Here is a 243793-nt window from a genome sequence, read left to right as displayed (position 1 = left end):
GTTAGCCAGCAGGGAGGTGTGGCTTTCAAAAGAATATGTCCTTAGTTTGCTATATGAAAATGTAGTGTCCAGATTAAGGAAGATAATGTCAATGTACTATGGGCTAGTCAGAACATACCTGCAGTATCATGTCCCACCTAGGTACATTTTATGGTTGATGTTAACAAAATCCAGCAGAGGGTGACCAGGATGATAAGAGATATGGACACCTGGTCATGAGAGGACTGGTTGAGGAAAATGGAGATGTTTAGCTTGAGCAGAGAAGATTTAGGATGGATTGGAGGGAAATTTTCATATATTTCAAGAGTTGTTATGTGGACCTTGGACTAGTTTGGGGTCTCCACAAAAAGTAGAACCAGGGACCAGTGTGTGGAGGTTACAGGAAGACAGATTTCAGTTTAATAAAAGAAAGGACTTCTTAATAATTAGAATTGTCCAGAAATGAAAAAAGCTGTTGGTAGTGATCATTAATAAGCTTCCAGTTACAGGAAACTACAGCTAGATGCCCAAGAAAATAGCTGGTTGGCAAAGCACTTTACATATATATTAACTCTTTTAATTCCCACACCCACTCCATGAAGGTAAGTGCTATTATTACCCTTACTTTATAGATAAGGAAAGTGAGGATATCAGAGAGGAAGGATAAGTGACTAGCCTAACATGAATATTAAGAATCTGGGGGAAAGTGTAGGAGACACTAAGTTCTATATTAACACTGCTTCTATCTTTGAGGAAGGGTTCCTTTCGATTCCTAAAATTCTATGACTCTAACAGAGGGAAGCTCACTAATCCAATGGAATAAATAGGTCATTCAGCATTTGACAACAGATAAATGTTGTAATGATGGTTGCAGATAAAAAATATATAACCAAAAAAGCCCATAAGAAGACAATAAGTCCAGGTCTACAGAGCATAAATTTGAGTGGAGCTATTGATGTTTGACTAAGTCTGTCTGGATAATTTTCAGGTATAGGGAAACTGCTAAGACTCCTTTCACTGTTAGCCACTTTAAAGCTTTAAGTGTTGATAAGGATATCTCCAGACTCAACAATGTCCAGGGTGGTGGAGGGTAGGGAACACTTTTGGAATCAAGGCCCCTACTGAGGCTTTGAGCAATGGAAAACTTTGGTCTGGAAGAGAAGATCCAAAGACCAGAACTAGAGAAACAAATCCCAAATTTCTCTAGCAAAAAATCTTAGAAACTACCCTCTCACTCCTAGAAAAGGTCACTTACCTTTATTTTTTATATAGAATATACCACTTTGCCACAGAGGATACAATCTCTGGGACTTCCTGACAGTGGAATCCCAGGGCTGCTACCCACAGGCATTGCACATTTCCTCAGACACTACTCAAACATCCAACCTACTCAATTCTCTGCTGAAGAGGATTTATCTATATGATGGCACATGGCAATGTGCCTCCTCCCCCTTTACCACCAACCAACAGCAGGGTTGGAGATTAAGAGAAACAGCAGGGCTGAGACCCAACTCAAATCCAAGCCGATCCCTCTGCCTGGGCCTTAGGATGCCCTCTTCCTCCAATTCAATCAGCAAGACTATTTGCCATGTGCAGAAATTAAATAATCAATTCACTTGCCCTGGAAGTGTCTCCCAATCCCATATTCATAGATGGCCAGACTCCATAATCACTCAATTCTACATGCTCCCCTACCCCATCACAACACAGGTCACTGCTTTCATACCAAAGACACATACACAAATATAGAGACACTCAAACCAACTCCTTATAACACTACCCAAAGTTCCAACGATGCTCTAACTAGCTCTCTTTTATTAATATTACACTGAGGGGTCTTCTCTAATCCCTTTCTTCCTCTCCAAGAACCAAGAGCCACTTTAAAAATCAGTCTCCAGTGTCAGAATTTCCCTGTCCCCCTCTCATTGGAGATGGCAGCTCTCGGCCATTTCATTTGAGATTCTACCATCCCCACTCTATGTTCCTGGGAGATTGATGACAGCTCCGAGTTGCTGGGGGAGAGAAACTCCTCTGGCACTCTCCAGTCCCCCGCCTGGGTGATGGAGGGAGAGAAGGGAGAAGCACTGCCCGTGGTCCTTTTGGGGGCGAGCCTGCCACCTGTGCCCAAGTACCGCTCCTTTCCCCTACTTCGCGGTCCCACGGGCTCCCACGGCACCAGGCGTTTCTGCCCTGGCCTAGCTTCGTGAAAGACGCTCTCCCTAGGCATTTCCCCCCTACCGGCCCACCATCCTCCCTCAGTCTTGATCGCTTTTTTGCCCTGGAGAGGCTCGCGGGGCCGAACTCGGGACCAGGAGACCAACGCAGGAGAGAGGACCGGTTTCTCCCGGATCCGAGCATCAGATGGAGCCCGGGGGAGGGCGACCAGTGAGTGCACACTCTTGCAGGCCGGCGTCCTGTTGCACCAGAGCTGGGAGCTGGGGGCCGGCGGCTGGCTTTGGAGAGAGGTAGTAGCGGCACGGATGGGGGCGTCAGCTGTGCCGAAACGAGATGGCCGGGGTGGGCGAGGAGAGCGAGCCCCAGACCCACCGTCGCCTGCACAGTGACTACAAGCCGCCTCCTCCCCCATTTCCCCCCGCCCTCCGCCTGCCTCCCGGAGCTTCTGCCCAGACACACACTGACACCCCTTCGAGGAGAAGCGAATGGTCCCTTCCAGTCGGGTGGCCATGTTGCTCTAATAAAGCGGGCGGGGCAGCGGCGTGGGGGAGTAGAAGCGTCTGAATGTGAGCGGGAGCTGGATCCAGAGCTGGAGCCGCTGAGTGCAGAGAGCCCGGACCCGGGGCACCAAGCGTCGCGAGCAGAGACTGGGAGCCAGTGTTCGAGGGCATCCACAGCCCAAAGCGCTGCCGCGGCGATGGCTGTGGCGGTGGGGAGACCCAACGTGAGTGCCGCGCCCCTGCTCGCGCCCCCCCGGCCCCATCCCCCATCCTTCCTGCCCGGAGCCCCCTGGTTTTAGAGGATCTGAGGGAGGAGGACCAGGAGAAGAGAAAGGGGAGGACGGAGAGGGCTTCAGGGCTGAGAGCATTGGAGCATAGGAGAGAGAGAGAAATGAATTTAGGCTGGTGGCAAGTGTGGAGGTGCGTGGAAGGGATCCTAATGGCTTAACTATCATGCTGTGCAACAGTGTCTTGGTTCCAAAGCTCCTCTTTCACGTGTGTGTGAGACTGAGTGTATGCAAAATGTGGGGGCAGGTGAGGTTTTTTTTTTTTTTTTGCAGCAGTCTCCGCGCCCTCCTTCCCCCCTTGTGACAGTATGAATAAAGCCTAGATGTGTTTCCCCTTTCCTCCTACCTTGACCCCCCCAAATCTCTCTCTCTCTCTCTCTCTCTCTCTCTCTCTCTCTCTCTCTCTCTCTCTCTCTCTCTCTCTCTCTCTCTCTCTCTCTCTCTCTCTCTCTCTCTCTCTCTCTCTCTCTCCCTCCCTCGCTCCCTCTCTCTCCCTCGCTCCCTCTCTCTCCCTCCCTCCCTCTCCCTCTCTCCCTCCCTGTCGGGCATGTTACATGGGGGAAAGGCTTTCCTATCGAGGTAGGAAGAAAAAGAGGTGTGTTTATTTCAATTCATTTCTAACCGAGAAGAACCCGGACGTGGCTTTCGCCTGTGGGCTGAAATGGATCCCGCCGATCAGACCCGCTGCTGTGGCTGGGCCGGCCCCGGAAAGCCCCAGCTCCCGGCCTCTCCCGCCCCCGCTCCCCTCCCCTCCCAAAAGTTTGAAAACGATCCCTTTACTGCCTGTGTGCTGGCTGCTCAATGCGGGGCTGATTACATTTGGGGGCGATAGGGGGTGGGTGTGGGACGGAGGAGGAAGAGGAAGGGAGGAGAATCTGAGACGGAGGGAGGCAGGCCTCTTGGTGGGTTGTGCTCACCAGTGAGCCCGATGCCCTGGGAGCCCGCCGGTGGCCTGGAGGCTCCATCCAGTGCCCGCCCCAGGAGGGGTCGGTGGGTTTTCCCAGCCTGGCCACGGAGGCTTACGTTTCTCAGCTCCTGGGCCGGAAAGAATTCCTTTTGGCAGGCATCCCCCGTGCAAATGACTCATTAGTGCCCAGGGACAATACTGGGCTATTTTTAAGGGTGAGGTTCATTTATTCCCTAGGAACCTAGCTCTTCTTGGTCACTGTTGAGACGGCATTTTCTTTTTAGGAGAGGAAAAAGGAAAGGGAAGGAGTTGTTCTTGTTTTTTTCATTCAATTCTACAGACATCTATAAGTGGTCTGTGTAAGGAAGGCACTGTGTTAGGCGCCCTGTCTTTGATCAAATTCAGCTGCCGTGGAGCTGGCACAGATGTTGAGGAAAAGATGGGGCCAACTTGGCCTAGTATCCTTCTATCCATGCCACCTCCTCTCTCCTTTTATTTCTAACTATAGGGTTAGATTCACTGTCATACTGGCTCCAGGAGGCCCAATCTCTGAATGGTGGGCAAGTAAAGGAGGAAGAGGATGGGTCTTCCTCACCAATCTAAACACAACACTGTCCTCCCAGAAGGAAACACCAAAAGAGGACTGCCCAGCTGGTTGTGATTGGGGGGCGGGGGGGGGGGGGGGGGGGGGGGGGGGGAGGAGTCGGCAGCCATAGTGCTTTCAGAACAGGTCCATACTGTCAAAATTGTTCAGTCACCAGCTAAGTGCAACTCTGGATGTATATGTTGGACCAAATCCTTCACTTCAAATTGACAGCCAACTTCATTTACCCTGCTATAAAATGGGGGATAGTAATAGCACTCTACACAATTCAGGGTTGCTTTGAAGAACAAATGAGATAATATTTGCAAAGCAGAAAGTACTATATAAATGTTAGCTATTTATCCTCAGGATCATTATTCATCCTTAGTAATTCAACTTCATCATGATGTTGATTTTGTTAGGAGTTTTAATGTAATACCAATCTTTCTCCTGCCTTCCTTTAATTCCTACCTTTTGCCTTCCTCTTCTCCCCACTCTTATTTCCTGGACACAAAATTCACTGACTGAACTAGACCTGCTTCATATGAAAAAGAGAGAAATGAATAGTTTTGCTTCTTGATGAGTCTTGTTGTTATTACAATTATTTTTACCCCACCTTCCTAGGAAACTAGGGCTGAGGGACTGAGAAGACTTTTCTAGAATTTTATAACTATCTATTTCCTGAGAACTGTGTGCAAAACTCAAGTTGTAGGGATGTGGCAAATTACAGTATGAACATCCTGTCTGTCATCCAGATGTGACTTTCACAGTTTTTTCTTTTTTATAGTGGTCTTGTTTTTCTTCTGTATATCACTGAGTAGTGGAATATTTAAAGGTATTGTATTATAGGGTGGGGTTGAAACTAGCAACAAACTGGAGTCATCTCTGTGAAGTAAAATTAAATTACTCCTACCTAATGAGATTTAAGAATATAATACTTGACAACACTGGAAGAGCCTTGTTAAATGACTTCTTCAATGTAGTAGTGTAGCACACTAGGTTCACCTTTGGAGTGATCCTAGGTTGCTGTTTATAGTGTGAAATGTATTCTCATGGTGTGTGATACCTCAGAATGCTGGTCCCCCCAATTCTAGGGAACACTGAGTATCCTGAATCGTAAGCATTATCAGTCTCTGTTCTTACTTAACCCTGTTGAGGACTGCATAATGGAATGGAGGAAATTCTTGGGCAGACAAATGAGTTTTCACTAAAGTTTACCTACTTCTACATGTGATAAGTTTTCATAATATTGCTTTCTAAATTTTGTTCTTGGATAAGTTGGATCAAAAGGAAAAAAATTCAGGAAAATACGATTAAACTTCCATCACCACCAAAAGCCCAAATAAAGAAAAATTCTAATTGATTTATCAAAAAATGTTCAGACATAAGACATTTATCCTTTCATGTGATATCCTACATAAATAAAACATTTTAAGTAGAGCTCAAAAATTGTTATAAGTGATTATATATAGCTATAGTAACTCCAGACTTTCTAATATTAAATTGCAATTTATTCCTACATCTTTTATTGCTGAGAAACAAATACTTCCTTTCACTGGGAAGACCATAGATTCTGACCCTTTTCTCCAGGCCAGATTTTGTTTTTTCCATATGGCAGTGTCTAGACAAAAAAGAAGAAAGAAAAGAAAGGGGAAGGGGTGGGGGAGGATTGTGGCATAGTTGGTTGAATGGTTGAAATAATTGGTTTGTTGATTTTTACCATCTGTGTGCTCCAGTTTTGATTCATTGAATTCCTACTGTGTATAATACCCAGTGTTTGGTAGTATAGAGGATACAAAGAATATGGGTGCCAGCTCTTATAAAGCTTAGCTAATCTAGTGATTGCCAATTGTTTGATTATTTATTCCAAATTACCAAGTTGTGATAAAGCTACAACTGAATTGGTTGCAGCTGCAATGGGTGATGAAAAGAAATCTTGATTTGAAGGCAAAGACCCTGGCTTCAAATCCTAGCTTTTACCCCTTAAATCCCCGACCCTTTCCTGAGTAAAATGGATGCTTCTTCCTTTCAGAAATCTTTCCTTCCTTTTGACCTCAAACTTGTTTTTACATACTTTGCATTGCTAAATCCTGTTGGTACATCTGTCATCTTTCATCAATGATGCAGCTATCTCATCCCCAATCCCAACTAGATTATAAACTACAGGAGATATGATGACTTAGAAGCTAGCATACTTTTAACATTTCTCTCTCTCTCTCTCTCTCTCTCTCTCTCTCTCTCTCTCTCTCTTGGCAGGACTATTAGGTTGAGATTAGGAAAACACAGTAGATGAACATAATTGCATAGATTTTAGCAAGTCATATGACAGATCTCATGATTTCTTAGTGGATAAAGTGAAATTACAATAGATCTAGCTGAGTGACTAGGGGTCCAAAGAATATTGTTGTTTAGTTGGTCAGCCATGTCCTTTTGTGACCCATGGACCATAGCATGCTAGCCACTTCTGACCTCCACTATCTGGAAGTCTTTTCAAGTTCATATTCATTATTTTCAGGACACTATCTATCCATCTCATTCCATGCAGTCCACCTTTCCTTTTGCCTTCAACTGTTAGTCTGAGAAAAATGGAGTGCTCCCAAGGATCTTTGCTTGGTCTTATTCTACTCAATTATTATATCATTTTATGTCTTTAATGAAAGTATAGATGTCCCGTTTGTCAAATATACAGGTGACATAAAAACTGAGAGAGATATCTAGCAAATTAGACAATGGAATCTGAATCCAAAAAGATCTAATAAGGTAGCACTTAATATCCAAGTAATAGGTTAATTTTTTAAAGTCAACTTTGCAAATATAGGATATAGAAGGTTAAAAGCATCAGAGGAGTAATGACTGCTGACAAAAACAAAGAAAAAGGGCTAGCTAGGTGACTTGGTGGATTGAAAGCCAGGCCTAGAGATATGGAGGTCTGGGTTCAAATTTGACCTCAGACTGAGGCTTAGTGAACCTGGTTAATTAACATCCCAGTTACCTAGCCCTTAGTGCTCTTCTGTCTTGGAAATAATACTTAGTTTTGATTCTAAGATGGAAGTTAAGAGTTTTTAAAAAAGACAATTTAAAATTTAAAATAAGACCTTGGAATTTGGGTCTATAGGCTTATGCTTTTATTGCTTGGCTCTTTCCCAGTACATAGTGCAGTGACTTGCATGTGGTCTCCTAAAAAACATTTGCTCAATTGACATGAATTTAATTGATTAGCAGGGTTACCCTGGGATTCTAGATCAAGAATCAAGGAGGGACTTGAAGGTCATTCTAGGTCAGTGATTGTAAACCTTTTAGAACCTTTTGGAGACCACGTGCCTTGCCCACCCTCCCCCTTCCCTTACCACCAGGTTGGTGGGGAGTATTTTGAGCATTTTGCTCAGGGGAGGGAGAAAGTGCAAAGGGGCAGGGAGGCAAAGTAGCAAGGGGGGAGAGGAGCAACTCCACTAGAGTGTCTCTGCCTTTCTAGTAACTAACTACCAGAGAAGGTGTGTGTGCCCATAGAGAGAGGTCTCTGAGTGTCATCCTTGGCATGCATGCCATAGCTTCGCCATCATAGTTCTAGGTTAATGCCTTCATTTTCTAGTGGAAGAAACTGAGGCCTAGGGAGTTTAAGTGATTAGCAGAGGTAGGATTTGAATGCAGGTCCTCCAGAGCCAGTGTACCTTTAGGGCTGAGGACTTTAGAGGTAGTTGGTAAGTGCAATGGGTATACAATGGGTAGAGCACTGAGCCTGAAGTTAGGAAGATCTAACCTCAAACACTTACTAGCTTTGTTAAATCACTTAACCTCTGTTTCAGTTTTCTCAACTATAAAATATCAGTGGATAGCAACTAGGGCTCAAAGTTCTTGTGAGGATTATGTGAGATAATTTTTGTAAAAGCACTTAGCACAGTGCCTGGCACTATATATTCCCTTTCCACTTATTAGTTGGGGTGCAGGGGTGGATGAATGTGTTTGTATTAAATTATTTCAAGCATGGTTAATTCCTTGTGACCCCATTTGGGCTTTTCTTGGCAAAGACACTGGAGTAGTTTGCCATTTCCTTCTCCAGATAATTTTATAGCTAAGGAAACTGAGGCAAATGTGGTTAAGTAACTTGCCCAGGGTCACACAACCAGTAAGTATCTGAGGCCAGATTTGAACAGTCTACCTGATTCCAGGCCCTGAGTCATCTAGCTGCCCAGTTCTTGCATTTCTAGTTAATTGCTTGTTGCCTTTTTCATTGGGCCTGATTAGCTGTTATATTATTCATTTTCTCGATAATTTCAGCTTAGAAAAAAATAAGGTCTCTGACCTTAAGCTGTTCTAAACACCCAATTTCTAGCTTATCCAAAAGCACTGTGAGATTTTTATTTTTTTGTTTTTGATTCAAAATTCACAAAAAACTCCCTGCTAAACAATACCCCACCCCCCCATATCCCATTAAGACCTATCCGACATTCTATCAGTCCTGATTGGGATAAAGTCCTGAAACAATCAGAGCTGAGATGAAATGTGAAAAAGAAAAGGTATCTTTCCAAGTAGATAATCAGGAGAGAGGTCAAGGGTTATGTAATCCAATCTATAGCACCAGAAACCTGATCTGGATAGGAAGGCAAGTTCTTCCAACCAGAACTAACATTTGACTTTGAGCTTTTCTATTATCTGTGTTAATGAAAGAAACTTGGCATTTAACACTAAAATCCAAGGGCAAGAGAGCATTTTATGCAGGCATGAATAGTTGATTGTTATGTTAGAAGTACATTAAGTTTATTAAACTAGAAAAAAATTGGGGGCTATTGCATTGCCTTGATTTTAGTGTGTTCTGGTATCTTTCCTATGAGATTAATTTCCATTATCTTGTATATATTTTGTACATTCACAATTAATGTCCATGTTGGCTCCCTCATTAGAATGTAGGCTTCCTGAGGGCAAGGACTTTTTTTTTCCTCTTTGCATTCCCAGTATTTAGCACTTAAGAAATGTTTGTTGATTGTTGACTGATTCAGGAGAAAGAGAAGGCTATTTCTCAAATGATTAAATGTTTGAGATTTCCCTAAACTTTGTGATTTTGTGTTTTGAATACATTAAAAGTCTTAAAAAAAAAACAACAACCTTTTACCTTCCATTTTAGAATCAATCCTGTGTTGGTTCCAGGGCAGAGGAGTGATAAGAACTAGGCAATGGGGGTTGTGACTTTCCCAGTATCATACTGCTAGGAAGTATATGAGGTCAGATTTGAATCCAGGACCTCCCATCTCTAGACATGTAAATTGGGATTTTGACTAAATAAGAGTTGGTAGCTGATTATTATCCCTTAAGTTAGGAAAACTATTAGCAGCTTTTAACAATTTTGTTTAATTGGAATATTAGTAAAAGATGGGAACTGTGGAAGGGAAAGAAGTAAGGAGACTGCCTAGCCTACCATAAATGCTGATCCGGTGAAATGAAGCTCACTCCCTGACAGAGTTCCAGTCTCCACATGGGAATCCTAGTCACTCACCAGCAAGCTGGGCAGGATCCAGGCAAGGTCCCAATGCAGAAAAACCCTCACGAGCTGAGCCCACTGAGGCAGCAATGAACTCAACAAGAAAGGTCTGACTCCAAGAAGCTCCAAAGCCAAAAGTTGAAGTCCTGAAACCAAAAACTCCAGTTGAAAGACCTAAAGCTCCAAGTTGAAGTCAACAGTCTTCCAAAGAAAAAGATTCTAAGGAGCAGAATCTCCAAAGGAGAAGCCTCAAAGAGAAGTCCCTTGGACAAGAAGTTCAGGACTTTTTATAGTCCTTTTTCCATATCACTTCCTGGTCCTTCCCCACTTTACGGAAACCAATTGCAGTCTTTCAATTTGCCTAGCACTGCCCAGGGTGGGAACAGTGGCCTCTGGAGTTGTCACTCACTCTAGCAAGTGACTTGTGAACTCTGATGCTTAGTGACTGGTAAGATACTAAGTAGAGATATTTAAGTTTCCTGCTTGACTAACTTAAAAGTCACTAATTGATAAACAAAGAGAGTTTGATTCACTCTTCATGCCAGACTCTATCCACTGAACCACCTACCTGCCCCCCAAATAGTCTTTAGATGTCTAAAATAGTTTTCTCATAGAGTCATCAGACATAATACACAAATAACACTAATTGTCATTAGGATGGTGGCTTTATGTTCTATGTAATTACATCTACTGTTGTTTTTTTTTTCACTTTTTCAAATAGTGTCTTTTATTTTCCACTTGCATACTGCTTTCACATATTTCCACAGACATCAAGCAATTCTAAAAGGAATTCGTATATGGTCCTTAGCTTGTGAGATTCCTTTAACTCTGTGTATTCATCTTTCAATTGGTGATTTCCTCCTAGAAATTCCATTTTGAGGAAGGGCCCAGGCCAGCCTTATTTCTTCCTGCCTAGCTACTGCCTTCTGCCTTTCTGCCTTCCTACCTTCCTACCTTCCTGTCTTCCTGCCTGCCTTCCTTCCTCCCTCACTCTCTTCCACCCTGCCTCTCTCCATTCCTCCCTTTTTTCTGGGCTTTACTCCTGGGCAGCTCTTCCTTTCAGCTCCATTTTATATATTGTTTCCTCCCATTAGAATGTAAGCTCTTTGAGGGCCCAAACGAACTTTCTGGATTGTATTCTCAGTTTATCACAGTGCCTACTATAGTAGCTAGGTGGCATAGTGGATAGAAGGTGAGCCTAGAGTCAGGAAGACTCCTTTTCCTGAGTTCTAATCTAGACTTAAGACATTTACTAGTTGTGTGACCCTGAGCAACTCAACTGGTTTCATTCACCTGTTTCCTCATCTAAAATGAACTGGAGAAGAAAATGGCAAATCATTCCTATATCTTTGCCAAGAAAACCCCAAATGGAGTCATGAAGAATCAGACCCAACTGAAAATGAGCAATAAGGGCACATAGTAAGTACTTAGCAAATGCTTTTTGACTTGCCCACAAAAATAGCCACTATCTTTTAAAACCCACCATTTTGTCATATCTGAGCTGAGACTCATCAGCATTCCTTACATTTGTATCTGCCAAGAAGAAATAGCCTATGTAGGATCTAGGAAAAAAAAAAACATTTTACTGTATATGAAACATTTTATTTAATGGTGACAACTTTTTCCCTTTATTTTTTCTGACTTTTTTAAGTCAGGTAATGACTATAGCAATTTCTTCAACTTGCATTTGAACTGGCAGGTTGGGTCTCTAGAAGGCAGCTGACTATTACTAGTTCTATTAAGGAAACCCCAAAGAGTATCTCCTAAGAATCCTTTGGCATTCTCCCTATTATTGACAAGTGAATTGAACTCTCAGCTTTCACAAAAGAAATTTACCGAGAAGCTATAGCAAGAATAATTGGTACAAGACATTCCCACCAAACTAGGGTATATGCTGCCTTTACATGTACAAGATCTTTGGGAGATGTGCACTCAAACTTAAATTACAAAAGTTGTAAGGCATATATATAAAGAATGGCTGTGATAAAGGGGTTGCTCTTGACCAAGAACTTTTTTCCCTTTGTGGAATCTTCTCAAAGTTCTCCTTAATTCACATAGCTCTTTGTTGGGCTCCAACCTTCTTGAGGCCATAGCTTGTATTTGTCTCTCAGAAAGGGCCACAATCACTGAAGCTGCCACTGTCCTGAGATACCAATTTTTCCAGATCTGTCTACAGGTACTTCCTCTCTAATTGGTTGCTAGAAAGACCTCCAGTGGGATCTTTGGATCTGTCAACCTCTTAAAGTTACTTAGCACTTCCCCTTTTTTTAATTATTCTTTCACCAAACCTAGAGAAAGAGAATGAGAGATGGACCGGTTGTTACTTTTTGGTATTCCCACTTAGTACTAACTCACTGCTTCCTGAGTCATTCATTCTTCCAGTTGTTCAGTCAGTTAGGAGACTTTCATCATCACAAAGTACCAGCCCCTGAATTGATCTTGACTAGAAACTGGGTTCCCAAAATTTCCACATGGTTGCTTGGATTGAAACCAGAAAGAGGATATCTACAAATACTTTTAGGATTGAGGCCTCTTTAGGCAGTCCCCTTTCCCATTATATCAGTGTTTGGAGGAATAGCTAATAGAATTGATAAGAAGATACCTTAAGCAGGATGGATAGGACTCTTGACTACAATAGAAAACTTTTTCTGGATTTTACTATTAGACAAAAATTTCCCATGGACAGAATTCAACCCAGGAAAGATACATGTGGGAAAAGAAAAAGGAGGCAGATCCAAAAATAAAACTTCCCTCATTTTAGTTTTAAAGGAACTTAATAATGTACTTATTCACAGTTGGAAGTTTAAGACCTGAGAAGAAAATTCTGTCTGTTAGTGATGAGAGCTCAAGTCTGAGTAGGAGGGAGGGTGGTGTGTTACTCTTAACTTGTTTCTTAGAATCAATACTTTGTATTGGTTGCGAGGCAGTGAAATGGCGAGGGCTAGGCAATTGGGCTTAAGTGACTTGCCTAGGGTTGCACAGATAGGAAGTGTCTGAGATCACATTTGAACCCGGACCTCCCATCTCTAGGCCTGACTTTTAATCTACTGAACCACCTTGCTGCCCTTTCTTTCAGTGCTTTATTTTTAACCTAGAATTCCCAGGTCTCTGACTAGCCAACCTCTATAAATCACCACTATACACACACTATACACACACACATCATATATATGATGCAGCTTCTCTGCATCAACCAACCTAGCTAAACTAGGCATCCACATGAGATATGAGGCACCCTCCTCTCTGTTTAGAGTCATCCTTATTATAAAATTTCTTTCTTATCAAGGACCTACTTGATAAAGTTCTTTCTTGAATTAAAAGAGAAAGTCAATTGAACAGAAATTCATTTGACATCTCCTTACATTTGAAAATTTAGGCTCATTTTTAGTAGAACTTCAATGGAATTTTACTAACAAGTCCTACCTCACAAAGACCTTCTTTGCTGACTATATTCAAGGCACCATAGATATAAAGATGGTAGACATTGAAAGGTGAATCTAAAAAGGGAGTCTACTTCCGCTTCTGGTTACTTAGGGAGGAAAGTTTTTTTGTCCTAGGAATGAGGCCATGGGAAAGCATTTGGAAAGAAACTCTTTGGGAAATGGCTCCTTGCATGTCTCTGTGGACGTGGCAGTGTATTAGGGCTCTCCAGCTGCTGGAAAGAATTATTTCCCTTGGGAAGCCTCCAGGCCTGATCTTTCCCAGCATGTGTTATTTGCCTAAGCTAGATAGTTCCCCCCACCCCACCCCACCCCCATTTTACTGTTCTGTGTTCCCAGGATGGACTTAAAATGAACTCTGTCCCATATCAAAACTAGGCTACTCTTTCTACCCCAGGAAGAAACTGAGGAGTCTGCACTGTCAAGAGGTTATCTTTGAATGTTTGCTTATGTTTTTTCTCTCTAACCTTACCCCACATCTTGTCTACCAAGTAAAAAAACTGATACTTGATCCAGATCAATTCTCATTTCCTCCATGAAATCCTCTGCTGGCAAGCCCAGAGTAAGATCTCTTTCCATAGAACTTACAGCTATAACTTTTGAGTCTACTTATTTAACAATGTTAAATTTATCAGTTGACCTGTTCAGATCCATTTTGGGTACCTTAAACAAAGTATAAAGATGGCATCTTTTTTTGCATTTAAAATTCTGGTCTCCCTTTGGAGTGGAACTTTTATTAAAAAGTACCTGCAAGTGACCCTCATTATATTCCTTGTGAGTAGTGCCCTAAAGTGAATGGCACCTACTAGTCTTTTTAAAAAATTAATTAATTTGTTTGTTACATTAAAATATCTGATTAACTCCTTTCCCCCATCAGAGAAGGCATCATTTGACAAAAAGATATATGTATATGTTAAATTATGTCTTATTTTTATTTATCAGTTCTTTCTCTGGTATGCAAGTCATCCTTCAAACAATATTTCTGTTGCTTTTTATAATGTTCTTTTAGTTATGCTCATTATACTCTTTATAATTTCATGTAAATCTTCCCATGTTTTTCCAAAATTAATCTGTTTGTCCTTTCTTACAATAGTAGTATTCCATCATAATTATATACCACATCTTGTTTAGCCATTCCCAGTTGAGAGGCATCCCTTCAAATTCCAGCTCTCTGCCACTACAAAAAGAGCTGCTATAAATATTTTATAGCATATGGGTTCTTTTGCTTTTTCCCTGGTCACTTTAGGAAATAAGTCTAATTGCTTGATTTTAATGTTGAGTAGAATTTTGGGTGGATGTCTTATGTCCCCACTAAGATATAAACCTCTTAAGAAAGGGACCACGTTATACTGTGTGTGAATCTTGAGTAGATTATTTATGTAGTAAGTAGATGAATGACTTCATTGGTGGAATTATACTTTGCTCATTGCCCCCTGTTCCCTTTTTTATGGGCACTTTACTCACTAGTGGTACATTTGTCATAAATCGGAAATTACTTTGATGTTAATTTCCAAAGGCCCCATTTGTACTGAGTCATTTTGCATCCTCTTCTACCCCAATCATGTAAATGGGGTAGGGAAGTGGTGATATTTTTAGTCTAGTTTCCAAATATAATTTTCTGACATTCAGACTCATGATACCCATTTAATTTATTATTATTCTGAACTTGATGTACAAAGAACAAAAAGTGTTTTAAAAACTACAGTTCTCATTACAAAAACTTAGTTTTTGGTCACTTTTAAAAAGTATATATTAAATTAAGTACATTAGTGTGAAAACCTATTCTGCTTATTTGTTTCCCACTAAACCTCCTTTTATCTTAATCATTTTCAAAAATGCTTCATTGATTCTCTCTAATTTCATATCACTATTGTAGCAGTTAAAAGCACATGCCTAGGAGGGCCGAAAGGCCCATTCAGTTTCACTTACATCATGAGAGACGTGTCTGCTTGGAAGTGGAAGTAGGAAGAGAGCTCAGTAGGCTTTACAGCCAGTTAAATAGAAATTTTGATCTCGCCCAAGTGAGGATCTCAGTGAGATTAGAAGGCATCTTGGGAACTAGAGCAAGGACTTCTGGGGATTGAAGTTCAGGGTTCAAATCTCCATTTTTACACTATCACTCTCCACAAATCTTCCCTCCCCCTAAAAGGTACCCCTCCCTTATAAAAGACAATAAAGTCTTGTAAAATAAATCCATTTTTTTTTTGGCTATAATGGAAAATGAAGGTCTCATTTTGTACCTCTAGACCCTCACCTTTCTTTTAAGAGGTAGGTAGAATGCTTCCTACTTGATTACTCTTTAGGCAAGTAATTTTCTTCCTTTTTTTTTTTTTACAATATAGTCATTATCTGTGTTATTCTCTTGACTGTTCCTTTTACTTTGCATCAGTTCATGCAAGTCTTCCCAGGTTTCTTTGAATCTGTCTCGTTTATCATTGCTTATAGTACAATAACATATTTCAATACATTAAAACATTTTGTTAAGCCATCCTTCCATTAATGGATAACCCTCCTCCCTTTAAATTCCTGTCTTTTGGTATAACAAAAAAGGCTATTAATATTTTGGTACATCTTGGTCCTTTCTGTCTTTTCTCTCTTTGGTGTACATGCTCAATAGAGGTATTACTAGGACAACTAGTATGTGTGCATTAGTGACTTTTGGGGTATAATTCCAAATCAATTTCCAAAATGGCCAGGTCCATCCTTAGTTCTAACAATAGTGTTACTGTGCTTGTTCTTTCATATTCATTCCAACATCTATAATTTTCCTTTTTTTTTGTTAATCTGCCCATTTAATGAGTAGGAGAGAAAGTTCAGAGTCCTTTTAATTTGTGTTTCTCGGGGTTGAGTCAAGCTGGCAGAGTAGCAGCAATGAAAACCTGAAGCTACTTTGAATATTCTTCCAAACTGATCTTTAAAAGGTGTCTCAAAAAGGCAGGAGTCAAGGCAGGATGAGTGAGGGAACTCTCTCACTGAACACAACATGAAAGGTGAGCAGAAAGTGGATTTCCATGATACAAGGGGGAACTAGAAGCAAAACTATACAAGGAACAGCACAGTCCAACTGCCCCTGCCCCCACCTGGGGCCAGACACAGGACCAGGACCTAGGCAACTTCAGGATCCTGGGATGCAGGCTACAGCAACAAAAGAGCACCACAGACACACTCCTGGAAGTCCCAGGCCCTGGCAATGAGATTCAGAGCTCCATAGCACTGAGCACTCTTAGCAGAAACAAAGAGAGCCCCAGGGCAAAACCCTGCAAGTCAGAAGCTAAGACAGAAATGATCAACAACTTGCAGATTTCCCAATCCATGGGCAGGAAACGAGCAAATGGCAGCAAACGAACAAACAACAACAAAAAACCCACAACTCTTCACCTTCAAAAATTTCTATGGGGAAAAAGAGCAAAAATTTGAAGCAACAGGAGATGGTGAGAAACAAGCAAACACATGCAAAATCTCTCCCCCCAAAATGGAAATTGGTCACAAGCTTTGGAAGAACTCATAAAGGAATTAAAAAATCAAATAAGACAAATGAAGAAAAATGGGGAGGGGAAATGGGAAAAAGAAATGAAAGTAATGCAAAAGGAAAATAACAGCTTAAAAAGCAAAATTGGTCAAATGAAAAAAGAGGCACAAATCCAATGAAGATCATGGAAGAAAAAAATTAGAATTGGGCAAGTATAAGCTAATGATTTCATGAGACATCAAGAAATAATAAAACGAAATTTTAAAAAATGAAAACATAGGAGAAAATATGAAATATCTTATTGAAAAAAAAAACTGACCTGGAAAATAGATCCAGGAGAAACAATTTGAGAATTATTGGACTACCTGAAAGTCATGACCAAAAAAAAAAAAAGCCTAGACAAAGTGCCCTGATATTCTTGAACAAAGGACAAAATAGGCATTGAAAGAACTCACAGATCACCTTCTTCAATAAATCCCCAAATGACAACTCCCAGAAATGTTATAGCCAAGTTCAAGAGCTTTCAGACCAAGGAGAAAATACTGTGAGCAGCCAAAAAGAAACAATTCAGATATCAAGGAGCCCCAGTCAGGATTACACCAGATCCGGCAGCTTCCACATTGAAGGACCACAAGACTTAGAATATGATATTCCAGAAGTTTATAACCAAGAATCACCTATCTTATCAAAACTGACTATATATTTTCAAAGGAAAATCTGGGTATATAATAAAATAGATTTTCAAGCATTCCTGAAGAAAAGGCTAGACTTAGATACAAAATTTGAGTCCAAGTATATTTCTCTTCATTTTTCATATTGTTGATAATTTTCTTTTTTCCTGTGACCGGAAGACTCATTGTTCATATCTTTTGAGAACTGATTCATTGAAAAATTGCTCCTTTATATTTATATCAGTTCCCTAAATATTTTGTATATCAGGCTTTTACCAGAAAAATTTGCTACAAACCAACTGACAGTTGCTTTTCTAATTTTAGCTATATTGTTTTTGTTTGTGCAAAAACTTTTCAAGTTTATGTAATCAAAATGGTGTTATCTTCTCTTCATGTACACAGTTGGAGATTATTGTGGTACATAGTGCAAAATCTTGTTCTTAACTTCATTTCTGCCAGCTTGTTTTCTAGTTTGGTCTCCCAGCAGTTTTTGCAAAATTTCATCTAAATTATTCATAGTGCTTCATCTAAAAGTTATATCTTTGTGTTTATAGAACACTCAGCTATTTGATCATCTTCTGCCTCTGAATCTTGCATTTTTATCTCTTAGCTTGTCTCCTTCTATAAAAAGTGTTTTATAGTTTTATTCATATAGTTCCTACTACTGTCAGTGTAGATTGATTCTCAATTGTTTTAAACATTCTGTAGTTATTTTGAATGGATTATCTCTCTCTTCCTGTGGGATCTTATTGATAATCTGTAAAAAAAAAAGTCTGGGTCCAGTTTATCTCTGCTACTTTGCCGAAGTTATTGTTTTAGTTAAATTTTTATTTTATTTTATTCTCCAAGATTCTCTAAGTAGACCATCTGATGTGCAAATATTGATCATTTGTTTTTTGCTTACATTTGCTTACATTTGGTCTTTTAATTTATTTTTCTTGACTTACTGCTCTAGCTAGCATTTCTAGTTTTATATAAAATAATAGTGATGATAAAGGAAATCTTTTCTTTTACCATTGATCTTATTGGAAAAGCCTTTTGAGTTTCCCTGTTACAAATAATGCTGGCTCTTGATTTTATAATGGGTAATAATTACATATTAAAAAAAGTTTAAAAAATTTTTTTTCAACATAATCAGTGTTGAACTTTGTCAAAAGCCTTTTTTCATCTGTTGATATAATCCTAAAATTTAATTTTGCTATTAAGATTGCTTATTATATTTATATTTTTTCTAATATCAAACTGATCTGTCATCTCCATTTTAAAAAAATCTAGTTTATTATTTATATTATTCTATATTCCTATATTTTCTTTCAATCACTGTGCATTCTAGGATGTAGATGTTTTGTTTCTGAACTTGGTCATTAATCTCTGGTATATTGGATATTTCTACTTAAAATATATAAGGTGGCATATATAATGGCCAAACAAGTTGTGGCATGTGTTGTGATGGAATACTACTGCATCATAACCAAAGGTTAATTTTGGAAAGATTTATTTGAAATTATGAAGAGTGAAAGAAACTGAAGCAAGAGAACATTGCGTAAAGCAATAGAAATGTAGTTTGAAGAATGACTTCTGTATGTCTATCTCCAGAGAAAATCGATCAACAGAAATAAACCAGGCATAGTTTTATATATACAAATATCTTTTTATCAGATGATGCCTTCTCTAATTGAGGGAAGGGAGGAAGTTAACTGGATATATAAATGTAACAAACAAATAAATACATTTTTTAAAGGTCAGAGAAAAGGGGGTGCTAATAAATAGGCAACCTTTTGTCATAGTCATGAATACCTTTAATATTTATATTTCTATAGACTTACTTTAGGTTTGAATTTATGGTAATCATAGTTTGTGCAATAAAAAGGTAACAATCTTTTTCTACATGGTTTTGGAATTATTTGGAAGTTAAACTTTGAATCATCTTAAATCTCCACTCATTCTCATAATAAAATATTTCATATTTGAACAAGTGGACGTAGTAATAGCCTAAGGAAAATGTTTTTATATACTTAAAATGACATTGGGGACATAAACTGGCCCCTTTTTCATAATCACAGAATTTCAAAATTTGAGAATTGCAAATGGTCATTCAGTCCAACTCATAAGCAAAATGAATCTTTAAACACACTCAAAAGGGATACTGGAAAATTTCCAAGGACAGAGAGCCTGCACCCTCATGGAAACATATATTTCTTTTTGGCAGTGCCAATTGTTAGAGAATTTTTTTCTGAATGTTAATCCTAAATCAGCCTCCACAAATTGTACACATTAACTCCAGCTTCCTCTATTTCTCTGGCCAGATAGATCAAGTTGTGTGTCCCTTAGCCACATGATAATCCTTCCGATATTTGGAGATATCTTTCTTGTTCTCATACCCCTTCTTCTCTAGTCTTTCTCATACCCTGTTCATTTAACCCTAATGGATCATAGAATAGGGCTTTCACTATCTTCAAGGGCCTTTCTCTGGACGATTTCCAGTTACTCTTTCTTAAACTATAGTCCTCAAAACCATATGAGGTCTGAGGAGGGAGAGTATGTATGGATTTAATAATCAACTTCCTGGAAGCCATGTTCTTTTTAATGAAGCCCGCACGATTCGTTGAGCCTCAAGTCCATTAAAATCCCCAGATACTTTAAAAAACAACTGCTGTCTAGTCATTCCTCTTTTGTTCTATTCTTGTGAAGTTGATTTTTATATACCCAACTGCAGACTTTTATGGTTAAGTTTACTATAGTGGTTCTTAGTAGATTGAGTCCAATACTCTTAACCTACAATTATCCTTTTGGATGCTATTATTCCACTGGGTTATCTGTTTCCCCCCTTCATCATCTATAAATGTGATGAGCATACCATCTACTAGGTTTATCCCAGTCATTGTTAAAAATGTTAAACAGCCCAGAGCCAAGTTCTGATCTCAAAGATACTCCATTAGAGTCATCCTACCATGTTGACTGAACCATTGACAATTACTATCAGTCCAGCTTATGTGAGTCAACCAATTCTTCATCCATCTGCTGTTTTTGTATTATCTAATTTTTATCTCTCCATCTTCTCCATAAGAATAGCATGAAGGGGGCAACTAAGTTGCTCAGTGGCTAGAGAGCCAGATCTAGAGATGAGAGGTCTTGGATTCAAAATTGGCCTCAGGAATTTCCTAAACTGTGTGACCGTGGGCAAGTCACTTATCTTCCAATGGCTGTCTTACTGCTCTTCTGCCTTGGAACTAATACACAGTATTTATTCTAAGATGGAAAGTAAGAAGGTTTTTTGTTGTTGTTGTTTTTGTTTGTTTTTTAAAGAATAACATAAGATACTTTATCAGAAACTTTACTAAAATCTAGGGTAACTGTCCTCAGTAGTCCCTCATCTCCTTGTTTACTGGTTTAATAATGTTGTCAAAAAAAGAATTTAAGCTAATCTGTTATGACTTCTTTGATAGCAATTAGGAATCTTTGTAATACCATTTCCCATTCTAGATATTTACTAACCATCTCTTTAGTGATCCTTTCTAGAATTCTTCTGAGAACCAAAGTCAAGCTCACTGACTTCAGTTACAAAAAATCAAGACATCTGCCCTTCTCTAACCTTGTGGTATCTTTCTTGGTTTCTATTTTTCCCAACATCTTTTACAGTGGTTCAACAGGCATAACTGCCATTTCTTTCAGGCTCTGAGGATATAATAATTCATTAAGAGCAACTAGATTCTCTATTGCTGTCTCCTTACTTATCTCAAGTATCAGCTCCCTTTTAGTCTTTTTCAGTTATATCATTTCCAGTGTATTCTTTGCAGAGAAAGCAGAAGCTAAATAGGAAATAAACAGCTTTACTTTCTCTTTGTTGGCAGTTCTCATCATCTCAAATAAAATAAATCCTGAATAAAACTTTTATTACATTTTCCCTCCTCCTTGGAATCTTTTCCCTTTGTGTCTTTGGTAATTCATTCTTGAGCATTGCCTTTCCCTCCTTTGGGTTTACTTCCTCAGAAGCATTTTGCTCCATAGGATCCTACCCATTTTCCCTCAAGACTTTGAAATCTGCTTTCCCCAGATCTTGAGTACATGCCCATCACAAACTCAAGGACCTATCATTTCTGCTCTGCATGTTGATGAGAATCAGAATTTTCTCTGAATCTGACTGTTGAGGGTGACCTTTAACACTTGGAGACTTTGTCCTTTATAACTTCACTTTGAGGATCATGATTATTAAAATTCCCTGCCAAATCCTTAATTTTTTCATCTTAAATTTGATCTTCAAGGGCACCTCTCCTGCCTTCTTATATGACACTGGTTTGGTTATAATGGCATTATAAGATAGCAGGTGCATTATGAGGAAATTAGTGATTATAACTTCTTTGGAATGATTTTTGTTCTTTTTTAGAGAAAATATTCAATTTTACAGCTTTAACTTAGCTTATTAGAATAAGCTCACAGAGAAATAAAGATAAATAAAATATAATCCTTTCCCTTAAAGACTTTATCAGAGTATCACATATACAAATAAATAATTCCTACAAAGTAGCTGAACAAGGTAAGAAGAGAGAAAAAATATTGTCAAAACTCAGATTTGGGAAGGAAAGATCAAATATCACAGATCTATCTGAGAGAAAAATCAGTTTCATATAGGAAATGTAAAAGTTAAAATTAAATCTCAATAATAATGTTATATTTTAAGAGATTTATTAATGATCATTAGAAATCAAGGAATAAAGAAGATAAAGACCCTGGTTAGCCATTTTTTTGTGAACCCCACTCACCACCATCAATGCTGTTTCTACATCAGAGCGAGTGACCCTCCAAAGCCCATGCCCTTTATCCTCTGTCTACAGGAAGTACCTAATGACAGGAAGTCAGTGGACTCTTGGGATATGTAGATCTTTTTTAGGGTAACAGATTTTCAATCATACAGAAATAAAACATAAACTGGATCTTGAAGGATTGTTAAGTTTTCCACAGGCAGAGGGGAAGGTCAAGGATAGGATACTGGCCATCTGGGCAAGTGAAAGGAAGAAGGAAGAGGAGGAAGGAGACAGCAGGAAAAGAGCAGGGAAAGGGGAGAATGGAGCCTCCAATACTCCCTTGGAGTTACACCATTTGATAGGCTTGTCTAGGACTTTTCTTGGGTAGAAAAATAGGACACTAAATTATATAAGTAAGGTTGTATCATTCTGGAAATCTTTATCTTGGTAGCTGTAATCTATTCTTGATCTTTTTAGTAGCTAAAATTTTTGGGAAACAAACTCGATTCTTCACTCATATAGAGGTTTGGTACCAATCCAAGCTGCTTCTTATTCTTTGCTGTCATCCTTTTTCTGAGTTTTTATGTCTTTTTTTAGGAGAATAGTGATGTTAGACCCAGAAGACATCTCTCCAGGATATTTTTCCATGGTCACATGAATCATGATCCACCACCACCACCACCCCAATCCCTGAGCTGACAAGCAATTTCACTATTTCATGTATAAACATGTATCATTGTTCAAAACCTATTTCCATGTTATTAATATTTACAATGGAATGATCTTTTAACATAAAAACCCTAATCATGTTCATATTCAACTACATGATCAATCACATGTTTTTTTCTGTGTTTCTACTCCCACGGTTCTTTCTTAGAATATGGATAGCATTCTTTCTCATCAGTCCCTCAGAATTGTCCTGTGTCATTGCATTGCTGCTAGTAGAGAAGTCCATTACATTCGATTGTGCCACAGTGTATCAGTCTCTGTGTAAAATGTTCTCCTGGTTCTGCGCCTTTTGCTCTGTATCAATTCCTGGAGGTCGTTCCAGTTCACATGGAAATCCTTCAGTTTATTATTCCTTTCAGCCCAATAATATTTCCATCACCATCAGATACCACAATTTGTTCAGCCCTTCCCCATTTTCCAGTTTTTTGCCACCACAAAATGCAGCTATAAATATTTTCATACAAGTCTTTTATCTCTTTAGGGTACAAACTCAGCAATGGTATGGCTGGGTTAAAGGATAGGCATTCTTTTAAAGCCCTTTGCACATAGTTCCAAATTGTCCTCCAAAATAGATGGACCAATTCACAACTCCACCAGCAGTGTATAAGTGTCCCAATTTTGCCACATCCCCTCCAACATTTATCACTTTCCTTTGCTGCCATATTGGCTAGTCTGCTAGGTGTAAGGTGGCAGAGGACATCTCTTTAGCCATTTTGGGGAAACATTTTCCCTTTAAAAATTTTTCTTTTTTAAACTCTAACCTTCTGTCCTAGAATTGATAATAAGTATCAGTTGCAAGGCTGAAGAAGGTTGCAAGGCATTGAGATTGAGTGACTTGCCCAGGGTTACACAGCTAGAAAATGTCTTGAGGCCAGATTTTAACCCGGTACCCCCAGATTTGAACTCCAGGATCTCTGGACCTGGTACTCTATCTACTGAACCACTTAGCTGCTCCTTCAAAAACATTTTTTACCACTCCTGACTTTTCATTTTTAAATTCAGTTGTGTCAAAAGGAAGTGACAAGAATGCAAAATAGAAAGTTTTTTTCTTGCCTTCTCAATGAAGGGAGTAGGGAGGGAGGAGGGGAGAGAATTTGGAACCCAAATTAAAAAAAAATAATGTTGAAATTTCTTTTACATGTAATTTGTAGAAAAATAATTTTTTTAAAAGAAAGTTGTTTCCTATCCTGAAAGAAAGGGAGTGGAAGAAAGTCATTAATAAATTAGAAGCAGAAAAGTGCAGTTTCTTCATCCTTTACTCTGCCACTGGAGCCATTTTAGTTATTCTTGGTCCTCAAATATGTTTTTTGGACAGGTTATTGCTGACTTACACATTGGATTCATTTGTCCCAGGGATGTCCTCATGGAGATTTTGAACTGCTGCACTTTTTTTTCTTCTACAAGGGTCATATTTCAGGAGGCAAAAAGTTGGTGCATGGGATAAGATTTCTAAAAATGTGATCACTGGTGGTATCCCCATCTAAGGGAGGGAATAATGGCTCTTCAAGAAGTGAGCTAAAGGGGGCAGCTGGGTTGCTCAGTGGATTGAGAGCCAGCCCTAGAGATGGGAGGTCCTAGGTTCAAATCTGGCCTCAGACACTTTCCAGCTGTGTGACCCTGGGCAAGTCACTTAACCCCCATTGCCTAGCCCTTACCACTCTTCTGCCTTGGAGCCAATACTCAGTATTGACTCCAAGATGGAAGGTAAGGGTTTTTAAAAAATAAAAAAATTTAAAAAAAATTAAAAAGAAGTGAGCTAAAGCTCCAAGATGGAAGAGGGATTGTATCTGGCATATTTTGGGTATTGAACTTTGTGCATAATTTAAAGTTAGTAAATATTAATAGCTATATAGTTTAGCCTCTATTGAATGTCAGTAATACTATAGATATTGAAGAGACACAGTCACATGATTTTAGAGGTAGAAGGGACCTTGGAAAAGATTTATTCCAATTCTGTCATTTTACAGATTATGAACTAAAAGATCCAGAGAAATGTCTCGGGGTCACATGGTTAATTAGACAAAGAACCTGGACTGAAGGTCTTTCCTTTATTGCCCCCTACAGGGATCCACCACTAGGATATTGTAACTGTTACTGCTGTTAACATTTGCAGCTCCATGAATTCCCTAAAGTATCTTATTTGGGGGCTATGGAAGTAGGAAAAGTTGAGGAAAGGAGGGAGTGTTTATTTGATAAAAGAGTATAGAAGATCTCCTTATGGACCTCCTCCAGAATTCCAGTTGTTTCTTGAAACCGGCTCATTGGACTCCTTGGCTCCAAGGTTTTTGAGTTAGTGTGGAACACTGAAGAACATACTATTCCTGGAGACTACCAGGAAGCTTTATATCCCCAGAAAGAGAGAAAGATTCATGAAGTTGGATAGAATTGCTTTAGAAAGTTCAAGTACCATACAGTCTGAGATTGAATAGTTTTCTTTTATATGTAACTAAAAATATTTTTTCAATTACCTTTAAACAAAAAAAAATTTAATATTGTTGTGTATATAGATTATATACATCCAATGGTGCAAAACATTTCCTATGTGTACTTTTAATGATCTTACATTAACACTACTTTCTCCCTAAATTTGAATATTTCTCTCCTTTGTAAATAATGGATTTAAAAATCAATGAACTTGGGTTTGAATCCTGAGCTACTTAGCAACCCTTTTGTATCTCATATGTATTTGTATCCTCAGTGCTTAGCACAGTACCAGCCACACAATAGGTGTGTTTGACTAACCTAATTAAAGATGGCCCTATAACTTCCATGGCCCTTGAGCCTCCTTGGCTTCTTCAGTGCAGAGATCTGCCATGCCTAGTTTCTAATAATCCTCTGCTCCTGCAGCTGCTGCTGCATTTTCTTCCTGCCACCTGTTAGCTTTTTCCTTTTTAGCTCCTGCTGCCATATACTCCAGAGTACAAGAGTATTTTTTCTAGAGATTATGTATCAGGGAAAAAAAGAATATAGAGATTCAGGAAAACTATACACCAAGTTCAGGGAATTCAAAGTATATATACAAGAAAACTGTATGGTACTTAAACTTTCTAAGCAATTCTGTTACACTTGGCCCATATATCTGTGTAAGTGAGGCTGTCTACCTCCCTTGGAGTCTCCAAAAGAGAATGACATCTTTTGTCCTAGAACACTTTGGACTAGTATAGGGGTGAAGGGAGTGGGCATCTGAATGATAGAAGCAAGGACACATAGATCAGCATACAGGACCCCCAAACTCCTTTTATTTCTCTAACCCAGTTTCCCAATTATACTGAGTTTCCAGTCAGGCCTGTTTCTGTGTCTCTACTAAGGATATCAAAGATCCTTTCTGAAGAACCTACCTTTTGCAGTTCTGCTTGCCTGCTGGCCTGGACATCAACTTGGTTACTAAGATCACTGAAGTTGGGACCACAATGGCTGAGGTGGATGTCTCAGGCACAGATATTGGGATGATGCTTCACGGATTGATCATAGACTAAACCAGGGACCTCTCCTCCAAACAGTAACTTTGCCATCCTTGGCTTCATGCTATCCAAAGCCATGAAGCTCTTCTCTTTGATGGTAGCCTCATCCTCTCCCTATGTGAGGCTTCTGGAAAGGCTTTTTGTCTCTGTCCCTTGACACCTTGCTTTTTAAAATGTTCTTTGTTCATGGAGACCCATATGGCACCTTCTAGATTAGAGGTTCTTAATCATTTCTGTGTAGTGAACCCCTTGGAAGGAAGCCTATGGACTCCTCAAAATGATATATTTTTTAATTAAGAATAATTTTCCATGGTTACATGATTCATGTTCTTCCCTCCCCCCTCACTGGGCTGACGAGCAATTCCATTGGGTTATACATGTATCATTGTTCAAAACCTATTTCCATAATAATTTTTGCAATAGAGTGATAATTTAAAGTCAGAATCCCCAATCATATACCCATCAAACCTCATGATTGATCATATGTTTTTCTTCCGTGTTTCTACTCCCATAGTTCTTTCTCAGGATGTGGATAGCGTTCTTTCTCCTAAGTCCCTCAGAATTGTCCTGGGTCCTAGCATTGCTGCTAGAAGAGAAGTCCATTACATTTGATTGTGCCATAGTGTATCAGTTTCTGTGTATAATGTTCTCCTGATTCTGCCCTTTTGCTCTGCATCAATTCCTGGAGTTCATTCTAGTTCATTATTCCTTTCAGCACAATAGTATTCCATCACCAGCAGATACCACAATTTGTTTAACCATTCCCCAATCAATGGACACCCTCTCATTTTCCAAGTTTCAAAATCATATTTTTAAATGCATGAAATAAAATACAAATGCTTATAAAGGAAGCCAACTGTATTAAAATAGTTATCAAAATATTTTAAAATCCAGCAGAAGAGTAGTAAGGGCTAGGTGGTAGGGGTTAAGTGACTTGCCCAGGGAAAGCTAGTCTGTATATGAGGTCACATTTGAACTCAGGAAGTCCTGTATCCAGGTCTGACTCTCTATTTACCTACCCCAAAATATATGTTTTTAAATTCACAGAGACCTTCTTACCCAAAATCTGTCCACAAACTATATGGAGTTACATGGAATCCAAGCTGATTTCTAGTCTTATGGATATTTTTGATAAAGTAGTGCTATTGATAGAAAATTTAAATTTAATTTAGTATAACTCTGGTACATTATAGGACATGTTAATGCTAATCAATTGATAAAGATTAATTAAGCTCCTACTATGTGCCAGTACTGGGCTGGGCTCAGGATATATAAGTACAAAGAAACAATCTACCCATAAAGAGTTTACATTCCATAGAAGAGATAAGTGTAAAATTAGAAAACCTTTCCTGAGTACCTTCAACACTTAGAAACAATATATTCATGAGCACAACAGTGTTTTAGCATTTGGAATGCTGACAGTCTTCTAGGTCAGCTGTTCTGTGCCTGAAAAAGACCAGCAGCTGAAATAAAAAAAGTTCTATCCTGAAAAATGGAATCCTAGAGTTATAAAAGTGCTCATTTATGTTAATATATATGAGGGGGGAATTTCCTTTGGGGCCTAATCTCATTTATTATGTGTTACTTTCTTTTGTAAACATAGATTAATAGGGATGTGTTTGATTATATATTATTTAGGAAAACTCATTTTAATGAGAGAGAATGGCTATAAAAGGGCTCATGGAAACAGTCTTCTTTATATATGAACCCAGACCAGCATCTCAAAGCTTACTGCTATCTCTTCTTTTGCTATCTTTGCTGGAGTTGGATGGTAGATGCCTGTATATATAATCCAAGATTTTCAGAATTTAAGCAAATTACCCTCCCTTCACAAAAAGACTAAGTTTGTATATTGCACTAAAGTTTGCAAAGTTTGTTACTTATCTCAGTTAAGTCACATCTAGTTCCCATCTCACTGATCAATACAACATTAGAATTTAGGAGTCTTATAGGAGTTAATATTCCCTCACATCACTGGGTTGTCCCTTCCCATGACTTGGAGTGAGAAAATGGAAGATGTCAGTGGGCAAATATGGATTGAAGTAAGCAACAGAAGTCTCCTGGGATTCTGTTTCATTTTGTGCCCTCAACTAGCCTTCTAGAGATATAGAGGATCAGCCATATAAGCTCCCATGGAAGACATATGAAATACCTACCTTCTTTGGGGGATATTTTCAAAAGTACTTAATTGTGTCCACTTTGTAGGCCTTTGATATTTGATCATATCAAAATTTAGCAGGTCTTTTTATAATCTCTGATCCTTGGTTGAAAGATTAGAGCATATGGAAAGAAAGCTTCACATAAATGAAATATCAGCACAATCTCTATTTGAATGAGTGTTTGCAAGTGATATTACAGTTAAGAAGAGCATTACAAACAAACCAAAGCTGTTCCCTCTAGAAGAGACTATCATTTACCTAGGTTTTCTTTCATATGTGATCAATGGTTGGGGAAAGAGCATTAATTTTTTTTAAAATGTGCTTTAGAGAAATATTTAAAGACATGGAAAATGGTTCCTTTGGGTCCAGTCTTCTAGGATGATTTGGGAGGACAGTGAGAAGAATCACACAAGTGGTAAGTTGTGATCTGTACTAGTGGAGAGTAATTAATGTTAATGATGTCACTAATAATTTGTTGGTTGGTATTGTAACTTTTTCTTCTAGATCAAAGGTTCATAAAATCATAGACTATTATAGCTGGAAGAGGCCCAAGAAGACCAAGTCATTCGTCCTCCATTATAGATGAGGAAATAGGGCCAGAGAGATGAGGTGGTGTTTGATATTTCTTGTTTAAAGAGACTAACTTGGGGGAGAATTTCTTAGTATCTTGAACTAGGAAAGAGGTTCATGATTTGATTTGTTAAAGCCTACAAAAAATAGGATAGACTGCTTTCAGGTACTCTAGTATTCAGATCGGACCCTATGAAGTTTGAACTTATCTACTCAGTTTTCCTTTATTTGAATAAAGAAAGCATTAATGTAGAAATTTTGTAGGCACTTCAGAATATTTTTATTTTCTATTAATACTTTAATATTCCATAAATAAAGACAATTTGAGTGAAAAATATACACGGGGGACAGGAAATGTTGCTTCATTGTCAGGAATACAGTGCAAAAGTTGGCAGTTCTGTTCCTTTTCCTTCAGGGCATCTATACTAACCTTCCTTGATGATTATTGAAGCTTCATGTAATTTTCTTGGCCGAGAATCTAGCTGCCAAAACTGTACATTGGTTTGAAAGGAATTTATTGACCTCCACATAAATTGTAAGGAGAGGTAAAGGAATGCCTATTGGGGTTAGGGTTTTTAATAGCTTGACAATCATCTGAAGGCAGTTATTATGAGACTAACTTATGAAGCAGTACAAAATACATTGATTAGTCCCAGGAATGTTGGCCTGGACAAACTCAGAAAAGTTATTGGAGTATAACTTTTCAAAGATGGTGACATTATTTATAATTTCGGAAGAATAGAAATAAATATAGTGCAGGGTACTCTTTTAAAATTTTCAGTAAATTGTGCTGAAGAAAGTGGCAGTGATTTTAAACTTTAGCTAAAAGAAGGAATATGATTTCTGTGGTGTGGAAATGAAATTTATTGATTTAAAGAATGAAAGTCCCAAAGGTGCTTCTTTATGGTTTAATTTGCTGGTTTATCTAGGCAACTCACCAAATTCATCAGGGAGACCCCAGGAGATAAAGGATATGGAGTGATTTATTTCTACCACTTTGGATCCTTATGTCTGCCTCTTTCATACCCCTCACCATCAGTTCTGATGCACACCTGTTAGATTCATAGTTCTCTTATCCTTCCTTGAACTGCTAGGCCTTCTTATTGCTTTATTAGTGTTGGAAGCAGAAAGTTCCAAGTTCATATCCTGCCTCACACACTTACTAGATATGTGATCCTGGTAATTGACCTCTCTCAGCCTTAGTTTCCTCATCTATAAAATGAGAGTAATTATAGCATTTACATTACAGGATTGTTGTAAGGATCAAAGGAGATTATATATGTAAGGAGCTTTGTAAACTTTCTTAAAGGGTCACATAAGTATTCCCATTTATTATTATTGCTCCATCCTCACTTTCAGTCATCTACACATGCAGTTTTGGACATTCTGCTTCTTGACATCCAACCCTGTTTTCCCCTTGTCAGCTTCCTCTATCTCTCTTCACTTCATTTGGCCCTTATCTTACTCACCCATATTCAAAAGCCTTTTAACTTCCTGACCCCTGTGCCTGCCCCTAAACAGGAAAAGGTTCTTGGAGATCCTAATCCTCAAGTCATAGAGCTAGAAGGAAATTTAGAGAGTATCTACTCCAACTCCATCATTTTACAGATGAGGAATCTGAAGCCCAGGGATATCACATGATTTGTCTACAATTATTCAGGTAGTAAGCATCAGAACCCTAGACTTCCATTTCATTCTTTTAGATTATAGAAGTAATGTTCATTTAGTATCTTGACAACACTTTCTTTTTTGAAAAATTTTTTTAATTAGTCAATTTAGAACATTTTTTCTTGGTTACGAGAATATTCTTTTCCTCCCCCCACCCTTTCTTGTAGCTGATGCACAATTCCACTGGGTATTACATGTGTTCTTGATCAGAACCTATTTCCATGTTGTTGACTAGGATGTTCATTTAGAGTCTACATCCCCAATCATATCCCCTCGACCCATGTAATTAAGCAGTTGTTTTTCTTCTGTGTTTCTACTCCCACAATTTTCCCTCTAAATGTGGATAGTGTTCTTTCTCATAAGTCCCTCAGAAATGTTCAGGATCACTGCATTGCCACTAATGGAGAAGTCCATTACATTCGATTGTACAGATTGTTTCTCCTGGTTCTGCTCCTTTCACTCTGCATCACTTCCTGTAGGTTCTTCAGTTTCCATGGAATTCCTCCAGTTTATTTTATTCCTTTGAGCACAATAGTATTCCATCACCAACATATACCACAATTTGTCCAGCCATTCCCCAATTGAAAGGCATCCCCTCATTTTCCAATTTTTTGCCACCTCTTAAGAGCAGAGCTATGAATATTTTTGGGTTGACAACACTTTCTAACTTGGTTATGAGTGGGGTATGTATGTTGGTGGGGCACCACTATCTGTTTTGATCACCTGATGCCATTTTGACCTGAGGTTCCAAGAGCCCAGGCTCTTTCACAGTACCATACCTATTAAGGAAATTTGATATATACCTTGAAGTTGTCTTTTTTTTCTGGAACTACTTGTGACTTATATCTGATATATTTTTTTAAACACTTACTTTCTGTCTTAGAATCAATACAACAAGGCAGAAGAGCAGTAAGGGCTAGGTAATGGGGCTTAAGTAACTTGCCCAGGGTCACATAGCTAGAAAGGGCATGAGACCAGATCTGAACCTTGGACCTCCCATCTTTAAGCCTTACTCTCAATCCACCAAGCCACAGCTGTGCCTCTCCCCCACCCCCATATTAAAAAAAAACATTTTTTTTAACTTTTACCTTCTGTCTTGGAATCAATACTGTGTATTGGTTCCAAGGCAGAAGAGTGGCAAGGGCTAGGCAATGGGGGTTAAGTGACTTGCCCAGGGTCACACAGCTGGGAAGGGTCTGAGGCCAGATTTGAACCTAGGCCCTCCTGTCTCTAGGCCTGGCTCTCAATCCACTGAGCTCCCCAGCTTTTTTTTTTTTTTTAAGATTTCTGGTCACTTTAAATCTATTTCATTCTTAGTCTTAGCTTTTGTGGTAGTAAGTAATTTGAAATTGTTGAAAGAATCTCCCAGTTGTTCAAATATAATTCAGCTTCATCTTTCCTTCTCTCTGCCAATTCTGTGCTGAGCTCCTTGTCTGTTTGTTCTTTCATTCCAAGGCTCTTTTCAGCCACATACCACATTCTGGGGAGTAGTTTTTTGTAGATCATCCAGTGTACCTTTACACTTTACTAAAGAAATTTTATAAGGCTGTCTGTGAATAGAAGGATTTGAAGAACTTCACCATTACTAGGAGATACTCCTTTTGTTGCACTAAGATACTCCTTTTGTTGCACTTTTGGAGAGGAAATGTCCCATGTCTTTGTATCCCCAGTAAATGGCACACCATGATACCCTGGTACCTTTGTAAATGCTTGTCATTGATGCCATGATATTGGAAAACACTTCAGTAAAAATTATGACAAGTCAACAAAATATTTATTAAATACTTACTATACTTACTGCCAGACATTGTGCTAATCAAAAAGAAAGGAAGTCCCTGTCCTCAAGCAGCTTTCATTCTAATGAAGGAAAACAATACAAAGAAGGAAGAGAGAGATGGTACCCACTGTAAGCATGGCATGAAAGAAGTAACAAAATTTGGCACAAAATGTCTTGGAATCATGAGTTAATTTAATTTAGTTCCTTCATTTGCCTGCCCCTTTTCTTGTTCTTTAGCACCCCAGTGCCCTTTTCTTTTTTCTGGCTTTTCAAATCCTTTTTTCAAGAAAGAATCCTTTGAGTCATCATTTATGCCTTAGTTTGGATTAATGTTGCCTTTCCTGAGGGCATTCTTCAGAGGAAGTGTGGCACAAAGGCAATTTGTTTTTATGGAATCAGGACCTATTTTTGAGTCCCAGGACTTCTTTCACAACCCTTTTGCCCTTGGAGAAGTTGCCTAAACTTCATGGTCTTTAATTTCATTATTAAAGAAAGGAACCAGAAATAAGACCCCTCCCAGTTCTGAATGAATGATTCTAAGATTGGATGTATAATTTTGGAGTAAGGCTTTTGTCTCATTTGATATTTGTTGGGGGGGAAAGGGAGTTGGGAAGGAGAGAAAGCTCTTTCATGGGCCTATGACATAGCACCTTTTAAGTTATCTACCATGGTTACTTTGGTTTCTCTCTATGTTGGTTTTAGGCCTTCCTCTGAGCTATAGGGTAATTAGAGAGCAGTTCAAACCAGTACCTTTGAGCTGGGGCTCAAAGATCAAGGCCTACAAGAGTGAGGGAGGGAGATGCTATCTGAATCAGTAATCTTGTCCTTGGAATTAAGTTGCTCTTTTGTTTGGTAGGGGTGTTTTTGTTTATTCTGGTGGTTTAGATTGTAATCCCCACTTTAAAAGTCAATTTGGGAGGCAATGAGGTGACATAGTGTATTGAAAGCCAAGTTTTGGGTTCAAATTCGGCTGAACATACTTCCTAGCTGTGTGACCCTGGGCAAGTCACTTAACCCCTTATTGCCTACCCCTTACTGCTCTGATTGATTCTAAGACAGAAGGTAGTGGTTTTCTTCAAAAGTGAATTTCGATGGTCATAATTCTAATGGGAAGATCGCACTTATTTCTATTTTCTCAGCAATCTTGAGAGAGTTTTCTTTTGGAATAAAATATGGAGGTTTTCCTTAGCACAGTGGCTGGTATATAGAGAAATAAAAACTTATTGATTAATGGATTGACTTTGTGAGATTTGAAATGATTGAGGTTGATTGTGAGATTTAAAATTGTGAGGATGATTGTGAGATTTAAAATGATTAACTGTAGTGAGTTAAAATGGTGGAAGATATAAATTGTGATAGATATAAGAGAGAGTGAGTAATTTTGACCGCAGAAATATGTTTCACTACAGTGTCTTGGTTTTTAAATCAAATATAAGGTGGTTACCAGGGAAAGATTCCCAATTATTCAAATACCCAAGTCAATTGGGTTTTATAGAGATTTTAATTAACAATACAATGAGTAATCAAAGAAAGAGAGAGAGAGTAAGAAAGGAATAAGTATGAAGGGCCTCAAGCCAATATGGCCTAGACCTGAGCCTTAAGAGAGGAATCAGTCAGTTTTTTAACACTCACCACAAGGTCTGACTAAACAAGGATTTTAGTGACACCAGGCCAGCGTCCTTCCTCAAAGAGTCTTCCAGCCAGAGATTGTTTCAAAGGGCCTCTCTCAAGAGCCTCCAGAGCTCCTACCCCAGAGGGACAGAGCCCCTCAGAGGAGCTCCTCAAGGAGCTCTCCTTCAGAATGAGAGTCAGAAATCGAGATCCTCAGAATGAGTCTTCTCAAAATGAGCTCCCTCAGAATCAGCTCCAGCTCTTCTCTGAGCTCTTATTTTTAAGGGCAAAATCTCCTATGTCACCTCCCCTAAGTCCTTACATCTACCAATCACTGTAGATGTTTCTAAAGGACTGCCCATTTTGAATTCACAGCTGAGTAGTTTTAATCTCTTTAGTAAGTCAGAAAAAAATGCTGCTGTGTCGACAAATTTCATTAAGAAAAAACCTCTGAAAAAGTTATCACCCTTTTAGGTTTAAGTAGTTTACAAGTTGCCCCACCTTTATAGGTACTTAGTATCCCATTGTATCAATTCTAAAATAGTCATGACTCAAAGAACTTCCTGTCCTTTCCATAAGCATGGGTCAAAGTACTTTTCATTGTTCTCAAGGAGCTCTCTGTCCTAAAGCAGTCCTAAGTAGGGTGGAGTAGGGATATCCCCAAGGCAAGGAGCCCCCACACTCAAGTAGAGTTCTCACCATCTGCTAGGGATTTTTTTTTAAGTAGAAGATTCCCCAATGGGGGAAACCCCTAACATTCATAAGTCTGAGAAATTTTGAGGTTTACAACTTGAACCTTCCAGAAGGAATTTTGCCTGGCAAATCTTTTCCTCTTTATTTCTAAAACAGAACAGTTCTGCATGGAGTCTCTCTAATGTTTGTTTTTTACACTTTTCCTTTCTCTTCCTTCTTCCTGCATGTGATTTTTGTGTCATATATTGGCCATTGCTGACCATCCATGTTCAGAGAAGAACTTCTTTATGCCATTTTATTTTGTCCTTGACACCATAATAATGGCCAACATTTATATAGTACGTTGCATATATTATCTCCTTTGAACCATAGGCATGGGAAGTAAATGATGTGCAAATTGTTTTTGTTTTTCAGTAAAGTTCAATTCTTTGGACCCCATTTGGGGTTTTCTTGACAAAGACAATGGAGTGGTTTGCCATTTTCTTCTCCAGCTCATTTTAATGAGGAAATAGAAGCAAACAGGGTTAAATGACTTGCCCAAGGTCACCCATCTAGTAAGTGTCTGAGACCAGATTTGAACTCATGTAGATGAGCCAGGTCCTCTATCCACTGTGCAATGTACAAATTATATCCATTTTATAGATGAGGAAACTGAGAAATTAAATACTTTAGGGGCAGTCAGGTTACTCAGTGGATAGAGTCAGGCCTGGGTTCAAATTTGGCTTCAGATAATTCCTAGGTGTTGACTCTGGTCAAATCATTTAACCCCAATAACCACCTTATCTACTATTCTGCCTAGGAAGCAATACTTAGTATTGATTCTAAGATGGAAGGTAAGAGTTTAAAAAAAAAAAAAGAAATTAAATGACTTGTCATAAAACTTGACACAGTTTAGGATCTCCTGACTAATGCCAGGACCTTTCCCTACTGGGTTTAATCTGCTTCTGCTGAAGTGTATTTTGTGAGGAGCTGGTGCAGCCAGGTGCCTATATTAGCTTTGTCAAGAAGGTGATGGAAAAAGAAACCCAGAAAAAAGCATATTTTGACCTTCAATCTGCTCTGAATGAAAAAGCTGATGTTATAAGAGATTCTTTTTTTTTTCTTTCCTTTTAGTTCAAGTTTGAGGAACCAGTAGCTACAGTAGGAAACATTTCTAGAGCTCCTTTTTGCCCCAGAGTACAAGAGAGAAATGCTTCTACAGATTCCTTCAGTCAGGCAAATCAAGTTTTCCCAGATGCAAATAAAAAGATAAATAATGGTACTTAGTGGCTAACACTAATAATAAAGCTGGTGCCTCTTGTAGATGAAGATTTGAGCTGAGACTTGAAGGAAAGCTGGTGCTTCAGAAGGTTGGGGGAACTTGGTGAAAACCTATCCGAGACTGGGAGTAAAATTGGAAGGGAAACTTCCTGGGTGCCGAACACTCTCACTCTGCATTTTACTTTTTATGTCATATAGCTGTTGTAATAATAAATAATTAGCATTCTCTGCACACTGAACGATTTGCAAGGTGCTCTACATATGGTCTCATTGGATCTTCATTATCAGTTTTATGGTGTAGGTGTGGTTATTATCCCCATTTTAAAGATAAGGAAATTGAGGCAGAGCTTGATTCGCCAGAGGTCATACAACTAGTAAGTGTCTGAGACAAAATTAGACTGACTCCAGGTCCAGTGTTATCTACTATGCCACTTGGCCAAGTTAACAAGCATTTTTTTTTTACCCTTTCCTTCTGTTTTAGAATTAGTACTAAGTATTAGTTAAGGCCTAAGCAATGGAGGTTAGGTGACTTGTCCAAGGTCACACAGCTAGGAAATATTTGGGGCAAAATTTGAACCGAGGACCTCCCATTGTTAGCCCTGGATCGATTAACAAATATTTATTAAGCAATTATTTTGTGTCAGGCACTGTCCTTAGCATTAAAGGTACCAAAAAAAAAAAAAAGATAAGCACAGTATCTTTCCTTTAGGAGTTTGCATTCTACTGGTGAAAGCATTGTATAAACAATTAGGTATATATGAGATATATACTAAGTAGACAAAAGTCCAAGAGGAAGATCCCTTAGAGATGCAGATTTGAGCTAAGTCTTGAAGGAAAACTAAAAAGAGGAGGTGAGGGGGTAGAGTATTCTGGATTCTGGAAGACTGACAGCGCAAAGACGAAATAGTGAAATGCAAGCTGGCCAACATTTCTGGAAGGAAGAATTCATGGAAGAAGTAAAGTGTTAGAAGACTGGAGAGGTAGGAAAGAGCCAGGTTAAGATCCTCAAATGTCCAGCTCCTTAAGAAATTTAAATTTTATTCTGGAGGTAATAGAGAGCCATTGGAGATTACAGAGGAAGGGGTAACATGGTCAGACCTATGCTTTAGAAAAATCAGCATAGCAGCTGTGGGAGTAGAGGGAGACTTGAGACTTGAAGAACAGTTAGAAGGCTAGTATAATAGTCCTAATGAGAGGGGATTAGAGCTTGAACTAGGTTGGTAGTCATGGGAGTGGAAAAAAAGTGGAAGTGTACAAGAGATGTTCGGAGGATAGAAATGGCTAGATTTGGCAACAGATTGGTTTTCTGTGGTGAATGAGAGTGAGAAGTCAGTTATGATATTGAGGTTGATAGCCTCTGGTGTCCTCATGGCAGACATCCAGTTCAGGATATCTAAAAGGCAGGTGAAAAGGGGAACCAGAGCTCAGGAAACAGAATAGAGATTTAAGATCTATAACCTGGAGATGATCATTGAACCAGTGAGAACTGATGAGATCCCTAAGTGAAACAACATGGATGGTATTTTGTATACACAGCTCTCATTCAGTGTTGGGACAAAATGAGGCACTTGTGAGTCACTGATCATTTAACAAAGGAGATTTACTTTATTCTAACACAGAGAGAATATGCACTTAGTGGCTCTTAGCTTCTCTAGACCTTGTCTCCATCTGGAAATGTTTGATAAGTCATCAGGATATGGCAGTTTGCCTGGTCTAGGTACCCACAAAGTCTGAAAGGCCTAAATGTCTCATGCCTGGGACTTTTTATGCCTCTCTGCTAAGGAAACTTGGGCCAAGGGAAGTTGTGCCAGGAAAACTCTTATCCTATCATACAAGGAGAATCTAAGCTTAAGAGACACTAAGGGTCAATGGGCATGAAATGAATGAAGATTCAACAAGAGATGAAAAAGAAGCAAACGTTAATTAGAGGTAGGAAAAGAACAAGGAGAGAGTAATGTCATGAAAACCAATAATCAATAGAAAGTTTAAGAAGGATGAGGACTGAGAAAAAGTCTTTAGAGTTGGCAAATAAGAGATCACTAATAACTCTGGGGCCATACTTGTTCTTTGTAATTTTGTAACATGCACTTTATATAGTACAATACTTAGTCATTATATAGTTTGTTTTCTTGACTGACCATTTTACGTTGCATCAATTCATGTAGATCCTTTCCTATGCTTCTTGGTATTCACTGTATATTCATTATTATTTCTCAATCCATTATGTTTATGTACTGTAATTTCTTTAGCCATCCCCCCATCAATGGATATCTACTTTACTTCCAGTTTTTTGCTACCACAAAAAAAGGTGCCAAAAATATTTTGGTGGACATAGGGACTTTTTTTTTTATCAATGAAAGAGGATCATTATAATAATTATAGTGTTGAAGTTTTTCTTTCTACTTTATATTTCCTCCTACCCTTTATTATTTTGCCATTCCAAATGTATCATATTCTTTATTTCATGTAATGCAGTAATATTCTATTACATTCATGTTGCAATTTTTGTTTAGTCATTAATATAGACTGATGGATTGGATAATTGCCATTTTAGCAAATTTTACATTATGTATATCTACTGTGCACAAAGGCTAGGGAGAGATACAATACAGACACTACTCTTAAGAATCTGAAAATCTTAAATGGGATAAGAAGAAGGAAAAACTCAGGGTCACATTAATCCTGAGAGGTTTGGTTCTCCATAGTAGTTTGTAAACTTTTGGATTTGTGTCCACTTTATTCACATTTACTACATCGGTGCTCAAGTACAGACACACACACAGATACATATGCTTGTGTGTCTGTGTTGTGGTGATTTGAACTTCATTAGGAAGTCAGCAGATCTCTAGCATGGGGAAGGCTGAAACTGGAAGCTACACATTTTACTTTATCAACTTGAGATAAAATCTCTCCGTACACAACTGTAGAGGAAGTTGCCTCTAGATTGCGGTTTGTGATATTTTTTTCGTACTCTTAAATAAAAGAGTATTCTGTTCTTTTAAGGAAGTGAATTGCTTAAAAAAAATTCTCATCAGACATGTAATATGGAAAAATAAAAGAAAAATTTTGTGTATATAAAGATTTGTCAGCAGAACTTAAAAATAAAAAGATAGACTGGACCTTTTGCTGCCTTTTTGTATGACACTCTCCCAAATCTGTCATCTCTATAAATATAAGAAATGGAGTATATTAGTCAGATGTAGAAGAAAAATGCCAGTCATATACTTTCTGTTCCATCCCTGTGCCCCTCCTATGCCTATCCTTTTTGGCAGTCTCCAATTGGGGGAAAAAAAGTAGAAACTTTTACTTTTTGAATTTGTGATGTGGTGCTTCTAGTTAGGGAAGTTACTATTTCCCCAGGATTGTATTTGACTGGCTAAACATTCTTTGCCAATGATGGTGCAACTTCTTAGTCGAAGGTAAAAGCTAGTTTCCATTCTAAATTTACTCAATCAGCCAACAAATATTAAAGACTTCTGTGTACCAGTCACTGTTCTAGGCAAAGGGATACAAATGTTATAGCATCTATCATTACTGGATGTTGGGAGGATCAAATGAGATAACATGTTAAAGAGTTCCAAAGGCATTAAAGCATTATTTTTATTATAAATTCTCTCACTGTTATCATCATAATAAATGAAACTATCCCTACTTGGTAAGAGTTTAAATTCTACTAGGGAGGTAACAGACATACAGGTACAAAGAACATAATGTGTATGTACATACAGAGGCAGTCTAGAATAAATACAAAGTAATTAAATTCAAGTTTATTTCAGGGAGGACACTAACAGTTAAGGAAATCAAGAAATACTTTGTGTAAAAGGTGGTGATTGAGCATTCTTCTCTAAAGAGTTCAGATTCTGTGAAGTAGAGATGAGGAGGCAGTGCCTTCCTGGGATGAGGCTGGTGATGGTGTTTGGGGTTTGAAGTCATTTTGCCTGGGTTGCAGAGGTCTAGTGGGGCAGGGTTGTGAATTCCAGAGACAAAACAAAGGCACTGCAATCTATTGAAAAGGGGCATGATATAGTCAGATCTACTCTTGAGGAAAAGACTCCTTGGTTTGAGCTGAAGTGAAGAGACACTTAAGACATGGAAACCATTATATTACAGGTTAAAAGTCATGAGTGAATGAGCTAAGGTTGTTGACTGAAAAGAGAGGCGTGGATGCCAGAGGTGTTGTTAAGTGATGAAGAGTGAGGGAGAAGTCAAATCTTTCCTCTAAGTTTCAGATAAACATTAATAAGTTTGAAGGAAAAGGTTTCCCATGATTAGTCCCAGTCGAGAATTTTTTTAAAATAGCATTTGCCTTCTTATAAATAAATCATTGTTAAGTTCAATAAAATTTTATTGATGGCATATGCTTTCATGAACAGATTAAGTCTAGACAGACCTTCAAATACTGATAACCAAGCTCTCCAATCCATCCAGATCTCCCCTTTCCTTAGGATAGTTTAACCCATGGCTGTCTTAATTCATTGATATTGGTTGTGATTCACTAAAACTCTCTGGACTCTTTTTAACAAATAAATACTTAGAAAAATTTGGAATTTAGGGAGTTTGGGTTTTCCCCTTCAGAAATGACTGAAGCATCAGGCTTTCTGTACTTCTGAAATGACTTTATATCTTAAGGAACTCTGAAGAAAATGACTTAACATTATAGAGGCTTTCAAAACAGTGAATTGCTAAATTTTCTCCAGCCATTCCCATAATTGCCAGTATGATAATGGTGAAGCATTAAGTAATGGAGGGAGAGCTACATTTGTCTAAAGGAAAAAAACAAATCCTGGGGCCAAAATTTTCACTTTCATTTTTATTTATAATTTTCTTCTCAGGGGGCAGCTGGGTAGCTCAGTGGATTGAGAGCCAGGCCTAGAGATGGAAGGTCCTAGGTTCAAAACTGGCCTCAGACACTTCCCAGCTGTGTGACTCTGGGCAAGTGACTTAACCCCCATTGCCTAGCCCTTACGGCTCTTCTGCCTTAGAGTCAATACACAGTATTGATTCCAAGACAGAAGGTAAGGGTTTTCAAAAAAAAATTTAAAAAAATTTTTCTTCTCAGGGCTTCTTTTTCAAGCAACTTTGGTTTCCTTGCCTGTTCTAACCTGGGTTGACATAGTTCAAGGTAATCTATTTCTGCTAACCAAAAAATCTGGCAGTGTCTTTTGATAAGAGAACCCCAGGGAAATTTGTAGGAATTTCTCCCTGGAATAATTTACTATATTCAGGGCATACCCCATGTGCTGATTTCTTCTAGTAATTGAAATTATTATATACATTGTGCCTCCTAAAGCTGTTTTCAATAGAAAGCTGTGGGCCAGAAGCCTTTATTTTCTGTGACTTATGACTTTCTAGGTAGTAGATCTTTAGATAGAGAAAGACTTTCATTATATAACCTTGGGATATGTACTTTTAAAATATGTATTTACATCTTGGAAGTGGGAGTGATGGACTCCTAGGAATAATTAGCATTTAAGTAGGCTGTTTGGTTTACTATTGGAGATCTAACCTGGAGAGCTAAAGATCTAGAGACTGGAGGGGTGGAAGCTCTTTTCAGGTTGAAAGCAATCCTTGCTGTTTCTGTGGCTCTCAACTCTTCTCTAGTGCCAAATTTCTTGGTCATTAGAGGCAGCAAAATGAATAGAGAGTTAATCCTTGAACCAACAAGAATTGGATTCAAGTGATTTTAACTGACATGAAATAAATCATTCATCAGTCATCATTTCTCTATGATTACAGTGTCCAACTTATTTTACTAAATAGATCCTTTTCCCATCAGATTATTTTTAAATTACCCAACAAAACAAAGTATTTTAAACAAAATAATGACGAGTCAATCAGAATTCTATCAGCAGATAGATTAAAAAAAAAAAGAACCCAGCTCCTGGGGATGTATGGAGTTGTATTTTATTATTATTCCTTTATTTCTCAGACTTTATAAGTCAATAAGCACTTACTAAATACCTCTTATATTTTAGATTCTAGGGTTCCAGAGACAAAAAAATAAATAAACTATCCTTTCCTCCACTTTTTATTAGGGGAGAAAATTTGTGTATATGTGAATTTAGGCAAAGCAAATACAGAGTAGTTTGGCATGTTGGGACACTAGCAGTTGGAGTGCTAAAGCTAAGTAGGCTTCCTGGTGGTTCTTGAACTGAGGAAGAATTGTGTTCTAGGCATTATTTTATCATAAAAGTGGAATTTGAATAAAACAGTTTTTGAGGAAAGTGGGAGAACATCTAATAATAACACACAAAACCACACCAAGTTTTCTTGTTCTGTGAGTCTGTTTCTTATCCTTCAGGATTTGTACAGATGGTCTGGTTTTATTTTCTGAGTGCTCAAGTATGACAGACTAAGGCATCATGATGGTCACTTGGCATTCCACGCTCCTGAGTCCAGGCTGCCTTGACTGGAACCATTCATTTTTCCTCTGACTGAATAGGATATCATTGAATAGCCTCCAAGTCACAAATGCTTTTGTGTAAGGAGATTCTATTTTTCTCTTCCTTTTCCCTAGTGCACCCTTCTAATCAGTTCATTGTTCCATATATGATTATTGGCACATTCTTAAAGTTGGTGCTAAAATCAGATTCTAATAATGGAACTAAATTTAGCTAAGGAGACCTCATAAATTTAGCTCTATAACCATGATCATATTTTTAAAAATTAGTTATGTGCTTCTAAAATTAATTTGCATTTTATTAATCAACCATAACAGCTATGTAATTTGATAAATAAGTCATTCGTATTTGTAAAAAAATCATATGTTCGTTATGCAGAATATGTGTTTGTCACCCACATATGTTGTTGGAAATAAAGATGAAAGTGGAAAAAAATTAGTTATGTATGCATGTCTTTAAATTCAGTAGTTCTTATGTATTTCAAGTTTTAGAGAAAAAAGTCAGATTTTTTTTCAAATAAAACGATCAACAATAATCACAATCTGAGGACCCTCTCAGTGAAGGCTGTATTAATGACTGGAACCATTTTATGTTCTGAAAGTTGGTATTTTGAATGATTTATATAAATTGGCATATTTCTGCCTTTTAAAAAATATAATTCTTGATGTGTTCAATTGACCAGGGAATGATATATATAATAACAATAACATTTATATAGATCTTTAAGGTTGGCAAAGCAATTTATATAGATATAATATATAATATAAATATAATATAAATACTCAACACATATTTATGAAGAAAAAAGAGTCTGAATCCTGAGGTAAATGCTTGTTAGCTGTGTGACTCTAGGCAAGTTACTTTATTTATTTATTTTTTGGTTTTGAACATTATCATTTTCTTTTTTTAAAGAAAGAGGCCTTTCTATTTCTATGCTTTCTGGTGGGTCCCCCCCCCTTTTTAGTTTTATTTATTTATTTTTTATTTTATAATATTTTATTTGATTATTTCCAAGCATTATTCATTAAAGACAAAGATCATTTTCTTTTCCTCCCCATCCCCCCATAGCCAACGCATGATTCCACTGGTTATCACATGTGTTCTTGATTCGAACCCATTGCCATGTTGTTAATATTTGCATTAGAGTGTTCGTTTAGAGTCTCTTCTCTGTCATCTCCCCTCAACCGCTGTAGTCAGGCAGTTGCTTTTCCTCGGTGTTTCTACTCCCACAGTTTGTCCTCTGCTTATGAATAGTGTTTTTTCTCCTAGATCCCTGCAGAATGTTCAGGGACATTACACCGCCACTAATGGAGAAGTCCATTACGTTCGATTATACCACAGTGTATTAGTCTCTGTGTACAATGTTCTCCTGGTTCTGCTCCTCTCGCTCTGCATCACTTCCTGGAGGTCTTTCCAGTCTCCATGGAATTCCTCCACTTTATTATTCCTTTGAGCACAATAGTATTCCATCACCAACATATACCACAGTTTGTTCAGCCATTCCCCAATTGATGGGCATCCCCTCGTTTTCCAATTTTTGGCCACCACAAAGAGCGTAGCTATGAATATTCTTGTAAAAGTCTTTTTCTTCATTATCTCTTTGGGGTACAGACCCAGCAGTGCTATGGCTGGATCAAAGGGTAGATATTCTTTTGTCGCCCTTTGGGCATAGTTCCAAATTGCCCTCCAGAATGGTTGGATCAGTTCACAACTCCACCAGCAATGAATTAATGTCTCTACTTTGCCACATCCCCTCCAGCATTCATTACTTTCCTTTGCCAATCTGCTAGGTGTGAGGTGATACCTCAGAGTTGTTTTGATTTGCATCTCTTTGATTATAAGAGATTTAGAACACTTCTTCATGTGTTTATTAATAGTTTTGATTTCTTTACCTGAAAACTGCCTATCCATGTCCCTTGCCCATTTATCAATTGGAGAATGGCTTGGTTGTTTGTACATTTGATTTAGCTCTTTATAAATTTGAGTAATTAAACCTTTGTCAGAGGTTTCTATGAAGATTTTTTCCCAATTTGTTGTTTCCCTTCTGATTTTAGTTACATTGGTTTTGTTTGTACAAAAGCTTTTTAATTTGATGTAGTCAAAATTATTTATTTTACATTTTGTGATTCTTTCTATGTCTTGCTTAGTTTTAAAGTCTTTCCCCTCCCAAAGGTCTGACATGTATACTATTCTATGTTCACATAATTTACTTATAGTTTCCTTCTTTATGTTCAAATAATTCACCCATTCTGAGTTTATCTTGGTGTAGGGTGTGAGGTGTTAATCAATTCCTAATCTCTCCCACACTGTCTTCCAATTTTCCCAGCAGTTTTTATCAAATAGTGGATTTTTGTCCCAAAGCTGGGATTTTTGGGTTTATCGTATACTGTCTTGCTGAGGTCGCTTGCCCCCAGTCTATTCCACTGATCCTCCTTTCTGTCTCTTAGCCAGTACCAAATTGTTTTGATGACTGCTGCTTTGTAATATAGTTTGAGGTCTGGGACTGCTAGGCCCCCCTCATTAGTGTTTTTTTTCATTATTTCCCTGGATATCCTTGATCTTTTGTTATTCCAAATGAACTTTGTTATGCTTTTTTCCAAATCAGTAAAGAAATTTTTTGGGAGTTCCATGGGTATGGCACTAAATAGATAAATAAGTTTGGGCAGGATAGTCATTTTTATTATGTTGGCTCGTCCTACCCATGAGCAGTTAATGTTTTTCCAATTGCTCAAGTCTAGTTTTAGTTGTGTGGCGAGTGTTTTGTAGTTGTGTTCATATAGTTCCTGTGTTTGTCTTGGGAGGTAGATTCCTAGGTATTTTATTTTGTCTAAGGTGATTTTGAATGGGATTTCTCTTTCTAGTTTTTGCTGCTGAGCTGTGTTGGAGATATATAGAAAAGCTGATGACTTATGTGGGTTTATTTTGTATCCTGCAACTTTGCTAAAGTTGTTGATTATTTCAACTAGCTTTTTGGTTGAATCTCTAGGATTCTTTAAGTAGACCATCATGTCATCTGCAAAAAGTGATAACTTGGTCTCCTCCTTGCCTATTCCGATGCCTTCAATTTCCTTTTCTTCTCTAATTGCTACTGCTAGTGTTTCTAGTACGATGTCAAATAATAGAGGTGATAATGGGCATCCTTGTTTCACTCCTGATCTTATTGGGAATGCATCTAGTTTATCCCCATTGCAGATGATATTAGCTGATGGTTTTAGATATATACTGTTTATTATTTTTAGGAACGGCCCTTCTATTCCTATGCTTTCTATTGTTTTTAATAGGAATGGGTGTTGTATTTTATCAAAGGCTTTTTCTGAGTCTATTGAGATAATCATGTGGTTCTTGTTGGTTTGCTTGTTGATGTGGTCAATTATGTGGATGGTTTTCCTAATATTTTGAACGAGCCCTGCATCCCTGGTATAAATCCTACTTGATCATGGTGGATGACCCTTCTGATCACTTGCTTGAGTCTTTTTGCTAGTATCCTATTTAAGATTTTTGCATCTATATTCATTAGGGAGATTGGTCTATAGTTTTCTTTCTCTGTTTTTGACCTGCCTGGTTTTGGAATCAGTACCATGTTTGTGTCATAAAAGGAGTTTGGTAGAACTCCCTCTTTGCTTATTATGTCAAATAGTTTGTATAGTATTGGGATTAACTGTTCTCTGAATGTTTGATAGAATTCACTGGTGAATCCATCAGGCCCTGGGGATTTTTTCTTAGGAAGTTTTTTGATGGCTTGTTGGATTTCATTTTCTGATATGGAATTATTTAAGAATTCTATTTCTTCTGTTAGTCTAGGCAGTTTGTATTTTTGTATATATTCATCCATGTCACCTAAATTGGTGTATTTATTGCCATATAATTGGGCAAAGTAATTTTTAATGATTGCCTTAATTTCCTCTTCATCGGAGGTGATGTCCTCCTTTTCATCTTTGATGCTGTTAATTTGCTTTTCTTCCTTCCTTTTTTTAATTAGATTGACCAGTACTTTGTCTATTTTGTTTGTTTTTTCAAAGTACCAGCTTCTTGTCTTATTTATTAAATCAATAGTTCTATCACTTTTGATTTTTTTAATTTCTCCCTTAATTTTTAGGATTTTTAGTTTGGTTTTCTGCTGGGGGTTTTTAATTTGATCGCTTTCGAGTTTTTTTTTTTTTTATTTGCTCTTTGTTTTTTGATATCGAACTTTCCACAGAGCTCTGGTCTTTTCTTTGCAAAAACTTGGAAATCTTCTATTTTGTTGAATGCCCATACTTTCCCTTGGAAGTATATAGTCAGTTTTGATGGATAGCTGATTCTTGGTTGAAGGCCCAGCTCTCTTGCCTTTCTGAAAATCATGTTCCATGCCTTACGGTCATTCAGAGTGGAACTTGCAAGGTCTTGTGTGACCCTGATTGGCATTCCTTCATATCTAAATTGTCTTTTTCTGGCTTCTTGTAAGATTTTTTTCTTTTGCTTGAAAGCTTTGGAATTTGGCAATTACATTCCTGGGAGTTGTCTTTTGGGGATTTAGTGTAGTGGGTGTTCTGTGAACTCTTTCAATGCCTGGATTGCCCTCTTGTTTTAGGATCTCTGGGCAATTTTCTTTGATTATATCTTGTATTACGATGTCAAGTTTGCTGTTTATTTCTGGATTTTCTGGTAGTCCAATTATTCTTAAATTGTCTCTTCTCCCTCTATTTTCCAAGTCTGTCACCTTGTCAGTGAGATATTTTATGTTCTCTTCTAATTTCTTGGTCTTTTGACTTTGCTTTATTAGTTCTTGCTCGTTGTCTTCGAGTTGCCTAATTCTGGCCTCTAAAGTCTGGTTTTACTTTTCACTTTGGTCAAACTGGTTTTTTAGATGTGTGAATTTCTTTTGCATTATTTCCCACTTTTCCTCCCAGAAGGCTTCCATCTTTTTGATCCTTTCCGATTCAAATTCTTCATGAGTTTGTGGAGAATTTCCATTTCCTTTAGAAGGTTTCGGAGCATTTGTTTGTATTTCCTCTTCTATCTCCTCTGTATTTTGTATTTTTGCTCCATAAAATGTGTCCAAAGTCGCCCCCTTCTTCTTGTTTTTCTTGGAATTTTGGGGATTTTGTGCTTCTGTGGAGTTTGCCATCTCTATCTGAGTGGGGAGGACTAGCTTTTCTTATCTCTGTCTGGTGTTCAGAGGTTTTAGCCCCAGGCCGATTGTCCGTTCTATGTAGTTGTTGTTCTGTCTTCCCGGGGAAGCCTGGAATTGCTGGTGTTTCTGTGTTACTGCCCTCCTCAGTTCCCTCCCGATGCTTCTCCATTGCCTTACTTCCACGCTCTGAGCCTGGCTTGGCCCTTCCCGAGGGGTGTTTGTTTCTGTGCCTTGGCCGGCCAGAAGAGCCAGCACTCTGGGGGGGAGGGGCCGCAGCTTCCAGGAGCTCTGAGGGCTCCTGATAGGTTTAGCTTTCCCTGGGTTGAACTGAGTATGCCCTGAGGCAGGGACCTTCTGTGAGACTGGGATGGAAGGATCCAGCCACAAGCTCCCCCCCACCCCCATCTCTCTCTGTTTCCCTGCTGTCTGTGTTGGGTGCCCCCTCGTCTGAGTCAGGTTGTTTTCAGGAAGTGGTCTTCAGAATAGCCTGCCCTGAGGCTCTGAGGTTCCCTCTGCTGCCTTGGACTCGGAGCTCTGGGTTGGGTGGGATGGGTCCTGGGACCTTCCTTCTGCCTACCCCTTAGGTCTGAGTGATCTCGGGTTCTGGCTTTTGGGGGGGGCCGTACCTTTTGATCCAGGTCTAAGAGGAGGATTCCCGGGGTCTATGATGTTGTTCGTTTTGAATTTCGGTGCCCTAGGAGCATATAGTTTGAGTTCAGTAGGGAAGGGTTTCCAGAGATCTGAATTTTAGCTTTCTCTAAGCCACCATCTTGACCAGAAGTCCTTTTTAGTTTTAATAACAAATTTCCACATAAGTTTTTCAGAGTTGTATGATCCATATTGTTCCCATTCCCAGAGCTGATAAGCATTTAAATCTGGGTTATATAGGTATTATCATGTAAAACATATTTCCATATTATTTATTTTTTGTAAACAAATAATCTTCTAGAACTAAAACATATACCCAAGTAAACAGGTGATAAATGGTATCTTCAGGGGGCTGGTTTACCACTTAGTGAGTATTTGCTTTAACAAAAGGTTTCTTCACCTCAAATTTGACAAGCCAATGAAGCCTATAGACTTCTCAGAATAATTAAAAAGCAAACTAAAAAAAAAACCCATGTTTCTGTCAGAATTCATACTAAGTATCAGTTCCAAGGCAGAAGAGTTATGCAATTGGGGTTATATGACTTGGCCCATGGTCATACAACTAGGAAGTGTCTGAGTCCAAATTTGAACTCAGGACCTCCCATCTGTAGACTCATCTTTGAATCTACTCAACCACCTAGCTGCCTCAAAAAATAATTTAAAAAAATAATTGTTTTAAAAGAAATTCATGATAGAAGAAAATTCTAAATTTCAGTTAGAGGTTTGTGTAAATAATGATAATTTTTTTCTCACCCAAGTTCTTCAATACACATTGTTAAATTTGCCCCTGAACCTTCCTGGTGTCAAGAACCCTTGTTTTGGCAACCATTGGTTTGCATCAGAAAAGAAAAATAGGACTGACATTCAAAGAAATTTTTTTTTTGTGAAAAGTTTTACTGAGTTTATGAATAGTTTTAAAAATTAAACTTATGTTCACTTTTACTCCTAAGGAAGGAAGTAACTGCCTATAGATAGACTGTACTGGAGGATGTGATGAAAGGGTGACCTTCTTTATAACTAGTATCTCACAATAAGGAAGCCTTAGCTGTACAAACTTTTTTAGAACTGGAGGTGCAACTTCTAGTTGTGTTTTTAGTAACAGGCCTGCATATAGGCTTACCACTGAGCAAAGTAATTTGCTTTTTCTGGGATTTTATCAACAGCCATTCTCATTTATGGTGGCCAGTGGTGGTAATGTGTGTTGTCCTACCCACACACATTTATTTTGTTGTTGTTCAGTCATTTTCAGACACCCAGCTCTCCTTGACCCCATTTGGGGTTTTCTTGGCAAAGATAATGATGTAGTTGCTCATTTTACAGATAAGGGAACTGAGGCAAACAGGGTTTGAACTCTGGAAGATGAGTTGTCTTGACTCCAGACCTGGAGCTCTATCCACTCCACCACTTTGCTGTCCTAATAGCACAGAACAGGAATACAAAACTCAGTTGACTTCACTGTTGGGAGTGGGTCTCATGAAATGTAAAGGCTTAGTTATAAATTAATATTTTCATTTAAGATTTCTATTGAAAAACAGTAGAGGCCAAAACATCATTTGATTATTTCCTTTTAAAATGTTTTAAAATTGTGGAGACACAAATTTAATCTTTTTTTTTTTCACATTGGCATCTGGCAAAGAAAAAATTGCTTTCCCACTCCCTGAAAACTTCCTATGGTTTATGACCTCATGAGGACTCCTGGAAGTGACTTTTGACTTTTTCATTCAAAAACGGTCCCTTTTCACTCTGAATGGGTTGGAGCAGTCAGAGAAGATATGATTGAAGGGGAATGATTTGATTTAGGTGTAGGGGCAGTCCCTGAAAGCTGAACATAAAAAGGCGTCTGGTTTATTTCAGTATCATTAAGGCCTGACTAAAACAGAAAGAATATTAAAGCAAAGAAGGTGAACAAGGTAGTGTTACAGAGGGTTTTGAAAGACCATCAGTCTTGATGGCCAAAAAGTCTTTTAAAATTTAAATTTTAAATTAAAATTAAAATTTAAAATTTAAACACTGTGGCAACACAGATTTGTTCCTTTCTTCATAATGGCAGTAGGGAGAGATTGGAGCTTTATGAGTGAGATAGTGACATAAAGCAATTGCTACTTAGAAATAAGAATTTGACAATCTCAGGATGGATGAGTGAGTTTTAAATGCATGAAAAAAAGCACATTTATGAGAAAAAAAGCAAGGTGCCATTCCTAGAGCTGCTCAGAAATGCCTTTTGCTCTAGCTCAGGACATGTTATAAACCATTTCAGCAAGGGGTGGCTTTCAACTCTGATGCAAATCAAAGAATTATTCAGAGAGATGAAATGCAATGAGTAAGGGCAGCTAGGTGACTCAGTGGATTGAGAGCCAGGGCTAAAGGTCCTGGGTCTAAGTGTGACCTTAGATACTTCCTAGCAGTGCAGCCTTTAACCCCCATTGGTTGGCCCTCCTGCCTTGGAATTGGTACTTAGTATAGATCCTAAGACAGTTTAAAATAAAAAAAAGATCCAATGGAGCCTCCACAATTCAAAATTATTTAAAATTTTTGGAATTTAAAATTCAAATGGAATTTAAAATTTTGAATGATTTCTATATATTTTTAAAAGACAGAAATATCTAATAATCCTCTTTGATTGCAAGTAGGTTAATGGGACAATAATTTTGAGCTAACTGCAAAAATAACTCATAGTTTACATTTTTATTCTGACTCATCTTACATTAAGTGAGGCAACATGATTTTGAAGTCAGGATAATCTGGCTTAGTCCTATCTCTAATACATATTTGCTATGTGATCTTGGACAAATCATTTAACATCTCTAACTCTGGAAATTTCAGAATAGTAGACCAGTTGTTGGCCTAAATTGGTAGTCTGCATTTGTAGAGGAACATAAATTGGTATTAAAGGAATTCCTCACCAGAGAACTTGAGGAACTAATGAAAAGTATAAAAGTCTAGACTAAAAAAATTAATAGAATCATCGAATTTTTAAGAGTTGGAAGAGAACTTTGGTGACCATCAAGTGAAATGTACAGTAGAACAAGTCCCCCCTACAGCATAACTGATGTGGTCATCCAACTGTTGTCTGGAGATTTCCAGTGTTGGGGAAACTTACTACTTCCTGAGGCAGCCTATATTATTTTAGACACCCCCAATTTTTAGAAAGTTTTCCCTACTTAAACCTACATATTTTTTCCTTGTAAGTTTTATCCACTGATCTTGGTTCAGCCCAGTGGAATCAAACAGAACAAATATAATCTCTTTCTCACAAGTCAGGCCTTCAACTATTTGAAAAATGCTTTCATGTTCCCTAAGTCTACTCTCCTTCAACAGTACCCACTTCTTCCAACTGAGCTTTTTGTGGAGAGTAGATTCAGGGATTCTTAACCACCTGGTAGCCATCTTCAGGAAAGGCAAATTCTAATCTAATCCAATGAAACTAAGTGGCTTAAAAGAAAATCAACTTCACTAATAGGAGGAAGGAATGCGTGATTATATTAAGTAATTTTACCAGAAAAAAGAAACAGCTTGGCTTCATATCCAACTAGATCCTTTGACTGGAACCTTTCCACTGCCAACTTTGACCAAATAAAAATTATGTTGGGCTCAATTTCTTTGTCTTTTATGAAATATGAAAAATTGAACTAGTCTAGAATTCTCCCCAAAATCAAAGTCATTCTCCCTGGAATATAATTGGTTAACTCTATTTGTCTTTGAAAATCAGAACATTTACCTGCTCCAATCCTACAATACTCCTCCAGTTTTCCAGAAACTTTCAAATAGAACTGACAATGGGTTAGCAATCTCATCTTCCAGTTTGTTTTTTTCAAACTCTGAGCATGTAGTTCATCTGGTCCAGGTGACTTCAATTTTTCAGGGGCAACTAGGTGCTCTTTTATTATTGACTTCCCTTATTAAATGTTCTCAGCTTGTCATTCATTCTCTTTGTCAGAGAACACAAAATCAGAATTGAGGAACTTTGCTTTCTTTCTGCTGTCAGTTATAATTTTCCTATCAACCCTCAGCAGCCATCCTTTCTTTTCCTGGACCTCTCTTTTCCCCTACATAGCTTTAAAAAGTGCTTTCTGTTTTCTTTAGCCTCTTTCATCAGCCTCACATAATTCAGAGCTGTAGCACCCTGCACCATTTTTTTTAAACCCTTACCTTCCATCTTAGAATCAATGCTATGTATAAGTTCCAAGGCAGAAGAGTGGTAAGGGCTAGGCAGTGGGGGTTAAGTTATTTGACCCTGGGCAGATCTGAGGCTAGATTTGAACACAGGCCATCTCCAGGCCTGTCTCTCTATCTACTGAGATACTGCTTATTTTAAATAAGACAGTAGATATGCTTATGTTCATCCTCTGTTACCTTGAATTGCTTTTATCCTTTGTAAAAATATTTTAAAATTTTAAATTCTTTAGAGTTTCCTGTCTCTTATATAAGTCTAAGATAACTCCCATTTTTCCTCCTTGTTGGAATAATTTTCCTTTATACTTTAGAATTTTGTTCTTTAAGAATTTTGCATGCTTTCTGGATGATTTTTTCCTCTGTGTCCTTCTTCTAAACCTTTTGAAATCTGCTTCCTTCATTTTGCATTAGAACACATTATTCTCCATGCTTCTCTGCATTTTTAATATTTATTTCCTCCTAGTAAGAAATATTACATCATATTCACGTACAACAATTTAGTCATTCCCCAATCCTTGAGCATCTGCTTTGTTTTCACTTTTTTCCTAATGCAAAATGTGCTGCCATTAATATTTTAGTGTGAATGGGGCCTTTTTGTCATTGACCTCCCTTGGAATATGCCTAGCAGGGGAATCTAAAGGTCATTGAATACAGACATCTGAGTCACTTTGTAAGCAAAACTCCAAATTATTTTGCAGAATAGTTGGACCAGTTCATAGCTCTACCATTGTAGTGCTTGTCTTTTTCATAAACTCCCCAACTGTTGACTATTCTCATAATGTTCTGTCATCTTTGTCAAGTTGCTAGTTGTAAAGCCAAACCTCAGAGATGTTTTGATTTGAGCTTTTATTATAATATAGCAAGCATTTATATGATGGCTTTGAGGTTTTATGAAACACTTTATATTATCTGGAACAGTATCTCTTGATCTCTTGAGAGCAATTCTTTTGAGAGCTTCATATCCTTTGACCAGATTTTGTTTTTGTCTATGTGTTAATTGACTATATATCTCGAATGTAAGATTTGATAGTGTTTTTCTTATCCTAGTTGTCTTAATTATATTTGTTCAAAAAATTTCAATTTCATATAATCAAAATAACTCTTTATCTTTTATGATTTCCTCTGACCTTTTTTGATTAAGAAATCAACCCTCTAGAATAGCTAAACAAATTCTGCTGCTGACAGATCCCCCCCCCACACACACACACACGTTGGTTAGTTTTTCTGAAATGTTGATGTTTTTCTCTTTCTTAACTTTGTTATTGGAGATGGATCCCAGAGATGTGAAGGGAAGTCACACTGGGAAATAGTGTAGGTTATATAAAGCAAAAGGTTAGCAACAAAAATTTATTTTAAAAAATTAACTTTTATAGCCATGATTATAAAAGTTGATTCTCTTCTAATTTTTCAAAATAACATGACCTTTAATATTCAGGTTACATATCTATTCTGGGAGCTGTTGGTTTTTTCCTAATTTTTGCCTTATTGCTTTCTAGTTTTCCTAGCAATTAAATAGAGAGTTCTTCCCTAATTAATTTTTGGTTTTAGATTTATTAAGCATGGGCTTCTTGAGCACAATTGTTTTTGATTCTTCCTTAGATAGTTGTTCCACAGATCTACTTTCCTTCTTTTTAACTCATTCCAGGTCCAAGGATTTCTGCTCTATAGCATAATTTGAGATCTAGAAATGTTTTTCTATAATTCTTTTCCTCCTATCGTTTTTTTCTCTTCCCCACACAACCCCACCAACCCATGGGGGGATAAAGATACCCAACAATATATAAAAGTGCCATCTCTCTACTTATTTTTCTACTCTCCCTCTTAACCTCCCTCAGCCTCTCCCACTCATTCTGCCTTCCCAGTATGCTTTTTGAGCTTCATAATTGGAAGATTATAAAAAAGGTTAACACCTTTAGATGGCACTTTTTTTTTTTCACAATGAGCTCCATAAGAGAGACAGCACATATTTTCATTTTACAGAGAGAACAGTCTCAAAGAAAGAAAGGGATTTATCAGTTTCATCAGTGTGGGGATTCCCATAAGTGCTTCTTCTTGGCAACCTTTCTGTGTTTTAGGAGACAGCTTAATAAGTGGTCATGAAGGGTGTTTCTTTTTATAAATGCAACCTTATTTTCACAATCTGAAAATTATAGAGAGTTTACTTATTTACTATGAACTAGTATGAGACTGCTTGTCAGGAGTCTGGAAGTATCAGTCTGATTTCATATCACAATTCAAGAGATTTGCTTGGGATTGTTACCATATCTTTCTCAGGGAAGGGAAAGTCAGAAGGGCAAAGTGACAACTAAAATGGAGAGTCATAGATTAGGGAAATGGAATGAAGTGACTTGCCCAGGGTCACATAGTCAGGAAGTATCCGAAGCTAGATTTAAACTCGAGTACTCCTGATTCCAGGCCTGGTGCTCTGTCTATTATACCACCTATCTGTCACCTGGCAATGAGTTTTTCCAGAATTCAGGAGGTTTGACCTCACAGGATAAAGTTACTAACATCTTGTTCATATTTGAAATTTGGCAGAAGACTTTGTTTTGTCCTTGAGCACCCAGGGCCACTGCCAAACTAGGCTGAGGCATTTGGATTGAAAGTGTGAACTAACATCCCTGAAGCAGTGTTCCATCCACTTCTCCCTCACCTGAGAATTTGAACGGGATGGGGGACATTGTGGTGAAATACAGCATCCTAGAGCTTGTCTGTTTGCTCACATATATTTGGTTCTGGTCATTGCTGTATGTGCAGGCCTAATTAATATCAAATCTAGGGAATTAGTGCTCTGGGGGAACAGCTGCCAAAGAAACACATTGCCATGTTGGGGAAAAAAAACCCAACATTCTTCATAACTACCAACCTGATACAGTTCTTTACTATATACAGAACTATATACTGAAAAGATATACAGTCTGACCTCTCTGCCTTGGGCGGAGGGAGGGTAAGGGAGGTAAGCCTTGGATTTTTCTCAAATGTAAATCTCAAAACAGACCTTTAAATAGTATGATTACTTGTTGCCTCAAATTCTTATTAGATGTTGAACCATTAGATATTGGAACAGTTCAAGAGTACTTACTTGAATGGGTATCTGAAGAGCTTTTGCTGATTTTTGTATTTCTCCCTTTGTTTCATTTGAAGAGTTTCTTAGTTTTCTTATTTCTATTGAACAATTGACTTTTAGGGAAGTTTTCAGTCAGATTTATACACACAAACATACATGTTTGACTTTAATTTGTTTCTTACCTTGTAACTTAAAATTCTTTTGGTATCATAATTACCAAAGAAAATTAAAAGCATATGAAATTCTCATTCCAAGCATCCCATTGACTCTTTAATGGGGAAGCTAGGAATTTAAAGGAAATATTTTTGTGGAAAAGCAAAACCATTGGCCTAAATGCTTTAGAATTTCTCAATCACATTCATAGCAATGCCAAAGGCAGATATGTCATTAACATCTTTTTGTAAGGGCTGATACACTATTCTAGAGTAGGACTTAGAAAATATTACAGTAATAATGCAGTGACTACAAACAAGACTTGACAAACTATGACAAAGTGGGCTTGTGGGGCATGGGGAAAGGACTGGGAATATTCCTTTGTCTGTCCTGTATGTAAAAAGGTTTTGCCTTGTGTTGCCAGTAAAGGCTAGAATTACCACTTATCTAAAAACATCTATCAACAAGGTGACATTTGAGAGGAAAGTGAAATGGAAGAGTCATGATCTGGTGTCTTCTAAATGTACAAGTATGGCTGAAAAATGTTCTTGCCAATCTACTTTAACTAGGCAGATACCTTCCCCACTGTATGGTCAATCCTCCATAAAGTAGAAAGATGCTGGTTGGATGGGTGTGTTTATTGTTTTCTGTTCTCCAGGTGAGGGGTTGTATATGGGTATCATATCTATAAGTGAAAAGAGCAAAGGCTTTATTAGAAAGATAAAGAAGGGAATACTAGGTGACTCAGTGAATAGAAGACCAGGCCTGGAGAAAGGAGGTCATGGATTCAAATCTGGTATTAGACACTTCCTAGGTGCATGACCCTGGGTAAGTCACTTAACCCCAGTTGCCTAGCCTTTACTGCTCTTCTGCCTTGAAACCAATAATTAACCTGGAAGGTAAGAGTATGAGAAAAAGAAAAGAAAGTCAGAGATTGTGTCCTATTGCAACATATATGTATGTGCCCACACAGAAGATGTCAGTACATATATATTGGCACATCAGCACAGGTATGCATCTATAGGTATATAGCAACATATGCATGTGTGTGTACATAGATATGCTCTGACCTAAATTCATTTCAGTTTAACATGTGTGTGGTTGCCCAGGCTGGTAAAAACTAGGGATCTAAGTAATAGATGAGATTTATTTTCTTCTCTTGACCTGAAGAGGTCACAAATGCCTAAAAATAGAAAGCAGTACATTCTGATTATTGAAACAAACACAGTAACATGTATTTCTAATTCCCTCCTTGCCTACTCTCAGCACCCAGTCTAGTTTGTACACATTGTTCCAATTAGTACAAACATACATTTATTTATGTTCTGCTTAGGTTGGGGGTGGGGGCTCCTGGCTGACCTAATAATGCCCTATTGTAGAATCTGGGCTGGTGATTGTTGTTTTTTTTAAACCCCTGCAAATCAGCTTTCAGTTACCTCTGACTTGCCAGTTGATGAATTTTCTTGTTCCTTTGTTCTTCTGTATTAAGGAGGGAGCTAGTCAACCTTGTCTGCAGAGCACTTAGGATGAAACATGCTACTCACTTTCTGCCAGAGAGGTGCACAAGGAGACAGACTTTTGTGGATGTGGCCACACTGTAGATTTGTTTTATTTGACTCTACTTATATATTGAAGGGATTTTTTGTTTTGCTTTTCTGTTAGTTGGAAAGGGGATGAGAGGTAGTGATGGTGATAGATACCAAAAAAAATTAGTAAAGAAAAAAGAGGAAGGTCATTGAAACATTGAAAAAACAGAAAGGAGATTCCAGAGGTCTCATGATGAAATGTGTTCCCCACCTCCTAATAGATAAATAATAGACTCACTTCTTTTTTAACATGACCAGTTTGGAGAATTTGTTTTATTTGATGATACATGTTTGTAAAATGTTAGGTTTGGTTTTTTTAACATCCTTTCTCATTGAGAGGCAGGAGGAAGTGGGAGAAAGAATGCAGATTGTTGATTGAAGAAAATAAGAGGATAACAGAAGAAAGTTCAAAAGGAAACTCAATGAGAACAGTTTTAAAAGGAAGAGGTGGTATTTTTATTTATATATATGTATATATATATATACACAATACATATTTATGTGTGTGTGTATATCTATCTATCTCTCTATCTATCTCTCTATCTATCTCTCTATCTATCTATCTATCGCCTCAAATACAATATTTTCTTGGATCCACTTTGTATTTGGAAACATCTAGGGTGGTTGTTGTGGTTGATAGAGGTCGGGCTGTAAAGTTCAGAATTTTAAAAAGCAACCAAAATCAAAGAAGGATGACCAGACAGAAATCTCATTGGTTTTCACTGTAAGATTTTAAAGTTGGGAAAGGACCTTAAGGATCTTGTAGTCCAACCCTAAGAGAGAATGAATGAATTTCCCAAACACACACTGAGTGAATGACAGAGCCAGGATTTGATCCTGATTCAGATGCCAATTTTTTTGCTCTTTCCTCCACAATATCCTGCCCCAGTTAGTGGATGGGTAGCTAAATCAAAGTGGTAATATTACACTGGTGTTCTTGTCATTTTATTCCTCATTCTGTCTCTTTTCCTTAGCGATCTAGCTATATTTTAGTCAGAATGAAGTGTTAAATGTGCAATATTTTGCTATGTTTACCTTATACAAACACACAACAGTATATGGGCATAATGTTCTGCTTCAAATGTCATTAGGCAGTCATTATTTCATCCATGACCTACAGTAAAAGTTAATGGCAATTAAATGAAGGTTTGAGAACTTTGGTCAGTATTATCTGGTAATATTTGAAGACATGTTCTACATTTTGTTTCCAAAGGAGGTTTAAAAGTAGTTTGTCACTTGATGCAATTCAGAAAAATGTGAAATTTATATCTGAAACAACCTTAAATTTTCAGGTGCATGAAACATATGATCCCTATTCATAGATGTTCTCAGTCTGCCTACTTTAGAAATAAAAACTCTTGATGAGTGTGGGGGAGGGTTGAGGCTGGATTGGAAGAGGAGAAGGACTTGTTACTTTCATTAAAAAAAAACACTTTTTTTTTTTTAATGCTTGGGCTCTGGGTTTGCCTTTGTCTTACATTTACAGAGATTTATCAAGTATCTTTTAGAACATAAAAGTGCCACTGTGTTCTCTCTCAGAAAAGGGTGGAAGGAAATGGGGATCAATAGTAGCAAGGCAACAAAAGCAGTCTTTTCCAGGGATTTAAAAAAAATGGTGGTTTAGGAAGAAACTATCTTGGCCATATCTGAGGTTAATGAACTTTGTGAATGAGGTAGTATTTTTAAAAAAACCAAAAAAACAACACCTTACTTTCTGCCTTAGAAAGCAGAAGAGTGGTAAAGACTGGGCAGTTGGGGTTAAATGACTTGCCCAGGGTCACACAGCTGGGAAGTATCTGAGGCCATATTTGAACCCAGGTCCTCCCAACTCTAGCCTAGTATTCTATCCATTCTGCTACCTAGCTGCCCCTATGAATGGGACTGTACTGATTTGACAATATTTTTCAAAATGGAAACACTAGAAAGATAAGTGAATAATAATAATAGTAGCATTTATGTAGTACTTTAAGATTTGCAAAGCCCTTTACAAATATTTTCTCATTTTATCCTCACAATAACCCTGGAAGGTAAGAGCTATTATTATCTTGATTTTACAGATGAATAATAAAAGGAATTAGGGGGCCAGCTGGGTAGCTCTGTGGATTGAGAGCCAGGCCTAGAGATGGGAGGTCCTGGGTCCAAATATGACCTCAGACACTTCCTAACTATATGCCCCTGGGCAAGTCACTTACTCCCTCTCCCCCCACCCCCAATTGCCTAGCCCTTACCACTCTTCTGCCTTAGAACCAATACATATCATTGATTCTAAGATGGAAGGTAAGGGTTTTTAAAAAATAAAATAATAATAATAGGAAGTCAAAAAAAAAAACCCTCTACTTTTTGTGCTTTAAAATTTCTTTACCGGGCGCAGCTATGTGGCTCAGTGGATTGAGAGCCAGGTCTAGAGATGGGAGGTCATGAGTTCAAATATGGCCTCAGACACTTCCAAGCTGTGTGACCCTGGGCAAGTCACTTACTCCCTCTCCCCCCACCCCCAATTGCCTAGCCCTTACCAGTCTTCTGCCTTAGAACCAATACATATCATTGATTCTAGGATGGAAGGTAAGGGTTTTTAAAAAATAAAATAATAATAATAGGAAGTAAAAAAAAACCCTCTACTTTTTGTGCTTTAAAATTTCTTTACCGGGCGCAGCTATGTGGCTCAGTGGATTGAGAGCCAGGTCTAGAGATGGGAGGTCATGGGTTCAAATATGGCCTCAGACACTTCCAAGCTGTGTGACCCTGGGCAAGTCACTTACTCCCTCTCCCCCCTCCCCCAATTGCCTAGCCCTTACCACTCTTCCACCTTGGAACCTATACATAATATTGATTCTAAGATGGAAGGTAAGGGCTTAAAAAAATTCTTTACCTTCTACTTAGCACTTGTTTTGAGATACAACTTGCATGAAAGATATTTTTGCACTTAGATGTTAGGTAAGGAAGAGACAAAATTGCCCCAAAAGGATATAACAATGTGACAGCTGGTATGCTTTATCCTCTCAAAGAGAGGAGGTGAGTTTCAAAATACGCCTGCTCAGATGATTAGTATTTGGTATCTCCCCCAAGAAACCAGGAGAATTTTGCCTCTTGTTCTCTCTTCCTAATATGTCTGGTGCCAGAGAGGGTTTTCTTTATGGCAGGCAGCTTTGGAGGCTATACAGCATCTGTTTCTGATTGGACTGCCTGTTAAAATTCTTCCTGCTTCTTGAAAATGCATACTGTGGCCTCCCTCTTTCCTTTCCTTTTAACTACAGTGGAGTCTGTAAGATGCTTGGGAATGCACATATGGTCCTTATCATCCCCCCCCACTACAGGCTTTTTGCTGGTTAGCAGTTTGTGACATCAGACTGTAATCAGTATTAGTCACTTTGACTCATGGAGGCTGTGGTTTCTGGAAATCTAAGGGAGAAAATGCCTTTTTTATGTCAATTCTTGGCACCCAGCTAAGCCCACATTCTCAGGGTTTGCTTGGACTTTTAGCAAAGGAAAAAAAAAGGCAAATGTTTGTTCCTACTCTTTATAAGTAATGAATTGTCTTTTTTTTTTTTTTACTGGGCTTTTGCTGAAAATAGTCGCTTTTGCATGGTTCTTTTTGTTCTTCCTTTGGATCCATGGCAAACATTTGTAGTAGCAACTTTGGTTTTATTGAACTGGAGATTGAAGTTTGGGCTGTTGCTTTTCCTTTTTTAAAAACCTTACCTTCCCCAGGATCACATAACCAGGAAGTGTCTGAGGTCATATTTGAACCCAGGACCTCCTGTTTCTAGCATTAGCTCTCATTCACTGAGCCACCTTGATGACCTCTTCAGTGCTGCTTCTTATCTACCCATTTTCTTATTGCATTTTCAGAGGGGTTTAATTCCTGATGGCCCCACCACCCAAATAAAGCTATATTAACAAATATCAATCAATCTAGAATTTTTGGTCTGTGATTCATAGCAATAAGAGTATTTTGGTGTTCATTTTCTGGAAACTGCCTTTATAATTCTTTTGAGCATCCATCTACTGTGAAAAACTCTCATACCAAAAATGCACAGACATACAATGCATATCAGGTTATTTACCATGTCTGGAAATATGTGTTTTATTTTTTTCCTTTTGTCTACCACCTTTCTGGATAAAACAAGAAAAAAGCATCTTCTAACATGATGCTTTGATTATTAAGGCACTGATCAGAGTTCTGAAGTCTTTCATTCCATATTGTTCTCCTTTGTCATGTGGTCATTCATGGAAATTATTTTTCTGCTTCTGTGTTTACCTTATTTTTTTCAAGGCAGAAGAGTGGTAAAGGCTAAGCAATGTGGGTTAAGTGACTTGCCCAGCGTCATAGAGCTAGGAAGTATCTGAGGCCAAATTTGAACCCAGGGTCTGGCTTTCAATCCACTGAGCCACCTAGTTGTCCCCCTGGTTCTGTTTATTTTGCTCTTCATCAGTTCAAATAAATCTTTTCTGTTGTCTCTAATTTTCACTTTGTCATTTTTTATAGTGTAATAATATCCCCCTACATTCATATGCAGTGCTTACCATGTAACAAGTGCTTTTTTTTTTTAACTCTTACGTTCTGTCTTATAATTCATATTACATATCAGTTCTAAAGCAGATGAGTGGGTTTAAGTGACTTGCTCAGGGACACAGCTAGGAAGTGTCCAATATAAGATTTGAACCCAGAACCTCCCATCTCTAGGCTTGGCTCTCTATCCACTGAACTATCTATCCATCTGCTCTTAGTAAGTGCTTCACCAGTGCTTTTCTATTCCATTCCATATACAACAATTTGTTTATTGATTTCCTAAGTGGAGTACCAGGGCTTTTTTAGGGCTCCAAATTTCAGGAGCTAAGAATAACTGGGGAAAAACTTATGCCAGGAAGTCAGTGTTGGCCCAGGAGCTACAATTAAGAAACAATGTTTATTTCTCCCACATCAGAGTTGCTCCTAGGTTCTGGAATAGAACTAACCCAGGCCAGGCACTTAGTAATTTATATTTGATATACTGGAATGAAATGGATCATTCAACAATTAGCAGGGGACCATGAATTGATTCAGTCAATTGAAGTCCCTTACCCATGGTGTTCTACCAACCATGGAGATTTTTTAAACTTAAAAAACAAACAAACCAACCAAGAAGTGATGTGAGTAGCCTAAGTTTCTCATCTCCCGTCCCAAACAAGTCTCAAGCATGGTTTCAATACTTTTGAAGGAAAAACTAACCTAGCTTGCATGGGATTAAGAAATTGTTTCCTCCCTACCCCAGGATCCAGAGAATGAGTAATAGAAGCAATGCTCTTCCCTCACCTTGGAAAAATTCACAGACCTGACATGATGAGTTGAAGGCTGGGTTTGAGTGAACCAGCCCAGAAAAAAAAGAGAGAGACATTAGATGCCATTTCATTTGACTATGCTCTTTAGTACCCACAGTTGTGTTTTCAAATATGTATTAAAAAGTTTTTTTGTATTTATCATTGCTTTCATATTGTTAATAAATTATAATTAATAAATTGTTTTCTTAAAATATACATAAATAATTTAAAAATAAATGAAGGGTAATAGCAAGTTAAGTATAGCCTTGGGAATATAGCAGCTATAATGTTAAAAGTGTAGTCACTAAGAAGGCCTAGGATCTGAGGGGTTGTAGTCACCCCTTAGGGATCCACAGCATGAGTAGAGTAGCAGTTTGGGAAGGGAGAGGAAATATATTTTTTTTAATTTTAACATTATTTTATTTGGTCATTTTCAAACATTATTCCTTGGAAACAAAGATCATTTTCTTTTCCTCCCCCCCCTCCCACTACCCCTCCCATAGCCTACACGTGATTCCACTGGGTATCACATTTGTTCTTGATTCGAACCCATTTCTGTGTTGTTGGTATTTGCATTAGGGTGTTCATTTAGAGTTTCTCTTCAATCATGTCCCCTCAACCCCTGTAGTCAAACAGTTGCTTTTCTTTGGTGTTTTTACTCCCACAATTTGTCCTTTGCTTGTGGATAGTGTTTTTTCTCCTAGATCCCTGCAGAATGTTCAGGGACATTGTATTGACACTAATGGAGAAGTCCATTACATTTGATTGTACCACAGTGTTTCAGTCTCTGTGTACAATGTTTTCCTGGTTCTGCTCCTTTTGCTCTGCATCACTTCCTGGAGGTTGTTCCAGTGGGAGAGGAAATATTTAAGGAAACCAAGTATGGAGAACATATTAACCCCCTCCCCACTCGATAAATATTAAGAAGACTAAGCAGGATTCTTCACCAAATCCCTTTTCCCTTTACCAAAAGCCTGACTACTTTCTGTGAGGAAACTGGATTAAAAAGGTCATGGTGCAAAAAAAGAAGAAGGGAATCCAAGTTGTGAAGAAATGTAAATGAAAAACATTGGAATTTTTATTTGTTCTTAGAGCACAAATTTGTGACCTGGGGTCTGTGAATAGAATGGTATGCATATCTATCTATCTATCTATAGATATGTGTATATATGTATATGCTAATATAGGTAATGAACGTGTGAGTGTGTATATATATATATATATATATATATATACACACATGTGTGTGCCTGTAATTTTCAGTGTGATTATTTTCCTTTGTAATCCAATGGTTTTTCCCTCAATTAAAATTTTTATTCTGAGGAATCATTCATAAGTTTCACCAAACTGCCAAAGGAGTTTCTGACACCCAAAAAGATAAGAACCACTGTAGAGGTAATAGGGAGTCCCTAGAATTTTATTGGACTTGTCCTTTAGGAATATCACTTTGGTGACTATTTAGAAGATTTGGTGGAACAGGGAAGAACTTGGAGAGAGATGAAATCAGAGGCAGATAAAATCTTTAGAAATGTTTGAGAGATCATGCATTAAGAAGTTTATGCAGATGTGCATAGGAAATGGGATAATAACACCCTGAACCTCTCCCCCCCCCCAACCCCCCCACAGTCTTTCCATTACTGATATTTTCTCTATCTTCTATTCAACATGTTCAAAAGGATGATGGATGGCATGAAAAATAGAAGTAGAAAAATTAGAAACAGATTTTGGGGAGGAAGGAGGTAGAAGTGATTAGTCCAATATTATGTACATTTAATTTTTGGCAATTGGACATTGAGATATAATAATAGAAGTGGAAATAGGTATTGGTATTGGAGCAGGAAATATAGTGATTTGAGACATCTGTATTAGAGATGGTTTTGGATAATTGAGATAGATCCTTGAAGAGGGGGAAATGTAAAGAGAACAGAAGGGATTAAGCTTTGGAGGACACCTACATTTAAGGAATAGGAGGAGGAAGAGAAATTAATGAAAGAAGCAGAAAAGAGAGAAAAGATATTAAGTGGAGAGATTATGCTTGTACATATGGCAGAGAGGGGAGCAATTGTTCTAATTAAATAAAACTATTTAAAAGTTACGATTTTAATGTTTTAGAGTATTTCTTAATCATTTTCCTCCAAAGGGAAAATTTCCTGCCCTGAAAAAAAAAATGCTGATCTCTGAGGTCACAAATCATATGTTTCAACTATACCCTGAAATTTGTGACCTTCTTAAAGGATTAATAGCAGAAAAAATACTCTAAATTCCCACTCATTTAGGGAAATTGATGAAAGAGATATTTAATCATGCGTACACTTTGGTTCTGTCCTTTCCTTTCTAGAATGAAGTCATATTGTCAATTTTGCTTTTTGGTGGTTTCATTTACTTGAGGTCAGCCTCAAATTTCAGGGGAAAGAGAGAGGTAGGAAAAAGGCTACTGCCCTGTGAGGGAGAAGGGGGCTAGCTGGTATACCGTTTAAGGATAAGTGAGAAAGACAGACATTCAGACTGGCAGCTGAGTGATAGATGTGAGGCAATGATCTCTTCTCTGGAAGTCTGCCAGTGTTAGTGGTCTGCCCACATCAGTGGTTTATCCCTATGGCAGTTCTTCTGCTTTCATTTGGAGATTTATTTTTTTTAATAGGGAGATGGGAAGCCATGGAGCCCTGAGCTAAGGGGTAGGAGTAGGGAAAGAACAGCACTAAGTTTACAAAAGTGTTAAAAGTTAAAGCAAGTACTCTCTTGTATAGGGTTCAGTTCTATTTGTAGTTTCACACATTCACTGGCAGTTTTGGAACATATCTCTGTTGTGATTTTCCATGTTTTACTTGAAAGTTACAGAATATTATTATTATTGTTGTTATTAAACCCTTATCTTCCATCTTAGAATCAGTACTGTGTATTGGTTCTAAGGCAGAAGAGTGGCAAGGACTAGGCCATGCAGGTTAAGTGACTTGCCCAGGGTCACACAGCTAGGAAGTGTCTGAGGCCAGATTTTAACCCAGGACCTTTTGTCTCTGGGCCTGGCTCTCAATCCACTGAGCCACCCAGCTGCTCCCTAGAATATTATTTTGACAATTTCTTGTTAACCCATTTTCATAAAAACGTCAGAAATATCAAATGAATTGACAGTGCAGGGCCATCATCAGATTGTTAAGATGACAAAAAAAAAAAGGAAGAAATACAATGACAATTATTGAAGGGGTAGTGAGAAAACAGGAATTCCCTATACTATTGGTTGACCCGCAAAATGGTCTAATTATTCTGGAAAGTAATTTAGAAATATTCCTCAAAAGTCATTAAAGTACATACTCTAAAAGAAAAAAACTCTGTATTCTGTACTAACCAAAATGTTGCAGAGAAAGCTGTTAAATATGCAAGAATTCCTACTCAGATAGTCACATTTATTGAGTATCATCTACATATCAGACAGTAGATGAAATACTAGAGAGGCAAAGAAAGGGAGAAGTCTGTTCTCAAGGAGCTCACAGTATAATGGAACATACAACATGCTGTATAACTGTACAAACAATAAAAGTAGAAATAATGAGCAGAGAGAAAGTACTAGAATTAAGATGATCAGGAAATGCTTCCTATAGAAGATGGAATTTTAGCTAATTCTTGAACATCTCTGCATATTCTCTTGTTGCCTATGACTAGAAAACTCTTAATTTTGCCCACTGGCTTCTTTTAAGTCTCAACTAAAATCCTATTTTTTATAGGAAGTCATTCCCAACTCTTTTTAATAATTCTAGTTCCTTTATTCTATTATTTCCCATTTATCCTGTATGTAGCTAACTTTTTACATATTTGTTTGTTCCAATGAAAGTCCATTCTCTCTCTCCCCCATTATAATTAGTCTTGCAGGCTAAGTTGTAGAGGGTTTTTTTTGTTGTTGTTTTTTGTCTTTTGTAGGTATCCTAAGAGCTTCTCTTGTAGTAGGTGTAATACTGATTTTGTCTCCTTGTTATCTCAATTTTTTTTCTCCTGAAGGCTTCCAAGCCTTTTTCTTTGACTCAAAAATTCTGAGTTTTGGCAATTTGGGTGTGCTTTTAACTTAGAATTTCATTCAGGTTATAACTGATGGGTTTTTGCACATTTTCATTTTACATTCTGGTTCTAATAGATCTGGGAAGTTTTAGTTTGTGATTTTGTGAAATATAATCTGTATTTTATTTTGCCATGGTTTTCAGGGAGCCAACTGATTCTAAATTAATTAATAATTTCTCATTAATTATGTGACCTGTTTTCAAGGGCAGTAGTTACCTAAAAGTACCTTACATTTTTCTGTTTTCCAAAAAAATCTTTTTATTTTGTTCTAATATTTTTTTGTTTCTTGAAGTCATTGATTTCTGTTCATTGCTGCATTCTAATTTTGAGGGAGTTTATTACTTCTGACTTGTGTTCTAAGCTATTTTCCTTCCAATTCTGCCTTCTAGAGCTCTTGTTTCACTTATAATTTCATTTTTTAAATGTCTTGTTTCAGTTCTAAAATATCTTTGTAGTTCATCCAACCAAATAATTTACAGTCTCCTGTTTAAAGACCTTATGTTGTTACCCTCTTCTAGGTGTGCTGCTTAGGACTTGGGTTTCCCTTGACTCATACTCTTGTGTTTTTTTTTAAACCCTTACCATCTGTGTTGGAGTTAATCCTGTGTATTGGCTCCAAGGTAGAAGAGTGGTAAGGGCTAGGCAATGGGGGTCAAGTGACTTGCCCAGAGTCACACAGCTGGGAAGTGTCTGAGGCCAGATTTGAACCTAGGACCTCCCCTCTCTAGGCCTGGCTCTCACACTCTTTAAATTATTTGTGATCTTCTGTTTTTACCAAGTTTAACATAGGTTTTGTTTGTTTGTTTTTAGGCAAACAGTGTTAATAGTGACTTGTCCAGAGAGTCACACAGCTAGTAAGTAACCATCTGAGGCTGGATTCAAACTCAGACATTACTGACTGCAGCCCCTGAATGCTATAGCTGCCTCCTAGTATTTGTTTTTTATTGGATCATAGAGACATAGACTTAGAGAAAACTCAAATTGTCAATATCAGAAAGCAAAAAAGAACTCTCAAGATATGAAAAGATAAGGGAAATTGTTAGAAACTATTTTGCTGAATTCTCTGCCAAGAAAATTGACAAGCTGAATTGAAACTTCTCATTTTACATATGAGTTAATGGAGGTCCAAAGAGACTGTTACTTGTCCAGGGTTATACAAGTAGTGACAAAGGTCACATTTGAACCAGGTCCTCTGATTGCAGAACTAGTGTTGAATCCACTGTAACAACACATTGCTTCTGAATTACATTGATAGCTTCAATGGTAGGTCCTAATATATTCCAGATTTTAAAATTATTATTGAATTTTCTCCTACCAGGTTACAGCAGATTTTGAGACTTTTGTATACAATATCCTGTACACATTTTTAAAAATAGAAATACTGAATATACTGTGAATGCATGTATCCTTGAGCCAACTTTATAATTATTTTCTACCATCATTTTTTCCTAAAATTGTCTTTCTGAAAGACAGGCTTATTGAAGATGTCAAGAAATTCTCAATAATAAAATTAATCCTTGTGTTTCAGTAATGTTTTCCCCAAAGGAGCTGAAAACACCATACTGAGGTTACTCAAGAAAAAGCACCTAAGTTTGAATCCTAGCTGTCTCTTACTAGCTCCGTGACCTTAGAAAAGTTGCTTAATCTCTCTAGACCACAGATTGAATGAGATGCTCTCTGAATTCCTTTCCAACCTTAGATCTATGATCTTATAAATTTGCTCGAGAGATTAAATGTGCAGGTGATAGGTGAAAAATGGGAGCAATGAAAAATTAACCCTGAGTCATGAGGTTGAAGCTAAGAATAAAATAGTTAAACCATTTCTGTCCTTAAACTTTTTAATTTGAAAAAAAATAATTAATTAACTAATTTAGAATATTTTCCATGGTTACATGATTCATGTTCTTTCCCTCTCCTCCTCCCACTGCCCTCCCATAGCCAACAAGCAGTTCCACTGGATTTTACATGTGTATTTGATCAAGTCCTATTTCCATATTATTAATATTTGCACTAGAGTGATTGGGATTTTTTTTGCATGAAAATCTTGAATTTCTATTAAGTACAGTTTGTTATATACATACACATCTGAACATATATACACATACATAAATATATATGTAATTTTCACACTATTACCATCACTGCTCTATTTATCTGAATTTCTGTTCTATCTGAACATTATTTCCCTCCCTCCCCTTCCCCAACCCTCACAATTTCATTGGGTATTACATATGTCCTTGATCAGAACACATTTCCATGTTGATGTTTACACTAGGATGTTTATTTAGAGTATACATCCCCAGCCATATCCTCCTCGACCAATGTGATGAAGTGATCAAGCAGTTGTTTTTCTTCTGTGTTTCTACTCCCACAGTTTTTCCTCTGAATGTGAATAGTGTTTTTTTTCTTGCAGATCGCTCCAAGTTGTTCAGGATCACTGCATTGCCACTAATGAAGAAGTTCATTACATTCGATTGTACCACAGTGTATCACTCTCTGTGTACATTGTTCTCCTGGTTCTGCTCTTTTCACTCTGCATCAATTCCTGGAGGTCATTCCAGTTCCCATGGAATTCCTCCACTTTATTATTCCTTTGAGCACAATAGTATTCCACTACCAACATATACCACAATTTGTCCAGCCATTCCCAATTGAAGGGCATCCCCTCATTTTCCAATTTTTTGCCACCACAAAGAGCGCAGCTATGAATATTTTTGTACAGGTCTTTTTCCTTATCTCTCTGGGGTACAAGCCCAGTAATGCTATGGCTGGATCAAAGAGCAGCCTTTTAGTGCCCTTTGGGAATAGTTCCAAATTGCACCTCAGAATGGTTGGATTAATTCACAACTCCACCAGCAGTGCATTAATATCCTGACTTTGCCACATCCCCTCCAGCATTCATTACTTTCCTTTGCTGTCATGTTAGCCAATCTGCTGGGTGTGAGGTGATACCTCAGAGTTGTTTTGATTTGCATCTCTCTGATTATAAGATTTAGAACACTTTTTCATGTGCTTATTAATAGTTTTGATTTTTTTAACTGAAAATTGCCTATTCATGACCCTTGCTTGCCCATTTATCAATTGGAGAATGACTTGATTTTTTGTACAATTGATTTAGCTCTTTGTAAATTTAAGTAATTAGACCTTTGTCAGAAGTTTTTGTTATGAAGATTGTTTCCCAGTTTGTTATTTCCCTTCTGATTTTGGTTACATTGGCTTTGTACAAAACCTTTTTAATTTGATGTAATTAAAATTATTGATTTTACATTTTGTGACTCTTTCTAAGTCTTGCTTGGTTTTAAAATCTTTCCCTTCCCAAAGGTCTGACATGTATACTATTCTGTGTTCACATAATTTACTTATAGTTTCCTTCTTTATGTTCAAATCATTCACCTATTCTGAGTTTATCTTGGTATAGGGTGTGAGGTGTTGATCCAAGCCTATTCTCTCCCACACTGTCTTCCAATTTTCCCAACAGTTTTTGTCTAATAGTGGATTTTTGTCCCAAAATCTGGGATCTTTGGGTTTATCATAGACTATTTTGCTGAGGTCACTTACCCCAAGTCTATTCCACGGATCCTCCTTTCTGTCTCTTAGCCAGTACCAAATTGTTTTGATGACCACTGCTTTATAATATAGTTTTAGATCTGGTACTGCAAGGCCACCTTCCAAGGCCAAAGGCTTTTTTGTGTCTATTGAGATAATCATGTGATTTTTGTTGGTTTGCTTGTTGATATGGTCAATTATGTGGATGGTTTTCCTAATGTTGAACCATCCTTACATTCCTGGTATAAATCCCACCTGATCATAGTGAATAACCCTCCTGATCACTTGCTGGAGTCTTTTTTGCTAGTATCCTATTTAAGATTTTTGCATCTATGTTCATTAAGGAGATTGGTCTGTAGTTTTCTTTCTCCAATTTTGACCTGCCTGGCTTTGGAATCAGTACCATATTTGTGTCATAAAAGGAATTTGGTAGAACTCCCTCTTTGCTTATTATATCAAAGAGTTTGTATAGTATTGGGATTAGCTGTTCTTTGAATGTTTGATAGAATTCACTTGTGAATCCATCAGGCCCTGGGGATTTTTTCTTAGGGAGTTCTTCGATGGCATGTTCAATTTCTTTTTCTGATATGTGATTATTTTAGAATTCTATTTCTTCTTCTGTTAATCTAGGCAATTTATATTTTTGTAAATATTCATCCATATCACCTAGATTGGCATATGTATTGCCATATAATTGGGCAAAATAGTTTTTAATGATTGCCTTAATTTCCTCTTTGTTGGAGGTGAGGTCTCCCTTTTCGTCTATGATGCTGTTAATTTGGTTTTCTTTTTTTTTTAAATTAGATTGACCAGTACTTTGTCTAATTTGTGTGTTTTTTTTCAAAATACCAGCTTCTAGTCTTATTTATTAGTTCAATAGTTCTATCACATTCGATTTTTATTAATTTCTCCCTTAATTTTTAGGATCTCTAGTTTGGTTTTCTTCTGGGGGTTTTTAATTTGTTTGCTTTCAAGTTTTTTGATTTGCATGTCCAATTCATTGACTTCTGCCCTCCCTAATTTGTTAATATATGAAGTCAAGGATATAAATTTTCTCCTAAGTACTGCTTTGGCTGCATCCCATAGCTTTTGAAAGGATGTCTCATCATTGTCATTTTCTTCAATGAAATTATTGTTTCTATGATTTGTTCTCTAAATAACTCATTTTGGAGAATCATTATTTAATTTCCAATTAATTTTTGATTTGGTTCTCCATGTACCCTTACTGATCATTATTTTTGTTGCCTTATGATCTGCAAAGGTTGCATTTATTATTTCTGCTTTTGGATGCTATGTTTTTATGACCTAGTATATGATCAGTCTTTGTGAATGTATCATGTTCTGCTGAAAAGAAGGTGATTTCCTTTTTGTCTCTATTTTTTCCATATATCTATTAACTCTAAGATTTCATTCACCTCTTTTACCTCTTTCTTATTTCTTTTTTTTATTCGATTTATCTAAATTTGATAGTGGTAGGTTCAGGTCTCTCACTAGTATAGTTTTATTATTTATTTCCTCCTTCAATTCTCCTAGTTTCTCCATTAGAAATTTGGGTACTATACCATTTAGTGCATACATGTTGATTAGTGATATTTCCTCATTGCCTATATTGCCTTTTATCAGGATGTATTTACCTTCCCTATCCCTTTTAATCAGTTCTATTTTTATTTGTCTTTGTCAGATATCATGATTGCAACTTCTGCCTTCTTTCTATCAGTTGAGGCCCAATAGGTCTTGCTCCAACCTTTAATTCTGGCCTTTTGAGTATCTGCCTGCTTCAGGTGTGTTTCTTGTAGACAATGTATGGTAGGATTTTGGATTCTAATCCACTCTCCTGTTCATCTACATTATATGGGTGAGTTCATCCCATTCACGTTCAAAGTTATGATTGTCATTTGTGAATTCCCTAGCATTTTGATATCCTCTCCTAGTTCTGTCCTTTCTTCTTTTGCTATATCCTTTTAAACCAGTGGTTTACTTTTAATCAATCTCCCTAATCCCCTTCCTTGATGTGCTTCCCTTTTTGGTCCCTCCCTTTTTGTTCCCTTCTTGTTTTTTTTTTTTAGGGACTGTTAAGTTCCTTCCCCCCTCTCCTTCCCTCCCTTTTTGTACTCCCTCCCCCCTACCCTCCCTAGTTTCCCCTTCTCCCTTACCCTGTAGGATAAGATAGAATTCAGGATCCCAATGGATCTACATGCTCTTTCCTCTCAGAGTTGATTTCACTTATAAGAGTATTCTTCCCCTCCCCTTCCCATGTGTATCTTTGCGTGAAAGAGATTATTCTATTTATTTTATTTCTTCCAGTATCTCTTGGTACCATCATCGATTCCTCCCACAGTTTTTCTTTTTCTTTTTTTGCATATCATCTTAAAGCCCTTAATGCCCCAATCTTTTCCTATGAGTGATTCTTCTAATTAATATAATAATTGATACAATTTTTGAGAGTTGAAAATATATTAATATATGTATGTATATATATGTATATATATAATTTGATCTAATTGTAGCCCTTAATGAAGAGAGTTTGAATATAAAAAAAGAGTTTTTCTCCTTTTCCCTCTCTTTCATATTTACCTTTTCATGTTTCTCTTGATCTTTGTGTTTGGATATCAAACTTTCCACTTGGTTCTGGTCTTTTCTTTACAAATACTTGGAAATATTCTATTTTGTTGAATGCCCATATTTTCCCTTAGAAATATATAGTCAGTTTTGATGGATAGGTGATCCTTGGTTGAAGACCTAGTTTTCTAGCCTTTCTGAAAATCATGTTCCAGGCCTCGCGGTCCTTTAGTGTTGATGCTGCCAGGTCTTGTGTGATCCTGATTCGTGCTCCTTGGTATCTGAATTGTCTCTTTTTTGGCTTCTTGTAGAATTTTCTCCTTAGCTTGAAAACTCTGGAATTTGGCAATTACATTCCTGGGAGTTGTCTTTAGGGGATTTATTGAAGAGGGTGTTCTATAAACTCTTTCAATGTCTATTTTGCCCCGTAGTTCAAGAACATCAGGGCAGTTTTCTTAGATGATTTCTTGTATTATGATGCCAAGATTTCTGTTTATTTTTCGGTTTTCAGGTAGACCAATGATTCTCAAATTGTCTCTACATGATCTGTTTTCTTGTTCTGTCATCTTGTCAGTGAGATATTTTATGTTTTCTTCTATTTTGTCAGTCTTTTGACTTTACTTCATTAATTCTTGCTGTTTTGCAAGATCATTGTCTTCCAGTTGCCGAATTCTAGTCTTTAAAGACTGGTTTCCTCTTCAGTTTGGTCTATCCTGCTTTTCGTGGCTTCCAGCTATTTCTACAATTGGGAGTTCTTGTCCCTCATTATTGTTTTCTCTTTGAATTATTTCCCATTTTTCTTGCCAGAAAGCTTCCATCTTTTTGATAAGCTCCAATTTGAATTTTTCCCGAGCTTGTGGAAAATTTCCATTTTTTTGGGAAAGTTTTGATTTTGTTTGAATTTCTTCCTCTTTTTCCTTTGTAGTCTGGGTTTTCCCTCTGTAAAAAAAATTCCAGGTTCAATGCCTTCTTCCTATTTTTCTTGGAGTGTGTTTGTTGGTCCTGGGCACAATTAGCCATCCCTATGGTGGTTTTTCCTTCCCTTTTTAGTCAGAAATCTGACTCTGTTTATGGAGTTAAGGAGCAAGGTTTTTTCCTGAGGCAAGCTCTCTAATCTCTGCAGCCTCCACTGTTTGCGAGAGCTCCCCCGGTCTGCGCTCCCCAGCCGCGCAGGGGTTTCCAGTGTAACTACTCTCAGGGGTAGGTCTCCAGCAGTCCTATTCAGCTTCCAAGGGCCTAGAGGTGCCAATTGCTCACTCTAGAGGTGCCCCTTGCTCCCTCAGTGATTCTGGCACAAGCTGGTTCTGACTCTGGGTCCAAAGTGGGGAGGGTAGATCAGTTCACATTTGGGTGGGAGCTTTTTCACATTCTTATAGTGTGGAAATGCTCAAACCCCATGTACCTTCAATGCTGCGCCCTACTGTTGAGTCCCTCCATTCTTCTGAAAATGGTTTTTATGTTCTTTTGAGGTAGTCTATTTCATTGGGTACTGGGGAGAGGAAGTGTCCCGCATCTAGACTGCTGCCATGTTTACCTGGATATCTGGTTTTCCTAATATATAACCATCCTTGCATTCCTGGTGTGAATCCTATTTGGTCAGAGTGAATAACCCTCGTGATCACTTGCTGGAGCCTTTTGCTAGTATCCTATTTTAAGATTTTTACATCTATATTCATTAATGAGATTGGTCTATAGTTTTCTTTCTCTGTTTTTGAACTGCCTGGCTTTGAAATCAGTTTCATATTTGTGTCGTAAAAGGAATTTGGTAGAATTCCTTCTTTGCTTATTCTGTTAGAGTGATTGTTTAGAGTCTACATCCTCCTTCAACTTTTCTATTAGCTTACAAAGTCTCTTAATTCATATTCTTGGAGCATTTCCATAAATAGATTCTTCTTTTTTAAGTTCCTCCCCTCCTTCAAGATGTTACCACTTTTACTCTCATACACCCCTCTTAGTGAAATGATCTTTCCTCACTCAAAATTTTCATCAGTATCTGAGTCCCTTCTTTTGTAATTTTGGGGGCAAATTTCAGTTTTAATGATATATTTTGTTTTTATATTGCACAGGCTACTCATCCTTCTTTAGAGTTCTCGTGTAACAAAGTAAGACCAAAACACTGACAGATTATTCCCCCTTTGTCTCTTATAACAAAGTAAAACTAATATGTCGTAATTACTCACCTTTGTCTTATAAAAATGTAAAGTAGTTAAGTAAAACTAATGATACTGTGACCTTATGTGAAAGTATATGCAACATTTTACCTTTGTAGTACTCCTATACATCTTTTTTTTGGTGAAGGGAGAGAATAGCAGAAGATTCTAGGTAGAGAAGGAAAAGCAAGGTAATTTTCTGTATTTCCATTTAGAAGAGGATTTTGCCCTTTATATATATTTAGATATACCATGCTTTGATGAAATAATAAAGAAGAAAGGGTTGTTGGAAGTATATTTATTCATATTAGCACAAATCATTTAGCTATACAATACATTTATATAATACTTATATATTATTATTTATTTTTATATACTTATAGTTAATTGTGTTAATATAGTAAATTGTGTGCATGTCTTTTATTGGTCAATAAGCTCCTTGAGAGTTTGTCTCATTTTGTCTGTCTCTTTCCAATGTGTTTCATTTACTAGGAGTTTAATAAATTATCAAATGAATAATCTTTTCAAGTCTCATACTGTTTGGACCTAATTAACCAACATTAAAATGATAGGATTAGTATTTCTTGAATATAAAAGTGTTTTCCTCCTAATGGAATTTAAACTCCCTTTAGGGCAATGTCTAGGTTTTATGTCTGTTTTTATCTTTGTATTATCTTCCATGCACAAGGAAGTACCTTGTACCTAGGCAATGTTTAGTAAATTTTTACTGAGTTACTTACATTGAGTTGTTTTTTTTAATTGTCTGAACTTGAATTTATTGAGTTAAATTGAGTGGGACACTCCAACTCCCATCTTTTCTTTTTTTCATCTAAGCACGGTCCTGAATAGAGGGCAAAATCCTCTCCAAAAAGGAAGGAACAGAAATTTACCTTATTTTCTATATCTACCTAATTTTCCCTGATACCAAATGGTAGAGTCAGATTACCTATCCTGGAATCTCAGTGAAATGCTATTTTTGCATTTTTATTCCTTAGACCTTCATCACTTCCTGCCTGGATTATTCATTGTTGTCTCATCATTGTCATTCTCTTTAATGAAATTATTGATTATTTTTATAATTTGTTCTTTAACCTCTTTTTTAGAAATAGGTTATTTAGTTTCCAATTAATTTTCAATTTGTCTTTCCATCTATCTTATTGATTATAATTTTTATTGCATTGTCAGCTGAGAAGTATGCATTTATTATTTCTACTTTTCTGTATTTGGTTGTGAAGTTTTTATGCCTTAGCACATAGTCAGTTTTTTATGTAGGTGCCATGTATTGCTGAAAAGAAGGGATATTCCTTTTTAGCTCCATTCAATTTCCTCCAGACATCTATTCAATCTAACTTTTCTAAAATTTCATTTACTTCCTTTATTTCTTTAAGGTTAATTTTTAAAATTAGATTTATTTAATTTTGAGAGGGGAAAGTTGAGGTCCCCCACTAGTACAGTTTTACTCCCTAATTCCTCCTATAGCTCATTTAATTTCTCTTTCAAAAACTTGTAGGCTATATCATTTTGTGTATATATGTTTAGTATTAATTGATAGTATTTACTTCATTGTTTATGGTATCTTTTATCAAGATGTAATTTCCTTCCTTATGAGTTTTAATTGGATCTATTTTTGCTTTAGCTTTGTCTGAGATCATGATTGATACTCCTGCTTTTTTTTTTCTTCAGCTGAAGCACAATAAATTCTTTTCCAGACCCTTACCTTTACTTTGTGTTTATCTCCCTGCCTGAAATGTGTTTATTTTAAACAGCATTATCTTAAGAGTCTGATTTTTAATCTTCTCTGCTATCTGCTTCCATTTTATGAGTGAGTTCATCCCATTCACATTTTCAGTTATGATTTCCAACTGTGTATTCCCCTTCATCTTATTTTCCCCTTTTGATTCTACTTTTTCTCTCCTTTCACTCTGTCCCTCCTCACAAGTGTTTTTCTTTTAACCAACACCATCCCCCACTTCTGCCTCCTTTATATTATTCTCCCCTTGTCTTTTTCCCTTCCTGCTTTTCCTTAGGGTAAGATAGGATTTTGTACCCAAATGTGTATGGTTGTTATTCCCTCTCTGAGCCAATTATAATGAGTAATGTTTAAGCATTGCCTGTTACCACCCTCACCCTATCCTTCACTGTTATATATTTTGTTGTAACTCTTTAAGTGAGATAATACACCCCGTTTTATTTCTCTCTTCCCTTTTCTCTCAGTGCAATCCTCTTTTTTACCCCTTTATTTTCTTTACATATCATATTATCATAATCAACTTATTCCTGTACCCTCTGTCTATGTATACTCCTTCAAACTGCTCTAATATTGTTAAAAAATTTAGGAGTTATAAATATCATTCTTTCCATGTATAAATATTAAAATCTGACCTTACTGAATCCCTTAAATTTTCTCTTTGTTGTTCATCTTTTTATGCTTCTCTTGAGTCTTGTATTTAGACCATATTTTCTCCTGGGTAGGTGATTCTTGGTTGTAAAACTAGTTCCTTTGTCTTCCAGAATATTATATTTCAATCCTTGTGCGTTGTTTTTTTTTTTTAATGTAGAAATTGCTAAGTCCTGTGTAATCCTGACTATGGCTCTGGGATATCTGAATTGTTTCTTTCTGGCTACTTGTAGTGTTTTCTCCTTGGCCTGGAAGCTCTTGAATTTGACTATAATATTCCTGGGAGTTGTCATTAGGCAATTTATTTCATTTGGTGATTGGTGAATTATTTCCATTTCTATTCTACTCTCTTGTTCAAGAATATCAGGGAAGTTTTCTTGGATAATTTCTTATAATATGATATCTAAGTTTTCTTTTTTTATCATGGCTTCCAGATAGTCAAAAATTTTGAAATTGCCTCTCCTCGTTCTATTTTCCAGGCCGGTTGTTTTTTAAACAAGACATTTCATATTGTTTTTCATTCTTTTGATTTTGTTATTTTGTTACTTAATGTTTCACAAAGTCCTTAGCTTCTACTTACCCAATTCTAATTTTTAAGGAATTCTTTTCTTGGTGAGCTTTTGACCCTCCTTTTCCATTTGGCCAAGTCTACTCTTTATGGAGCTTTTTGTTCAATTGGATTTTTCTGCAAGTTTCAGTTCTTCCAAGGTAGTATGATCTGTGGACTGGGAGCTCTGAAAGCCACCTCCTACTGCTGATTCAGTGTCCCTCATGGCCTGTCAGTGGCTAGCAGGGATTAGAGCCCTGTAAGCTATCTTATGCTGGGGCTCAGGATTTCACCTCAGGCTTAGGCAGAGATTCCAAGCCTTACTGGCCAGTCACACCACAGACTACTTTGCTCTAGGGTTTGGGACTTTGATGCAGGCTGGCTCTTGGGTTTGAAATGGTCTTGAATTAGGTTTGGAACCAGGTTTAGAAACTGGAGCAATAGAGGTGGGGTGGGGGGTGGGGCTTGCTGTTGGCTCCTGCCAGTATACCTTGGGGTAGCTATTGGCTGCCAGGAACCCTTGCTTTTAGGTTTTACTCCCCCACTAACTTCAGTGAACCAGACCCTCTCTGCCAACCTTTCAAGTTGTTTTCTACAGGAAAATTGTTTCACTCCAGTATTCATTTTGAAGCATTATTTTAAGGTTGGTTGGAAAAGATTCTAAGAGAGGTTTGACCTTTCCATGACTACACCATCTTGACCCCACTGAACTGCCTGGATTTTTTTATTGCAATAATTTCCTAATTGATCTTTGTGCTTCCAGTCTCTCCTTTCTAAACAATTTCCACAAGCTTCCAAAATAATCTTCCTGAGACAAAAATCTGACCTTGTCATCACCCTCCTGAAAAACTTTATGTAGCTTCCTTTTGCAGCCAGGATAAAATACAGACTCATTGGCCAGAATATCAGAAATTCAAGGCTCTCCATGATGTGGCTTTCTTGCCTTATTCATTCTTTGTTCCAGTGTGGGCAGAACATTTGCCCAGTACCCTGAGAGCACATAAGATCATAGGATTGCAGAGTTGAAATGGGCCCCAGTAACCATGCAATCTAACTCATATCCAAAATCGATCCCAGGAATGATCATCTGGCCTCTTTCTGAAGACCTTGAGCACAAACACACACACACACACACACACACACACACACACACACACACACACACACACACATGCACATGCACGCACACAAACCCCTTTATGTCCCAAGGAAATTCATCCCACATGGATAGTTTTGGATGGCTAGGAAATGTTTCCTTTTCACTTCTAGTCCTATCTTCTGTTGAGAAATAGAACAGGATAAATTCCTTCCCTACATGACAGCCACACTTTGTATCCACAAAGACAAATATCATGTCATCCCTGAATTTTCTTTTCTCCATATTGTTACTGCTGTTCAGTTTCAGACACCTGATGACCCCACTTAGAATTTTCTTGGAAAAGATTCTGCAAAGGTTTGCCATTTCCTTCTCCAGCTCATTTTAGAGATGAGGACACAGAGGCAAGCAGGGTTAAGTAACTTGCCCAAAGTCACACAGCTAATAAGTGTCAAAGGCCAGATTTGAACTCAGGAAGATGAGTTTTCCTGACTCCAGGTCTGGCAGTCTATCCACTCTGCCACCTAACTGCCCACTTCTCCAAATTAGATGCCCCCCTCCAGTTCTTTAGCTATTCTTAAAATGTGATTTAGTAGGGAGAAATAATATGTCATATGACACATATTAGGTAGAGTAAAGTTTAAAACAAAGTTCTGAAGTTTGAGAGAGAAAGTTATGCTTGGAGAACAGACATGACATTTAGTTCAATTTTATAAGACATGGGAATTTTAAAAGCAAGACTTTAAAAGCAAGTTCTGGTCATTATGGCTCTTTAGGAGAAACAGTTTGGGTGATATGGAAGAAAGCTGACACTGCTGAAGGATGGAGCCTTGAACACTAGGGGCAGAGGCAGAGAACTATTAATATTAAAAAGTTAAACTAAAAATGCATCTTTAAAATGATTTCATCCATTTTTTACACATTTTTTAACAAATGTGTAAACTAAGCTCAAGAGTAATCAAATAACTTGGTTAAAGTAACACAGCGAATTTGTGAGAAAGCTGGGTCTCTCTCTCTGACCAAAGCCTTCTGCCTTCCAAATCCTGTGTTTTGTCTATTAATTTTGTGTCTTTAGTGACATCAGCTGAGATTATGACAGGATCACCCCATCTCCATCTCACTTATATTTCTCCAAGGGAATATTGGGAGTTGTATGGCCTCACTGTTACTTTCTCTCTTATACCTTTCAATGATAGCATTCTTTCATGAATCTGTGCTGTCTTTGCTAGAGCCTATACACATAGATATGTAAAATAACAGACTATTTCTCTGCATAAGTCTATATATAAAGACATAAAGAAAATGGTCAAATAATGGGCTATTTGTTAACAAATAAGAGCTCATGCATTTAGAAAAAGTGGATTAAGAGCAGAGTAAGATTGGAGGGAGAAAGAGAAGGCAGAGAAAGAAATGCTGGAATAGGAACCGTCTGGATTCAGAATAGGTAATCATTACATGGGTCAAGGGGGATATGATTGTGGAGATAGACTAAATGAACATCCTAGTGCAAACATCAACAGCATGGAAAGAGGTTCTGATCAAGGATACATGTAATACCCAGTGGAATTGCGCATCGGGTGGGGGGAGGGAAGGGAGGGAAAGAATATGATTCTTGTACCCAAGGGGAAATGTTTTAAATTGACTAATTTAAATAAAATTTTCCAAAAAAAAAATGAAAAGATACCTAGAAAAAATAAATAAAAGTCTTGAAACAGAATCATTGAACTCAAAGAGCATGAGCAAGACTGTCAAGCTTGCAGGCCTGTAATTATCTATGTATTTACAGTTTTCCTGTCCTCATCACCTTATAACAGTCTAGTTTCTGTTGTACTCAAGAAGACTTGCCAGGAGAATGTGCTGTGTCCATGATGGCTCTTCAAGAGAAATAATTTGAGTGATGAGGGAGAAAGGTAGCACAATCTAAGGATGGAGCTTGCCACTTCAGGGGCAGAGGCAGCATATTTGGAAGCTGACAGCTGACTTTGCACAGAAGCATGAAGGAGGAGGAAGTACCACCCTTCTTCATTCTTATAGTAGAGACACCCTTATACCAGCCTTTTCCCGCCAGGCTTGTGACCCTAGACTTTTCTTTTTAAATTTTATATATATCTCTCAAAAGGCTAGTAGCTATTACTTTGTCAAAATTTCAAGTCCAAGCCATTCTGTAGCCCTTCATTTTGTCTGTGGTTTTTCAATGGATTTAAAAATACTTAGTGTGGGCGGGTTCTCTTATTTTGGAAACAGCATGGATATGAAATACTGAGCATCAGGTTCCAAGATGGGAATTTGTGCAACATTATAATGATTAACTCTTCTTGTCTTTCCCTCCCTTTCTTCCTGTCTTCCAGAATAGGGCAATTTGGACTATCTAAAAATATAACAATTTAGGTTCTAGGTTAACAAATCCCCTTTCTTTTTGGAAATGGCAAAGGGGATTGGTGAAAGTAGGAGAGTGAAAGGACATATTGATGGTATATCTTCCCTGACTTTTTGGATTTTCTCTGGGAATACATTTTCAAGTCCATTATGTGGCAAAAATGATGATTCACATCATTTCTTAATCAGGACTGATGTAAACCAGCTACTATACAACTCTGGTGGGAAGAGTTCTAAATATAGGGCTGAACCTGGCTCAAGCCCTCTGCTTGAAGCCTGAATAGTCTAAAATTACCTGCTATGTGGACACTTGAGATACCTAAGGAGGCAGAGGTAGGGAGCATTGGAAATAGGTGGAGAGGACATCAGCCCTTGGGGTCTTTGCCAGCTCTGGGGTGAAGAACAATAATAGTACTTTCACAGGGTGTGCCCATGAGGCTGGGTACAATGCCAAGTTAGTCCAGTGATAATTGCCCTACTTTTACATCTCATATTAACTTTTGGCAGGCTTCAATGTTGTCTGTCCCATTGACCCTGAGCCTGCCAAGATGAAGGGTACCAGAAGGATTATAGCTGTCCATGTGTTTTTAAATGATATGGTCCTTTTCATATTTTTCATAGAATGATAGAATTTCGAGATCATCACTCATAATAAGGGCCTAATGCAATCCCTTTTGGTAGAAATGCATGTAACAGTTTTACTTATCTGTAGTCCACGGACAAACAAATAAATAAAATCAGCCTTCTTTATAGGAGAAATAACAACAGTACCAACCTCCTTAAGGTTGTGAGAACAAACTGAAATTATTAAGCAATTTTCAAACTTTAAAGAAATTCTAGTTATTATTAATTTTTATAATAATAATTATTATTCTGCCAACATACCTCAAGGCGAGTGTATCAGTGTTGTGGTTTTTTCCTTACTTGTTTGAGAACAGAGCTGTGGCAAATCTCCATTGTGAGTTAATGGCCATGATCAGGGCTGTGTGGAGTATATGTACATCAACCAAGTCTTCTATGCTATGCAGTTACCTGTCCATGCTGTTTCAATGACTGTTTGGCATTGACACAGTTAGGAGGGCTGGAGTGTACTTCTGACAAGGGGCCAATTTCTCTCAGAAAAACATATCAGTGTTTTTTGGACTTGAGGATATGAATTTGGTCCAATGATAAGAATGACCATCCCATGTTCAGTCAAGACAGTGCAGGTTTGGATCCCATTTAGGGAGGGATATTTCTGCTGATATCAATCATTATAATATAGGTCCAAGATCCCAGAAATTCAGAGAACATCATTTTGGTGATGATTCCAGGTTGTCTGGGCCTTGTATTTGGAACACTACTACATTGTACTTTCCTAGTTCATAAGGTAGTTCACAGGGGGTCAGGGTGGAGTGGGCTATTAGCTCATTGTCTATAACAGTGATGGTGAACCTTTTGGAAATGGAGTGCTGGTCCCACCTCCACCCCACCCCCAGACCAAGTTCTGTGTCCAAACACCCAGGCATGCCCTGTCCACACCCTCCCACCCCCAGAACCCATACAGGGGAGGGAAAAAAACACTCCCACTGAGCTGCTAGACAGAGAGGTAGGTGAAGTGAGGAAATATCCTCAGTGAGTATAGAGAGGGGGAGGGAAGTGATCTGAGCACCCTGCTTCCCTCCAGCTCTGCTGCCTGTGAGCTGTCCACCTTGCCCCCTTTGCTGTCCCACTGGGCTGCTGAGCAGAGGAGCAAGTGCTATGAAAAAATGTCCTCAGGTGTGGTAGAAAGGGGGAGGGGAGCAGCTCCAGCCAATCCCTCTGCCTTTCTAGTAAGGAACTCTGTGGGGGCAGCCAGGTGCCCACAGAGAACACTTTTCATGCCATCTTTGGCACCCAGGCCATAGGTTCACCATCAGTGGTCTATAACACATTGCACTTTTTTTTTCACTCCATGAACTGAAAAGAGAAACATGTAGAAGGAATTACCTGTTTTTCTTTATGAATTTATTATATGTTTCCTTTTTGGTATTTCAGAATGAAGACCTTCGAAACTTGTCTCTTTCTGGTCATGTTGGATTTGATAGTCTTCCTGACCAATTAGTCAACAAGTCTACATCCCAAGGGTTCTGCTTTAATATCCTCTGTGTTGGTAAGTGAGATCATCAAGTTGAGCAATGAACAAGACCAATTGAATCTTCAATAAATTCCTTCTCTAGTGTTCCATCAGCTTCTCAAGGGCTATAGGGGAGGGATAAAGCTCTGTCTGGCTAGTCCTTACAAGATAAAAAACCCTCTAGGGTTTTCCATGTAGACAAACCTATGGCACATGTGCCAGTGTGTGCCAAAGGGGGCTGCTCCCTTCTCCCTTTCCACACATGCCTGAAGTCATTTCTCCCACGACCTGCCCCCCTGCCCAGCAATGGGGATGTGTTGGCTACCCTAATGACCAGTAGAGAGCTTCATTGTACAATAGCATTGCTGGTTTACTTTCCTCACAAGTCGTAATGACTTTGACTTTGTGGCTTTAAAGTGTTCAAGCAGACCCTATTTTAGGATGATTTTCATCTTTTGGCCTTGGATTTATTTATCATAAAGTCACTTCTCCACTCCAGCTTCCCAATTTATTGACAGGGCCAGTGATATGCACAGCATAGGAATCTAGGAGCATTGGGTATATAAAGACATATATAAAAAAGAGACAGCTACTCCCCTCAGGGAGCTTACTTTTTTAATGGGGAGACACTACATAAAGGGAACTTGAAAGGAGGGGGGTGGTTTGGGAATGGCGGTCAAGTTCAGAAAGAAAGAAAGACGACAGAAAGGGAATGAAGCCAATCAGACCTGAAAATGGAGACACACACCTGCTCCACCTCCCAAGTAGGAACTGAACAGGGGGCAGCATAGTGGAGGGATGTTCCAGGGTAAGAGGGCAGCTAACTCATGGTAGTGACATCAGTAGAGTCAGAAACAAAGTCTAGAATTTTTATATTGAATCATTTTTAAAGTTCAAGTTTTAAATTGGATGTTGACTGGTAGAATTTAAGAGGGAGTTAGGTTATAAAGTGAATAACAATTGGGTTTAAGCATTAGAAATAGCTTTAGAGGTATAAGGTCATTCTTTTATAAAAAAATTTCTGTATAACAAAAGACTTAAGTTTAAGATAAAATGCCTTGAAACCTAGTACAGATAGGCCTATTGGATAGAGAAGTAGCAGAACAAATAATCCTGACATATTACTCATGACATAAACTATCCTAGTTTCAGAATATCAAAAGCTATTGTCCATCATTGTAAGGAGAGAAGATTTCTCTTGATTTGTAGGTGATTTCTTGTGTTAATATAAATATTTAAATCAGGTAATAGAGCAGGCCAGGCCTGCCTCAGGCCTATCTGAGACACTGAAGGTTCATCTAACATGATGAAAGGAGATTTATTTAGTCATGGCACAAAAAATGATATTTAACAAAAATACAGCATTGATTTAACTGGGCACAGCTGGCCTCTAAATTTGCTTTAGTGGAGCACTGGTCTCAAGAAAGACTCCTTAGGCTCTGATTCCTTGTGCATTAACTTTTGTCCTACTGCCACAATGACCTGCATGATTCAATTAAAGTATTGAAAAAAAATTTTTTTTCTGAATTTAAACACCAAAAAAAGTGCATTCCCATGCTGCTCCAACAGAATACAAAAAGAGGATTTTTATATTAAACTATGAGTCTCTATTTTATACTGTTTGATTTTTTAAGTACGTAGTGAATTATTCATGTTACTTTCAAAAGCACCCTGCTTGTCTGTGCTGCTTTCTGAATAATGTCTCTTGCTAATGCCTTACCAAAGGAGTTTTTGAACATAGAAATATCTTCTTATATCAGATTTTCCAAAATTGTTTAGATATTTCAGCCATAAATCATTTCAGTTGTCTATGTGGAGTTAGGAGATGTAAAGATATGGGGTATTAAAAACAGTTAAAGAGAGGGTTTCATTTAGTTGAAGTCTAGTTAAACAGAAAACCACACAGGTTTGTGTAGAGAAATTACAGACTTTCCAAGCAGCTAGTTTCATGAGTTTAGATACCAAAATACTACCTGTGTTGAGCAGAATTGTAGGTACATTATTTGAACAATAGATAATTAACAATATGGTTTAATTTTTTTTGCCTTTCTTTTTAAATTAAATATATTTGTGTTACATTAAAACATCCAGTTAATTCCCTAACTCTTCTCCCTCCATTAGAGAAGACATTATTCAACAAAATATATGTATATATAAAACCATGACTTTACCAGTTCTTTCTCTGTAAGTGAACATGCACAAGTCATTCTTATTTCTGTTGCTGTATATAATGTTCTCTTAGTTTTAAAGCTCATTTCATTCTTTATAATGTTTTTTTTCCGTGTTTTTCCAAAATTAACCTGCTTGTCATTTCTTATGTCACAGTAGTATCCCATCACAGTGATATTCCACAACTTATCTAGCTTTTCCCTAATTGAAGGACATCCCTTTAACTTCCAGTTCTTTGCCACCAAGAAAGAGCCACTGTGAATATTTTAGAACATGTAGGTTCTTTTCCTTTTCCCCAATCACCTTAGGAAATAAATCTTAGTGGTATTGCTGGGTCAAAAGGTAGAAACGTTTTTCTAACTGAGCTTAAATTCAGATTGCTCTCCAAAACCATTTACAATTCAACCAACAGTATATTATTAGTGACCCCATTTTTCCACATCCCTTCCAACATTTGTTATTTTGTCCTTTTGTCATTGTGCCCAGTCTGATAGGTGTGCGATGATTTTTCAGAGTTGTTTTTATTTGCATTTCTCTAATCAGTGATTTTCATTTTTTCTTGTAGTTACATATAGCTTTGATTTCTGTATCCAAAACATATGTGTTGAATGTTGATCAATTAGGGAATGGCTCATGTTCTTATTAATTGGCAAAGTTCTCTATATATTTTAGATATGAGACTTCTAACTAAGAAACTGTCTATAAAATTTTCCCCCAGCTTACTGCTTTCCTTCCATTCTTGACTATATTTGTATTATTATTGTACAAAAGCTTTTCAATTTCATGTATTCAAAATTATTCATTTTACATCTCACAATGTTTTCTATATTTATTCATAAATTCTTCTCCTATCCATCAATCTGATGTTTCCTGTTTTTCTAAATTTGTTATCTCCCTTTATGCCCAGGTCACATATCCATTTTGATCTTATCTTGGTAAATGGTATAAGTTATTGAACTTTATCTTGTTTTTGCCAGACTGCTTTCCAGTTTTCACATGAATTTTACCAGAAAGTGAATTCTTATCCCCAAAACTTGAATCTTTACTTTTGTTAAACACAAGGTTAATTTAATCTTTTACAATTGTTTGTTGTATGTCTGTTCGGTTCCACTGACATACTTTTCTATTTCTTAGCCAGTACCAGATAGTTTTCTTAGACCTGTGTTAAAAAGGCCTTTAGAAAAGAACTGGATTGGGGACTCTTCTTTCCAGTCTTATTTTTTTTTAGCTCAGTTTCTCTTATTGACAGGAAAAGAGAAATGTGGTTCCCATTGTTCCATTATTTTCCTGTACTTCTATTTACTGACATCCCAGTATTTAATCCACAAAGTTTGAATTGGTTAAATAAGAAACACTTGACAAACTAGTAATGATTTAGAGATTCTTTATATATATTGTTACTGTAAAGCAGAAAGAAAAGGAAAGAAATAGATATTTATGTTGCTTACTATGTACCAGACCTTAAGCTAGGTACTTTTACAAATATTACCTTATTTGATCCTTAAAACAATTCTCTGGGATAGTAGATGCTATTATAATCTCCATTTTAAAACAGTTGAGTAAATTGGGAATTTCTAGTCAAAACAATACACTATCCCCTGTATTCCCACCTGTACACACACACACACACACACACACACACACACACACACATAAATGTCTATATACACAATATATAGTGCATCCATATCGCCATACACATATGTGCTATATAACTATAACTAGAAAGTATTAAGGATTACTTTCTAAATTCTTTGAATTTTTGTCTATTTGAAATAGAACTTACACCACAGAAGACTTCTTGACTAGATATAAAACTTTTTGTTTATCTTTTGTTCTTTGAGGTCTAAAAATGTACAAGACTTATTTGGGAGGGAGGGAGAAAATTGAGAAAATGTCTGAAAAGTTAGGGTTATTTTTCTAAAAACTGCTGTTCTATAATGTTTTTGTGTGTCTGTGTGTGATGAATCCCAATTGTGATAGTATATCTAATTTAATGGTACAGATGATGGAGTTGGAGTGCAAATAGCTTAGAAATTTAGAGGAAAATAAACCTAAGTGGTTCTTCCCACCCACTAATTTACTTATGTATTGCAATCAATGCCCAGATTGTTAATTGTTTTCTATTTACACTTTAGTGCAAATTGCTATGCTTCTGTGCTCTCTACATTCTAAAAAAAAAATATGTAAAAATGTGATCATCTTTTTTCTTTTAAAAATTTTATTAAAAAATATATTTTCCTATGTTTCCATGATTCATTTTCTTTCACTCCTCTCTTCCCAGAGCCAACAAACAATTCCACTGGGTTGTACAATTATCACTTGATATCTATTCCATGTCATTCAAAATGCAATCATCTTTGACTCAAATATTTTCCACATAGGTCTTTGCCTTAAAAAATACCTTTAGGAATGAAAGGATTAATTCAGTTCTTAGTCTTGTTAGACAAAGATAAAAGGCCTTTCTGTTGATGAAGTCAGTTGTATTAGATTTGTTGACACAATGGAATTGCCATCATTGGCAGTTTGCCTGTCTCCAACTATGTATTTGGGGCAAAATGGATGGGAGGGGAGGGAAAGATGGTAACACTAGAGGGTTATGTCAGCAGTGGATGCTGTGGTTGTCTTTGAAAAAAAAAGTACAATTTAAGAGAAAATGAGATGATCATGTGACACCGAGATGAGAGCAACCAATGCATCGTCCATATGCACTATGGCTATCCTAGTGATTTTAGTAGAACCGAAAGCCCCCAGAATACTGTTTCTCCTCTGGAGAGCATATGAGAATACATGGGGAAAAAATCACATAGATATGGCTAGGTTGTGTTCATTTAATCTGAGGAAAATATCCAGATACATTGGGGTGCCTGTCTAGGATTGAGTACTTTACTAGATTCTCCTTCTGAGTTGATGTGCTCTAATAAAACTTTATTGGCAAATGATGTCAGCCATCTAATTAGAAATAGATCTATGAACTTCCATTTCACTTTAGGTTATTTAAATTGGGAAATAGTGGTATGGTCATTCCAATTACTTGGAAGATTTTTTCATTGAATGAAATTCTTTCTTTTTTTAATTAATAATTTTTTTAAATTGAAAGTAGTAGGGGGGAAAGATGGAAATATAGGAGAGAAATACATAGGTTATTTTTCTTGGGGCTCCATTTAGCTTGCTATTCTGTGACTACCATTAGCTAGCTCACAGGGAAGTTCAGCCAGTAACAAATAACAGAAGAGTGAAATCTACTCTTGCCTCAGTTTATCAAATTTTTTTTTTCCTCCTGATAACTCTCATATATCAGGTCTGGGGAGCCAACTATGGCTTTTCTATTTTGCCTGGGTCACTCTGGGGGGGAAGTCCAGGGGGCAATGCAGGGAACATCTGATCTGTCCCCTGTCTCATGACATCTTTTTTTTTCTTTAGAATATTTTCCCATAGTTCCATGGTTACATATCCCTCCCAGTGCTGACAAGCAATTCTATTGGGTTATATATGTATCATTGTTCAAAACCTATTTCTATGTTATACATGTTTTCCATAGAGTGATCTTTTGACATCAAAGCCCTAATCACATCCCTATTAAACTATGTAATCAATCATGTTTTTCTTCTGTGTTTCTGTTCCCACAGTTCTTTCTCTGGATGGTGAAATTCTTTCTTAAATCTGATACCATTTGGCCATAAATTTTGTCATCTCCTTAAAATAATTATACCATTATTCATCCCCACTGGGATTTCCTGAAGAGCTACATTGGCATGTGCTTGCCTCAAAAGAATAACCTGTTTAAGCAGTTTTCAGGGGATTTTTGTTTCCTACTTGGTCTGCCCACTTTGATCTTGTAGAAGATTAAGAGCCTCCAGAAATTTGTGGTCTATTTTTTGAAGACTTCTTCATGGGGACATCTGAGTAGCTCAGTGGATTGAGAGCCAGGCCTAGAGGTGGGTGGTCCTAGGTTCAAATCTGGCCTCAGACACTTCCTAGCTGTGTGACCCTGGGCAAGTCACTTGACCCCCATTGCTAGCCCATACCACTCTTCTGCCTTGGAACCAATTCACACTTTTGATTCCAAGACAGAAGGTAAGGTTAAAAAAAAAAAGACTTCTTCATGATGTTATTATGTTGTCTTGAATCCAAAGCCATTTAGTTGTTTGGGTTGGAATAAGACACTATAAGACCATTTTTCTATGTTTTGCATATAGAAAGCAGAGGACTAGGGAACACATCTGTGATTTCCTTGGTATAGGGAAGTTGCACATGAGGGAATTCCCTCCTTTAATCCAAGTTGGCATCTTTTTTGCAATTTATAGTCTTGAAAATATGTCCAGAGCATTGAGAAAATGAGTTAAAATAGCCAGTAATTCTCTCCACAATGTAGTATCACCTTAGTTTGTGTTCAGTTGCTCAATTAATAAGTGAAGGTTGTAGATTCAAGCTCCTCCCACACAGTCCAGATGATTCAACAATGAAGTTGAACAAGGCAAGGCACTTGGGAAATAGACATCAGTTCTTTTGCATTGCTATAGATAGTACCCTAAGTACCAGAACACTGGGCCTGGAGTCTTGAAGACCTGAGTTCAAATCTAGCCTTTGGTACTGTAACAGTTTAAAAGAGTGGTTGGCTTAAATTGTGACCACAGAAATATGGTTTCAAATAAAAAATATAGTGGTTGCCAGGGAAAAATTCCCAAATATGAAATATACCCCACTCAGCTGGGTTTTTATGGAGATTTTAATTAATACAAATGAAGGAATTAAAGAAAGGGAGAGAAACAAGAGTAAGAGGGAAAGGGCTAGTAGTAGTAAGAGGGAAAGGGAAAGGGAAAAGGGCTAGACCAGCTTAGGCCAGCCTTAAGGCTTAAATCGTAAGAGAGAGATCAGTCAGTCTTTTATCCACTCACCACAAGATTTGTCCAAGCAAGACTCTAGTGTTCAGAGACCCACCAGTTCAGCTTCGGCAAGCTGAACTAAGTTCAGCCATGGAGCCCTCTCTTCTTTGGCAAGCTCTCTTCTCTTCAGAGAGAGTTCTCCGAAAGAGCCCCTGCTCTCAGCTTCTGACTTCCTTTTAAAGAGAATTTTCTCCTATGTCACCTCCCCTAAGTTCTCACATCTACCAATCACAGTAGAGGTTTTCCAAAGGACAGACCATTTTTAATTCACACCTGAGTAGACTAAACTTTTGAGTAATTCACACCTGAGTAGACTAAAACTGCACACCTCTTTTGTTAAGCTTGTCCCTTGCTAGTTTGCAAGTTGCCTGACCTTCATAGGTACTTAGCACCTTTCTAAAAATAGACTTAGCTTAAGGCTTTTGCTTCACTATAAGTATGAGTTAAGTACTTTTTCATTGTTCAGTAAAGAGTTTACAACTTTATCTTCCCCTAAAGTATGCTTAAGTATGGGTGGAGTAGAGTTCTCACATTCCTAAGTCCCTTCATTGTTTAAAATGGGGAATGGTCTTAACCAAATCTTATGAAGTAGGGTCTGAGAACTTTTGAGATTCACAGTACTTAACTATGTGACTCTGGACAAGTTATTTAACCTATCTACCTTGGTTTCTTCATGTATATAATTGGCATATCTCTTAGAGATGTTGTGAGGAAGATAATATCTGTAAGGCTCTTCACAAACTCTAAAGTGCTACATAAATGCTAGCTATTTATTGTTATTATTACGCCTACTCCTGCTATTACCATTATAGGAAGCTTGTATTGTGGGGTTTTCCTTAATGGACTTCCCTGACCAGCAGGGTCCCACAAGGGAAGGGGCTCACCTTTCGATGGGACTGAGGAGAGATAGGAACCGAGAACCAGGGTGGAGAATGAAAGACACGGACAAGTCAGTGGTTGGATAGGGCAGGCAACCCCTATGATACTCCCTTTGATAGGAAAGTATCAGTACAAAGGAACACGAGGTGGATGAGGAGATTAAGATAGGGAATGCAGGCCAAGATGGGTTATAGCCTCAGGGAAGGAGAAGGTTAAGAGGAGAGATAGTCATTAAGGAGCCCAGTGGAGCTCCATGAAAGGGGAGAGAAAGCCAAGAGGAAGTTCATGGGTTTGCCTCTGAATTTAATCCTGTCCTGCTTGGGTGGCACTCCCAAGCTCCGTAGTAACCACATCACAAAGTATAGACAATTCAGATTGGGTGGCAAGGTAGAGGGAACACCTTTGGGCGTGTAGATTGCAAACCGCACTTTCCCGGGGGGAATTGAGTCTGAGCATGTTAATGAGTTTGTCTTAGCCAAGGGCCGCATGGCCAGTTCAAGGTTACATTCACAAGCCTCATTGGTATAACCTTATGCTTGGAGACACAGAAATCATACAGTCATTTATATTTCATAGATGTGAATATGCTTGGGATGCTACATGTATAAATACATATTCCTGGCTGGAGACTGGACAAAGGAGTGAGGGAAAAAAATCAACTCAAAGTATATACTCTATTGATAGTAAACTACTAGAGTCCAACAGAATGTAAGCTTTACAGTTAGGGTCGATTTTCCATTTGTCATCCTTCTTTGTATCTTTGTGTGATATGAGTAGGCAAACTACATCCTACTGGGCAAAGCAAGTTGCAGTCAGCCCTCAAGTGAAGAACAATATTTAAAGCATATATGTATTTTTAACATTATTTTCTCTTTAAATTGAGTACCAAATTCTCTTCCCACCCTTCCCCCACCCGAGAAGACAAAGCAAAATGACATCAATTATTCATGTGCAGTCATGCAAGACATATTTTTATATTAGCCATATTGTCCCCCCAAGAAAAGGGTAAAAAAATAAAAAGAAAGTGAGAAAATTATTCTTTAGTTTGCACTTCAGAGTTCCTATGAAGGTGGATGGCATTTTTTTTATCATGAGATCTTTGGAATTGTCTTGGATCATTGTCTTGACCAGAGCAGTCCTGTCTTTCATAGTTGATTGCCATTATTGTGCACAATGGTCTTTCTTGCAATACTTTTTACTTCACTTTGTACCCGTTCATAGAGATCTAGCCATATTTTCTTTTTTCCAAAACCATCTCCTCATCATTTCTTACAGTGCAATGTAATTCCATTACATTCATATACCACAACTTTTTCAGCCATTCCCTAATTCATGGACATCTCCTTAATTTCTAATTCTTTGCCACCACAAAAAGAGCTGTTATGAATATTTTTATAGATAGAGGCTCTGTGGTATAGACCTAGTCTATTTTGCTGGGCCAAAGGCATAATTCCACACTGTTCTCCAGAATGGTTGGACCACTTCATAACTCTACCATCAATTTATTAGTGTACCTACCTATTTTCCCTTGTCCTCTCTAGCATTTGTCATTTCAGATAGAGGTGAGGTACAATAGTGAGCAATAGTGACCTAGAACTTTTTTCATATACTTATAGTTTTGTTTTCTTTTTTTTTTTTAAACCCTTATCTTCTGTCTTGGAGTCAATATGTGTATTAGTTCCAAGGCAGAAGAGTGGTAAAGGCTAGGCAATGGGGGTCAAGTGACTTGCCCAGGGTCACACAGCTGGGAAGTGTCTGAGGCCAGCTGTGAACCTAGGACCTCCCATCTCTAGGCCTGACTCTCAATCCACTGAGCTACCCAACTGCCCACAGTTTTTTTTTTTCTTTTGAAAAATGCTGCTTTGACCATTTATCAGTATCTTATTTTCATAAATTTGACTGAGTTCCCTGTATATTTGAGAAATAAAGCTTTTGTCTCTGGATACTTGCTGTAAAATTTTTTTGTTTTTACTTTATTGTATATGGTACTTTTTAGAAAAATGTAGTTTCCCTAACTATCACTTTTTATTATTGTTTTATCTGAAATCATGAGTGCTCCCCTTGCCATTTTTAATTCAGCTAAAGCATAACATATTCTCAACTCTTTCATTTCATAATTTTCTATATGTCTTTCCATTTCAAGTGTGTTTCTCAACATATTGATTGGATTCTGATTTCTAATCCGTTCTTCTATTTATTTCCAATTTATGGGTGAGCTCATCCCATTCACATTTAGAGTTATGGAATATATATAACTGTATTTTATGTATACTGTATATATACTAATTTTCTTCTGTTAATTCTTCTCTGTCTCATTTTTTGCTTCTGATCACTGACTTTTAAACCACCCTGTCTCTGTATCTATCATTTTTTCCCTCATTTCCCTATTGGGTAAAATAGATTTCTATAACCACCTGAGAGTGTGTGTGTATGTGTATTTCCCCCTTTGTATCATTTCTAATGAGAGTGAAATTTAATCATTTTCTGCCACCTTCCAAACTCCCCACCATTTTCCACTCAACTATAAAAGCTCTTCCTTGCTCTCCTCTTTTATTTGAGAAAATTTTTTCCATTCTGCCTCTTCCTTTTCCTTTTCCCAGTATATTCCTCTTTCTCACTCCATTTAAAAAAAAATCATCCTAACATAATTAACCCACATTCATGCACTCCTTCTAAATTCCTAATAATGATAAAGTTCTTAGAGATTCTATGTATCATCTGCCCATGTAGGAATATAAACAGTTTAATTTCATTGAGTTATTTATGATTTCTTTTTTTTAACACTTTTCTTGAATCTTCTGTTTGAATGTCAAATTTTCTATTCAGTTATATTCTTTTTATCAATAATGCCTGAAAAGTCATCTGTTTAATTAAACATCCATTTTTCCCCCTAAAAATCATACTCAGTTTTGCTGACTAAGTTATTCTGGGTTGTGATGCTAATGTCTTTGCCTTCCAGAATATCATATTCCAAGCTCCTTTAATCTGAAAACCCCTAAATATTGTGTGATCCTGATTATGAGCCATGGTATTTGAATTCTTTCTTTCTGGCTGTTTGCAATATTTTCTCCTTGTCCTTAGAGATCTGGAATTTAGCTATAATATTCCTGGGAGTTTTCATTTTGGGATCTCTTTCAGGAGTTGATAGGTATAGTATTTCAATTTCTATTTTACCCTCTGGCTATTGGGGCAGTTTTCCTTGATAATTTATTGAAAGATGATTTCTAGGGGCAGCAAGATTGCTCAGTGGTTAGAGAGGTAGACCTAGAAATAGGACGACCTAGGCCCAAAAGAAAGAAGAATAATGTATGTCTAGGCTCTTTTTTTGATTATGGCTTTCTTTTTGGGGGGGGGGAAAGTATTCTAAGTATTCTAAGACAGAAGGTCTAAGACAGAAGGTTAAAAAGAAAAAAAGAACTATTGATATTGATTCTAAGGCAGAAGAAAAATAAGAGCTAAGCAGTGGGGATTAAGTGGCTTGCCCAAGGTCACACAGCTAGGAAGTTTCTGAGGCCAGATTTGAATATTTGCCTCGAGATCTGGCTCTCTATCCACTGCCTCCTAGACCAACAATTCTTAAATTGTCTCTCCTAGATCTATTTTCCAGGTCAGTTGTTTTTCTGATGAATTATTTCCAATTTTCTTTTCTTCTTCTATCTTCTTCTTTTCTTCGCTTTTATTTTATTGTTCCTTGATGTCTTGTGCAGTCATTAGCTTTTACTTGCTCAGTTCTTAGTTTTAGATTTGAACTCAGGTCCCTGTGACTTGAGGTTCAACACTTTATCCACTATATGACCTGCCCTTTCTTATCTCTTTCAGAAAGTCTTGTTGGGCTTGGGTCCAATTAACATTTTTCTTTGAGATTTACTTATAACTGTTTTCAAGTTATCTTCTTCTGTCTATATTTTAATATTTCCTACCACCATAGTAGCTTTTTATGATGAAGTTATTTCTGTGTTTGCTCATTTTTCCAGCCTTTTTCTTGACTTTGAACTTTATGTGAAAGTTGGGCTCTGTTCACCTGCAGTTGGGGTAGCACTATTCCAAGCTTAAGATTTTTAATATGCTACTATTTTTAGAGCTAGTTTTGGGATCTGCAAGTTTCTGATGCTTTGAAAATGTTGTGATCCAGGAAAAGGGTTGGTTACTGTTCTCTTGGTCTTCACTCTTGTCTTTATCCAAGAAGGCCTTCCACCCCCTCATCTCTGTAGCCATAAACACTAGCTCTCCTCTTGACCCTAGAACTATAATCAGGGCCCTTGCTATTCTGCATCCACTTTGTTAGTGCTCCTTTTTTTTCCTGGCACTGTGGCCCAGAACTGTGTCCTTACCCAAGGCAAGAGTTGCCAGTTGCCAGCTGTAACCAGTATCAACACAAGGTTCCTTGAATCTCTTTCTGACCAATTGTTCTGCTCCTTACCATCTCTGGGCTGAGAGCCCCTGAAGCTTATACTGCTGCTGTCATCATAGCCACCTCAAAGGCCCACTACTGATACAACTATGTGGGTCACCATGTCATAGGCCCCTTCTGTGACCTTCTTTGTTGTCTTAGATTGAAAAAATGTCTCATTCTTACCTTGGCTAGGGGGAGCAGATTGGCTCTGTAGCTCAAATTTTATTTGAGGAGTTATTTTAGTTATTCAGAGGGGAATTTGGGGATAATATATCTGTACCACTGCCTGCACTCTCATCTTGGCTCTCCCTACAATAGTTACATTTTTACATAAAATTTTATTGTATTTTAAAATGTGAAGACCATTCTCAGATCATTAGACTATACCAATGGTATAGGGGGCAGTGATGGCAAAACTTTTAGAAATGGGAGTTCCAGGCCCTACCTCCACTGTACCCTTCTCAGACAGAGAGTGCCCACCTCAGTCCAAGTACCATGCCCTTTCTCCACAACATGCTGGACATACCCCATCCCCCCCCTTACCTCACAGGGGAAGGAAAAAGCACATTGAACTGCTGGACAGAGGGAATAGGTGAAGTGAGGAATGTCCTCAGCTAGTGTAGAGAGGGGGAGGGGAGTGACCCCAGCACTCTGCTCCCCTCCAGCTCTGCCAACTATGAGCCACCCACCTTACCTCTGTGAGCTCTCATTGGACTGCTGGGCAGAGTAGTAGGTGATATGAAAAAAATGTTGTCTGGCACAGTGGAGAGAGAGAAGGGAGTCCTGTCTTTCTAATAACAAACTTTGGGGGGATGGGGAGGGAGGATGACTGAGCACCCACAGAGAGTGTTCCACATGCATGCCTTCTTTGGTTTGTCATCACTGGCACAAGGGGACCTCTGGTGTAGGAAAGCATTTTCTTTAGTAGGTACTTTAAAGTAATTTTATTTTAAAAATATTTTTCCATGGCTACATGATTCATGTTCTCTCTTTCCCTTCCAGAGATGATAAGCAATTCCACTGGGTTTATACATGTATAATCATGAGAAACATTTCCATATTATTCATTTTTGTAAAAGAGTAGTCTTTTAAAATAAAAACTCCAGGGGGCAGCTGGGTAGGGGGCAGATGGGTAGCTCAGTGGATTGAGAGCCAGGCCTAGAGACGGGAGGTCCTAGGTTCAAATCTGGCCTCAGACACTTCCTAGCTGTGTGACCCTGGGCAAGTCACTTAACGCCCATTCCCTAGCTCTTACCACTCCTCTGCCTTGAAACTAATCAATAGTATTGATTCCAAGACGGAAGGTAAGGGTTTAGAAAAAACCACACACTTGCTTTTTAAGTTGATTTTATCTTCACTTTTATAGGATTGTACACATTTTGTAGTTTCAAAAATGTTATTCTACTTTGCAGCATGATAGTGTCAGAAAATGTTTATTTCAATATAATAACATGATCTACTTTTTTTTTTGGTCCATATACTTTTCAAAAAGTGACAGAAAGAGAAATATTGCATGGCAGCACATATAGGAGGGAGAGGAAGAAAGGTGCTGAGATTGAAGTCTGAGGAAATGCAGTTTAGTGTGACTGACATTTAAACGGTCTGAGCTTGAGTTTCCTCATCTGTAAAATGAATGATTTATCCCTAATCCTCCAAGCCCCAACTTCCAGCTCCAAATACTGGGATGCTCTTATCCTAAATATGGTAGAGTTGTGAAATATGCTTATTATCTATAGATAATCTTGTAAGTACTTAGGGTTCTTCCAGGCCTAAAGCATCATCCTTTCTGTTTAAGACCCTGGAGTCGACTAGTCATCCACCTGAAAATAATATGAATGTCGAAGGAAGAACCTTGGAGATTTGGATAAAGGCAAAGCTAATCAGATATCTGAAGGACCTGATTCTATTTTGTTTATATGTGCAGGTGAGACGGGCATTGGTAAATCAACATTAATGGATACTTTATTCAACACCAAGTTTGAAAGTGACCCAGCTACTCACAATGAGCCAGGAGTTCGGTTAAAAGCCAGGAGTTATGAGCTTCAGGAGAGCAACGTACGTCTGAAACTGACCATCGTTGATACTGTAGGATTTGGAGACCAGATAAACAAAGATGACAGGTAAATTTATGGATCTTTTGGGATTGATATAGGGGTTCTGGAGGGCTATGGATAGGACGGTCTCAGGTCCTAGAGTCTCTGGCTCTGGTACTTGAGTCCCTGGAGTAGTTTATAAGACAATGTGGTTATCCTGTGAGATTATCTTCCCCTGAGAATAGTGCCAGGCTATATATATTCTGAGATTCCTCACCTCATCTGTTGTGGGAGCACTTAAGCAGAATGACAGACTTGGCTTTAATCTACCCAACACTTACAATTCATAAAGGCACCTGGAAGAAATCTCAGTGTAAAAGACAAGGCATTGGACTGGAAGCCAGAATTCCTGAATTCTACCACCCAGTAGCAAGTGCCCACTGATTTGTTCAATTCACTGAATCTTTTCTTAGCTCTAAAACTGGGTTTTGAACTACATTATCTCTTAGCTTTCTCACAAGCTTTCATGATTTGGTAGGAGAAGTCCATGGAAGAGAGGATCATAGAAGAGTTGTACTGAGCCAACTGTCTTTCAAATGCTAGTATTGTTGGCATACAACTCTGATACTCTCACTGTGAAGGTAAAGCTCTGTAATAAACCTCTTAAAGGAATTGTCTACTGCTCTGGAATCTGACACTTGTTAGATGTTCTAACTTACCTTCTAACTAACTGCTTCTTGATCTCTTCCCCTTATTCTTTTAGTGGAGATTGCCATATTATGGGACTATGATGTATCTAAAGAATAAATGAATGAGCCTGAACTCAGGACCCATGTGAGTTAGATTAGGATTGTCTTTTCAATATTTATAAAACAAAAGGTTCTGGAGCAAATTATTTCACGAATTGAATGTCTTGAGAATTCCCTCTAACTTATTATAATGCTTAGCACACTGTAAGTCCTTAATAAATGTTTTTTGTCTGACTCCCTGTAGAATCACCATTGCTTCTTTTTTGTCTCTTGGATGAATATAAACTCCACTGTTTGGATTTCAGCCAAATTGGTGATGCATCTGGAGAGCAGATGTTACCAGGATCCTACCTGAAGCCTCTCCCTTGTAGTACAGAGCTTAGCACTTCAGGGTCACCTGCTCACAGGGAAGTGACAGCTATAGCAAGATTTTCTCTGATATCATTGTTAACACACTGGATGCTAAAGTAAATTATTAAAAATGTATGTTGAGCAAGGCATGATTAGCCTACTTTCTGAAAAATAAACTTATTTTAAGGACAGGAGCTATTATTTATATGTAAATGGAAGTTGTTAATCTTACCTACCTACTCCCTAAAGCAGGTTCTTGGAGGATTTTTTTTTTAGAATCATATTCTTTTTTTTCTTTTAAGGTTTGAAATAAATTTTTATGTTGACATTATGAAACATTTTGTCATGGATATGAATCACGTTTTTTCATAATCTCACTAACATTTTAGGATTAAAATTCATTGTTAGTCTTTTTTTTTTTAGTTTTTAAACATTATGTTATTTGGTCATTTTCATACATTATTAATTGGAAACAGAGATCATTTTCTTTTCCTCCTCCCCCCCTTCCTGCTACCCCTCCCCTAGCCGACGCATGATTCCACTGGGTATCAGGTGTGTCCTTGCTCCAAACCCATTTCCTTGTTGTTGATATTTGCATTAGGGTGCTCATTTAGCATCTCTCCTTAATCATATCCCCTCAACCCCTATAGTCAAGCAGTCGCCTTTCCTCGGTGTTTTTATTCCCACCATTTATCCTCTGCTTAAGGATAGTTTTTTTTCTCATAGATCCCTGAAGATTGTTCAGGGACATTGCATTGACACTTATGGTGAAGTCCATTATGTTCGATTGTACCACAGTGTTTCAGTCTCTGTGTACAATGTTTTCCTGGTTCTACTCCTTTCGCTCTGCATCACTTCCTGGAGGTTGTTCCAGTCTCCATGGGATTCCTCCACTTTATTATTCCTTTTAGCACAATAGTATTCCATCACCAACATATACCACAATTTGTTCAGCCATTTCCCAATTGAAGGGCATCCCCTCATTTTCCATTTTTTTGCCACCACAAAGAGCACAGCTATGAATATTCTTGTACAAGTCTTTTTCCTTATTATCTCCTTGGGGTACAAACCCAGCAGTGCTATGGCTGGATCAAAGGAAGCCCTTTGGGCATAGTTCCGAATTACCCTCCAGAATGGTTGGATCAATTCACAACTCCACCAGCAATAAATTAGTGTCCCCACTTTGCCACATCCCCTCCAGCATTTGTTACTTTCCTTTGCTGTCATGTTGGCCAGTCTGCTAGGTGTGAGGTGATACCTCAGAGTTGTTTTGATTTGCATCTCTCTGATTATAAGAGATTTAGAACACTTTCATGTACTTATAAATAGTTTTTAATTTCTTTAACTGAAAACTGCCGATTCATGTCCCTTGCCCATTTTTCAATTGGAGAATGGTTTGGTTTTTTGTACAACTGGTTTAGTTCTTTATAAATTTGAGTAATTAGACCTTTGCCAGAGGTTTTTTTTTTTATGAAGAATGTTTCCCAATTTGTTGCTTCCCTTCTAATTTTAGTTACATTGGTTTTGTTTGTATAAAAACTTTTTAATTTGACGTAGTCAAAATTATTGATTTTACATTTGTGATTTTTTTTTCTATCTCTTGCTTGGTTTTAAAGTCTTTCCCCTCCCAAAGGTCTGACATGTATACTATTCTGTGTTTACCCAATTTACTTATGGTTTCCTTCTGTATATTCAGGTCATTCACCCATTTTGAGTTTATCTTGGTGTAGGGTGTGAGATATTGATCCAAACCTAACCTCTCCCACACTGTCTTCCAATTTTCCTAGCAGTTCTTATCAAATAGTGGATTTTTGTCCCCAAAGCTGGGGTCTTTGGGTTTGTCATAGATTGTCTTGCTGAGGTCATTTACCCCAAGTCTATTCCACTGATCTTCCTTTCTGTCTCGTACCAAATTCTTTTGATGACCACTGCTTTGTAATATAGTTTGAGATCTGGGACTGCAAGGCCACCTTCTTTTTTGTGTTTTTTTTTCATTATTTCCCTGGATATCCTTAATCCTTTGTTCTTCCAAATGAACTTTGTTATGGTTTTCTCTAATTCAGTAAAAAAGTTTTTTTGAAGTTCAATGGGTATGGCACTAAATAGATACATGTAGGATGGCCACTTTTATTATGTTAGCTCGTCCCACCCATGAGCAATCAATGTTTTTCCAATTATTTAGATCTAGTTTTAATTGTGTGGAGAGTGTTTTGTAGTTGTGTTCATTGTCTCGGGTAAATTTAAATGGAATTTCTCTTCATAATTCTTGCTGCTGAACAAGGTTGGAGATATATAGAAATGCTGATGATTTATGCGGTTTTATTTTGTATCCTGCAACTTTGCTAAAGTTGTTGATTATTTCGACTAGCTTTTTGGTTTATTTTCTAGAATTCTTCAAGTAAACCATCATATCATCCACAAAGAGTGATAGCTTGGTCTCCTCATTGCCAATTTTAATACCTTTAATTTCTTTTTCTTCTCTAATTGCTACTGCTAGTGTTTCTAGTACATTGTTAAATAATAGAGGTGATAATTGGCATCCTTGATTTACTCCTGATTTTATTGGGAAGACTTTTAGTTTATCCCTATTGCAGATGATGTTTTCTGATGGTTTTAGATATATACTGTTTATTATTTTTAGGAAAGGCCCTTCTATTCCTATACTTTCTAGTGTGTTCAATTGGAATGGTTGTTGTATTTTATCAAAGGCTTTTTCTGCATCTATTGAGATAATCATGTGATTTTTGTCAGTTTGCTTGTTAATATGGTCAATTATGTGGATGGTTTTCCTAATATTGAACCATCCTTGCATTCCTGGTATAAATCTTACCTGATCATAGTGGATAACCCTTGTGATGACTTGCTAGAGTCTTTTTTCTATTATTCTACTTAAGATTTTTGCGGGGGCAGCTGGGTAACTCAGTGGATTGAGAGCTAGCCCTAGAGACGGGAGGTCCTAGGTTCAAATCCAGCCTCAGACACTTCCCAGCTGTGTGACCCTGGGCAAGTCACTTGACCCCCATTGCCTAGCCCTTACCACTCTTCTGCCTTGGAGCCAATACACAGTATTGACTCCAAGACGGAAGGTAAGGGTTTAAAAAAAAAAAAAGATTTTTGCATCTATATTCACTAGGGAGATTGGCCTTTAGTTTTCTTTCTCTGTTTTTAACCTGCCTGGCTTTGGGATCTATCATAAAAAGAAAACCCCTTTTTGGCTTATTCTGTCAAATAGTTTGTATAATATTGGGATTAGTTGTTCTTTGAATGTTTGATAGAATTCATTTTTGAATCCATCTGGACCTGAGGATTTTTTCTTAGGGAGTTCTTTGATGGTTTGTTCAATTTCTTTTTCTGATATGGGGTTGTTTAGGTAATTTATTTCTTCTTTTAGTCTAGGCAATTTATATTTTTGTAAGTATTCATCCATATCACCTAGATTGCCATATTTGTTGCCATATAATTGGGCATAGTAGTTTTTAATGATTGCCTTAATTTCCTCTTCATTAGAGGTGAGGTCTCCCTTTTCATCTTGGATTCTGTCAATTTGGTTTTTTTCTTTCCTTTTTTAATTAGACTGACTAGTACTTTGTCTATTTTATTTGTTTTTTCAAAGTACCAGCTTCTAGTCTTATTTATTAAATGAATAGTTCTTTGACTTTCAATTTTATTGATTTCTCCTTTGATTTTTAGGATCTCTAATTTAGTCTTCATCTGAAGATTTTTAATTTGTTCACTTTATAGTTTTTTAATTTCCATGCCCAATTCATTGACCTCTGTCCTTCTTTATTTATATATGAACTCAAGGATATAAATTTCCCCCTAAATACTTCTTTGGCTGCATCCCATCGGTTTTGAAAGGATGTCTCACCATTGTCATTTTCTTCAATGAAGTTATTAATTGTTTCTATGATTTGTTCTTTAAGTAGCTGGTTTTGGAGAATTGTATTATTTACTTTCCAGTTAATTTTTGATTTATCTCTCCATGTACCCTTACTAATTATTATTTTCATTGCATTGTGATCTGAGAAGGTTGCATTTATTATTTTTGCCCTTTTACACTTGTTTGTAATCTTTTTGTGCCCTCATACATGGTCAATTTTTGTGAATGTAGCATGTGCTACTGAAAGAAGGTGTCCCTTTTTGTCCCTCTTTATTTTTCTCCACATGTTTACTAACTCTAATTTTTCTAAGATTTCATTCACTTCTCTCACCTCTTACTTATTTATTTTTTGGTTTGATTTATCTAGTTCGGATAGAGGAAGGTTCAGATCTCCCACTAGTATAGTTTTTCTATCTATTTCATCCTTGAGCCTCTCTTGTTTCTCCTTTAGAAATTTGGATGCTATGCCATTTGGTGCATACATGTTGAGTACAGATATTTCCTCATTGTCTATACTGCCTTTTATCAGGATGTAATTACCTTCCCTATCTCTTTTAACTGGATTTATTTTTCCTTTGGCTTTGTCAGATATCATGATTGCGACTCCTGCCTTCTTTTTATCAGTTAATGCCCAATAGATTTGGCTCCACCCTCTTATTTTAACCCTATGCGTATCTGCCTTCCTCATGTGTGTTTCTTGTAGACAGCATATGGTAGGGTTTTGGATTCTAATCCACTCTGCTATTCACTTGCGTTTTATGGGTGTTCTTTCTATTCACATTCAGAGTTATGATTACTAGCTGTGTATTACCCAGCATTTTGATTTCTACTCCTGTTCCTGCCTTTTCTTCTTTCACTATTTCCTTCTACACCAATGTTTGTTTTTAATCAGTCCCCCTAGTTCCCACCCTTATTTTACTTCCCTTTCTACCCCCTCCCTTCTTATTCCCTCCCTTATTTTCCCATGTAGTCTTTTTAAAATTTCCCCCCCACCCTCTCCCTCCCTTGTACTGCTTCCCTCCTCACCAGTCCGTTTTTACCCTTCTACTCCCCTATAGGGCGCTAATCTATTCTCTTCCCCAATGGATTGGATTGTTCTTCCCTCTTTGTGTCAGTTTCAAAGTAGGTAAGAGTTGAGTATTTCCTATCACCAACCTCTTTACCCTTCCAGGGTATTGATGTTCTCCCCCCTCCCACCATGAGCTTCTTTGTGACATATAAATTTACCCCCATTTGTTTCTTACCCTATTTCTTTTAGTATTAACCTCTTTTTTTTTTTAGCTCTGGTTGTGTATATGTGTATATATATATATATATGTACATATATATATACACATATACACACACACGTATATGTATTTATGCATGCATATATCTATATACCTATTTATGTCTTGTCCTTTCATCCTATAGAGTTTGTCACTGTTCCCTCTAAGTGTAATTCTTCTAGCTGCCCAGGTGAAAATAAGAGTTTTTAAGAGTTACCAATGACCTCTTTTCTTTTAGGGATACATATCATTTTAACTTATTGAGTCTCTTAAAAATTTTTTTTGTTGTTGTTTTGTTTTTCTTTTTTCCCTCTTTTTAAATTACCTTTTGATGATTCTCTTGAGTTCTGTGCTTGGACATCAAATTTTCTGTTCAGGTCTAGTCTTTTCTTTATGAATTCTTAGAATTCTTCTTTTGTGCTGAATGACCATACTTTCCCCAGTAAGAATATAGTGAGTTTTGATGGGTATTTGATTCTTGGTTTTAGACCTAGTTCCCTTGCTTTCCAGAATATCATATTCCATGCCTTTCAGTCCTTCAGTGTGGATGCAGCCAGATCCTGCGTTATCCTCACTGTGGTTCTGTGTTATCTGAATGACTTCTTCTTGGCAGCTTGTAATATCTTTTCTTTGGTCTGATATTTCTTGAATTTGGCTATAATATTCCTGGGTGTTGTCAGTTGGGGATTAAGTACAGGAGGTGATCTGTGGATTCTTTCAATCTCCACTTTTCCCAATTGTTCTAGGATATTGGGGCAGTTTTCCTTAATAATTTCCTGTAGTGTTATGTCCAAGCTTTTTCTTTTGTCATGGTCTTCTGGTAGACCAATGATTCTTAAATTGTCTCTTCTCAAACAATTTTCTAAATCCTCTATTTTGTGAATGAGATGCTTCATATTTTCCTCAATTTTTTCATTCTTTTGGTTTTGTTTTATATTGTCCTGCTGCCTTGTGAGGTCACTTAATTCCAGTTGTTGTATTCTGGTTCTTAAAGACTGGATTTCATCCCTGCCTTTTTGGTCATCCTTTTCCTTCTGGTCTCATTTTCTTTGAAGGCCGTCTTTCATCCTCTTTACCTCGTCTTTCATCTCCTTTGCCTCATCTTTCATCTCCTTTCCCTCATTTTCCAGGTGGTTGATTTTGGCTTTCAAGACACTATTTTCTTGTTTTATTTCAAGTGCCTCTGTTTCCAGATGACTTATCTTAATTTTTAAGTTCTTTTCCCAATTGTATTCAGCCTCTCTTAATTGTGTTTTGAATTCTTCCAAAGCCTGTATCCAATTCTCTGGGTTTTCTGATTTATCGTTTGCTGATATTTCCCCCTATGTTCTGTTTTCTGAGTAGAAGCTGTCTAATGTAGTTTCTTTCTTCTTTTTCTGTTGTTTTCTCAAATTCACCCCCTCTTTACTCCCTGTATTTGTCTGTGCTCTTTCTCTTCTTATTTTTTTGGTTTTGGGGGCTTCTGTCAGTCTCCCCTCTTGGAATTTTACAGGAGATCTCTTGGTGTAGTCTCTGGTGGGGGGTTGTTAGGGTTTTAGCTTCCCTGTCCTCTGGAGGTTTTTGATTGGATTAAAGTCCAGCAGTCAAGGAGGATGGGTGGGGAGCCTGGGCTTCCCTGAATTCTGGAGACTTTTGATGGGATTAAGTTCTGCTTAGTTGGGCTGGGTATGCTCTGTGTCCAAAACTTCTTGGAAGGCTGGATCAAATGTGGACCATTTCCACAGCTCTGGCCAGGCTGCCAGCTCTATGCTCACTCTCTCGCTCCTTCCCCGCCATCTGTGTTAGATGCTCTGAACTTGCCAAGGCCCTGTTTGCAAGGTATGTCCTTCAGACCAGCACCTTTGTCTGCCCAGATGTTCCCACTTTGGCTGGAGTCTCAGCACTCTGGGTGGGAGGGGGATGGGTCCTGGGACCTTCCTTCTGTCTTCCCCTTAAACCCGAGTGTTCTCGGATTCAGGCTTTTTGGGGGGCGTACCTTTTGAATTAAGTCCAGCAGGACGGTTCCCTGGTTCTGTCTCGTTGTTAAGTTTCATTTTCAGTCCCCTGGGAGCATTCAGTTTGTGATCAATTAGGAAGGGTATTCAGAGGTCTGAACTTCTGCTCCTTCTAGGACGCCATCTTGACTCTTCCCCCTAGAATCACATTCTTTTTTTTGTTGTTGTTGTTGTGAAAGAAGACATTTATTTAAATTAGAGAAAAAATCATTGAGGAAGTAGCATAAAGAATTATATGCTTTCATCTATATTCAGAATTCATCAGTCCCCTCTATAGTAGTGGATAGCCTATTTTATCTCGAGTTCCTTGGAATCATTCTGGATCCTTGCATTCCTGATAATAGTTGTCATTCACAGTTGATCATTGAACATTATTACTGTTGCTGTATACAATGTTCCCTTGGTTCTGCATCACTTCCTATGTGTCTTTCTTTCTTTTTTTTTTTAAGTTTTATTTGGTCATTTCCAAACACTATTCATTGGAAACAAAGGTCATTTTCTTTTCTTCCCTCCCCCCTCCCACCACCTCTCCCATAGCCCATGCACGATTCCATTGGGTATCACATGTGTTCTTGATTCAAACCCATTTCCATGTTGGTGGTATTTGCATTAGAGTGTTCATTTAGAGTCTCTCCTCAGTCTTATCCCCTCCACCCCTGTATTCAAGCAGTTGCTTTTCATCGGTATTTTTACTCCCACAGTTTATCCTCTGCTTGTGGGTAGTGTTTTTTAGATCCCTGCAGATTGTTCAGGGACATTGCATTGCCACTAATGGAGAAGTCCATTACCCTCGATTGTACCACAATGTATCAGTCTCCATGTACAATGTTTTCCTGGTTCTGCTCCTTTCGCTCTGCATCACTTCCTGGAGGTTGTTCCAGTCTCTATGGAATTCCTCCACTTTATTATTCCTTTTAGCACAATAGTAATCCATCACCAACATATACCACAATTTGTTCAGCCATTCCCCAATTGAAGGGCTTCCCCTCATTTTCCAATTTTTGGCCACCACAAAGAGCACAGCTATGAATATTCTTGTACAAGTCTTTTTCCTTATTATCTCTTTGGGGTACAAGCCCAGCAGTGCTATGGCTGGATCAAAGGGCAGACAGTATTTTATCGCCCTTTGGGCATAGTTCCAAATTGCCCTCCAGAATGGTTGGATCAATTCACAACTCCACCAGCAATGAATTAGTGTCCCTATTTTGCCACATCCCCTCCAGCATTCATTACTTTCCATAGCTTTTATGTTAGCCAATCTGCTAGGTGTGAGGTGATACCTCAGAGTTGTTTTGATTTGCATCTCTCTGATTATAAGAGATGTAGAACACTTTTTCATGTGCTTATTAATAGTTTTGATTTCTTTGGCTGAGAACTGCCTGTTCATGTCCCTTTCCCATTTATGAATTGGAGATTGGCTTGATTTTTTGTACAATTGATTTAGCTCTTTGTAAATTTGAGTAATTAAACTTTTGTCAGAGGTTTTTATGAAGATTGTTTCCCAATTTGTTGCTACCCTTCTGATTTTAGTTACATTGGTCCTAGAATCACATTCTTATCAGTTATCTCATTATAGAAAATGTAATGATCAAATATTGTGCCAAATTTAAAAAACAAACATAACTTTTCAGCTCAGATCACTCTTTTTAGAAGCTTTGCATGCCCCATCAAGTCACTGTATTACTTTGCTTTAGCAAAATGAGGTTAAGCACCAAAACAAAACTCAACTGTTTTTTTATTATAGGAAATGAAGAATTTTGTCTAAAATTCATTAGCTTAACAACTTTGGGTGTAAAAGTCTCTTTAAAATAAGTTACCCACTTGTTCTGTTTAACTTTGGACAATTAGTTTCACCCCCTATCCTTTATTTTCTCATATGTAATCCTGGAGTCATAAACTATTAGAAATTATCTTGCCTGATCCTTTTATTTTATAGATGAGGAAATAGAATTCCAGGGGGTTCAGACACTATTTTTTTTAAAGCATTACCTTCTCTCTTAAAGATAATACTAAGTATCAGCTCCAAAACAGAAGAGCTGTAAAGGGCTAGTCAACTGGGGTTATGTGACTTGTTTAGGGTCACAGAGCTAAGAAGCATGTGAGAACAAATTTGAACCCAGGTTTCCAACTCCAGTTCTGACGCTCTATCTATTGTGCAATCTAGCTGCCCTGGATTTTCTACCCAGCATCACACAACTAGCAGACTTTATGGCCAAGAATAGAACCTTTGGGTTCCCATCCTTTTGTTGCATATTTACTTCAAATTGGGTGATCTCTAAGGTCTTTTCTAGCATTAAAATTGTTCTTTTTATTTATTTATTTATTGGTTTATTTATTTGTTTTTCCATTTGAATAAGTTTATTTAGTCAATTTAGAACATTATTCCTTGTTTACAATAATCACATTTCCCTCCCTCCCCTCCACCAACAGCCCGCAGCCAACGCCCACTTTCATTGGGCGACTTGTGACCTTGATCAGAACCTATTTCCATGTTGTTGATGTTTGCACTACCATGTTCATTTAGATTCTAAATCCCCAACCATATCCCTACGACCCATGTGTTCAAGCAGTTGTTTTCCTTCAGTGTTTTTACTCCCACAGTGTTTCCTCTGAATGTGGATAGTTGTTTTTCTCGTAGATCTCTCCGAGTTGTTCAGAATCACTGTATTGCCACTAATGGAGAAGTCCATTACATTCAATTTTACCACAGTATATCAGTCTCTGTGTACAATATTCTCCTGGTTCTGCTCCTCTCACTCTGCATCACTTTCTGGAGATCATTCCAGTTCTCATGGAATTCCTCCACTTTATTACTCCTTTGAGCACAATAGTATTCCATCACCAACATATACCACAATTTGATCAGCCATTCCCCAATTGAAGGGCATTCCCTGATTTTCCAATTTTTTTGCCACCACAAAGAGCACAGCTATGAATATTCTTGTACCTGACTTTTTCCTTATTATCTCTTAGGGTACAAACCCAGCAGTGCTATGGCTGGATCAAAGGGCAGATAGTTTTTTAGCGCCCTTTGGGCACAGTTCCAAATTGCCCTCCAGAATGGTTGTATCAATTCACAAATCCACCAGCAATGTATTAATGTCCTGATTTTGCCACATCCCCTCCAGCATTCATTACTTTTCTTTGCTGTCATGGTAGCCAATCTGCTAGGTGTGAGGTGATACCTCAGAGTTGTTTTGATTTGCATTTCTCTGATTTTAAGAGATTTAGAACACTTGTTCATGTGCTTATTAATAGTTTTTAATTTCTTTAACTGAAAACTGCCTATTCATGTCCCTTTCCCATTTATGAATTGGAGATTGGCTTGATTTTTTGTACAATTCTTTTAGCCCTTTATAAATTTGAGTAATTAGATCTTTGTCAGAGGTTTTTGTTATGAAGATTGTTTCCCAATTTGTTGCTTCCCTTCTAAATTTGGATGCATTAGTTTTGTTGGTACAAAACTTTTAAATTTAATGTAGTCAAAATCATTGATTTTACATTTTGTGATTTTTTTTTCTATCTCTTGCTTGGTTTCAAAGTCTTTCCTTTCTCAAAGATCTGACAAGTATAGTATTCTGGTGGAGGGTATGAGATATTGATCCAAACCTAATATCTCCCATACTGTCTTCCAATTTTCCCAGCAGTTTTTATCAAAAAGTGGGTTTTGGTCCCCAAAACTGGGATCTTTAGGCTTGTCATAGACTGTCTTGCTGAGATCATTTATGCCAAGTCTATTCCACTGATCCTCCCTTCTGTCTCTTAGCCAATACTAAATTGTTTTGATAAACACTGCTTTATCGTATATTTTGTGATCTGGAACTGCAAGTCCTCTAGCATTAAAATTGTATGTGTCTATGATTGTAATGGTCTAGACTCTGAAGCCACTCCTTTTATCCAGAAACAGTCATTGAGCATATCTTTTTTTATGAAGTGTCTTATATGAGTGAAAGGTAAGTGCCAGGATTTTCTTCATTTTCAGAAGTCCATCTACAAATCTGGCTTTTGGTTGTTGCTTAAAAGTCTTCTGAATCACTTTCCCCCTGCCCCTCCCAAATGTACCAGCCTCACAGTTAGAATAATAAGGAATTGTTCAGCTGAGTACCAGTTCTTTTTTATCTGCAGAGCCAAAGGCATATCAGTATGTTTTTTCAGTATGTTCTATATAATTTTGTGTTAATAACTGTTATTTTATTTGGGGTCAAAACTGACTAAATGTATGTATTTTTATTAAAGTGAGGTTGAGCTCTGCTGTTAATAATAAGCATTTAATACTAATTCCATGGAAAGAATACTCACATGTAATTGTTTGTAGGCCACAAATGATGTTATGCCTTTTAAATTCTAGTATATTCAGTGGTGGACCCAGAAGGCTGGAGAATATATCCTTCTTCCTTCTCTACTCAGGGGTCCCTCTGCTCTGGAACCACACACATGATCCTTTTTGAGATCAGTTCTCTTTCCTTTTTAGAAATCCTTACCTTCTCTCTTTGAATCGATACTTAATATCTGATAGAAGGGCTGTAAAGGCTGGACTTTACCAGGGTCACACAGCTAGGAAGCCTCTGAGGCCAGATTTGAGCCTAGTGCTCTTTCCACTGTGCTACCTCATTGCCTGAGTTCAATTCTAAGGGAAAGTGGATTTTTAGGTCAGACTTCTTTTCAGTCATCCTTTACTTCTTTAACCCCCATACCAGCACCTTTGGGTGCTTAAAGCTTAAATATCAGCTCGTGTCTTGGGTCTCATATAAAGATGAGGAATAGAAAGATATTCATTGTAGAATGTCAATCAAGGGTGGGACAGATATTTATTCTTTTAATGTATACCAAAGATACATTAAATACCTTGGCTTTCCTTTTCACTCTTCTTGATGGTAGTCTCAAGATTGGCATTTGGAAGCAGCCCCAACCTGAGGCTGAGGTTCACCTAGATAGGACATATGCTTTAATTGCCACACATTTGTCAATTTGCCACTTTTACTGCAACAAAGGGGTGGTCTATCCCCTCTTACCCCCTCCACTCTTGGGGAAGGGCATATGACCTGTTAAGAATCCAAGGAAGAAGAAAGCCCCAAAGTATAGTAAATCTTTTTTTAAGAGACTACATAGTGAGTATACCTTTAAGGACCAGCTTATCTCAGTGAACTATGGTTTAAGTTATTACTTTTAAATTTCTTGACAGATTGCATAATCTTCTTGTATGTGTATCACATACCTTTTTTCTCATTGTTCACTACCAACCCAAATTCTTGGGACATTGTAACAAATAATTTTTTAGAGATACCCTTTATCAAACTCTGTGTCAGTAGCAGTTATTTATGCCCTATTGAGTTGAGTATGGAGAGTTCATTCCTACTTATGTTGGAGCTTAGGAGGTCATATTTAGGATTCAGGAAGCTAATATATAAAGATGTTCTCGAATTATGAGTAGCATGTGAGAGTTGTAGGGAAATGCACTAATTAGGTTTTTGTTTTAATACAATTTTTTCAGTAAACAAAAATGTCTTAATAAGAATAATAACTAGAATTTATATAAATATTTAAGGTTTTCAAAGTGCTTTGCAAATATCTTGATCCTCATAACAAATTTGGGAAGCAGGTGCTGTTATCATTCCCATTTTATAGAGAAGGAAATTGAGTTTCAGAGAAGATATGTGACTTGTCCAGATTCATACAGCTATTCTGTCTGAGGAATGATTTGAAGTCAGCTCTCTCCTCTCTCTGACTCCAAGGATATTTTATACATTGTGTCACATAGCATCTCCCCATTGAGGGAAGAAAAAAACCTAAACTCCAGTGATGTGTATTGTACAGTCTTTCAAAGTTGTTTATCTTAACAATGTTGTGATTTTATGAATTCTTCTCTTGGTCCTGTTCACCTCACATCAGTTCATATAAATATTTCCAAGAAATAATGAAACAATCTCTTTCACCATTTTTTTTAACAGCACAGTAGTATTCTGTTAATTCACATATAATCTTTTAAGACATTTTCCATTGCAGACACTCCCTCATTTTCCAGTTCTTTGTCAACACAAAGGACATCTGTAAATGCTGGTGAAGCTTTTAATTGTTCCAAGACCCTGCTCAGTTTTTGATAGACGTGACCAAGGAGTGGTAGATTTACTTTTTTTTTTTTAAGAGGAAGTTAAAGGCAGAGAAGATGGCAAGAACCTGGTGCAATACACAGTAGCTAGATAACCGCTGGGTAATCAAAAGTGGAATACTTTGTCAACAATGTTACAAAGTGCTTTATCTTATCAGTTTTGAATTTCAGTTTTCCTAAGAGGAGGCAGGGGAGGCAGGGGAGAGGTCACACAGAAGTTTCTTACTTATTCCAGCGCTGGGACATATGTGAAAAATGTAGATTCAGGATAAAGAAGGCAAGCTTACACTTTAAAATGGAGAAAATAGGGACTTCCGTGTAAACATGGTGGCAGTCTAGATGTAGGACTCTTCCTCTCCTCACCACCTACCAATATAGACTACCTCAAAAGGCCAAAAACAGCAAATTCATATGAATGAAGGGACTCTACAGTAGGGCGCAACATTCAAGATACATGGGATTATTGCATGTCCACACCTTATAGTGAAAAATCTTCCACCAAAACACGATCTGATATACCCTCCCCCACCCCACCTAAGGAGCGAGAGTCAGAGCTAGCTCATGCTAGAATCAGTGAGTGAGCTAGGGGCATGTCTAGAGCAAGTGAGGGGCATCTCTAGGTCCTTAGGTGACTGAGGCCACCAAAGACTTACCCCTGAGAGCAGCTAGACCTGAAACCCCAGCAGGCGGAAGAGTGCAGATCGTGGGCATCTGTAGGGAGATAGCACAGAGAAGGGTAGCAAATAGTAGAAGCTGCAGAGACTCAAGAGGTGACCTCAGGCAAAAACCAGGCTCCTTAGCTCCATACATAGAAAGCCTGCCCTCCTCACTCAGATTTCTGAGTTGGAAAGGGAAGGAAAAACCACCATAGTAATGGCAAACAGTGCCCACGGACAATTTACCAACACCACGAAGAACAAGAAGAAGGGTTTGACCCTGGATAATTTTTACAGAGGAAAAATCCAGACTACAGAGGAAATAGCATAAGTCTAGAGGTCCTGAGGCTCAGGGTCTGTCTGCCCAAGTATGATGTCACAGTCAGATAAATGAGATGAGAGGCACCGTGCATTCAATCCACATACACAGGCATCACACACAGTGCTCTGCCATGGTATCAATGTATGTTGATTATATTGGTTTTTGGTACACACACACATAATCAATTCTCTATATGTGTGACATTTTACAGTTTGATTGGATATTATCAAATTATCTAAACAACACTTTTGTGATATTACTACAACAAATAATTCTGTGATCATTCACTAGGTTTCTACAACACTCTGTGATAGATATGATTAATATGAATAAAACCATTTGTAGGTTAGTACCCCTTGACCTGCTGAGAGGATCATTGTACTTTTAGTCAGCCTTCACTATCCATCATAATTGCTTGGGAGATGAACAACAAAACATATTCATATCTAGATATGAGGACTTTAGGCAGACCAATTTTGGGGTTTTCCTCAATTTACATGTTCTGTTTTTCTTGTGTTACTTTGAGATGCCTAGTGACTCAGCTTGCCTTGACAATAACAGTTTAAATGACAAGAACTCCCAACTGGAGAAATAGCTGGAAGCCATGAAAAGCAGGATAGACCAAACTGAAAAGGAAAACCAGTCCTTAAAGACCAGAATTAGGCAATTTGAAAGCCAATGATCTTGCAAAGCAGCAATAATTAATAAAGCAAAGTCAAAAGACTGACAAAATAGAAGAAAACAAAATATCTCACTGACAAGATGACAGATCAGGAAAACATCATAAAGAGACAATTTGAGAATCATTGATCTACCTGAAAACCCAAAAATAAACAGAAATCTTGACACCACACTACAAAATTATCGAAGAAAACTGCCCTGATGTTCTTGAACAAGGGGGAAAAATAGACATTGAAAGAGTTCATACTAAATCCTCAAAAGAAAACTCGAAAGAATATAATTTCCAAATTCAACAACTTTTAAGCTAAGGAAAATTTTTTACAAGAAGCCAAAAAGAGACAATTCAGATATCAAGGACCACCAATCAGGATTACACAAGATCTGGTAGTTTCTACACTAAAGGACCACAAGGCTTGGAATATGATATTGAGAAATTATATGACAAATTGAGAAAGGCAAGAGAATTGGTTCTTCAACCAATGATCACCTACCTATAAAAACTGACTAAATAATTCCAGGAGGAAAGTATGGACATTCAAAATAGAAAATTTGCAAGTATTTGTAAAGAAAAGTCCAGAACTAAGTGGAAAGTTTAATATCCAAACACAAAAATCAAGAGAAACATGAAAAGGTAAATAATAGAGGTAAAGGGGGGAAATGATTTATTTTTATTTAAACTTTCTTCTTTAAGGGCTTCAATAAGATCAAATTGTTTATATTACTATAGGGGGGAAATGTTATTTGTAATGCTCAAAAATTATATTCACTATTATAGTAATTAGAAGACTCATTCACAGGAAGAGATTGGGGGTAATAAGTGGTATAAAAAGGGAGGGGGGAATAGAATATGGCACCAAGAGAAACTTGAAGAAATAAGATAAATAGGATAAGAATACTATTATAAGAAGGAGAGGAAGAGAGTGCTAATAGGTAATGCTTAAACCTTACTCTTAGTGAAATCAGTTCTGAGATGGAAGAGCATCTAGATCCATTGGGATCTTGAATTCTATCTTATCCTACAGGGAAAGTGAGAAGGGTAAACTAAGAGGGGTTGGGGGTGGGGAGTACAGAAAGCGAGGGGGGAGGGAACTTAACAGACCCTAACAAAATAAGAAGGGAACAAAAAGGGAGAGGGCAGAAATGGAAGCATATTAGGGTTGGGGATTGGGGGACTGATTAATAACAAACCACTAATTTAAAATGATATAGCAAAAGAAGAAAGCACAGAACTAGGAGAGGATATCAAAATGTTGGGGAATACACAAGTGGCGATCATAACTTAGAACGTGAATGGGATAAACTCACCCATAAAATGAAAAGAAATAGTGGAGTGGATTAGAAACCAAAATCGTACCATATGTTGTCTACAAGAAACACACCTGAGGAAGGTAGATACTCACAAGGTTAGAAATTGAGAGAAAGAAGGCAGGAGTTGCAATCATGATATTTGACAAAGCCAAAGTAAAAATAGACCTGATTAAAAGGGATGGGGAAGGTAAATACATCCTGATAAAAGGCAGTATAGACAATGAGGAAATATCACTAGTCAACATGTATGTACCAAATGGTATAGCACCCAAATTTCTAATGGAGAAACTAATCAAATTGAAGGATGAAATAGATAGTAAAACTATACTACTGGGAGACCTGAACTTATCACTATCAAATCTAGATAAATCAAATTAAAAAAGAAAGAGGTAAGAGATGTGAATGAAATCTTGGAAAAATTAGAGTTAATAGATATATGAAGAAAAATAAATAAGGACAAAAAGGAATACACCTTCTTTTCAGCAGCACATGGTACATTCACAAAGACTGACCATGTCATGGTCATAAAAACATGGCAAACAAATGAAGAAAAGCAGACATAATAAATGCAACCTTTTTAGATCATAATGCAATATAAATAATAATTAGTAATGGTACATGGAGAGCCAAATAAAAAATTATTTTGAAATTAAATAATATGATTCTACAACATTGGTTAGTTAAACAACAAATAATAGAAACAATAATTTCATTGAAGAAAATGATAGTGATGAGACATCCTTTCAAAATCTATGGGATGCAGCCGAAGTAGTACTCAGGGGGGAAATTATGTCCTTGAGTTCATATATTAACAAATTAGGGAGGGCAGAGGTCAATGAATTGGACATACAAATCAAAAAACTTGAAAGCAAACAAATTAAAAATTTCCAGATGAAAACTAAATTAGAGATCCTAAAAATTAAGGGAAAAACAAATAAAATCAAAAGTGAAAGAACTACTGAATTAATAAGTAAGCCTAGAAGCTGGTTTAAAAAAAAAAAACAGACAAAGTACTGGTCAATCTAATTTAAAAAGGAAAGAAGAAAACCAAATTGATAGTATCCAAGATGAAAAGGGAGACCTCACTTCTAATGAAGAGGAAATTAAGGCAATCATTAAAAACTATTTTGCCCAATTATATGGTAACAAATGTGGCATTCTAGGTGATATGAATAATAGTTACAAAAATATAAATTGCCTAGATTAAGAGAAGAAGAAATAGAATTCTTAAATAATCACATATTAGAAAAAGAAATTGAACAAACCATCAAAGAACTCCCTAAGAAAAAATCCCCAGGGCCTGATGGATTCACAAATGATTTCTATCAAACATTCAAAGAACAACTAATCTGAATACTATACAAACTATTTCATATAATAAGCAAAGAAAGAGTTCTACCAAATTCCTTTCATGACATAAATATGGTACTGATTCCAAAGCCAGGCAGGTCAAAAAACAGAGAAAGAAAACTATAAACCAATCTCCTTAATGAACATAGATGCAAAAATATTAAATAGAATACTAACAAAAAGACTCCATCAAGTGATCACGAGGATTATTCATTATGATCAGGTGGGATTTATACAGGAATGAAAGGATTGTTCAATATTAGGAAAACCATCCACATAATTGACCATATCAACAAGCAAACCAACACATATCACATGATTATTTCAATAGATGCAGAAAAATCCTTTGACAAAATACAACACTCATTCCTATTGAAGATACCAGAAAGTGTAGGAATACAAGATCCTTTCCTAAAAATAATAAATAGTATATATTTAAAACCACCAGCAAACATCATCTGCAATGGGGATGAAATAGATGCATTCCCAATAAGATCAGGAGTGAAACAAGGATGCCTATTATCACCTCTATTATTTAACATTGTACTAGAAACACTAGCAGTAGTAATTAGAGAAGAAAAAGAAATTGAAGGTATTAAAATTGGCAATGAGGAGACCAAGCTGTCACTATGTGGATGATATGATGGTCTACTTAATGAATCCTAGAGAATCAACTAAAAAGCAAGTCAAAATAATTAACAACTTTAGCAAAGTTGCAGTATACAAAATAAATCCACATAAGTCATCAGCATTTCTATATATCTCCAACATATCTTAGCAGTAAGAATTAGAGAAATTCCCTTTAAAATCACCTTACACAATACAAAAGACTTAGGAATATATCTGCTAAGACAAACACAGGAACTATATGAACACAGCTACAAAACACTTTCCACACAATTAAAACTAGGTCTAAACAATTGGAAAAACATTAACTGCTCATGAGTAGGACAAGATAACATAATAAAAATGACCATCCTATCCAAACTAATTTACTTATTTAGTGCCATACCCATCAAACTACCAAAAAAACTTTTTTACTGAATTAGAAAAAAAACAAACAAAGTTCATTTGGATGAACAAAAGATCAAGGATATCCAGGGAAATCTTGAAAAAAAAAAGTGAAGGAAGGGGCCCTAGCAGTACCAGATCTCAAACTATATTACAAAGTAGTGGTCATCATCAAAACAATATGGTGCTGACTAAGAGACAGAAAGGATCAGTGACCTCAGCAAGACAGACTATGATAAACCCAAAGATCCCACCTTTTGGGACAAAAATCCACTATTTGATAAAAACTGCTCAGAAAATTGAAAGACATTATGCTACAGATTGGAGTTGGATCAACGCCAAGGTAAACTCAGAATGGGTGAATCACTTGAATATAAAGAAGGAAACTATAAGTAAATTAGGTGAACACAGAATAGTATACATGTCATATCTTTGGGAAAGGAAAGATTTTAAGACCAAGCAAGAGTTAGGAAAAAATCACAAAATGTAAAATAAATAATTTTAATTACATTAAATTAAAAAGTTTTTGTACAAACAAAACTAATGCAACCAAAATTAGAAGGGAAACAACAAATTGGGGGGAAATCTGACAACGGTCTACTTACTAAAATTTATAGAGCTAAATCAGTTGTACACAAATCAAGCCATTCTCCAATCGATAAATGGGCAAAGGACATGAATAGGCAATTTTCAGTTAAAGAAATCAAACGTATTAATAAGCACATAAACAAGTGTTCTAAATCTCTTATAATCAGAGAGATGCAAATCAAAATAACTCTGATATATCACCTCACACCTAGCAGATTGGCTAACATGACAGCAAAGGAAAGTAAAGAATGCTGGAGGGATGTGGCAAAGTGGGGACATTAATGCACTGCTGTTGGAGTTGTGAATTGATCCAACCATTCTGGAGGCCAATTTGTAACTATGCCTAAAGGGGGCTAAAAGATTGTCTGCCCTTTCATCCAGCCATAGCAATGCTGGGTTTATACTCCAGAGAGATAATAAGGAAAAAGACTTGTACAGGAATATTCATAGCTGTGCTCTTTGTGGTGGCAAAAAATTGGAAAATGAGGGGATGCCCTTCAATTGGGGAATGGCTGAACAAATTGTGGTATACGTTGGTGATGTAATATTATTGTGCTCAAAGGAACAAGGAACTGGGACCGGTATGACCTCCTGGAATTGATTCAGAGTGACAGGAGCAGAACCAGGAGAACATTATACACAGAGGCTGACACTCTATGGTACAACTGAGTGTAAATGGACTTCTCCTTTAGTGGCAATGCAGTGATCCAGAACAACTCAGAGGGATTTACAAGAAAGAACACTATCCACATTCAGAGGAAAAACTGTGGGAGCAGGAACACCGAAGAAAAACTGCTTGAGTCCATGGGTCTAGGGGATATGGCTGGGGATGTAGACTCTAAATGAACATCCTAGTGCAACATCAACAACATGGAAATAGGTTCTGATCAAGAACACATGCAATACCCAGTGGAATTGTGCATCGGCTACAGGAAGGGTGGCAGGAGGGAAGGGAAGGAAAGAATATGATTCTTGTAAACAAGGAATAATGTTCTAAATTGACAAAAAAAAATTTAATTAATGAATTAAATGTGTGTGTATTAAAAAAAAAAAAAGAACCAGGAGAACATTGTACACAGAGACTGATACACTGTGGTACAATCAAATGCAATGGACCTCTCCATTAATGGCAATGTAGTGATCCTGAACAACTCAGAGGGATTCATGAGAAATAACACTATCCACATTCAGAGGAAAACTGTGGGAGCAGAAACACAGAAGAAAAACAACTGCTTCATTACATGGTTCGAGGGGATATGATTGGGGATGTAGACTCTAAATGATCATCCTAGTGCAAACATCAACAACATGGAAAGTTGTTTTGATTAAGGTCACATGTAAAACCTAGTGGAATTGCGCATCGGCTATGGGAAGGAGTGGGGGAAAGTGTGGGAATGAATATGATTCTTGTAACCAAGGAATAATATTCTAAATTGACTAAATAAAATTTTCAAAAAAATCACAGTACCCAAATCAAGGTCTTGCACTTCAGTGGCTGGGACCTTGATATTGGTTAATGTTGAAACAGGCATTAGAAAGATGAGGCAAATTAAGTTGAACATCACAGAACAACTTGACCCAAGTAAACTAGTAATCCCTGTGGGTTCAATAGTATGTTTCCTTATTCATTTATGTTCCCAATTACCCTAATTTCAAATTTTCCATTTTCTAAGCACGAAAGTTCCTAGCCTAACTCTTGTGCATAGACTATCATGCATCAGCTTCTAGTTACTAATTATTGAAGTAGAAATTATATTCTCACTTTAAGCCTTGTTAATGATATTTGAGTTGGCCAAGGTCTGGTTTGGAACATGTGCTCTTTATGCTTTGTTTTCTTGGTTGATAATTTATTAAAATCTGCAATGTTAATAAGGGGAAAAAATGGAGAAAATTAATGGGGATGAAGTGGGGGTAGCTTTAGATGGTATGATTTAGTTGAGATTCTCCATCCACACTGTATTTTTATAATAACAAAGAGCTTTGTATGGGCCACATTTAAAAATAAAGTGTGATTCTTTCTTTGGTAGAAATGGCCAGCAGAGGGCAAAACTTCTATAAATTGCTTTCTTTGTGACTGGGAATGTAGAGAGCCAGGAATTGACCTGGAATTCTAGTAAGGGCTAGAGAAATAATGAAAGACTCTAGGGGACTGGACTGATCCCTACAGTTGTGTGGTTTTTTAATGAAAGAAAAATTTCATAACTTCCTTGAAATTTCTTCCTCATGAAATAATGTATTTGAAAGCAGTTGTCCCAAATCACCTTTTTTGTTGTTGTTGTTATAGATTCTGAGAATTCATGATCATAGTACTATATATTTTCCCTCTAGTTTTGGGGCTGGCAGGGTATGAGAATTATGCTCTTTGCATGGAAGATTTTGCAGTATATATATATATATATACACACATATAAATATATATATATATACACACATATAATAGATTTGCTTTGGTTGGCACCAAGGGGCAGAAGTAGGAGCAATGAGTAGACATTCCAAAGAAGCAGATTTAAATTTAATGTAAATAAGAACTTCTTGGTAATTAAAAGTAACCATATATGTAATGGACTTCCTTCAGGAGAAATAAAGTGAAACAGTGCATAGTCAGGGAGACCTGTCTGCCTCAATTTCTTATCTGTAAAGTAGAAATAACCTATTCCCCAGGGTTGTTGTGAAACTAAAATAATATTTGAAAAGTGCTTTGCAAACTTTAAAGTACTATATAAATGCTATATGATAATATCAGTGGGTTCTACCTCATTGGAAGTCTTTTTAAAACTTTTATTGATATTCTTTTATGTTTTAATTCACTCTTCCTTCCAGTTGACTGTCACCAGTGGAACCCTCTTTTTTTATTTATTTTTTAATCCTTATCTTCTAGAAGAGTGATATGGACTAGGTAATGGGGGTCAAGTGACTTACCCAGGGTCACACAGCATCAATGTGTCTAAGTCCATATTGGAGCACAAGACCTCCCATTTCCCAATCTGGCTTTTGGAGATCGGAGGTCTTGGGTTCCAATCTGGTCTCAGACATTTCCTAGCTGTGTGACCCTGGGCAATTCACTTAACCCCCACTGCCAAGCCCTTACTTAAGAGATCTTCTGTCTTGGATCTCATACTTGGTATCAATTCTAAGACAGAAAGTAAGGATTTAAAAAAATATTTAGGGAAACTAACTCAAATCTTCTTACTTGGCTCACAAATGCAAATTGCCACTGCTGCATTTGTTATGACATTTTTATGAGTAGTTACCCCTGAATGAGTTTATATATTTCCCTGTGACCTTAGAAGTACAGACTAGCTCAGACCCTGGAGGGAATCTGGGTCATTCAATATTTGCAGTATTATTCCTGGTAGTAGCATTGTCATCATAATTGTGGTTGTAGTCAGCTTTTTATAGTTCATATTATATGGTACTGATACTCCCAAACAGATTGTAACAATATCCAAAAATGCAACATAGGATTTAGAATGTGATGCTCTGGGGGGAAGAGAAGGCACAAATATTTCTTTTTCTTGGACTTATATTCAAACCCATTTTTATTTTTGGAAGCTATGTCAGATAATAGTGGTGGAGAAGCAGTGGGAAAGCATAGTACATGCCAAGGGAGAGCAGTCTCCTTGAAGCATCAGTGTGGCTTGGTGGGATTAGATCAGTTCTCATTATCTGCCCTGATTATTCAGGATTGGGAGAGCTGTCAGATTGTGGAAGAAAGGGTACACGTACTATAAAATAGATATCCTTTGGCTTTTAGGTTTGGGGATGTATTTGAGAGAAAAACAATTGTAACAGGGTTGCTAGGTAAGAGAAATTCTTCTTAGGTGAATAAAATAAAGATAAATTTAAAAATAAAAAAAATAAGCTAGTTTGAAGTAAAAACGGAATCTTAAAGTTCGATAGAAATGTGAGCTGTTATTTTTTGTTGTTCTTCTTCTTATAGCTATAAACCAATAGTAGAATATATTGATGCTCAATTTGAAGCCTACCTGCAAGAGGAATTGAAGATCAAGCGTTCTTTGTTTAACTACCATGACACCAGGATTCATGCTTGCCTTTATTTCATTGCCCCCACTGGACACTCTCTGAAGTCCCTTGACCTTGTTACCATGAAGAAACTGGACAGTAAGGTAGGAACCTAGCACTTCTTTGTAGCTCAACTCTGTCCATTCCATCTGGGCCTTCAAGGTAATTTGTTTTTTGGTATCTGAGAAGAATCCTTCAAAACTCCTTCAAGATTTTGTTATACAATCTGGATTTTTGGATTAAATTTTAATACCAGGCACTCTAACGGTATTGTTTTTTACCGCTATAGAGCCATCTGATTTTGTCTTTGATAAAGACAAAGACATAAGAAATACACATAGAAATTTGGGCAACTAGAAAAATTAAAATCAGGTATTTGAAATGTCAGATTTAGTTGTTTTTTTTTTCCCCAGCTTTAAAGAGGGTGTGTGTGTGTTCATGTGTGTGTGTGTGGCTTTACATTAATTCAAAGTTTAGGCAAAACTAGATTTTTTTTTAATGGTTTTTTATCTAATACTATATCTACTCATTTGGAAGGGAAGGCTGCATATTAGGGTGATATTGGGACTTCTTCACATTGTAGAAAGCCACCTTTTTGTGCCTTATGTAAGTCAGTGGTTTTCATGGATTACTGTGGTTTGTGGCTGAAGAAATTAACCATGTGCTATAAGTTTCATGATGACAGAACCATGATCAGGTTCACACTTTAACTTAAAGTCTTTTCCTTTTGGTAGGACCTGCTAGAATTTGTGATCTGTTGGGGTAGCCTTAAAAATTCCAGGGCCATTTCTTGGCCAAGATGGAAAGAGTACTGGATTTGGAATTAGAGGGCTGGGTTCAAATCCTGGTTTTGCTACACAATTATCTCAAGTTGTTCATCTTGAAGGGCTTTGGGTTAGAGTGCCAAACCTAAAGACAGGAGGACCTGGGTTTATATCTGATCTCAGATACTTCCTGACTATGTGACGTTGGGCAAGTCACTTCACCCCAATTGCTGCTCTTCTGTCTTAGAATCAATTGATACTAAGACATAAAGTAAGCCCTGAAATAAAAAGAAGAAAAGATAGAAAATGGGGGGGGGGTTTGGACTAGTTGGTCTCTAAAGGGCCTTTCAGATCCAGATCCAGTGACTTTAGTGGAGGCATTCAGGACATTGACAATACTCTGGAGATCAACATGCTTAGAAGACTTCTTATCTGTAAGCTGACCCCCCCAAAAAGGCCCTAAAATCAGAATAGGGCTCCTTGAATTTTCCCAGTGAATTGAGTCAAAGGATCTTCTGTTGGCTTGAAATCTGAGATATCAACTTGGCTTCAGTAGTTCTTAACTCTTGGGAGAGAGTTTGACTCACTTTTAGTAAAATTTGAAACTAAAGTTTAATTCTATTGCCATGAAGGCTTAGGCTGGCAGAACCTAAGCTTTGTATTTCTTATTGCTTCATACTATGTGCTTGAAATCAGAGCAGAAAGCTCTGTAGAGTTAGGATAGAGAGCTTATTACTCAAAGCATAACCTACTTAAGTCTCATCTATACAACACAGGGACAACTGTACATCATCAGCACAACTCTGCCTATTTCCCCACAGAAGTATTTTGGAACCAGAAGAATGAAATTGATTACCAAACTTGGGAAACAATCAGACAAACTAGGGTTTGTCTTTTTTGGGGGCTTGGCTTCACTCCCCATTCCACAAGCTTCCTATCCCCTCAAAATAATAACATTGACAACAAAAATAATTCTATATTGCAGAGTTGAGAAAAGAAGCATCCTGACTTTCAAGAATTTGTAGGTTTGTGTGGTATGTGGAAAGAACCCTGCATTTCAATTCATAAGACCATGGTTCAGATCCCAGGCCCACTCACTGTTTGATCTTGGGGCTGCCACTGAAGCTCTTGGGACCATAATTTCCTTATGTATAATGCACTAATCCTTTTTCCTTCAGCCTTCAGCCTTGAGGAAAAAGAGAGGGCTTTGATCTGGATTATTTAGATTAACTATCTAATCTAATAAAATTCACAGATCATTTACTCAACTCTCCTCCCCTTGGTTAGTGACACCAAAGTGATCCTCTTAGAATATTCTTGCTCAGCATTCTGACTAGAAAGTTCTTGCTGCAGAACTGGGGCTGCCTTTTTTTCCTTCTTCCTATGCCATGTCCAAGAAGAAGGGTGAATGATTAGCTTATGAAAAATTAAAGATGGTTTTATTATTGTTATTATTAGCATATTAACATAATATAATTAATAACATGCTATATATTATGACATTTAATACAATATAATGTTGTTACAATGTAATATAACAGTATATTATTTATATTATATTACTATAAAAATTAACATGTAATAGAACAAGCACATTATGTATAAATATTTACTAGCTTGTCTGCCTCTGGTGCAATTGATCAGTAGCTTGCTTGAGAATTGAACTTCTTAAGGGATCATAGATTTTGAGCTGGAAAGGTCCTTAGAGGACATCCTCTGTCTTATCTTTATAGATGAGGAAACTGAAATCACAAAAGATTAAGCAACTTACCCAAGAATATATGCAAATTTGGGATTCAAATTCATATCTGCTCACTTCCAATTCAGATCCATTGTGCTACACTGCCTCCCCAAGGAGAAAAAGAGAATCAAATGAATAAAACCAGCCACCTTTTAAAAAATCTTACTGGTCCTCAATATGTTCTTGTCCTCTGATTGACTTTCCACTACAACTGTAACAAAGATGAATTGCTAAATGTCATTAACAGATCCCAGTTTGGGTTTTATCCCCTCTACCAGAAGGTGAAAGAAAATGCATCCTTAATCTTGGAGAATGAATATTACAAATCTATAGGTTTGTTGTCAATAGCCAGTGGGATGAAAACACCAACTCAGTGTTTCAGGAATTTAGGAAGTATATAGGAATAATATAAACAAAGGTCTTTCTTCTAGCATCTCTTTGTCACATGTCAAATTCTGAATGAAATTTTGTGAAACTCAAAAGGATTTTCTCTGCTTTGTTTTGGACAGCTGTAAAGATTAAAATTTAGGGAAACTGAGGCAGGTAGAAATTAGTTTCTCTCTGAAAGGAGTATTATATTTTTTTAGAGGTTTATTTAAGATTAAGAACCTAAGAATATACAAGTAAGAAAAGCACATGTCTAGGCCAGAGAGAGGCCTAGACACAACCTCACCTACATTATGAAAAGAGCCACGTCTGCTTGCAAGCGGGAACAGGAAGGCCGCAAAAGCCTTTCCAATCAGGTTAAATACCCCTTCTCCATCTCGGCCCAGGTGAGAATTCAGTGATGTTAAAAGCATTCTGGGGATTGAAGTCCTGGATTCAAGTCCATTTTTACACAGTATAGTGTGACTTTCTTTTTAATTCATTGATTTCTTTCGTTTTTATATCATCTCGATATCCAAATATATTTTCATCTTCTCCCCTCCCCAGATTTTTTTTAAACAAAGAATTAAAGATTTTTTTTAAACAAAGAATTAAAAAAAATTAAAGTGGAAAGACAGCTAACCAAAATATTGATTGGAGGGAGAGAGGGAGGGAAGGGGGGGAAGGAAGAGAGAGAGAGAGAGAGAGAGAGAGAGAGAGAGAGTTGGGGGATCAATTTGATTATTTTGATTGCATTCTTCGGTTTCTGAGGCATCTTATAATTTTTTCCATTTACGTCATTTGAGTCATGTATATTGTTTGAGGTTTCTGCTTCCCTCATTTTATACCAATTCATAACTCTTCTTACATCAAGAAAATATTCAAGTTGCTAAAACTATTTTTATTCTGATGAGTGCTTGTTTGGCCTTTTTAGCATTTTTAGGCAATCAGAAAAGTGAATCAGTTGCTCAGTCTCTAGTGTGTTTGTTTTAGTTCTCTTAAAAATACAGACTGCACTCCTACAATACTGCTCTCACTTCACACTGCAGACATACCCAAGAACAGATGGTTATCATTAGAAGGTGGGGCAGAGAGCTTATTTTCCAACACAGGTCTAAAGAATGGGTTGTGTTTTTTTTTCCTGTGTTATAATTGTTTGTCATTGACTGAATGACATCATTTACTTTTTAGCCTTTGAGGGAAAAAATGACTTGGACCAGGGAGGAAATGGCAAGCCATCTAAATGTATCACACTAGTTCTCTCAAACTAGTGTGACAACCCTTCTCTTGGAGGAAGGAGGGAAGAAGAGATCTGAAAATAAAAGATAAGATGTTTTATTAATTTGAATTTCAGGAGACAATACAATATTTACTTGGCATTTGGGGGGGGGGCACTTTTCATTAATTTGTCTCATCCCTTGTTTCCATATCTTCCTAAACTTGTTATGATCTAAAATGAACTTTTCTTTTAAACTGTAGGTGAACATCATCCCCATCATAGCAAAAGCAGACACCATTGCCAAAAATGAACTGCACAGATTCAAGAGTAAAATTATGAGTGAACTTGTCAGTAATGGTGTTCAGATATACCAGTTCCCTACAGATGAAGAGACAGTGGCAGAGATTAATGCAACAATGAGTGTAAGTTGGCCTAAGACAATGAGTGTTTGCACCAGTGAGTATCATGAGAAGCAGAGAGCAAGCAGAGTACCAAGTGTCCAGTCAGAACTTATTTCTCTGCCCTGTGCTGAAACAAATTTGCTCTGTGATCTTGAGCAAGGCACTTGGGCACCATGCCTCAGTTTCCTCACATGTAAAGTGAGAAAGTTGGATAACCTTCCATCTTGAATGTTTTATGATGGTCATGACTTATTTGGAAAAAATAAAATAAAACTCTCAAGTACAACTTAATATTGATGACAGGTCCTACCTGCCTGCTTCTTCTCATCTTTGCTAGATCTTCTAGGTTATATTCACCAACTGTGGATATACCCCAAGGCTCTGTCCTGGACCCTCGTCTCTTCCTCTTTATCATCCCGCTTGGCAATCTTGGTGATTAGGCCACCATACTTCTTTTTTTTTTCATTAGTTCCCTTGATATTCTTGACCTTTTGTTCTTCCAGATTAATTTTATTATTTTTCTAGTTCTATAAAATATTTTTTGGTAGTTTAATTGGAATGGCACTAAATAAGTAAATTAATTTAAGTAGAATTGTCATTTTTGTTATATTAGCTCATGTTTTTCCATTGTTTAGATCTTTTTTTGTGTGTGAAAAGTGTTTTGTAATTGTATTCATATAATTCTTGTATTTGTCTTGGCAAAAAAGATTCCAGGTATTTTATATTGTTTGAAGTTCTCTATAAAACAGAAACCACTTTTAGAGGATAAAAGATCTCTTTTCAGTGGCACTGCCAAAGGAAGCCCTCATCTCTAAAGTTAGTTTTCTTTTTTTTTTTGTTTTTTTCAGGTTCATCTTCCATTTGCTGTGGTTGGAAGTACTGAAGAAGTGAAGATTGGAAATAAGATGGCAAAGGCCAGGCAGTACCCTTGGGGTGTGGTGCAAGGTCTGTTGTGGGCACTTAGAAAGGAGGTGCTGCCTGGGTAGAGGAACACTACTGTGAGATACTCCATAGTAATAAGGCCGGATGCAGTGGTGATTTCTCTCCAACAAATAATATGTTCAGGGCATTCCCAGGTTTCTGTAAGGTTGTAAGAAGAGGCTATCGTGTGAATGGAACACACTCAGCCTCATCCTTGCCAAATCAGAAGCTGGAGAGCAGTAAAATCCTTCCTGACAAAGAATATGTTTTCCTTGAAATGAATGAGCTTTACCAACACATATTGATTGAGAAGACAATAGGCAGCTTCTGAATGAACAATCCTGAGTAGCTCTTGCAAAATATTCTTTGGCTTTCCTAAGCTATTTTCTAAATATCCTGAAATTTAATACTAATGAATATTTAAGTACCTTCAGGAAATCACTCCACTACTAACTCTCTGCCAGGGGTACCAAGCAGAGAGGAAAAAAAAATCCTTGACCAGTGAGCAGCTTATAATTGTAACCCAAACAGAGGATTGTGGGAGAGGCAATGAGTATTCTCTTCATGCTTGTCTCTGACTTTTTGAGTATAAATTCCCAAGATATTAAAAAGAATGGCTAAAACTAACAATGTGCCCTCCAGAGAAGACAAGACACTCAGTGAGTTAGTCAATCAGATTGCTTTTATTTACTTAAGTCAACATAGATGTTAAGTTACTTAACTCAGTTTCTTTCATCACTGTGGTGAAAATGTATACCATCAAGGGAAACAAGGCCAAAATTAATTATAAACATCAATAAAAGTCTCCAAACTAATAATGAATAGTTTTATTGAGAGGTGGCCAGTTTCACAATAAAGCCAGACTCTGGTCAAGATCAAGATAAAAAACCCAGACCTTAACGATAGCCCTTTTTAAAGCATAGAAATCTGATGACAGTGTCATAAAAAAAGAAAATTCAATCAAAATTTGAAATAGAGTGAATACAAAATTTTTCGCATAGGTAGGTCTTAATGAAGAAAGTACTGAATAAGCTAGAAAGTACAAAAATAATCACTATAGGTGGTAACTTTATGTTTATTATTATGGTGGACTTTTCCAAGGCCTTTGTAATAAGGGGTCAGGGTCTCATTGTTTTTTGCTGACTATTATAATTGTGGGAAGAGAATTCCCCTCCCCATAATGTCACTTTGTTTTGACATCACCAGTCAGCGACCTGGAGGTCATTTACCATTGAGATGTGCTGGATAGACAAACCCTTAGAGAAAGGAAGTTGAAACCATTGAGATGGGAAACTGATCCCACAGGCACTGTCCCACCCCCAGGAGTGCCAGGCAAATTAAGGAACTATGATTGGTTCCTGGGATGTGACGTGGGAGAGCTAGTAGATGGAGAAAATTGCTTATAAGACGAGACCAAGGCTTTGCTCTCCCTCTCTCAGGGCTCTTCTGGTGGAAAATTGGAACCTGTAGGAACCCCTGTTAGTGGTGAGCTTCAATCCATCAAACGTGTAGTTAATACTACCTCTTTCCTACATTTCCCTCTCTTTACTATCACTACTTTGATGTAATAAAGCTACTAAAGCTACTAGCAGCCTCATAATTTAACTATTACATAATTTAGTACTAGGAGTCAGCAGTTAGATGGTTGACATTTGCACCCAAGAGCAGCCCTCCACCTCCCTTCTGACTACTCCAAAGGCAGCCCTCCACCTCCTGACTATTTCATGTTTACATGCAGCCGGGTGTGGTGGGTTTGATAGAAACTTTTGAATTACAGGCCTAAGGTCAAAGTGCCTGTCAGCAAGATTTTATACTATCCTAAGCTATATTTTTCTTAGCTAATACTTATAATTCGCTCATTTTGTTATAAAATTTTTGTTATAAAAATAATCAAAAAGGCTAATACTATTATAATCATAAGAGGGGATAGGGGGTTTCACACAGGCTTTAGAGAGAGAAACAAGCATTTATTAAATACAATCTAACTATGTGACTGACACTATGCTAAATGCTGGGGATACAAAGGCAAAAAAATGAGAGATACAAAGTTAAGAAAGTCCCTGTTGTAAAGGAACTTGCAGATAATGACAGAGACAACATATAAACATCTACATATATAGACAAACTACATATAGGATAAATTGGAAATAATCTCAGAAGCAGAGCATTAAGATTAAGAAAAAGTCCTTCCACCACACATTGGAAATTACCTAAGTTCTCTGGTTCCCAGCGCAATATAATGTTCAGACTATCTAAAACAATCTTACCTTCCCAAGATGGTGAAACAATAATGGTAGATCAGTCTGATGGTAACAAGCGCAGGGAACTAGTCTCGCAGACAGGTCCAATGACTGAGAGCTATAATGACTAGTACTTTGGGTTCCAGAAAACTTGAAGCTCTTATGTGGTCTCTTCAAATCTTGTGTCCTTATTAATGTGGGCTTTCCTGGTTCTATTTTGCTTCAGTAAATACCCACCATAGAACTGGGAGATTTTATTATGATAGGTGCATTGTCACTCACTTTTCAGGGGGAATTCAACCAATTGGCTTTTGCTGATGTATTTAGTAACCAAAGGTATTTGTGTCAATATACAAGTGTATTCACATTGAACTTCAAAGTTACTATTATGTGTTCAATATATATGAACACATGTATGGTCATACATAGACATCACACTTTGAGAAGACAGCATTTGATCATAAGTATTGGGTTATCAGATCTACATAATGAAATTGTTTAGTGATTTGGATTGTGCATATATATTCCAAATTCAGAATGGAGTCACTCATGTCAAATGTATTCCTCCTCTGGAGAGCCCCAGGCCTCTGATCTAGAACTAGAGCAGATTATGGATGCAGCCTCCCACCCAGAAGTGCTGGGTGGGTGGAGAGTGGTCAAGGAAGTCACTGAGGGACTTACAGACTTGACTCCCAGCTAGATCAGCAAAGGCTAGTTGCCCAGAGTAGACCACTAGAAGGATGACTAAGCAAAAAAGCCAAAAACAGATAAAGAGCTATTTTGAGGCAATGGATGCATGAGATTCAAACCTCCAAAGTAGCTACAAGCGATGGCTCAACGAAAAATGCCACCTGCCCAAGATCAATTATAATCCCTGAAAGAAATGATGCAACAGATTTTTTTTAATGACTTAAAATTATATAAGTGAAATGAGAAAGATAGAATCAGAAAAGAAATGAGTGTATGGGAAGACTTGGCAAGAAAATAAAAAGCTTAGTACAAGAAGAAAACAATTCAAGTAACATACTTACTAAAAATTAGCATGAATCCTGGAGACACCAAAAAAAAGTGAACGAAAGTCAAAAGATTAAAAATAGAAGAAAATGTTGGTTTTCATGTCAAAAACAACTGACCTCAAAACAAGATCATAGAGATAATTTAAGAATCAATATACTATTTCAAATCCATGACCAAATAAAGGACCTATATATTATGCTTCAAAAATTCATGAAAGAAAACTGCTTGAATCTCTTAGAAAGAGGACAATGTAAAAACAGACCAAAAGATACTCCAAAATGAAACTCCCAAGAATGTTACAGCTAAAATCCAGAGCTTCTAGGTCAAAGAGAAAATAGAGCAAGCAGCCAGAAAGGAATTCAAGTAGAAATATACCTCCTTTTATTGTACTTCACCTTATTGCACTTTACAGATACTTTATTTTTTATATGAGTGACAATTCCTCTTTTCATATAGCCTGGCTTGGTCATGTGATGCTTTCCCTTTCTTCTCAGTCAAAACAATTGTTTTGATAGAGGGAATATGGAATGGTTACACAGTTGCAGAATATCCCCTACAATTGTTTGAATGCCTTACTATCCTTTGATTCAGACTTCTTTCCTCTAATCTACATAAAAAGTTTTTGTGTAGGAGATAGTCAAATACCAGTTTGAAACATTGATGTAAGATTTTTCTTCAGCTGGCCTTGATCTAGCAATGTTTTTTGGTAGCTTTGAATTTTAAATGTAAACATTGCTAACTCTTCTTCTGTTTTTCTGTCTTAACAGTTGAGAATGAAAACCACTGTGACTTTGTAAAGCTCCGGGAGATGCTGATCCGAGTAAACATGGAGGACTTGAGAGAACAGACTCACACCCGACACTATGAGCTGTACCGACGTTGCAAACTGGAAGAAATGGGATTCAAAGACACAGATCCTGATAGCAAACCCTTCAGGTATCATGGCTATTAGTAGACTCTTGGAAAACTTTCCCAACTGGTGGTTGGGAAGAACACTGGTGTATTTCAAAAAATGTGATATTTTGAGATATTCTGGTATTGAGGACATGGGAATGGATGCCTTTATGGGTAGGGAAAAGTCTCCAGATGTATTTTACAAGTTTGTCACCCATGAGAATGGTTGGGGAAACACTCTAATATTACTTAGCTAGGAAAGACATGAGCTCTGTACCAATAAGCTTTGCCATTTTCACCTTGGATTGGGCTATGGACCATACATACATGCTCATATAAGCTGTTTCTACATGTAAAAGTTTCTGGTTCTTTCTAGTTCTCTGTATAAAAGGAGTAATTTGAAATCCCCAACTAATTTTATTGTCTTATTTCTCCCTAACAGTTGATTAGCTTTTCTTTTAAATATTTAGATGATATACCATTTGGTGCCTTTAATCAGAGTATAGTTCCTCTACCTATTTTAGTTCACTTTAACTGTTGCCCCTGTAAGAGAATGATTGCTACGTGTCGTTTGTTTAGTTCACTTGAGGTTTTATAGATTAATCTTTCTGTTTCAAGTGCATTTCTTATAAACAGCATATTGCTGGATTCTCCTTTCTGTTCTCTTCTGTTGTATGTGTTTATCCCAGTATTCAGTTTCACAGTTCAGAGTGCTAAATTGTATATTTATCCTTTCTTCTTACATGTTTTCCTTTCATTGCCCCCTGCTTCTTTCTTTACAAAGAAAGTAGTGAAAAGTGGAATGCACCGAATACTGGTTATAGTTGTTTTTCCATTCCATTGCTCTCACCTGGCCCAGTCCCTGACCAAAGGTTTTTTATCCTTCTTTTTTTTTCTTTTCTTTCCATTTTTTGAAGTCTTACTTTCCTTCTTAGAATCAATACTAAGTATTGGTTCCAAAGCAGAAGAATGGCAAGGGCTAGGCAATAGAGGTCAGGATCACACAGCTAGGAAGTATCTGTGGTCACATTTGAACCCAATGCCATCCATTTCTAGACAGGGCTCTCTGTCCACTGAGCTACCTAGCCCTCCTTTTTTTCTTATCATAATTTCTCCTTTCATAGTCTACCCTTATGAAGATGGAGTTTCTTTTGTTTAGATTAATATACCTCCCCACAAAATCCCCATTTTTCCCCTGATGGTTTTCCTACTTGATATACTTCTACACCAAATCGTTCCTTTATTTGCATGCATGTGTGTCTGTTTTCAATATTTTTTTTTCTTTGGTTTACATGAAAGTAAGCCTTAGATGACTGCCATTTCTCTACCTTTCCCTGCTTAGTAGTTTTCCTTGTCATGTACTCCAATTATATGAAATAGAATTTCTATCCCCTTTCCTTTCTCTACTATATTCTTTTTTTTACATCCTTGGGGGGGGGATCCTTTCTGTCTCAGAATCAATATTAAATATTGGTTCTAAGGCAGAAGAGCCGTAAGGGTGAGGTAATGTGGGTTAAGTGACTTGCCCAGGGTCACACTGCTGAGAAGTGTATGAGGTCAGATTTTAACCCAGGACCTCCCATCTCTAGTCTCAGCTGTCAATCCACTGAGCCACCCAGTTGGCCCCTTTCATCCCCCTTTTTTTCTTTTTAAAATTTAATTTTTTTATTTAAGTACTTTTCCATGGTTATATAATTCGTGTCCTTTCCCTCACCGCTCCCAGAGCCAACAAGCAATTCTACTGAGTTATACATGTATTATATCAATCAATACCTATTTCCATATTATTCATTTTTGTAATAATCTCTTAAAAACCACATCCTATACCCATATAAACAAATGATAGTTTTCCTTCTGTGTTTCTACTCCCATAGTTCTTTCTCTTGATGTGGACTTTCTCTTAAGTCCCTTGGGATTATCCTGGATCATTGCATTGCTATTAGTAGCAAAGTCATGACTGTTCCACAATGTTTTACTTTCTGTGTACAATGTTCTCCTGGTTCTGGTCATTTCGCTCTGCATCAGTTCATGGAGATCTTTCTAGCTCTTACAGAAATCAAGCCATTTATCATTTAGTATCCCATCACTATCATATACCACAATTTGTTCAGCCATTCTTTCATTTTTCAATTTCTTGCCACCACAAAGAGGACGGCAATGAATATTTTTGTACAAACATTTTTCATTATCTCTTTGGGGTACAAACCCAGTAGTGGTATTGCTAGATCAAAAGGTATGCATTCTTTGGGGGGGGGTCTTTTTTAAAATTATTTTTAAATTAATTTAGAATATTTTTCTGTGGTTATATGATTCATACTTTCCCTCCCCCACTCCTGTAGTCAACACACAATTCAACTGGGTTTTACAAGTATCATTGATCAAGACCCATTTCCATATTATTAATAATTACAATAGTGATCTATTGTCGCCAACAACGGGTCCCTAGACCACGAGATTAATGTCAGGATCCAAAAGGCCAGCCAGGCACTTGGGCAGCTGCGCTCCAAAGTCCTCCAACACAGAGGTGTAAGCACTGTGACGAAGCTCAAAGTGTACAACGCAGGGTCCTCAGCTCGCTCCTGTACGGTGTGAGACACGGACACTGTACCGGAAGCACATGAAACAGCTGGAGCAATTCCACCAATGCTCCCTCTGGTCAATCATGAGGATCCGATGGCAGGACCGAATCACCAATCAGGAAGTCCTCGACAGAGCCAACTCCACCAGCATCGAAGTCCTGGTCCTCAAAACCCAGCTACGATGGTCTGGACACGTCCTCCGCATGGACCCACAGCGAATACCAAGACAGGTGAACTGTCAGCTGGACTCAGGAAACAAGGCCGACCAAAGAAAAGATTCAAGGATCAGCTAAAGTCCAACTTGAAGTGGGCTGGCATGACACCAAAGCAACTAGAACTCGCTGCCTCTGACAGAAGCAGCTGGCGAACCCACATTCACCATGCCGCCACCACCTTTGAAGCTGAGCGACGTCGACGTCTTGCCGCTGCACGTAAACGCCGACACCAGGCCACAACCATACCTCCCGTAACAACTGGAGTCCCAGGCCCCATGTGCCACAAACTGTGCGCCTCAGCCTTTGGACTCCAAAGCCACATGAAGGTACATCAATAGATGAAACTGCACAAAGACAATAGTCGTTCTCGGTCACCGAGAGACTACCACTACTACTAGAGTGATCATTTAGAGTCTATATCCCCAATCATATCCCCATCGACCCATGTGACCAAGCAGTTGTTTTTCTTCTGTGTTTCTATTCCCACAGTTCTTCCTCTGAATGTGGATAGTGGTTTTTCTTGTAAATCCCTCGATTGTCCTGGGTCATTGCATTGAAATTGTACCACAGTGTATCCATCTCTGTGTACAATGTTCTCCTGGTTCTGCTCCTCTCGCTCTGCATCACTTCCTGGAGGTTGTTCCAGTTCACATGGAATTCCTCCACTTTATTATTCCTTTGACCACAATAGTATTCCATCACCAACCTATACCACAATTTGTTCAGCCATTTCCCAATTAAAGAATATCCCCTCATTTTCCATTTTTTTTTGCCACCACTAAGAGCGCAGCTATGAATATTCTTGTACAGGTCTTTTTCCTTATCTCTTTGGGGTATGGCTGGATCAAAGGGGCAGGCTGTCATTTAAAACCCTTTGTGCATAATTCCAAATTGCCTTCCAGAATGGTTAGATCAATTCACAACTCCACCAGCAACGCATTAATGTCCCAATTTTGCCACATCTCCTCCAACATTTATTTTCCTTTACTATCATATTGCCAGTCTGCTAGGTGTGAGGTTTTGATTTGCATTTCTCTAATCAGGAGTCACCTCCCTTCCTAAGACCATCAAAACATAAATATAATACTAATAGGCCCTCAATCTTATTTATATTTTTGACCTCTGTAACCCCTGAACACCCTTTATGGATTCTGAATGGATACTCTACTAAATTAAAAAAATGTATCCCCTGGGATACAGACTCTAAATGATCACTGTAGAGCAGTGATTGATTAAGGAAACATGCAAAACCCAGTGGGATTGGGGGGAGGGTGAAGGAAAGAACGTGACTCTTGTAACTAAGGAAAAATATTCCAAATTGACTAAATAAAAAAAATAAAAATTTAAGCCAATTTTAAAAAATTTATCCACTGAACAGACTTCTCATTTGCTCCAATTTTACCATATTTGAATAACATTTCTGCTCAGCATTAGACTACTTGGAAGTCCTCTTTAATTAAAGACCTATTTTTTTATTTTTCCCCTTATGGCGAAAACTGTCTCAGTTCTTCAAGGTTTTGACTTGTATCTTTTGCTTTTTTGGAATATTATATTCCAGCCTCTCCTATCTTAGTAAGAAGCTGACAGGTCTTGTGTGATCTTGTGTTTTAGTACTTGAACCTTTTCTTTTTTTTGGCTACATCATTTTTTCTTTGACTTGGAAGCTATATTCTTCAGGGGTTTTCTTTCAGCATGTACCTAGTGGCATCTTTCTTTTTTGTTTTACTTTCCCATGGGATCTAATCAGGTTGGGGAAAGATCCCAGGATTATTGTTTTAGGTGGAGCTACAGTTCATTGTATGCTTAGAACAGATTAAATGTACAAAAAGACAGTTTTTCTGTTTTTTCAGAAGCCTCTATAAGGGATAAAGGGGCAGTAGAACTTCTAGGAAGTCAAATTCAGAACCTTGGCTTCCTGAGGCTGTTAGGAGTCCAAGTAATACATAGCTTCTCTCTTGCTTCCATTCTTCAACCATATCTACTTAATTATTGCAACTTGTCTCCATTCAGGTTCATGATCATAGCTGATATTGATATTTTAGTTTTAATATTTATCCAGCACTTGACATATCTCTTCTGATTCTCACAATGATCCTGTGAAAGAAGCACTTATTTTTGAAATTCAGGAAAAAAATACCTTTGTTTCCCTATCTCCTTGTGAGGTTCAAATGTCAGAAACCATTGGAATGGATCCCAAAAATATTGGCCATATTGTAAATACTTTCAAAAACAGGGTAAATTCTATACAGGTCATAGAGAAATTTTATTAACCATTGGTTGGGTCCAGAGGCATTTGTTTCTTGTTCAGTCTTTTCTTTAAAGAAGAGGCCACTTCATCTTAACTACTTTTATTTTATTTATAACTAATCTTTTATTATTCATTTGAATTATTTTTAGACTCCCTGACCCTCTCCCTACCCACTGAAACCTTCATTCTCCCCTCTCTGCATTTGTCTTTTTTCTTTTATAATGAGGAATCTGTTTTATGTATATTTTCATGGATCTTAGATTTAGAGCTGGGAGGGTCCTTCTAGGCCATGCAATCTAATCCTTTTGTTTTGTCTGTGGTCATAAAGCTGGAAAATGTCTCAGGCAAGATTTGATCTCAGGTCTTCCTGCTGCTTTTATGACTAACTCTAATCACTGTGCAATTTAGCAGTCAAAAGTTATTACCTAGAGGAGGGAAAGAGAGAAGCAAGGGGTCAGACCATATTTTTAAAAAAAGAACTTAAAAGATCTCTATTGGTTAGAAACATATGACAAATAACTGTAAGCCATTTCTTCTTTAAGCTAACAAACAAAAATGGTTTAGTCATACTGTGGAAAAGAATATTTATTCTGCAATAATATACCACCAAAGTTGTGTTGGGAAGCCATTTCTTGACCCTTTGAATAAATTAGGTCTTAATGACAGCTTCCCTTCCTTTTAAGATGAACAAACATTTAGCCCAGGCCATTGGGCAGATATTGTTTATACCACACACAGCCCTTGATGCCAAGGTTCCAAAGTTCTTTAAGAGGATATTGTTCTATCACAGTGGTCTTATGGCTACTGAGAGCCCAACCCTAGATTATGTGGGAAGTCTGGCACTAGAGGAATTGCTTAGCACTGGTAAAATGAAAAAAATACACACTGATATAGAAGAGAGTAATGGGATGGTTCCTTGAAGGGCACTGTTGGGCTAGAGTTGAGGTGGATGTTAATGAGAAAAAGCAAGTGGTAGAGTTTGGAATCCAGAGGGTTGCTCTTCCATAGTCTGGGATTCAGTATCACAAGGAGTCAGAAGGGTTAAGAGTTTGCTAACCTTTGGGGTAGAAGTCTCAACAGTGGATACCTTTTATAAAGGCAGATGAGTGTAATATTCTTCATTTGGTTTTGCTTCATGGTTTCCTGTCCCAATATTCTTAAAGAAGGCATGTTGGGTGTCTGCCCTTCAGTCTAGCTTCCATCCTCCTCATAATCCGTTGACTTCATGCTCCCTCCCCATCACCATTCTTTCTTTGCTCAGTCTTACAGCTAATGAAGAGAGGGTCCTGTTGAAGGGCCTCCTTCTACATGCACACTTGATGGAATTCCTGACCAGTTTCCTAGCAAATCGTTTCCCTCCTTGTTCCCTCTCTGATCTTCAATTTCCATCATCTTTCCCTGAATGCCTGTCCTTTTTCTATATTTCACACAGACAGCCCTTCTGTTTTTGCAATTAATTGGATCATAGGACTAAAGATAAAGATTAGATCTGTGATTTCATTGGTATAGGGAACACCCAAATAAGAAAGTGCCATTTTTTTGTTGTTAATTGTTTTTTCAGTAGTTTATGTCTCTTTGTGATCCCATTTAGGGTTTTCTTGGGGGTAGTTTGCCATTTCCTTCTCCAGCTCATTTTACATATGAGGAACCTGAGGCATACAGGATTCTGTGATTTGCTTCAGGTCATTTAGCTAGTAGGTGTCTGAGGTCAGATTTGAACTCAGGAAGAGATGAGGCTTTGTGACTCCAGGCCCAGCATTCTATCGTGCCACCTAGCTGGCTAAGCCCTCTCTACCAATGCACTATCTTTTTCTTAAAACCCTTACCTTCCATCTTAGAATCAACACTAAGGGCTAAGTGACTTGCCCAGGGTCACACAAGCTAGGAAGTGCCTGAGGCCAGATTAAAACCCAAGACCTCACATCTCTATGTCTGGCTCTTAAATCACTGAGCCCTCCAGCTGCCCCCTACCAGTGCATTTTCACAACCATTTGACAACTATTATCTTGGGAGGGTTTCCTAGAACAATGTGAAGTTAAGTGACTTACCTAGGTTCACATAGCCAGTTATTTGTCAGAGACAACACTTTAACTCCACAGCTGCCTCTAATAATTCCTCTCATTTAATATAACATAGATTGTACTCTCATTGATGAAAATTTGGGAAGCATTTCTTCTTGATGGGAGCTCCGAAACATTCTAATATTCTTAGCAGTTCATTTATAGATTGCCTCTTAGGATGGTTTGTTCCTGTGGCCAGCTCATCTCAATCAACTTGAGATGGTCCTTTTAGGCTTTTAATTCTTCTATTCTGACCTTACCCCCTCAAGGTTCTCTAGTACCTATTAACTGACCATCATGTGCCCTTGTTTTTTGGTCTTTTAACAGCCTTCAGGAAACATATGAAGCAAAGAGAAATGAATTCTTAGGAGAACTTCAGAAGAAAGAGGAAGAAATGAGACAAATGTTTGTCATGAGGGTGAAAGAAAAAGAAGCTGAACTGAAAGAGGCAGAAAAAGATGTGAGCAATCTCTTTTTCTAATTAAAAAAAAAAGGATTCCATCATGGTACCTTGTATTTGCACAATTCTTCAAATTTATTTTTCCACGTATTTTCTTATGCACCTGATCCTTAAAACTTGTAAGGACAGGCATTATATGCGCCATTTGACAAGAAAGTTTATTGAAACTCTGGGCAGTTAAATGACTCATCCAAGGTCACATTTGGCATTTAGTACCATGGTTATAGAAAAGAACCCAGGACTGATGACTCCTAGTCCACTGTCATTTCTGGTGGCTTAGGAAAATTAATTCCTATTCTCATGAGTAGTATGTCCTCTAAGTATCAGGGGCTCAGTTATCAGCATTGGGAAACTAGGCTCTTAGGGTCATTTTACTGTGGTATGTTACATGGCAAATGCCATGGAAGTATGTTTGCTTTTTACCCAAAAGCAAATGGGAATCTCACATGTAGGTTCTTGGTTCCCAAGTCATTTTCCAATGTAATACGTACAAAGGGAAGCAAACCAATGGTTAGGGAACCAGGTAGCTGAACCCTGTGCCATATAACTTGACTTCTTTGTGCTTGTTTCTCATAAAAATGAAAGCCAAGATGATTTCTAAGATTTGAAATGAACAAATTCTTTTCCCTCCGTTTTTAACCTCTGTAGTCTTAATTCTACTTCACTTTGCCTTTGTAGACATCACTCAATTTAGGGATGGCAAAAACTTGAAAAGTTATTCAGTCCTACCTGCTTTATTTTCAAGATCATGAAACTCGTATTGAGTGAGCTGCCTCAGAGCTAAATTTCATAATAAGACCTTCAGATTCTAAATCCAGCACTCTTACCCATGAATTCAAAGTACAAAATGGGATTTCTAATAATTCTGACAAGAAAAACAGGTTTTCCTGGTTTAAAAAGAGAAAGAAATGTGCCTTTTCTGAGATCTAGACTTTAGAATGTGCCTCATCAGGGTAACACACTTGAACTACCTTCAAGTTTGTTGGGCTTTCTAGCACCTTTATGCTCAGACATAGAGATCACAGTATCCCAGACTTTAGGAATTGTAGGAGAACTCAAGAGGCCTGCTAGTCCAACCCATAATTGAAAGAATCCCCCCTAGAACATAATGGACAAGTGGTTTAGCTAGCCTCTGTTTAAAGATGACCAAGAAAGGGAAACCCATAATTTAACAAACCATTTTACTTTTGGACACTTGTAGTTGTTAAAAAGATTTTTCTGACATCAAGTTTGAAGCAGCCAGAATCTCCACATATTGATCCTGGTTGGGTCCTCAAGAGCCAAACAGAACAGGAATAAACTATCCTCCATAGGTGAGCCTTTCACATACATAGCTATCATTTTATCCAAGCCAAGAATGCCCTGTTCTTTCAGGCATTGCTCACATATCAAGAACTTGGGGCTCTTTATCCTCCAGTTGGCCTTGGGCGGGACACCGCATCTTCTCTCTATCTTCCTTAGACCATGATGCTTATAACAGAACATAATACCCCAGGATGAGAACTGGAGTAGAGCACAAGTCCAGTGAAATGATCGCCTGTCTCTTCCTGGAAATTGTGCTCTTCTAATGCATCCCAAAACTACATGAACTTTTTTGGCTCTCACATCATCCCGCTGACTCAGTTGGTCAAGCTCATCTGCTACAATCCCCACATCCTTTTCAGAAGGCATGCTATTTATCCATTTCCCCAGCTGATAAAGTTGATTTTTTATGTGCCCCAAGTACAAGACTTTATCCCTGTTGAATTTCATGTTATTAGATTCAGTCCAGCATTCTAGCTTGTCGAGATCCTTTGTCATTCAGTGTGTCAATTATCTTCTACTTTTTTGTTGTCTCTCCTATTTCTTGCCCAGCTTCATGAAAAGTTTGACCTTCTAAAGCGGACACACCAGGAAGAGAAAAAGAAAGTAGAAGACAAAAAGAAGGAGCTAGAGGAGGAGGTCGGCAACTTCCAGAAGAAGAAGGCTGCCACCCAGCTCTTACAGTCACAGGCGCAGCAGGCTGGTGCCCAACAAACCAAGAAAGACAAAGACAAGAAAAAGTAAGCAGAGTCTCACCTCCAGCCTCTCGGGGCCAATCCAGTCTTTCCCTTTGCATGTCTGTACTTGACTTCTGTCTATTTCAGACTGGAAATGAGGGGTTCTAGCAAGCTGCCTAAAGAAAAGTACTTTCTTTCTGGAGCGGGGAAGACATATATAGGCTTTTACAGGTTTTTTTAGGGTATATAAAATTAACTTATGGAATGTGTGCTCTGCAACAGAAACTTCTGCACACAGTCTATGACCCTCTGAAATGATGCTCAATGTTCTGTCTTTAACAGCAACAAAGATCTGATGGCTGTCTTTATGATGAACATGATAAAAATTATGATGGCTACTATTATTTTCTTATTCTTATTCATGCAGGTCTCAATAAGCTAATCACTGAAAATATTACTGCCGGGTAGAAATGTTGGGAAGAGTTTCCAGAGGCTACTTGTTCTCTCAATTCCAGATGATATATTGCTAGTTTCAGAACCAGATAAAAATGAAATATGGCTTTAATTTGTTGAAAAGGCCTTATTCCACTCTTGGGATGTTAGATTCCTTTTGAGGACTATCCTAAGTGTGTAAGAATTGGCCCCCATCCAAGTCTTCCTTGAAAGCCTGTTAGGATTGAAAGCAACTAATAGAACAACCTTGGATGAAGTCTTAAGTTAAGAAATTCAATATTTTGATTGAAAGTGGATATTGTGGTCACCATGGCAGATGCCAAGAGACTTTATGAGCCATAGCTAATGAACTTATAATTGCATATGCTCCATTAGTTTTATCAGTAAGCGTAGCCCGACTGGTAGGTACCTTTTTTTGTCAACTGAAAACTGGTGCCAGAACTTCAGCTCTGATATAGATAAGGGTCCATATCCCCAGCACAATGTTGTGCTTTTAGGAGAAACTCTGTGCAGTTTTTTTAGCCCATAACCAATGAATTTTTTTAAAGACAAGATTCAATATGGAAAAGCACTGCCTGATTTCCAACTGTTTAAATGGGGGCAATCTCCTCTAGTTAATTCCCAGCTAAAGGAAGATGAGCAACAGCAATGCTTAGCTTAGTTAACATGGAGTAGTTTTAGGCTTTGCTAGTTTGTCCTCACTGGTTTGTCTATGGCTAAGACCACAAATGCAAAGGTATAGCACCACAATGGACAAACCCAATGAAATGGGATGAATATTCATTCTCAAGATTGTACATTAAAACTGACTTTGTATTTCCATGCTCACAGAAATGGTACAGAGAGTACAAGAGATGGATAATCAGGATATGAGACACTGTAGAAGGGGAGTGGGGTAGATATATCTCGTGTGTGTGTGTGTGTGTGAGTGAGTGAGACAGAGAGTTAAGTGACTTGCCCATAGTCACTAAGGTAAAATCTGAACCACTGAACCACCTAGCTGTCCCTACACGCTGCTTTTGAGCACATGAACTGGTTAGCATTGGTGTAGCTAATAGAGATGGCCTCCAGTTGAAGACATGACAACTCTCAAAGATCAAAAAACACCTTGAATGTTCCAGCTTGACCTAAGAGGGTGTGTGTGTGTGTGTGTGTGTGTGTGTGTGTGTGTGTGTGTGTGTGTGTGTGTGTGTGTGTGTATTGATGTGTGCATGTATTGTTGGAGAACAAATGGAGAGAGGCAGCTGAAGATGCTAAGAAAATCCAAATTTGAGATTGGATTTTGTTTGTTTTGCCCCTAAAGCACATAAGTACATAAAGAGATGTGTTTTCAATATAAATTTAAAACAAACAATATGAATCAACATGTGTTTTAAAAATGAATTTAAATATAAAAACCAGCGATGTGAAAAGAGCTTTTCTTTTTCCTATGTATTTTGGTGTGCCTTTAAGCAATAAAAATTCCAAAAGCTGAATAATAGTATTGTGCCTGCATTAAAAAAAAAAATTCATCCAGGAACAGACGACAGCATATGGAAAACTCTTCTTAACCTACGTGCACAATACATCATTAAGAGAGTTCCTTTCCTATACGTTAGCCCTAACAATTTAGAATGCTTTTTCTTTAATGACTATATAAAGTGTATAAGATGATATTCTCTTCCCTCCCCCACTTACAGATTCTAATTTAGAATTCATATAATTTAATTAATTTAGCTTATAGCATATGTTGTTTTTATGCCTGTCCGTAGACAAGCATTTTGCTGGGCAATGTCTTCTTAGCATCTTTTCCATTTAGATAAAATGACTGCCAGTAGAGGCCTGAACTGTGAAAAAGCAGAATAAAAATCAGACCTATATTATTACCAGTGGCTCCAGCCATTTGAAAGGCAGTCAGACACCAGAATTAACGTCAGAGTACTCTGTAAATGCTTCAAACCAAGGATTCTAAACTCCTTTTTTTTTTTTTTGGCTAAGGTTGAGTTAGCTTTGCTTTAAATAACACACCAAAAAGGAAATACTGGTTTTTCTTTAGACTGTGCTCTATGTTTTAGCCTGTCTTGGTTTTTCTAAAAGTTTTTAATTTTGTTTTTCTACTCTAATGAAATGCTCCCTTTTTGTGTAGGTAAGGCTTATTTTTTACTTCTTCTCTGTAACTGTAGTGGCATGATAACTTACCATTCTGTCAGATTATTGAAAACATATAACTAATTTGGGCACTGCCATTAGCTGGATCTCACACCATCCAAGGTCACAGACTCCCCAAGACTTGCTTTGCCACTGAGCTGCCAGTGACAAGCATTATCTACGTGGGGTCATGGAGCCAAGATCTCTCTGTTCCTTATCAGCAAGCATGAGCTGATTAGCACAAATCCCAGGATCAGTTTTAAAATCTGTCCCCTGAAACCTAGCCTTGTGGTGATGATATCTGAGAACCACTCTCTGCATAGTCTGCAGTTCTGAAAACATCATTGTTAAATTCCTTGTCAAGGAATAAGGATGCATGTTTTGACCTGTCTAGAAAGAATGGAAACTTTCCCGTTGTACATTTTGATTTTACATTGCTTCATTCTTAAATGTGGATGAAAGCTTTTGGCATTGCTGCAGCTCTAACACCAAATGATGATTGTCTTTTTTTCCCTCTTTCCCAGGGGGAAAAAAGGATATGTATATGTGTGTATGTATGTATGTGTGTGTGTGCGCCTGTGTTTTCACAGAAGATTAATAGCATGCTTTCCCCTCCTGTCTGTTCCCATCTTGTTTTCCTCCTCCCTAATCGACAGCGTTAGACCTTTCCCACAAGTAATGCTACCATCTCAATACAGTTATTCTGCCATTGTCCTTTGACTTTTTGGTGGGCCTTGAAAGTGTTGCTTATGTGGGGTGCACAGTTGTTACTATCAAAGGTTCTTCTGAGAATAGAGGGTGTGCTCTTGCAGTCATTTGAATAAAGCAAGGCCAAGCCGTGGAATCCTTCCACTGGAATTTGTAGCAAGGCCAGCAAGTCATCTGTGAAGTCTAAGCTACATGCAAATGAAAACTAACCATGTGTTTCTTGATTTTTTTTTTAATTTTGCTTTTGCCTGTCACATAGAATAAACTACTCAAGTTTTGAACATTTTAATTTCTGTCAAATCCATCATTGTTGCATGAGCAGCCACCATCGCTCTGACGCTGGTGTTTGCGCTCCTAACTTTTTTTGTTCCTTTTGGTTTTATTATTATTTCTAACTTTTTTATTTTGTTTTTTAACTTGCAGTGCAAGCTTCACATAAAGCCTGGCAAGCCAAGGATGGTCCCGCATTCACCTGCTTTTGCAGTAACGTGTCTCTGCCATCTGTGTTCTTTTTTTTTTCCTTTTACTCCCCTCCCTTCCTCCCAAAGCACCAATAACTCTTTTAACTCATTTCACTGGAGGTGGGTGGTGGGAGAAGGTAGAAAAGGGAAATGATGGTAACTGCTATGTTCACCTGGATTTTGTCTCTGGAAAGTAAATGGTTTGCCTTTTATGTCAATTCAGAACAGTCATGGTTCAGCACGCCTGTTATTTGTATGTTGCTTGGGAATGAATGGGAAAATAATGTGTTAAGTGCCATTGTGTCTGACATGGAAACTGTTCTCACCGCCTCACCAGCTGAACTAAAACCTGAATGACTAGGAAAGCTAGTATTTCCTTGACTATCCCCATAATTGCCCAATGCCCATGCCCAACTCTGCCCTTTCTCCTTCCATATCCTCCTCTCAAGTAAACAAAGCATGACTTGTACACTTTGCTTGAATTTTTCATTTTAGTGCAGATTTCTTATCAGCCTCCCCAGTGTCAGAGTGCTCATTTCACTGTTTTTAAAATGGAGCTGGATTCCTGATTCACAAGCACCAGAAGAGTTCAAGAAGGATTATTCTAAGGGCTTTGAATATATAACTCTCCATCACCAGCATTTCCTAATTTCTCATGGAAATTACAAATGGCTGATCATACGCCATCTTTCGTTGAAGGAACATACAAGATTGAAAAATGGTCCTCATCATTCCAGCTTATGATAATTAGCTCCTCCAGTATTTGAATTTTTTTTCCCCAATGGGAAAAAAATCATTGTCTCCTAGTGGCAGAAACACTTAACTTCTCAGGTACAAGACTTCCCCCCAAAAATTATTCTTAGGACGTCACTTCTGTACTATTCCCAATAAAGCACTCCAAGTTCAACTCTTTGGCCTCTGACCTCCATATTTCAGTGGACCCTGTAACTGACACACTAGGGCCACACACTAGGGCCAAGGGAAAAGCAAACTTGAATCAAGAAATAATAACTCAACTTTCCTCCCAAATAGCTTCCCTGCCCTAGTCTCCTTTTATGCCACTAGGTGGTCACAAGACAAAGAGAACAGATGCTTCTTGGAATCCAGTTGGCTTCAGGGAATTGCCCTTGTCCTTTATCACTACAATCACTCACACAAAGCATTTCTATCTCTAAGACTATAGAAGTGGGGCCAAAAGTGCCTCAAGCACAGGATTCAGAGAGAACATAAATAAACCAGTAGTCTTCTGGAGTCTTTAAACATACACTCTTTTGGCCTAATTAAGATAAATCTTTGCTATACTTTTAGAGATGGGATATGCCATCTTTCCCTTTGCTTCTAGCTTACTTATATCGAACACATTTCCCTTGGGCCTTAGATCTTCCATCTCCTCTTGCCTAGTACCTTGCCAGGACAAGAATGGCTAGTGGTTTTTGTTTCTGTTGAGGCACTGCCCACCAACCAACTTTCATTGAAAGGGATATTTTCCAGGGACTAATTTGGGGCCACAGAAGTAAAGCTCTCCTAAGGAAACCATTTTGTAGCTCAAAAATGCACAAATAAGGTGAGCTTCAAATCTAGAAGCAGCAGCAGTAATGGAATTAACTAGATCTCCATGGACAGGGTGTTTTGGCAGTTCTAATATGAGCCAAGGATGGAGCAGCTGACTTCTAGGAATTTTTCTTGGCATGATGAAACCAGTTTCCTAACCATGGGCTGCATTTTCTCATGCTTTATACTAAAAGTAAAAAAACTCAACTGCTTGTGTGACGTGCTTGCACTAGCTGTTTTGTGTGTCTGTGTCTTTTAAAATTGGGCCTTTTTGTGCCTCATTATAGGACTTAAACATTTTTAATTGTTTCCTTCTATTACTAAAGCCTTTTAAAGGTACTTTAGCAGTGAAAAGGCATCCTATTTTAGTCATTTTGACCTTTTTGGCTCCAAACTGTATCTAAACTGCATTAATTGCCTTGTTAGTTTTTTTTTTTAAGGATATTTTAATGCTGCCACTAACTTTATTTTTACTGCCATCCCTTTTTTCCTGGCCCTCTTGAGCTTGTTACTGCTGCTCTTTTCTTTCTGTATTTATGCCTTTTTTCACAGTAGTCCTTGGCTCTGCACGGAATAAATGATATCCTCAAATCTATTTGGATGTACTTTCACCTCTGCATGTAAGTATGGGAACAAGAAGCCTGTTTGACCTCTCAGCCTTTAAAAAAAATGAAATGAATGGGACAGATGGGATGGGGGTTGGGGATTTGTTTCCTCCCATTCACTTGAGCAGCACCAGAAAGACAGCCATTATCACAAATACCTCACAGCAGTCCCCTTAACTTAGATTCCCCTTGAAATCAATGTGAAAGTCTTCAAGGGCTTTTCACATTGAGACCATAAAGGGAACATTATCTGACATCACCAAGGGCTTTAGTTGGCACAGAGAATCATTCCCCACTACCAAAGAAAATAAGCAGCCTCCACTGGGTGTGAAATATTAACAGGACCCTTTCCATGGATCACCAGAATTTTGGTGGCTGACAATATCACTTTGCCTCTGGACCAAAAGTTAACTCCCCTAGGACTTAATTTTGATGACAAGAACTCAGTGGCAAGGGCTCTAATTGGGTATGATGGCAAATGACTAGGGGATTCACTCAATGTGTTTTTGCAATCCAGATTCTTTATATACATTATTAAAAACAGTAGAATATGATGCCTGGACCAAGGGAGATCTAGAGCTAGCTTACAAGTTTTTTCTTCTTTCTTTGTAACCTCATAAGCTGATGACATTTGTTTCATCTTCAACCCCCATCAATAATAGATTTGGTTTCTTCACTTCCTCTTTTCTCCACCCCCACCCTCACCCCCAGCTTGATGTTTTATAGATTTTCAGTCAGGCTTTTCTACTGTTACTTACTCAAGCCCACTTGTCTCTGTGTGGTCCTACCAATCCTGATCATTCCAATGTGCTGCCATTCTTCATCTTCTGAGAAACAGTTAAGTTTCCTAATCTAAGGATCCCGATTCCTTTGGCAGGACACCTTGGAGATGACTTGTCTCACTAGGAGGGTTGGGATCTCCAAAGCCTAGCATATGAGATAATATGAAGGGAAATTTTTAATTAACTGAAAATAAAGCTGTGAAGAGCAGTAGAGCTGTTTCCTAATTTTGAAAAATATGCTTATATGCCTTAAACTGTAGCAGTAGAATCTTGCCACTTTGCTGTTTTAAAAAAGTCAATGTTTTCCTAAATCTTGTGTAACTTCCATTCAATGTTAAATACAGTATTGTTAGACATGTACGCGGCATGTTAAAAACTTGTAAATTTAAAAAAAAAACTGAAGTTATTGTATTGATGTCAAGACATTTCATTTTTGAATTACTGATCACTTGACAATTTTGCTAGGTAGGAGAATAGTTGAAAGGTAACCTATGCATATATATCTATAGTGCCAAGGTGGGAAATATATTTTTACCCAAACATTGTGTTTTGTGTGCCCTCTGTGATTTATTTGACTTTGTATTTCAAAGTTGGAAAATAAGGTATAGGAGTAGAATCTTCTCATCCTTTTTTACCTCGTCTCAGTCATCGATTTTGGCTATTTTGGCTCCATCAACTTCTCCAACATGTTTGCTTTCATGGTATCCTGTACCTTGCACACCATCTCCACTGCCCTCCTTCCTAGTTCCCACTCCCTGCTCCATATGCTGAGTAGAATTTCTATCACACCCATAGCCACTTTTCATGGCTACAACATCCTCTTCCTCCCTAGCTCTAGTGCCTGACACTGCTAACTGAACCACACTCCAGCCATGCTTGATGAGAAATCCCTTTAATTGACAGACTTTCATTCCTTCACAGCTTAAAAAGTAGAAAAGCTACTTTTTAAAAGCATTTGAATCTGAACCTCTCTTTTTTCTCTTCTGTAGCTTCTTCTTTATGTAATCATCATGTTGGCAAGCCCTACTCTCTCCTAATGGACAGTAGCACATTAGAAGAGCAGGAGTTGTATGTACACACCTGTTGAGGAAGAGTTACCTCATTTCCACCATCGCCTTTCCTTTTATACTGTGGGTCAGATATCGCACCATTGTGTCTATTTGTCAGTGTCTGCTTGCACACTACTGGTTACAGTGTGTACTCAACTAAATTATCACCTCCAAAGCAAAAATTAATGAAAACAAGTGGAACACAACTTGGGCCAACAACCAAGCTAACACACTGAAATCCTCTTGTCAAACTGTACAATGTGTAGTGTTGTTAATCTGATGACAAGAGGCTTATAGACTGGGGACAGTGTGCACCCAAATGAGAAATGGCCGGACTGGTATTAACACTCTAAAACTCAAGCTAATTCTCACTCTAGACCTGAGAGCAATCATAACCAGAACTCTCAGTGATCAGGTGCTTAAATCTAGAAAGCTTTTCTTTTTCTTTTTTTTTTTCAATAATTGGGGGAGGGGGGACTTGGTGTTTCGGGGTTTTTTTCCTCCAAATATTGCATGAACAGAGATGCCTATCATTTTCTATATGAAGTATTGTATTGACAATGTTTTTATTTTTCCTCTAATGTTCTGATTTTGAAGAGAGTGAAATGGGCATCTTTCTTGTAAATTCAAGACCCACTGATTGCTGTGTTTGACTTAAAATATTTTCTGGTACCTGGAACCCTGTAACAAGTTATTTGGGTGGTTTCCCCCCTTTAACTTCAAGCCACATGTGTTTTCGTAAACAAAGTGTAGGTCTGATATCAAAAGTGTACCTATCCTTACATTCATCTAGGAGTAAATCAAGTGCCAAAACTTGTAAGATGGATGTGATCTATTAATACCTTTCCTTATTCTAACTGATAATCACAAAGCCATTGTGTATTGCTAGATCACAGGCCAAAAGCCCTATTTTTAATTATTAGTCTCAAGAGAAATAAGGCCCAAACACAACAAATGCCTAGGATTAGCAAAACTAGTAAATTAGAACCTCTTGTCCCCTTGCCAGGCCATTCTTACTTTTGGTTCCAACAGAGTAATAACCCCAAATGAAACCCCTTCCTACCTTGTCTTGAACTTTTAATGGCTAAGCCTCTCACCTCTATTCTTTTATGTGGATTATATTTCTGTGCACACACAGGTGTGCAATTCAGTTCACAAATTTTTGGTGAAAATGTCACACACCAGAGTTTTCTAGAATTCTTTTCTTTGAGACTTCCTTGAGTATACTTAATTTCTACAGGATTCCATAGGAACATTCTAAAGTTTCTTCCTCTTGCTAAGTCTGTAAAGGTGGAGAAACATGGGATACCAAAGTGTAGAATGGATAGTTTTATTTTAAAAAATATATAGCACCACAACAAATTACTCTCAACCCATGAATTTCTAGCACTGTCTTTTTTAGAGAAATCAGATTTGTTGTTGTACAAAAAAATTCCCATTTTAAGAGAAATGTCAGCAGTTGACTCAAAGTGTTCACACTTCATAATTAAGATCTTCATGGATCTGTCCAACCAGTCTCATTTTTTTTCTTTTTTAAATGTTGCTTCATTACTGTTACAGCATCTCATGCTCTTCAGTAGATTATGGAAATTTAGATTGGAGGCCTTTCACCTACCCACTCTGGACAGTAGCCTAAAGCAAAATCCTACAATGGAATAAGGAGAGTACAGTATGCCTTCCTTAGCTTTAAGTAAGTGAACATTTTATTTTCAAGTGGCTTTTCTATAGATGGAACCATTTGAATCCCTGAATGGTTTACTTGGGGCAATTAAATGAGTAGACGGAAAAAACTCTTCTACCTTGAATTTTTTTTATGAATAATAAGTTCACCTGTGCTAGAAAATTCCTTGTCATCCTAAAGCCACAAGCTCCATTTGTTTGTAATAATGATCTATCATATAGATCAAAGTCTCCTATCTGGGTTATGAGAGCTGGTGGGAAGAGAAGTATATTGGTTGAGGCCAAAGCCTTACAAAGCCTAACCGGGTTATGTAAACTTGCTGAATGTTTGTGAAATATCTTATTCCTTAAGATATTTTGGCTAGTTCACTTAAGTTCACAAGTACCTTTATTCATTTCAGAACCTCTACCAAAAATGTGACTGTCCAAGGAAATTTCTTTTCAGAGCATTTACTAAACTCCTTTCTATTAGTTTAATCAAATATCATACATAATTCCTGTTCTGATGCTATTACTGACCATACGTATACAGCAACAATCTTTTATCACCATGAGAGGCTCCATGTACATGATACCAGTGATATTATTCATTATTACTTGGCTGAATCTAGAAAACAATATTTTACTGACAGCATGCAGTTATCTAAACATGAAATTTCCAAGAAACTGTTGAATACCCACTGCTGGGTAAGAGTTTTTACTGATATCAGCCAAAATGAAAAGATGAACTGCTTCTGGACAGCACCCAGAAAAAAGGATACTTCTTCCATTAAGTTGAAGCAGCCAAGAACAGGTCACACATTTTCCAGCCATGTTGAACCAAAAGGGTATTTTTAAAAAGTTTGGTATCCATTGAAAAAAATTGTTGGGTTTTCTCAATTATTTCTCTATGCATCCCATGTTGGCTATTCGCAAATTGGGTGTTTTACAAATAATGTCCTACTGAGAACTTGTTTCCATCATATGCACAGCTGACCTAATGAAGAAGGTTAGCTCTTTCCTTTTGGGTTGCAGTGATGCTCCTTCTCCTCTAATATCCTCTCTGAATTCTTCACCAGGATGTTCACTCCTCTTTCTTAAAGATCCTAAGATTTAAAGGAAACCTTAATGGAGCTCCTAGTGGCAGAAATTAACTTCTTAATTGAAAAATACCTTGTTTGTTTAGATTCATTAGCACTTAAATGATTGGCTTAATGGGCAGAAAAACAATGGCTATCTTTTCCACCTTCATTTTGACCTCTGCCTAAGGAGAAGGAATTCTTTCATGGAGTATTCTTTAAGGTACAAGTAAAGCTGACACTCACAACAAACAAATTATGTTTCTGTAGTTGGTTGTAGCACTTGATTACACTGAAGTCTTTGATCCACTACGTAACTTTCCTTTCCCAGATTAGGTATTTACATTCAGAATTATCCTCACCTAGGAGCCAAATACAAACCTACCTTACTCATTGCCCAAATGCAGACAGCCACTGCAAATGGTAAAAGGAGAACAACACAGCTATGTTCTTCCTCCACCCCGCCCCCACCCTAATTTTGCTTTTTAGATGTCCGAGGCTTCCACTGGAATCTGCCAGTTAAAGAACTTGAGAATCTTACTTAAAAAGTTCTCCCTCTTCTCATTCTCTTAAACACAAGAAATGTGCCATAAAATGCATTATTAAATATGGGGATGTGAAACTAGGAATGATTAGCCTCCTCTTTCACTTCTAGGGACTATAAGGATATTTGGAAATAAGCATTAAAAACAAAAAAAAAAACGAATAGGATGGTTGATGACATAGGCTAGACAAGCAAGTCTCCTGGGAGATGAAAAGTTATTATGTAAGCAAACAAAATCTGCTTCTAGAAAATTAAGATTCAAAAAGGAATAAATGGGACAGCAATGCACAAAAATAGAGGCTTATTCAAAATGTTTTTGCTCTTCCCTCTCAGCAAACCTCCTTTTAGCCATCTAAGTACTTCCCACTAATTTAACACTATCCTGTCTAAAATCCCTATCAGATGAGACCTAAGTAATCTGTCATTTATCCTACATTGCTGGGGGAATTGAATTTAACTCGTTAGGAAGCCTCCACACATTTTGATTTCTATCTCCCCATATCTCTGGAGTGGAAGGAAGCCAGTATTTTCCACTGTCATTATAAAGGAGGAGGCTGTGGCAACATTACAGAGGATCATTTTGATCAAATAGTGCCCTTCTACAGTATCTGTCAGCGAGGTGTCCCAATAAATTTTCCTGGTTTGGTTTTATTTGGGAAGGGAGGAAAAGGGAGAAGAGGGGCGCTTCAGAAATAACACTTACACCGGAATATCTCTAGCATGCATACAACAAATGAGTGAATCATAAACAGTCTGCTCAGAGGCATATATCACTACAAAAGGGACTAAACCAGTCTAGGTTTACTAAACCACATAAAGGCTTCAATTGAGGGGCAGTAGTACCAATGTTAATTATAGATATCTCCCTGTATCCATGAGATCACTTCAAAATAAGTGTTATTTTGTTGGGCTGTTTAATGGTACCTTCCTATTTAAAAGTATGCAAATGTTTCGTTGTATAGGTCTGGTTTTCTCCAGTTTGGAACTCTGGGCAACTTTTTTACTTGCCACAGTTTGAATGTGCTAATAAGGTTTCTGGTTAAACAGATATACATACCATAGGCCTCCTGAAACTTAAGAGTTGACACTGGCATCTGGATGCCTTTGTCTACTTCATGAAAAGAAATGGAGAGATAATACTTCCTGAGTCAGATGGAACTAAGCAAAGAGGGATGCACTTTTAAGATGAATGATACTGTAACCCTCCATTCCATTCAAAGAAAGCCAACACTGGGATCTGATCTATAATCAGGGATAGGTTCAGAACTGTCCAATTTCTTTCCCCCAGGTTACTCTTTCTAGATGGGCCTAGATAAAATTATATTTGGCAAGTCTCTGCTATACCATATTTAACCCCAAACACTTTGGACCAAAACTTGAGGAGCTTAAAACTAAGGAGGCAAAATTCACGGGCCAGAGACATACAATAGTCCAAGCCATAGGGGAAACGAAGGGTTGAAAAGGGTTTGTGGCTTAAACTGTTAAGTCCAGGAAGTAGTAAAGGAATGTTTTGACAATAAAGATAGGCTGAAAGGTGAATAAGGATAAGCCATATATACAAAACAGAAAAAGCAGCCTCAAGCCTAGTGCCATGGATGACTGGGAGCAGGTGGTGGTGATGTAAAGATCTGGCAATGCCACTAAGAGCATCCAACTATTGCTAAGCAGAAGGGGAAACAATCAACCTACTCTTTAGCAAAACACCCAGATTAAAAGTGTATGGCAAGAATGATTCTCAGAGGATTCCTTAGCACTTTGCTCATTCACAAAAAGTTCTCCTAAAGCTCCTTTTGATCTCCAATTTGAATCCACAATGTCCTGTTAATGTTCTAGCCCACTTTCCTTGAGATCACTAAATAATGTTGCATACTCCACCAAGAAAAAAATAGTCAAATCGCCATACCCAGTGTTTAGGATGTGCAAGAGCTTCCTTCCTGAATAGGACAGGCTGCTTTCAGGGAGAATGTCTCTTTGGATGATATTGCTCAAGACCTTATTGACTTGCTTGCTCAATTCAACTGAGTAAATAGAAGTTTTCTTGCTATCTGTTCAACTGAACTAGGCTTTGAAGCACCAATACCTAGAAGAGTACCATTTTCTATGCCTTTAGCCTGAATTTTATCAGGTTCTCTGTTCATTCACAAAGGGGAAGAAGTTTGAGGGGCCCAAGGAGAAAGCACATGGCTTTCTGAATTACAGCTTCCTTAATCACTGAAGACCAAAGGTTGAAATATGCCAGTTACAGTTCAAGTGTGGTTTTTTAAGCTGTGTTGGTCGGCATTAAGTGAAATTTTCTATTTGCACTGACTATTCAATGGTATTAAGTTTTGAATGTAGTCTGGAAATCGTTAAATAAAATGGGAGCAATTATTAGATCTATTTCTTCTTGACCAGATATCTCCTTTTTAAAGAAATTTGCAAAAGTATTCCTCCCTCTTACTTTGAGGATTACTGAAAAACAAAGAACCAAAGAATTTTCTTTCCACTGTCATTGGCATATTCCAAGATATAAAGAACTTTTCTTAAAAGATTCTTTAGATAATGTTTAAAAAATTAATAAATGTCCAAAATGCTTTCACACCATCTCAATAGCCAAGTGCTTTTTCTGGGAAGGAGAGGCTGGATACATGTTATTTTTCCATGGGGAGGTGCTAGAATTTTAATTCTAATTCTGTTACTCAAGTTTATCTCTGGTTTACATGAAACTTAAAAAAAAAAAAAGAAAAAAGAAAAAACAATGGTTTGAATGGTTCTTCACCAAGAAGACATGGAACAGACTATCGATTAATCCCCTTTTTACAACTTCATGGTTCACATCAAGAAAACTGCTAATGAAAGATGGCTGGAGAATATTTCTGAACTCACAGATGAGCAGTATTTTTGCAAATCTGAATAAGCTTGGGAAAAATAAAGGGATATGACTTAAAAGTAATGTTTCCAGTTACTAGGATTAAGCGGAAAGGTGAGCCATACCTTGGCCATAGGGCTTTAATATATAGGCAATACCTGACCCAATGTGGAATATCCAAAGATAGAAACTGGGTGCCTCACAACTCAGGGATGTCACACAAATACAAGATAAAACTAGCATTTGGAAAATCCAAGATCACACACACAAGAGAAGGGAGTCATCCAATAAAGACCATGTGAATAGTAGCTTGGTCAAAGAAAAAAAAAATCAAGAGCCACATTTTACACCATATGCCACAATTTCAAATGAGTTATCTTAAAAAAAAAAAAAAGATCTCATTCAGAGAAGCTTAATTACTTCATGTGTAGAAATATATGAAAATATTTTAGCTATTCAATAGAAATTATAGGAGATATCAATGCATTCAGAATTGAAAAGTCTGAAAATGTTTTTGTTGTTTTCTGACAGAAGCAAAGTATTCAAAAATTTTAAGGAAGTAATGCAAATTTCTAACATTAAGAATTATTCCCTAGTAGTCTAAAGATACAAATGAATGAAAACCATGGAGTGAATGGAACAGAAAGCAGAAGTCTTTATATGCAAATGGACTACAAATCTAGAAGGGTATACTTTTTTTGTCTTTTTTTTCCAATTATCAGAGTTGTACATCTTACTTTTTTTAAATAGATGGTGTTTCACATTTTTAAATATTTTAAAGGCTTTTTTAAAAGTAAAAAAAAAAAGTGGTGGGATAAGGGAGGGACCTCTCAATGAAATGAATGTCCAAAATTGCTTCTTATTGAGAGTTGACATATTCCTACACACTGCACCAAAATGAATTCCATATAATGGAGTGAAAAGGAGAATTAGTGGAACAAAAGAACTGAAAAGAGATTAACAAAAATTAATTTTAATGATGGCATAAACTGCAAAAAGATTTTTTAAATCTTTTTTTTAATTTTTATTTATTTATTTATTTTAAACCCTTACCTTCCGTCTTGGAGTCAATACTGTGTACAATTGGCTCCAAGGCAGAAGAGTGGTAAGGGCTAGGCAATGGGGGTCAAGTGACTTGCCCAGGGTCACACAGCTGGGAAGTGTCTTGAGGCCAGATTGATTTTTTTAAATCTTAATGTTATCTAGTGGTAAAAAGTGGCAATGGGTACTAAAAATTAAATATATTCTAAAAAAGAATGTCCATTTATATTCAAATGATCTTTAACTAGACATTGCCTTATTTCTGGTCCTTTTTGAAAATATTTTCAATAGTTAAATAAGAAATGATCTAACAGACTTACCTAGCTAGTATTGTTTAAAAATTTGGGGGAAACAAATAATTCATAAAGAAAAGACCTAGAATTAGAAGCATCTACATAAGACTACTAAGAGTGATATTTCATTCTTAATTATGAATACACATCTCCGTGCAACAATGTGACCAGAATTATGAGCCACCTTCCTTCCAAAAACAGGTGACGGCATCCCACATGTCCCATCCCTCAAGACCAAGAAGGAAAGAAGTTTGCTGAAGAGCTGATGCCTCTGACTCCTGTACTCACCCACACACACACTTCTCATTTTCTAGGGTCTTTAGCAATGGAATACCCACAACTAGATTTATGACAGGAAACAAAGAACCACAACCCCTAGTTGAAACTTCACAAATTTTCCCAAAGAAACAATAGGCAACATGGTATGAAGTAATTAATAGAAGGCTTGGAGTCAAGAGATATGGGGGTTCAAATCTCACTTCAAACAGTTTATTGGCATCTGTGTGATAATAATCACCTCAGTTTCCTCATTTGTAGAATGGAGACAATGATACTTGTAGGACTTACCTTACAGGATTGCTGAGAAGACCAAGTGAAAGCATGTATGCATATACTCTGCAAATCTCCAAGTGCTGGAGCCACTATTATTTTGCTAAATTAAATTTATTACGATTCTGTGACATGCTGGGAAAAACCAACCTTGTTTTCTTTGTGAAAATGCATTGTGTAACAAATATCAGGTTTATTCACATCACAACTTATGAAATTTCATTAGGCATGGAATTTCAGGAGTACCAATAGAGCTTCCTAGGCAAACTGTCAGCAACCATCCCCACCACGCACAAGCAATGTCCCCTCCTTTGCAACTACCTAAGACTTCACATAGCCTGAGAGAATAGAACAAGGTTATGTCATTGGAGATATGCTCATGTAGGTGATAACACACCCAACAAAAACTTAAAACTGAGATAATCCTAAAATCTAAGACCCTCCAACCCTGCTTTCTGACTACTTTGTATGACTCACCAAGGAATCCTGATGATAATACACAAGTTGTCAATGAAGATTTAAACCTGAAGATTTTTTAATGGGAAATTCGTCACTGCTTTGTCTCTCTTTTAATATTCCCAGAACACTTCTTTCCTTTGCTTCATTCAACTTCTCTGAGGAGCAAAGTAGTGTAGGTATGGGATTCAGACAGGAGAAATGGTTTGATTCTTTCTTCTTTAAACCTCAGTTCCCTCATGTGTAAAATGGGGATAATCAAAACTAGGTGTGAAGCTCTGTAAGCCACAAAGTAGCATGTCAACTATTAATTATTACTGTACAAACATATTTCTTCATGGAGAATGTGGACACATGGAAGGGGCTTAATCATTTTTCATCAAATTAGAAGTGCCTTTAGAAATCTAGTTCTCTCTTCAAAAATCAACACAAATAAGGACCCTCTTCAAGTAAGCTAGGAAATAAATTTTATTCCAAGGCCAGTTACTTTCTGTTAACTTAGGAGAAGCCACTGTCAGTTTTGTCACCTGTCACTCAAGACCAAGACTAGGTCACAAAATCTTCAGCGCTGCAAAATAAACATGAATTTTGTCACATGACAGAAAAGAATTAAGCCTTAGCAATAGCTAATGTATTCTGGAATTCTATATAGTTTATCACGTGAAATTCTTAAGCAAAAGGACCCTTTATTGAAAAATTAGTTTAAAAGCAGTGGTAGCTTCCAGTTCTTCCTTTGAATAATGATCCCTTTCAAGTTGCTCACCATTAACATTACAGAAAGTGGGAGTAGTTTTTCCTATTATTTTAGTCTTAAACATAATGGACTAGTTTGAAGAATAAATGACATAAAAATTGGTCTAGTCTTTCTCTAGCAATGAGATCACAAATATTCAAAGATAAAAACAGACTATTTACAAAGGACTAGCCTTGATTACATCCTATCAAGCAATAAATCTGAATGTGTACTTATTTTCCTCCTTTTGCAAAATTTAGCTCACACCTCTTATTATATCCACGGCAAATGTGCAAACAAGTGGATTAGCCTGAGTCATGCTGGCAACTCTTGCTGAGCTGGCCCACAAAAATAGTCCCTTAATTTTTATGACTTTTTCATTCATTTCAATTGATACAGCACTGCTTTGTGGGAAATAATTCAGCCATGCAGAACTTTCACCGTTTCACAAATGAGAAAGAAGTTAAAAGACACCAAGGCAAGGACAACTTTTTTATTGCTACCAGAAGGCTTTCATCAGTACAATGGTTTTGAGTGCAATACCTTCTTCAGACTGTGGAGAGAGCTCAAGATCCAGAAGGGGTCATTAAGAGATAATACATAGGAAGGGGAAAAGCTATCAGAATTTTTTTTAGTTAAAACAACAAAACTTTAGGTACTAAAGTTGATAATAAACACATTCAAGATTCAAAATCGCACGACTGCTCCAACATCTAGACAAGCAGCATCTCTTACTGATTATAATCAAGTGAAAAGTATGATTGGTTACAAAATAGCAGTTTATCTGAGGCATCCCCAAAATATTAATAACTTTATCACAGACTCTTTTACAAATTCCAAAAGTGACTTTTAGAAATCTAAATCAAGATTGCCCTAATCACATTTTACTTTTAGGTTTCACTTTAAAGACTAAAAAAAATTTTAAACAATAATTTAGTTTCCAATGTCAAGAGATCCAAATGATTCAACATTTTTTACATCCCTATTGAAATTCTAATCAACATGGTCACCTGTGTGCACCTTGGCTAGCACTTCCTGCACATGAGCAACAGTGCAAAAGGGCCCTTCCTTTTCAGATTAGGCAAAATCCAAATCTGGGTCATCTGTCACATTTAAACAACTTTGAACACCAAAGAGCTTAATGAAACAATTTTCTGATGTGAGGTCAAAGCACAAAACAACATGCACAAGGCTAAGTTAAGGAAAAGAGCAGGCTGAAGCAAGAAGAAATGGAAATCAGATTGTTAGGCTCCATCTGGCTAATAAATTTTGAATTTTTTAATAGTAAATATGAACTTTGAAATGGACAAGTTACATTCAATTTCAGCAGAGAACCGGAACTAGAAAGAAATTTTTTGCTACTTTTTTTGTTTGATTTTTTATATTTTTTTATATTTTTTATACTTTTTTCAATGTTTTAAGTGCTTAAATAATAGGTGAATTAGCCGCATAGGAATACAAGGTTTTCTGGCTCACTTCAGTTCAGTCTGATAAGGTATGCCCCTTATACATCTTTGCTTGGTTTCGCATGTTTCTATTCCCAGAGTAGTTTTCCTCAAGTTTACTTAGAGGTAATACATACTGTTACTATAAGACAGAAACAGGCTGCAAAGGTGGACAAGGGGAAGCATGTCCCTCTTGCCTTGATAAATCAGTGCTGCACACAGAACCCATGTTTTCGGAAGCATTATCTTCATTGTAGAGACGCTTGATTCCATCATAGAAATCATCTACTTCCATTTCTTCCACTTTGCGTTTAGCAGAGGCATGCTTGCATCCAGTGGTGGCTAGCAGGTGTTGGTAGAAGACAGTTGTACCTCTGACTGGCACTTCTGGTTTGCTGTTGTCCTTGGAGAGATCTGGGCCTGGAGAAGAGGAGGAGTGTGATCTGCACACTCCTCGGTCGCAGGTTGCCAGGCTGTGCTTGAGAGGGTGGTAGACATAGACAGGATTGAGAGGCAGGGAAGACTGGAGGACAGAAAGCTGATGGGCCACAAGCTCCCGACAGTGGATCAGCTGGCCACTGTCCATCTAAACCGGAAAACAGTAGCATGACATCCATGTTAGCAGCCCTTGCTCTGAGGGCTAATCAGTTTACAGACTCAGGGAATTTTTTAAAATATAGGAAAAGGCAGCATGGCACAGAATAAGACCACTGGACTATGGATCAAGAGAGCCTGGATTCAAACCCTTTCAATCTGGAAGTGATCTGGAAGACCTAATCTAACTTACCACCCTGCTCCCAAGGAATCCTGACAGTGACACACAAGTGGTCAATGAGCCTATCTTGAAGACCTATACATAGGAAACTCAGCACCACTTTGAGACAAGCCATTCCCTTTCTAGACACATTGAAACGTAAGGATATTTTCCCAGACATTAAGCCTGCATCTCTTTGAAACTTCAATCCATTGTCCTGCTTCTTCTAAGTGAGAATACATGCAGATATTTATTATGTCTCCCTGAGTCTTTTTCTTCACCAGGTTCACCAATTAACTTTCCCAGTTCCTTGGGTATTTATGACACATAACCAAGGCCTTTCGCCATCCTGGCTGACATCCTCTAGACATGAGTTAACTTCAACAATATTAGTAGATGGAAGTGACTCAGAAGAGACAGGAGTGTATGAAACCCAGTGAATAACTGGAAGGTTTGCATATGAACATTTTGCAATTTGACTTACTCTGGCCCTAAAAAAGCATCTGGGAGCATTGAGTAGAAGCAGCAATGAGACACATTTAAGTTTGATGTAGGGAAAACTGCCTACCCCAAAGTAAGTGGGCCTGACTCTTGAGGCAATGGGTTCTTCCTGAACCTGCAGCCTTTAAGCAGAGGCACATGACCACTTGTCTGACATGCTGGGCTCATGCTACTAGCCACAACCTTGGCTGCCTCCTGTTCTTGACACACTCTCTCCATTTAGTCAGTCACCACTAGCCCTAACTTCTTCCCTTCCTGCTTGAACACTGGCATTTCAAACTCAACATGTTTAAAATGAACTCCTCAAATTCCTACTCAAATCAAGTCTTCACTTTGATTTCCTTCTGCTCTATTAAGCACTTCCTAAGCATATGATTTGCATTATACCCTCAGAACACAAGGGGGGCGGGGGGAGCTCACAAGGAGCTTATTTTCTAAATTCCTATTAATTACCCAAATAGAAAACCTTAAGTCCCACTAGCTCTACCACTTTCCATGTCTCTCCCACTCCAGTCACTTGTTCAAGTCCTAACGATTCTTCCTCTAAAGACCTTTGGAGGGCCATAGATTTAGAGTTGGACAAGACCAGTCATTCCAACTCCCACCACCTTGGTTAGACCCTTACAGCCCAACCCATTGAAAAATCATCTTAACTGGTGTTCCTACATCCAGTACCCCACTTTGCCATTTCAAATCTGATGTACCTCTTATCATGAGCCTAACATTTCCATATCCATTTGAATCCAATTGAATTGCTTGGCTATATGATCAAATGAAGTGTAAACTTCTCAGCCTGGCATTCAATACCCTCCAGACAAGCTAGCTACCACTTACCCTAACTACAGCCAAAGAAGACTACTTGTAGAATATGTGTCCTAAACTTCCCCAGGGTTAAATCTCTGCTCATGCATGCCTTTCCAACCTCTGGGAAAGACTGCCTTCTCTACTCCTACTTGTAAAGCACCGTTAACTCATTCTTCATGAGCAAAGTATCAGAGAATCCTGGAAAGATGTGGAAGAATTGACACAGGAGGAAGTTAACAGAATCCAATCATGACTCTATAAAGAGAAACTACTTTGGTAAACAGAAAAGCTGTGCTCAATGCAGTGAGTATACATAATCCTGAGGTCAAAAGAAGTGTGCTGACCCTGCTCCTGACAAGAGGTGATACAGAATCGAGATATGGGATGGAATATGTCCCTGTGGAAACAGCTAATGTGGCAATGTATTTGATCTGTTACTACGGTTTTTCTTTTATTTTTTTCCCAATGGGAAGGTGACCTGAATAGCAAGCTAATGATAAGGATGCCACCCTGTTGGGTAGTGAAGCATTTTAAAAAATACACAGAAAAGAAAGGCCAAAAGGAAACACAAATATGAAGAATACCATATTGAATTTCTTATACACTGTGAAGAAAAAGCAAACTGTTCACTATTATACCTAGGATATTTTGTTTCCAAAAGTACTCATTTCACTGGGAACTTTCATCAAGTCCAAAGTAAGAATGACTACATAAACTCTGCCTTGGTTCTTTGACTGTCACTTTTACTACCTCACATGCTCACCTCCCTGGTCAGGAACTATTTCATTTTTTTCTTCCTGTCTCCAAACTACCTAGCATGTAGTGGAAATTAATAAATGCTGCTTTACTGACTAACTAACCAAAGCAAAAACAATTAGAAATTTTTTTAACAGATATTGTTCTTCTGGCATGTAGAAACTATGTTCATAAAAGTAAAAATCCATATAGACAGAATTCTATAAATGGTTCTTAATATTTTATCCTTTCAGTTTCTTTTTTTTTTTTGCTGACATTGACATTTCATATACAACTCCTATTTCCTTGATGTTGCTCCCAACACTGTTAGTGTGACTCTAGGCTATCATGATCCTTTCAAATCCTATTCCACTCACAAAAAAACTAAAGCTGGGGGGGTTGGGGATGGACTTCTAAGTTTTAATAATTTCTATTTCAGTGTAAAATGAAGAATTTAAGAATCTAAGAACCCTGAGCAGGGGGAGTGAAAAGGAGGGAGTAGAGAATGCCACCCAAAGGTCAGAATATCTCTGTATTGTTACTCTGTCCAAGTACTTGCGTCTCCATTAAAATCCCACCTGTCCCTTTGCACATCAGTTAGAATTCTCAATTTACATATGATTTCACAATTATTTAGCTAAAACAAAAATTAGTTTAGAAAACTAAGATTTTCAAACACATTTTAAAATTGGGCCATAAATTCCTATCCCAGGTTTGGAAAGGATGTGCTGAATAAAGTAATAACTTTTTCATTTACAACAAAGATGAATTATTTATTTCTCTGACAAGTAGTTTCTTGCTGCCTGTGTGTTTCTAAACAACAGTGACTGCATGATGGAGCATATAACAACTACCTTGAAAGTAACTGTACTAGCACTCTTCTTTTTGACTAATAAGTCAAAAGAGCATGTATCAACAAGAATCACATGAACTGCTAAAAATTGTTTCAGGAGGTGTGTGTTGCAGGAAAGGAGAATTAACCAGAATAAAAGGGGGAAAGAATGGTCTGGCTCACTGGATTGAGCATTCTACTATGAGATGGAACTGAAATGAAAAAAAATTATTTCCCCTGATTTCAAAATAAGTTCAGAAAACAGCTACTAAACTTATACCTACCTGTGCCTTCTGAAGCAGCTCAATTGTAAGAGCCAGCCAATCAGGAATGAGCTTCTCCATCTCCAAACTGACCATAGCCAGCGCTAACATGGACCCCTTGAATGGCAGAAGCTGGCTACAGGCCATACACTGGAGGAGTTGCTTTGTAAGGACTGCCATGTGCTGAGACGGGCTTAGTTTAGGCAAGCCAACCAATAATTGGGGCCTGGTTGACACTGCAATTGCATGGAACTGAAAAAAAAAAATCACAAGCCTGAGTACCCTTCATAAAGAAGTGAATGTGGCCAGTTCACTTGAGGGTTGACAAGCATGGCACGGCTAGGATTTCTTCAGCAGCCCTCATCCAGCCATCTAAATCATATTCTTGCTTTTAATTTGACCGTGGCTGGCATTTACTTCCAATTTTCTTTTAATTTTTTAAAAGGAGTAAAAGATTCACAAGAGAAAAATTACCACAGATGCAAATAATAAATTTTATATTTACAATATGAAGGAAATCCAATGGGGTAGCCGTATGAAGGTCCCAATTCAGCTTATCCAGAATGATTCTCTCCATTCTCAGAATTTCAGATGAAGAACAGCCACAGAAACTATCTCTGGCCAACACCTTCAGGCCTGGAATTCTCTAGTCAACAAAACAAAAGATGGAGGGAAAGAAAAAAATTCACCTTTGGTCCTGTCTTGGCAAGAAAGAACATGGCAGGCAAGTTAAAGAATTATTTCTTTTTATAAAAGGGACGCTTAAAAATTACCTCATCCTCCTCAATGGTCTTGGCAGCTAGGAAGAAACAGCTGATTGCAATACAATTTAAGTACTTTGGACGGGCCTAAGGATGGGCAGGAAAAAAAAGGAAGTTAGAACCAATAGCTACAAAATCAGTTGCTGGTTATGAAGACAATTTATCCACATTCTATGTAACTCAACCCAAATCTTTACCTCATCCATGGACGCCTAACCAGATGGATTCTAGACTGATGAATTAACATCTAACCACTCCATTATGATCCATGGAAAGAACAAGTCAATATTCCATTACAAGGAAAATAACTAAAAATAAAACAGAAAAAAAAAGAAAAAACAAAGAAAATAACTGAAGCTGGTTAGCCAAAAAGCTTAATGAGTATCCAATCCAACAAGGGCAAACAGAGATTGGTTTGAAAACAGGATGATCAAATGAGGTAGAAGCTAGAAAATAATTACTAGAGAAAGGAAAGAAAAACTTAAAAACAACTAGGAAGTACAAAATGTTGTATATGTCATTGACAATATTTATTGAGTAGGGGAAGGGAGAAGGGCAACTTGTTACTTTAAAAACTTCTTACAAGTCACAATGATAAAAGGAATAGACCAGTGAAGGTCTTATGAATTTCCCCCAAGAAAGCAGAGGGAAAAATCTATATACATATAACAAATAAGAAATAATGGATTAATATAGGGATGAAGAGAAGTCTAAGTAGGGAGGAGGAGCTAAAAAAAAATGATAAATGTTGACTCAAACTCAGAAACAGGATTGTTGGCTGAAAGAAGGGTTGAAAATGAAATTATCTCATTCCAAGCAATCTAAGCTACTAAAATTTAATGAGACATTCCACTCTTTACCCTCACACTGCACATAGGCAATCTGTTGTCAAATCTTTCCATTTTAGCTTCCACATCTCTTCCAATCATACTCCTCCTCTGTACTCACAATTACTGCCTTAGCAAAAAATTAGAAAATATGGGGAATGTGTGGAATGGCTGAACAAATTGTGGCATCTGTTGGTGATGGAATACTATTGTGCTCAAAGGAATAATGAACTGGAGGAATTCCATGGGAACTGGAACAACCTCCAGGAAGTGATGCAGAGTGAGAGGAGCAGAACCAGGAAAACATTGTACACAGAGACTGATACACTGTGGCACAATCGAATGTAATGGACTTCTCTACTGGCAACAATGCAATGACCCAGGACAATTCTGAAGGACTTATGAAAAAGGATCCACATCCAGAGAAAAGAACTGTGGGAGTAGAAACACAAAAGAAAAAAACATTTTCTTGATCACATGGGGATCGATGGGGATATGATTGGGGACATAGGCTCTAAATGATCACTCTAGTGCAAATATTAACAATATGAAAATAGATCTTGATCAATGATATATGTAAAACCCAGTTGAATTGCTCGTTGGCTTTGGAAGGGGGAGGGTGGAGGTGAGAGAAAGAACATGAAATACGTAACCATGGAAAAATATTCCAAATTAATTAATTAAATAAATTGGGGGGGGGGGACAATTCCTGCCTTAGTTGAGGCTTAACTCCTTTCTAACTGGCCTCCCTGCTTCTAGTTTCCCACCACTTATCAGTTGGTCCCTTCACACTTAATGAAAAGTATTATCTTAAAAAAAAATCTGACCATGCCATACTCTCATAATCAATTCCTAATTGCTCCTTGGAAAAAAACAGAAACTCTTCTGCTTAGTTCTCAGATCCTTTTGCAGCCTGCTTCCAACCAAACTTGTGACCTGCCCCACTAGCCTTCCCTCTGTTCCTTGAACACATCCCTCCATCTCCCCTGTGTGGGAGATGTGTGGTCCAGGGCTCTTCATCTCTTCACAGAATTTCAAATGTCATTAGGCCCACCTTCTACATGAAGTGTTTCCTATTCTCTCAAAGGTCAGTGCACTCTCTCCCAAATCACCGTTGGAAAATGAGTTCTTTGAAAACAGAGATGGTTTTATTTCTTATATCTGTATGTGGGGTGGGGGTTGCTAGCACAGTGATGGCAAACCTATAGCACAGGTGGCAAAGATGGCATGCAGAGCACACTCTGTGGATACACATGCCAATGTTCCCCTCCCATACCCACCCCCAAGTTAAGTTACCAGAAAACCAAAGGGACTCAGGGTAGAACTCTTCCCCTTCCCCTCTCCATGTACCTGAGGATATTCCTCACTTCCCCCACTCCTCTGCCTAGCAACTTAATGGGAGTGATTTCCTCCCTCCCTTGTCTGAGGTAAACAAAAGGAGAGGGGAGGTGCAGCAGGGCATGACACTCAGTCTCTGGGAGTTGGGGTGGGGTCTGGCACTCCATCTCTAAAAAGTTTGCCATCACTGGCCTAGCACATAATGGCTCCTTTTTTTTATTTAAACATTTACATTTTGTCTTAAAATTGATACTATGTGTTGGTTCTAAGGCAGAAGAGTAGTAAGAGCTGGGAAATGGGAGTTAAAGTGACTTGCCCAGGATCACACAGCTAGGAAGTCTGAGGTCAGAACCTCCTGTCTTCAGACCTGGTTCTCAGGGAAGGAAAGAGATAAGAGGAACAGAGGATGCCCATTTATGAAAGGCTGAAAACCTACATCATTGGAGGGAGAACTCAAATTGAGAACATCACAGGTCCTTCTGAAGGGCTTGGTCTATTCAAAAGTAAAAATATTATAGAATTCACTAACTCTAGAAACTAGCTAATTTTATATTGAAAATATTTAATGATAGATTGATGGTAGCTTTCATCATAGAAAAGTGTGACAGAGTTTAACAACAGACAGTAAGTTGAAATGCCACTTAAAAGCTGATATATTGATATTTTTTATCACTATAGAAAAATTTCAGTTGTCGAAAGAAAAGATAAACCAAACTGAATATATCTTCTTTAAAGGAATTCTGAGTTTTTGGAAGAAAAATTAGGGTACTTCAGAGCCTGGGGAAAAAGATCATAGAGAATGCCTTCAAAAAAGAGACACAACCAGATCTCTTCCAAGTGAAGCATCTTCATGCAACCTAATCTTTGACACTGCTCACAGATGCCTCAGAAATCTAGAATATAAACAATGCCCAAGGAGTTTCTCAAATTCCATCATTTCTTTACTATTTCTTAATCAAAAGAGGGTCTCCAGATAAAATTTGTGAAATTCAAAATCCTAAATTATATCTTCTTGGAATACAAATGGCAAATTAAAAATCCCTCAATTTATGCTCTTGATAATATAAACACACACACACACACTCTAGCAAATCACATTATTATGGGTTTGTTTCTTCATCTGTAAATTCAAGGATTAGACTAAATAAATTCTAAAGTCACACTTTCGACTCTAAAATCTATGGTTCTATCTGATAATTCTATTTGTTAGCTCATCTTACAGGTAACCAAGCTGGGCTGAGAAAAATTACATGACTTATTCAAAGTTCCATGGCTAGTAGATGCCTGGTTTTGTCATTGTAGCCAATTTAGCATTCTTCCCTCACACCTCCAGGACTGCCTCATGACTCATGAAGAGTTCCATAGCTGAGAAGAGTCAGGGGCCTCACATTCCAACAGTAAGTATTTATTAAATGCCTGTTATGTGTGTGCCACATAATATGTCAAGTATACACAGCAGCTAGAGCACTGGTTCTAGTCAGGAAGACACAAGTTCAAATTCAGCTGCAGATATCTGCTAGCTGTGTAACCCTGGGCAAGTCACATAAGTCTCTGTCTCAGTTTCTTCATCTGTCAAATGAGCTGGAGAAGAATGGCAGGCCACTCTAGTATTTTTGCCAAGAAAACTTCAAATGGAGTCATGAAGAGTCAGACACAGCTAAAATCCCTAAGTAACTGAGATACAAGTATACAGAAATGAAATAACCTTTACTCACAAAGAGCTTACATTCTACTGGGGAAGAAAACGATAAATGTCAATCTATACAGATTAGAGAGAGACTAGCCCAGGCCACATTCTACAATACTGTGCTTATAGGATGCAGTCTCACTTTTTTCCCCTTAGAATTACTCAATATACCCACTCGGTAAATATTCATTAGCAACTAATAATAAAACAAGTTAATATGTACTAGGCAAATCTTTCAGTGAATTATTTATCATTTAGCAAATGTAAGAATATAAACTGTTGTCAAGTACCTCTCTACAAATCAAGCAAACTTTGATATGAAATCAAGAAAACTAAAATATCATTCCATTTAGGGAAGTTCTGCTACTACTAAACAAGAATGTTTCTCATCTGGTAAATAAGGAACATGGACAACCTCAAATAAGTGACTAAGAAGGTTCCTGGGCATCCCTACTGGTCTACCTTTTAAAGTATTATGTTTGATCAACTTAAAGAAAAGTCAAGAGTCCCATTCTCCACATTGGCAATGTCTCTGAAAACCAAATGCTCAACTTAACATGCTTACTTTGACGGTAGCTAAGAATCTGTCCAAAAGACTGCTTGCCAAGGCCAGCGTTTCTGGGTAAAGGTTGAATTGATGCTTGAGCTTGGCTAACCACCGGACAACCGCATCCCTCTGGGCTGGAGAAACACTCTGCTGAGGGAAACCAAAGAAAAGAGAAAAGTTACCATCCAATGTGCACTCCCAGTTTTCTGACATAACGGTTAATAAATGTTATGCAATTCCTGAGGTTCCTGTTTACCCCCTGTGACTGCCAAATGCAAACAAAGGACTAGAAAAGACATATCTTTCAGGGTTGCATCACCAAGAAACAGCTTCACTTTTTTCTTTACATCAAGAATTTTAATTGAGAGAGTACAGCTGGTGTCCAAGACCTAAAAGACATGAATCTTTTTGCTCAGCACTCCAATAACAGGAGCAGCATGGCTTAATGGCTAAAAAGGCAAAAACTAGACCCTTACCTTCCATCTTAGAATCACTACTGTATTCCAAGGCAGAAGAGAGGTAAGGGCTAGGGAATGGGGGTTAAGTGACTTGGACAGGGTCACATAACTAGTTATTGTCTGAGGCCGGATTTGAACATAGGACCTCTCATCTCTAGGCCTTGCTCTCAATCCAATGAGCCACCCAGCTGCCCTCTGAAAGCACATTCTTAATAATTCTCTTGCAAATTTGGAACTATGCCCAAAGGACGTTAAAAGACTGCCTGCCTTTGGATCCAGCCATACCACTGTTGGGTCTATACACCAAAGAGATAATAATAAAAAGACTTGTACAAAATATTTATAGCCATGCTCTTTGTGGTGTCAAAAAATTGGAAAATGGGGGAATATCCTTCAATTGTTTAATGGCTGAATAAATTGTGGTATCTGTTGGTGATGGAATACTATTGTGCTCAAAGGAATAATGAACTGGAGGAATTCCATGGGAACTGGAACAACCTCCAGGATTTGATGCAGAGTTAAAAGGAATAGAACCAGGAGAACATTATACACAGAGACGGATACACTATGGCACAATCAAACATAATGGACTTCTCTACTAGCAGCAATGCAATGATCCAGGAAAATTCTGAGGGACTTGTGAGAAAGAACACTATCCACATCCAGAGAAAAGAACTGTGGTAGTAGAAACACAGAAGAAAAACAACTGCTTGATCACATGGTTCAATGGGGATATAGACTCTATAAACAATCACCCTAGTACAAATATTAATAATATGGAAATAGGTCTTGATCAGTGACACATGTAAAACCCATTGGAATTATTCATTGGCTATGGGAGAGGGATGGGAGGAAGGGAAGAATATGATTCATGTAACCATGGAAAAATACTCAAAATTAATTAAATAAAAAAGAATTTAAGAAAAGAATTCTCTTGCAAGGTTTCTTCTTTTCCTTTGTGGCAGTTATCATAAACTATCTGAGAATTGAGCCTATCCCATGCCACAGTACACAGGAAGCACTCATTAAACACTCCCCTCCCTCTCTCCCTCTCTTCTCCTCTCCCGCCTCTTCCTTAATATATTCCCTCTATTGTAAAAATAAACTACTACTAAATTCCATTTTACTTTAGTAATTTATTTTGGGATTTAGAAATTAAATCCCTGGCAACCAGCAATTAATTAAATTAAGTCCAAACATAATAAATTTAACATTCAGAAAGGTGAATGAATGTTACCAAATAAAAACAGAAAAACAGGGCAGCTGGGTAGCTCAGTGGATTGAGAGTCAGGCCTAGAGATGGGAGGTCCTAGGTTCAAATTTGGCCTCAGACACTTCCCAGCTGTGTGACCCTGGGCAAGTCACTTGACCCCCATTGCCTAGCCCTTACCACTCTTCTGCCTTGGAGCCAATACACAGTATTTATTGGGTTAAAAGGAAAAAAAGAAAAGCAGGCTACCAAGACTGGAGTCAAGCTGTAAAAAGTTGGACTAAAGAGTCTATATTTAAGGAAAAGTATGATATTAACAATAAATGGTATTATTTCAGGATCACAACCAGTTTACATTTACATTGCTAAATAAAGTTCATTCTTAACCACTGACGTAAATGATTTCAGGTTAACAACAACAACAACAAAAAAAAAGGATTACTCTTCCAGTCCGATTTTGCAGCAGGCTTCTTCAATAGGAAAAATTAATTTGGTTTTTTTTTTCCTCACAATTAAGATGAAGCTGAAACCCAAGAGAGGTTAGTTATAGAGCACTCAGCTTCTTTAAAAGAGCCTCTGTCAAAAGGTCAAGATGATTACTTGAGAACTAGAGCTATTATTCTTTGAGGAATTATGGAAGCACAGAAGGCTACCAGAAGACTTCTATACTTTGATTAATCAATCAATAATGAATAAACATTTAAAAAATACCCACTAAGTGCTAGGCACTGTGCTTTTAAAGCCCAGATTAAAAATAAAAGGCAAAACAACAAACTTGACAACAAACTAAAAGGCAAAAGGAAATAACTTTCAAAACTATGATTAAGGGGAAAAAAAGAAATAAACTATGGTTAAGCAGTTATTGACCAATTAGGACTAACATAGATGGTTTTACAAAAATAAAAGTAGCAATTGTGATTACATACACACAAAAGAATTCCTGGTCTCCTAGAGCTTACAACCTAATAGAGAAGACAACATGCAAACAAATACATACTGAGCAAGTTATATACAGGATAAATAGGAAATTCTTAACAAAGGGAAGCTACTAGAATTAAGAGGCATTAGAGGAGGCTTCTGGTAAAAGAAGGGATTTTAGTGGAAGCCAGGGATGTGGGAGAATATTCTAGGCATGGGAGAAGAACCAGAGAAAATGTCCAGAGCCAGGAAATGAAGTGTTTTGTTCATGGTGTAGCCAGGAAGCTAATGTCACTGGAACAAAGGATACCTGTCAGGGTATAAGGTGTGAGAAGGCTGAAATGGAAAAGGAAATTAGCCTAAACTGAGCATTTTGGTTTTGATCCTGGAAGCAATGAAGAATCAGTGAAATTTACTGAATAGGAGGATAATGGTCAGGCCTATACTTTAGGAAATTCACTTTATTGTGTCACAATAGTCTGCAAGATTATACAGATGGGCAAATGTTTAATTTTTTAAAAGGCTTGGAAAAGCCAGTTTCTAAAATTTAGAAATAGTCAACTCAACTTCAATGCTTTTCAGAAACCATTAAATAAGTTAAAGAATTTAGGGGTCCTTAGAAAAGTAAGCAGTGGAAAAACATATATCTTGATCAACAGAGCAAGAAAGAGATTTTAAATAATCCAAGAAAAAGATCCTGACGCTTACCAAAATGGATTTCCAAAGAATAAAGCCCAATGAACTGACAAGTTCTACCAAACATTTAAAGGAAAAATGGACTCCAATATTACATAAATTGTTTGCTATCTTAGAAAGGAATCCTACCCCTAGTACAAAACAAAAATATGAAACCCAAACCAGGGAGACAATGACCTAAACAAAGAATGGGACAAATATTTCTAATGAATAGTCATGTGAAATTATTCTTTAAAATATTAATAAAGGGGAAAACAGCATTTATAGATTATACAATATAACCAGGTAGAATTTGTATTAGCAAAGTAAAATTGGTACAGTATTAGGAAAACTAGATCATGGTAACATAGCAGAAAAAAAAAAGCTTGACAAAATACATAGTATTGATTCTAAGAAGGAAGGTAAGGGTAAAGGGTTTTTTAAAAAAAGAAAGAAATGAAAGCTATTTACAGTGAAAAAAAACAAAACATTCCAAATCACTAAAAACAAGAGAAATGCAAAGTAGATGAACACACATACACTACTGGTAGAGCTGTAAAGTGTTCCATCCATTCTGTAAAGCAATCTGAAGCTACATCCAAAATAAAATCACTCAAACTGTTGCTTGTCCTTCATTTTCTTTTCCTTTTCTTTTTCTAAAAAATAAAAACCTTTACCTTCCATCAATACTGTGTATTGGTTCTAAGGCAGAAGAGCAGTAAAAGTCTGACAATAGGGGTTAAGGGACTTGCCTTACATAAGTGAACCCTTCAACCTAGGACCTCCTGTCTCTAGGCCTGGCTCGCAATCTACTGAGTTACCCAGCAGCCCCCTTGTCCTTCATTTTCAAAGAAGACCAATGACATCACAAGTCTTAACTGGATTTGTGAGGCAGAATTTCACAATTAGTCCTATTTTCTTCTTCCAGGGTCATTGAAGTATAAGTAGCAAGACAAAAAGTCTTCTTGCAATGGCCTGAGATAAAATGGATAGCTTTGGTATCTTTGATGTCTGACCAAGCTCTAAGTGCTCTACATACAGTGCCTACTTCAACTCTCATCCACCACTATTTCTAGAGAAGTGCTAGGAATAGTCATTTCCCTAATTCACTGACATGTTTGAGGTTTGCCAGTTACCCTCAACCTGGTTTAACCTGTTTGCCAAGCCAGTTTTACTGAGGTGTATGGCTGCTGTGCATGCTGCAGCTCCTTGGAGCCATAGGTGAGAGTTGGGTGAAAGGTGACTAAAGGTGGATAAGAAGCCCTAAAAGGGGCAAGAGCAAAGTCCTTACCCAAGAGGTGCTAGTTCTCCCTAGGCAGCCAAGTGGTGCCATAGTGCACAGAACACAGGCCCTCAAACCAGAGCTAGTCTTCCCCAAACCCTAAATTGTACATTAACTTCTGTACCATCAATGCCACTTCTAGACATATACTCTCCAAAGTTTAAGGACAGAGGGAAAGAAATCACTTGTAAAAAAATACTCATAGCAGTACTTTTCTTGGACCAAAGGATTAGAAATAAAATGAGAGCTAATCCATTCAAGAATGGCTGAATTTGACAGAAACTCAAGGTGAAGAATGAGCCATAGATTATAATAACAGCTAATATTCAGATACTGCTCTAAGGTTTGCAAGGCAACTTTGATCTTCACAACAATACTGAAGTTGGGACTATTATTATCTCCATTTTACAGATGAGAAGACTGAAGCTGCAAGAAATTAAGTGATTTGTCTGATCCCTTAGTTAAGTCTCTAAAGATCTGAACTTGGGTACTCAAGAATCCAAATTCCTTACTCTAGCCATTAGTATTTTCCTCACACAACCAATGTAGGGGAATTTTTCTCCTTGAAGAATTATGTAATAGACGTTCCCTTTAAGATATTTATTGTAGTAGATATGAGTTGGATCAATAGCACCAGTAAATAAGATAGAGGAAAGGCCAGGATCTGCCCTCCTTCCGTCCCACCTCACTTCCTGTTCCTCTCGTAGTTGATCCTAACAGCTCTCCTCAGATGGTAAGTTATTAGCAGTTTCAAAAGACTAATGTCACACGATAGCTCTTTTCTAAAAAGGGGGTTTATCCCTGAAAAAGGGAATTTAGAGAGAAGGAAAGAAGGAGTATCAGGGTCTCCCTAAACTCTTATGAAGTTCAATATAGGGGAAATGAAATTAATTGTCTAGGAGAAGGTATTGTTGATGAACTGAAAAGGCTCTTCAGAGCTAAGCTCCACTCCTTTCAATATTGAGTCAATGAATACTCGGGAATCCAGAGCAAGTCTGTCTTATCAGCCTTCCTCCCCAGTCTCCCAAGGCAGAAGTGATTTTCTTCAGCTGCTGACTTTCCAACTATCTTCTCCTCAGATTCTTTTTGGAATTAACATTCCATTTCTTTGCATTTGTTTGCCAATATCACTGGTGTTATAATCTATTCCTCATTTATTATAAGACTTTTGTTCTTCATCTTTTGCATTTGGGGTGGCAGTGGGAGAGGGAATTAATGCTGGGTTGCCTCTCCACAAAATTCCAGGGATATCCCAAATAAAATACCAAAGTCAGGTGGAAATTATGGTGATTTTAATTAATATAGAGAGAAGGAATTAGGGAGAAGAAAAAGTTAATTTAAGCTGCTCCAGCTCAGGCTGAGCCAGGCAGGAGTTAAAGGCCTTGGCCAAAGGGGCCTCCCTGAGCCCAAGGGAAAAGGAAGTCAGTCTTGCCACTCAAGTCACCACTAGACCGTCTCAAGGAAGCTGTCTGAGTGAGCCCCGCCAGGCTGAGTTCCAGGATCGAACTGACGCCCAGGCTGCTCACAGGAAGTGATCAGCCAGATCCATCTCTCCGGGGAAAGACAGTGAAGAGAGGAAGTGACATGCCCTATATAGACAGTTTTACGTCACTTTCCTGCATCTCATCTGTACCAATGGAAGCTTAGCTTGACTTAGGACAGCCCAGGGGTCTGTCAGTTGTTTCTGCACATGTCCATTGAAGGCCATCCTCCTAGATACTTAATTCTTAAGTATGGGTGCAGACATTTGTGACCTGGTTAGACTAAGCAGGGTGGAGCAATGTAAAGTTCTCAAGCCATTCCTATCAAGTATTTCCATTTATCTCCAAATATCTCCAGACAATTTATACAATGTCTATAATAATATAATGGGAAAGATCTTGGAAAAAAACAAGATTTCTGATCAAAGCAATGACCAATCTTGAATGCAGAGGCACCCAGAAAAAAGTTCAGGAGACAGACAAGCAAGACCATACCAGTATCGATCATGCCCTATACATTCAGTTTCTGTGGGAGTAGACTTTGGGAAAAAAGTGAGGAAAGGGAAAAGGAATTAAAGAAGAAAGACTTTTTTAACTTATGTAAGAAACTTGGATTTAAATTGATGAAGTAGGTTAGAGATTGAATTTGTGAAAAATTGAATAAAATGAAAAATTGAAAATTTGAAGGAGAAAAAAACTCCACCAAGATTCTGATCCAAAATCTAATTCCAGGCTGAAAGAGAAGAATCAAGGACAATTAAAAAGGATATAAAAGGATTAAGGAAGATCAAGAAGTAAAATAAAAAGTAGTCTCAAAATGGGCAAGAAGAAAATCAGCAACACATTAAGGTAAGTAAGAAAAGGTAAGGATGATAATTAGAGGGTAAAATAGAGATTGATAGGTGGGGAAAATTGGTGAAGCAAAGTCTTTGAGGAGAGAAGAGTATAGCTATAGTGTTGCAACTAAAGAAAGGAATTGGATTGGAATTGTCAAGTTATTAAGAGGCTGTTAACAGTTTTCACCAGGTGCTTAGTTAGGGTTAATAGAAATACACCCAAACAATCTTTTAAAAATAAGGCTACAAAATCTCAGCCAAAGTGTTGAAGGTTTTAAAAAAACAAACAAAAACATCTCTTCCACATTCCAGATTGTCAGAATTAGAGTGAGGATTCAATGGAACAAAAATATATCTTAGGTAGAAAAGATGGGTCTTGACCAATATTAGGACACTGAGGGTAGAAGAGTGACACAGAGGTAGGTGAAGAAAAGGAAACAGATTTTAGATACTTCCTGAAGAAGCAAGAACTGGATGCCCTGAGAAGCTATGTGTTTACACCGAATGAGTGGTCTCAAATTCCCAGGAAAGAAGGAGACAAGGCTCTGAGGAAGAAGTGGGGGAATGAAGCGTGAGAGGTTTGAGGAGGGAAGAGAGGGTTTGGAATAGATACTGGGGAGTGATTAGAAGTCAATTGGGAAGATAAAAGGTATTCCAGACTACCAAAGAAGTTAAATTTGTAAATTACCCAATTTGCATGGTTGTGAGAATTCTAGCTATCTTTGGTGGCACAGGAGGCATATGGTCCAAGGCTGGCTTGGCAAAAGAACTGCAATAGGACAAATAGGAAAGGAAATGGAAGGTCAAAAACAGTGTAGAGATGAAATGGCTACAGATCAAAGTACTAAGGAAAAGGAATGGAGGTCCAGATAAAGGTGACAAATAGGTTTAGAGGTTTAGGAAGGATGAAGCCTAGGAAAAGTGGAATGGTAGGAGGTGATGAAGCGCCAGAATTTGTAATAAGTGCAGTAGGACATTTTGGGGGTAATAACACACTCTAACAAGACTGAGTTGAATTTAGAGATTCACAAGTCCAGGAGAGCATCTAAGCAGAAGGAATACAGCAGCAGAACTACATATAATCCAAGGAGAGAAAGAGACTTCTGGGGGTTCTTTGCTCAGGGGCAAGGCAGCAGCTATATGTCATGTGCTTACAACACTGTTTTCCTCCTGCAGCATCTATTCAAGGCAAAACAGAGAACCTTCCCAGCTGCTTTAGGCACAATCATTACCAATGATTCTGAAGTAGTGAGAAAGAAAATGAAAACCACAGTAGCAGAGGTTATGTCATTATCACTACTAAAAGCTGGCCTGAGTATATCCCCTAAGCCAGGGGAAGTAGTTATAAAGAAAACCGGTAGTGATAACATAATCAGAAGTTCACAAGAGACAAAATTCACAGCTCCCAGTGTTTATACAAAGTTTAGGCAACAAAGACCTAAAGTTAAGTTCCTAAAGCAAAGAATTTAAAGGTGCCTTGACTTAAAGGTCAAATGAGCCTGAGACTTGATGGGATGAAAATCATGACTGGATCATGACTCTAGATGGGTTTATTAAAGAGAAAATAAACACCACATACACATACACACACACAAACATGCAGAATGTAGATGTAATAAATATAGCACCATGTGAAAAAAAATGACCTCTGAGATTTTATGTTAACCTCTAAGTACTTCATTTCACAAACCAACTTAGCCTTTAAAAAGAAATGTACTGAGGCAACTAGGTGGCACAGTGGATACAGAGTTTAGAGAACAAATGCCATGATTTCCAAAAGAGGGAAGATAGAAGAATCTGTAAAACTAGAGGTCAATGAGTGACTTCACTTCTTGGGAAAATTCTAGAATGAAGTAATTTAAGAGGCAGTTAGTGAGTATCTAGAAAGTGAAGCAGTGATTACAAGGAGCACTGGCTTCATCAAGAACAGGTCACGCCAAACTAACTTCATTTCCTTTTTGACAGGATTACTTAACTGGTAGGTGAGGGGCTGCTGAGTTAACTTTTAGAAAAGCTTTATGTGAGGTATCTCATACTCTTCTTGGGGAGAAGATAGAAAGGTATGATTAGAGAATAACATAAATTGATAAAGAATGGGATTGGATAACCAAGCTCACAAAGTTTGTTTTTTATAGTTCAATGTCAACATGGCATGGTCTCTAATGGAATATTGAAGGGATCTATGCTGTTTAACATCTGTATCAATGACTTGGATAAAAATATAAATGCCATGCTCAGAAAATTTTTAAATTTTCAAATGATACCATTTAGCTAGAAAAGCTAGCTAAGACACTGACAACAGTAAAGCTCAAAAAACAACAACAACAACAACAACAAAAACACAACTGTAACAGACTAGAGCAGTGATGCCAAATATTTTAGACTGAGTGCAGTACCCCATCTCCCCAACCTTACCATCATACAGGGGAGAAAGTACTCCTATTGGGCTGCTGGGCAAAGGAATGAGTGAAATGAAAAAATGTCCTCAGGACAAGTCCAGAGTGGGAAGGGAGCAGCTCTGCCCCAGAGTCCCTCTGGCTTTCTAGTAGCGAACTCTGGCAGGCGACAGTGGGTGAGTGATGGCATGTGTACACACAGAGAGAACTTTCTGTGCCCTCTCTAGCATGCGTGTCATAGGTTCACCACCACAGAGCTATAGCATTAGAGGGAGGCAAATAAACAGCTCAGAGGAGGGAGGCTTAGAACCAAGAAGACCTGTGTTCAAATTTGACCTCAGATATTTATTAGCTATGTGACCCTGCAAGTCACTTAACCATGTTTGCCTCAGTTTCCTTATCTGTAAAATGAACTGGAGAAGGAAATGGCAACCATTCTAGTATCTCTGCTAAGAAAACCCCAAAAGGAGTCACAAAGAGTTAGATACAACTGAAACGAATGAATAACCACCACCTCCCAGGAGTGGTGTGAGAATTGAATAAAGTAACATTTATAAATTTTGTAAACCTCAAAGCACTACAGAAATGCTAGCTAGTTCTGATTGTCCTGCATATGCCTTGTTATTTACACACCCATTAAACTGTAAGCTCCTTTAGGTCAGGGACTAGTTTTGTTTGTCTATTTTGGCCATTCTTTGTATACTCAAGAGTTAATTTAGCTCAGGGTCTAGAACACAGTAAACATTTAATAAATGTTTGCACACTATGTTAGTTTCCAGCCTTTTCTTATTAACAACTCAAGTCTACTTGTAAATATATTTCAACTTCTGTAAATATCATCTTATGAAACACTGAAGCAAAACCCCAGTAGATGAGAAAGACAAATTAGAATCACAAATGAAAAACTAAATGAGTTTTCTGCTTACTTTCTAATTAAAAAAAAAAAGGAAGAGAAAGTGAGACAGACTACCTCAACCCTGCAAATACAAATAATTTGCTTCTAAATCAGACCTCAGGACACAGGATACAGGATGATCCCTGCGCTATTACTTTCACCTGGCTACTGACTTGCCAAACTGGAGTGGAACAATCACATTCCAGGAAGAAACAGCCAATATTTGTGTGTTTAAGATGAGGCATAATAACTACTGCTGTCTTCTGATATCATTTAAAATAATTTTGGTTTCAAACAGGAGGCCTATAATTTTCATATAATTTTTAAATCTATCTTAATAGACTTAGCAAACTGTATTTATGATCCCAAAAAGAAAAGCCAAAAACTTATCAATTGGAAAAAGAAATATTTCTTCTCACTGGCAAATTTAACTATAGTAAGGGTTGTATGTTAAGAGTGTACCATAGTGAGGGGCAAGACAAGACTGAGAAGATGCCCCATTGGAAAGAATGGCAGGGACTTCCACTTTCTCTCATGTCTAGTGTCCCCTCTCTCACCTATACTCTGGCTGGCTAAGGCAGCCAAAATGTCCTCAATAGCCTCCTTAACAAGCTGTAAGATGAAAGCTACTTTATTTCCCATGGCACCCCAAGGACAGAGTCTTTTTTGCCATCTCAGGAAACAAATAGGGTCTTCCCTACAGTTCTAGAATAAATCTTTCAACAATTGGTCACAGAAGGCAGGCTAACTGTTAGTAAATTTTTATCGGTTTACTTAAGTAATATAATACTATTTTACTAAACTTACTTTATACACATTTTTAAATTGAACAGTCAACCCACTTGAGATCTGAACAGAAGCCTCATAACTAGACTGTAATCTCCTTGAGGGTAGCTCAAATATAAGGGGGGGAGGGGGAGAGGGCAGCAGGGGTTACAGGACAGCAATGTCTCAGCAGGTACCCCTTCCAGAAGCCAGTGATCGGAAAATTTCTTTAAAAATGAAAGTGGGAAAAGGTAAACAGGACAGAAATATTAAAAAAAAACAAACATTCAATAAAGTTAAACTGTTTACATACTTAAAAAAAAAAATAAAGATAGTAGGTTACAGTGTAACTAGTACTGGTTCTGGGATCAGAGGCCTTGGGTTCAAATCCATCCTCTGAAGCTTACTTCTTGTGTGACCTTGTGCAAGTCACTGAACCATCCTGAGCCTACATTTCCTTCTCTGTACAATGGGGTACTGGGCTAGAAGGCATTCTTTGCACTCTTCTCTAGCAACCTGCCTTCCGTGACTGTATGATGCCAACTCAAAGGGTCTCAAGAGCAGGACTAAATTTTCAGTTTCTTCATCTGTAAAGCAAGCATTAAATGATATGTGTAAGCCTTTAGTACTGTCCCTAAATGAAAATGAGAAATATAAATGATATCAACAAAATTAGATTTTAAAAGTTAATAAGTATATTCCTCTGTAAAGAACATAGTCCTCAGAGACTCTCTAAGCAAAGGCTAGATGGAGAGCACTCAATCAGGGGTGATACCCCATTGTTCTTACAGCTCTGAGATTCCATGATTAAATGTCACTGAAACCTGTTTAACACAGCTGATAGTAAAGAATGAATCAAAAAGTGGCCATTAAGCACTAAGATAAAAATAAAAAAGCTAAGTAATGGCAGTCAGGAGCTCTCCTGGAACAAACATTTCAATCAGAGAAACAAGGACCATATGAGCTACCCACACACAGCACAAATCCCACTGAGGAACCAGGGTTCTAGAATGGGAATGAGAAGTGTAAAAATGGAGACTTGAATCCAGGACTTCAATCCCCAGAAGTCCTTGCTCCACCCCCAGAATGCTTTGTAATATCACTGAATTCTCACCTGGGCCGAGGGCGAGATGGGGTATTTAACCTGGTTGTAAAAAGGCTCAGGCCCGTTTTTCCTACTCCGCTTGGGAGCAGACGCGCGCGGCTCTCCACCTAGCAGGCAAGATGTGAGTGGTCGTGAATAGGCTCTTTGGGCCTAGACACGTGCCTCTCTTACTTCTATTTTCTTTATATTTTAATCTTCAATAAACCTCTAAAAATATAGACTTGCAGAGAGAAACTAATTTCTACCTCTATCAGTTTCCCCCCCTTTACAGAAGGAAGGTGGTCAGAGTTGTTAAGTAGGTGATTAGGAAGAAAGAAATGAAGGGAAAGAAGCATGGGCAAGAATTCTTAAAGTCATATCCAGAGAGAAGAAGTCACTATTGGGGAGACCCAGGTTTGAGGCAAAGTGTCTGGTAATGTCTGGAATATCTTGATAAGGAACAACAAGAACTGGACAAAGTGTAGAATGTGTGAAAAGGAAAAATGCTACTCTGCCCATTTAGGGCTAATGAATAGAAGAGACTGAAACCCCATAGCTTTCAGGTCTTTCTTTTGAGTCTTTGGACTATGTAGCTAAAGATGTTATGTATTATTAGAATCTCATTTACAAGTCTAACAAACTCAACTAAAAAGATATTAAATATAGGTTAAATGAGAAAGATGTTTGTACTAATCAACTGGCATTTTTCCTAGATGATGTAGGTGGTCTTCTAAGTTATTAGTGATTTTATGTATGAAAGTAAATAATTCACTTTTGACATATATCCTTGGTATCTCATTAAAAGGAATTCTATTCTATGAATTCTGATGATCTGGACTGCTTTTCTGTTTGAAAGTGAAAAGTCTGTGGGGCCTTCTGACTGGATAAAGTGGACTATGAAAAGATTTCAAAATTACCAGTTTAAAATTAATTCTGAAGACTTAGATAGAATCACAATCCACAAATCTTCAGGGACAACTGTGCAGTTGTAAATGAATCACAACTGTAATTAAGTACTCATACTAATAAAAGCTACACTTGTGAGATAGAGCAGCTTTTTTTTTTTTTAAATAGATGAATCAATTTTTTTGATACGCTCTTGGGAAAGTAATCACTAGAGCAAAGATCCATCCTACCTCCTTGTTACAGTTAGATTTTAATCCAAGAAATTGCTTTTAAAATATATACTATATACTAATATAAGACTAATTTAAATTTAAATATAATATAATACAAATGAACTAATTATCTCAGATTCTGCTTTTCCCCCCTGAAAGTAAAGGCATTGATGTGGACTCGGAAGAAGCCAAGGAACTCCAACGGGGCCAAACAGTTTTCAAGTTTGGTTGATTCTATCTTTACAGAATTTCTCAGATATACCTTTCTCTCTACTCACAGCCAATTCAAGCCTTATCACTTTTGGCTGGATTACCAAAATATCCTTCTAGTCCCTGTTTCTCAAGTTTCTCTAATCCAACCTCCACACAGGGCCAAAATATCACTAGATATCCTCTAACTACTCTCTTCCCCAATTCAATACACTCTGATGGCTCCCTATTTCCTCAAACATCAAAACCAATCAGTCAGTCAACAAATATTAAGCATTTATTATGCACTAGGTACTGGAAATATAAAGGAAGGCAAAAAGAGTGCCTGCCTTGCAAGAGTCCACAGTCTGGTGGGGAAGATAACATGTAAATAATGATATACCTACAAGATGTAGATGCCATGTAAATGGAAAGGAATCAGAGGAAAGACACTGAGACAGGCACCAGAGAGGCCTCCTTCAGAATGTGGAGTTTGAGATGAGCTCTAAAGGAGTACAGAGAGCCAGAAAGCAGATAGAAAAAATTCCAGACATAGGATACAGCCAATGAAAAGGCTGAGTGTCAAATCATTAGATCTGGCAAATGAAGAAATCACTGAGAACTTCAGAATGCAGTCTGAGCTGAATCAAAATGCAGAGGGTTTAGAAATAAGTGAGAGGATTGTGGAAAAATCCAATGTAATGGACTTTGCTATGAGTAGTAATGCAACAAGCCAGTCCTAAAAGACTTATGTAAAAGAATGCTATCCACATTGAAAGAGCTATAGGAGTAGAAATGCAAAAGCAAAATATATGACATCACTTATCACATGTATATATGAGTATGTGATTTGGGGTTTAGGCTATAAAAAAATCTCTCTATAGCAAAAATGAAGAATAAGGAAATAGGTGTCAAGTGATACCATTTGTACAACCCAGTGGAACTGCTTGCTGGCTCTGGGAGGGGAGAGAGTAGAGGGGAGAGAAAGAAAATGAATCACATAAACATGGGAAAATATTTAAAAATTTTATAAAATAATTTTTTAAAATGAGAGCAGAGGGAAAGAACATGAATCATGTGACCATGGGAAAAAAAATATATATATATTTTTAGGTGAGAAAAGTGAAGGTTCCTAGTGTACATGGTTTGATTTAGCATCATATATAAAAGTTATTATAATAGGAATAATAGGGATTAATATAATGCACGTACCTCACAGGGTGGTGGTTCTTCTTTTTCTAAACCCTTATCTTAAAACACTTAACCTTAAACACTTAAACTAAAACCTTAAAACACTATTTAAAGGCTACCTATTATTCCTGGGAGGATATCTTGTGTGCTTATACGTATAATTTATATAAGGACACTTGCATTCTCAATATGTACTACAATTTATACTTGTTCAATTGGACATACTACAAAACCTAGCCTTTCAAGTTATTACAAATCTGCTATAAAGTCATAAATGAGTTATTTGAAATCAAGTTCTTGATGGGAAACAGTCCCCATGAATAGTACCGTTTCTATGGGAAAACAAGCTATACCTCATGGTTTCTAGGAATGTGTCAAAAGCAGGTATCTATAGAAAAAAAATAACAAATTAGGAGTCAGGAAATCTGGGTTCTGGTTCCAATCCTGACAGTCACTTGCTATGTGTGATTTACTACATGTAAGTCATTTGACCTTCTAAGTCCGTCTATTCATTCTCAAAATAGGGAAGCCACTCACTTTACCGAGTACAGGAAAAGAAAGCTGTTTTGTTTTGTTTTCCAGTTGGGGAAATAGAAATAGTAACAGAAAAGAACGGGTCTTTCCATGAGACTTCTTCCCTTTGCTGAACAAAGCTAAGATTCTAACCATTCTTAAATGCTGACAAGGATGCTTATATGCACCCTTATACTTGATCACACCTATAAATCTGCATGAAATAGTGAACATTTCTAGTAAACTAATTTCTGTTGTACATAATACTGACAGTGCCTTCTGTAAGACTTACTATTACCGGGAGAGGAGGAACACAGGAAATAAGGCTCTGTGTTTCAAAGGTTATAGCCATAGGAAGTTCAAGGAGTCATAATGCTTCACTGGCAGAGCATCAATTTTGTTTTAGTTAAGAGGAACAAATTCTTAAGTCCTATCCTGAAGCATCTCTCTTAAGAGCATGAAAATATATATTTTTTTAAATAGCCTATTTAACATGTATAATCCAGTGGAATTGCTTGTCAGCTCCAGGAGTGGGGAAGAAATAAGAAATGAATCATGTAACCATATTTAAAAATAAAATTATATTTAAAAATAAATAAATAGCTATTTAACCACAAAACTAGGAGAAAATTACTCTCCCTTAGATGGTTCTCCCCATCCCTTTAGGAGGTTATCAAAATTTGAGGCAGCAGTGCCTACCTAATCTCTCTTCTAATACTAACCCTAACCTTCTTGTAGGGTGATTGCCTGGCTTCAGGCTGGCATCCCTGCTGCCTTCCTCTTCCTTCTTTCTCTTCCTCAACTTCCTGATTTTTGAGCCTCAGCCTTCCTTGCTAAAGAACTCCTATCCTTCTTGATATCACAGTGATCTTGGTTCCTTCTTTAATAAATTGAAGAGAGAAAAAAAAGTAAAGAAAATCAAAATGTTTACCTGATTGGTAGATATTTTGAGCACATTAACCTTCCACATCTGGGCTTCCCTAGAGATTGCCATCTCCAGAAGGAAAGATAATCTCTGATTTTCCAAGAGGCCTGGAAACTTCATGATACCCTCTGGATCTGCCTGCCACCCAACTTTACACAGCTACCTGTAAAATACGAAAATAAAATAAAACAATGCTATACTTGCAATTGCAGAATATATGAAGCCATAAATAAAATAACTTGATAGCTAAAAGACAACCCATAAAGTATAAGTCAGGGAAAACAAGGAAAAAGAATGGAGAAAGTAATAGCATTTTTACAAACGTAATTAAGATCTGAATTCAATACCTTTCAAAAAAACATAACATTTTAAGTTCATTGGCTTGGCATTTAACCCCCCCATCCCAACTCTTCTTCCACACATTCAACAAGACTCCAACCTATCTTTCCAACCTTATTTCACATGCTCTATGTCCTACCAAACTACATTACTAGAACAAAAAGACAGACAATTTTTCAAAAAGTCCAAGTACACACAAGCCAGGGTGGGTGGAAAGCAAAACTTAAAAGTAGTCTGTTATCACATCAGGAGAAAGGGCTAGAATAATGCTCAGGCAACCCACACCAGATCCAACATCCATGAAACCACCACTCAAGCCACATCAATAGAAAAGACCAGGAATCAGGGAAGCAAAGTACCTAGGGGTCATGCAGAAAAGCCAAACACTAACACAATCAACAACATCTATATCTGCTATGTCAGAGTCACAAGAGACAGAGCCAATTTGAACTTGGGTTCAAAATTGTATAAGAAGTGCCAAGACCAAAATCCAATTCAAACTACCACAAAACAGAGTCAAAATCCACGAATTTCTACACCAAATAGGACCTTGTCTTAAGGCATCTCACACAGGAGCAGGAGGGGCCTACCCATACCATTCCAAAGAACAAAGTCCAATCCAGGAATTGGGGTTAGAAATTAGTTAACGAAAGAATATTTCTAATACAATGAAAGAATACTATGAGAGAAGCCCAAGAGGTAAACTCAGAAAACAATGATTCCAAAATAACTCAATTATATGCCTACAAAACTGATAACTTAGATGAAGATGCCTATTTGTAAAAACACAAAATGTATGGAACAAGAGAATGAGAAATAGATTATTTAAATAACTGATAACAGGCCTCCTCTTTTTTTTAGAAACAGGTCATAAAAAAACAAAACACACTCCTAACTAGATGAACTTACAAATGAAACGTATCAAGGAAATTAATTTCATTATATAAATTCAAGGGGGGGGAGGGAACGATCCTTTAAAACTCCTATGCTATAATTATGGTGCTGATATCTAACCAAGAGTGAGAAAATTACAGATCAATGCCCCCTAGAGAATATGAAAACACACAGCAACATTTTTAAAAATTATAACTATAACCAGATTGGATTTAAACACAAATGCAGGTCTGTCTAGTTCTTCCTGAATGCAAGAAGGTATAGGAATGAAGAAATCTGAATAGCCCAAGACAGCAACACGAAACCTGAAAAAACATGGATTGGAATCCAGATAGGTCCAAGTCTGGCACTCTTAATCACTCCCATGCCAAGTCACGTGCAGAAGTATAAGAGATTTGTGAAAAGTGAATTAGCCAATGTAAAAGGGGGTGAACACAAACAACTTTGTTACACCCAGACCTAAAAGAAAGGAGTGCGAAAGTAAGTAACAGAGGAATATAAGTAGGGAAAAGACTATAACCATCAAAGATTGCTCAGAAGGAAGAAAACTCAGTTAAGAACCTAAGAGTTCAAGTGATAAATCAAAAAGGAAGATATTAAAACATAAGGGATGCTAGTTTCCAGGACATCTAAGCAACTTGAAAATATATCTAAATAAAAATTTCAAGACAAAGGAAAATGAAATGAACACTTCATGAGGAGGAAATTGGGAATTTCCAATAGCATATATAACCACAGTAAGCCAGTCTTGAGTAGTTAAAAGAAAAATTAGACTCTTGAAAGAAGAACTTATAGCCTGCATTGTAGAAATAATTAGCAGAGAAAAAATAATAACAAAATTTATCTAGAAGAACAAAAGATTAAGCATTAATGAAATGAATGAAAAATGAAAAAAAAATATGAAAGAAGGTAGCCAGATTTCAAAGTAGTAATCATCAAAACAGTACAATCTGGTACTTGGCTAAGGAACAATACTAGATCAGTGTAATAGATTAGGTACAAAATAAATAGTAGCAAATGACCATAGTAATCTAATGCTTGATAAACCGAAAGGTTCAAGCTTTAGGGACAAGCAGTCATTATTTGACAAAAATTGCTGGGGAAACTGTAAAGCAGTTTAGCAAAATGTGGGCACAGACCAACTTCTTGTACTATATGTCAAAGTAAAGTCAAAATGGGCAAATGATTTAGAAATAGTGATAGCATAAGTAAACTTAAAGGAGCATGGAAAATGTTACCTGTCAGATCTATGGATAAGGGAAGAACATTTTGTGACCAAATAAGTAATGAGAGGATTTTAGGAAATAAAAAGGGTAATTTTGATTTTTAAAAAGTATGTCTCTGAAATCATATACAATGAGGATATATGTAAAAAGCAAAGATGCCAAACTCTCCCTGCCATTATTTTATATAGTGCTAAAAAATATAACAATAGCAATAAGACAAAGAGAAAGAAATGAAAGGTATGAAGATCAACAGAAGCCATTGTAAAAATCCTTGTTTTAAGGACCAGTAACTGAGTAACTCAGTGGATTGAGAGGCTGACCTGGAAACAGAAGGTCCTAGGTTCAGATCTGACCTTCCAGCTATGTGATCCTGGGCAAGTCATTTAACCTTCATCAACTAGCCCCTACTGCTCTTCTGCCTTGGAGTCAATACTTAGTATGGATTCTAAGACAAAAGGAAAGGATTTTTTTAAATCAGCATTTGCTGATGATAGTTGGAAAGTTCTAGAGAAGGTAAAGCTACTACTGTGTGATTGGCACATGGAAGATGTTTATTTATTGATTGAAATGATTGACAGCTTCAGTAAAGTTTCAAGAGCCAAAATAAATTCACAAAAACTAACAGTATTTCTATATAATTTTAAAAATTAGAGGCAAAAAAAGGAGGGGAAATCCCATGCCAAATAACTACAAAATGCATAAGATTATCTTGAGGGATCCATCCACTAAAGAACATAACATACTTATGCAGATTAGATTACAAAGTGCTACTTTTTTTAAAAACCACACATTCTTTTTATTGTTAAGTCATAAAGAGGTATCAAAATTAAAAGAGCAAAATTATAAGATACTTAATGTTACTACTAAGAGAATTGAAGGAAGTGGGAAAGGGACTAGGCACAGGGCAGAAGAACATGGGAACAACAGTGAACATGTGCTGAAAGATACTAAAGGAGAGGATCTGGTGAAAAGTTAGATCAAAGACAAGTGCCTAGATAAAGAAATAATGGGCAAGAGTTCTAAAATCACAACATGTGCTTAAGAGTTGTCCTCTCTATTGGCGCTATCTCTGTCATCCTGTCCTCTCCTTCTTCAGCTTCTTTTTCATCATCCCTGATCAACTCCAGCTGTTTGTTTGCTTTGCTCTTTCTCAAATTTGTCCAGGCTATCCAATAAAGAATGTACTTTCTGTTTTATCTGGGTCAACTCCTTAATTGTCTGAAGATCATCACCTTTCAAATTTGTCAGATTTGGATGAAGAGCCCCACTGCCCACTCTTGGAATTAAAGTCACTTTTGCTTCTGTGGGAAGTGTTTCCTGACACACACTGGCGTTTTGATGGCACCACTGCTCAAGTAATGGGAGGTGGTGATGGTACACATAGCTGTACATCCTGTCATAATAATCTCATTGAGAATCATAATCCAAATCAAAAGAAGAGCTGAATAGAGGGGACAGAAAAGGGTGGTACTGACCCGTAGATGCTCCAGAATGCTTCACACCTGCTTTCCCCTTGGTTCACTTTTGGCTCTTTGGTCAGATTTAATATCTAGTACCTGGCCAGTAATCATTCTGCCATCTTCTGCCATAGTAGCACAGGTGTTTCACTCATTAACATACTGAACAAAGGCAAACCCCTTATGAATAAAGCAGCCCACAATCTTGCCATACTTTGAGAAAATGGCCTAAATTTTTTCATTTTTATTTAATTAACTAATTTGGAACATTTTCCCATGGTTACATGATTTAGGTTCTTTCCCTCCCCTCTTCCAGAGCCAACAAGCAATTCCACTGGGTTTTACATGTATCATTGTTCAAAACCTATTTCTATATTATTACTATTTGCAATAGTGATCATTTAAAGTCAACATCCCCATGTAGACTCTAAATGATCACCCTAGTGCAAATATCAATAATATGAAAATAGGTCTTGATCAATAGCACATGTAAAACCCAGTGGAACTGTGTATCAGCTATGGGAAAAAATGTTTTTTCTACTCCCACAGTTCTTTCTCTGGATATGGATAGTTCAACATCAGTCTTCTTAACAACCAGTGTTGAGATTCCCAATGAAGACACAGGGAGTTCATGAAACAGGTGACATTGCTGGCTATGGTGTTTGATGGCAAGGATCAGAAAGTCACAAGTGCAGCTGAAGATCAAAAAAATCTCACTGGTGGAGAGAGGGAGAAAAGGTTGGGTTCTGAATCTTTACCTCCCCAATCAGTAAAGAAACAGACTGCTGCTTCAGATCACTTCTTCAACCACTACTACTATATCTCCATCCCCATTTCCATCTCCTCACAAAATGACCCTGTGTCTCATCCTACAAAGTGCTTCTTAAAAAGAGATACTTGACAGAATTTGATTAATAATAAAATTCTTTGGTGAAATAAAAGATCTAAAATATCAATGAAAACAATGGGGAAAAAGTTAGCTGCATTAAGAAGTCATCAAAACCATTTGGTATTGGGTAAAATAAAGAATTAAGGCAATAGAACACATTAGACAAGGAAGAAAAAGACACCATAGAATTTAATCATTAAATTGGAAAATATAATCTGCTTAAGGAATTCCCTACTGTTGGGGAAAAATAAAAAAGCAATTTGGCAGAAATTAAGTTTAAACCAATACCAAGACCTTTTAGAGATGGCAGCCCTACCCCCCCAGACCAAGTGCTGTGCCCCTCCCCTTACCCCAGGCAGGGGAGGGAGGAAGCACTCCCATTGGGCTGCTGGGCAGTGGCCAGTGATGAGAAGCTGATGAGAAGCCTGTGTGGAAATAGGGAGAGGAGTGCCCCCAGTGCTCTCCCCTCTTCTCCAGCTACCTGCCAGTTATGAATTCTGCTCCCCTCAAGCCTAGCTCCCCTCCAACCCCACCACAGGAATCACTTTCACCAGACTCAAATGGCTGCCATCTGCACAGCCTGCTCATGCAGCATGTAAGCTCTCCCACCCCAGGGGAAGGAGGAAGTGCTCCCATTTTGGGCTACCGGACAAAGGGGCAAGGGAAGTGAGAAATGTCCTCAGGTGCAAGGGGGGGAGGGTTCTTATTTATTTTTATTTTTTACCTTTCCATTGGGCCGGAACCAATTATCTTGTTTTACCATATAATTATTATCAGTTCAATAGTGAATTTGATTAATGTGCCTACTTCACCAAATTTCTCATTCATATTAATTGGGAACTACCAACATTCCACTCAACAGGGAAACAAAAGGAAAGTGGAGGAGGGGGAGTAAGAGAATTGGTAGATGAAAAGAAGTATCAGTCCTAAGCAAAAGGAACCATACAGAGTAAATAGCTCTTGAAGAGGGTTTAAACAGAAGGAAAGATCTTAACCTGTCATTGGGCTCTGGGCAAGGGAAAAGGAAGAGATGCAGAAAAGAAAACTATTAACTGCATCAATCCAGGAGTCCTGGTGCTGAACACACACATTCCTTCCTCTCTCACCATCATCTTCTCTTTTCATAAAGAGCACAGAACATCACCATGACTAGTCTCAATTCCAGAAGATGGATGGTACCCTCCTGATTGGAATGTGATGGACTCAAGGTGAAAAAGGAGACATGGATTTTTGGATATGTCACTGTATGGATATTTTGCTTGAGTCTACCTATTTGTTACAAGGTTTTCCCTCCTTTCTCTATTTTTAAATGAGAGGAGATGATGAAAAATAATGACAACTGTGTGAAGTGAGAAATTAGTGTACTATTCTCCATAAGAAGCTAGTAAAGCTGGTCCCTCCAAGAGAGCATTCCTTGCAGGACAGGATTACCCCATCCCATTCAGAATACAAAGGTCTCTTAATTACCTTTGGCTTGAACCAGTTGTCTTTACTATACAAAGTGGTTTTGGGGGTTTGGGATGTGTCTTTTGAGTTGGTACTTTAAAAAAGTTTAAAACTGTAGTCGAGTGGTTAAGGAATATGTTTTATAAACCAGAGGCCTGGCTAACAGCCTCTTCCTTGTTCTACAACCCCTTTTCCCAGTTCTTTTCACAAACAACCCTTTGCTGTTTTAATTTGCATTCAAAGGTGAGAGAACAGGTGGGCTAGAAGCTCTGGGAAACACAATAGTGTCTAGTCTGAGGTAGCAAACTCCCAATCAGCCCTGCATCCAAAAAGTATCATAAACTGTTCTGAGTTTGTATGCAGATTAAAACCTGATTCTGACCATTGACCATTTGTGAAAAAGGTTAATTTGAAGGATACCTCCTTCAGGAAGGCTGGACCATGACCAGGGTGAATGTGTCAGGATAATGTAACGGTTGTAGTTTCCTATAAATAAGGAGTTTCTCTTAAGATGGGGCTTTTTTTTGGGTCTTTTTACCTTTCTTTTAGCCTTTTTCTTTCTCTCTCAATAAAGTGTTGCATTTGAAATGAAGAGTGGCTAAAAAAGGTAAACCTTTATATTTTCAAGGTCCCCTGAAAACTTCCACTTCACACACAACCAAATGAAAAAAAGTTCCAAATCACTAATAGAAAGATGCAAATTAAAGTAACCTAAGGGTAAATCTCACAGCCAACTCACCAAAAGGTAATGGACATATCTCACATCCAACTGGCCAAAAGGTAATGGGCAATTGTTGAAATTATAAATTGCTACAGTCATTCTGGAAAGCCATTTCGAACCATGCTCCCAAAATGACCACACTTTGACTAAGCAATAATACTACTACAGGTCAAAGATAGAAAGGATCCATATGTATAAATAAAGAGCTGCTCTTTTTTTTGTAATAGCCACAAATGAGAAGTTAAAGGAGTATCTAGCACTGAATATAATGTAAAATTGCTGTGCAATAAGAAATGATGAAAAGTTAAGTTTCAGGAAAGATTAGGAAGACCTAAATGAACTTTAAAAGACTTAAGAACTCTAATCAAACAATGAACAATAATTTAGTTGCATTGTATGCCCATTTCCTTACAGAGATAACACACGCGAGAATCAGAATAGAAACACATCTTCAGACATGACCAATGTAGGAACCTGTTTATGCTTCATTATGTGTATTTGTTAAAAATGGTTTTTGTTTTTTTAAATAAGGTGTTGGAAGTAGGAGAGGTTCATCACAACTGCTATGGGACTTCCTTGTCTTCTCTTGATTTCACTTAGATGAAATATGCTTTGGATTGCAAATCATGGGCAACTAGGTGCCAGTCCTGGAGTCAAGAGAACCTAAGTTCAAATCCAGCCTCAGACACTTATTGGGTGACCTTGCCTCAGTTTCCTCATCTTTAAAATGAGCTGATAAGGGAAATGGCAGACCACTTCAGTATCTTTGCCAGGAAAATCCCAAACTGGGTCATGAAAAGTCAGATAAAATCAACACAAGAAAAGATTTTATATATATATACATGCATATATATTACACACATATATATATATGTCATAGGATACATGTAACAAAAATCCAGAAGGGTATTTTCCAGATGTATCAAATTGACATTGTTTCTTAGTGCCACAAACTTTATAGATTTATCAGCTAAGTAGGGATTTAAATGTAAAATCTGGATATACAGCTCAAGAGGTTCAGGATTTCTAGAAACTAAGAGAGGCAGTGTGCCCTAGAAGGTAGAGAAATACACTCAGAATAAAAAAGATCTGAGTACAAGTTTTGCTTCTGCACACAGCTTATGGTTGTGTAAGCCTGACAGGTCACTTCATGTCTCAATGCCCCAGAAAACTCTCCAAGAAACTAGAAATGTTCCTATTATGCACTGATATATTTTCCTAACTCAGAATTCCCTACACCAATCAAATCATTGATCCAGACCCCCCCCCCAAAAAAATATGTATGCCTTAAATTGAGAAAAGAGAAGAAAAGTATGTTTAACTCAATTAAATACAAATATTAAGAATTAAACCAAGATTCTCTCTCTTTCTTGGAGTATCACCAGGATTATTTGACAACATGAGGAATCCTAAAAGTCTTTACAGTTGTTAAAGCTGAAAATTGCACTAAGACTTGTGGCACACCTTGTATAATACAGACCTCTGGTTGTGATTTGGGGGAGGTATACCATGGCAGATCATTATCATTACTATGATCAAGCTCTCACCAGTTTTCAACAAAAAGAATTGAGAATTGTACTAAAGAATGTGCATGACATGTAAAACACAGTGGAACTGCTCAATGGCTATGGGGGGGGGGGGAGAAAGGGAAGGGAAAGAACATGAATCATGTAACCATGGAAAAATATCCCAAATTAATTATGTAGATGTGTAGATTTTATGAAGACAGTGAAACTTTTAATAAGCTGCCTCCAAATTTTAACTTCTTTACAAGATCTATCCCTTTCCCTCTAAGGGGGGGGATTACTTATCTCTTGTGTGGATTACTCCAAAGCAGAAACAGCCACAATCTTTATATACAAAACATTTACACACATATAATCTTTCCCAAATGGTCAGCTATTAGTAATTATATTAAAAGATGCTCCAAATTTCCAAGTGAACTGGAAAGACCTCCAGGAATTGATGCAGAGCAAAATGAGCAGAATCAGGAGAACACTGTACACAGAAACAAACACTGTGGCACAATCAAATGTAACAGACTTTTCTACTAGTAGAAATACAAGGATCTAGGATAATTCAGAGGAACTTATGAGAAAGAATGCTATCCACATCCACAGAAAAGAACTGTGGGAGTAGAAACAGAATAAAAACATGATAGATGACATGGTTCAATGGAGATATGATTTTAGAGTTTTTGGCATTAAAATATCACTCTATTGCAAATCTGAATAATATGGAAATAGGTTTTAAACAGTGATACATGTATAACCCAGTAAAATTGCTCATCACCTCAGGGAGGGGGAGTGAAAAAACATAAATCAGGTAACCATGGAAAAATATTCTAAATAAATATTTTTTTTAAGTTGCTCCAAACCACTAATTAAGGGAAATGCAAAGATGCTAAAAGATGAAAATAATAAATGTTAGAGAAGATAAAGAAAGACACACACATCTTGCTGGTGGAGTTACAAATCACTTTGACAATCCTGAAAAGCTATTTGGAACTTGGGGGGGGAGGGGTGCCAAAATGTCCATACTCTTTGACCCAGATACCCCAAAGAAGTCAGAGAGAAAGAAAAGTTCATGTTCACAAAAATATTCATAGCAAACCTTTTTGTAGTTGCCAAGACCTGGAGAAAAGGTATTATCCATCAACTGAAGAATGGCTAGATAAGATGTGATGTATAAAAGTACTAGAATAAGAGTAATAAGAAACAACGAACAAGGCCAATACAGAGAAACATGGAAAAACTTAGAAAATGCACTCATTTTAAGTGAAGTAAGCAGAGTCAGGAAAACAATAGACACAATGACCACAACTTTATTTTTTAATTCATTGTTATAAAAGATGGCTCCCTAGGAGGCAGGAAGAAGAGGGATATAAGGGACAAATCTAGATGTTAAAAAATAAGGGGCAGAGGAAGAAAGTTACAGCATTTCTGCAAAAAACCCACCAAAATGAAATGGGGAAATTCCATTAAAATAAATACAGCATGAACTTCATATTTAATCAGAAAAGAAATAAATAAGATTTCAAAAGAGATAATTTCCATGATATAAAATTAGCTTCAGGAAGGAAAACAAAATTAATGCAGCAAGAACTACAAAAGAAGCTAGCAACTGAGGAGATAAAAATCAAGCAGTTCTGATAAAAGTCTGATAATCACATCATCTAGAGACACAAATATCTAAGCCTAAAAGTCATTCCTAGTAGACAAGTGGTCAAAGGATATGAATTGTTTTTTAAATCAGCCAAGATCTGCCTTCTCCCCTAATAGCGACCATGAGAAAAACAAAATTCATTACAAAAATGTATACTCAAAACAAATTTCCACATTGGACATATCCAAAAAATATTTGTCTCATTCCACATTTCAAGTTTTTCTCTTTCTTTTTCATCATTAGTATTCTGGAATCCTAGATGGTCATTACCTAGATAGTAAGAGTTTAACACATTAGTATTCCATCATCTTAAAATACCATAACTTGTTTATCCATTCAGGATATAAAATGTTGCCCCCAAAATGCAAACAATTAAAAAAATAGGAAAAAAGTAATAGTTAACATAAATGCCAAGAGAAATTTTGGTGATATAAAAACAAAAGATGTCAATAATAAAATGAAATTTTTGAGAAATACAGATTAAAAACTTTGGAATATCATTTCACACCCATCAAATTTTCAAAAAAGAAATTATCAATTTTGGAGGAGTCATGGGAAAAATGTATACTAACACATTTCTGGAACAACTATGATTGATCCAAATTGTTCTGGGACATTACTCACAAATGACATGATAAAAAGTATTAAACTTGATACCCAGAGGAAGCACGTGTTGCCATTGGGAGGGCAATTGACAACAACCTGTCAGTTGCTGACAGGTGCTGGCAGTTGTGGGGAAGTTGGCTGCTGGGAGAATGTTGGCTTTAGCCTTTAGAGGGCTTTTTGACTTTTGGGGTTTGGGCTGTTAGGTTTTTTTCCCTTCTTGAATTTTTTGGGAGGTGGTTGGTCTTTGTTGACAGACCTAATTGGGGTTGAATTAAACACTGAGTGGGTTGGAACTTTGTGGGGTGGTTGTTATTAGTGGCAGTTATAGGCAGTTAGTTATAGGTAGTAGATATAGGCAGTTTTAGATAGTAATTATAGGATAACTAGTATAGACATTAGGAAATTTCCTTCTCTACCTCTTTCCTATATTTCCCTCCTTTACTATATTTATTTACAATCTCTATTTTAATAAAAGTAAATTGTTCATTGTTAAAAACTGCTAGTTTTCTTTTCTCTGGCTTAAAGGGATGATATTAATTTACAACTCTACTATATTCTCATTAAAACCTAAGTTATTAAAAGTTGCTCTCTTATTTTTGTCAAACCCCTATTTTAACACTTACATTTTAGTTGTCAAGCCAGGAAGGAGTTTGACTAATCTTTTTAATCTTCTGATCATTTTCCTTACTTTTTACTGAAACTATCTCTAAGTCAAGTTCCTAGCAGTTAATTCTGTTACAGCTGTTGATACTCAAGTTAAGCAGCACCATCTACTACCAAAGTAGAATTGCGAACAAAATGAACAATTAGATTAAATATGATATTCAGTAGTCTAGTTCAGATAGGGATGCCATTTTTTGTCTATCTAAAATGGCTTATTATCCAACCGAATACTTCACACAATGGCTCTATATAGCACTGTTCTTATCCGTATAGTGAAAGGAGGCTTGGCATTCTGCCTATTCCTCCTCAGGAAGAAACAGAGTAATAATAGTTTGACCTCAAAGCTGAACTAAAAGCTCACCTTGAAGAAAAACTAGAAAATAACTCAAATGATCTGAAAAGAAGCTGGAGGAGAATCTGGGGGATTCTCAAGGCTTATATAAAAGCATTAAGAAAAGCTTGAGAAATCCCCAGAGTAAGAAGAGAGATTTATTACTCAACATTCCCTCATCATTAGAGTTGACTCAGTTTCTGTCCAGTCCTGCTCTATGCATTTCTGCTCATACTCAAATCACCTCAAACTCTTGTCCTAACTATCTCTAAAGCTACCCAAACACCTCCCACCTGACCTATTGTCCCACCGACACACCTCTATGACAACCCAAAGATCAAGCCAAGAGGTAGAAACCAAAAAATCATTGTTACAGGGCTACTCCCTTTAAAAGAAGTACCCGCCTTTAAAAGAAGTACTCACCTTTATAATAAGAGTGGAGATGTAATTTCACTAAGGCATTATACACCCTTTACCCCCCCCCCAAGATATTGAGATTCAAGCAAAATGCCCCTTCTTTTGAGGATGAGCCAATTGTGATTATTAAAAAGCTAGAGAGCATTTATTGCACATATTATCTCAGATGGATATTGAAAATTTGCTCCAAGCTTTTTTGACAGAGAAAAATAAAATCATCTCTCATCTTATAACAATCCAGCCAGTGGTTGCTATATAATTTTCCTTTGTGGGTTATAAAGGAGAAGGGAGCCTGAGAAAAACGGGTGATAATTAAAGACTCAAATTGATATGGGGAGCGGCGCTAGATCCTTATAATATTTTCCTTTGAAAATTAATTAAATGAAAATATGAGAAATAAGAGAACATGTGGAAGTAAGAATTCCAAGATAGAAAGCACGTGGCCAAGAGTGGCGCTAGGAAAGATAGAGAGATAGAAAGAAGAACTCCAAGGTTGCAGGAATCAAGAGGAAGAGTAGCACCCCTCACCCCAGCATTTATTGTGGATTGAGAAGTGATCAATGAATATATAACATAGCACATAGGTCTTAACATTGGTTGAATAAACAATGACAAGATCAGAGGAAGTGGGGATTCACCTGACATGTGCTTTTCAAAGGAATGTGGTTTTGACAAGGTGAGGGCTAAGCCTTTGTGGCTTAGGCTCAGGAATTCTCCTGCCCTTAGAATTGTCTATACATTGATCATTAACTGATCTGATCAACCATACTTCCCAGATGCCAACATGCCTGGTATGCTACACATCTCAATCAGTGTTAGAAACTAGACCTGAAGATGTTTTTAAACTGGAGAAGAAAAACTTTAGCAGGGTTAAGACAGCTGTCTAAAAATGTATGATGGACTATTTTATAAAAAGGAATTCGACTGCCATTACTGGATCTGTAAAGGACCTACTTGTTAAAAAATATTTATAGCTGCTCTTTTTGTAGTGGCAATTGCAGAATGGCTGAACAAATTGTGATACATGTTGGTAATGGAATACTATTATATACTATAAGAAATGATAAATAAGATGATTTGAGAAAAAGCTGGAGAGAGCTGTGGGAGCTGATGCAGAGTGAAATACACAGAACTGAGAGAACACTGCACAGTAATAGCAATATTGCAATTATCTGTGAAAACTTGGCTACTCTCAGCAATATAAAGATCTGGGACAATCCTGAAAGACTTATAACAGGGAATGCTGTCCACCTCCAGAGAAAGAACTGTTGGAAGCATCTTTCACGTCAGTGTATTTTTGGTTTTATTTTGGGGTTTTGGTTATGTATTATGTGCTCTTACAACAATGACCAATATGGAAGTGTTTTTTGCATGACAATTTAAAAAAGAAAAAAAAGGAATTAGACCTATTCTATGTGCCTTCAAAAAAACATTGTAAGGTGGGCTGTTACATGTTAGCCAACTTAGAATTCAATAAAATAACATAACAGAACTATATCAAAATCCAATGGACTACTTCCTGATGTGATAAGCTTCCTGTTATTTGGAAGTGTTCAATGATACATGTGTACTGTTCACAGATTTAGAACTGGACAGTTACCTTCATCCCCTTATTTTACAGATGAGGAAATAAGAGACCCAGAGAGATGAAGTAACAGGTATTAGAAGCAGAGCTTCCTCTGCTCTGGACTAGGTATGATTCTAAATACAGTGCTTTTCTCCCTATACCCACATTACTCCCATTGGGCTGCTGGGCAGAAGGGTGGTGGATGTGAAAAAATATCAGCAGGTGTGGTGAGGAGGATGAAGGGAACAGATCTGCCTAAATTCCTCTACCTTTCTAATGGCTAGGGGGTGGAGGGGACTGTGCCCACAGAGAGCTCTCTGCATGCCATAGGCTCACCATTACTGCCTTAAGACAATACTGAGTAAAAATAAAAAAACAATGTATAGTTTTAAAAAGGAAAGAAAAACAAAAAAGTAATTAAAAAAAACAACTCATTCCTACTTAAAGCAATGCCAAGGGTGTTTTATGACAAGAAGCACCTGTGTAAGCAGTAAGCACTCAAACTGTCATCCTCCCCTCTAACCCTACCTCCCCTTGAAGTTAACCTGCTTAAGGGATTTCATTTCTGTTTCTATACCTGTTGGCTATGGAATTTAATACCCAGAGTCAATTGTGAAAAGACCTTGCAAACTGAGTTCAAAGATCTTTGCTATTATATAAAACTCATAACAAGTAGTCAAATAGAGCTCATAAATGGAGAGAGAACTTGGCCTTCCCTTTGAAGACTCTCCTTTTTATTCATGCCCTGATCCAGCCATGGCTTGCAATCGTCTACCATGCCTCTGCACAAGCTGATTTATCCTCCCAGGTCTGAAATGTAGTTCTTCCCTTCTTCTCTTAGAAATCTGTTTTTTTCAAGGTTCAGTTTACCTGCCACTTCTTCCTGGTCTTTCCTGGCTAAACCCTCCCTAGGTGTTATACTCTTCTGAATTTATTATGTAATTTATTTATCTGTATATATGTTGTGCCCTATAGACTAATGCAAGTTTTTTGAAGCTAGGAGTGATTTTTGATTTATGTTTAAAAAGTGGGGAAGCACTTATCTAAGATTCCAAATTGAGTGAGAATTAGAAAGGGTCTGAACAAAAAAGGGCTATAAACAGTAAATGGTATTCCCTCTCCATGGCAACAAATGGTCTACTCTCAAGAACTTTTGTTTCCAAAGTATAAATACAGCCAAACCTCAAACACCAAAAATCTACAACCCCTAGGTTATTGATCACATTTCCATTAAAAAGCAGTCCTTTCCGTTGTCTAGTTCCTTCTTGTCCCTAATTTTTTTCTCCTCATTATCAGCAAGTTAGAAAAACAGGAAATCACATTAGGTATACCTACCTTTAAAATCTTACCACCCTTTTGTGCCCTTTAATCAATACTTCCTAACCTACCCATTTCTTCACTGTCCTTTTTTTTTTTTTTAAATAGTAGGTCCTGAAAAGGAGGTGGGAAAGGATGAGGGATTTGCCTGGGAAAAGGCCTCAGGCTAACCACATACAAGGCCACCAACTGAAAGACTTAGCTGCCCCTTCCCTTCCTACATAACCCTCACCACAATCTTCTGGCCACTTATAATTTGTTTCTATCCAAGAAATCCTCTGCTTTAAACCAGATCACACTATGTGGGGTTTCCTTGGTCACAATATCTCACTTCCCACTTCCATATGCCTTTATGAAGGCTGAACTCCTATGCCTGAAGTCTCTTTCCTTTTAAACCCCTTAAAAAGGCCTTTAGTGTCCCCCTCAACCATTAAGGAATATTTTGTGTGTATTTTATATTCATCTTGTTTTTACTTATGTGCAAAACAATTTCCCAACACAAAGGAAGCTCCTAGAGAGCAAGGCCTGGACAATTTTGTATTTGTCCCCTCAGGCTACTGCCTAAAGCAGTCTTGGCAGATAAAAGGAATAGGGATAAGGACTGCATCCAGGTTTCCATGGTATAGGAAAACTCCCAGGTGAAAAACTCCCTCTATTAAAGCAGATTAGTGCTTTCTCTGCAACTTATAGCCTTATCTGTCTAGAGCACTTAAGTGTTAAGTGACTAGCAAAAGATCACACAGTCATTTCAGAAGCAAGACTTAAACCCCAGGTCTTCCTGGCGTCAAGCCATGCTGCTTCTCAGGTAAATGTTCATCTATTAATTTAAAAATCTTAGATTTTTTTTTTAACTCTTACCTTCTGTCTTAGAATCAATACTGTATTGGTTCTAAGGCTGAAAAGTGGTAAGGGCTAGGCAATGGGAGTTAAGTGACTTTCCCAGGGTCATACAACTAGGAAGTGTCTGAGGCAAGATTTGAACCCAGGACCTCTCATTTCCAGGTCTGGCTCTCTAACCACAGAACCACCTACTTGACCCCAGTTTCTTTTATTTTTAAGATTTCTCCTTATGGGAAACCAGGATCTATTTTCAAAATAGCAGAGAACAGGTAGGCAATTAAACATAGTTCATTCATTTTGCAGCTTTCCTTCTCAATTCTCCAAAGCTTTAGTGTTTCTGAAATCTTTTAGTTATTATGAGAAAGGCAGCCTTACATGGTGAATAAGGGAGCTGACCTAGAAGTCAAGAAAAATCTGAGTTTTAAGTCCCATTCCAGAAATATACTGGCTGTGTTGTGTGGCTCTGGGCCTAGATTCTAGGCAACTCTCCAAGACAGAGGTTTTTAACCTTTTTTTTTTTTGTCATGGACTCCTTTAGCAGTCTATGATCTCCCCAGAATAGTGTTTTTACAATACATAATATAAAATATATAGGATTGCAAAGAAAAATTTTTAAACCCTTATCTTCCCTTCCATCTTAGAATCAATACTGTGTATTGGTTCTGTAATATTAGAGAGATCCTGTGAGTTACAATGGGAAGCCAAGCAGAAGGAGAGATCAGCTGAAGAGCAGATGAGGAAGGGCAGAGAGAGAAACTCCAACTATCAAGTCTTCCAGCCTGGGAGGGGTTGAGGAGAAAAGGTTTTCCTGGAAGCTGAGAAAGAGCCCATCCATATGGGATCTGTTATTCCTTCTGAGACCCAAAAACACCTCCACTAAAAGTCTTCAAGAACAGCTATCAGAATTCTCAAGGGTTTTTTGGATTTGGACTCACACTGGCCAGAGCCATCCAGATCTTCCCCTGAGATTTCTCTCTCCCTGGCCTGTTCCTAGACTCCTGGGCAGAATTTTTTTGGGGGGGAGGGGAGGAAGCCTGCCAGAGGAGTTTCCTACTCCCCACTTTCCTTGCCTACCTCTCCTTCCCTGTGTGAACCCAAATAAATTGTTTACTATTTTTTTAGAACTAGTTCTGATTGGTTTCTGACACTAGAAAAGTGGACAGAAGATTTGGGGAGAATCACATCTCTCCCCAAAAGGGGAAGGTTAGCTCAGGATCCCAGGGATCCAAACTGCCTAACCCGAGGAACAACACCTCTCCTTGATAGTGGGGTGACCCCAGGTTTCTGAAGGGAAGTGACAGTGGGTATCCTCCATCTCCCAGAATTATTCTCTGAGGAGACATAATCCCTCTATCAGGAGGACAAGACTTGGCTACTTCTCCCCCAGAAAAGAGAGGGGACGAAGAATGTTCTCTCTCCCTCTCTCCTTCCATTCCCCCTGTTGCCCTCTACAAATCCTTCTATTACAGTTCTAAGGCAGCTAGTAAGTGTCTGAGGCCACATTTGAACTCAGGACCTCCTGTCTCTGGGCCTGGCTCTCAATGCACTGAGCCACCCAGCTCGCCTGGGAACCAGTTATATCAGAATAAAATTATCAAATTATTCTTAGAAAGCTCCTAGATAGCAGGTTTATATGTTAAGTTGCAGAGAAGGTTCCATTCTGTATAGGTCATAGGAATTTCCTCACCCAAGAAATCACAGATCCAGTCTTTACCCCCTACTTGCTCCCTACCCCAACCCCCATATGGAACACAAAGCTATGATAGACAAAGAAAAGGTACTGTCAAAGTGGTATCACCTCCCAAAGGTGTTGGTGATGTGGTTTTGATTGTTTTAATATAACAAACAGGAGTATGGGGGGCAACTGGGTAGCTCAGTGGATTACGAGCCAGGCCTAGAGACAGGAGGTCCTAGATTCAAATTTGACCTTAGACACTTCCCAGCTGTGTGACCCTGGGCAAGTCACTTGACCCCCATTGCCTAGCCCTTACCACTCTTCTGCCTTGGAGCCAATACACAGTATTGATTCCAAGACGGAAAGGGTTTTAAAAAAAAAAACAGTATGGATATAGGGAAATATGTCAGTAACAAGCATTCGTTAAGAGCCAGTGGCAAGCACAGAGCATACAAAGAAAATCCCTCCTTCTTCCCACACCCAGTCCCCGGCAAAAATAGTCCCTGCTCTCAAGGAACTCCAGTTATAATAGCAATCCTATGTTCCCAGGAAAGTCATAGTACATCGATCTAGCGCCTACTCGGGTAAACCCTAGGGATACAAGAAAAGCAAAAGACAATGGAAAGTAAGACTGAAAAAACTCAGGACATATATAAGATCTAGGCCATGTATGTAAGTCGGAGATCCTCTTAGAGAGAGGGCACTAGCATTCCTGTGTTCCCTTTAAAATAACAAGTACTGCTCCAGCACTTACTTTGTGCTAGGCATTATGCTAAGCCCTAGGGCATACAAAGGAAGGCAAAAGACGGTCAGTGCACAGCCTAGTGGGGAAGGTAACATACAAAACAAGATTCTACGGCCATAAAAGATACAAAGAGGATAATCTGGAGATCATCTTGCAGAAAGGCAGCAGCATTCAACTCAATAAGCATTTAATAAGCGTCAAATGTGCTAAGCACAGGGTATGCAAAAAACTGCTTGGAGTCAGTCCCTGCTCAGAGTCTAAAGGGAAAAAGAACGAAAAATCTTGTTTGCTAACAAGATGTAGAAAGGTTACGTTGGAGATCCTCTTGGGGGAAGGCACTTACATTCTTCCTATATATTTCCTTTAGAGTAAACATAGATCCAGCCCAAGGCCAGGCGCTGGGGACAAAATAAGGCGAGGGGACCATCCCTGCACAATCTAGACACCGTCAGGGTCAGTCGAACCTCCTCCTCAAGGCAAGGCCACGGCAAGGCCGGCGCTGGGCGGACAAACAAAAGCGAGAAGCAGTGGCGCTCTCCGTCCAACCAGGGAGAGAGACTGAGGGCAAACAGCTCCGCCCAGACGGCTTGCAAGGGGTTCCCCAAGTCTGGGTGCAGCTCGAAGCTACAGACAGGACTGAAGAGGATCCTGGACATTTAGGAACTGGAGATACCCACTGAGGAAATCACTGGGGAGGGGGTTGTCTAAACTGGGAAAGGACCTGATCGGGCGAGGGAGGGGGGGTTCTAGCAGCTTCCCTTCCAAACGCTTCCCACGTAGTTCTGTGGGGGGCGTGACCGGTGGGGTCTGTTAAGGGGAAGGGGGGAGGGTAAACGACTCACCTTCCTCTCTTCCGTCTCCTCCTCCTCCTCCTCCTCCTCCCAGGCAGAGCAGTAGGCTTCACGCCGGCGACTGGGGGCATCCGGTGCTCCGCTATCGCCTCATCCTGCCCGGCGCGCGGGGGCCAACGGTCCGTGCCCGTCACCGGCTCAGGCCCATGGCGCCCCCCGGCCCAAGGCCGCCGGTGCCTCTCCTCCTGCCGGGCTGGGCAGGGGTCTCCCTCTCGCCATAGGGCGGCGGGAGAGGGGAAGCGCCTCGACGGGAAGAGGGCGGGGGAGGAAAGAGGGGGAGGGGAGGGGGGACGACCAGCCGAAGCGAGAGCGAAGCTCCGGCGTTCCTCCGCCAACCGGGGACAGAGGGAGGGGGGCGAGGGAGGGGGAGAGAGGGCCTAGGGCCCTGCCCCGCCCCCGCGCAGGGATCCGCGCCACTGGCATCAGCCCCCACCCCAATCCCCCTCCCACCACCCAGCGCCTGACTACAGTTCCTAGCCCCCTCCACCCCGACTGTCGACAGAAAGGGACGAAGATGACGAGAACTGCTGTGAGCAAAGAGGGGAAGCTTCGGGATTCTTTTTCTTTTGTCCTTGGTGCGGAAGGATTTTCATGGCGTGGAGAGTGATTATACAACCGCGATGACGCAAGCCCTTCCTCCCCTCCCAGTCCTCCCCAACCTGCCTTCCCCAAGGGTGGAGGAAAGGGCGCACGCGCCACTGGAGAAAGAACGACGTCATTGGTCATCTAGTCCAGCCCTCGAAGCGAGCAAACAAGGATCTATCTAGCTGTGCTTAGAGTTTGTAGTCAGCCGGGTAGCCCTCGGGGAATTCTGATTTTGTTAAAAGACATAGCGTTTTTCCCCTTCTTCTGAAGTGGTGGAATATAGTAATAATAGTTAGCATTTTTATATATTGCCCGAAAATTGATAACACTTTGAAAATTGTGTATCATTTTATCCTCACAACCCTGGGAGGAGTTCTTTATAGATGAAACAACTGAAGCCCAAGTTAGTTCGTATGTGTGTTTGCTAATCACTTATTTTCAGGAAATATATCTCAGATTTGACTGAGAGAATGCCGATGGAATGATGCACATATAAGGAACAGAGGTAGTGTCATAACTTTTGGGAAAAAACATTCAGAGAGCAAGATAGGATGTTGCCAATAGGAAGTAAAATCAAGATTACATCAATGTGTCTTTGATTTTGTGGACTTGGAAAAAACACAGAACTTATAAAGTAGTCATAAAAAATAAATCTTTAATCAGGAAAGAGACGAGTCCTTAATATCCCGTGCCACACAGAGCCTAGTGCTAAATACTAGAGTCAAAAACTCTAGGGTTCTGAGGATAGTGCTTCTAAGAGAATAGCCATATTAGATGATTCAATGCCGCACAGCTCAGCCACATATGGTGCTCCTCTCACTGACCACCAATGAAAGAGGTGCCCCTTCTAGAAGTGAGGTGGGGGCTGGATAAATGCCCTCAGGGCGCCGCATTTGGCCCACAGGTGGTAGTTTGGGAACCCCTAGATTAGACCTCTATCACAACTCCGCCATTTTCTCTTGTTAGTGTGGTGTCAACCTGATCCCACTCAAATTACCCTAAATCTATTCCTACTATAGAATAGAATCTGTTTACTCCCCCCCCCCAAAATAATAAATCTTATCCTGCTCTGTCTGCTACACACTAAGGTCCTATCTTATGCTAAGGCTGAATTGTGGGAAGGAGGATTAGGGTCATACATGTCATGAGGGTTTTGTACAATGTAACAATTTTAATGGTTAAATGGTAAAGTTTGTAACCATAAGTACAATGCTTATTCCTATTTCAAACAATATAACATTTAACAGGCAGACCCCACAATACCAACAAAGGGGGCAGAGGGACACTAGGAGATGTTTTCTCTACTCCAGAATAGGTCACAGTGAGAAACTGTCCACAAAAACAAAAAATATGAACAAGGGAAAAACAATAAATTAATAGAATATTCTAATCTGTATAACTTCTTTGATTCCTGTTTATGTGTATTTACTTGCTATTGTTATGATCTTTTATGTAATCAAGATCTGGTTGAGCTGGTGAGTGTAAGATAAAGGACTTCTTTAAGCTTGACCAGGGACAATTTTAGTCCTAGACTGAGATGGGCAAATACATACATATATCTCCAAACCAATACCCCTCCTGAAAACAGATGAGGGAAAGAGCAAGCTCTCCTCCAAGGTGGAAATTACAGTCTTTCTTCGAGAGAGGTGGGCCAGATAACAAAAATATCAGTTACACAGTCCACATGGGCACACAGATATAATACACTTAAATGAATTTAGGGTTAGAAAGGAATTTAGGGTTAGAGTTAGAAGCAAATTTAGGATTAGGTTCTATTTGTCTCCTCCACTAGAATGTAACCTGCTTGCAGGGAGGAATTGTTTTGTAATTATATTTGATCTGTAATACCTAGCATGCTGTAAGCTTCATAAACGTTTGCTTGCTAGATTTGTTTTTTTGAAAATGGTTTGGCTTACATATATTTTTCATTTATGTAACGTCTTTTCTGGCAAGGCTGAACTGACTACCTCTGAGAAGGCCAGAGTTGCTAAAGATTCTTCTTCCAAGCATAAGAGGAAAGAACTATTTATCACAGTATTAAGACTGGAGGACTGAGATTCTGAGAGTGAGATTTTACAAATCTCTCTGAGGACAGGATGAGATTTCCAATGATAGCAGTTGTAACAGCAGCAGGATGATTATTTCCAGAGGACTTAGAAGCCTCTTAGTATCTTAGTGCCTTTTCCTTTCCCTAACTCAGCTTCTTAAGGGAATCTACCATAAAATAACTAAATGAATCTTGATTTCTCCAAGAAAAATCTCCAATAATAGTGCTGATTCCATTCCTCTCTGCTTTCTCCCTTTTCTTCCATTGCCTAAAGCAACCATTAGCTTTAATATTTAAACACAATCTCTACTAGGTCTTTATCTTTTTAAATAATGGCTTACAAAGATAAAATTATTTTAAAGGTATTCAGAGTTTGATTTTTGTGTTAAAAGTAGAAGAGAATTTAGGATATTTGATTGAGCTAAATTCAACTAACTTAGAGGAGTACCACCCTGACTTGGCAATCATGCCTAAAACCTGGGAACTCAAACTTCTTATAAATCCTAGTTGCATTCACATTTCAAAGGTGTTTCATTATGTAAAAAAGGGAAGCCAATCTGAAACTGGAGCTAAGTTCATTTTCAACAAATAGTCTGGTTTTTTTTCTCTATGTACTAGAGAAGGGGTCCCCAAACTACAGCCTGCAGGCCCCACTGCACTTCCAGATTTCATTGGTGGTCAGTGAGAGGAGTATGTGGCAGCACCTCAAAGCACACATCGCTCATGTACAGTATTACTTCTGGTGACATAATCCTTTGTGTGGTGTCTTGTTCTGAGGCGCCTTGCAAAGGATTATGTGTCTGCACAATGGAAGATGTCAGCATGGTGAGCAGCAATCTAGAAAAGGGGATTCCACACTGTGTATTGTAAACCTCAAATTTCCTTAGACTTATAAATGTTGGAAATTTCACCATTGGGATATTTCATACTTGGAAAATTTCTTACTGATAGTCTATTGGAATGGGAACCCCATTGGCATGGGAGGTTCCTTCTCTTCCCTTCTTAAGATTACTTTAGGACAGAAACCCTTTGCTGAACAATGGAAAGGACTTTGACCTATGCTTAAGCATAGAACAGGAATTTCTTTGAGTCTTGATTGATTTTCGAATTGATACAATGGAGATACTTGGAATAAATCTCCACCCTATTCAGTCCTAATAGGATTGAGTAAGGGCTGCAGCCTAGATCAAAATTTAATTATTCCAATCTCTACCCTACTCAGGTTAACAGGATTTAGAAAGGGCTGTAGCAAAGGAGTAAAGATTTAATCATTTGAAAATATGACCTTCAACAGACATGTGCAAAAGCCAGAAACCTCTGGGCGGTCCTGGGTTAAGCTAGAGCCTCCATTGGCACAGGGAAATTGATGAACAGTGATTGGTAGATGGGAGAACTGAGGGGAGGAACTTGGATGGTTTCCTTAAAGATAGGGGGTCTGAAGACTCCAGGGGAGGTGGAGAGTTGGGCGGTGTGGTTCCTGTGGGCTCTGAGAAGGCTTGCTCTGAAGGAAGCTGAAGGTGGGGGCCTCTGAGACTGTTTCTCCATTTTGGACACGTGAGTAATAGGGACTGATCTCTTTTCTTTGCCCCAGCTATCTAAGGGCTTGGGCCTTTTGGCCCAGCCTAAACAGAAGGGGTATTTAAGCCCTATTCCCTTCTCTCCCTTTTTCTCTCTCTCTATCTCTAATTCCTTTCTTACTCCTATTGTAATTAAACTCCAAAAAAGGCTGACGGCTGACTTGAGTTTTTCATTTAGGAATTACATAGCTGATTCCTTGGCGACCTTAAATTAATATATATCAGTCTTTTAAAGTGATTCCCTTGTTACAGTATACTGCACTAATTTAGGGTTAGGGTTATGGTTATGCTTAGGTCCAGCCCTCCAATGGTCTGAGGGACAGTGAACTGGTCCCCTGTGTAAAAATTTTGGGAACCCCTGTACTAGAGGGAGGAGGCTAGCACAATAGAGTCCCAAGACACACATACTCTGTTGGGTAACTTGTCTTAATTTTTGGTGTAAATATTACCATTCAATTATGCCTAGATTGGAACAAAATTTGATAATTAAGGAAAAAATATTTTAAAAAAAACAAGATTTTTAAATTTTAAAAAAATTCTCAGGTTTTAAAGGAATGGATTTTTCTTGAAAATTTTCTCTTTTTCTTCTTTTTTATTTTACAACTTATTTACAAAATACAGAGAAGAATGAAGAAGGAAATCAAAGAGAGAATAGGGTAAGATATCTAGCCTAAGCACTAAGTAATTTACTCTTGCCCCTCCCCCAGCAGGGAGAGTTCGTTTCAACTGGCCTCAGCAAAGCCAAGGACCTGGGGAAGTCTCTCAAGAGGATAGGTCTTTCCTGCGGCCAGTCTCTTCAGAAAAAAAAAAAACCAGTTAAGAGTCAGCTTTTCACTCACCACACATCAGTCCAGTTAGCAGATTCTTTATCAGCCTCCACTCCAAGTTGAACTCCCAGTAGAACTCTCTCTCACAAGAGGTTCCACTCCAAGTTAGAATTCTATAAGTCGATCTGCACTCAGGCAGTTGTCACTCCCTTTTAAAGGCACTTTCTTTTGCGTCACGTCCCCTAATTTTTACATCTACCAATCACAGTTGACGCTTTTGATTTTAGGACTGCCCAGGGGCAGTCAGTTGATTTTGATACATCACCCACTATTTCACATATGGGTCACAGACCTCCCACTTAATGTGCAAAATGGGGTGTTTACACCTTTGGTGATTAAATCTAAAAAATAGGTAGATCTCCCCACCACTGTAAGTAGGGTGTTTATACTTTTGGTGATTAAATATAAAAATAGACAGATCTCCCTACTCAACTTTTTTTTTTTTACCAATAAATCCTTTCTATTTTTTTATTTTAATTTTATTTAGTCAATTTAGAATATTATTCCTTGGTTTTTGTTCTACTTTATAACAACTATTTAAACTTCAAATAGCAAGTCTTGTTTATTTTAAGCAATGAAGTAACAAGAAAAAGTCTTTCTTCTGAGACAGAATAGAATAATAGGGTAAAACTGGACATATTTAGTACAGTTGGGAAAGCAATGGTTCTGGAGTCCCTCTCATGAAGTATACTAACTCTGACCTTGAGCAAGTCATCTAGTTTCCTTGGGAACAGCTAGCTAGTTGGATAGATGCACAATATGCACAATATGGAGTCAGGAAGACCTGAATTTAAATCCTTCCACAGATACTTACTAGCTAGGTGCCCCTGATCAAGTCACTTAACTTATACTTGTCTGAATTTTCTCAACTGTAAAATTAAAATAATATAACCCAGATGTCTTGTGGGGATCAGATGAGATATCTGCAAAGTATACTCAGCATAGTGCCTGGTGCATAGAGAGTAGTGACTCTTTGGAGAGGGTCTAAGACACCATGAATACTATGTTAAAATCTCTCCTTGCTTTGCCATATTTCTGACATCATGTGATGCCATGTGCTACATGATACCATTAGAAGTCACTAAAGAGAGGAATCTTTAAGTTTGAAAGAATGCTCATGGAATAATACTCGAATTTAACACTAAATGGTTACTGTGAGAACAGATCATGTAATGAAAATGGAATGATATATTACAATAATGTTTGTATTCCATTGTCTTATAGAGAAGCTGTTACAGTTAAAAGAGTGGTTGCCTTAAACTGTGACCACAAAAATATGGTTTCAAAACTTTGAATTGCCAAAACTGTAAAGATAATTTTTGGTGTATTGATTTTATATTAAAAATAAAGTGGTCGCCATGGGAAATTTTCCCAAATATGAAATACCCAAGTCATCTGGGTTTTTATTGAGATTTTAATTAATACAAATAAGGAATTAAGGAAAGGGAGAGAGAGAGTAAGAGGAAATAATGGGAAAAAGGGCCTAGGCCATTGGCCTAGGCCTGAGCTTTGAGAGAGACCAGTCAGTCTTTAATCCACTCACCACAAGATTTGTCCCAAGCAAGATTCTAGTGTTCAAAGAGACCCAGCTACTCCAAATAGTCTGAGCTCCAACTCAGCTACCAAAGCTGCACCCCCCTTTCAGAGCCCTTCTGACCTCCTTTTAAAGAGAATTTTCTCCTATTTCACCTCCCCTAAGTTTTCACATCTACCAATCACAGTAGACATTTTCCAAAGGACTGACCATTCTTAATTCACAACTGAGTAGACTAAAACTTTTGAGTAATTCACACCTGAGTATACTAATCTTGTCCTTTGCAAGTTGCCTGATTAATTTGATCTTCATACGTACATAGCACCCCTTTGTATTAGATCTAAAAATAGACCTAGCTTAAGGGTTCTTGCTTCACTTTAAATATGGATTGGGGACTTTTCATTGTTCCATCAGGAGTTTACAACTTTATCTTCCCCTAAAGTATGCCTAAGTATGGGTGGAGTAATGTTAGAGTTCCCACATTCCTGACCAAAGTCCCTTCATTGCTTTAAAATGGGTTTAGCTTAATCAAATCTTCTGAAGTAGAATCTGAGAATTTTTAAGATTCACAATTCTGAGAAATTTTAAGATTCACAAAGCCAAATGCAAGAAAATTTTCCAAAAGGAGTTGAGATAGTGTTGTGAAGAAAAACAATCCCAGAAATTTATTCAAAATCTTTGGGTACAAGAACTAACAACTCAAATTCCTCCTAATATTGCTGCCAAAGTAATCACCTCCAAAAGGAATTTGTCCACTTTTGAAGTAAGGATCCTTTCCTTGGAATTCAGAGAAGCAGGGGGCTAAGAACAATGTTCATGGATCTCCATAGTATTAAAAGTACTGTTAACAGTACAAACTGCCAGAACGGCAGTCTAGACATGGGACTCTTCCTCTCCTCAGCACCACTGATATAGACTACCTCAAAAGACTAAAAAAACCAAATTCATAAGAAAAAAAGGACTCTACAGTAGGGTGCAGCATTGAAGGTATGTGGGATTTGGGCATTTCCACACTATAAGGGGGTGAAAAAACTCCCACCTAAACGTGAGCCAATCTACCCTCCCCCACCCCACCCCACCTATGAAGCCAGAGTCTGAGCCAGCATGCACCAGAATCAGCAAGTGAGTGAGGGGGCACCTCTAGAGTGAACAAGGGGGGGAACTTCTAAGTCCTTGGGAGCTGACTAAGACCACCAAAGATCTACTCCTGAGAGCAGCTACACCTGAAACCCTGGCATGCTGGGGAGCACAGACCTTGGGTGCTCTCAGGAAGGTGGCGCAGAGAAGGGCAGCGAACAGTGGAATGCTGCAGAGATTCGAGAGCTTGCCTCAGGCAAAATCCTTGCTCCTTAACTCCATACACAGAGAGCCTGCCCATCTCACTCAGATTTCTGACTAAAAAGGGAAGAAAAAACTCCATAGTGATGGAAAATTGTGCCCAGGAACAACAAACACCCTCCAAGAAAAACAAAAAGAAGACATAGAGCCTCGAAAAATTTTACAGAGGAAAAACCCAGGCTACAGAGGAAATAAAGGAGGAAATTCAAACAAAGCCAAAACCTTCCCCCCAAAATGGAAATTGTTCACAAGCCCTTGAAGAATTTAAATTGGAGCTTATCAAAAAGATGGAAGCCTTCTGGCAAGAAAAGTGGGAAATAGTTCAAAGAGAAAATAACAGTTTAAAGGACAAGAATTCCCAATTGGAGAAATAGCTGGAAACCCCAAAAAGCAAGATAGACCAAAACAAAAAGGAATTTCAAAAGATTATAGCAGAAAAATCAAAAGATTAAAGCAGAAAACCAAACGATTATGATGGAAAACCAGGCCTTAAGGACCAGAATTGGGCAACTGGAAACCAATGATCTTGCAAAACAGCAATAAGTAATGAAGCAAAGTCAAAAGACTGACAAAATAGGAGAAAACAAAGTATCTCACTGACAAGATGACAGATCAAGAAAACAGATTACGAAGAGACAATCTGGGAATCATTGGTCTACCTGAAAAGTCATAAGTAAACAGAAATATTGACATCATACTACAAGAAATCATCCAAGAAAACTGCCCTGATGTTCTTGAACATCAGGCAAAGGCAAAATAGACATCGAAAGAGTTCATAGAATACCCTCTATAATAAATCCTCAAAAGGCAACTCCCAGGAATGTAATTGCCAAATTCCAGAGCATTCAAGCTAAGGAGAAAATTCTACAAGAAGCCAAAAAGAGACAATTCAGATACCAAGGAGCACCAATTAGGATCACACAAAACCTGGCAGCTTCCACACTAAAGGACTGCAAGGCCTGGAATATGATATTCCAAAAGGCAAGAGAATTGGGTCTTCAACCAAGGATCACCTATCCATCAAAACTGACTATATACTTCCAGGGGAAAGTATGGGCATTCATCAAAATAGAAGATTTCCAAGTATTTGTAAAGAAAAGACCAGAACTAAGTAGAAAGTTTGATATCCAAACACAAAGATCAAGAGAAACATGAAAAGGTAAATAAGAAAGAGAGGGAAAAGGGGGAAATATTTTTTATTCAAACTCTTCTTTAAGGTCTACAATTAGATCAAATTATATATATATATATGTATACTAATATATGGGGAAAGTGTTATTTGTAACTCAAAAATTGTATTCATTATTATAGTAATTAGAAGAATCATTCACAGAAAGAGATTGGGGCATTAAGGGCTATAAGACACTATGCAAAAAAAGAAAAAGGGAGGAGGGGAATCAAAGATGGCAGCAAGAGATACTTGAAGAAATAAAATAAATAGGATAATCTTTATCACACAAAGATACACAAGGGAAGGAGCAGGGGAAGAATACTCTTATAAGAAGGAGAGGAAGAGAGTGCTAATAAGTAATACTTAAACCTTACTCTCAGTGAAATCAATTCTGAGAGGGAAGAGCATCTAGATCCATTGGGGTCTGGAATTCTATCTTATCCGACAGGATAAGTGAGAAGGGAAAACTAAGGAGGGAGGGGGGGAAGGGAGTACACAACAGGAGGAAAAGAGAGGGGTGAGGGGAACCTAACAGAACCAAAGAAAGGAAGAAGGGAACAAAAAGGGAGGGGCCAGAAATCAAAGCATATTAAGAGAGGGGATTAGGGAGATTGATTAAAAGTAAACCACTGGTTTAAAAGAATATAGCAAAAAAAAAAAAGGACAGAACTAGGAGAGGATATCAAAATGTTAGGGAATTCACAAGTGACAATCAAAACTTTGAACGTGAATGGGATGAACTCACCCATAAAATGTAGACAAATAGGAGAGTGGATTAGAATCCAAAATCCTACCATATGTTGTCTACAAGAAACACACATGAGGCGGGTAGATACTCAAAAGGTTAAAATTAAAGGTTGGAGCAAAACTTATTGGGTCTCAACTGATAGAAAGAAAGCAGGAGTTAATTATGATATCTGACAAAGCCAAAGTAAAAATAAATCTGATTAAAAGGGATAGAGAAGGTAAATACATTCTGATAAAAGGGAGTATAGACAATGAGGAAATATCACTCATCAACATGTATGCACCAAATGGCATAGTATCCAAATTTCTAAAGGAGAAATTAGTAGAATTGAAGGAAAAAATAGATAGTAAAACTATACTAGTAGGATACCTGAACCTACCACTATCAAATTTAGATAAATAAAATTTAAAAAAAATAAGAAAGAGGTAAAAGAGGTGAATGTAATCTTAGAAAAATTAGAGTTAATAGATATATGGAGAAAAATAAATAGGAACAAAAAGGAATACACCTTCTTTTCAGAAACAAATGGTACATTCACAAAGACTGACCATGTACTAAGTCATAAAAACATGGCAAACAAATGCAGGAAAGCAGAAATAATAAATACAACCTTTTCAGATCATAAGGCAATAAAAATAATGATCAGTAAGGGTATATGGAGAGCCAAATCGAAAATTAATTTGAAATTAAATAATATGATTCTCCAAAATTGGTTAGAGAACAAATCATAGAAACAATTAATAATTTCATTGAAGAAAATGACAATATTGAAACATCCTTTCAAAATCTATGGGATGCAGCCAAAGCAGTACTCAGCAGAAAATTTATATCCTTGAGTTCATATATTAACAAATTAGGGAGGGCAGAAATCAATGAATTGCACATGCAAATCAAAAAACTTGAAAGAGCACCAATTAAAAATCCCCAGAAGAAAACTAAATTAGAGATCCTTAAAATTAAGGGAAAAATTAATAAAATTGAATGTGAAAGAACTATTGAGCTAATAAATAGGACTAGAAGCTGGTATTTTGAAAAAACAAAAACAAAATAGACAAAGTACTGGTCAATCTAATAAAAAAAAGGAAAGAAGAAAACCAAATTAACAGTAATATAGATTACAAAGGAAACCTCACTTCCAATGAAAGGAAATTAAGGCAATCATTAAAAGAAGAATTGTAAATTAGTAACTATATGCAAGAAACCCAAATCACTAATAATAAGAGAATGCAAGAGAAAAGTTAGAAGCTTTACCTTGCATCCAACAAATTGTCAAAGATGACAAAAAAGATGTAAAATAGTGGATATTTTCAGATTTTTAAAATAGCATTTGCTGACATTTTCCTCCCCTTTTTCATTTTATTCTTTAAAAATAACCTCAGTAGGTGGTGGGTGGCTCAGTGGATCAAGAGCCAGGCCTAGTGACAGGAGGTCCTAGGTTCAAATTTGGTCTCAGATACTTCCTAGCTGTGTGGCCCTGTACAAGTCACTTAACTCCCTAGTCACTTTTCTGTCTTGGAATCAATATACAGTTTTGATTCTAAGATGAAAGGTAAGAATTTTTTTAAAATAACCTTTGTTATGTCTTTCTAGGATTGGGGGGGATATGTTGGAAGAAATTTAGGTGATATAAAAACAAAAGATCTCAATTCTTTAAAAAGCAGAAGACAACAAAATATAGTTTATAAGAAACACATTTGAAATAGTAAGCCTTAAAATAAGGATTAGAACAAATTATATTAAACTTCATCGGAGAAACTTCACTTCTAGATGGTTAAGTACATAAGAGTGCCAAGCCTGGCGATAGGAGGTTCTGAGTGAAAATGTGGACTCAGATACTTCCTAGCTGTATGACCTGGGCAAGTCACTTAACCCTCTCAACTTAGCCCTCAGTGCTCTTCTGCCTTGGAACCAATACTTAGTATTGGTTCTAAGACAGATGATAAGAATATACAAAATAGATAATAAATGTACTTTCTGTGTAGCATCATCTCATTCTACCTAATTGCTTTTATATCTTTCAAATTGATTAGAAATCTTTTCTGCTCCTAGTTTAAATTATTAAGTGATTCAAGAAAGGCATTCAAACCTGATAAAGGTATCTGGGTGGTAAGCCTTTGGTTAGTTATTTTAAATATAAGTTATGGTTACAATCAACAGGAATATTAAAAAAACAAAAATCTTTTTTGGTAAGTCCTCTATACCTACAGAGCAGTGTCTTCAGAGAAGTTTTATGTTTCTCATCTTTATCAATTCTTTCCATCAATGTCATCACAATTTCATTTCTGATAATTTAACATTCCAACTGAGTTGACTTCCCCTTTAGAATTTTAGTTATGAGATCCTCCATATCCTTATGGACCCTTTGAAATCTACTCTCCCCAAATCAATGGTGCTTTATGCCTGGTTTTCCTTCCCTCTGTCACAAACTAGGGGAGCTATATACATAAACAACAGCTCTCTTTCTTTTTTGGTAGAATTTTAGGGTTCATTTATATGGTATCTTCATAGTAATAATCAAAAATACATATTTTGGAAGTTATCTGAGACCTAAAGGCAGCATGGAATAGTTCTAGTTTCAAGTCAGTATTTTGTGAATCTTGAAATTTCTCAGACTTGGGTATATTCATAATTGGGAATATTTCCCTAGCGACCACCTTATATTTGATTTAAAACAAAACAGTGTGGTGAAAACATATTTTCTGCGGTCACAATTTACTCACCCACTCTTATATCTACTACAATTTAAGTCTTCCACTATTTTAACTCCTACAGTTTGTGGCTCCCACTCTTTTAAATGCCACAGTTTATGGCTGACCACGAAATTGGTGAGAAAACCCTCAAAAAGTTTCTGTCAAATCTCTTTCCTTTCTCTCTCTCTCTTTATTACTTGCTCTATCAGTCAGTTTTGTTTTCTTTTTTAACTTGGCTTCAAAAATACAGCTGCAAGAACGGGTGAGTAAAAAACCTTTTTGATTCTCCTTAAATTAAGCTGTTTTAGATCTTAGCAACAGGGCCCTAAAGTCCTGGCTAGGAGAACTATTTCTAAATCCTTTCCTTTAGGGAACAACTGCCTAAATTAAGATTAAGAAAAACCTGGGAAAGCTTTTTGGCCTTGGCCTGCTTCCCACGTGTTTACTTTAGAAATATGGAGTTACAGCCAGTTTGGAACTTAGTTAACAACTTGAGTTTCAGTAAATACTTTGTTCTTTTCTTAGTACAAGCATTGGTCTGCAGCTTACTTAACAGCTGGCTCATCAGCCCCATGACCAATCTTATAAATACAGAATTCCTTGTCTCTCTGAAAGGGCTCATCCCATGGAACTTATGGCAAAATCTAATCGACATACTACTTTCCCCTGAGTTTTTGATTGTTGTAATTTTAATATTGTATTTCCTTGAAGTACTCACTTCTCAGTCAAACCAACCAATTGTTCCCTCTAATATTCAACAAATTGAAGAACTAAATACTCGACAGGAGCTTATAGAGGAAAGTCAGGGAGAGATTGTAGCTTTTATAAGAAGCATTAACAGAGTTAAGAACATTATCAGAATCTCTGTCCCACCCTGCTCTGGACAATAACCCTCTTAACGAACCCACCCCTCCCCTTGCCCCCTTGGCCTCAGAAAACCCACCCACTCACCCCACCCATGCTTCTGACCCAACACAATCAACTCTAAGTTCACACCCTACCCATACTTCTGATCTTAATCCCTCTACTTCACACCTTACTGATTCCTCCAATCCAAATACCTCTGTATCCTTTCACACTTCTTCCTTGGCTCCTCCTTCTCACCCTACACAATCCACTTTAAGTTCACATTCCAACCTAAATTCACACCCTACCTCTGATTTTTCTGGCACTATGGGACAACAACAAACCCTTCCCTTTAATGTGCCCAACTCTTCTATTTCTCATACTTACCCAACTGAAAATGGAGCAAGTAGCCTAGAAACAGGAGTACCAAATAATTCAGATAATTTATTTCCTTTAAGGGAAGTACCCACTTTTAATAAAAATGGAAACTTGGTATCTGTAAGACATCATACACCTTTTAGCCCGGAGGATTTAAAAAATTGAAGGAAGATATGCCATCATTTGAGGACGAACCAATATTAATTATAAAAAAATTAGAGAACATATTCAAAACTTTTGACCCCACTTGGTTGGATGTTGAGAATTTATTAGAAGCATGATTAACAAAGAGAGAGAAAAATAATATCATCTCTCTGGCTAATCAAAAGCAAGGTAGAAGAGGACATTATTGGCCAACTGAAGATCCACATTGGAACCCAAATGTTGAACTAGATCACACAAAACTAAACCAGGCCAGAGAAGCATTATTGACAGCCATGAGAGCTTGCTCTGATAGACCTGAAAAATGGTCAAAATTTGAAAGAACCCGGCAAGATATTGATGAAACACCCTCCTGGTTTATGGACAGACTTATTGATGTAGGGAATACATATATGGACCTTGATTTATCCAGAGAAAGAGACATTAGACAAATATGTAGGCAATTCCTTAAGAATTGTTGTTCAGTGGTAAAAGACTATTTTAAAACTAGCTGTCCTAATTGGGACTCTATGGACCTCAAAGAACTGAGAAGAGTAGCAACCTATGTTTATAAAGGTCATGTAAAACGACCTGAGGAAGACGATACATCAGTGGAAGATTTAAAGAAAGAAATTGAAATGTTAAGGAGACAATTGAAAAATAAGGGAGAGATTATTGCCCCTTTGCAAGAATTCACAAATAAATCAGCAACTTGCCACTTCTGTGAGAAGGGCCACAAAATGATGGAATGTAGAACCTTTTTTAAGATGATTGGAAGGAATACGCAGTTTAATAATAGCTTTAGAAATAATAATGATGATGATAAGAAATGATGATAATGGTCATAGAAACCAGAATTTCAGAAATTTTAGAAATTATAATAAGGAAATAACTATAATGAATATAGAAATAAGAACTTTAGAAACCAAAATTATAGAAATAGGAATTGGGAAAATAATGACAATGCTCAAAATGAAGAAAATTATAATGATAATAACCAACAACAAAATATGAGAAATGGAGCTCGTCCAAAAAATACTCGAGGTGCTAATGACCCTTGGAGAGGTGCCCTTCAGGAGGGTGCCCTAGGAACTTCCCAAATATAATGAAGGTGATTCTTCTTAGACTCTATTGATTTTGTTGATATTAATCAACCTTTTTCAGTTTTTTCTCCCCTCCAAATAGTAAAAAAGAATGAACAAAGAATTTAAAACTATGATTGGAAAATTATGCACTGAGACACATTTAAAATGGCCTGAAATTCTCCCTCTGGCCCTATTTTATCTTAGAAGCAGGCCTAGAGGAGACCTACATATCTCACCATTTGAGATGCTTTTTGGACATCCGCCTATACAGGCTAAACCTTTTTCCCCTGCATATACCTCACTATTAGGGGGAGATACTTCTATTGCTTCCTATATACAGGAATTACAGCACAAACTACATGAACTTCATGAATCCGGAGCTGCAGTACAAGCTGGACCACTAGATTTTTCTCTTCATGACCTGAATCCAGGAGATAAAGTTTATATTAAGAATTTCAAGCGAACTGGAGCAACTCAACCTTCGTGGGAAGGACCATTCCAAATATTGTTAACCACTTCAACATCTATAAAGATTGGAGAAAAGGACTCTTGGATTCATTGCTCACATGTGAAGAAAGCATCTTCTGCTGACACTGATTGACTGTATCTTATCATATGCATTGGAGATAATAATCCATAGACAAATGGATGATGTTTTTTGAGAACACATTGAATTACTAATTTTTCCCTAATTTTTATTATTGCTTTTCTTTATTTTGATTAGAATATTTGATTTTTTCTCATTTCTTGTACTAAAGGTACATACAATTAATATTAATGTTTTTTTCTGCAGTAATACAAGTTAATATATATACATATACATATATATATATATATATGTATGTGTGTATGTATACTTGCTATAATGTCAATGCACAAGCTTTAAACTATGGGAACCTGCCATTTATTGATAAAATATTATGAGACTGTGATTAATGTTAATGTATCTGATTCCAGAAAATGGGATAAAAGCAAGGAGCACAGACTTAAACCTGAATAGTGCAAAAAAGAACACACAGGAAATAATAATGTGAGACTCGAGGTTGCAACAGTTGACATATGTTAAGTCGTAGGACTTCCTTGTATCTACACTCTTTGTGAAGTACTCATACAAGTACAAAATTGACTATCATGCTGGCTCCCTTTATCCCTGAGAATGACAAAAAGGTCAGACGAGGGAATGATATTTCCCCATCAAAATAGAATTTTAGTTCCTTTTCTTCTTATATTATGGCAACTTCTTGTAGTCGTGGCTACAAATGGCTAAATGAAATATTACTGCATTCTGTTCTACAAACTTGTGGGATAGAAATTACTTTAAATAGGACCTATACAAGGACCTATTTTGAATTTTTCTCCTTATGTTTTTGATTGTGCTTTTCTTTTGATAATTGACTCATACACCCCCATAACTTAACATTGCATCCTGAGCTGAACTGGATGTTTTTTAACACCTACTTCAGGGGGCATTGTATTTTAATTGATTTTTGTTTGAGATTGTATTTTTATAAAAATCCAAGATTTTGATTTTTGTTCAAAGAAAAGATCTTCAAGGAAGAAGCTTGAAACTTCTATATCCAGACAATGAATTGTTGCAGAAAGATGCAGAAAACCCACACTACATCAAGAAGATCAAGAATGAACTTTGGATATGGTTGATTGAACTGAACTTTGATTGAACATTTATAAATGTTCACATATATATGTATATATATTTATATATTTATATATATATGTTCATTTATAAATGTACACATTTATGCCAAAAGGGACTGCCCCTAATTTGGCTTTCTGTCAATGCGCCTAGCAAAACATTGGTTTTTCTTTCTTTCTTTTCTATTTCCTCCCTCACTACTCTAATTTCCTCTTAGAAATTTGAATATTGTGTATATCTATAGTTAGAAGTGCATTTAGAACTACAAAATGATTATGTTAAATGATCAATGGGGAGACTAGTCTCCCAATGATCATGGGGGGGGTGGAGTTGTGAATCTTGAAATTTCTCAGACTTGGGTATATTCATAATTGGGAATATTTCCCTGGCGACCACCTTATATTTGATTTAAAACAAAACATTTTGGTGAAAACATATTTTCTGCGGTCACAATTTACTCACCCACTCTTATATCTACTACAATTTAAGTCTTCCACTATTTTAACTCCTACAGTTTATGGCCCACTCTTTTAAATGCCACAATTTTAAGCAATTCTCTAAGACTGTAAATTGTAGGATCACCTGCTTTGGGAAAACAGAAATTCTCTTTATCAATGAAGTCAAAGACCCCCTTCATCTCCTATCAGAATTTTACTAAAATGCAGTCATTGCCTTTGTCCTCCATGTCCTCCACTTGCCTTCTACATTTACAAAAATTCAAGTAGAAGGCTTTCAATTCTTTTAGGCTATTTAAGAGATGTTTTAAGACACTCAGAAAACAACTTGGTATTAGTTATTTTCCTTAGTTAAATTAGTTAAATTCCTTCAGCAATCCTTATTACTCTGTGAAGGCCTTGGGATCACAGAATCATAGGATGGGAGTTGGAAGGAGGCTTAAGAGTCTAGCTAGTGCAACCCTCTCACTTTAAAGATGAGGAAACTAAGCCTCAAGAAAAAGAGAACAAGCATTTATTAAGAACCTTTTTCCAGGGGGAGCTAGGTGGCCCAACAGAATACACAATATTGATTCCAAGACAGATGGAAAGGGTTAGGGTTAGAAGCATCTATATCAGGGGTCTCCAACTATATCCTACAGGTCATATGTAGCCCCCTGAAGCCATTTATCTATCACCTGGGTGTTCAGGGAGGGGTAGTATCTCTGGTATGGAGGGCTTGTCATGCCGTTTTAGGGCAGCTCTCCAGCCTCTGACCCTCACCTGACACCCAACTCTCACTTGTGGCTCCTAGAAACTGCTAGCATGTGTCAGTGGCCACACCCCGGGCAACGGCTTCAACAGGTCAGCTAAACCTTGTGAGGGTAGCCACCGGGTCGTAGACCCCTGGTGAACCAGAGCCTTGCTCACCCAGCATGTGAAGACTGTTTTGGCGGAACAGGCGGAAGAAACCAATAAGAAGGTTCAACGGCTGAGATGGCGACACAGCAAAACATTGTGGAGTGCTTAGGGTGTGTTGTAGCACAAAAGACAACATGGCCATCCAATGCAGCTGAGGAAGTCTCCAGGCGTAACAATTTTTTCATGCCACTGGACCCAGGCTTCCAATGCCGAGAGAGTGGGACTGTCTCTGCGCATCGACTTTTCCACTTAAATCTCCTTCACACACAAGTGTCTCTACCACACTTCAGGAAGGGGCACCTCTTTAATTGGTGGTCAGTGAGAGGAGCACAGGATGTGTGGCATCGCCACAAAGTGCAGCATCACTCACATACGGTATTACTTCCAGTGATATAATCCTTTGCGTGGCGCCTTTTTCTGAGAGTAACTGAATGAGAACTAGGCGCCATGCAAAGGATTATGTGGCTGCACAATGGAAGACATTAGCTTGGTGAGCAGCAATCTGGGAGAGGGAATTCTGCACTGTGTATACTGCTGCCCAGTATAGTGATGGTAGTGATAAGCCTATACAAAGTATAGCAGGCCCATCACAGCCAGTGCTGCAGCCTCCACTATCCCAGACAGTGGTATACAGTGTCACAGGCCTAGCACCACCTTCCAGTACTGTATACAGGCATTGGATAGCTGTGATCTTGCCTGTGACATTAATGCTGAGCCTCTACTGTGAGAAGCCCACCACTGCCACTGGGTGTTTTATAAGACAGTCCCTATTTTGGGGGGGTCAAATTAATATAATACAATGTCCTATTTTGGGGAAAACACAGTAGTACAATAGCCCCTATACTCCACTATTATAGGGGCCATTATGCTGTGCATCTGGGGGAGTATAGGGGCCATTGTACTGTGTAGTAATGTGGGGAGAGACTTTTGGGCAAAGGGAGGTTATAGGGGCCATTATGTTGTGCATCTGGGGGAGTATGGTTGCCATTGTACTATGTGGGGGATGTGAGGCATGTGTTTTTTGTATTATGGTCTATAATTATAGATCCATAAATTCGGACCACAAGATTCCTGTGGTGGAATCTAATCGCATGGTGAGTTCAGATTGCAGTGTGGTATGCACAGGGTAGTGTGAACTCTGTAATCGTGACAGTTCCCACACTGCACCAGTGTAAGCCTGAGGTAAAAGTGGAGTTCCATCAATATTGGCCACTGGTGAGATTGAAATGATGTGGACTGGGAAGCCTGCATTGATGGACACAGATCAGACTGCATTAATGGGCAGTGCAATCTGTATGCCTCTGTGTGGGCAAAATTATTGTTGGTATATTGTTTTTGTAGGGCTGTATATATATATATATATATATATATATATATATATATATATATATTGGTATTTTATTAATAGCAATTTGGAATCCCTAGGAAACAATGATGTCAAGAAAGAGAAAAATTGACTCAGAGTATAGTATATTCAAAGAACAGTGGACTTATGATTACTTTTTCATGGAGTACAAGAAAAGAGCTGTGTGATTGATATGCCAAAATATAGTGTCTGTGTTCAAAGTGTCTGTGTGATTGATATGCCAAAATATAGTGTCTGTGTTCAAAAAGAATAAAATTTGCATCAACACTATCAAACTCAACATAAAGATAAATATGATTATTTGGTCGGAGGTGTGAAAAAAAGATAAAATATTAAAACTGAAAAATACATTGGCAATTCAGCAAAATATTTTTGTGAAGCAGAAGCAGCTAAATATTTCATCACTGCGAGCAAGTTTTCAAGTTTCCAAGTTAATAGTGAACACTGGCAGACCATTTGTGGAGGGCAAATTTGTTAAAGAGTGCCTTCTTTCTGTTGCCATAGAGATGTGTCCAGAAAAGGCAGATTTATTTAGTACAGTTAGTCTTTCAGGATCTACAGTTACACGATGGATTGAAGAAATGGGAGACAATTTGCATCAGCATTTGCAAAACTCCACAAGAAAACTTTCCTATTTTTCCTTGGCACTCGACAAGAGCAATGGTGTTCATGATTTTGTATAGCTTCTAATTTTTATTTGTGGGACGAATGACAATTTTGAAGTTACAGAAGAGCTTGCTGCACTGCAAAGCAACAAAGGAACTACAGGAGAGGATATCTATGAAAACGTTTCCCGAACTGTGAAGGATTTGGAGCTGGACTGGGCTAAACTAGCCAGTGTGACAACTGTGAATCTTAAAATTTCTCAGACTTGTGAATGTTAAAAATTCTCAGACTCTACCTTAGAATACTTGGTTAAGACCATTCTCCATTTTAAACAATGAAGGTACTGATCAGGAATGTCAGAACTCTAACATTACTCCACCCATACTTAAGCATACTTTAGGGGAAGATAAAGTTGTAAACTCCTGATTGAACAATGAAAAGTCCCCAACCCATATTTAAAGTGAAGCAAGAACCCTTAAGCTAGGGCAACTTTTAAAGGACAAGATTAGCAGGAAGTGTGACTTACTCAGAAGTTTTAGTCTACCCAGAGAAGTTGAGAACTAAAGAAGATGTGAATTAAGAATGGTCAGTCCTGTGAAAACATCTGCTGTGATTGTTAGATGTGAGAACTTAGGGGAGGTGACATAGAAGAAAATTCTCTTTAAAAGGAGGTCAGAAAGGCCTCTGAAGTTAGTTCAGCTTGCCAAAGCTGAATTGGAGGGCTCAGTGGCTGAACTTAGTGGAGCTGGGGAACTAAAATGGAGGGTCTCTCTGAACACTAGAATCTTGCTTGGGACAAATCTTGTGGTGAGTGGATTAAAGACTGACTGGTCTCTCTTAAGGCTCAGGCCTAGACCATTTTGGCCTAGGCCCCTTTTCCCATTATTTCCTCTTACTCTCTCTCTCCCTTTCCTTGATTCCTTATTTGTATTAATTAAAATCTCCATAAAACCCAGCTGACTTGGGTATTTCATATTTGGGAATTTTTCCCATGGTGACCACTTTATTTTTAATATAAAATCAAGACACAAAAATTTATCTTTACCAATGTGGCCAAAACCTTACAGTTTGGCCATTTACACATTTTCATGATCACAGTTTAAGGCAACCACTCTTTGTCTGTAACACAACTGATGGTGCTCCTAGCATGGTGGGGTCTAAGAAAGGAGTAATTGCTTACATTAACCAAGAGATGGACAAACATAACCATTCTCATCCATTAGCCATACTTTATCCACCAACAAGCACTGCTATATAATAAATCACTGAAGTGAGATTCTGTTATGAAAACTGTCGTATCTTGTGTTAACTTCATTAGAGCTAATGCACCAAAACACAGACAATTTCAGGAATTTCTGTCTGAGCTAAATGTTGCCAATGAAGATGTTCTGTACCACACAGAACTCCATTGGCTGAGTTGAGGGAGAGTTTTGAGACATTTCTATGATTTACTTCCACAGATTACAGCTTTTATGCTTTCAAAAAAACAAAGAAGTACCAGAGTTCAATGATGCAGAATGGAAATGGCACCTCGCCTTTCTGACAGATGTAACAGAGCTACTCAACAGTTTCAATGTGCAACTTCAAGAAAAAGGGAAGCTCATCTGTGATATGCAATCACATGTGAAAGCATTTGAAGTAAAATTAGTCCTCTTTATCAAACAAGTGAAGGAGGAAAATTTATGCCATCTCCCCTTAACTCAGAATCTGTTAGCGGAAAAACCTTTGATTACATTCCCCAAAGAAACATGTGTGGATTCACTGGAAAATTTACAAAAGGAGTTCCAATTCAGATTTAAAGAACTTTATCTCCATGAATGGGGCAACACTTATATCTGTGAACAGACTTTTTCTAGAATGAAACATCTGAAATCTCCAACCAGATCTAGACTAACTGATACACACTTGCATCACTTGTTACAGCTAGCAGTGATAAATATGGAACTAGACATTGACCATCTCATCAGCTGAAAGCAGGCCCATAGTTCCCATTGAAATTCTGGTCAGTTTGTTGATTTAAATTTACCTATTCTCCATTTTAAATACTGTATTTGTTCCCATTTTGTTTTTTTACTTTAAAATAAGATATGTGCAGTGTGCATAGGGATTTCTTCATACTTTTTTATAGTCCAGCCCTCCAATGGTCCAAGGGACAGTGAACTGGCCCCCTGTGTAAAATATTTGGGGACCCCTACTCTAGAGCATCTATATCAGGTCAGTATGTACTTGGGTGCCCCATTCATTTTTTAATTGCCATTTGTAGGATCTTAATCTAGAGTTAGAAGGGTCCTTAGAGACCACTGAATCCAACTTCCTAATTTATAGATGAGAAAAACGAGTCAAGGAGATATTAAATGAATGGACTGTGATTGAAAAATAATAGTAATAGTGATAGTCAACATTTACATAATGCTTTAAAATTTTCAAATAACATTTTATTTTCACAACCATCCTCAGTGGTAAGTGTTATTATAATGCCTATTTCATTGATGAGGAAAACAGACTGAGAGAGGTTAAATGACTTGTTAGGGGTCACACAGCTAGTAAATATTTTTAATAATTAAAATGGGTTTGACAAATATTAAATTTTTTAAAAGTTGTGGTTATCATTTATAATAAAAATTAAACTATAAGTATATTAATAGCTTTAGTAGCTTTCTTACAGCAAAATAATGTTAGTTAGAGAGGGAAATATAGGAAGGAGATAAGAGATTTTCTAGCCTACCACTCCAAGTCTGCTCCAAAGAAATCTAGTTTGATCCCCCAACAAAGTTCCAATCTCTGGCCAGAAGAGCAAGAGAGTCTCAGCCTCCAGGTTCCAATCTCCAGATAGAAGTCTGTGAAAGTCTCTTCAACCCAAGTGAGTCACTGAAGCCAAATTCCTCCAGCCACCAACACCAAATCCAAGGGAGAATTGAATGTCTAATCAAGCTGAGCCTCCACAAGACTCTGAACTGTCCAAGAGCTCCATCCAACTGGGAGCAAAAGACTGCAAAGAATCTCACCAGAGCTCACACCCCAGAGACAAAAGACCACAAAAAACACCCAGGGTCCCAGAGCCTTCCACTTATACAGTTTTCTCCACCCATCAGCTCTCCTCCTCACATCTCAGGAATCAATCACAGTCTCCCAATTTTTCTAGCACTGTGGGAAGAGGGTGGGGGTGCTTTTAGGGATGAACTTCCGTTTCTAGTAAAAGGTTCTTATTAAGAGTTAATGACTTAAGTGTGAAAGGTGGAGGACTCCAAATTCTTCATTAAGTTAAAATAAACAAAAGGAGTTTTTAAGTTCTCTTTCACATATTTGAGGTAGCATTTAAACCCAGGTCTTTTAAAATTCCAAGTCTAATGCTCTATCCTCTATCTAGCTCTATGCTCTATCTAGCCTGGAAGAAGTGATATAATTTAAGAAATAAGAAAGTGAAGTTAAAAGACTCAAGTTCCATCCATTAAAAAGCACTTTAATGTTGAGACAAAGGCAGAAGTCAGTGATACAATAGAGTCCTGAACTTAATGATACTCAATGCATATTAGGGCAGCTGTGTGGTGTCATAATGCATAAGGCATTGGTATTAGAATCAAGACTCATCTTTTGAGTTCAAATCTGACCTCAGATACTATCTGGGTGACCCTGGACAAGTTGTTTAACCCTAATTGCCTCAGTTTCCTCATTTGTAAAATGAGCTAGAAAAGGAAATGACAAACCACTCCAGTGTCCAGCAAAAGAGATCACAAAGAATCATGAATCACTGAAAAATGACTGAACAACAACAAATGCATATTTCTCTGAAACTGTATAAGCCTGTAAGAGTTAAAATAATAAGACTGGCCATAAATTAATAACCTTATTAATCAAAATTATTAAGGAAAAAAGATGGAAAATAGGAAAGAAATATATAAGATACTGTCCTTATTGCTACATTTAGCTTGCTAAATCTATGGCAGCCATGAAGGCCTCCCTAAACTGCTTACAAAGCAATCCAGTCAGCAACAAATGCATAAGCCAAGAGGAGGAAAACCACCCTTCCCTCCATTTGTGAAACCTATTCTTTGCCCACTAACTCTCACACATGAGGTCTTAAGAGCCAACCATGGTTCTCTAACTCATCTGTGCCACCCAGGTGGGCAGTCCAGAGGGTATTGCAGGGAAGATCACCCTGCCCACTGTCTTGTGATATTCTTGACTCCATCGTTCCATTTTTCTGGCTACTGTTCTATCCTCATGACTAAATTTACCCAATGATTTCCTTTACACAGTCCTTGCTTCCAGGCCAAGTTTCAACTTCACCTCAGGTACACATAGTAGAAAGGGGGAAGAGTAAATTTTCTTTTCACAAGCTTTACATGATGAGTCATGAGAAAACCCTAGTGGTAGAAAGGAAACAGATTCTATTGCCCATAGTAGTCCATAAAAGCCAATTCATTAAGTTGGATGAAATGACTCGAGATATGAATATTGACTGGAAGTATCTTCCTGCTCATTCAAAAGGAGGAAATGCTGAAGCTCACAAATTAGCTAGAGAAGCTTATAGAAAGTGAGAAGACTCAATATTTGTGGGTGTTGAGTTTAACTGTAATATATAATCTCCAGATTTTCTGCCTTGTCTTGGAGCTGTGTTCTATGGTTAGCTTTGGCCATTTTTTTCATATGTTTTATAAGTTTTCTCTGTGCTATTTTGAATTTCTTTTAAATAGTTGAAATAAATAAAAGGCTAGACAACTATAAGTCAACTATACGGCTATGTAGATAAAAAAGTGTGAGAAATGAGCAAAGGTTTCCAGAACTTTCAGCCACAGATGTAAGGGGGATCAGATAGCTGCTCAGAAGATGATTACAGGGGTCCCTTTGCTGACTTTAGATGCAAGAATTGTTTCATTGCCCATACACAGAACCAGGACACCATCATAGGGTGCAGTCACAGGGTGAGGGGGAACACCAGCATACACCAACACTTGCAGCCACAAGGGAGTAGGGGACCCTAGTCACAGTCTTACAAGGTAAAATAATGCCTGGGGTTCTTCACAGACCAGAGCACAGGCCCTGAAGGCAGCTGCACAAAGAACCTGTAGCTTGGAACAATGCGCTCTTTACCAGAGGTAAAGAGCCCAACTTTAAAAGTTTTTTAAATTAAAAGAAAAGAAAAAGACAGGAAAATGAGCAAACAACCAAAAACAAGAAAGAAATGCAACATAGAAAGTTATTTTGGTGACAAGCTACTTTCTAACTCAGAAGATAACAACAAAGTCAATACTGCTACATCCAAAGCCTCCAAAAAAAATATGAATGCCTCTCAAGGACCCCCCAAAAATTAATGGAGAAGCTCAAAGAGATTTTATAAATAAAATAAAAGTGGGAGGAGAAAATTGGGAAAATAAATGAGAGTTATTCTTGAAAATCATGAAAAAAAGTCAACAGCTTGGTTGATAAAGGAGACACAAAAAATACTGAAGAAATTAATACTTAAAAAAATCAGAATAGGCTAATTAATTGGTTAAAGAAGCACAAAATTAAAAAAAGAACTTCTTAAAAATGAGAACTTGACAAATTTAAAAATATATACAAAGATGCACTGATAAGAAAAAACTTCTTGAAAGACAGAATTGGCCCTTTGGAAGAAAAGGGACAAAATTTCACTGAAGAAAAGAATGCTTAAAAAAAGAGAATTGGCCAAGTGGAAAAGGAGGTATGAATGCTCACTCAAGAAAATCATGTCTTTGCCTGCCCTTTAATCCAGCCATAATGAACTGGAATGACCTCCAGGAATTGATGCAGAGTGAAAGGAACAGAACCAGGAGAACATTGTACACAGAGACTGATATACTATGGTACAATCATATGTAATGGACTGTTCTATTAGCAGCAAACAAAACATTTCTGAGGGATTTTTGAGAAAGAACACTATCCACACCCAAAGAAAGAACTGTGGGAGCAGAAACACAGAGGAAAAACAACTGCTTGATCACATGGGTCACTGGGGATATGATTGGAGATGTAGACTCTAAACAATCACCATAATGCAAATATCAATAATATGGAAATATGTCTTGATCAATGACACATGTAAAACTTAGTAGAATTACTCATTGGCTATGGGAGAGGGGTGGGAGGAAGGGAAGGGAAGAACATGATTCATGTAACCATGGAAAAATACTAAAAATTAATTAATTTAATAAAAAAGAATTTAAGAAAAGAATTCTCTTGCAAGGTTTCTTCTTTTCCTTTGTGGCAGTTATCATAAACTATCTGAGAATTGAGCCTATCCCATGCCAGTACACAGGAAGCACTCATTAAACACTTTCTCTCTCTCTCTCTCTCATACATAGAGGGTGAAAGTGAGTCGAATATGATGGAATGATGTGCAAAATTAAATTAAGGTATCAGAAAGAGGAATACATTGGGAAGAGGGAGAATGAAAAAATAGAATGGGGTAAATTATTGCACATAAAAGAGGCACGAAAGAGCATCCACAGTGGAAGGGAAGATGGGGGAGGTGAAGAAGAGAACATGTGAACCTTACTCTCATCAGAAGGGATATGAAAAAGCTGGGACATGAATGCCTTTTTGGTAGAATTGTGATTCAGTCAGGAGAGCAATTTGGATCTAGGATCTAAGAGCCACAAAACAGTATATATATATTATACCTTTTGATCCAGTAATACCATTATTAGGTTTGTATCCAAAGGGATGAAAAAACAAAAGGGGAAGAATCTATATATACAAAAATATTTAAAGCAATTATTTTTAAGGGGGCAAAGATTTGGAAAGTGAGAGAATGCCCATCAATTTGGGAATGGCTAAGTAAGTTACAGTATGTGATTGTAATGGAATACTATTAAGCAAGAGGAGCTCAGAAAAACTTGGAAAGTTTTTTTTTATTGCATAATTTTTAAAAAAGAAGTGTGAGAGACTTCTGGGTAAGCATGGCAACAGTCTAGATGAGGGACACTTCCCCTTCTCAGACCCACCAATATAGACAACCTAAAAAGACCCCAAAAAACCATTCTCATAAGAACAAAGGGACTCGAAAGTAGGGCACAGCATTGAAGGTATGTGGGATTTGGGCATTTCTACTCTATAAGGGAGAAAAAAGCTCCCACCCAAACTTGAGCTGATCTACTCTCTGCCAACCCTCCTATGGAGCCAGAGTTAGAGCCAGAGCTTACCAGAATCAATAAGTGAGTGAGGGGTACCTCTGGAATGAGCAAGGGGCAGCTCTAGGTCTTGGGAGCTGACTAAGACCACCAAGGACCTACCCCTGAGAGCAGTTATACTCAAAACCCCAGCGGGCCAGTAGGGGAGCACAGACCTTGGGCACTCAGAGCCAATGCATGCCAGAATCAGAGAGTGAGCAAAGGGCACCTCTGGAAGTGAGCAAGGGGCACCTCTAGGTCTTGGGAGCTGACTAAGACCACCAAGGACCTACCCTGAGAGCAGTGACACCCGAAACTCCAGTGGGTGGGGGAGCACAGACCTTGAGCGCCCCCAGGAAGGTAACACAGCTGCGGAGATTCAAGAGCTTGCCTCAGGCAAAAGTCTTGCCCCTTAGCTCCATACACAGAGAGCCTGCCCTCCTCACTCAGATTTCTGACTGGAAAAGGAAGGAAAAACAACCATGGTGATGGCAAACAGTGCCCAGGAACAACTTCCCAATCCCAAGAAAAAACAAGAAGGTGACCTTGGATAATTTTTATGGAGGAAAAATACAGACTACAGAGGAAATGGCAGAAGAGGAAATCTGAATAAATGCTCTAAAACCTTCCAAAAGAAATGGAAATTGTCCACAAGCTCTGGAAGAATTTAAAATGGAGCTTATCAAAAAGATGGAAGCCTTCTCTCAAGATAAATGGGAAATGGTTCTAAAAGAAAATCATAAAATTATAGCAGAAAACCAAAAAATTATAGCTGAAAATCAAAAGGTTAAAGCAGAAAACCAGGCTTTAAGGACTAGAATTGAGCAACTGGAAACCAATGATCTTGCAAAACAGCAATAATTAATAAAGCAAAATAAAAAAACTGACAAAATAGAAGAAAACATAAAATATCTCACTGACAAGATGACAGATCAAGAAAACAGATTACGAAGAGACAATTTGAGGATCATTGGTCTACCTAAAAAACCAGAAATAAACAGAAATCTTGACATCATACTACAAGAAATCATCCAAGAAATCTGCCCTGATGTTCTTGAACAAGGAGGCAAAATAGAAATCGAAAGAGTTCATAGAATACCTCTATACTAAATCCTCAAAAGACAACTCCCAGGAATGTAATTACCATTCCAGAGCTTTCAATATAAGGAGAAAATTCTACAAGAAGCCAAAAAGAGACAATTCAGATATTAAGGAGCACCAATTAGGATCACACAAGACCTGGCAGCTTCCACACTAGAGGACTGCAAGGCCTGGAACATGATATTCAGAAAGGCAAGAGAATTGGGTCTTCAACCAAAGATCACCTATCCATCAAAACTGACTATATACTTCCAGGGGAAAGTATGGGCATTCAACAAAATATATTTCCAAGTATTTGTAAAGAAAAGACCAGAACTAATTGGAAAGTTTGATATCCAAACACAAAGATCAAGAGAAACATGAAAAGGTAAATAAGAAAGAAAGGGAAAAGGGGGAAATATTTTTTTATTCAAACTCTCTTCTTTAAGGTCTACAATTAGATCAAATTATGTATAGTAGTATATGGGGAAAGTGTTATTTGTAACTCTCAAAAATTGTATTAATTATTATAGTAATTAGAAGAATCATTCACAGAAAGAGATTGGGGCATTAAGGGCTATAAGACACTATGCAAAAAGAAAAAAAAGAAAAAGGGAGGAGGGGAATCAAAGATGGCACCAAGAGATACTTGAAGAAATAAAATAAGTAGGATAATCTTTATCACACAAAGATACACATGGGAAGGGGGAGGGGAAGAATACTATTATAAGAAGGAGAGAAAGAGAGTGCTAATAAGAAATACTTAAACCTTACTCTCAATGAAATCAATTCTGAGAGGGAAGAGCATCTAGATCTATTGGGGTCAGGAATTCTATATTATCCTACAGGGTAAGGGAGACGGTAAAACTAAGGGGGGTAGAGGGGAGGGAACTTAACAGACCCTAAAAAATAACAAGAAGGGAGGGACCAGAAAGGGAAGTATATCAATGGAGGGGACTAGGGGGACTGATTTAAAGTAAATAACTGGTTTAAAAGGTTATAGCTAAAGAAGAAAGGACAGAACTAGGAGAGGATATCAAAATGATAGGGAATTCACAAGTGACGATCATAAGTTTGAACATGAATGGGATGAACTCACCCATAAAACGTAGATGAATAGGAGAGTGGATTACAATCCAAAACTCTACCATATGTTGTCTACAAGAAACACAGGCGGGTAGATATTCACAAGGTCAGAATTAAAGGTTGGAGCAAGACCTATTGGGCCTCAATTGATAGAAAGAAAGCAGGAGTTAATTATGATATCTGACAAAGCCAAAGTAAAAATAGATCTGATTAAAAGGGATAGGGAAGGTAAATACATTCTGATAAAAGGGAGTATAGACAATGAGGAAATATCACTAATCAACATGTATGCACCAAATAGAATAGCATCCAAATTTCTAATGGGAAAAACTAGTAGAATTGAAGGAGAAAATATATAATAAAACTATACTAGTGGGAAACCTAAACCTACTACTATCAAATTTAGAAAAATCAAATCAAAAACTAAATAAGAAAGAGGTAAAGGAGGTGAATATAATCTTAGAAAAATTAGAGTTAATAGATATATAGAGAGAAATAAATAGGGACAAAAAGGAATACACCTTCTTTTCAGCAGCACATGGTACATTCACACAGATTGACCATATACTAGGTCATAAAAACATGGCATACAAATGCAGAAAAGCAGAAATAATAAATGCAACCTTTTCAGATCATAAGGCAATAAAAATAATGATCAGTAAGGGTAGATGGAGAGCCAAGTCAAAAATTAATTGGAAATAAAACAATATGATTCTCCAAAATTGGTTAGAGAACAAATCATAGAAACAATAATTTCATTGAAGAAAATGAAAATGATGAGGTTTCCTTTCAAAATCTATTGGATGCAGCCAAAGTAGTACTCAGCAGAAAATTTATATCCCTGAGTTCATATATTAACAAATTAGGGAGGGCAGAGATCAATGATTTGGACACACAAATCCAAAAACTTGAAAGCAAACAAATTAAAGATCCCCAGAAGAAAACCAAATTAGAGATTCTAAAAATTAAGGGGGAAATTAATAAAATCGAATGTGATAGAACTATTGAACTAATAAATAAGACTAGAAGCTGGTACTTTGAAAAAACAAACAAAATACACAAAGTACTGGTCAATCTAATAAAAAAGGAAAAAAATCAAATTAACGGTATCATAGATGAAAAGGGAGAACTCACCTCCAAATGAAGAGGAAATTAAAGCAATTATTAAAAAACATATGGCAATAAACATGTGAATCTAGGTGATATGGATGAATATTTACCAAAATATAAATTGCCTAGATTAACAAAAGAAGAAATAGAATTCGTAAGTAATCCCATATCAGAAAAAGAAATTGAACCAGCCATCAAAGAACTCCTTAAAAAAATACCCAGGTCCTGATGGATTCACAAATGAATTCTATCAAACATTCAAAGAACATCTTATCCCAATACTATAGAAACTATTTGACATAATAAGCAAAGAGGGAGTTCTACCAAGTTCCTTTCATGACACAAATATGGTACTGATTCCAAAGCCAGGAATTTCAAAAATGGAGAAAGAAAACTACAGACCAATCTCCTTAATGAATATAGATGCAAAAATCTTAAATAGGACACTAGCAAAAAGGCTCCAGCAAGTGATCAGGAGGGCTATTCACTATGATCAGGTGGGATTTATACCAGGAATGCAAGGATGGTTCCATATCAGGAAAACCATCCACATAATTGACCATATCAATAAGCAAACCAACAAAAATCACATGATTATCTTGATAGACGCAGAAAAAGCCTTTGGCAAAATACAACACTTTCTATTAAAAACACTAGAAAGCATAGGAATAGAAGGGTCTTTCCTAAAAATAATAAGCACTATCTATCTAAAACCATCAGCCAACATCATCTGCAATGGAGATAAGCTAGATGCATTCCCAATTAGATCAGGAATGAAACAAGAATGCCCATTATTACCTCTACTATTTGAATTTGTACTAGAAACACTAGCAGTAGCAATTAGAGAAGAAAAAGAAATTGAAGGTATTAGAATTGGCAATGAGGAGACCAAGCTATCACTCTTTGTGGATGATATGGTCTACTTAAAGAATCCTAGAGAATCTGCCAAAAAGCTAGTGGAAATAATCAACAACTTTAGCAAAGTTGCAGGATACAAAATAAACCCACATTAGTCATCAGCATTTCTATTTATCTCCAACACATCTCAGCAGCAGGAATTAGAAAGAGAAATTCCATTCAAAATCACCCTCGACAATATAAAATACTTAGGACAAACCAAGACAAACACAGGAACTATATGAACACAACTACAAAACATTTTTCACACAACTAAAACTAGATCTGAGCAATTAGAAAAACATTAACTGCTCATGGGTAGGATGAGCTAACATAATAAAAATGAACATCCTACCCAAACTTATCTATTTATTTAGTGCCATACCCATCCAACTTCCAAAAAACTTTTTTTCTGAATTAGAAAAAAACATAACAAAGTTCATTTAGAAGAACAAAAGGTCAAGTATATCCAGGGAAATCATGGAAAAAAATGTGAAGGAACATGTCCTAGTAGTACCAGATCTCAAAATATACTATAAAGCAGTGGTCATCAAAGCCATATGGTACTGGCTAAGAGACAGAAAGGAGGATCAGTGGAATAGACTTGGGGTAAGTGACCTTAGCAAGACAATCTATGACAAGCCCAAAGATTCCAGCTTTTGGGACAAAAATCCACTATTTGATAAAAACTGCTGGGAAAATTGGAAGCCAGTGTGGGAGAGATTAGGTCTGGATCAACACCTCACACCCTACACCAAGATAAACTCAGAATGGGTGAATGAGTTGAACATAAAGAAGTAAATTATGACTAATTCTGTGAACATCGAATAGTATACATGTCAGACCTTTGGGAAGGGAAAATTTTAAAACCAAACAAGACTTAGAAAGAGTCACAAAATGTAAAATAAACAATTGTGATTACATCAAATTAAAAAGTTTTTGTACAAACAAAACCAATATAATCAAAATCAGAAGGGAAATAAACTGGGAAACAATCTTCATAACAAAAACCTCTGGCAAAAGTCTAATTACTCAAATTTACAAAGAGCTAAATCAATTGTACAAACAATCAAGCCATTCTCCAATTGATAAATTGGCAAGGGACATGAATAGGAAATTTTCAGTCAAAGAAATCATAACCATTAATAAGCACATGAAAAAGTGTTCTAAATTTCTTATAATCAGAGAGATGCAAATCAAAACAACTCTGAGGTACCACCCCACACCTAGCAGATTGGCTAACATGACAGCTATGGAAAGTAATGAATGCTGGAGGGAATGTGGCAAAGTGGGGACATTAATGCATTGCTGGTGGAGTTGTGAATTGATCCAACCATTCTGGAGGGCAATTTGGAACTATGCCAAAGGGCGCTAAAAGACTATCTGCCTTTTGATCCAGCCATAGCACTGCTGGATTTGTACCCCAAAGAGATAATAAGGAAAAAGACTCGTACAAGAATATTCATAGCTGTGTTCTTTGTGGTGGCCAAAAATTGGAAAATGAGGGGATGCCCTTCAATTGGGGAATGGCTGAACAAATTGTGGTATTTATTGGTGATGGAATATCATTGTGCTCAAGGGAACAATAAGCTGGAGGAATTCCATGTGAACTGGAATGACCTCCAGGAATTGATGCAGAGCGAAAGGAGCAGAACCAGGAGAACATTGTACACAGAGACTGATACACAGTGGTACAATTGAATGTAATGGACTTCTCCATTAGTGGCAATGCAGTGATCCTGAACAACCTGGTGGGATGTATGAGAATGAACACTATCCACATTCTGAGAAATAACTGTGGGAGTAAAAACACCAAAGAAAAAACAACTGCTTGATTGCATGGGTTGAGGGGGATATCATTGGGGATGCAGACTCTGAATGAACATCCTAGTGCAAATACCAACAATATGGAAATGGATTCTGGTCAAGGACACCTGTAATACCCAGTGGAATTGTGCGTTGGCTACAGGAGGGGAGGGAAGAAGAGGGAGGGAAAGAAAATTATTTTTGTAACCAGGGAATAATGTTCAAAATTGACCAAATTAAAAAAATAAATAAATTTTTAAATAAAATGAAGAATCAAAAAAAAAAAAAGAAGTGTGACAATTGTAATCTGTGATCTCAGAAAAGTGTATCAACTTGGATCCTAACCTTGGGTTAGTCCAATCTTTCTCAAGGTTGCTGGATACTCTTTATATGTATATATCTCACATTCCCATCCACATTAGAATTCAAGGTCTTTGAGGGGAAGATCAGTTTGATTTTTAGTTCTGGTTTTTCGATTCCTACCACAGGGCCTTACCACATAGAAGTTATTTGATAAATATTTAATTTTTGAAATGTTTACTATGTGATATATTCCCTGGCAAAATAGCTAGTAATTATAAGTCTCTTTAGGTTTAAATGAGGCTGAAAGTCCAGGGTTATAGTTAATAAGTGTCAGGGTGTATTTCTTTTCTTTTTTTTTTTAAATCCTTACCTTCTGTCTTTGGCTTGAAACTATGTATTGATTCTAGGGCAGAAGAGAGTTAAGGAAGGACTAGGCAATTGGGGGAAAGTGACCAGGCCCAAGGTTACACAGCTAGGAAGTGTTCAAGGCCAAAATTGAACCCCACACTTCCCATCCATAGTCGTGCCTCTCTATCCACTGAGACACCTTGCTGCCCCTGCTTCTTGGTCTAGGACTCTTTCCACTATCTTACCTTTATAGGTGATTTCATAGGTGACTATCCAGTTCCTCATAGCTGACTCTTAAAGAAACAAAAATATAGTTTCTTATTCTGTCTTTTCAGTTAAAGGTAACCTTTTTAAGTATATGAAGACATTTTATTTTAGTATATTTATAAACCATTTGGGTTATATGTTTTGTTTTTTATCTATTTACTAGAAATTCAATTAACATATTTAAATAAGTTTACTAGGCTTTTCTGTACATCAAGTAGAACAAAGATTATCCATTGAATAAACTTTTTAGTTTGGCTGTTTGGTTCCATTAAAATAATAAATCTAGAAATGGGAAGTCTAATCAAAGCCCAAAGGGAACTGTAATTATATAGATGAAATAAATGACATATGTTTAGGTGTTTATATTATAGAGTATAAGTCTATCTTCATTCCCTGAAACACTTAACAGTTCATTTATGAGGTGTGATGTAAATAATTGTTTTGGACTAGAATAATTAAAGCTCATTTCCCTTTTGGAAAAAAAATTACTGAGAAGAATGCTGTGGCTATAGATCGCTTTGATTTTAGCAAAGTTACCGAGAAATTATCTCATACTATTCTTGTGAAAGATGAAGACAGGTAGATTAGATCCAATAAGATTATTTCAGAACTGGTTGATGACTGCACTCAAAAAATCATTGTTTGTTGTTCAATTCCAATGTGGTTAGAATTTTCATGAGTGGAATATCATAAGTATCTCTGCTTGACTAAAGAAAGACCCACTCATCAAACTTGTGAATGGCACAAAGTTAAGATGGAAGGCAAATACAGTGTATGACAGTAAGGATCTGAAAGGCTAAAGAATTTGACTAACTCTAGTAAGATTCTATACAGATAAATGTAAATACTCTTATGTGGGTTCTCTCTGCGGTGAGAGAAGCCACAAGGTAGGAAGATAGAGACAGGATAGAAGTTTTGATTCCACGAGGGAAGTGACGGAGTCTTAATAGAGATATGAGGTGTTCAGGATGAGTCTTTATTAATTATCAATGAGCCACAGCTAAGCTCTGATCAAAGGACCAATTCTGTAGGCTTTTCCAGTCCTGAGATCCATACCACGCAGGTCAGAGAGGTGAATAGAGAAAGATTAAAGATGGAGCTTGGCCAGAGGCCAAGCTCCTGCAAGGACAGCCATCAGGTAGCCTGAAAGAGAAGGAGCGAGCAGAGAGCAGAGAGCAGAGGGCAGAGAGGGAGAAGGCGGAGCCTGCTGGGCTAGATATAGTTTTTGATATGCAAATATACACAGTACATAGGGATGATTCTCATTGGTCAATGACAAGGCATAGGTGTGGTTTCTCTTAACCAGGTGAGAACAAAGAAACCTGTTTTCCCGCCTAACCTGGGAGAAGCTGGGGTCAAGGGTCATAGGCCTTCCCAGCCATGAGCACTACTGAGCATGCCCAAGACTGACTGTTCGTTCCCCTTGCCCCTAGTTAGGAGTGGGCTGCTACATCTTATGTACTAGAAGATCAATGCCACAAATATAAGGTGGGAGATACAGTTCAGAAAAGAATCTGACAAGCTCAAATGGAATTAGCATCAAGTAGTGGCCAAAAAAACCAATGTCATTTTGGGCTGCATCAGGAGGGGCATAGCTTCTAGTAAGTGATAATCCCACTGTATTTTGTCTTTATTGGACTTCATCTAAAGAGTTATATTTAGTTCTGGTCAAGCAGATGAACATTGATAAGCTAGAGAACTTGTAGAGGAGGGTAACCAGGGTATTGAAATGTCTTCAATTCATGATATACAAGAATTGGTTGAAGGAACCAGACATGTTGAGCCTAGAGAAAAGAAGACTCAGAGAAGGACATGATAGCTATGTTTAGGTATTTGAATGGCTTCTATGATGAATTAGGGACAACAGAGAGCTCAATGAATAGACTATATCTGAACAGATTACAGGAGCAGAAAGCTTGCTGAGAGAGCTGCCCAGTGACAGTATAAGAAGGGTGTTCTACAACCTAATTAATATAACAAGAGAACATTTCTTTGAGTTACAGAGTCAATCAGTCACATGTTAGGACTAGCGATGGGAGGTCCTGGGTTCAAATGTGACTTCACATACTTCCCAGCTGTGTAATGTCAAGTCACTTAACCCCATTTACCTAGTCCTTACCAATCTTTTGCCTTGGAACAAATATTTAATATCAATTCTAAGAGAGAAGATAAAGTTTAAAAAAATTTAAACATACACATGTATCTATATATAAATTTTGAATCCAAAATTAATAAAGTCCTTAAACATTATATCTTGGCGTCCAAAATCTATACAAGAGACTTTCCAAAAGAGAAGGGTTTAAGAATTATCTACCTAGCAAATTCTAAAACAGTAATATAAAAGGTCTACATTCTTCATGTACAGCATACACATTATATAAAGCAGATTCTTGGCAGATATAGGTTTATCTATAGTCTATAAGTTGACCAAGCTTTTTAGAGAATTCAACTCTCACCTCATATTTCAGCTTTTTTGGCACAAAAGCGGGAAGAAGAAGCTAGCCTGGGCACTATGCCAAAATGACATTTGACAGAGCATGAAAATAGGATTCTTTGAGAATGGTCCAAAATGCATGCCAAAAGGCCAGGAGGACACAGCTTACATTCTGGAAAAGACTGAAATTCATTTAAGTAGGAGGGAGGACTTTTTTAGATAAGTATAGATTCTGGAGAGCAATTTGAAACTATGCCCAAAGAGCTTTTATATGCATGCTCTTTGATCCAGAAATACCATTACTAGGTCTTTAACCCAACTGGGTTTATTTATTTATTTATTTATTTATTTATTTTATAAAGGGAAAAGGGCTTACACAAAAATCTTTTTTTTTTTTTTTTTGTGGTGGCAGAGAATTAGAAACTGAGAGGATGTCCATGAATTGAAGAGTGACTGAACGGGTTATGGTATATGAATGTGATGGAATATTTTGTGCTATAGAAATGAGGAGCAGGATGTTTTCAGAAAAACCTAGAAAGACTTACATGAATTGATTCTAAGTGAAGTGAGCTGAACCAGGAGAATATTGCACACAGTAACAGTAATAGTGTATGATGATCAATTGTGAATTAATTTGCTATTATTCTCAGTAATATAAAGATCCAAGACAATTCTGGAGAATTTATGATAAAAAATACTATTCAATTACAGAAAAAGGACTGATGGAGTCTGAATGCAGATCAAAACAATATTTTTTACTTTATTTTTTTATTTTTATTTTTTGGTCTATGCTTTCTTTTGTAACATAGCTAATATGGAAACATGTTTTATATGACTTCTCATGGACCTTTATAGTGAATACCTTTTTTATATTATGGATTCCTTTTGCACTTTGGTGAAGTCTATGATATCCCTTGGAATACCTCAAGGGTACCTTGAACCCTGGGAGTAGCTTTAAGGATTCCATGTTGAGTTCACAGGAGCGAAGAAGAGGAAACCAAGAAAATCTAACTGAACTATGTATATGCAAATATGCAAAACATACACATTTTACTAAACAAGTCTCAGCAATTGGGGATAGCAATCTCATATAACAATGTGAAATCTGCACTGAACCTCTGTGTTGGGGCCAATTCTAACCTGAGGCAATTGCTTGCTTGGCCCATATCATGTATCCACAAAATGCCAACCAATGAAGTGCTGAACAAAAAGGCCTGAATGTTAGCTTGTTTGCTTCATTTATAAGCATACTTTTAAGTCTGAGGATTGACTCAGAAAGAGTTGAGTTAGTTTAGAAATCAAGGCCATGAACAAACTTTGGCACCTTTGTTCCTTGTATGTACTCATTACCACCTGTGTACATGAGTTTCATAGAGTCCAGTCAAAGCCATGGAGAACAGGACTGAAGTCAGCCATATAGAGTGTATCTCTCCACTTCCATTTCTCATTTCTTTACCCTTTCAAATATATAGAATGCCAATAATCCCCAAACTTAAACAACCACATACTCATCCAATACTGCCTACTTTCAAGACCATCTCTGTCAGAAATATTGTTTTGAATTTTTTGCAAATATGATCAACATGCCTTTGCCTAGGTCATTGACCTAGGTGGTGTACACTAGTGGGAGGCATAAAATCTGGGTACCAGGGCAGATAGGAGGTGAAATTCAACCTCATGTCACCATTAATTAACATGGTAAGAAGTAGACACAAGCCTACTACTACATAAAGTATAGGAAGAAATTTCTCTTCTAGACAATAAGTAAGTTAGTAAGACTCTTGGCTTTGAAATTTGAGGGTGGGAGCTGCAGCACAAGAGGATTAAAAGACTCAAAACTGTTTTTGAGGAACAAAGTCTAGGAATAGACACTTGGTTCTCAACAAAAGTAAATGACTTCCATCTTTTGGGAGTTGAGGAAAACTTTAGGTGGTGCTGGCTGAAGATAGAATATTGAAAGGACTGTAGCAAGAAGTAGCAACTAATTCCATCTTCTGAGAGCTGAGGAGAGAGGGGCTTAGGGGGCCTATGGGGAGAGCAATACAGGATGAAGAATGAGACTAGTATAGGAAACAGCAACTAGTAAAATCTGCAAGAGCTACCAGAAGCCTGAGCTGCAGGAGAAACAATGCTATTAAGACTATAATAAGAGGTGGTGATCTAGGGGGCTTAGGGGATAGAGATCCAGGCCTAGAAACAGGAGTTCCTAGGTTCAAATCTGGCCTCAGATGTGTCCTAGATGTGTGACTCTGAGCAAACCATTTAACCTTCATTGCCTAAGCTCTTACCCCTCTTCTGCCTTAGAATCAATATTGATTCTAAGATGGAAAGTAAAGGTTTAAAACAAAATAAGAAAGGAAGACCTCAGTTCAAACCCCATTTCAAACATGTACTAGTAGTGTTGTGTCAAGGAGAGTTCATCCCCTCCCCCTCCTGAGTAGTTTGATCTGTCCATCAAACATTCCTGACATAATAGTTGTGCCAGGTTTTGCATCTGTGTACGTGTTATACGTCAATAAAAGTCAAGGCTTTGGTCTTGAGGAGGGAGAATTGAGAAGAGAACGAAGAAGGAAGAAGTTGGGAACACAGCAGGCAGGTAAAGGGAAGGAGGAAGGGACTTGCAGGTTAGGCACCACATGGTTAGGTTACTTAGAGGAATAATTGTCTACCCTTTCTAATAAACTTTATTTATTTATTATATATATTTATATATCTGGGTAGAAATATTATTCCAATACTTATAGTTGGCAACCATTAGTCAGGGATATTTTTTTAGGACCTTTAATTTTCTTCTGAGAAGTTTTGAGTGAGTGCTTAGATAAGCTTAAATAATAAAAGTAGCTTCTGCTTGCATATACAAAATTGGTGGAGAAAGAGAAGCAGAACCATCTAAAGCACCTCCCTGGATAGATTGGTGAGAAAACTCCCTCCCATGTGTTTCCCCATCCCCGTTCTTTTACCTTAGCCCAGGGTGGATCAGTAGAGTCCCAGCCTCAGCCCAGCCTAACCCAGCCCAGCCCAGGCCCTGACTTCCCCAGGCATGCAAACCCACCAGTTCCTACTGCTGCTTTGCTCAGCCAAATGCTGCACTGAGTGAGGAGACACCCCTTAAACTAATCTTGGGGGTCCTTCCAGACTGTGAATTAGGGTTAAGAGCTCCCTGCCTCCCCCCCCCCCAACTTTGAAAACACTTGGTCACTGACTAACCTCTGGGGGAAGGGAAACTGCATTTTTACAAGAAAGTTATCTTGGAATTTTTCTTTCTCCCTCTCCCATCCTCAAACTTTCCTTTCAGACTGCCTGCCTTCTTTAGCATATCACAAGCCACAATTTTTTTCTCTTTCTCTTCCTTTATCTAACTGCTTTTAGAAACCATTCTAGCTTAACTCCTTCAGTGAAATCTAGCAAGAAATACACTCTATCATCCCACCTGGCCTGTGAGGGGGTTTCTCCTTATACTGACCCAAACCAGAACTTGATCCCCTCAGCTCCTCTCCCTGTCAGACTTCATTCATCCCCTACATCTCCCATCCCCTTTCCCCCCAATATATCTCTCTACCCTCCCTTAACATCCCCTCCTTCTAACTACCCAGTGCCCACCCATCTCCCCTATCCCCGCCTGTACCATCCCTACTTCAAACCTTTTCCATACCCTCCTTCTCACCTATGTTATTATGACTCCTCTGGACCTCACCCCTCCTACTCCTCT

General features: G+C 37.7%; 2 protein-coding genes across 5 annotated transcripts; one reads left to right on the top strand and one right to left on the bottom strand.

Annotated features, from left to right (window-relative positions):
- Positions 1-1868: 1868 nt before the first annotated feature.
- On the top strand, positions 1869-149573 carry SEPTIN11 (septin 11). Of its 2 annotated transcripts, none has more exons than XM_007495792.3 (10): positions 1869-2878; positions 83329-83443; positions 97659-97854; positions 121972-122158; positions 126405-126566; positions 127394-127490; positions 131491-131659; positions 139047-139179; positions 141034-141221; positions 148835-149573. In XM_007495792.3, exons 1-10 carry the CDS (start codon positions 2852-2854, stop codon positions 148848-148850), a joined length of 1290 nt encoding a protein of 429 aa, XP_007495854.1. In that variant the 5' UTR covers positions 1869-2851; the 3' UTR covers positions 148851-149573. The 2 variants fall into 2 exon arrangements, with proteins under 2 accessions (XP_007495854.1, XP_007495853.1); XM_007495791.2 differs by lacking the exon at positions 148835-149573 and adding an exon at positions 144870-148390.
- A 9001-nt stretch (positions 149574-158574) lies between these two features.
- On the bottom strand, positions 158575-204180 carry CCNI (cyclin I). Of its 3 annotated transcripts, none has more exons than XM_056803253.1 (7): positions 203667-204180; positions 184533-184689; positions 168609-168740; positions 164204-164278; positions 163936-164076; positions 163452-163682; positions 158575-160127 (listed from the first exon to the last, which is right to left on the bottom strand). In XM_056803253.1, the coding sequence occupies exons 2-7, from the start codon at positions 184644-184646 to the stop codon at positions 159684-159686; spliced, it is 1137 nt and encodes a 378-aa protein (XP_056659231.1). In that variant the 5' UTR covers positions 184647-184689; positions 203667-204180; the 3' UTR covers positions 158575-159683. The 3 variants fall into 3 exon arrangements, with proteins under 3 accessions (XP_056659231.1, XP_056659232.1, XP_056659233.1); XM_056803254.1 differs by having other exon boundaries at positions 168609-168737; positions 203667-204088; XM_056803255.1 differs by lacking the exons at positions 184533-184689; positions 203667-204180 and adding an exon at positions 164389-164499 and having other exon boundaries at positions 168609-168739.
- Between the last annotated feature and the right edge of the window lie 39613 nt (positions 204181-243793).

Source organism: Monodelphis domestica, chromosome 6 (assembly GCF_027887165.1).
Source record: "Monodelphis domestica isolate mMonDom1 chromosome 6, mMonDom1.pri, whole genome shotgun sequence".
In the NCBI taxonomy this organism is placed as follows: Eukaryota; Metazoa; Chordata; class Mammalia; order Didelphimorphia; family Didelphidae; genus Monodelphis; species Monodelphis domestica.
Note: the sequence above shows the minus strand (reverse complement) of the source record. Positions and strands in the feature narration are given on the sequence as shown.

Bases quoted from the DNA above. Each gene is read 5' to 3' on its own strand.
- SEPTIN11 (XM_007495792.3), top strand. From the start codon at position 2,852: ATGGCTGTGGCGGTGGGGAGACCCAAC. The intron at 2,879-83,328 runs GTGAGTGCCGCG...TTGGTATTTCAG, and splicing joins TGGCGGTGGGGAGACCCAAC to AATGAAGACCTTCGAAACTT. The intron at 131,660-139,046 runs GTATCATGGCTA...GTCTTTTAACAG, and splicing joins CCTGATAGCAAACCCTTCAG to CCTTCAGGAAACATATGAAG.
- CCNI (XM_056803253.1), bottom strand. From the start codon at position 184,646: ATGAAGTTTCCAGGCCTCTTGGAAAATCAGAGATTATCTTTCCTTCTG. The intron at 168,741-184,532 runs GTAAACATTTTG...GGTTTCCCTCAG, and splicing joins TCAAAATATCTACCAATCAG to CAGAGTGTTTCTCCAGCCCA. The intron at 164,077-164,203 runs GTAATTTTTAAG...TTTGTTGACTAG, and splicing joins AGACCATTGAGGAGGATGAG to AGAATTCCAGGCCTGAAGGT.